Consider the following 239,764-nt stretch of genomic DNA (forward strand, 5'->3'; position numbering starts at 1 on the left):
TTCATTATGGAACAATAAAAATATTCAAGTTAATCTTTCTAATTTAAAAAGTATGATGTCCAGTTTCACCAAGCTCGGTCAAGACATTTGGTTTTGGACATTGTCAAATCGGGTACGATTATGAGTATGCTTTATATTTTGCAATGAATACACAGGAACATGATTTCTATGAGTTACTATCGACAATTTTTGTACAGTATCGGTATCGTACCCGGCTTCAGAACTTTAGATGTGTCTAAAACCGGGCATCAGTCATGTAAATCATTTTACTGAATACTATACAAAGACAGGAAAGAATTGAAATTTGTAAAGATTTAGGGCCAAGAAAATAGGCTACAGGAAATAAAGTCCTAATAAACGTGATTTATTTTATTCTTATAAACTGTAACTTATTTCACAATAATTCAGTTCGTGACATGATTTTATTCATATGTTCCCGCGAAGCTTGTTCAGCCTTCTTGATATGAATTCAATAAAATGTTTGGTTTTGTCCAATAAATTTTGAACAAAATAATTTGGTGTACAAAATAACATATTCAGAATGAGATTGCTATTCATAAAATTTGAAATGATTTATTCTTCATATTTGAAAAAAATTGGTCTCAAAATAAGAGAAATCTGCCATTCAAATTATAGATTTTTCGTAACGTCAGGTTATGACTGTATTATTTGTAACGATAATTTTTTTGGCTATCTTGTTAACTCAATTATTAGTTTGTTTTCTATTTGATTCTCTTATTTTAATAGAAGTAAATAGAATATCAAGACGTCAACCGATTCGTGGAACTTCATGAAATATGACGTGATGACTGACAGACAAGCTTTTTGTGCTTGTCTTGCTTGTCAATTTTTAGGTTATGTTGACTTCTAGTCGTTATGCTGACGGTTTTATTCTAATATTGTGAAAATTTGATAGAAACTAAAATGAAGCTAATTTTTACAATAGTTTTTGCATTTTTATGCACCTATGAAGTTTTTGGTTCTTCTTTGGAGGTGGTGAATGATAATGAGTTAGTGAATCTCATGATGTCTGAACAGTATGTTATTGTTTTATTTGGTGAGTCATATTCACAATAAATTAAGAAACTGCTTTTTAAAATATTCAGCTTATTCTGTTAATTATTAAACTCTAAGTTTTCCTATTTTTGTATAGTATTTCTTACAAAGTGGCCCCCTTTTGTAAAATTAGGAAGGGTATAAACTTGTTTTTCTTTCTAAAACTATAGATGGTTCAACTCTAACCGCTAAACAAATAAATGAGGTTTCATCCCTTCAAATTTTACAGTTTTTTCTTAAATTGCAGTCTTACAATTCTAGTTGCGCGTCTATCGCATGCGGTTACAGCCGTTCCCTTATTATTACAACACATGGTATTGACCAGTATGTGACCATATTGCATGCCTGTAACATAATGTTACATATTATATTATAATCTATCATATAAAATAATGACCAGTATGTGACCATATTGCATACCTGTAACATAATATGTTACATATTAAATTATATTATATCTATTATATAAAATAATACCTATACCTGTAATGCAAGCGCCAAGTCGCTTGCCAAGCTTGTAAGCGGCTCTATGTATACTCTGTAAGTCTGTACTTTATCTATAAGGGCGGAGTTAACGCGAGCGGTGGCACAGTGCCATCCATGGCTCTGCCATGGTCAATCTATAGGCTAGTTGTGCTATAGTTCTCTAGATTGGCCATTATTTAGACTATAGGTAGTCATGGCACTGCTTCTTTATCAGTCTATCGTCCAGATAGCTATTTTTCAGGAAACAGCCGCAAAAGAATTTTTCTCGTTGGTTTTATATGAATTTTGGGGGCGCAGAATTCAAATCTGGAGTTTGCTGACACGCCAGAGGGCGGCTTCACTCTTAAAACTCTAATAAATCCAAATTTTGGGATTTTGATTTTTCCATTTTATTTCGAAAACCTCTGGTTTTTCGAAATAAAATGAAAAAAGTAACACGATTTGGGATCTTTAGGGGTGAAGCTGCCTTCTGGCGTGTCAGCAAGCTACAGATTTGTATTCAGCGCCCCAAAATACATATAAAATCAACAAGAAAATTGATTTTGGGGCTGTTTCCTGAAAAATTACCATTTGAATTGATTAAGCTATATTAGTCCAGCTCTCCAACGATTCGATCTGTTTGAGAACGATGGAACGGTTTGAGATATTAATGTGCGGTTTCCGCCATTCATTTTTTCTTTAAATTTTGTATAAAAATCATGAATCATAATATAGTCTACCTTCCCATTAAAAAAATGAAGTTGGATGGTGCTAGATGGCGGACCAAAAATTTGAAGCGACGTAAAATTAGTTTTTTCAATTCGAATAAGATTCCCAACAAAGCATACTGTCAAATTATCCTTGTAAAATAAATATTAAGCTTTTTCCATGATTTTTATCATCCTGTATAGGTTACCGCTCTGCTCTCTGCTGCCAACTATATCATACATTGAAGTGAGCAACTTGGTCCATGTATCTATTTTAGACTGGTCATGGAGTAATTTTAATTGTGAAAAAACCAAGCTCATGCAGCAAAGTAGACGTCATCACAACAGAAAAACGCTCTCAGTGGGTGAGTGTAGCTTTGAGAAAGTGAATGAATTCACCTACCTGGGAGTTAAAATAGCGGATGACAGTGATGAGATAAAAGAAGTAAAGAAACGGCTCAGTGCAGGAAACAAAACATTCTTCTCTATTCTGCAGATATTCAAGTCAAGAAGCGTCCATAGAACATAAAGATCAGAATATATAAAACTATAATACGCACAGTGGTCACGTATGAAGTGTAGATATTTCAATTTCATATTATTATCCAAGGCTGCAGCGAATCTAGACCGCTGGGAAAGGAAAATGCTGGGTATAATATACGGACCTGTATGTGATGAGGGTGTCTGGCGAATAAAAAACAATAATGAATTAGCTGCACTTTATAAAGAGCCACCCCTGTCTGTATATGTCAGACTGAACCGCTTAAGATGGGCAGGGCATGTGTAGCGGATGCCAGACACTTGGTCTCCCAGGAAAATATATATGGGACAACAGGGAGGCAAAAGACCGGTAGGAAAGCCAAGACTGAGATGGGTGGATCTCAAAGGATGCAGCAGAACTTCTTCACATCAGGAATTGGAGAATGAAGGCAAGAGATCGTGATGGATGGAGGCGCAGTATTGAGGAGGCCAGGGCTCGATTTGGGCTGTAGCGCCATCGAAGAAGAAGAAGAAGAAGAAGAAGAAGAAGAAGAAGAAGACTGAGAAGAAGAAGAAGAAGAAGACTGAGAAGAAGAAGAAGAAGAAGAAGAAGAAGAAAAAGAAAACGAAGATAAGCTGGAAACAAGTGGAGTAGATAGAGCTCCCGACTAAGCAGAGCTCAGCTAACTGGAGCAAACTACTGTGGACCTGGTCAGTCTCGAATTGGCATGGATTCTGTATCACAGTGTAGAACAGGGCAGAGCAGAGTTGGTTGCCCACTCATGATGCAGTTCAGACCCGGAAACTTAGTTCCCTAGCTGAGACGACTGTGTCATTTTGTTTGAAATCTCCATTAGATGGCGAGGGTGGGCAGGACTAATTTCTGGACAAATACCAGAGACATACGAACAACATATGGAGGTTGACATATCTACCGTAGTAACTAAAGTAATCATTTAAATTTGAGACATTATATTGTTGACATACTGTACTGTATGTAACTACAGTAATCATTAAAATCAGAGACATAATGTGGTTGACATTACATGGAGGTTGACATATCTTCTACTATATAGTATATATTTAAGGCCGGTTTCCGTGCTCGGGATTTAGTCAAGTTCTAGACTTTAATCAGCTGGAGAAAGAAAATTGGCTTTCCGAAACGGGGCGTAGCACTACCCTCCGTTAACAAAGCCATAGTGCATTTTGGTGACGTAAGCACAGGTAGGGCTCCTACATCAATAAAAATTTGTTGATTTTAGCTGATTTCTAGTGTTTTTATTGGTAAGAAGAAGACATGAAGTAATATTAGTGAATAGGAATTTCTTATCAATATTTATTATAGGCTAATCATAAAATAATCTAATAATAAAATAATTAAAATATTTTTTTCAGTGAAGAAAGACTGCAAGGAATCGGAGAAATTTGAGACTGAAGTTTTGAAAATCAGAGAAGATCTAGTAGATTCCCTAGGCGCCTGGGTTGTGAAAGTAGTTGACAGTTACCTGTTGAGATTGTACACTCCATCTAAGGAGCCTGCATTGGTCTTTTTCAGACATGGAATTCCTCTGCTCTATGATGGTAAGTCATGCTAAAATTTGTTAGGCTAGATTGAATTATTATCACAAGTAACTTATTTTTTTGATAGAATTTATTTTCATTCCCCCATTAACATCAAGTCATGTTATTTTGATATCATTAAAATTCGATTCTTCCACTAATGAATAATGGAAGAAGTTTAATTTAATTTAAATTCAATCAATTCTAACAAATTTAAATTTTATTCAATAATTTTTTTTATTATTGATGCCCATATTAGTCTAGGATTTTTGTGGGTAATTGGTAGGATGATGATAAGAGACCTACCGTTTACCTACAGTTTACGGTAGGTTTTAAACCACTGTAACTAATGTCAAACTATCCGATACGGGTAATTATTGTTGATAGCCTCAAACGTTCACCCAACCTATGGGGATACCTATAGCTAACCGTTTGCCTTTTAAGTTCCAACTTCATCTGGAAAGACATCATGCTGAAATCAAGACTAATAAATTCCTCAATCGTTAATATAGTAGTATATCATGGTAAATCGTAAATACGGTGATATTGACTCTATGTTGTATACGAAAATTACTCCCCTCTCTGTTAAAGATGAAGAAAATAGTTGAGCACTTGATATTGACAATGTCATCTGCAGGACTGAGCATGTAATTGACTAGCCCACCTCTGAAAAATATAAATCTAAATTTTCTATGAAACCAAATTTTTCAAGCTTTTTCTAAAGTAATCAATTTAAAATCTGAGCTAGCGTATTTCTTTTTTTTTTTGCATGTACGACAACCTATTTTCAATAAATAATCTGTACGATAACTATTAAATCGTGATTGTTAATCTACAGTAATAATATTACTGTGTTTATAACTATAATACCCTTCATTATCTATAAAATACCATTTTTCAGGTGAGCTGAATGATGATCTGATTCTGGAAACATTCATATACAACAAAGAGCCGGCTGTGAAAGAGCTTACCGATGATAATTTCGAGCACTTGACACAAGCTGCATCCGGGGCCACCACTGGAGACTGGTTTGTCATGTTGTAAGTATACATTATGCAATCATTCTCTCCATATCATACACAAAAATTCAAAGTTTAGTCTTCGGTAGGAATCTGTCTACCTCGTAGAATCGAAGGAAGAGACATGCATTACTTTAAAGAGAAGAGACTTCTTGGAAGAGACATCCTTCATCTTCCACTGATTCTGTATGCAAGCCCATAAAATTTCGACAAAAGCTGATAATCATGCAGTTAAAAATTCTATTTTATCATCTTAATGTTATTGTGGACTAAATTGAATAGAAATTTAGGGGTCTGGACACACAGAGCGATCTAACTTCAGAGCAGTTTTAGGTATCTATATCTGTATTGTTGATATCTTTATCCTTCTAAGACCGCTTATTCTTTTAAGACTAGGTGTGATCGCAGATCGCTCTCTATGTGTTCAGGCTCTTGTAGATCATGGAAGAGAGGAGGGATATTTTTTTCACATTTCAACAACTCCTTACATTTACATAAAAGTCATTGATGATTTGAAGATGTATAAAATTATTTTCTTGATGTAATTATTTAGCCATATAAAAATATTGGTGTGTAACAGGATGCAAATAGAACTTCGAAGAAGATGGCCAAGTGTTTTATATGTGGAGCGTGGCTCTATATGGAGCAGAAACCTAGACGCTCAGAAGGCAGGAGGAGAAGAGATTGGAGGCCTTCGAAATGTGGTTGGAGAGAATCAGCTGGATGGATAGGGTGCGGAATGAGGGTAGGCGTAGGGTGGGAGAGGAAAGGAATATTATGTCAATGATAAGGAGACGGAAGTGGAACTGGCTGGGACACTCGCTGAGGTATGGTGGCCTTCTTTTGACGGCAATTGAAGGGTCTGTGGAGGGAGGGAGGATGCTGGGACGGAGGAGAGTGATGATGTTGGATGATGCCAGGGAGGAGGGAAAATACTTCAGGCTAAAGAGAACCGCACAGGACAGAGAGCAATGGAGAACGAGGAATCATGTATGGACCGGCCATAGGGCAGAACACTGATGATGATGAAATAATATTATCTTTTGTAATTAACTCATTACCTCAACAACCAAATTATTAATTATCACACTTCTAATCAGAAATAGAGTTATATATTTGTCGTAACAGTTCATCCCTGTCAACAATAAGGAAATTATTACAGATGGAATATATCATGATATTGTAGTTCTTTTACAATAGTATGTTTCCAATTATTGTATTGTATGTGTGACATTTGCTGTACATTGTGACGGAGGTAATGCTTCTGAAGACTTTTTTAGGATTTTCGTTCAATAATAATTAATAATTAGGAAATTATTAGTTTTGATCTGGTTATTCAAACATATGCTAACAGCTCAAAATGACAATATGAATGACTGTCATTGCTATCTTTCCATCAATCACTATTTACTTTTGTTACATTCTAATTTTCATCATCCCATCTGAAAGAAAGATGATCGCTAGCCACTGTTTTAGTTGTAAAATCCACATTATAAATGTAATCAAGAGGATTGCAGTTTTTGAAAACCAAAAGAGTGTAATTATTTAAAGATGATGTTTATTTTGCTTTTCTCAATGTGTTGTCGTTTGTGTTGCAGTCACTCGACGAATTGCGTGGAATGCAAGCGGCTGCAGGCCAGATGGGAGACAGTGGGAGCCAAGCTGAAGACCAGGATGAACGTGGCTGTGGTGAATCGTGAAACAACTGGTCGTGTCACGTCACGAAGATTCGCAATCGTTGATACTCCCACTTTTGTCCTGTAAGTTTTCATTTGGTAACAGCTTTAACACAACAGTATTTCAATGTATAGGGAGCTCCACGTTATAATGGGAGTATTTGATTAGCATTGGTGTTGCTATCCTTGCCTTTCATTCGACAAAGCAAATAGCGCTATCCTTTTCTATCTCCGCAACGTTGCCAGATCGTTTTTTAACAATCAAGAAATATAATTATTCAACAAAATATTTAATATCAATTATGAACATGTATTATTCAATCATTGAAAAATATGTTTTCTTGAATAAAATATAATTGATTATTTTAAACAAGAATGCACAGTTGACATTACATCAGATATACGTCTCTAGCCTACTGAACTGATTAACGTGAAATTTTGCAAAAATATTCCTTATTTACCGAGGATGGTTACAGACCTATTCTTATTATTGTTTATTAGAATTCTTATAATTAGAAAAAATTTACGAATTCTGTCATACAAAGGTTACTTAAAAATTAGAATTGGAACCGTTTTAGGCGTAAGTTAGCCTGTGTTACTTTTCTGTAAGTTGTATAATTCTGAATGATTGAATAAATAAATAAATCTTCTATAGAAGACAGTGGTAAGGCAGAGAATCGGCAACGCTGTTCTCCTATATTTCTCTACTGCCATTATAACGTGGACCTCACTATTGACAAATTCTCTATTTTACTATTGCATTTGACTCGTAATGCATTTTTTTTTTAAATCTTACAGTATCATATTATTAGAAAATCAAGACAATGGGCTTTTATATGCTTGTGGCAACAAATTTTTGAAAACTGTAATAGCTGTTATTGATTTGTATTCTTTACCTAGTCTTGCATAACTCTTGATGATCAGCATAAAGAATTTATTTGTTTCAATTTATTAGAAGCGCAATAATTGTATTGTACTACATGATTGAATTAAATGACTAAAATATTTAACATTCTTTATTTATTGGATAGAGCAAACAATACAATATTCAGAAATGAAAAAAAGGCTTTTGCCCAAAATTTCTTCCATTTCTTAATATTGTCTTAATAATAATATATTATAATAATAATTAATAATAATAATTGTGATGATTATAATATATAATCATGAAGGAATTTTGTATGTTTATTGAAATAATGAATTAAATATATTGGTTTGTGTTTTTGTTGCAGGTTCCGTGCCCAAAAGATGTATCGTTACAACATTCCAAAATATGATATTGCGTCATTTGTTAGTTTTGCCACTGAGTGGTACAGAATGCACGAGCCGAAGTTGTTCCAGCTCCCAAGGCCCCATTGTAAGTGTTCAATCTCTTATTTTCATAATACACAATAACATTTTCACAATAAACAATTTTCAACTGTGTTCAAGAATGCTTCATCAACTGTCTGCTAATAATGAGATCTCCAAGCCGGGTGTCAGTTTTGAATCAAGTTAATTGAATCGAACGCCATCTTGCAGGTCTGCAAATGAATGCAGATCTGCCAACTGCAGGGGGACAAAACTTGGACAGTTGCTGAATCAAACACCACAAACTAGAAAAGTGTAGGCTAAATCACTTTCTACAGATTCTATGACACATTAAAACTAGGGAGTTCTTTTTCACACACCCGGTATATTGATATAACCGGTTTATTGTTTTAAACCTTAATAGCGTTTCAACTAAGATGATTCAATAATTCCTGTATTATTATTGGGGGTTTACCTCAATCGTTTGTATTGTGTAGGAATAAATATTGTATTTATTGTCTATTTTCAGCGACGACTTGGTACAGGCAGTCGTGGATTACATGCTTGAAAACCCAATGATCTGGAAGATCGCTTCAATGGTCATTTCAATGATTGTTCTCTTCCTTGTCAGACAAAAGCTGAAAGCTGTTGAAAAGAAAGCCGAAAAGAAAACGAAAAAATCGACAAAAGAAAAGTCAAAGTCGAAGTGATGCATGTCTTACAACTTGCTGTTAACCGTTATTTGTGTGAATGTGGTCTGTTTGTTACAAATAAAAAGAGGATGTTTGAAATAATAATTGTTCCTTGCTTGTTTTCTTGAGAATCGTGATTTTTCTTGTAATTTAAAACAGATTGTCTATTTTATAATAAATTAAATTTACTTACAATTGAAATTATCATTTCTAACACATTTCCTGAGTAAGGGCTAACATACTCTAACAGATTGATATTTGAAAGAGATACCATAGAGAAAATATAGCATAAGAAGATATCCAATGGTATAGGTCGTTGATGTTCCAAACTTTAAGTCGAATATTTGTTAACTCAAGCCGATTACTGTCGACTACTGTCTAGGCCGGGTGAGAGTGTAAGAACGGAACCGTATGAGAGACTACCAGTGTCACATAGCTTCACGCAAAAGAATTACTAGGACTATGGGCTTGAGTTGACATTGAAATTTGGAACAGAATCCATGGGATATCTACTTATGCTATATTTTCTCCATGAAGATACAGTAGTAAGTATGCCTACTCACATTGGCATTCAAAAGTGCTTTAATGTATGTCTAGGTCTACATTCCATTCAATGTATGTCCATAGGTTACATTCCATCTTTTAATTGAAAAGATTTTCAAACTACAGTAATAAACTTTAAAACCTTGTACAATAATCGGCAGAATTGATTGAACGTACAGGTGATGTATTTGATAGAGAAATAATGGAAGCATGAGTTGAAGCTTCAAAACGCATCGACTCTGTTTATAACATCAATTGAATTTAATAGAGTTGCCTTGCTGGGCGAAGTTAGGGAACAGCCGGCAGCTCTCTTACACTTAAACCTCCAAGACATTGACGTTCAGATTCAAGAAAAATGTATCTAATCGATTGACAAATAATTTAATATTGCTGATTGAACGTCTCACAGAGAGACATTGAATCAGATTCAAGTTTCAATACGATTTGATCTTTTGATTCAATTCATTGAACGCTGAGAAAACGCATGACATTCTAGGTGCCTCATTGTGACCTTGGGTATCTTACTGGCACCTTGAGGACCTTATTGGGACATTGGGTACCTCATTATGAACTTGGGTACTTTACTGACATCTTGAGTACCTTATTGGGACATTGGGTACCTTATTTTAAGTGTTGAAGGTGCTAGGAGTAGAGAATAATAACAGCTCGATGTTGAATTGATGACCGCATTGGGAATTTAGGGGAAGAGAAGCTCTATTGAGAACAGGATGGAAGGGGAATGTAGGTGGGGGGGGGGGAACTTGACGAGAAAGTAAAGTTGGAGGAGTACATTAAAGGATGGATTCGCTGGAACAATGCCTGAAACCTGGACCTTTACTCTGGTCGCTCCTTGCCAAATCCACCCCTTCCTCTTCCTCTGCGACAAAGCGAATTAATTTATCGTCTTTCCCCCCTCCTGCTCCCTCTCTCTTTCTCCCTTCCTCTCCCTTTCCCACTCCCTCTCACTTTCTCTTCTTTGAGAACTTGTCGTCTTATAAAGATACCCCCAACTCCAACCACTAAGCAACCTCTATGAGAACACCGAACACCGGTTATTCTTGTATGACTGGAAAGAAGTACCGTATTTCATACACCTCACAAAAAGTAATAGATTCTTCATTAAGGGGAATTTCGTAGTAGTAAGTTACTTTGTTATGGAAGCCCTTTCCCTGGAGAGCTTAATGAAGAAAACAGAATACAAGTAGGTACCGTATTCTATAAAGAATCCCATCCCAAAACCCCAGAGGTGTATTCTCAAGGAACTGGCCATTCGTTTATGAGAAGAAAAAAAGTAATTTGTCATACAAAAAACGTGATAATTGAGTTTTTATTATAGCTTTCCTAGTGAATTACTTTGTTAGGTAATTGAAATATGCTTCTTTTTCCAATATTGATCACTTAATTGAGGATGTTTTTCTTTATAATTCGATTCTTTATTGAAAATATTTTAAATACGGTACTCATATAATTTGATAAAATTATCAATGATGTTTCATGCTTTCAGCTCTCAGACATGGAATAATGAAAGGTTGATTATAAATTTAATAATAATTGAATAAGAACAGAATGCTGGACAAAAATCTGTTTTCTGCACTGTATTTTTAGTGTATCAAATCTTTCAAAAGCAATTCTCATACAGTATAAGTGCTTTAGAGGAAGATAAGCATTATTTATTATGAAAAATACTTTAGTAGTGATTACTAATAGTCGACACTATTTCTAATAATATATTTAATAGTACCTAATCGCTCCAGTTTCAAAATTGGTAATGAAAATGTTTATAGTTTTTAAATTCCTGATTAAAAAATCTAATTCTGAATGATCAAAGTCTTCAATACCTTAGGCCTACTTATAAAACCATATAGAAAACAGGTAGGTACTATTCTTATTCTAGTTTTATTATTTTATCTATTAATTTATTCACAAAGGCAACTTTCTAAAAGTATTTTAAGCCTGGGTGATGAAGAGGGGATGAATGACAAAACAAACGTTCTCATTCATGATGAATACATGAATAAATGAAGGCTATTATGTAGGTACTATATGTGTCACATTTTCAAAGGTTCACAGTCCGAAAAACAAAAAACAAGAGACAAATTCCCAATTTGAAATATAATTACTCTGAATGTCACCAAAATTAACATAATCAAAACAAAAATAAACTATTTAAAAGTTCACAATTTTTAATTAACTTGAAAATTGATCTATTCTTATTTTATGATATATTCAACTCATCAGCCAGTTTGATTATGTGAGAGGTGAGATACATTTGCTTGGCGTTACAATGTCGGCAGTCTTCTGCTATTACCTTCAACTCCACCTCCAGCTACATTGAGTCCTCAGCGCAGCGCATTGTCTGATGAGCTGGCTCTGACAACCGAACAATGGTCGAAAGCCGGCAACTATGCAGCAAAGTGCCGCGTTTGCACTTTCTCATTTATCATCATGTTTCGGGCCAAAGTTGTGTCTCGAACAGTCCCTCCCCTTCTCCCTCCCGCCACTGTCATTCCTCACCTATCAATATCGCTCTCTCAATTTTCTACCGTCATGAGTCCATTAGTAGTTGCTAATAAGTAGAAGTAAAACAAATGTGTCATCTGTCTTCAAGGAAGATAATGGTTTTATATTAATATTAATATTTTATTATATTCAGTGGTTGGAGGAGACAGGAAGCATTGGATAGGGCTTTGTGGAGAGGCAGACTAAGAGAAAGGAATGCCGACCCCTTGTAAATGGGATAAGGCACAGCCAAAGAAGAAGAAAAAGATTATACAGTAATATTCTATTCTATTATATGAAGTTATATTCTATAAAAAATAATATTCTGATTCAAATATGAGGAGTCCATATAAGAACATCGTACACACATTTTTAAAGTGAAAGATTAATACGGGATATTTTGGACTAGTATTATGAACCAAAATTCGGTTTAGGAACAGTTTTGGACTGTGCCTGTTGGTCCTCCCCCAATCATTTTATTGTATTGTGTATCATTGAATCAATAAATTGTAATATTACATTTTTTCTCGATTGGAATTCAATACCTGAAAGTAGTCACTAATAAATAAGGTGTTCCTGTCTTTGAAGTACAATAGTTTATGATTTTATTTTATTATATAATTTGCCTAGTAAAATTATTTAAAACTATTTTATAAGGTTGATAGTATTTCAGTGTTTTTATTTCCAATTTTTCAAAATATTTGTTTCATTCCTCATCAATTACAAAAGATTAACAAACTATAAAATTATACACCGTAAATGTGAGATCATTCAACAAAATTAAAGATTAGCAACTATACTTTCCCAAAATAGCGAACTTTTGCTTAGGGAAGAGGCCAGCTGAGTTTTGGCATGCTAATAGCAATAACAAAATAAATAATAATTATAAAATCGAATCATAGTACCCATTTAAAATAATAAAATAATAAAACAAGAATACAAATTGTAACGTAACTACTAGTTTCGGTTTTACAATTTGTATTCTTGTTTTATTAATTTTGAAGGGTACTATAATTCTATTTTATAAATACAAGAAAGTAGCCCTGAATTCATACAAGTTAAATAATAATTAATAGAATAACTTTGTAAATCATATTACTGGTATATGTTATTGCATGCATGAATTAATTTACATGATCTAATTCACAAATGATGCAGATGAACAAAAAACTTGAAACTTGACAAATCCCATATTATATTAAAATCAGCCTCCTACTTCACCATACCTCAAAACGTAGGGGAACCAAAAGTATATTAAAAGAATTAAAAGAATATCTGATTATCTGTCCCAAACCTCTCCACTATCTTCTATTCCAACAAGTGATTCAGTAAATAAGATATAAAGGGTGTGAAATTGTCAAAAACCACAGATTTTATTGAAAATAGAAAGACCGGTTTCGGCTGTTACACCATTGTCAATCTCTGATAAACAGTATATCAGAGATTGACAATGGTGAAACAACTGAAACCGGCCTTTCTACTTTTAATAAAATTGTGGTTTTTGACAATTTCTTAGTCTTTTCATTTATTATGAATAATTTCCACAATATCAACTTCTCAACTACACAAAAAGATTCAGTAAATGTAATGTACCGACAGTATAATAATTGAAGGAGGGAATCAACAGACTTCTCCACTCTCTCATTCCAAGAAGTTCTCCTGTAAAGTGGATTCCATTAATCCATGCTGCTGCTATCTATCGAAATATAACTCTTTCATATTTTAAGTGGCCATTACAGTCGCCATCTGAGCAACTTAATCACTCAGCGCAGGCGTTACCTCCGTTGTTCCATCCACTTGTCTCAGAGCGAGCCATCAAATATGTTGACAGCAGACTGCATTTAGGCACCTGTCCTGTCCGGGAGCAGGTGATCTCAACCGAGCGGTCTCCTCACTTATCCTGATTGGAAATCAGCTACTTCTACTTCCCTCTTACTCACTAACTCGCTCACTCACTCACTCACTCACTCACTCCTTCACTCACTAACTCACTCACACACTTACTCACTCACACTCACCCTCTCAGCCATCAAGAATGGATAGCTCCTGCAATCTCTGATGAGGCGTTGATATCTGGATAGCTCTCACAATCACTGTGTTCTTGAACAGATTGTGATGTTGATAATGGCGTGTGTTTGTCATTCCGTTTTTGAATTTCCACTCATCCAGTGGTAGCTTTGGTTATTACATGAGTGAAATTACCTCCATTCAGCACGAAAAAAATTATTTGGAATCTCTGTGTTGTGTGTTCTCCTTTGAGGTTTCTATTTTAAAATTTTTTCTCACTAGATGACTATATATTGCTTTTACGAATTTTTAATTTTAAAGCTTAGTCATTAGAAGAGAAAAAATCTGGTGTGGTACACTCACACAACTTTCCTTGCTCATTGAACTGTAAGCCCCATTTCTAAATGAGAATAATTTAGGGGAATAACATAATGACGATTGGCGGCAACATTTTATTTGAAACTACGATCAGACTTCTGTATACAGTATATGTGTATATATAATTGTTTTCAGAGTACTTTTTCCTTTCTGTAAATTGTGAAATTCGATGATTTTTTTTAAAAGTCGTCAAAACAGCTGTTCTACAGATGAAATATCTCAACTATGTGTTCTTTTTATGAACTGCTCTACCTACCTACCTCATGCACGAGAAGGAGGTTACAAAGTCCATTTCTCAAGGATGGGGTGAACCCCCATTAGTTTCCCGGAGAGGAGACTCATGCCAGTTGATAGAGCTGATAAATAACTATACAGGGTATGAATTTTAAAAGAATCGGTCAAGTAATTTTTGAGAAAATCTTGAAAAACATGGTTTTTTAGTAATTATTTGCCATTTTTCTCAAGAATATTACGGAGCTCCTGCAATTTTCCCAAAAATGAGACTCATGTCAGTTGATAAGGCTTATGAATAGCTATCTATGGTATAAATTTGAAGAGAATCGTTGCAGCCGTTTTCGAGAAAACCGTGAAAAACATGGTTTTTTAGTCATTATCCGCCATTTTTCTCAAGAATATTACGGAGCTCCTGGAATTTTCCCAGAAATGAGACTCATGTCAGTTGATAGGGCTCATAAATAGCTATCCATGGTATAAATTTGAAGAAAATCGTTAGAGCCGTTTTCGAGAAAACCGTGAAAAACATGGTTTTTTAGTAATTATCCGCCATTTTTCCGCCATTTTGAAATCAATTCTATTGAATTTCTTATTGTCAGATCCTCATGGTATAAGGACCTTAAGTTCAAAATTTCAAGTCAATCGGTTGATTAGGACTGGAGTTATCGTGTTCACAGACATACACACATACACACACACACACACACACACACACACACACACACACACACACACACACCACACACACACACACACACACACACACACACACACACACACACACACACACACACAGACCAACACCCAAAAATCATGTTTTTGGACTCGGGGGACCTTGAAACGTATAGAAAACTTGAAATCGGGGTACCTTAATTTTTTTGGAAAGCAATACTTTCCTTACCTATGGTAATAGGGCAAGGAAAGTAAAAAGGCTACTAGAAAAAAATCAATTTCATCACTCAGCATGAGAATAATTCCTTCAAATCTCTGTGTTCTATGTCCGTTTTTGGAAATTTTATTCTCCACTATAATAGATGTTTGCTTTTCCAAATTTCCAATTTTGATTAGAAAAATAAGTTAATCACCCTGCATGAAAATAATACCCGCGTAATTCCACATCTCAGTATTGTGTAATCTGAATTTGAATTATTTTTAGATAACGTTGATGAGTTATTGATCCTTCTATTGCATTTCAAATAATAATAATAAATTTGACTTTATTTCTGCGTGAAAATATACAAAACATGTGGAAATTAAGAGTAATAGAAAACTAAGCATGCAGTATTATCATTCTGCTCCACTATAGAAATACAATGAGAAAAAAACAAAACAAAGAAACCAAAAAAAAACAATACAGCTAATGGCTTACTCTACTAGAGCTACACTGCGAACGAAAAATACATCAAAAAGACTACTCTACTAGAGATACAATAAAATAACAGTGGATAGCAACTCAAGATAGATATTCACAAGTTACAAAGATTATAATACATATACACCATGCAGAAATAAGTCATTACTGTATGCAAATGACCTTAAGAGAGAGGTCACGTCCGCATACAAGAAGCAAGAGAAGGAAGCATATACAGGAAGATACAGGAAGCAAATATCGATTCAATTTTGTTGGTTCAATTTATGCTACGGTACTGATGGTAACTACGTGGTTATCGTAAATTTTTAGATCTGACGTATACATAGGCTACTATCTATAGATCGAATAAGAAAACATCAATAGAAGAGTGTGTGTAGGCATAGGCAAAAATCATTAACCCCGCAAGCTGTTTGAAAACTACACAATACTTTTCTTCGGAAACTAAATTTGTGGAGAGAACTATAGTGCGGCAGTACACCGCACCTGCTAGCTGTCACTTCGATGGAAACTTGGAGTTCTCAACTTTTCAAGATTCACGCTATAATTTTAAGAAAATAAGATTTTTCAATTTTTGTCCTGATAATGTGCTTGTGCTTGAAAGAAAATAGTGTACTTCTCACCAACATGGAATAGGAACTACCTATTCAAGATATGAAGACAACTAATAATTTTTCGACAATAACAAACCAGTGATTCGGAAGTTATAACCATATTCTAAAATAATCATAATAACAGAGTGGGGTGCAAAAGCGCGATAAACTCAGCTCATTTTTGGATGAATCTACGAAATTATTTCCATAATTTCGAAAGAAAATTGTAGAGGAAAAGAGGAAATTTGGTAAAAGTACTGAGCAAAATTACACATAATTATAGTTTGGAGTTTACTTTGTTGCGTGATTCTGGAAATAAGTTCAAGAGTAAATAATAGATGGCCTGAGTAATCACAATACTATCAATCTCACAAAAAAAAGAAAAATGTCAACTGAATCACAAGAGAAGGGTTCATTTTCTCAGATGACTTTGGAAAGTTGGGTGTCTGATTGGGGGAAATCTGAACAGTGAAACATTCGATCAAACCGTTGAAACTATACTTTCAAAGGAAATTTCCTTTCATCGTCATCAAGATCAAGGATGCTGACGGTTGGTTATTCATTTTTCAACTGATATTGTTCAATTTTAATAGAAACAAAGTAGGCTGTAATTTCTAATTCATGAGTAGTTTATGAACACAGATTCTATTTACAATATCAATTTTTATGATATGAGTTGAATTCTCATTGATTTAAAATGATGAAATGAACTGCTTTTGTTTCAATAACGGTATTCAATGAAAACTAGGCCTGAACTAGACTGAGAAATGATTTCTCAATAGATGGCTGTGAATTGTTCTAAAGTTTCTACTGTAATCATTGGTTAAATTTGAACCTAAGTTTTCTGAATTATTTCGAAATATTATGTTTTTCTTCTACTGTTTTGCAACTCTCACCAGCGGGCAAAGAGTTTCTTTTTGCTGGTGATGCCTTGATTTTATATTTTATTCTATTCAAGTATATGCATGAATAATTATGTTTATTTATATTTTTAATGATATTTCATATTATAAAGAGTTTGTAATATGAATTGAATATTCTGAATTGGCAATAGATGAAATTGAGATTGAAAATTGTGATGTGACTGATCCCATCAGACTCCCCCAATAAATTATATTTATATATTTTTTCATCCAATATATCCCATCCAGTTATCTCCTGTGAGAGGCCATCAACATAACAATAAAATTTAAAAATCAATTGTGAATCGTAGCAAGTTTACTACAAATAACATATCACATAACTACAATAAGTAATATCAAAATAATTATTGATCTATACATGTACCCCCACATTAGAAAGAAAATATAAGTATCATATGTTATTGGCCTTTACTTGATATAACTCCTTGGTCCTTTCAGAAATCTAGAGCAACAGAGAAGTTCCTGCCTAAAATTCGTCACTGCTTGGAGTTCAGTGGTTTCGTTCGCGCTTCGCATCTCCGAAATGAGTTGGCTTTCTGGTTGAGACGCTACGCGTTGCACGCTATTCGCGTGTTTTTTGTGACGCAGTCCGCGCTGATTCCCCTTGCCAGCTGGAAGGCCTGGGACCTGGAGCTGCGTGTCGTCTGGCTGGAAGAATTCAGCTGTGAAATGCCCTCGTTCACCTATTGTCTCAACTTTTTCTATTCAACGGCTAACGCGGACGCGGTCTTGCGTTTGATACAACCGACGCTGTTTTATGATGGTGGTAAGAGACTATCACTATACTATCAATATATGCATGTATGATAGTGGTATAGTGATAAGCTGGTAAGAGATCAAACAGAGATTGTGAGAGAAAAGACTTAAAAGAGTAAATAGATAGTAATTGAATTATGAAAGTAAAGCCAGAGCCACACCTGTGGTATAGTGGTATAGTGTTAGCTTATCCAGCTTACACCACATACCACATGCTGCGTTGCGATCCTACTTTTTTCTCATGTCCGATATTTCTATTAGGTGGAGGGGTGGTGGTAGGACAGATCACATGACGGACATTAAATATGAATATGAATTTGTGTGTCGTGCACCATTTTAAGGGCCAGACCATATTAAGCGTTTTTTCAGGCGTTTTGAGTGTCGGCTGGGCAGGGAGCTCACCGATAAAACGCAGACTGGCCCTAAGCCGTGTTGTTATCCGTGATCGGATCGGAACGTTGCATGATAGGTGTGGCTTCGCTTCGGCTTGAATTGCATGCAGTGGGAGAGAATGGAAAAATCTGAAATCTGATTTTTAATTCAATGCATGGATCGCCATTGTTAAGAATGTCAATTCTCTAATTGAGATATGCATCTCCGTATTTTATCGTATTAATATATTTTTACTGTAGTATAGAGTAAAACATTTAGAGATTTTTTACTTAATCAACTTAGAGGTCATTATCCTTATTGAAATATTCGTTACCATATTAATATATTTTTCATTTCTATTCCCTACCATGACTTGTGTATTCATGATTAATACCATTTTTAAATGTTTTCAATAGATGATCATTTGTTAAATTAACTCGTTCAATCCCGAACTTCCAATGTTAACAAACATGATATTTATGTTAATTTTAAATCTTATTATTTCCAATAAATTCAATCTATAATAGGACTATTTGGAAAACAATTGTGGGAATTCAATGTCTGTTAACTCAATGAAGAGTGGCTCATTTCTCCCCTATTGCTCATTAATTTATGGTTTTATTCTTATTCATTCAATTGTTTCTCATCGGAAAGTCAACACATTGACGATTGAAGATGAAGATGTCCGAGCACTCCCATAAGAACCAATGGTATTCTTTCTCTGCCCATCAGAACATGGATTCATTACAAAGTCCTGATTTCAGATGATGATTTGATTTATTTATTCATTTGTACCAATTCACTCATTATGAAAATGATATTTGGTGAAGAATAACAGGCGAACATTTTACTATTCGTCTCCCAAATTTAGATATCATTAATAGTTCAAAATAAGTTATCACATTTTACTTTCCACTCTATATCACAATTTTCATACAGCATCTCGTCAATAGACCTAATAAACCTTCTCATTTCCAATTTGAATGCAGAAACCGAAGACTCCTCGCTCTCCACTGAGTTCACCGAAGATGCATCAACCCTTGTCGAAAGTGAAGACGCCAACAATCTCAACCTACTCCTGTCGGCAGAGTTCTTCTTCAACCTGGTGATCACCAGCTACACCCTCAAACCCCTCTTCAGAATCCTCCTCTTCTGGCTGCGGGTGAAATCACTCGACGCAGCTGCTCTCCCTGTCATGTGCTTCAACCCTTTCGAGTCACATTTCACGTGTGACGTCACTCGTGTCTCACATGTGCTGCTTCTAAGCCTTGTGCAGCTGATCTACCTCTATGACGTAGCCATGGCCTCACACGCCACACACGAGGCTCTCTTCTTCTGCATTGGAAATACGGTTACCGATATGAAGGTGCTGCAGCTTGAGCTGAAACATATGAGGGAATATATTGAGGGGAGGATGGCGCACCAGTTGAAAAAACTGGAAGGATTTGTTATAGATGATGGGTTGGACAAGCAGGACTGGACACAGCTGCAGAGGATGTCTAGACGGATAGGCTGTCACCATCAAGCTGTTTTCAGGTGAATAGAATAAACGTTCTAAAGAATTACTAGAACCCTCTACTATTTGAAAACATGATATTCATTTGCACACTTGATAATGATATCATTAACTGTAACCGGCCGTGTCTTCAAAAATTTAATAGTACTATAAAAAACTCTATAAAAAGAAGGCCTTAGCCTTCAGCTTTATGTACCAATACACGTGCACCTCATCTTAATATGTCACGGTACATTAATGATGTAATAGATTATAGTATATCAATAATACGGTCTATTTTAATGCAATCATACCTTGTAGTAATTTAAAACTAATACCTTTTCAATAGTATCATTGAATCAATAAAATAGTAATAATAAATGATATTCGTATCTTTCTCCTTCTTCTTTCAACCTTTTTTCTCTTTCTCTCTTCTTCTCTATCTCACGTACATTTTCTCCTTCTATGATCATAAATTTGTTTTCCCGCTGTGCAAAGGCTAAGAATAAACGTTCTACTCGTGATAGTTTTTCAATTTATATATCATCAAGCTATCAAAATGAAAATGTTTTCTAAGGAAAACATTTTTCTCTGATCATTACTTTTTGAGATATAAGCGCCTAAAGCTTAACATTTTGGTACAGAACATTTCAAATTCGGTAAGATATAAATCAATGAGATTTAAAGGATAGATTCTTCATTGTGTTGTTGATCTAGTAAAATATAAATTTTCTGAAAATATCAATTTTTAAGATAGTTATTCAATTTACTAAAAATAACTTTTAGTTGAGTTATTTTTGGTGAATTGAATAACTTTTCCAAAACTTGATATTTTCAGGAAATTTCTGTTTTATTAGATCAACAATACCATGATTTACCATGATACCATCATTCTCTAAATCTCATGGATTTATCTCTTACTGAATTTGAAATGTTCTGTCCCAAAGATTCAAACTTCAGGCGCTCATATCTCAAAAAGTAATGATCGGAAAAAAATGTTTTCTTGAGAAAACTTTTTCATTTTGATAGCTTGATGATATACGAATCAAAAAACTTTGGAAAATATCACGAGTAGGAAGTTTATTCTTAGCCTTTGCACAGCCTTAACTCTATCGGTGTGAGTTTTGCTGGCTTAGTCAGATCTAAAGCGTGCTATTTTTAGTTCAAGAGTTTATGTGTTGATTGGAATCTTAGTGTGTATTTATTACGTATACATTATGAGTAAATCATACATTGTATTCATCCATTGTATTGTTTACAATTTGATAGAATAAATTAATCTGAATTCGAATTTGAATATTAATCTCATGAATTTCAATAACAGGCTCATTGCTTATACTGCTGCAACGTGTTGAAGTAACAAGGGTTGACATTTTTGGTAATTGAGAAAATTGTTTGCAATAGTCGGGTAAAAGAATTGTAGATAATCTGACAACTACTGCCATCTGGCGAGTAGCGATAATATTCGGAAACGCTCAAAATCGTCGACCAATCAGGAGAGAGGATGGGGAGGGCGTGACACACAGTGAGCGTGTCTGTTTCCAACTTTTGGGTGACTGATTACTACGGTAGCTCATATCACCCAACAAGAGACACTCTCAAAAATCCGTTGTAAATCTTAATAATTCTACATTCCATGGTTTTTCACGTTTTCACACCTCCAACCCACACCAGAGAATAACTATACACCGGATTGTTCAATCTGTCCATACCATTTGCACAGTGTAAGCTCTAAAAGAATCTGAACATAATTGAATAGACTTGAAACGTGAAGTATTTTTCACGCTACAAACTTAATTAAAGAATCTGAACAGTTGTTGGATTGAGTCAAAGATTATTTGATAATCTTGGATTGAATGTGTTACTATGAGATAAATTTCTAGTTTGAATTTGTAGCTGTTTTGATTATGTTTGAGCATGAAATGCATAAGCTTTTTTTCATAAAGGACGGCAGGTCGGTAGCAGGAATTCACGCACAGATATAAACCTGGCAAGCTAAGCCTACCTTGTGTGAACCGTATAGACTGTATTTTTAAATACTTAAACTCTAAAAATGATAAATATATTCAGTTCGTACGTAGACATGATAAATTTCACATATTCCTTGACATATTTTTACAGTACGTATTGCTTGTGCAACTACAATTGTTACAATTGACTATTGATTGGGATTGAAATTTAGAATTCTCTATTTAATTTGGAGTACGTAATTTACTGTAGTTTCAAATTTGAAGTTTAATAGAACCCAGAACAATCTAAAATGCAAATTACTGCTTACAAATTTCAAGCACCGCTAAGCTTAATCGTTGGGCAAGGAAAAACTAGGCTGCAGCGGCAACTAGTAATCTATGAACCCACTATGAATCTACTCGAATTCAATCAACTTCCATGCTACTGGCATAGAGACACTCATAAATTCTTCTCAAACTAAGACTCAGTGATTAATTCAACCTGAACATTAATTAATTCCACCTACGCGTGTGTTGCAGAAAAGTAAAAGAGATTAACAAAATATTTGCATTTCCAATTCTCATTCTCAACGGATACTGTTGCATTTACGTTTGTCTCGGAGTTTACTGTGTTGTGGTACGAAGAACTACTTATTACAGCTTTATAAATATTATATGAAATTAAACTGATCTATGATATTGATCTCTCAAATACATAATGAAATCATAATCTTCTGCTAGGTTGCTCTAAGAGAGTTCAATCATGACCAACAATGCTAAAAAATATTATGATTGAGTTAATATGAGTTGATCCTGGTTGATGTAACCAGAGAGAGACAATTATAAGAAAACTTCTCAAAATAACTCTTAGTACAGTGCTTGGTTTGTTCTCTATGATGCATCTCATCAAGGGAGTTTCTAGGTGACAAATTCACGCAATAAAAATTGATGTTTAGCATAAGGAAAGTATATATGATATTCTTAGTCGCAAGCAATCACTTTTTCTCAACTCACACTAACGCGACTTAGGTTGAGAAGAGACTCGACTCTAGTTCAGAGCATGTGTTTTCAAATGGTGCCAGTCGCGGTGCATAGAGTCGACTGGTCTGAGTGTCACCATTTGGAAACATTATGCTCTCGACTAGAGTCGAATCTCTTCTCGACCTGAGTCGTTGTGAGTTGTTGTGAGTTGTGAGTTGAGCCTTTGACAACTGATTATCAGCATTGATAATGCTAACCATCATCCCTTACAAAACTTATCTACTGTTGAATTCAATCTTTGATGAGTCTTTGATGATATCTTTGATAGACCTATACTGATGATTTAAAATTAGAACTCTTTTTAATCACCTTGTTTCAGAAAGGAGAATTTACAGCTATCATAACTCATTGTATACCAACATTGATGGTGATTTTCTTCTGTTATATTCTCTGCCAAAATGGACAGCGAATAGAGACTGAGGTAAGAGTGAGAAAAATCATATAGTTCTTATGAAAAACATTGAGGTAATGTTAATAATGTAGTTGTTGGTTCATATTCTTCTCACTGATATAAAAATGATTGAATTAATCTTGAAAGTGATAAGTGATCGCATGTTTCATGATACCTATTAAATCCACGATCTTGTATGCGTGAGATTTTTAAGTTTATAAAACTTGTGATTATAGTGATGCATTTTAATCTAGTTTTATTATATTAGTTAGATTTATAATGAGAAATATCTAGTACTCTTCAAGCACTAAATACGAAGATGAATAGGCCAACTCTAAGATCACGATGTTCAAGTGCAATCATTAATTCGATAATTTATTTTAATGGAAAAATATGTAATAATTATCTAGTTGAGATACGAACATCAATAACTTTACCTCATTATTATACTTCCATTCCGATCAGAATTTAAACTAAATAGGTTATTAAAAGTCACAAATTTATTGACTTATTGACCGAGTTAGTTATTTAATCCTATCGTATAATCGTATTATTGGTATCATTGTCTTATCATTAGATTATTAGTATCTTATTTTCTTTACTCTGAAGACCCGGTTTAACGAGTGGAAAGTGAAGCTTCAGACCAGAAAGAATAGAGCAGTTATAGACAGAGTGTCTTCTTCTTGTAATCAATAACTTCGATGCTGCGAATTTTTTGTCAGAATAATTGGTCTCCGAGGGAATTATGTTATACAAAGCTGGGGCAGTATTACCCTTTTTCCCCCAGTGCTCTAGATTATAGGCTGTGGTCCAGGTATTATTTCTAGCTCTCAAAAAATGATTGAATTGTTTGCAGGGGGAAAACGTGCTGCTTGCTTTCTACGATTGTTATGTTGGTTTCCGTGGAGTGCCTCTCTGGTACCAGAAGCACATTCTCATGCTGATGCTACGTCACAACCGAGCGTTGAGTTTGGACCCTTTCAGAATATTCAGTCTTAATAGAAGCAATTTCAAAGTGGTTAGTTTGTCCAGTGAGAATAAATTGCTACTGAAAATGTATTATTTTATATAAAATACTAGTAGTTCTGTGAACAGTAGACCTCACGCAGTTTTCTCATCCACAAGTATCTAATGTCACCTGTTCTAGTTGATTCAGTTGAATCACAATTCACAGTTGAATCATAATTTACACTTAAAAACTGTTATTTTTTGTTTTCTCCAAGATCAAAAACTCACTCATGTTAATAAGCTCAGTTCACGTTTAAATTTGTTTCCCAGATGATAATTTATCCTGTTCCGTGATAATCTTTCCATCTGATAAATATATTTTTCTACTATTTTAAAATTAATTTTTTCAATCAAGAATATTATAATTTCTTCAGCATTATTCAGTTCATTTAATCATTTTTTATTTTATTTTCAATCACCTATTAAATTTGTTTTTCAAATGTGAGAATATTGATACTGATGGGCACGCATCATAAAAAATATTGAAACCCTACCTTATAGAAATAGACACAGCCAGACATTCTGTGTAATGTCTGATTGATCCTATCTTCAAAGTGGATGATATATATATATATATATATAATATATATATATATATTATATATATATATATATATTATTGTGATATGAGAGTATGGAGGAATTCCTTTTCTTTTCATATATCCTTAAAATGCAAAATTTCAAAAAACCTTTTGTATATATCGACGCGCAGTTGAAAAAGGAATATTACTGCCAAATCTCATCGGATTCTATCAACGCTTTTGACCGTAATCGCGTTACATACTGACAGACAAAAGAAAATCCGAGTTAAAACATAGACCTCACTACGTTCGTTCAATTACTGAGATAGTTGTTTTAAATCCTTAGTTGGAAAATAGTTGATAGATCCAATGTTTGGGTTTGTTACTTACTTACTTGTTACTTGTTTCGTCTTAGTAGTAGGTTTCGTCTTTCGTCCATAGTCTGTGACCATGGAATCGTCATGAAACACACCACGTACCTGGGAACATGTATAAACGAGAACTGGGATACAACTCAAGAAATCAAATCACAAATTACAAAAGCCACAGCCGCCTTTAACAAAATGAGCGAACTCTTTAGAAGCCATGATCTTAATCTAGAAACAAAAATGAGACTTCTCAGATATTACATCTTTTCTGTTCTCTTGTATGGAACAGAATCTTGGACACTAAATGAAAACATATCCAAGAGAATAAAAGCCATTGAAATGCGACTTTATCGAAGAATGCTAAGCATATAATGGAGTGAATATGTCACTAATGAAGAGGTACTAAGGAGAATGAATAAACGGAAAGAAATTATGAACACCATCAAGATCCGAAAACTGAAATATCTGGGCCACATCATGAGGAGCGACTGCAGGCAATTTTTACTCCAGACAATCGTCCAAGGAAAAATCGATGGAAGAAGAGGTCCTGGAAGGAGAAGACTAATCTTGGCTGCATAACCTTGGGAAGTGGATCGAAAAAACATCAGTTGAACTCTTCCGCATGGCAGGGGACAAAATTGGGCTTGCCAAGCTGGTTGCCAACATCCGTACGTTATGGATAGGAACCACAAAAAGAAGATTGTAGGGGTTGCTGAATATTAGTAGTTCACGCCTCCAAAACCAAGGAGCTGTCTGATGGGTTGGCCATGGGTTGATTAGCTGGTCAATGGGTTGATTAGTCGCCATTGTACCTTCACAGCTCACAACCAATAGGAAGCAAGCAGTTTAAGAACGACACTTGCAAGTCATTGTCCAATGAGACTTTTCATTGAATTTGGGTTGTGGCTTAACACTACAATATTTTTGGTATCTTGACTAGTTCCGCCTTTCTCCGCTAGAATTATTTTCCTCTAAAATTCTCAAAGTGAACAAACCAGTATATTCTTTAAAAAAACAAGAGTAGTGAAGTTGCATCGACATCGTGATATTTTGTTTAAGGTAATAGGTCTGCTATTTGTTATAAAAATATGTTTTCGCCACACTTGGATGTAATGAGCTGGTTTACGTGCGTCATATGGAGGCCGAAAGTGATTGTTTTCCGACCAGGCCGGTAAAAGTTTTACGGCCCTAGGGCTGTAAAATAACCTTGAAGTCAGCTGATTCTGATTTGATGTGAACGTGTTTACAAAATGGTTTATGAAACGGAATCAGTTTATGCTTCTAGAAATGAATAAGTATTCTGCAATAAGATACTATAATTTTATTTGGATGAATAAAATACAGATAAGATATATATTATAAACTATTCAAATTCGATTTTCAGAGTAGGATAGAACTTCTAACCTAAACTTCCGAAGTCAACGACAACAACCATTGTTGACGTTGACATTCAGATTGGCCAAATTTCAAGTGTGCTAAAACAGCTGATCAAAAACTTTTCATTATTTGTGTTTATTATTCAAGAATCAAAACATTTATAATAATATCATCTTATTGTCATTTGGAAGAATAAAAAGTATAAAATCAACCTCTTACATAATTGAACATAATCTTTTAGGTTATTTATACAAATCAGAATAAAAAATAAAAATACTTGGACAATTTCCTGATATTCAGATTACCTCAGATTTGCTAGAGCTATGACCTTCCTGTTTTGCTTTCGGAAGTGCCTAATAAACAATTATTCTCATATTTATATTGTTTATTTTTCTGTGTGGCGAAAAATAACGTTCTCACCATGGGCAAAAATGTTTTTCCGGCTCTCAATCTTTTCTAGTCCTCGGCCTACGGCCTCGGACTTGAAAACCGATTTCGAGCCAGAAAAGTCTCATTTTCGGCCCTAGGTGCGAAATATACTATTTAATAGAGTTACTAACTAGAGTCGGGGCGGAAAAAATATTGGGCGTAGGGACAGCTAAATTAAGCCATGAGCTGATTCATACATGTGAGCTAGATGCAACCTACAAATTAATGCTGATCAGAGATGAGGCGACAGAAGGAAGAGATATTAATAAGTGAACACAGTAGATTTCGTATTTTACAATAGCGAGGATTCATGTTTATTCAATGCAATGCTATTACTAAATTAATTTCCAATTATTATGGGTTGTCAGTTAGGCTATTCACAAAGTCGGTATGACATCCAACAAGACCGTAATCGCAAACTATACAATCATAGAACCATTTTATCAGCATTTCACTAATCAATTAATTGATGTAATTTCCATCAGCACGATGTAGGTACTGTGATATAATGTAACGAGGCTAGTGATAGATTTAACTATTGCCTAGGTCTAGCACAATGCACTGTATGTACACAATCAGGCAGAGTTGTAGTGTGACATGATTATGTTAACAAGAATTGTTTGAAGATAATGATTTCATTTCATATTTGTTTACAAGAGAATCAATGTTCAACCAAAATTCAGCTTACGCGTAACTAATGCGGTTGAATGGTTGAAAATGAACTGCTTTCAGCTTGATAATGTATAAAAGGTCTAACTGAACTCAAAGTAACTTGTTTAGTAGGCTACATCAGTATGTAGTTCAATGGTCTCTAACATAATTCTGTTGTAATAATATGTGGACAAACATTTTTGTGTTTCAGGTTATTCAGGGAGCCATGTCCTACTTCAATATCCTGAACAATCTTGCGGAGTAACAACATGAAAATAAATTAACATCTGAAAGAAGAAAAGTTTACAATTATTGCACCCTAAACCCTTTAAAAGAAGTTTTGAATTATAGATTACATTCTATAAAACTAGTCTTTGCAACCAAAGAGAGAAGATAGCATGAGACATAGCTTCTCTATGATACAACTATGATATCCATATGGTTTCAATATCCTGAATAATCTTGCGGAGTTTCAACATGTGAATGAATGGATATTTTTTGAAAGATGAGTTTACCCTGAACACTGCCGTACCGTATTGAAGTTTCAAAGAAGTGATTACAACTACTCGTATACCTAATGCATCATCAAAAATAAATTTTGTTTATTGGTTAATAACAGAATGAAAATTGTTGGCTATAGAGAAAAGAAGTAAGTTTAAATTTAAATCATATGTAGTATAGATATCTTTCAATCATTGTAGTAATCATTCGTGTCTAGTTAAATTCTGTGATACACAAGAGCTCATAAGTTTGATTAATCAAATGCCTATACATTCTCGTGTACCTAGACAGTTTCGATTCTCCGGATATTGAGAAGGATTAACGTACAGAAGTCTGCAGAAGTTCATTAACAGAGTCGAGAACAGAATTTATAGTTTGTATATAGCTGTAGTTAGTACTGAAGTATGTATGTAATGGCTTATGCTAGTGATTTAGCACTGGTGTTTCCAGGAAATCAACATGAGAATATCCTCACCCCGATTCCAGGGAAACTCACTAGTCTATTAAGTACTCAGTTCAAGAGAGGAATACTTGTTTAGCCAGGCTTGTGTTTTTGTGCTCATCTGTTTATTTAGAAAATAGCTCCCTGATGCGAATTATACATCATTTCTGAAGTAAATATGATTACGAAAGTATGAATAGTTAAATGGAATTCCTACACTGTCTACAACTAGACAAATGACAAATTCAAACAAATGAAATTCATTGAGGAATCGAGCAGGAATTCCTACTCTATAGGAGCTTCAACTCCTCCAGACTAAACTGACACGCATGACCTGTAGGCAAGACTGCATTCTATCATCAAGAAAAATAAAGATCATAGAAGAAAGAAAAATGTCTAATTACTTTGTTGAATTTCAATATTGACAGAATTACGGTTTTTAGCTATTTTCAATTCTTAGATTTTGATTTCGCACAGATTTGACTTAATTTGATAAGAGATGTTTAGTTCGGTACGCAGCTTCAAAGAAGGAGTTTAACTCATAAAACTTTCAAATACCGTGAATGTACGCATTCACACTTCCTATATTGAATTCGAATCAGTTAAAGTGATACATTAAATCCGAATTAGACATCAAGTAGAGTATCGAAGGTGAGATTTTTCGACTTGCTCATTATCAGTTTATAATCCAGAATTGTTGAATATTTTTTCCTGAATAGGAATCTGAGTTTGATACATTATATACATTATTTGATTACTTATTTCCAGGCAGAAAATGTGCAGAAAGATTTGTACGATTGTTATCTTGGTTTTCGTAGTGTGCCTCTCTGGTACCAAAAACACATTCTCATATTAATGCTACGCCACAATCGGCCTCCCAGTTTGGGGCCTTTTCGTATATTCAGTCTCAACCGGAGCAATTTCATACAATATTGTAAACATGTGAATTGGAAGATACAGAAAAATATGAAAATTGAAGATGGAGAAAATTTCAAAAATGGGATAAAGATTTTAGATTTAATAATTTTGAAAGATAATAGAAGAAATAAAGAGCGAGCAATTCTCGCTCTTACTGCATGAATGTTCTATCCATCACAATAATGAATGCGTAGCCCGGGTACATACTAGTGTTCTATAATTTACCTATTTACCGAAATGCACTATACTCAGCACTATAGACATTCACTTGTCATGAGAGGTATATTGTTGGCTACCCTGACAGGCGAGCTCCTGGGATTGCAGTGTTATATTGCAATCAGTTTAGCAGGATAAACAGGCCTTCTGAGACGTTTCATGGTGATTGACTATTATCAATGATTATTTCGCTTAATTAATTACACCATGTTAATAATCTATTGAACAAAATTCAAAAACATTTTTCCCAATGAATGAATAGTTGTAGTGGCAGGCTACATTAATAAACGATTTCTGACAAACGGAGAAGCTATTTTGTATGATTTGAACTTTTGTGAGAAGAGAATCACTTTCCGGTGGTTCGGAACCTTCCTAATAAAGTAGGTTCATTAATCTCTCACTATCATAACGTTTTTGACCAGGTCCAGAGCTTGAGTGTACATAACATCAAAGAGAAACAATACCGTAGCGTAAGTTTTGTTATTGTTTCTCTATGATATTGTTCATGTTATTGTTTCTCTATAATAACATTCTCAGCAAAAACATTAATCTATCCCATAGATACTAAATAACTAGGAAACTATAATGTATTATAGACACCAACTTAACTCTTGACTTATACTTGGCGTTATTCTTGTAGAATCAATGATTATCTATTCAAACATAGTGTAATTTTGTTGCTTGAGGAAAGAAATTGACTGATTGTGTTCATTAAAATAATAATTTACAACTTTTCAGGTAATTCAAGGAGCTGTGTCTTACTTCAATATCCTCAACAATCTTGCTCAATGAAAATAGCTGGAAAGAAACCAGAAGCTTGACTTCTCAGAAGTAAAGCCTATTCTTTAAAATTATTCCAAATACTGTATTATTACAGTATAAGTTTTTTGTAAAAGGTTCTGAATGGAAAATGTTACCTTGAAAATAAAGTCTTCAGTATTTAACCTGTTTATATTTTCAATTAAAAAGTTATAATTCAATCAAATATTATTGGTAATTTGAATAATAATTCTAAAACTCTATATGTTATATACTTATTATGAACTCAATTTCACTGCTCAATTACTACTCTACTATAATTCACTACTTTATTCCACTACTCTATAATATAATTATTATTTTTGAAATAATAAAGAGATTTCAATCGAGATAAAAAGAGAGGAATGATTCGAATGGAAAATTTGGAAATCATGTTTCGTAGAAATCTTTCCCTCTTACGTAATTAAGCTGATTGTAATTCACAAGTAATTATGTGGAATTCTGTGCAATTTTTAAAAGGAAATTACGCACTTCTTTGGGCACTTTTGGTTTAAGGTGAAGTTGAAGCATGAAGCCCTCTTCATGCTTCAAGTAGTCGCTCAATTTTAATAAATTCCAATCCATTTTTATAATTTCTTTGAGGTGGGATATTGAATTAACCACTGTAAATTATTTAATTATATTACTATAAACATCACAAACAAAGCGGCGAGAAAAAATTTTCATCATTCTCAATAATTCCTCATAAATTCTCATGTGAATGGTTTTTAAGCGGCGAATAATAATTTTCACCATTCTCAATATTTATGTTGATGGACAGAGTATATCCATGATGGAGTACCGTATGATAAATATGAGTGTCCAATACGATGGAGTATGAAGTTAATATAAAACCATCTACAACAATGTACACTAGTAGATCTGTGAACAGTAGACCTCGCGCAGTTATAAACCACAGCATCCTTTAATACTGTCCATCAGAGTAAATAATTCTGTCCTGTCCTGTCGTGTCGGCGAGATATTGGTGTGTTCAACTAATGGCAGTTTGGCTTGTTGTATCGACAATGCTAATAATTTGTTGTAAACAACTATATGCAACTAAAGTAACTATGGATCAAAAGCTTACCAAGTTGGAAGCAGAGAAAAGCCGGGAGAAAATACTATGCTCTACTTCGAGTTATCAATATTGCATGCCTCATTGCATGCAATTAATAGTCCAAAAGACAGCTGATTTTTTTACATTGAGATATTACATTGACAAGTTACATTGAGATATTGCATGCAATTAATAATCCACTCGACAGCTGATTTATGATGAATAATTTTCTAGTCTGATTTTTACGGTAAAATTAGCGTTCAAAGGAGACTCCTTTTCCTCTTGTATTATCATTAAAATGCAAAATTTCAAAAAACCGTATATATACGTCGACGAAAAATTCAAAAAGGAGCATACCTGTCAAATTTCATAAAAATCTATTGTTGCGTTTCCCCGTAAATGCGGAACATATATAAACATAAAGAGAAATTCAAAACCGTGGACTTGAATCTTAAGCTTTGCTCGGTCAAAAAATATACAGTAAAATAATAAAAATAGAAAGAAAAATAAAAAATCTCAGTACCCTTTTTGAATTATTTAATCACTAGCAATACCATTGCCAATCCAACACTGCCATTATAACGTGGACCTCACTATAGGATTGTAATCTCACACTCATACTAACACACTCACACATAAATCCAAACACACATGTATGTGACTTGTGACTCTTCACACTCTAGCAAACGCTGTGATTAAATAATTCAAAAAGGGTACTGAGAAATTTTCTTTTTCTTTCTATTTTTATTACAAGTAGCCCTATACAGAAAAGAGTAAAATAATAGCTTGGGAGAAAATAGGGAATAAACTCAATTATCCTTTCTATTTATTTCGGTTATATACGGAAATGAAGTGTTTCTCTCGTCATATTTGTCGCTCATAGAGGATAGAGCCAACCAACTGTAGCGCAAACACTGGTGACTGGTCACTCGTTGTGAGCATGAAATTTCAAGTAGCCCGTCAGGCGAAAATAACTCACAAAGTCAACAGTTTGCCGTAGAGTGTAGATCGCCTACAACGTGGCAGTGGCAGCCCACAGCACAGACTCATAATTAGATGGCTCCCGAAAACTGCTGACTCGAAACACGGTTTCTATGTACAAAGGATGTGTTTACTTTCAACCTGACCCCAACTGATACACCCCAATCCAACGCCCCCTCATCCACACTTGCTTGCTGGCTTTTGGCTTGGTCTCACCTCCAACACTGGATATTGGATACTGGGCTCTCTGATAGCTCAAGACAAGATTGCATTGTGGTGACAGTGTTCACAGGCTGGTTTCACAATTGTTGGCAGTAGGAAGGATGTTGCATGCTGTTGGGATTGAAGGTTGTTGAGTTGTGGTGTATCTGCTAACCTTCAGCCTTGATGGACAATTCACAAATTTCTGAAGTGGAAGACAGCCATATGAATTATTTCTCCTAAAATATCAGTACTCTCACAACTGATATTTCAAGAGAAACATCTCATTGAGTCATAGCCAAATCTGGCAAATTAAATCTATATAACTTGTTTGATATAGGGTAGTAGTGATAAAAACAATAATTTCAGGTTTGTTATTAAGATTTAAATTTTTCAGTACGGTATATTGATTGTGTAATAATAATAATGTCGAGTGACCTGGCTAGATTAGGTGTTCTAGAGTTTTCAGGTCGCAACTGATCAATTTCAGGGCTTCTGATACGACCTAACAATTTCTTTTAGGCAGCCGGGACCGACTGTTTACGTGTCCATCTGAAACACGGGAATGGCTCGAAAAAATATATTGCCCGGGCCAGGATTTGATTGTATATCTCGAGCAGGGGTGCCCAGCCCCCCAAGGGCAATGGCGCATGCCCCCCCCAATCCAAGTGTAATGGCCCCCCCAATCCAAGTGTAATGCCCCCCAAAGTACCCCAATTCCCAACCCTTTAGTTTTTAACATGAGTCAGTTTATGACAATAAAATTCACATCTTAAGGTGCGTACAGATATACGCGCCGCGAACATGAGCAATTCACTTTTAATCAGATGATGCCAAGCTTTTTATATCTGTATTTTACCGTTTCTGTAAAAATACAGATATAATCAGCTGATTAAAAGTGAATTGCTCATGTTCGCGGCACGTATATCTGTACACACCTCTACATTCTAATCTTCCAAAGGACATTATTCACCTTTGGTCTTGTGAGGACTTGTTTCTGTTTTCATAATATTGTGAAAATATACCATCGTTTCTTATCTCTTTTAAAATAGAAATGAAGTATCTTTTTGATATTATTTTTGAGACTAGCAGTCCACCCGTTCTTGTTCGGGAGGACTAGAAAGAACTACATTACATCAGGAAAAACTACATGACACATATTTTAGTAGGATATTAAATTATAAGTAAGGGAGGCTTTGCTTTTTAAATGTTAAGGCTACTTATAAAAAGTTGAATAATAATATCATTGATAATTCTTTATTGCAAAAGAATATTGCATAGCAATTTTGGTGAACATTCATACAAATTTGGAACGATTTTATTCATACAATATATTATGTCGGCAAGTTTAGGTATTCTAAATCCTATACTATTAAACGAGCAATTTCAGTTTAGATGTTTAAATTTCAAGATGTTTATATGTTTGTATTTCACCGGATCTCAAAAATGGCTCTAACGATTCTCAAGAAATTCACAACATAGTAGATTTATAATATAAAAATCCGATTGCACTAGGTCTCATCCCTGGGGAAACTCGCTGAAGGACATTAAAAGAATTTATTCATCCTTGGAAAAGCAGCTGATAATTTCGTCGCCTGTTGATGATGGAAGTGAGTGAGCGAGTGCATGTGTGTGGGACTGAGACAAAATTATGACTCAGCTGTTGAACTTTTGTACCTAATTCAATCAGGTACTTAGTGGCAGTAGTACAAAAGCCGGTTGAATTTTAATCCTGATTAATTCCAGTAGAACCAATCAGATAAGCTATCTTTTTGAGATGGTCTTCTGTGATTTGGTTCACGTGACATTAATCAGGATTAAAATTGAACATGCTTTTGTGAGAGAAATTTTTGCATTCCTCTGCGATTTAATCTCAATCCACTGTGATTAGATAGAACCTTTCTGTATGAACTATGAATATTTATTATATTTTCTTCTTTCGTAATAATGTTTATATACTTTTGTAGGTACTCCAGAGCGGAGCGCGGTGCCCCGATATTTATCATAAATTGGAATAGGTTGTCACTGATGTTGTGTTGTTGGTGGTATTTACTTTTTAACATTACAAGGAGTAAATAACACAAGTCTAACAAAATGTATCTTTAAATGGTTCGGTTTTTGAAATAAAGATATCATCTGAACAAGTACATTTCATGAATTCTATCTATTAATACCAAATATCGGGGCACCGAGCTTTGCTCGTTATCCATTCATTGATAAACAGAACTCAATTCTTTAAAATGATTGGGGAAGGACTAACAGGCACAGCCCAAAACTGTTTCTTCCCCGAATTTTGATTTATTCACTATGAAGTTTATAGTTGGAATATTTAATATTCCAAAAAGTAGGTTATGTTTCATACACTTGAATTCAAGTGAAATTTTCAGTCCAAATATTTGAAAACATAAAAGTTCTAATTTAGATTGTTTACATACCAAATTGAATAACAAAATAACACTCACTAATCACTTGGAACTGTAAAATAATGAATAACTTTAAATATTATGATATATACCATCTCATGTCAACAAATCAGATTACTGTATTTTGATCGAACCTTTTACGATTAAAATTTTTAGATTTCTCGCGAGATACGGTAAGCTAATTGATTACACAGCTGATCTCCCACAGAGGCACACGCATCTTCTGTTATCGACAGACGACGAAATCATCATCTGTTTTTCCGAGGATGAATTATCCTTTTCATGTCCTTCAGGGTGTTTTCTCAGGGTTGAGACCTAATGCAATCGAATTTTAATATCATAAACCTACTATATTCCGAATTTCGTGAAAATCGTTGGAGCCGTTTCCGAGATCCGTTGAACATAAATAACCAGATAACCAGATATAAAAAAAGAAAAATATAAACAGATATACATTAATTGCTCGCTTAATATAGTAGGATAACAACTTATAGTCCAGTCAAATGGTCGTTTTTCAGGAAACAGCCCCGAAAGGTTTTTTTCGATGGTTCTATATATATTTCGAGGCGCTGAATTCTAATCTGAAATTTGCTGACATGCCAGAGGGCGACTTCACCCCCAAAATTTAGGATTTTTTTTAAGTTTTCCATTTAATCTCAAGAACCTTGAACTATTCGAGAAAAAGCATTCTCTATATAATATTAAAGATAATAAAATTTCCAATGAATTGAGTGGTTAAAAGATTAAATGGAAAACTTGAAAAAAATCCGAAATTTTGGGGTTTTTTGGGAGTGAAGCCGCCCTCTGGCCTATCAGAAAATTTCAGATTAGAATTCAGCGCCCTAAAGTACATATAGAACCGTCGCGAAAAGTTCTTTCGGGCTGTTTCCTGAAAAACGACCATTTGACTGGACTACAGTATTATACAAAACAGAGAAAAGTAATGAAGTATTACAATAATTATTTGATTACTGTGTGGTAAATAGGGTGTAAATTTGAAAGATCGAAATTGGTTTCATTTAATATTTTTCACAAATTTTTTACAAGAGAAGTTTTTTCTTTTGTCAAATTCACTAGAGTTTGCGATGTTGTTTATAATTGCATTCCCAATTCAGACACATTAATATCATCATGAAACGCCTTCGAAATTAAAATAATTATCAGATCAAAATATACATTACAATTCAACTTATCATTGTGCTTTAAAGAAAATTAGGTTGCAACAGCAAGGAAACTCAAACACAGGACCATTAAAAATTTTAATTTATTACGCAAAGGTAATCAGAATAATAGTGGATGATGAAGTTGTGATTTATTTTTGTCAAAGATTTACCTTCAAACTCATAAGCTTAAAATTACTAAAATTCCTGCATACAAAATATTATCAATTGTGCTTATGCTTTATATTGAGTTACACTTGGCAAAATATAACATTGTAAAGGTGGGAAAAATTAACCTCATTAGGATATCTCTATTTAATACTTTGATTTTTTAACCATGGTTCAAAATGTTGACATAATATATAAAAAAAATCATGCTCCCCCAAAAATGTTGATGGCGCAAATTGCGCCATGCCCCCCCCCTTTGGGCACCCCTGATCTCGAGTTCTTGAGGAGTTTTATATACTATAGACGTGAATTTAGAATTTGAAAAGCTCTCTCTAGAAGACAAAGGCTTGATGTTCATCGAAGTTGAGTCTTCAAATATAAATCGAAATTGAAATTTAATCTCGGATTCAAATGATTAAAAAGACTCTCCTGATGGAATGGGTATTAAGTATTAGAGAATCAGACTCTTCTGATTGAATGAGTAGGGACTAGAACTATAATCTATCAATCATAAGAAGTGGGAGAAACAAGATTCAGACATTTCGATATGAAAAGTTATTAGATATCTCTATACAGATAATGAGATATTGAACAGTTCAACTCTAACAAAGAGACCATCGTTATTTATAATTGTATAGTTGAGCTCCATATCTCAACGATAAGGACTCATCTATTAGCAACACTCCGATTAGCTGTCAATTAATATGGGAAGAAAGGATATTTCCATTCTGAATAATTGTTCAACATTCTCAAACTCATATGTTCTTCAATTTAATATGCTTTGCCAAATAAATACAACTCACACGCTTACTGTCCTGAGCTTGACTCCTATCAGAGACAAATAAAAGCTAAGAATTAATCATTAACTTTACTCTATGCTTCTATCAGTCTGATAATCTTTGATCAGCTTCGACTAATTTCGAATGACCTGTTTCTTATCTTTTCTGAAGACTATTGCAATTGCAGAGAGCGCCAGCTTGCTAATAAGTCGGCGCTCTCTCTTAATTGTTACATTACATTGTTGATCAGTATTTCTTTTAGAAGGTTTGAATTCATGAATTGTCCAGTCACTATATATAGAAGTATATATAATAGTATATAGAATTTTAGAAGTACATGGAAACTCTCACTGAGGTATGTAGGCATAAAACCGGCCGTTTAAATTGTGTTTCTGAATGTGAATTGGAATCCATTGATTTTTTGAATGAATCCAAATCCATTTTTTGAGCGACATCTTCAACAAAATTACAAGAGAATAGCATTGACTTTTTGTGTAGTTGAGAAGTTGTTATTGTGGTAATTATTCATATTAAATAATTTTTTCATTTAAGAATAGCATTGCTTCACCTTTCACTTTTGGAAATACTCTCACCATAGAGAAAATATACCATATGTAACGATATCACTTTTTTGTAATTGAATGAAACGTATACAGTCAAATTTCTTCAATAGGTAAATTTATTCACTTATTGTGAATACTGTTAGAGGGTACTGTGTCACCGAGGTCAACCATGAAGTACAACCATGAAGGCGGCGGACCAGCCGAAAGATCTCGGTGTCACAGTGAGTGAATAAATTCACATATTGAAGACATTTGTCTGCTAATCGTTCTATTTAATAACAAGAAAGTGATTCGATAGTAAGCAGTTCATAATAGATAACAATACAGAAGTATCACGATATTCAATGCTCATACTCACATTGACTTTACTTACCTCCCTATGCCTTCCGAAGTTGAGTGGTAGAAAGGACTTAGAAGTCCCAATTCCGTCTAACAGGGATTTTTTTATCCCGTTTTGAAGATACAACTTTTTCCATAGAGTCTAATTCGTTCTATTCATTTTCTTAATTACTCTAGACTTGCTTTTCAATGAATTAATCCTCTACTAATAGAAAATGGAATAGACCAATCATTTTATTATTAATGGGAGTGTTCACACACATCAGTAGAATGAAATGTTTGAACGTCCCTATAAGAACCAATGGTACCTTTTTTCTGCCCAGCAGAAGTGTTGCATTCGGGAAGTTGCATTCGAAAGCAGGTGTTGAGGCTCCAATCAAACATAGAGATACCTCGCTGCAGCTTTGCAGATTTGTTTCTTTTTTTCAAATATTCTGATTCTAATTCATAAAAACAATATAAAAACTTGTAGTACCCTTTATTATTAAATAATTTGAAAAAAATTTAACTTGATAAAAAAAATAACCTATGGACGAAACTAGTCGTTAAACTATTTTAAAGTTTTTAATAATAAAGGGTACTACAAGTTTTCATATTGTTGTTATTAATTTGTACAAAAGTAGCCCATAAAAGTGAAGTGTTTTTATTCTGATTCTAGTTTGTTGATTCCATTCTCTCTAATTCATAAAAGAAGTTGATTGATGAGCTCTGTGCTCTTATCAATATGACTGTTCAGTTTCTTAATGTATTAAGTTGAGATAGGCAATCGAGCCAGTATTATTATAGAAAAATATATAATAGTTACATCTCTTCGAATAGAAAGGATCATATTTGTGACTTGTCAAGGTCTAACATCTATTCTTCAATATTCCTTGATTGATCATATTCATAAAACAACATATTCAAGCGCGTCAAAAGGAAAGAAAAAGGAATGTCCTGTTCCGGAACAAGTACAAGCTCTATTCATGTTGCGGTGCATGCTAGGGTACGTTTTCGTTTATGCGACGGCAGCCGAAGACCGAGAAAGAATACATTAATTATTATTGCTATGGAAGTGTTCACAGATTTTCATTATGATAGTTCTTGAAGCAGTGAATACTGCCATATAAGTTAATGTTTTCCCACCCTAATTATTTATACCTAACGTAGTTTTTCTTGTTCTACGGTCACGGTCGTATGAACGAAAACGAACCTAAAACAGAGGATTTTTGTTGCTTTGATGCGTTGTTGCACGGCAAGATGGTTGAGTTACAGCATACAGTAAAGATGACAGCTTATATGCTATAGTATTATTACTTTCCTTGCCTTATTACCATAGGTAAGGAGAGTATTGCTTTCCGAAAAAAATTAAGGTACCCCAATTTCATTATTTCTATACGTTTCAAGGTCCCCTGAGTCCAAAAAAGTGGTTTTTGGGTATTGGTCTGTATGTGTGTGTGTGTGTGTGTGTTGTGTGTGTGTGTGTGTGTGTGTGTGTGTGTGTGTGTGTGTGTGTGTGTGTGTGTGTGTGTGTGTGTGTATGAGTGAATGTGCGTCTGTGTACACGATATCTCATCTCCCAATTAACGGAATGACTTGAAATTTGGAACGTAAGGTCTTTACAAAATAAGAATCCGTCACGAACATACCGACCAAACAACGCGAAAGCTGAACCACTACACTACTAAATGAAATTTCGTAGAGCCAACTATAATATTTACTTCAACTAGATAATTCTACTTATGATAGAGAGAGAGAGAGAGAGTGATGAAGAGGAGAGGAATAATTAGACGGAGAGTGAATCGTAAATAATGCTTTTTTATTTCTGATTTCTGAAGTATTTTCAAAGTTCGGAATGCATTTCAAGGAAATGTCATCAGCACTATTGCAAATATTGCGCCGTCTAGACTGTTAATTATTGTGGTGCTGTGTAAACAGAAACAAGTTTAGAGACATAACCGATCAACAAACATTCTGCCAATATTGATGCGAACTGATAATGCCAATTCTATTAAGCCAGTAAAGAGTACAGTATACAATCAATATTATGTATAATGCAACTGTAGACTATGCCTGTAGAATAAATTATGTAAACACTTAGAACAATAAATTAATTAGTTATAAAAACTCTAACTATATTCATCACCGTAAATGAATTCCATATTGAATTGTTTTTGGAAAAATATGATTCACAATTTCAGGTTTACAATCCCGAAAATCCCGGGATTGACGCTGAAAAATCCCGGGATTTTTAGGTATCAAAAATGGACCGGGATCCCGGGGTCCCGGGATTGACATCCCTAATCACGATATTCAATGCTCATACTCACATTGACTTTACTTACCTCCCTATGCCTTCCGAAGTTGAGTGGTAGAAAGGACTTAGAAGTCCCAATTCCGTCTATCAGGGATTTTTTTTATTTTTTCATCCCGTTTTGAAGATACAACTTTTTCCATAGAGTCTAATTCGTTCTATTCAATTTCTTTATTACTCTAGACTTGCTTTTCGATGAATTAATCCTTCTACTAACAGAAAATGGAATAGACCAATCATTTCATTATTAATGGGAATGTTCACACACATCAGTAGAATGAAATGTTTGAACGTCCCTATAAGAACCAATGGTATCTTTTTTCTGCCCAGCAGAGGAAAGTTGCATTCGAAAGCAGGTGTTGAGGCTCCAATCAAACATAGATAAACCTTGCTGCAGCTCTGCAGATTTGTTTCTTTTTTTCAAATATTCTGATTCTAATTCATAAAAACAATATGAAAACTTGTAGTACCCTTTATTATTAAAAACTTTGAAACAAAATTAACTTGAAAATAACCTATGGTCGAAACTAGTCGTTAAAATATTTTAATAATAAAGGGTACTACAGGTTTTTATATTGTTATTAATTTGTTCAAAAGTAGCCCATAAAAGTTGTGGGGTGCTGTATTTTGAATGCTTCACGTTGCGAGCCAAATTGTGTGGAGCTCTTCTTGGGAGAGTTACTATCGCCTCCAAAGGTTAGGTCGACACACGTATAATGAATCTTGCACTGAGTCACCAGTATTGAGGTTAGAAATTTTGAAAATGCGTGCGTGGACGCTAAGTGAACACCAGACTGATTGAGTCTCTACAAGATTCGATACAATCATCTGAATCGCGGAAGGCATAAACACTCGCTCACCCTTGATTCTTCTTATGACAGATTGTATAATGATAAAAAATTTTAAAAGTAGTGTAGCGGTTGCTAAACACTGAATACGGATATCTTAAAACTATTACCTGTGATGGAACAGCATACAAAATCATACAGGTCGAGCAAAAATCCTGATGTAGATAATTTATGGGACTACGTGTCTAATAAGTTCCGAAGGATTAAAATAGGGTACTAAGGACCAGAGATCGTTCGGAATATATTTCGAAAACAGAGTCTTGTCGGGCTTCATGCTCTATTGTAGGAAATTATATGATCTCCAGCTGCATCTGCTATACAGTCGACGAATTCGCTCCCAAGCCAAAGTTGGTAACAGATAGAAGCTGATATATGAGCAGGTAAGGACAGAGAATAGGTAATCTCGATCTGACCCCACACACTACATCCACTTAGATCTGTTCCAATATCCAGGTTGATTCAATTATTTCAATGATCATACTTGATCGGTTCTTGATAATATAGAACGTGACAGACACAATAATTGACAGGCTTAAGAAATAATCGAACTCAGAAGAAGAATTGACAAAATTGAAATATAATATAATAAAATATATGGTTTGACAGTGCAGATTTAGAGCTTGGATTACAAATTGAGAATAGTTTAACATCAACAAAATGATTTGAAGTTTGCTTGTGCTCGCATGATACCATGTATGATTCAACAGAATTTTATAATTGATAAATTTAACAGTTTTTTGAAAAAATAGTGAAAACAAATTATAAAACATTTTAACAATTACTCGGGTCGTGGTTCTGGCAGCGGAGGATAGTTAATCAACTACAAGTTCTTATAAATTCTATATCAGATAAAATCTAGGATCTTAATAATTTTAAGCGCTTGTCGGCGTGGCCATTACTTTAACGAAGAAAAATTTTATATTTTCTGCACTGTATTTTCTTTCGAAGCGTAGATTGGGGCCCCAAAAAATATAAAACTCACGTGAATCCTCTTGGCGGTCGTGGTTCCCTTAGATCAAATTTTGTATGAACGGTGGCTGGTCCAGGCTTCGGTTTTAGCACGTGTGGAATTTTAATTAAATATCTCCTTCACCAAAATAATTAGGGAATAATCAAATTAGAATTTCTAGAATTATCGATTGATGAAATAATTTATAAATACAAATAAAATAGCCTAAATATTGGCTCACAGATAAATATACAAAAATCGAACAAAATTTCACTAATAGGTCTTTGGTAACTTTCAACAAGGTCTAGCGGTGAGGATTTAAAAGGGAAGTGACTTGTCTTCTTCTAAGCCTTTGGCTAGAGCCTTTTTCAGAGAATCTCTGTGTAATTAATTTGCATGAAATTTGCCATTGGTAAATAATTATGACTAGGCATGACGTCAGTGGCAAGCAACAAAATAATCCTCTGATTACAATAATAATTTAATTTGTATAATTTTTAAAATTGCTTAATTCTCTAGATACAGTTCCCCTATACAGTGTACATGCCTACTATATATTACATAAGCAGGTTTGTTGTCTGATAACAGATTAACATATGATGTTTTCAAACGATCACCCTTTGGTGCTATTTCTATGCTATATGGCTTAGACTTGCTAAGAGATTCATTCACCATGTGGTTCAGTTGAAACAATAATTAATAATTTATATTCCTATACAATTCTTATATGTTTGAGACTGTTATAATCAATTTTTGCTGCTCTTATCAATGATATAATGTTCATGCTATGACCTAGTTAGTTACAATAACATTTGACATTATAATGTAATTTCGTGAATAATAAATAATTTTAACAATAATACATACATTTTATTTTTCTATTTGAAATTCTTTGTCCTTTATCAATAGTTCTTAATTTTAGAAATAATATTATAGCTTGCATGAAAACCTGGCATGACATTTATAATATATTGAGTCAGTCAGCTGTGTCTGAGCTGCTACAAAACATCTGATCAATTGTAAACAAAAGTGTAACCTCCAAAAAGTTCAATGAGCAGTTCATAAATGATTTGTACTTGATTTGCAAATTAATTATAATTTCATTAAATAATTCTTTGGAAAAAATGTGTAGTACAAAACGGTACTCCTATCTTAGATTCAGCTGTTGATAAGGAAGCCTTATCGCTCGGGTGCTAACTGTTCGTTTGGCAAACCTTTCATTCTATAAGGGTAATTAAAATTTTTTCTAGTCAATTCTCTCCTTTCATGAGATTTACTCAAAAGATTCATCACAAAGTGAAGTGTTTTTATTCTGATTCTAGTTTGTTGATTCCATTTTCTCTAATTTATAAAAGAAGTTGATTGATGAGCTCTGTGCTCTTATCTGGCAATCGAGCCAGTATTATTATAGAAAAATATATAATAGTTACATCTCTTCGAATAGAAACGATCATATTTGAGACTTGTCAAGGTCTAACATCTATTCTTTAATATTCTTTGATTGATCATATTCATAAAACAACATATTTAAGCGCGTCAAAAGGAAAGAAAAAGGAATGTCCTGTTCCGGAACAAGTACAAGCTCTATACATGTTGCGGTACATGCTAGGGTACGTTCGACGGCAGCCGAAGACCGAGAAAGAATACATTAATTATTATTGCTATGGAAGAGTTCACAGATTTTCATTATGATTATGAAGCAGTGAATACTGCCATATAAGTTAATGTTTTCCCACCCTAATTATTTATACCTAAGGTAGTTTTTCTTGTTCTACGGTCACGGTCGTATGAACGAAAACGAACCTAAAACAGAGGATTTTTGTTGCTTTGATGCGGTGTTGCACGGCAAGATGGTTGCGTTACAGCATACAGTAAAGATGACAGCTTATATGCTATAGTAGGCCTATTATTACTTTCCTAGCCTTATTACCATAGGTAAGGAGAGTATAGCTTTCCGAAAAAAATTAAGGTACCCCAATTTCATTATTTCTATACGTTTCAAGGTCCCCTGAGTCCAAAAAAGTGGTTTTTGGTATGTGTGTGTGTGTGTGTGTGTGTGTGTGGTGTGTGTGTGTGTGTGTGTGTGTGTGTGTGTGTGTGTGTGTGTGTGTGTGTGTGTGTGTGTGGTGTGTGTGTGTGTGTGTGTGGTGTGTGTGTGTGTGTGTGTGTGTGTGTGTTGTGTGTGTGTGTGTTGGTGGTGTGTGTGTTGTGTGGTGTGTGTGTGTGTGTGTGTGGTGTGTGTGGGTGTGTATGAGTGTATGTGCGTCTGTGTACACGATATCTCATCTCCTTATCTCATTATTAACGGAATGACTTGAAATTTGGAACTTAAGGTCCTTACAATATAAGGATCCGACACGAACAATTTCGATCAAATTCAATTAAAGATGGCGGCTAAAATGGCGAAAATGTTATCAAAAACAGGGGTTTTTGCGATTTTCTCGAAAACGGCTCCAACGATTTTGATCAAATTCATACCTGAATTAGTCATTGATAAACTCTATCAACTGCAATAAGTCCCATATCTATAAAAATTTCAGGAGCTCCGCCCCATCTATGCAAAGTTTGATTTTAGATTCCCAATTATCTGGCTTCAGATACAATTTAAACAAAAAAATTCAAGTGGAAAAGATTGAGCATGAGAATCTCTACAATTAATGTTCTGTAACATTTTCACCTAAAATTGAAAATAAGCTCGAAATTCGAGAAAATGTGATTATCCAATTACAAACTGTTGGCAACTGTTGATTCTATTAAATCATTCACTATGAAGAGATAGCGGACCTTTTATGTCTCCAGCGTTATTGTCCTGTCACCAGCTGGCTCAGATCTTTGTTTATAAGTAGACTTGAGATGAACACTAGCGTCAGGTGATCGATTTTCATAACGGCAAGGAAAGTTGTGTGAGTGCGCCACACCAGATTTTACTTTTCAAGTTGTTATGCTATCTCCTCTATGGTTACAGCGAGTGAGCCAGTTTCGACAATGGAGGTGTATTGAGGACCATAATAATAAGAATAGAGTGCTATCTCACTGCCTCTTTTGCGTCTAACAACTTGAATGAACAACTGTGCTTGAATGAAGATTTTTTCAAGCTCTGATCGATATTATTCTAAACTCTAATAAATGGACCATGAAGTGATTGAAATCAAAATTTTATAAACAAGTCATTTTATTGCCTACAATAAGTCTTATAAAACACTAATTTGCGAGAAAGAATACATTAATTATTATTGCTATGGAAGAGTTCACAGATTTTCATTATGATAGTTCTTGAAGCAGTGAATACTGCCATATAAGTTAATGTTTTCCCACCCTAATTATTTATACCTAAGGTAGTTTTTCTTGTTCTACGGTCACGGTCGTATGAACGAAAACGAACCTGAAACAGAGGATTTTTGTTGCTTTGATGCGGTGTTGCACGGCAACATGGTTGCGTTACAGCATACAGTAAAGATGACAGCTTACAGTATATGCTATAGTATTATTACTTTCCTTGCCTTATTACCATAGGTAAGGAGAGTATTGCTTTCCGAAAAAAATTAAGGTACCCCAATTTCATTATTTCTATACGTTTCAAGGTCCCCTGAGTCCAAAAATGTGGTTTTTGGGTATTGGTATGTATGTGTGTGGGTATGTGTATGTGTGTGTGTGTGTTGTGTGTGTGTGTGTGTGTGTGTGTGTGTGTGGTGTGTGTGTGTGTGTGTGTGTGTGTGTGTGTGTGTGTGTGTGTGTGTGTGTGTGTGTGTGTGGTGTGTGTGTGTGTGTGTGTGGTGTGTGTGTGTGTGTGTGTGTGTGTGTGTTGTGTGTGTGTGTGGTGGTGTGTGTGTGTGTTGTGTGGTGTGTGTGTGTGTGTGTGTGGTGTGTGTGGGTGTGTATGAGTGTATGTGCGTCTGTGTACACGATATCTCATCTCCTTATCTCATTATTAACGGAATGACTTGAAATTTGGAACTTAAGGTCCTTACATATAAGGACCCGACACGAACAATTTCGATCAAATTCAATTAAAGATGGCGGCTAAAATGGCGAAAATGTTATCAAAAACAGGGGTTTTTGCGATTTTCTCGAAAACGGCTCCAACGATTTGATCAAATTCATACCTGAATTAGTCATTGATAACTCTATCAACTGCAATAAGTCCCATATCTATAATAATTTCAGGAGCTCCGCCCCATCTATGCAAAGTTTGATTTTAGATTCCCAATTATCTGGCTTCAGATACAATTTAAACAAAAAATTGCAAGTGGAAAAGATTGAGCATTAAAATCTCAACAATTCGAAATTCGAGAAAATGTGATTATCCAATTACAAACTGTTAGCAACTGTTGATTCTATTAAATCATTCACTATGAAGAGATAGCGGACCTTGTATGTCTCCAGCGTTATTGTCCTGTCACCAGCTGGCTCAGATCTTTGTTTATAAGTAGACTTGAGATGAACACTAGCGTCAGGTGATCGATTTTCATAACGGCAAGGAAAGTTGTGTGAGTGCGCCACACCAGATTTTACTTTTTAAGTTGTTATGATATCTCTCTCTATGGTTACAGCGAATGAGCCAGTTTCGACAATGGAGGTGTATTGAGGACCATAAGAATAAGAATAGAGTGCTATCTCATTGCCTCTTTTGCGTCTAACAACTTGAATGAACAACTGTGCTTGGATGAAGATTTTTTCAAGCTCTGATCGATATTATTCTAAACTCTAATAATTGGACCATGAAGTGATTAAAATCAAAATTTTATAAACAAGTCATTTTATTGCCTACAATAAGTCTTATAAAAAACTAATTTGCGAGCATTAATAAATTCATGATTGATATAAATTTTGAAAATTAAAATACACTATTAGTTTTCTCATTGACTGCAGCATTATCTTTGATTGTGATTACAGAGCTTGAAAAACAGTTGGGCTGAACTAAATCATATTATTTCATTTTATATCAGTAGTATTTAAGCTTCAAGTTTTTAACCTTCCATCAAAATAAAAAATACATAGATAATAGACTATTTGATTGAATAGATTTAATTTTTTCTATTTAATGCTGCGTACAGAGCATGCGCATTTCACTTTTAATCAGCTGATAATATCTGTATTTTTACAGTAACAGTGGAGTAAAGAAATGATAATCGTAGTATCAGCTGATGAAAAGTAAAATGCGCAAGTTCGTGTCGCTCAAGTCTGTACGCAGCTCAATACCAATAACTCAAATAGCTAAAATAAACCAAATAGGTACCAAGTGATCCGTTCAAATCGACCTGGTCAATAATTATGCCAAGCCTAGACTATAGACAGTAAAATATAATACAAAACTAGCAGATAAAAATTATTTTTCCAAGGCAAGTTATTATTATAAAACGTGTCTATTCAAATAAATAAATACTGAGAACAGACGGATGAAATGCTTTTATGAGAATTGAAAACTTTGGATAAGGATGAGATATTATTATTGGTATAGTCATCCGATAAAAATTTTATTTATTATCAAACATTCATAATTACATTTGTTATTCAATACTCGTAATTGGCAGCCTTTATCCGATGCTTGGTTATATCTAATAATTATGAACTATTATTGAATTTTATTTTAATAACAGTAATATTATGTGACGTGATAATTATCATTTTTCTCTCGGTTGAATCAAGTCTGAGCTCCATTACAAACTTGGTTGTACCTTATGTGCTCCGATGATAATCCTTTTTCGCATAAGAATGAAAAGATAAAAATATAAGTTCAACTCTTAAAGCCGGAAATAATGTTCACTTTTAATAGATTTGATAATCTTTAATAAATTTAAAATTGATCACTTTGATAAAATGCCACTTTTTCTCCTCCCTATCAATTACACTGTACTTGAACCTGTTTCAAACGTACATCTATTCCAAATATTTAATATTGAATGAGCAATGAATGATGATTACTTTATCATCATTAACTTTCAAAGAGTTTAAAATTCTCAGTTTTCTTATAGGAATCGTTGCAAAAACTATCTTTTGTGTGTGTAAACTCGTCCATTTCAAGATGACATATACATCATTCTGATGGAGGATTATTATTTTTTTTTTACAGTTATTCTCAGTCGACATGGTAAGCTTGAATCCAAACTTCATCACATGTTCTGAATTTTCATAGAGTTTTTTTGTTTCAGTTTCAAGTTGGAAACAAATGTACTGCTTGAATTTAATGTAAGATATTTTATTTGAAATATCTCCATCATTGAACTTGATATCATATTCATTGCACGTATTAGTTGGATTATTAATTGAAACTACAAAGTTATGATTTCTACTATAGATTTTCGGCTCAAAGATAGAAATATATTGAAATTTAATGAATTCACGAGTCTGCCGTTCCAGAGAAAGACTCTCTGGCATTGGCTTTGTATCGGACGTTTTGAGATTGCAAGCAACTGCAATTTTCTCCTCTGCAGTTAAAATTAGAGAGCCTGAAACATCCCTAACAAACTCATCCGAACTGATGGTCAGAAAACGTATGTGTTTTTTCAAATAGTTAATATTCCCTGTTGACATCATTTTCCCGACTCCAATTCCTTTGCTCTCTGCTCCAGCCTTAACCCATCTCTCAAAGAGATGAATAACATCGACTTCTGACTTCAAATTCAAGTATGGAGATTTCAAGATGATTTCAATAGTTTCAGGTGCTGCCGAAACGAAAAACTCGCTATCGATCACTTCATCGGTTTTTTGTTGAATAATTTCATAGCACTGTTTCTCGAACTGTGGGATGTTGTGAAGCTTGCAAAGTTCATAGAATTCTAATACTTCGGAGGGTTGGATGGAGTTTTCTTTATTGATGAAAGTAACGCATTGCTGGCTAAGAAAAGCAATCATGTATTTCCGGGCAGCAATATATATTAATAGTGCTTGCAATGCAGAAGTGAACTCAACCTCACCTGTGTAAATGAACTGCTTCATGCCTTCAAATCCTTCCGCGTCTAAATCCCCTACTTGAACAGTGTTTTTCTCTTGGAGATCCCCGTGAAACATGGCATAGAAAACTTCACTTGCCGCAGAGAATAAGAACTTGTGTCCTCTGATAACAGTATTCTGAGAACCAACAATGAATTCACAATCGCAATCCATATCATTTTCTAACAGATGAAGAAAGCGATTTGCAAACAGTTTTGATAAATCTGAACCATTCGAGGTTTCATCTTTGGTCATATCCATTTTTATAAATTGACAAAACACAAATTCACCTTTGAATTGAAATCAGGTAACTGTTCACTTGAAACTTCACAATAGACTAGAATGTAATAACTTCGTAGCTTCCACCTTGGGAGTAAACTGGAAGAATTATAGCAGCCTACTCGATAACAATAAAGCTCAGTAGATAATAATAATAATCAGTCCAATGGAGGGGTCTGGCTATGAAAACGATAAGATACGCTCTCTAAAAACAGTGTTTATCAATCAGTCTGATAGAATTGGAAATAGAAGACTTAACTTTTATCTGAACAACCACTTCAAACTTTCTCAACTAGAATAATATTGACAGAGCGTAGTGATGTCTACGTTTTTACTCTGTTTCGTTTTTCTCTGTACATTGCATGTCACGCATTTCCAGCTAAATGTATTGATATAATTTCATAAGATTTTACAGGAATTTTCAATTTTGAATTGTGTTGTAGCCTATGTATGAGGATTTAAAATTTTTGCAATTCAAGGATATTAATAGAAAAAGGAAATAGTTCATACTGTGGTATTACTATACACACACACACACACACTACCACTGAACGGCAACAATAATTAATCACAATGCAATCGAATTCATGACTTGTATTTGTATAGAATGGTGTGTTTGAGATCTAGAAATATTGTATTCCATATGATACAGAATTTTTCAAGGCTTAATATTATATTATATTAATGTACGTTTTCTCCTTGTTTGAGCTGCGTATGTACTGTGTCACCGAGATCAACCAGCATAAAGTACAACCATGAAGGCGGCGGACCTGCCGAAAGATCTCGGTGTCACAGTAAAATAAGTGAATAATTAATCACAATGCAATCGAATTCATAACTTGTGTTTGTATGCAATGGTGTGAGGTACGTACAGACTTGAGCACCACGAATACGCGTACCACACCTATACTGTAGTTTTAGAAAAGATTTTGTATGTAATTCGAGCTTAAAACTTCTTTATTGCTTTCGCGAAATGTATCTGAATTCCAATTGAATAAATAAATGGAAACACCAGCATATTGTAGGTTGTTTGATTTTCAGTCTGCTGGTGAAGAATACGAGTGAATATTATGAAATGAGTGTAGAAGATTGGTGAATGATGGGGGGGGGGGTAGGTTGGAGGGGGGGGTTCATAGGGGTGTTTTGTGATGATACGTGGGAATGTGGGTGATGTGACATTTTTGGGGCTTCAATTGGATGTGGGCTATTTTGTTCGCGAAGAGATTGGAGAATTAGGGAGGAGGACTGCCCATGCACATCGGGTGGTGAGACGGAGAAGGAGGGGTAGAAGGAGAAGAAGTAGCGGTAGGAGGAGAAAAGGTGATGGGGGAAGAGGAAGATGGAGAAGAAGAAGAAGAATATCAATGTCCATTCTTCGGAAATAATATTAAAAATATCCTCCCCACTAACTCTCTACCAAAGAGGAGGGGGAGGTGGATGTAGACTAGGAAGGTTGACGATGTGGAGGAGGAGGAGGTGGAGGAGGAAAAGAATGAGGAGGAAGAGAAGGATGAGGAGAAAGAGAAGGATGTGAAGGAAGAGAAGGTGGAGATGGAAGAAATGAATGAGAGGGAGGAGGAGAAATGGGAGAAGGTATGAAGGAGGATGAGGAGGGGTAAAAGGACCAGGAGAAAGAGTAAAAGAAGAGAAGGAAGAAGAAAAGAATGATAATGTAGTGAGGAGAGAGACTAATAAAATGTAAAGAGGGGAAAAGGTGAAGAGACGAAGAATAGGATGTCCGGAAAAATTATGAGGGGATTAGAAAGAAAGTGGGATGGATGAATGTAGAAAGGTAGAAAGAGGAGGAATACAGTGAGGGGAAGGAGCATGAGAAGTTGGGATGAAGAGAAAGATGAGTTGGAGGAAAATGAGGAGAAAGTGGATGAATAATGGAAGGAGAAGGACAAATCAGAGAAGTGATGCAATGAAGGGGAGAAGGTGAAAGAGGAAGAAGGAGAGTAAAAAGAGAAATATAATGTGAAGGGTAATGAGGAAGAGTATGAGATAATAGCTATGGTGAGTATGACAATTACACAGAGTTCTCTCCTCTGACGTGGTTTTTCAACGGTGAGGTGGAGGGGGGAATGAGGGCTGGTAGGGTGATGAAGAGGAGGCGGAGGGAGCGAGAGGTGACACAGAATGAACTCGTTCTTGTCAGTGTGCAAATTATAGTCTTACAGATGGATGGGCGGGTAGTGAAGAGGATAAACAGGATGAAGAGGGTTAGAATTTGGTGGAAGAGAAGGAGAAAAATGAAGAGGAGAAAGGAACTGTGGACAGGTTTAGAGAAGGGTGGTGACGGAAATAGAGATAACGAAGAGGAGATGACAAAGATGGTTAGAAGGGGAAGGAGAGGAAAGAAGAAGAAGAAGAAGAAGAGGAAGAAGAAGAAAATAAGAAAAAGAAGAAGAGAAAAAAGATTAATAAGAAAAAGAAGAAGAGAGAAAAAATGAAGAAGAAAAAAAGAAGATGAATAAGAAGGAAAATAGAAGAAAAAGGGGATGAGGAAGAAAAAGAAGAAGAAGAAGAGGAAGAAAAAGAAGAAAGGGAAAAAAGAAGAAGAAGGGGACGAAAAAGAAGATGAAGAAAAAGTAAAAGATGATGAAGAAGAAGGGAACAAAGAAGAAAAAGAGGTAGAACAATGAAGAGTAGAAGGAAAAGGATGAGTAGAGGAAGAAGAAGGAAAAGAAAAAGAAGAGGAAGAAGAAGTAGTGGAAGGGGGAGAAGAAGAAGAAAAAAGAAGAAAAAAAAGAAGAAGAACAGGAAGTCGGAGAAGAAATGGAAGGAGAAGAAGAAGAAAGGAGAAAAGAAGAAGAGAAAGGAGACGAAAATGAAGAGGAAAAAGAAGATGAAGGAAACAGGAAAAAGATTAATGAGAAAAAGAAGTAGAGAGAAAAATAAAGACGAGGGAAAAGAAGAAGAAGAAGAAGAAGAAAACAGAATGTAGAAGAAAAAGTAAGAGTGACAAAAATGACTAAGCGGATTGATAGACCAAGATGAGATGGAGAATTGAAGAATTAGAGGAGAATGGATTGAGGAAGAGGAAAATGATAAATACAATATTATAATTGGAATGATGAAGTAAGAAGCAAACTAAAGAAGAATAAATAGTATGATGCTGGAGTAGCTATAGTGAGGTCCACGTTATAATGGCAGTGAATAAAGATAGAACAATAGCGATGCCGATTCTCTGAATTGATTAATTATATTTCTACACTGTCAAAAACATAATTGGCATCGTTGTGGACCTAGAAAAGGATAGTACCACGGGCTTTGTCGAATGATAGACAAGGATAGCAAAACCAAAGTTGATCAAATACTGTCATTATAACGTGGACCTCACTATAGTAGTGAGTGCGTGAAAATAAGTTGATGACAATGTAAAAAAAGAGTAGTAGAATAATAAGGGTTGGGGAATCGGAATATGGAGGAGGAGAAAGAGAAGAAAATAAGAGAGAGAGAGAAGAAGAAAAGAGACGAGAGGAGAATGAGCAGAAATGAGTGTAGAGTTGAGAATGTGAAAACCACCCCGTTAGAGGATGAGGAGAACCAGGAGGGTGAAAAGGATGTTGAGGATTAGAATTTGGTGGAAGAGAATGAGAAGAAAGAGGAGAGCAGGAAGAAGATGATGTGGAGAGAGAGAAGAGAGGTACAACCATCCCGTCAGTATTTGCTTTTAATTAGCTGGTGTGATGAGCCAAATGAACATGAGCACAGTACATGGCGGCTGGTATATTATATATATGACGTGTTGATACATAGCCCAAGCATATACTGTACGTATATGTGTGAGTGTGTTTGAGCAATGCAAGTTGAGAAAGTTTGTGCACTGAGTGGCAGCTGCAGCTGAGTCTGTTTATTTTTGTGTTGAAGTTTTCTCACTTTGTTTTCTCTCGTCACAACTCATTAATAGAGTAATGAGAAATTTGAAGAATAATTAATTGACAGTGTAATGCTGCTGTCGCAATATTCATGAGTGTAATTTGTATCGTATTGTGGGATAATTGAGGTCTACGGAGTCGCTCCCTGTGATAATAAATATTATTCTAACAGAGAGATATCCATAAATCGTGTAGGGAGATACTACATTTACTACATACATTAGATACTACTGTACTATTTGTGTGGATTCGTAGGGACAAAACTGATGAGCGAGAATAAGTATAGCATTATAATGTAGATGTGTGTACAGACTTACGCGCCACGATCATGCGCATTTCGCTATATTCATTAGCTTATTATGTCTTACTATACTGTTTATCTATATCTTTTATATCTTACTATACTGTTATATTGTTACTATATTATATCTTACTTATACTGTTTCAAAGCAAAATACAGATATACTAAGCTAACTTAACATTAGCTGATGAAAAAAAAAAATGCTCAGGTTCGTGGCGCATAAGTCTGTATGCACCAGTAGGTGTTTTGTGCCAATTGATCATCAATTTAACACCAAGGTCAAGGTCAAGGTCAAGGTCAAGGTTGAGAGATGTTATCTCAACCACCACCCCGCCCCGACTGAATTCTCTGTTGGAATGAGCCCTGTATTTATAGACCAGGGAGGAGATGTTTACAGCAAGAATTTCTATTAAACACTGAGGAAAATATTTTTATTAGGGGGGGCGTGGCCTAATTCAATTCCCTCCCCCTCACCCCTAAAAGGTGTGGCCTAATTAAATTTCCCTCTTCCTAAGAGGTGTGGCCTAATACCATTATTATTTCCCACTAGGTATACAACCAAAAGTTAAATTACATTTCAAGTCAAATTCAAGGTCAAGGTCAAGGTCAAATACAAGGTCAAGGTCAAGGTCAAATACAAGGTCAAGGTCAAGGTCAAGGTCAAATACAAGGTCAAGGTCAAGGTCAATGATGATCCCCACTTGTATGAAAATGTGAACCTAGTTTTTTTTATTACAAAAATAATGAAGAACCTGTTGATGTTATAAAAAAAATACAGGAATAACTTTTTTAGTAAATTTAATAACAAATCGATAAATATATCATTCATCAAGATATAATGAATATTAAGTGAGATATGACATCTTTAGTGATTGGAGATCTCAGATTTCTTCAAGCAGAGATCGGAGATTGGAGATTAACAAAGATTTGATACTGTATGAATCAATCAATAAATAGATGAATAAATAAATATATACATGTTAAAAAATGTACTTAATAAAAATGATCAAGAAGAAAATACCATTGTTGAAAAAAATAAAATGGAAGAAGGTTGTGTCTGGATCTGGAATAATCGGATCTATATTGAACAAAGCAATTGACTTACTACTTGTTGAACTCATATCCCTGGCTACAATTTTTGTGGCCCTGGCACAAAACTTGAAAAAAAGATTGAAGAGAGGTGATAAAGGAATAAATAAACTTGATGATGCATGCCGGGAACATGATATAGCTCATAGCAATCCTAATCAGAATAGAACAGAAGCTGATAAGAAACTATCTGCCCTGGCTTGGGAAAGAGTCAAATCACCTGATGCTAGCCTTGGAGAGCGCTCATCAGCATACTTGGTAACAAACTTATTGAATTCCAAGACTAAATTTGGTGGTGGGTTGTTTCTGAGACCCTACAAAGGGTGTGGGTTGTTTCTGAAACCCTACAAAGGGTGTGGGTTGCAAAAGAATAAGAATAAAACAATAAAGAAGAAGGTGAATCAGAAGAGGATACAAGAGACATTAAGGAGAATTCTAAAAAAAAACACCATTTACAAACATTGAAATAATAGATTATGCAAGAAAGCTTGAATTACCACTACGAGGTGTCTACATGAGAGATAGTCTACCAGAAATACCAATAAAACATCTAGAAATTGGTGTAATCAATTTGGATGATGAAAGCAGTACAGGAAGTCATTAGACATGTTATATTAAATGTAACAATACATGTGACTATTTCGATAGTTTTGGAAATTTGAGTCCTCCACTTGAATTGATGGCTTATATGAAAGATATAAAAATACATTACAACTATAAGAAGTATCAAGAAATCGATGACAATTCAATAGTATGTGGTCATTTATGTTTATTGTGGTTGTATAAAAGATATGTTCTCATTAACAGCAAATCAAAATCCACTGGTAAGTGATATTATCCCACCAGTACAACTGGAAACATCTAGCAAATATGAAGTAGCCCTAATAGATCTATATACATACAATACAATTCCAAATATTGAAAACAATATCAATGATAATTTAGCTATAATGGAAAACAAGTGAAAATACCAGTAGGGTCATATGAATTGGATGATATAGTAGATTATATATGAAATAAATTATCTCTTACAAGTGGTCAACTGAAAATCAAAGCTAATAATAATACACTACAGTGTGAGTTATATGCAGATGGAGAAATTGATATCAGTATGAAAGATAGTGTTGCTCCATTTCTTGGATTCCAACACATGAAGCTAGAAGCTAATAAATGGCACATATCTACAAAACCAGTTCAGATTATGCGTGTGAATAGCATCAGAGTAGAATGTAATATTGCAAAAGGATCTTATGATAATGGTAGTGAAGGTCACATACTGTATGAGTTCTATACAACTGTACCACCAGGTTTCAAAATAATTGTATCTCAAAAAACTGTAGTGTACCTACCAATCAATACAAACTGAATAGATCACATTCGTGTGAAACTAATAGATCAAAATAATGAATTGATCAATTTCCGAGGAGAAACTATAACTGTTTGTTTACATGTAAGAAAATCATCAACTATATAGAAATAATGTTGATATTCTCAAGTAGTGGAAATAATAATAATACAATGATAAATCAACATAAACTCACATCCAAAAACGTTAAACTATTACAAAGATTAGGATTTATTGTATATAATAAAAATAAGAGTATAAATAATTATAATGTCTCATCCAAAAGATAAATGAATACTATTGATACAATATTCAATGTCTCAGAAAAACCAAACTTTGATGAGAGTATAACAAAGTTTGAATATCATACACACACTCCTTATGCATCTCAAACATTCAACCACAATGATGAAATACGTATAAATTTGAATCAACAAGATGTCTATACACTACCCAGTAAAAGTTTCCTTCTAATTGAAGGACAAGTTGAGGTTAAGAAAGCAGATGATACTAAAACTGAAAATTATTCACTAATTAATAATGGAGTAGCTTATTTATTTGATGAAATCAGATATGAACTTGGTGGTGTGGAAGTTGATCGTACATGTAATCTTGGTATTACAACTACAATGAAAAATCTTCTCAGTGAAACAGCACTCAATACAAAAGTGTGGGAGAATGCAGGATGGAAATTGGATGGATGGAATAAAATTGACAAATTCAGTTTTTGTATACCTTTGGAGATATGGTTGGGTGTAATGGAAGACTACAAGAAAGTTATATTGAATGTTCGTCAGGAAATTATTCTATTAAGATCTTCAACAGATACAGATGCAGTGACTACCACTGATGGAGCTACAGTTAAAATTAATATTACAAAGATACAATGGAAAGTAGGGTACTTACATGTTTCTGATCACATTCGGCTTGATTTGTTGAACCTATCACACACAGATAAACCAATTAATATACCTTTTAGATCATGGCAGATACATGAGTATCCAACACTTCCTCAAACTACTACTCATCAATGGACAGTTAAAACAGCTTCACAAATGGAGAAGCCTAGATTTATTATTCTAGGCTTTCAAACTGATAAGAAAAATAAACTGAGTGCAAACAAGTCATATTTTGATCTATGTAAACTACACAATGTTTCGTCTCTATTTGAATGCACAATACTTCCCCTATCCTATGACAATATAATGGGAAGCAAACACTTGCTCTATCATATGTTTAGTAGCTTCCCACATGCTTACTATCCACATACTAACAGTAACAATCTTACTTCAATATCATATAGGCTAATACATTAATTGAAAAGGCTGCACTAATAGTAATAGAATGCAGTCGTCAAAATGAATTGTTGAAATCTGGTGCACTAGATGTTAAACTTACATTTGGAACTAATGAAAATATACCTGATAAAACCTCTGCCTACTGTCTAATTCTTTATGATAATGTGTATGAATACACACCATTGAGTGGTATGGTTAGGAAAGTAATGTAGAAGATTACAATAATTATAAAACCTTATAATAGGGAATTAATTACAGCATCAAAGTGGACAATTTTTCATTCATTCATTCATTATTCATTATTTTACAAAGGCGACTTCCTAGAAGTATTTTAAGCCTAGGTGATGATGATGGGATGAATGATAATACAATGAAGGTAGAGTTATGAATGGATGAAGATGATGGGTTATGTCTTCATAAAAATTAATAGAGAGAATAATTAATTTTAAGCCTCTACAAGGTTTTAATATTATGACTGAAGAAATACAGGAATAATTGATAATTCTAAATATTTTTCTTACAAATACACACCTACCTACTGTGATGAATCTTTCAAATAGATCTCATGAGAAGAGAGAAAAATTGTGATTACCTTTTAAAATGAAAGAATTTGCTAAAGGAATAGTTAGCGACCGAGCGATAAAGCTTACTTATCAGTAACTGTATATTAGATAAGAGTACCGTTCTGTACTGAATATTTTTCTAGGAAAATTATTCAATAAAATTATAATTATTTTGCAAATAAAGCACAAATTGTTTATGAATCGCCTACTGATTTTGAGGTTACACTTTGTTTACTATCGATCAGATGTTTTAAAACAGTTCGAACGCAGCTGACTGATTCAAAGTATTGTCAAATGTCATGCTGGCTTCACGTAAGATATAATACCATCTCTAAAAATTATAAAACTATCAATAAAGGATCAAGAATTTCAAATAAAAAAAATAAAATGTATGTGTTATCGTTGAAATTATTTATTATTTAAGAAATTATATTATATGTCAGGTCTTATTGTAACTAAATAGGTCATAGCATGAAATTATATTATTGATAAAATGGCAGAAATTAATTATAACAGTCTCAAACCTAATAAAAATTGTACAAGAATATTAATTTATAAATGATTTAATTCAACTGAACCACATGGTAATTAAATCTCTTTGGCAGGTCTAAGCCAATCACAGTGCATAGAAATAGCACCAAGAAGGTGATCGTTTGAAAGCAACACATGTTAATCTATTATCAGACAACAACCCTGCCTTATCATTTACGCTAGCACATGTACATTGTATGAGAGGAACTATGTCTATAAGATTAAGCAGTTTTAAGAATTACATGAATTGAATTATTATTGTAATTAAAAGAATTATATTCTACTGCCTGCCATTGACGTCACGCCTACGTCACAAGCGTTCTACCAATGGCAAATTTTTATGCAAATTATTACATCGAGATTCTGAGAAGCAAGGTCTAGCCAAGAAGCTTAGAGAAAAAAGACAGCACTTCCCTTTTGAAATCCTCACCGTGCAGATCTCTTTTTATAGTTACCAAGACCTATTTGTGAAAATTTCTTGTTCGATTTTAAATGTTCTATTTGTGAGCCGATATTTTAGGCTGTTTGCTGTTCTATTTGTTATTTGTAAATTTCTGTTTTCATCAATCGATAAATTAAAAGTTTAAAGTAAATTATCCCATAATTAATTTGGTGAAGGAAATATTAAATTAAAATTCCCCACGTGCTGAAACCGAAGCCTGGATTGCTGCCGATCAAACGATTTTTGATCTAAAGAAGAAAACCATGACCGCCAAGGAAATTCACGTGAGTTATAAGTTTTAAAAGGGGCCCCAATCTACGCTTCGAAAATATTTCAGTGCAGAAAAACATAAATTTTTCTTCGTTAAATTATTGGCCACGCCGACAAGCGCTTTAGCATTTAAGAGCCTAGAATTTATTCATATTTAATTTATAAGAATTTGTAGTTGATTAACTATCCTCCGCTGCCTGAACCACGACCCCGAGCATTTTTAAAAATATTTTATAATTCATTTTTTCACTATTTTTTCAAAACTGTTCAATTTTATCAATCGTAAAATTCTGTCGAATCACGCATGGTATCATGCAAGCACAAGAAAATTTTAACTATTCTGTTAATGCTAAATTATTATCAACCTGTAAATCAAATTCTGAACCTGCACTGTATGATTACATATTTTATTATAATATATTTCAGTTTTGTTAATTCGCTTTCTGAGTTCGATTATTTCTTAAGCCTGTCAATTATTGTGTCTGATACGTTCTATATCATCAAGAACCGATCGAATACGATCATTGGAATAATTGAATTAAGCTGGATACTGGAACAGGTCTAAGTGGATGTAGCGAGTGGGGTCAGATCGAGATATTTATTCTTTGTCCTTACCTGCTCATATATCAGCTTTTATCTGTTACCTACCTCGACTTTGGAGCGAACACATCAATTGTACAGCAGATGCAGCCATAGATCATATAAATTCCTACAATAGAGCTTAAAACCGACAAGACTCTGTTCTCGAAATATATTCTGAACGACATTTGGTCCAAATACCGTATTTTAATCCTTCAGAACTTATTAGAGACGCAGTCCCGTAAATTATCTACATCGGGATTTTTGCTCGACCTGTATGATTTTGTATGCTCATTCTTCACAGGTAATAATTTTAAGGTATCCGTATTCAGTGTTTAGCGATCGCTACACTGCTTATTAAAAATTTCATCATTATACAATTTGTCATTAGAGGAATCAAGGGTGAGCGAGCGTTTAGGCCTCCCGCGATTCCGACAATTGTATTGAGTTTTGTAGTGAGTCAATCAGTCTGGTGTTCACTCAGCGTCCTCACACGCCATTGCAAAATTTATAGCCGCTACACCATTGACTCAGTACAAGATTCACTCTACATATGTGAAGCCATCAAATACCGCTCCACATGATTTGCCGGCCCAACGTGAGGCATTTAGATACAGCACTACATGATTTGGCAAATCTCTCTACGTATGTGAGGCATGTAAAATACCGCTCCACACTACCTACCTACCCACCAACCTACCTACCTACCTACCTACCTACCAATAAACCTAGTATGGGAAGACACAATAAAATTGATTGTTTTTACATTTGTCAAACTTACTCTAGTATTCCCAAACAATTGATTCACTGTCAATTAATTTCAATATTACTAATTAATAATTTACAATAGTGACAATATTTTTATGCTATTAATATTTCGAATAATTGTTTGAATTTTTATAGCTCGCGCTTTGTGCCTGGTGCAATATCTCATGGATAGATGGATGAATAGAATTTTCATTACTATTTTGAAATAATGTGATTAAAAAATTAATATAATTGCATATTTCACAGTTTTGTCTCAAAATATATCTAAAAAATTGATTGAAATTTAAATTACGGTAACTAATATAAAAAATAGCTAATAAAAGTCGAAATTCATTGACAAAAAAAAATGTCACTGACCAAGGTTCGAACCTAGATCATGTTTGTAATTCACTGAGCTTTGAAGTTCTGATGTATTACGCCTTTACGCTCTCAGCCATTGCATATTTTTGATTGAGGAGGCCTGTAAGTCAGGTAACGTATGTAGGCTACTATAATATAGTGTAGGCCTATAGCGGCAAACTTGAAGCCGGTTTGCCGGCATTTTCACAACAAAATATTGCTCTGAAAATAGTTAAATCATAGAGAAAACATTCGAAAATTCAAACTTGAGTGGGCCTAATGTTTTCTCTATATGGTTTGATATTGAAGAAAAATTATCTAAAAGTTTTAATAATGAATTACGGAAAAATTACTAGGAATTTTTCAGTCAAGGCTGAGTTTCACCAGTAGGCTTACCTTAAACTTTAGATCTCTGCTGTATTTTCCTATTATTATTGTTGATTGTATTGCATTAAGAAGTGGAATTCGATAATAAAAAAGAAACAATTATTACTCTACCTCACTTTTAAATATTGATACAATTATTGTACTTTGATTTCAAATTGATTCTTCACTTTTAAAGACTTGCGATACTTACCTTTCTGACAATGGACAATGCAGCCAACATATATTGTTGAGGCTATGGAGATATCATCGTATTCTATTGTTTGATATCAAAAACACAATAATAAATATTAAATTATGAAACAGTAATTCATAAAATATATTATAGACATGATACCGCGATTCACGATACATAATTATATAGATTATTACAGTCGTTATGAGATTATCTCTATGATTTTTGTGAGATCGGACACGATCAGCTGTTATTCAAGGTCATTTTACAGCCCTAGGGCCGTAAAGTTTTACCGGCCTGGTCGGAAAACAATCACTTTCGGCCTCCATATGACGCACGTAAACCAGCTCATTACATCCAAGTGTGGCGAAAACATATTTACAAGAGAACTGATTTGCAAACCTATAAAAATATACTTAAAATAACATCAGTTCATCTTGATAGTTTGGGTCGAGTTAAGAGAAATACCAGTTACAAATATGTTAATATTATTAAGAAATTATTCCCACCTAAAAAAGGAGTTACTCGATGTAGAGGTGCAGGTGATAGTAGTTTAGAACAAGAAGATATGCAAATTGTAGTACCAAGAAAAAAAACTGAAAAAGCAATATGTTTATTGGGATAACCCAAACGAGTTATGTGAAAGATTGAATCTATTGGTAAATTCAAAAATAGCTGGGCACACTGGACATGATGCAGAGACTATGAGTATCATAGAAGAGTTGCGTGAAATTGGAATAATTATTGGTGGTAATTTAGTATTATAGAAAAATATACTCTAGTATAATGTCTATTGATGAATTTGGTCGATAATAATAATAATAAGAAGAATAATATTAATGTTGAAATTAGAAATTTGATTCAGAATTTTATAAGGATTATACAATTCATCCCATTAGTTGCTCATAATATCCCAGAAATTGATCTTAATGATAATGAACAATTCAAAGCAATGTCAGATCCACAATAATTATTATCAAAGTATGAAAAGTATGCTGCTGAAACAGCACAACCCTGGTTCTTTAGAGCATGGTTTGATGAAAAATTCATATACAAACATGAAGTATAATAAGAAAACATGAGTATTGATAAATTTGGATGTCATTTGAGTAGAAAACAAGAGAAATCAAGTAGAAATCAAGAGGCTGAAGAATTAATTAATATATTACAGAATATTGTTAGTTTAGCAAAAAAATTCGGTTCTTATTATTTACCAAAGAATGTTGATCTTAATAATATGGAACAATGGATGTATTCAACTGATCCAAACTTACTTCATGATTTCCATCCCACTTCAAAAAATAAATTCAAATTTTGGTATGAATATAATGTTGAATCCACCTGATAAGAGAATTTTTTAACACCTATGTAATGTCCAACATTCCTTCTAAAATAAATTATAAACTGGAACTGAAAAATGCTCAGATTTGTAATTCAATCAAGAATACAATTTATTTGTTGAAATTCATTTTCAAACTAATAAAAAACCTGTAAAAAGGTACTGAGCTTAATTTAGAAAATTATAAAACAATAATCTTTCCTGCTTAAATCTAAGGTTATAAAGATCTTTCCTACCAAGAAAATGAAGTTCAGTTTGGATTTTGATGAGTAGTTTTGTTCAACAAAATTCAAAAGTTGTTTCAAAGAGTCAAAAACTATTCATACTGTGGGGACTCGAACCTGGGGCCCCAGATGTATCAGACCGCGGAAACTTGCTTGGTAATAAACGATCTCATTAGTTTGCTATCACTAAATCCATCAATTTAAATCATTTTATTTATTAATTAGATTGAACTTACAATAGAAATATTATTTAATAACAAGCTATGCAATAACAAGCAATTAGTTGAGCCAAGAATAAAGTTTTTAAAATTATGAAAACAATATCAAATTCACAATGCATTTTAGGAGATTCATTTAAAATATCTACATTACTTAAAAGTAGCTCTTGGTAATCTACCACATAATAATAATAAATTATTACTGATTACTGAAGTTGTGAATAATATCATTACAGTATCTATTCTTGTGATAACAAACTTATGAGTTCGTTTTGATAAATTAATTTCAAATCTTGTTTAGTGGCTTAGTTGATAGCATTGCGGCTTACCAATCTGGAGTCTCAGGTTCGAATTCCGTTGATTTGAGAACTTTTTTGTAACTTGATCAATCAATTATCTGAAGGTCATTCATACTTACCATCTTACATTGAACTAGGTCACACCTCACAATGAAGAATTGTTGTAGCATTCAGTCTAGTGTAGAAAAATCTTGTGATATGAGATGTTATCTCCACCTTTACCCCACCCACCCTGACTGAAATTTCTGTTGGAATGATCCCGGTATTTATAGTAATTTTATCAGCATCAAAATCCAGTTCCCACGGTTTTTTGTATACCGTCTTCCAAACATGTTTGAACAGGTCTAATAATTAAATAATAATAAATAATTATTAAATAATTGAATAATTATAAAAGATAAATAATAAATTAATTATTATTTAATTATTCATCTATTATAATTATTCAATTATTTAATAATTATTTTTTGTTAGAAATTATTTAATAATAAATTGAATTATTAATTATCATCTATTATAATTATTCAATTATTTAATAATTATTTATTATTATTATTTAATTATTAGACCTGTTCAAACATGTTTGGAAGACGGTATACAAAAAACCGTGGGAACTGGATTTTGATGCTGATAAAATTACTATAAATACCGGGCTCATTCCAACAGAGAATTCAGTCGGGCGGGTGTTGGTTGAGATAACATCTCTTGACTGGAGAATATCCAGTAGTTGTTTATTCTCCCACTACCCTTGCACTAGGTATAGACTCAATTTATTAGTTTTAGATTGGTTTCACATTAGACTAGATTTGATTGCAATAGATGGATACCTCTTGACTGGAGAATATCCAGTAGGTATGAGATCTCTTATTGCATTGGGAAAAGTGTGAACTTCTCTTGCTGGAGAATATCCAGCGGTCGTTTACTCTCTCCATTAGTTTTACTTGCAGTAGATATTTTATCCAAGTGGGGATCATCATTGACCTTGACCTTGAATTTGACCTCAATCCTGTTCTGTATAACGTTATCAATTAATTTTCACAGACCTGTTCAAACATGTCTGTTATCAATCCTCTCAATTTTCACAGACCTGTTCAAATATGTTTGTGGAAATGGATAAAATTACTATAAATACCGGGCTCAATCCAACAGAGAATTCAGTCGGGGCGGGGTGGTGGTTGAGATAACATCTCTTGACTGGAGAATATCCAGTAATTGTTTATTCTCTTACTACCCTTGCACTAGGTAGACTCAATTTATTAGTTAGATTGGTTTCACATTAGATTAGATTTGATTGCAATAGATGAATCCAATACCTCTTGTCTGGAGAATATCCAGTAGGTATGAGATCTCTTATTGCATTGGGAAGAGTGTCAACTTCTCTTGCTGGAGAATATCCAGCGGTCATTACTCTCTCCCTTAGTTTTACTTGCAGTAGATATTTTATCCAAGTGGGGATCATCATTGAATTTGACCTTGACCTTGAATTTGACTTGAATTTGAATTTGACTTTTGGTTGTATACCTAGTGGGAAATAATAATGGTATTAGGCCACACCTCTTAGGAAGGGGGAAATTTAATTAGGCCACACCTTTTAGGGGTGTGGGGGAGGGAATTGAATTAGGCCACGCCACCCCTAATAAAAATATTTTCCTCAGTGTTTAATAGAAATTCTTGCTGTAAACATCTCCTCCCTGGTCTATAAATACTGGGCTCATTCCAACAGAGATTTCAGTCGGGGTGGGGTGGTGTTTGAGATACATCTCTCAACCTTGACCTTGACCTTGACCTTGGTGTTAAATTGATGCTCAATCGGCACAAAACACCCACTCGCACCTTAATATTGCATCAAAAACACGATATTCATTGAGTAGAGAGATAATCAACGGATATTGCAGCATCCTCTACTTGAATTAGAATGAAAGTTTTGGATTTAGAGGAACAGATAAATTTTACAGTATGTTTCAAAACTTCTATAATAATTTCAGAATTCCATAATTTCTATTATCCTTCCAATTCACATGACAATCAACATTTTTGCTATTCTATTGATAGTGTGATAATAGAATAGACTTCTCTATTTAATGACGTGGCGAAGTTTGGATAGTAATGTCTACACTATCACTCAACCACTATTGTAGCATACATTAATAAAGAACTCTAATCTAATCTAATCTAACCACGTAGTTACCAAAAAATACAAATACAATACAAAAGTATATTGATAGAGCTAATTGAACTGTTCAATTAATATAGAAATCATTACTACCCTCTTCATACTTTTTATAATGTTATTAAAAAATGTAATAAAAAAGTATAAAGAGGGTAACTTACTAGTGATTTCTATAATAATAATTGAACAATACAAAGGTTCAGGGATATATTTATGTCTTCATGTCTTTAATATTTATATTTAGAGTGAATCATACTTTGTTATAAATGGATGATATAGATGAAAAATTGAGATCCGAATATGAAGTGGAAAAGCCAGTTTTCTTTTTTAAGCCGTACTACATCGATTTCCTTGATAGAGCATTTTTCCAGTGTGTGGATGTGTGTACTGGAGGTACACAGAGGCTAGCAAATACTTTTCGAGTGAATTGAGTTCCTCTCTCACTCACCCTCTCTCTCTTCTTTCTTTTTTCATCTCCCGGAAGGAAGCGTCGTGGCAAATGGAGAAGAATGGACAGTGCCCTACTGGGATGTCCTATTTCATCATCAGGCCGCTGTGATTCGAGACCGGTATCTTCTCTTCTACAAGAAAAAGCTTTGACTTGGCAAAGTAGGATCTATTATTTCCAGCCTAGGTGCAAGTCACCCAACGAATTTCCCGGATTTTGTTAGTGACATGCGCCAATATTGAATTGAGTGTTTCATCAATGGGGTGGAAAAAGTTCACATTGTGACAATTTGTTATTGAAAGGGTAGCAGAAAGTGATATTACATTAATACTTTTCTCTTCTTTAGAAATAATATATATGAGCATCAAGATTAGTATAGCTCTTTTGCTGGATGATGCTCACATAAGTGCTCAGTCGTAGGTGATGGGATTGATCACACATGAAAATGGAGTGATCATTCTATATCTTGTAAGTTTATTTCAAATAGCCTTATTTTTTTCCATTCCACTATCACGACAACAAAAAGATAAATACATCTTTAAAAGGAGTTGTAAATGGTTTATCAAATTGACTTATTACTTCATGTTCCTAACAAGGTTTTGGCTAGGCTTTAACCTAACCTTACCAAACCAAACCAAACCTAACCTAACATTCATCCTGAAGTACAATCTTATCAATTAAATGTTAATTATGTCATTAATATTGTGACTATGAATGTACTATGATGACATTATGAACAATATCCAGTAAATTTCTTGCAAGGCCTATTTCAGAATTAAAGAATAGTATCTGCTTTAGATGCTGTAAGCTTGCTTTCAGAAATCGGTTTATTCCAATTTCACACATGAAAATCTGGATTCATGAAAACAAGTAGATTGCCGTAAAAGTAAATGAATGCCTGGCTTGATACCGTGATTAGTATAATTTATTAATTCAAAGATCAACATCATCATCATCATCATCATCATTTTCTCCTCAACGATTAGGTTTATTCTTTCAAATAACCTGATCTGGTAACCATCTCTTATTGTACTTAGTTTACTTATTATTATTTCTTCTTCTGTATATTTTTATTGATTATTATTTTGTAATTTTGCAATAGGTTTTTCAAGACCTGGCATGTGATAAATAAATAAATAAATCAATCAATCTTCCTCGGCCTTCCTACATCTCTTTTTCCAATCACTTGTAGTACCCAAAATAGCCTCGGAATGGACAGGAATATCGGAAATTTATTTAAAGAGTATTCTTAATTCTCTCTCTTGGAAAGAAGGTCATCCTCATTCACCAATCAGTATTCTGATTAAATTCCAACAGATCATTATAATAGAAACATAATCAAGTTGAAAGCGTCAGAAACACAGTCTTTCGTCCACAAAACTTTCACGTTCACCGACACTAAAAAATAAATACCCAGCACATCATTTTTCCAGCTAACTCGCTTGCGCTGACAAAATTCGAACATTTTTCAAGTCGAAGTGGATGAGTCCATCAACCAGGCAAGCGGTTCTGATTTGAGAGTGGTCTGAAATGGGAGAGAAGTGCAGTGCATGACGACTTGTGAATTGCTCGATTCTGCAAGTGCTCGACTCGTGAATTGCTCGAGTGTGCTCCTTTTTCGTCATCATTACACCGTCGGGGCACAACTTGTGCCCTCCAAACTTTTGCTTTGCAAACTAGAGCTCACAACTATTGCTCATCCACACTCACCACTCACTCCATCTCGTGGCCAAGAATAGAAACATCATTTGCAGAACACACTACTTGTTGGAGCTATACACGACTCTTCACCTACTCCTCCTCAACCTTCTCCTCCTCAGCCTTCTCCTCCTCCTCCTCATTGTCCTCCACCCCCTCCTCCATCAGTTCCATCCACATCCTCGTCATCCAGCATGCAATCTGCGCCGTGCAAAAGTTTGCCTCAACAACTTATGAGCTTCGTGCTCCATAGCGGCGTTTCGTCGAAAACTGTTTAGAATGTGACTGGAGGGATGAGCCGCTATAAAACTCCACTTGCAGAGCGATTGCCGAATTGTGTATGTGATTATCCTAGTTGTAAAGTAATTTGATGTGTTTCTCACAGACTGCAAAGTTTCTTTCAGAAGAGCTCAATACTTAGTGCTGGTTTCAGGGCCGGTTTGGCGCAATTTGGCGTACTCAAAATACTCAGGGCAATTTGGTGCTTCTAGGCCCAATTTTTTTCACCCCGACTCCATAGTGACTTCTATCACGTGATAAATCCAGCACCTGATTAACATTGATTTCCTATCTTTGTCTGTCATTAGACAAAGCAGATAGTTCTACCCTTTTACCACTCCGCACAGTTCTTTCATAGGCTATGAGAAAATAATGAACTACCAGGGTATTCAATCTCAATTATTATTTAAAGTTATTACTAAATCACGGAAAGATTATCATTATTACAGTATAAAAGTATTCACAGATATAATACATTATTTTATTGGTCATTATCTATAAAGGTGCGTACACTATATCTGTATTTTTACAGAAACGGTAAGATACAGATATAAAAAGCTTGGCATCAGCTGATTAAAAGTGAACTGCTCATGTTCGCGGCGCGTATATCTGTACGCATCTTTAGAATTGACATTATATACTGTATACCGGGACATTCTTCAAATACTGTATACCTGGAGTCACAACTATTCACTACAGAAAGCGGTTGAAAAGTAGACTTGGCAACTATGCCATCCTATCATTTCCACTTTCATCTAAATGCATGAATCACACTACAGTTTGTTGGAGTTATTCTCATGAAAACATTTATTAAAAAACTATATCAGAGATTATTAAGATGATTGTTTTATCACTATTTCACGATCAAACTCCAGAATATCATTGTATTATTTTTTAAAGCTTAAACTGGTCATCTCAAGAATATTTTAGAGAAGAATAACTCCAGCGGAGAAACGCAGTACACCGCAGAATATGAGAGTTGCTGTGCTTACGTAAGCCACGCCCCAAATCTAGCGAGCAGTCCTATTGGACAATGACTCACATGTCAAGTTTTCAAGCTGCTTGCTTCCTATTGGTGAGCTGTGAAGGTGGAATCGTGCCCATTGACCAATCAGACAGCTCCTTGCTTTTGAAGGCATGGACTACTCATTCATCCACTTCTATGAGTAAAAATTGATGAATTTAATTGGAATTTTATTAACTTATGGGAAGAAACCAAAAACTATTACCTGTATATTCACTACTAGCTTGCCCGGCGAACTTCGTATCGCCATAAACTCAATGTATCTCATGTCACACTTGATTTTACTTGGTGATTCATAAAATTTATCTGACAATCAATATTTTCATTTACATCTCAATACGGACTTCCTATGTACTTAATCATGCAGCATTCATTATTCCGAAAACATATTCTTCTCAATCAATTGTTAGTAATATCTATCAGTAAAGTGTTGAATTGTAAGAAATAGATAGGTTAAATCAGTGTTTCAAAGATGAAGTCAATGTGTTCATAGTTATTGATTGTCAATAGATGGTCCAGGAAATATGCGAAATATTCTTCCCATCTTCTATTTTATAGGATGAATATCAGCTGAGCTTAATTTAAAAAGAAAAAAAGTAGAATATTCTGCCTTTCTTCAATAATTTAATGATGCAATATGAACAATTCCCTGTCATGAGGTGGATAATTTCTTCCAACATTTTCCAGTTTCTCAATGATAGGGGAGTGATAATTATTATTATTGTATAGATCTTCTAAGGAACCGTTATCTACAGCTGGTACCAATCAACGACACTAACTCAATACCAGTACACAATAATTTATCACAGGGTGACCTGTTTATTACAACTGGTAACTTTAGATGCTAAATCATATTATCACAACATGATCTTGAATTATGATCATTTTCCCGTTCTTCGGTAGCCGCTCGCCGACAATTTCGAAAACATACGTCTGTGAAATGGATTATATTATTATTAGACCCCCATTAAAATTTCTGGACAGAAACCATCCCCAATATTCACACAACATATTTCCAAATGCCGTTCTGTCAAGTAGTTTTTAAGTCTATAGGAACAAACAAACTAACACACAAACAGACATTCATTTTTATATAGATGAGTGGGATTGATGAATCAAATCAACTTTCAGTATGGAATAGAAATCAAAAACTATTATCTGAATATTCACGATTAATGTGTTGATTGACCTAATTTTGTCCAAGTATCACTATTTAATTCACCCATAGCTCGGTTCCCATTCAACAAGTAATATGAAATTTTTAAGATGAATGTATCTGTCTATCACGTACCACCAGTCTTTTATTATTGGAGTTGGGAATTATAACTCCTCTATTCAAAATAATGTCACAGTTGCCATAATGAATGCTTTCCTCTGCTCACAGAGACAATAGATAAGAATCTGTCTCACAACTGAATTCTTTATTCTCGAAACTTTCTATTGATACCGAGCTCACAAAATTCACCAGATAGCTCAAAATCCCATTAGCACACTCAAATAAATGCACTGCATCCACAAACAAATCTGTTCAAATTCATAACTGTCAGCGTAAAATGTGATTTACAGCTCTGTGGGATTAGCTGTATCATTTTCCGCTCTCATTAATTTGAGAGGATTATTTATTTTATCTCAATTCGCTTTACTTCAGTGCTCTTCATCAAGAGCACTATTATGAACTCGATAGAATGCTGAATTAGGAGTCTCTACTCATCAGGCATGCATTATTTGATTCAATCAGATGTTCAGTTTGAATTCCTTTGATTTTCTCACCCACTGCCCCAATGGAAGAGCTATGAATAGATTACAGGTCTCTATTATTTCTCATATAATAAAACATTATAAAACTCGTTCATTTCAATCTACTTTTCAATTTTCATTATTATAGGACTGATATCCGGTTTTCTCCGACGGATTAAGATCTAGGTGTACACCTGGGTGATCTAGGTGTACAATTTTGTATTCAAGTAATCCTTGAATAGAAAATCCTCATCAATGAAATCAATAAAATACAATGCAACTCTACACGATGAGCTCAATTATTCAGGTGCTGTATTGAATTTAATGTTTTCTGTTCCAAGTCAAAATGATGGTTCAATCCGAAATGAATGTGTTCTAATTGCAGTCTTTTATATTAAGTTTAGTGTTGTTTCCTGCATGTTATGTTGAGTTGAGAAGTGTTGAATTATTTACATTCAATGGTATAAGTTTGATTAAATAGTGTATATTGTGTTGTATTGAATCATACGCATGCTCAGTCTTGGTTCTATTTGTATTATTTATTGAAAGTGCTCTTTCTAGTTTATTTCTTCATTGCTTATGTTGTCTAGTCTTTCTTTCAGTAGTGTAAGGTGTTGTGTTAAGACATATTCAGGTACTTCTACCTTAAAATCTATCAAAAGTATCAATCTAAAGTATAAAGTCTCCCACAATTACCCTTGGAAAAAGCTTTTAAAAACTTGGACTATAGTTCAATTTTATTTGTAGTATGCATAAATTCCTTTGAATTTTTTAGTATGTTACATCATATATCATGGTATCCAATGAACTGACAGTTTCTGACAAAGACAGTTGGGAGAATAACATTGTAATCAATAGAAGAAATAATTGATCAATGGAATATTAATAGTAAATAGAATATTCAGTAAGCATGTTGCTACCATAAAGCGGTTGAAATAACATTGAATGCGTGTATCGATTACCTGTCACACAAGCTGAAGACAAAGTAATGTAAGCGAAATTCTATTTCCACTCTCCATGGATTTCAATAGTTAATAGAAGCTTTATTCAGATTATGAGATATCCCGATGAATATTCAAATCATGGCCCACTTTGAACCATTCCATGAACCGCGAATTCATTGAAATGGACATTGCATTCCAGTCGGCAGCCATAGCCTAGCAGACTGATTCCGATAAGAAATAGTTATGGCATGGAATGAATCTATAAATCATCATCATGGTCATTCGTAAATCGTAATCAAATATTCGCATGATTAAATCAATAAATCAATGAGTAGAATAAATTAGTGGAATATTTAAATGGTTATCCAGTTTTATTATCGACTATTCTAATTAGAAATGGAATACTAATATCACAGTAATAAGTATTGAAATATAGAGTAGAGGATGTAATGCCTTATTTTCTAGAAATAGATTTCACTACCTCAAAATATATTGTATCGTGGAATATAAGAATCCTCAATAGTCGATATTCTCTATCAAACGATAAGTTGAAGAGAATAATTATTGTTTATTATGAGTACCGACATTCCAATATTATTGTAGCCTCTTCATTCCATAATAAGCAAAGATTGAAGCATCTATTATAGGAGCATATCATCTATTATCATCTACTATAGGAGCATATAATCTATCATTGAAGAATCTATTATACATCTCATTATCCGGTTATTGCTCCTGTAATCTTTATAAGACCGATATCAATAATTATATATTCATTGACTTATCGGATTTAAATAGTAATTGGGAATTCTCGTGAGTGTCATGTCAAGAGTTCAATTTGAGTCATGATACTTCATCCTCTGGTAACAGGCTGACGAAGATCCACATCTGGGGTTGAATGCATCCAATTTTGCAATGCGAACAAAATCGCGATGTCGCAGATGAACTTCTGAGCCGCCAGCGAGACTGTCCACAAAATTCAAGTAAAAATTTTGAAAGAATTTTAAATTCCAGTGAGTTATCAGTAACTTATCAAGTTTAGCAATCAAATCTTTTTTTCAATATCATTTACTTTGAAAAACAAATCGTATGTATCTGTAGAACTAGGCTTGTTTCCAGAAACGAAAAACGTGTATAACCAGGTTTGTAGTCTCTTGTACTCACTTTTACCATTTGCAATATTTTTAGAGAAACATACAATATGTACCAATATTGTATCGCAATTTCAAAAAAAAAACTATTTCCTCTATTTATTTATCACCATAATATCACTTGGATCAAGGAAAGAACAATCTCGATTTCCGAGATATTCTCGCCCTATCTCTGCCGGCAAGCTACGTCTTTTCCAGTGCAAACAGGCTATTTGCCGTGTATATGCTGTCGATATGTCACAAATGAGCTCAACGGATCAACTGGAGTCTGACAGCCGGGGATTGAAGATGTTGACAGACGTTTGACAACATAGACTCGACATTCCAGTTGTTCTCTGAATGACGTGATAGGTCTGCCATGCTCTCTCCAGTCAAGAGTCAACGGAGACGTCAGCGAGTGTCAAACAGATCTGTGAGACGGGTGGAAAGATTGGATGAAATATGGAATGTGCTCCCCATGTAATGACGATAGATTGCTTATTATCAGTCATCCCTATTATTAGTTAGCTGATAGATGGCTGAACATGACACCGAAGAACTGAAATGCTATCACAGACCTGCGGACAGAATTAATATAAATATTTGGAACGGATTTCTTCTTCTTACAGCTCAATCGTTTGATTGGTTGGCAGCCTTCCATCTAAATCTGTCCATTGCTACTCTCTTCCCTTGTACATAGCTCATAGCACCCACATCCTTCGTCATTTGTCTTAAGTACTGTAGCCGGGGGTCTCTCACGACCCCTTTGTCCCTTTGTCCATCAACTGTACCTTCCAGAATACTTGACGTGAATGCGTCGTGTCTTATTATTTGTCCAATCCAAGAATGTCGTCTGGCCTTGAGAAAATTCAGAAGAGATCTTTTTTCTGTCGCCCTCTGGAATACCTCCTCATTCGTAACTCTGTCAGTCCATTTTATTTTGAGCATACGCCTCCAACACCACACTTCAAAAGCATTTAGAGTCTTTTCCTCAGCCTTACCAATAGTCCACGTTTCAGACCTATAAAGAGCTATACTCCTAATGCAAATCTCTATTATTCTCTTTCTTATTTCCAAGGTTAGACTATTTGAGGAAAGAAGCTGCCTTTTACTAATAAACATCCCCTTAGCTTCTCTGATTCGGCGCTTTACTTGGAACGGATTTACTTGGAGATTAAATCTAAAATTCATATTTGAAGACTTGGAGTACTAGAATAATGGTAATGATTGGGAGAGGAACATCAAAAAAATTGACCTGAACTTAGATTCTTATTTCTAACCTGAATTTTACTGAATCCAATGACTGTAGTAGTCCTGAGTATGATTATGTATTATTTTCAATTCATTAGACTACAGTATTATCAGTTGATATTACCAGTTTAATCATATTAATACTAGAATTTAGATCCATACATGTTGTGGACAAGGAAAAGTGTATGCTTACTTCTAAGAAGTAGTAAGTGTGTTAGTGCTATTAAGTGTATCATGGTAGGCCTACAGATGAATAAAATTTGATTCAATCAATCATTTTATTCAGTAAAATGCATTACAAAATTGGTCCCGCTAAACCTAAAAGATTTTACAGCAGGTGCCTACAAATAATAAAATACATGAATAGAATGAATGCTTACTTTAAAATTAAACTAAGGAAAAAATTTTTCCATGAAACTGGGAGTTTAGGAATTTAAAAAGGAGTATGGGGTATGAGATGAACTAAGGATGATTAATAGGGTGGTATAGGGTTAATGGGAATTGGAAAAAATGGAAAACTCAAAAACTTCAAATCATAAAACTAAATTAAATTTAAATAAATAAACTTGATACTCTATAGTAAGTAAGCATCAAAAGATATTAATCTTATTCAGAATTAAGGATAATACTAAATAAAAATACAATAAGTGATCGGGAGTCTCAAACGTTAATTATCCATCCATATAGTGTATGAAAATTAAATGATATATTAATATATAATATTATGAAAATTAGATAGTCACTCTAAGGCGGCGGTGTTTCACAGATACTAAAATTCATTTTACCTGCAAACTAATATTTTGTAATTATAAAAATAAAAAAAAAAAAACAAAAAATGATAATTTTTAACTATCTAGTGTAGATTAAAGTGTTGGAGTAGTAGTGTCACAAATGAAAATTATTCACAATGATAAGTTGGAAAATATCTTCCTTGGAATAATCTCAGATGATGATAGGGAGCAAATTAAAAAGTTTTGGAATAGTGTATTTAAATGATATTTTTCCGTACAAATTATTATATCTAGGAATTGAATATACACTGAATGCTCTAAGATTATATTGAGGTATAGGTGCAAATTATCGGTAAGAATAATTATTATTTCTGTACATTAATACTAACTTATATAGATAGAAATTTTTTGGATTGTTTATCATGAATTGTGAAATTTAATCGGTTAGATACGGACATTATACATTTGTTTTGATTTGATAAGAATAGAGAGCACTCCATGTTTTTTCTATGGTTGTAATGAAATTCACAATAAATATAACATTTTGAAGTACAGTAAATTGCCAGAGGTAACAAAACTCCCCCCCAAGATCCTAGGTTTCGAAATTTCAGCTTCTATAATAATATCGTCAGTAGTATTTCTAAATACTGTTTTAAAGACTTTTTTGGTACCCTCACCCACGTGGAATAATGATCAAATTCCTTAAAATTATTGCGCTCATCCCCCCCATAATTGGGCACCCCTCCTGACGTTGCAGTTTGCAATTACAAGTAGGTATTGTATTAGAGTGTAGGTCTTTTAGAATACAAGAATCTATTTACCAAAATTTTATTAATTTATTTACCACTTTGAATGTATATCCAGATTCCTTAAAATTATCGCGTCCACCCCCCCCCACAATTGGGCACCCCTCCTGACGTTGCAGTTTGCAATTACAAGTAGGTATTCTATTAGAGTGTAGGTCTATTAGAATACAAGAATCCATTCATCAAAAGTTTATTAATTTATTTACCACTTTGAATGTGTATCCTGATTGCATTCTATTGCAAAGAGGTAAATGGAATTTAATATTCCAAAGTTTCTTGCATCAAATTTCTGTACTTAGTGAATTGAGAATAAATACTTAATCAAGGAAACTAGAATGTATTCTAGCTGCAAGTACCATCTACAACCTTGAGATTGTATCCTGGTCGAATTCTATTGCAAATAGGTGACTGGGAATTGATATTCCAAAGATTCCAACCCGTTTAATTAAGCCTGGAACCTTGAGATAGCAGATGGGAGGTGTCAATTACTAGAAGGCAGCAGTCAACTAAACTATGGCAGTGCTTTAGTGGTGGATGTTGAGTGAACAATGGCGAGTGGCCTCGACGAGTGCCTCGGCGAGTAGCCTCGGCGAGCTGTGGACACTGATGTAGCTATTTGTTGTCAAATTAGGGTCTGCCTCAGATGGAACGGGTGATAGCTAGTCAGGGCTATCCCTCTGAATGGCCCAAGGGAGACTTGAGTGTTGTCGGAGGGGGGGAGACATTCAGGGTGTCAGGGATTGAGGGATAGGCGTGAGAACCGGATGTAGGGTGGGGAGTGATGTCCCCTTGACAGGAGGAGGTAGAAGATGGTGGTGAGGTGAGAGAGGGGAGAAGCTAAGGAAGAAGAGTAGGACAGAGAAGAAGATGAGAAGGAGGAGATAAAGGAAGAGAAGAGGGACAAAGAGAAACAGGAGAAGGAGGAGAAGAAGGAGGAGATGGAGGAAGAGGAGGAGGACGAAACAGAAGACGAGAAGGAGAAGGAGGAGGTGATAGAGAAAGAGGACGAGGACGAATAAGAATTCTGGGAGGAGAAGAAGGAGATAGAGGGGAAGATAGAAGAGTAACTTGAAGATTCAAAGAAGAGAGCAAGAGAAGGAATAGAAGGTCATAAATATAGGAGAATGCGAGATCTTCCTCGACATGAATGAGAAAAGGAAGAGATGAAGGAAGAGCTGGAAATAGATGAGAGGAAGGAGAAAAATGATTTGTTTCTCTATGATAATATGAACATTATAGAATACAATTACATTGCACTATTGAGTTCAAATTCTTACTGGGAAAAAGTGGGTAAGGTAAATTAAGGCAATATAAAATAGATATAAGAGTAACGAGAGTTGATATATTATATATATTTTATATGCACTTGTGTATAATAAATGATAGGACTAAGGACCTGTTTAAGGGAAATGAAGACCTATTCAAGTAATATGAAGGTTTCACAGCTCAAAAAAACATTATCAATACCGTAATATTGATACAGTATGAGTAATACGAGTCTTCTTCTTTTCTCTTCACTTGTTAATAATTTATTTTGACTAGTGTATTTTTCTTATCTTCCTGTGATTATTTCCGTGATTCTCTTCTCCTCTCACTTGTTATTCCTCTCCTTTTTTATTCTTTTCGCCAATTACAACTTTCTTTGTAATTTGTTTTAAAGCTTACTAAATTTTTTTGAACATTTAATAATTGTTATCAGAAATTTTTGGATGGATATTGTAAGCTGTTTTAATGCTTTGTTTTTTGGTCAATAAAATTATTTGATTTGAAATCTTCTTCTTTTCATTTCTTCTTCTCCTTCTTCTTCTTCTTCTTCTTCTTCTTCTTCTTCTTCTTCTTCTTCTTCTTCTTCTTCTTCTTCTTCTTCTTCTTCTTTTCTTCTTCTATCTTCTTCCCCTTCTTCTTCTCCTAACGCCTTCTCCCTCTCAATACTACAAGGAATCCAGTACATTAGGCAGAAGTAGGATGAGGAACAAGATCGAATGAGGAGACAACAAAGCATGCAAGTAGGGGATGTAGGAACGGGCACGAGAGTGATAATATATAGGTCTCTAGGCCGGCGGTGGCTGTGTGCGAGGTTTGATTAATTAGCATGGTTTGTGTTGACGTATTGCGCCGGCAACGCATGATGGCGGCTCTCAATTTTGGTCATGACCTGCCCCAACAAATAATGGACACACATTGCATGACACACATCCAGTTAGAAATTGCGCTACATTTCTAGTCTGACACCACCCATCAATATCCTTTCTCTTCATTCCTTCAAGAACTTATATTGTCTGCCCACAGGAATAGAAATGATGTTGTCTGTCCCTAGAACTGAATTGTAAATAATCTAACTCACACTAAATAATAGTGAAAGGAGAATGAAAAAATTAACATTTTTATCATAATTGTTAATTTTTTGAAAAATATTCCAATAAGTAGACTAATTGCACTTTTCCAGAGACTGCTGGAGACCTTCATTACTGTCACATCATGTGAACGTTTCACATAAAACTACTATAAGTTGATACAGTCACCTCTGTCACTAGCATTCAGGCCTACCGTAGGCCCACCCCTGTTACCGCTGAAATTATCTTGGCCATTGAATTTGAAGAACTTATAGAAACTTATTTCTCTTTCTCAGATATATAATTAAATTTGGAAACATTACTCAGCGAAAGAAAGAATCGTTGCAAATCCTTGTTATTAATAATCATCACTATATTTTTGTCTTCTCATGAATTGAAATTCAAACCATGGGATAAAATTTACAAAAACTATAACCTTAAAGTGGTAAGGTCTATTTCAAGGTAAAAAAAGAACGATATTGTCAGTTCCGCTGAGCCAAATAAAGCTGCGTTTACACCGGAGTTAAAATAACACAAGTTTTTAACATTTTTGCTCTTAACTGATGAAGTACAAAAGTCATTAACATCTTGTTGAGCTGCGTTTAAACCGGAGTTAATAACACGATTCATTAACAAAAGTTATCAACTTGACTGAATCTCTCTCTCTTAACAAAAGTTAATAACTAGTGTTTCTTGTTATTAACAAAATTTATGTTATCCATCGAGAGTCGGTAAAGATCAAAGGAAATGTGTTATGTTAATAACAAAAAAGCCTCTTTTATTGCATAAACTTTTGTTAATAACATGTTTCTATCTTCCCCGCAACCCCCTCGCCAAGCATCCCTACCCTAAATCTACAGCTGCAGACGAAACACGTGACAAAGTTATTAACTTTTGTTGATAAAACTAGCAACCAGAAGAAAATGTTATTAACCTATGCTAGCAACTTTTGTTATCAACTCTGGTGTAAACGTACTATAATTTGTTTATAAATATAAAGAAAATAATTGAAAATCTCAGTACCCTTTATTGATAGAATGATTCACAAACAAAAAGGAAAATTAATACAGAATAGAACTCAAAATAATCAAGGAAATGTAGGAAATAAAGAATATATTTGTGTTCCATATAACACAAAATTTAATAAAGCTATAAGAAAAACCTTTACAAAAAAATAAATTCATTCTAGGTATAGGACAACAAATAATGCATTCGAACTGATAAAAAAGAAATCAATTCAAATGTACAGCAAGATAAGTTTAAAAAATCTGGTATCTATGAACTTAGATGTAGTGATTGCGACAAATTCTATATCGGGCAAACGGTAGAAATTTCCATATCAGGTTTCGAGAACATATCCAAGCACTAAATCTAAAAATTATACACAAAATCGGCATTTGCGAACACTTGATAGATTCAGGCCATAATTTTACAGATATAAATTCCAATATGAAAATACTTAATTATGGTAATAAAAGTCAAAAACTGAATGTCAAAGAAGAATTTCATATTTATAAAGCAGCAAAATTAAACAGAGATAAAATAATAAACTTGATCCAATTAGACACCAATAACCCCATTTTTGATAGAATCATGCGAATTTAACCCCAAAATTTACAGTCCTAGTTCATAAAAACATATGAATACACTAACATATGATCAAAATAAGAGTCTTCCATTAGTATTTATTTATTTAATTCATATCACTTGATAATGGCATAATTGACCGAAACATGTCGTGATAATATATTTTTAAAAAAGGGTACTGAGATTTTCAATTATTTTCTTTATATTTATATTACAAGTAGCCCTATACAGGAAAGAGATATATAATTTGTTTACATTAAATCAGATGAAGATCATTAAGTTAATGATCACACCTGTTTCAATTTAAAGTATTTTGAAGACAATTTTTTGCTTTTTATTCCAGCTGTTATATCATATGAATAGTCTCGTTAAATGGAATCATATGGAAGTCAATTATAATGGTAACAAGATCTTGTTAATAACAAGGAACTTTCTGTTAGAAACACGAGTTATTAACGTTTGTTAAGAGAAATTTTTGACGATTCAGTCAAGTTGATAACTTTTTTGTTAATAACTCGTGTTATCAACTCCGGTGTAAACGCACCTTAAGTTTCAATGCTCAAATAAATAGAGGGGAACTGACAATATCGTTCTTATTTTAACTTAATATGAAGAACATCTCTGTTCATAGTGTAAATTTGAGGTTTGTATCAATTAGCTGGAGCAACATTTTCCCAATTCATGATTATTCATGATTACGTGAAATATGATGAATTATAATAAGGATCATCATGTATTCCTAAAAGCTCTTACGAATAAAAACTTGGCAGTTATTACTCTGATTTTTTGAACAGAATTATCCATCAATCATTAATAAAAACTGAGATATTGAAAGACGTAGGATGCAGCTAAGCTAAAATAGGAGGAAGTAAGTTGAGGCTGTGTAGTACACCTGTCTGCATTATCAATATTATTTAAAGGCTCACTTTGTTAAAGTTAGCGTTTAAATGGTTTAAAAATTCAGAAGCCACTAGACTAGGCCTACTTCAAAACTCAAGAATTTATAATTTTTTCTCACAAAGAACATTGTTTGATATCCAAGTTCATGAATTTATTATCACATTTTGAAGAATCACTTTCATACTGTGTTGTGAGTGTACAGAGCTAATTATAAAATTCAAGGAAATGACTCTAATCAGTTGCACGAATTATCACTTTTCACAAGAAAAGTCTGCTTGATTGGAACACATTTTTCCAAGCAGAGGAATTCTGGTAGAAGCACTCGTAAATTTTTCTATAAACCTCATAGCTCATTACTCTTCATGAATTAAATTCTTGGAACAAATTTGAATGTATAATAACTTGAAGGTTTCACAATAAAAATACTCTTCAGAATCTCATTTTCCTTGTAGCACTTTTATCGAGAAGGCTTAGGATGTTCTAAGAATTCTATTACTACCCCGACAAGGATTTGCTTTAATGACGGGCAATTTTCAACCATTTAATTCCATCTAATACATAGACATAGCTTACATAACTTGAGGGGCTCCCATAAAAGCGTTGCGAACTGATTGATTTCAAACATTTGATAGAACATATTATTTTTCAAAGATTTCATGTTTTGCATGACTTCCAGAAACCCCTGACATGTGCAAAACCCTTCCAAATTTCAGAATTTGTGAAATTTGAGTTTCAAATATTCAAGAAATGATGATGGACTTAACAATTCTGATAAAAGTTTTGTGGCATAATTATAAATAGGTAGAAACTGAATTATTATCTATCCTATTATCTACACTCAGTGTAGAAAATAATCAATTTACAGAGAATGTTACAAATTTACAGGGGGGAGGATAAACAGTTGATAACATACTCTCCATCGCCATCTGGTAATTAATTGTTCAAATATGTTGGAATGGTATTAAACTCCACAATATAAATTCCACGAATGGGAAAAACCACGAGAATGAGCACTCAAGAAAAATTGGTATTCCATATACTAAATAGTATCCCACAAGAAATAAATAAGTGGAAGACTAAATGTTGTCAATAATGAAAAATTAGAAAACGCAGGACCAAGTATTGTCTTTCTCATATTCAGTTTACAAAACTGCATCATACTAAAGAATGGTACACTAATCCTATAATTGACATTGTGGTTGAAGTGGACTCAACCGGCGGCATTTGTATCTCGTATTTTTGCTCTAACAATCAATGAGCCCTATTCTTGACTTGCTTGCTACACTGATGGAGCACAGGCTACATTGCAATAGGTCAGCTCCCTAGGGCGCAACAGTCCTTCCCAGAGATTTTCATTTCGATCCAGCAGCTTTCCCACGAGTGAAATCCTTTTCCATCGAATCGAACAGGCCTGGCAATTCTGGATCAATGCCTTCGAGTAGGCCTGTTCCCTGCTGTCAGAATTCCAGCTCACACGATGTGAGATTGAGAACTCCCTTGTTATGTTTATTCTACCAACAAAACAATCCTCCACTAGTAGCTAGTTTTGCGAGGACTATTCTACTAAGGTCCAAACTCAACATTTTGGTTTGAACGGAGATAGATCTGCTGTTAGTTTAACCCCAAATGAAATTCGTTATAACAAATGTGACCATTCCAACACGTAATCGTAGATTAGCATTAAGCGTACATATCGCCCTAGAGTCCTACTGAGAGTTCTACCATTTCCTCCCACTGTGGATAATACTGGATAATTGCCATACATTTTGAGAAACAAACATGATCTGTGAACTGTGATCACCATTTACTATAATTCACTTTACACAACAGAAAGCACAACAAAGGCCCTAAAATTAACCAAATCCAGTCAGAGTCCACTATCCTTCTCAAGTGATAGAATTCAATAAATATTCTCAATTACCCTTTTCTTTACCCTTTAGTCGAGATTCTCACTTGAAAATGACTATAAATAGGGACACGTGTTGTGATAACTCAATAAAACATTTCCAAAGGGTACTTGAGAATTTTTATTGCATTCTATCAATTGTAGAAGTCCTATAAGAGAAAGTGCATATTCTTACGTATATTCTTACATATTCTCCTGTAGTTCTTACGAAGATCATATTGGAACATAACCCACCATTTGGGCATCCTCTTTGTATACATTATTGTCTACGTTGTCGTCAGAATGATGAAGAGTTTTTCAAAATTAAAAAAAATAATTTATTTAAATTCAAATCACTTGTACAATAGTACAAACAAAACTGCAATGCAGGCAATATTATTCGCCCATAAAGAATAGTAGTTCACGAGAGGGATTGGAACACTAGAAAGAGTGACTTATTTCTCAATGAATATGAATGTAATACAGAAAAACCAGATCAGACAACTTTGCCATTCCTCATTGATCGTTCATCGCGGTGACAGTCGGAATTTTTAATGAAAAAAGTTCTCGATGGAAAATTTTCCGCCTGCCAATATTTAATATGAGGTCCCGCTTTGTCCTGCAAATTATTTCGTAACTATTTTTCCGCACGCAGTGAAATGCTTTTCTGCTTCTCTCGTCAGTTCTTTCAGCTCCATTTAGCTCTTCACTGAGCTACGTCGAAAAACAGAATTTTGAGAGAGAAACTTATACATATCTGATAGCAATTTTCGATTATCTGTTGTGACGATTGTATTCAGGACCTCAACCAGAGAACAATTTATTGGATATACATATTTTTCAATAACAAAAATCCTTTTTTTCCTTTTTCCTTCGTCCTGGTACCCCCAGAAGAAGGGAGTTTATTATAGAAGATATAACAAACAAAAATGAAAAATACACTTATAAAAAGAAATCTTACAAACAAAACAAATGAAGAATAATAAAAAAAGCAAGAATGACAAACGATAAGAAAATTCCTTTTCAGTGGAAAATTTCAAATATTATAAACCAGACGAATTATAAATTCTCCAAAACCTTCTAAAGAAGGTTTGACTGGAGGAGTCAAGTTTTACATTATATTAAAAAAAAACATAGAAATAGTACATTGATATAATCAGTCAGTGATCCCAAAATAATAATTTTCAATTCAAATCATATCAAAAGAAAAATAGTTGTCAATCTTAAGGTTGTCAGTCTTGAGTAGAAAAAAATTAATTGATACATTGATAATAATTCATTTAATTGTATTGTGTAACAATAAAATAATAAAACAATGGGATTTCAGTTGTTGCTTATCACAAACAATAATACACAAGAAAAAAAATAAAAAAAGAAAGAATTTATGAAGATCATTCAAATTCACTCAAATTATTTATCAGAAAGTGTTTCATCTTATTTTTAACAATTGAAATTCTATCCAGACCAATTAAATCATCTGGCAACTCATTGAAAATAGTTGGTACAAGATAACTAAGTTCACATTTACCATGATAATTATTGTATTCGGGCACAATAAACCTCTTAGTCTATATGCAGCACCTTGTCTTCGCTCATGCAAAATTCTACTTGACATTTTATACTTATTAGAAAAATAATTATTTAATAAGATAATCATATCTGAAAAGCTCGTTTACAGGAAGAATGCTATATTATTTAAACAAATTTGGCTTAGGGTAACTCTCTTGTTTTGAATGAACTATTTTCAGCAAGGAATTTTGTAATCTCTTAACTCTATCAATTTCATAGCCACTTGCATTACCCCAAACATTGACACCGTATCTTACTACGGATTCAGCTAGGGCTTTATAAACAACTATCAATGTCTTCTTTGAGACAGATCGATGTAAGTTATATAAACCATATAGACATGAGCGAAGACGCTGGCATACACTATCAATGTGAGGACCCCACTTTAAACAATCATCAATGAAAATACCAAGATACTTTTGAATTGTAACTTGTTTGACCTTTTCATTACAAGTACAAGGAGATCCAAAGTTATTTTCATGTAGACAATTTAAGGAATGCATAGTAATATTAGTGGACTTTGAGGTTTGACGTGGCGGTCTCATATGCATACAAGTGTTTTTTTTTAAATTCAAAGTCAAGCCATTATCATGGATCCATCTTCATGCATTATCTTCAATGCATATCATCTTGGATGCATTCTATCAAAGTCTCTTTGTAGCAATATTCTTGCTTCATCAGAACTTGTGTGGCTGGCTACCATAACTGTGTCATCAGCATACTGAAATATTTTAGTTTCCTTTGAAACACCAACCATTGTGATTACTGACACCAAATAAAGCAATGGTCCAAGATTGGAGCCTTGTGGCACACCAGAGGTGACAAATTCATGGCGACTGTAGGATTTTCCTACTTTAACAGTAACCTTTCGGTTATTCAAATAATCTATCAACCAGTTAATACCTCGTCTTGACAAACCAATTTCACTCATGGACTGTACAATTTTATGAAAAGATAAAGTGTCAAACGCTTTCTTGAAATCTAGAAATAATATTAAAACATGGTAATTTTTATTCAATTTATTATTTATATAGTTACATAATTGGGATAAAAGCTGACCAGTTGATTTGTCGCGTTGGAATCCAAATTGAGCTGAAGGGATTGAATTGTGATATTTAAATGCGTAACTAATTCATTACAAATATACTTTTCAACTATCTTATCAGGTGAAGAAAGTATTGAAATAGGCCGATAGTTAGAAATTTCTGATCTGGATTCATTTTTGAAAATCGGTCTTATTATGGAAGTTTTCAATTTATTTGGAACTTAACCTTCCTCTAATGATAAATTGATTAATCTTGTGATACTGTTTTTTTTATATCAGACATCAAAATATTATCAATCCCTGGAGATTTATTTGAACTCATACTTCTGATGATATTACCTATTTTTAATTCATCTGCATCAGGTGAGTCAAAGCTAGGAACATTAACATTGGTATCATTATCATTTTCTAAATAAGTAGTAATATTACACTCATGTTTGGCAGCTATAACACCTTCTGTGAATTCACTGCAGAAATGGTCCACAACCTCCTCAATCTGCCTATCACCAACCACTATGTGTTTCATTATATAATCATCAACTGAAAACTTTTCTTGTCTACCCATGGCAACGTTGATTAATGACCAAGTATTTTTTATGCTATTAATGTTTGTCTCAAATTCATTTTTTTAGAAAATTACACTTTGTGTTTTTGATATCTTTATTTAATGTGTTACGATATTTCTTATATGTTACCTAGCCCTTTGGTGCACCAGAGTGTCTATACAAATTATCCCTTTCTTTCAATCTCCTATGCAACTCTTGAGTCATCCAATACTTTTTAAGTTTAACTTGAGATTTGTTTTTAACTTTGATTTTTGATTTTTCATATCCCAAGTCATAGACTCGGCATAACTCATTATAGAGCTCATCACAGCTATTCAAACTTTAAATGCTATTAACATCAAGATCGCCGAGGTAACGATTTATTCTATTTTTCAAGTAAATATATTATTTATAATCACTCCCAATAGTTGAATTCACACTAAGATTTTGATCTATTGGACATGAACATAAAACAGAAAAATGATCACTTATTCTACTTTTTACTACACCAGTATAGATTGGTTCATCATACTTCATTCATCGAACAAAATAATGATCTAAACAAGATCTAACCGGTACTCCTTGCAGGAAAACCTCTTTTGTATTACTCCAAATACCTCTAACAAATCCCATGGAATAGAGCGTATCTAAGTATTCTTTTATAATAGAAGACCTATCCTTATTCAAATTGAGGTTAATATCACCTGACAACAAATCAATGGGTACTTTATTAATATTTTCATTGTGCTCTTTGATAAAATTAGTATTTATAAATAATAATAATAATAATAATAATAATAATAACAATAATTATCATCATCGATGATAAACCAATTTTATTATATTTATTTGAGAGCTATTTGCTAAGTTACTTATCCTGTATATGATGTAATCAAACGCTAATTCATTTACAAATCCAGAACATTGCTTTGGTTCTCTAGTAAAATTCTGTAGTAAACACTATTTTCTCAATTTTCCAATGTATAAGTGGTGCTCTCAGTTTCAAGTCGTTTTATTGATTACGTGTCTTTTTTAAACTCATTTGAAAAGTATGCAATCAGCAATAGTTTCAAAACTAGAAGAGTGCACAAGAAAAATTCAATTTTCTACCTCATTTACTCGCTCTCATCAAACTTTTATCTCTTCCATATACTCTTCTCGCTTGAATCGATCTTATTCTATCATCCACTCCTCATTTCTCTTTCTTCCTTTAATCTTTCATCTTCCTATCATACACTTCTCAATTTTCCATCTTTCATCCAATTTTTCACTTCTTATTCCTCTCTCTTTCACCTGACTTTCATACACCTATTATAATAAATTATATTCTTCATTCCCCCTCTCATTTATGAACTTTTATCCCTTGAATTCAATTATTGTTCCTTTCTATTTCACCAAACTTTTTTCTCCCTCTCTATTTTCCCTCTCATTCATCAAACTTTTATCGCGAGACTCGCTTCACATGCACTGTATGATGTGATCTGCGATCGAGCGAGTGTTCATGAATCTCAATCGCTCGGCGATAAAAAGAAATCGTCGCGAACGCGGAATATATTCCGGCTTTGAATTCGCGATCGCCAACGAAATTCCCCGGTCATCTGCATTTTTGATAGCAGCGAATTATATTTCCATCGAGTTCCCATATCGCACTCCCAAAACGCAATGAATAAAACTCGGCGTCACCCTGAATTTTTAATTCTTCGCGACTAGTTTTTTTGCCCTCTCTGTTTTGTTTCCTTTTTCGCTTGGGAAACTTGATTATTGCCTGTTTTTTCCTCGTTGCAAGCTACATGTGTGAAGCAATTTTGCATATGGAACAAATATGGCCCGCGAGTGTGATATGAGCCGAGTATTCAATTTGCATGTATGTTGCACCAACGGATTACGAGGTTCTGTTGGATCTGATTTCGTAATGTAATTGGGTTGGAATATGAATCCAATGTTCTTCATATTATTATTCTTTATTTATTCAGAATGCGTTCCATATGTGCATCGAAATGCATCTTTTATTTATTTATTCCCATCAATAGAAAAATTATAGCTTATAGAGACTTACAACTTTATGCCAAAACAAGCCTCATTGAGAATTGATTGTTTACACAAACATGAACTAAATCAATAAGGAAGAAAATCAGTATGACGCCATGTATCTTGTTATACATTTTTTAATTGGGGATTAACATTGCTATTATAAATACTTTTTAAACACTCAGTAATTTTTTCTGAAACTCATTTCTTCAATGTATGTTGAATTTCTGTTATGTCAAGATGTATTGAAATATTAAATTCACGAGTGGTAATGTTATGAAACAATGTGTTATGCCTAGGCCACAATCCTGGAAAGTCGCTTGCCGCAAGCAGACAATGGATGACAATGGAGAGTGTGGATGGGATATATTTGTGGATGCTCGCTTTCGCTCGTCTCGACAAAACTCTCGCGCTTGTCGTCATTTGTACGCACTCGGCAAGTGTGTGGCATAACATTCTCAAACCAGAAGAAAGCTCGAGTAATACTCGATAGACTTATTGATCGATATGTCTGAACTCTATACTTGATAACTATACGTGGAAAGAAATAAACATATATTATTTATTGGGCGAAAATACTATATCAAGGATATATGTGATGGATATCTTATCAACCCTTCGAAATTAAAAATTCATCAGTCATATCTCGAATACGTATTCTCTGAGTGTTAATCTTTGGTGAAAACAGAAATTTTAAACTTAACCTCACTTTGGACTATTTATGTGCCAAAATCAAGGAATTGAAGAAGTTTTGTGCAATTGCCTGTTTCTCTTTCCAAATATCGTGTTTGTAACTGTTCTAATAAATAAATAAATAAATAAATAAGTAACGTGCAGTTTATGCACGTTGAAATTGACTATTGATAGCTCTAAACAGGGAGCAATTACACATGACCTCAGCTGTTTCTCATTCTATATTCTATAGCTTTTCTGTCAAAACTCTTAATTACGACAATTTAGCCCATCCAGTTAAATTTACTGTGCACCGCCCCTGTCAATGACTTCTTATCTATGCGGTCTTAAACGGCTATCCAATACCGCCGTAGCGTAGCTTGAAAGAAGTAGCCGGCGTATCTCCTATGCTGAAAAATAACATTCCCAACCAGCTAAGCTATGCTGGTAGATTGATCAAAGTTAGGAGATGTATCAGCTACGTCATTCAAAAAACGAACTTCAATCTACGCTACGGCGGTGTGAAATATCCTTCACAACTAGCCTTCCATTGTATAACTGTTTCAGTGGATTGTAATTTGTGAAATTGTTACTGCAACAATACAATTTTTCTATTGTACTGTATCACTTATTGTTAGCCCAGTTAACAAACAGGAGCCAGTGAACATGAAAAACTTTCTAGAAATAACCTGGTAGCATGTGAGTTGACAAATCTGTTGTTGCCGGCGCACAGTGTGTTGTTCTGTGACTCGCGCCACCGGATTTCTCATCAAAAACAATTCCCCAAAGCAGCTAGGTCAGAGGGAAAAAGAAGTGGAAGAAAAGAGAAAAAAGGAGAAGAGAGAAAATCAGTTTCACTGCAGATATATTGCGTCTGTCTTGACCATTCCGTTGGTGGGGCTCGCTCATTCCGCCCGGAGAGACAAGTTGAGCTGAGTCTGACTCTGGCACCAAGAGTTATTCGCTCAACCACTGCTCTGCTCCGGCGGCAACATTGTTCACAACTTGTGTTGTCCTTGCAATTGCCAGATGATGATGTCTCTAAACACATAAAACGGTTGACACTTTTTACAAAAATATATGTAGTCTACACTTTTCGCTCTTCACTTCTTTCACTGTTTCAAGTCAAAGAGTTAGAATTGTTTGGAGACAAAGTTGTTTCAAAAATTATTAATGAAATGAAATTGAATAATTGAGACAAAAGGTAAACTTTGCGAAAGTAATTGAATGGATAAAATATTATTGAATCGCTTCCCCGTAGCTCGGAAGCCATCTGAAACTGTAGGTCCACTCATCTCTCATCATCAGTCGTCTCATTATACACGTTGAAGCCTAGAGCTCATGTGGACATCATCCTCACCAAAATAGAACAATTTGGATTTCAAGTAACAACCATGCTTTAAAATAGGGAATGATGGGAAAAAAGTCTCAAAAGTTGTGATCGAAACTTACTTTGAAGATTTTATCTTCTTGTACAAATAATCAATAAAACCTACTGTCGATTTTTAAATGATCGACGTTTTTAAAGTAATTGAGAAATATTTCAATAATCACTGTAATCTCTGGCTTCTTACTGATTTTAAGCTCAATTACCACTTATCCAGTACACATATTAGAATCATTAGTAATCATGAGTAGTACTTTTTTACCGTTCGCTGACTTTCATATTTTGGATTCAGTTTTGGATCTTGAGTCCAACTATTCACATTTCAATTCATTCACCTATTCAACATTTGTTATCAATAAAAGGAATGAATGGAGTTCCATAGGAGAACTAACGGAATATTGACTTTCATTATGAGAAAAATTGCTGTTCTTTCAGCTTGTAGTATAACTGCCGTGGTGGTATTGACATAATTTTTCCCAGAATCAATGTAAATATCGGGGCACCGAGCTTCGCTCGTTTTTTATTTATTGATAAACAGAACACAATTCTTTAAAATTATCGGGAAAGGACTAACAAGCACAGCCCGAAACTCTTTCTTCCCCGAATTTTGATTTATACACTATTAATATTTTTCAAAATGTAAGTTATGTTTCATAAATTTGAAATTCAGATTCAATTTCCAGTCCAAACACTTGAAAATAGAAAAGTTCTAATTTAGACTTTTTACAAACCAAATTCAATGAAAAAATAACACTCACCAATCACTTAAAACTGTAAAATAATGATTAACTTTGAAAATTATGTTACTCTAATTTAGTATGATATACCATATCATGTCAACAAATTGTATTATTTTTTTAAGTCGATCAAAATTTCTTGTTAATTTTTCTCGAGAGAAAAGCTGGTTGATTGCAAATAAAGAATTTTTCATTTTCAAATAGTTTAACAGCTGAATATAATTCACATCTTCTGTTATCGACAGACGACGAAAGTACCATCTGTTTTTCCAAGGATGAATAATTATTATCCTTTCCATGTCCTTTAGCGAGTTTTCCCTGGGATGAGACCTAGTGCAATCGAATTTTTATATCATAAACCTACTATGTTCCAAATTTCGTGAAAATCGTTAGAGCCGTTTTCGAGATCCGTTGAACATAAATAACCAGATATAAATATACAGAAATTGCTCGCTTAATATAATAGGATAGAGAAAGGTAATCGAATATGATAGGTTCAAGTTGACATTAGATAATTATCATGGATTGGATTGAGGTTGAATTGTGTGTTAAGAAAGAGAAAAATCTGGTGAGGCGCACTCACACAAGTTTCCTTGCCCTTATGAAAATTGATCACCTGACGCTAGTGTTCCCGCGGATCTCAAGTCTACTACTATTCAAAGATCTGAGCCAGCTGGTGACAGGACAATAACGCTGGAAACACACGAGGTATGCTATCTCTTCATAGTGAATGATTTAATAGAATCAACAGTTTGCAATTGAAATAATCACATTTTCTCGAATTTCGAGTTATTTTCAATTTTAGGTGAAAATGTTACTAAACATTAATTGTAGAGATTTTCATGATCAATCTTTTCCACTTGAAATTTCTTGTTTGAATTGTATCTGAAGCCTGATAATTGGGAAACTTTGCATAGATGGGGCGGAGCTCCTGAAATTTTTACAGATATGGTACTAATGGCAGTTGATAGAGCTTATCAATGACTAATTTATGTATGAATTTGATCAAAATCGTTGGAGCCGTTTTCGAGAAAATCGCAAAAAACCCTGTTTTTGACAACATTTTTGCTATTTTAGCCGCCATCTTTAATTGAATTTGATTGAAATTGTTCGTATCGGATCCTTATATTGTAAGGACCTTAAGTTCCAAATTTCAAGTCATTCTGTTAATTGGGAGATGAGATATCGTGTACACAGACGCACATACACTCATACACACACACACACACACACACACACACACCACACACACACACACACACATACAGACCAATACCCAAAAACCACTTTTTTGGACTCAGGTGAGCTTGAAACGTATAGAAATTTACAAATTGGGGTACCTTAATTTTTTTCGGAAAGCAATACACTACCTTTCCCCAATACATTACCTATGGCAATAGGGCAAGGAAAGTAAAAATACTTCATAGTTTCACAAACAATGATTTAATAAAACTGACAATGCCATAGAAATACTCCAAAAACATTAGCTTCTATAACAGAGTTATTCACAATCGAATCTTAAGATCAATCCTTGTAATTTGAAGATACAGAATGAAAATATTTTCAATGATGATGGAAATATAAATTAGTTATATCACAAAATTTTCATTTACGAATTCGTATAATGAAATTCATGATGATATTTTGATTGAAAATTTCACTTCCATCCTCTTCAAAATGCAATTAATCCATTGAATGAGCCAGTAATATAATTCCAATTATATCATAATCATTGACAATATAATTGGAGCTGATGATGCGTTTCAAACGTGTATTTTTCATTAAACGTACAGTGAAACAGATTGGCAAACTAGGCTCATTTGAGTGTCTGAAAATCAATCCAATTTCACTAAAAAAGTCTCGAATGGAAATAAAATATGAGCAATATCAATTAGTGGGATGAAATTTTTCATTAATTTGTCTTGCATTAATTTGAAATTTACAATGAATTAGTTCTATTGGAAACAATATATGAATGCGTAGGAGAGCAGATGTAGTTCCTCCGTAATTTTTTGTCCTACAGATTCAGTGTGGATGAAAACGAGATTCAATTGCTGTATTTCAACTCCGAAACAGATCAACGTTTGTGTGGTGCATGTTCAATATTGTTTTCATCCCATTCATCTGACGTTTTTTCTGATAGGGCTCGCTTTCCCAATGAATCAATCACAACCAGAATGTCAATTGAATTATGAAATCATATAAGTTGAAAAGAATCATTTGTAAACTAAAGTCCAAGTGAGAAAATCAGGAAATTAAATGGGATGAGAAATGAATGTTCTATGAGACGGGATTAGAACTTCACAGTCTTCTCTACCAGTCAGCCTTGAAATATTAAATTTGGTATATTTTCCAAAACTGATGAAAATCACCCAATAGACTATTTATGGAATTGGTAGACTAATAAAAATATATTGAATTCAATAAAATCATTATTTCGACTCAGTTGTATAAAGTAGAACCTTCAACATCGAATAAAATGTATTATCTTTCATGTCATTTGACTAGAACTCCATTGACTGATCAAGTAACCCACAGATAATAATTATTACGAAGTTTTTGAAAAAATATTAATTTGTCAAAACATTGAAAGTTTTCAGTTCTTGTTTGTATTTACATGAATAACACTCGTATTTACACTTGACACTCAAGCACACATCTGATATCAAATTGAACAATCATGATTTCTAATAAACGGGAAGACAGCTCAGCTTCTATTATAATTTCGAATTCAATTAATCATTAGAGTCTTGTCACTTGTTGATTGCCTTGTGTGAAACCCTGCATAACTATCCACTGTTCTGGCACTTCTAACGGATCTGAGAATTCGGCGGGAGCTGAAACATTAACCGGTTCCAACTCTTCCGACACTCCAACCAACTGTTCTCCCATTGGTTCTAGGATTGGCACTGAAGACAATTCACATCCAACCGTCGACTCAGGCAGTACCTCTCCAACCAACCTAGTCACTTCTATTGGATGTTCTCCTCGGGACGGCTTTGGCACCTTGGAAAGTTTCAATGTTGCACACATAGATTCGGATTGTCCATCAGACTCTGATACCCCAACCAATTTCAACACTCCTATCGGAGATTTTCTATCTGTTTCTCCAACAAACTCCAACACTCCCACGTACTCTCCAATGGTATTTGGCACCTTACGTTTCAACGTCTCACAAATCGATTCCGACTCTCCAACGAAATCCAAATCTTCTCCAACTAAGTCTGACACTTTAACTGGCTTTGCAATTGGCTTCGACGTCTTTGTTCGTTTGAATGTGGCATACACTGATCCAGACTGCTCAACAAACTGTAGGCTTCGAACTGAATGTGCTCCTCCAATTGACTTACAACATTTCAATGTAGCACACTTTGAATCCGACTCTCCTACAAACTCTATCTCTCCAAATGGATCTTGTGCTCTAACTGACTTTGGCACTTTACAACGTTCTAATGTCGCACAGTTCGACCCTGTATCTCTAACAAAAACTCTCTCCTCAACTGGATCTTCCGATGCATGTTGTGTTCCAACTGACTTGGGCACCCTACAACGTTCCAATGTTCCACACTTTGTCTGTTCTCCACCTAACACTCCGCCCAACACTGCATCCGGTGCATTTAGTCCATCATCAGCCTGCAAGTGCTAGACAATCTCCTCGTCGGAGTGTATGACAATGTGCTGTCATACGGCGCTGCCGGAGCAGTAGCCCTGGCTGGAGGCGATCGAAACGGGACTGCTCTTGCTGTCCGCCGGCTCGAGTGGTCCGGTGAAAACTGCGGCAGCGGCAGCGGAAGCGGAAGCGGCAGGCCGCGGCTTGCGTTGTCGCGGTGCCGCGTGATGGTGCGACGGCTGGAAGCTCTTGCTGCTTGCTGAACTGCCGGTCGACGTCATCGCGCCGCCCGAAGACGCTGAGGATCCCGACGCTGACGATGATGAGGTTCCCGCGTGGCCCGCCTCTGATACGCCCAGTACCCCTGCAAACATCAACTCATTTTAAACTCTGTCAACAGTCTTGAAGATAAATTTATGAAAGACGTAAAAAATACCATGGAATGGAGAAATTATTATAGTGGACTTGAGAAGAGGAAGAAAACAACACTCAGTAAACTAGAAGAAGAACCGACTGAAATTTGAGAGATCATTAAAATCATAGATATGATGTATATCAGCAAAGTAGTAGAATATAAATTGAGTCTATCGGATAAATATGAGATTTTTCCAATGATTTATTATGATATGAGTACCGTCATTTCTAGTTTAACCTTTCGGTAGACGCGCCCTACTCAATCACATGAGCAGTCGCGTGTTGTATTTTTTACAACATCCAATTTTCCAAGTGTTATGTACTCTGTTTACTGTCAAAACATATTAATCAATTGTATAATTACTTTTCAATCTTCTTGGATTATTTCACGCCTATGAACAATTGGATGATCACCATTTCATAGCCCAATAAGGTACATCAAGCAGAGCCATCAATTTTGCGTTATTGATTCGTTTACAGTCTTTCTCTATCTTATCATATTTTATGCACAGTGCGACTTATGCACTGTCGCGACTTAATGGTACTTAAAGACTAAACAATTGCTCGGTTGATAATGCAATTAGGTGGATTGATGGGGGAAAAGTTTTGGAAAGCATAGGTGACTCATTCACTGACACCACCCCATTCAATAGTTTTGTGCAGCAAAAAACTGACACTGTTGTACTTTTTACAACAGCGCGACTGCCGGAAGGAAAAAATAGTGATTTTCTCATAAGAAAGGACAGACTGCATTTACGCACAGATATGAGCCTTGAGTGTAACTGTTCATCCCTGAATTGAGAGTCTAGCCTTGTAGGGGACGTCTGACATTGTCGTTCGTTCCTGGCATAGCCATACTTTCAAATCTGGATGCATAACTATCAAAATACTGGGTAAAAAATGTAGCTATAACTTATTATAGAGTTACTTATACCAAGGATGAGAGATATAAAAGGAACCAGAATCAATTAAAATTTTAATTTGAATAATTACATCAATACTGTATAAAATCAATAAAGAATTACATTATTCAAATTTGTAATAATAATTCTCGGTCTTTCAATGATTCATTGATTTATTTAATTGATTAGTTGATGATACAACAATAACCAAAACTAGCTAGTATTAAAATTGTCAACGATGTTGGAATGACGTGATTAAATGCCATGAAAGCCAATCAGAGAAGCCAAATACGTCTTCATTTGGCACTTAATCAAAGTTGAACTTTGAGCAACAGGTCCTTAGTCCTCCAATGATCCATTAATTCACTGAAAACCTGGACTGATAGGTTAATGATTGGGAAAAACTGCTGACCTTGGTGCACGAGTGTACAGTCAGCGAACCGCTGATGGTACTCTAGCAGAGTGGGCGCATGACTGGTGGGCCTAGCCTGGCGATGCCCCTGCATGAGGGTGATGGGCACAGTAGTCCCCGCCAGGTGGGTAGGGGGGCGTCGGCCCCCCCTGTCGTCACCCCCCGGCGTTGTCACCCCTGGCGTCGTGCAAACATCTGGCGGCGTGCGGCTCGTTGTCAACAGGGGACCGTCAACACCCTCCAGCTCGCTAGCTACTAGGCCTCCTAAAATCATCAACAACTCTGCAGTTAATTATGGTAATAATGAAATCATTACAATCATGATGAAATAAATGTTTGTGATAATTATAATGTGTTAACCACAGAATACAGCACAGAATATTGTATTCTGTGGTGTTAACCTCATTGAGACTTTCAACTTTTTGAATTAGGGAGGGAAGCAGATTTGAGTTTATCCTTTTTATTACGTGCTTGTTGAATTTTTGATTCTTTGAACATTAATGAACGATTCGTCAATCATCACATAATTATATAAACATTGAAAGTAATGCAAATAAGACGAATGATTCCATGGCCATTATTCGTGAATATTACATGAATATCATTGAATAATATTAATAATGCCAATAAAGTATTTCAATAGGGCAACTTGTTAATTAATAAAGAAATAGTTACTTAGTACCCTTTTCTCCATTGAAAAGTTATTAAAAGAATAATTGTTCTTGGAAATTATGTCTTCATTAATTGATAATATGTCAATTGAAAAGGTAATGTAATTTGTTTATTTCTAAAATACAGAAGAATCAGAAATTAATAAAAAACAAAATAAAAACTTGTAGTACCATAATTGATTGATTTTTTAAGAATCAGAAAATATTTATACAAAGTGAAGTACGACTTTTGCACATAGATTTAAAAATATTCTATCTTGATCAAAAATCGAGTTCTTCGGTCCACTCAACTGTCATCATCATCAGTTTCATTACTCAAGCACAATTCTAGAGCTTATGTAGGCATCACCCCCAGTTAATGAACAATTGAATATCAACATTTTACTTGAATAATTCAGTGGTAATGAAAGAAGTTTCAGGTACAATAAAAGTACTACTTGCTAAACAAATAATATAAATTGTGTGAAAGTAGGAGTACAGCTTGGAAAAATGTTTAAAGATATATTAAAACTGGAATACTGACATATTTCACTCAAAAAATATAAGTTAATAATCAAATCTGTGATTATTGAATGTAATCATTCTATTATATACGGTCTTCAATCAAATCAAATTCAAAATTTCTAGTTTATTTTTTTCTGGACTGAAAATTGGACTCAAATCAATTCAAGTGGATAGCATAACCTATAATTTTCATTCATTCATAACTCTACCTTCATTGTATTATCATTCATCCCATCATCATCACCTAGGCTTGAAATACTTCTAGAGAGTCGCCTTTGTAGAATAATAAATATATAATCGATATATTTTCTTTAATCAAAGTTATACTCGGTGGGAAAACTAACTTTTAAATGAAAATGAGCTCTCATTTATTGATTTAAGCATTGGAGAAAGTAAATGACTTTCCAAATTTTGGGAATTCCCTTTTTAAAAGTTAGAAGATTTTAATTTTTCTAATAATTTATTAATGAACAAACCTCCATGATCGCCCTTGGTGACACCGGGCTCTCTCTCGCAGGCGTATCCACCGACACTCGCCTGCCGCCTGACGAGAAACTCGGCCTGCTGGTGGCGAGCACGCAGCCTCCGCTCCGCCCCAGGCACCATGGCGCGAACCATGTCCTCCACCGTCGGAAACCTCCGCAGGTAGGCGGTGATCGAGACCTGCCAAAAACACAAATTGTAATCCAGTTATTGGTCGTTTTCAAACATGTGGAAAGTTTGGTTGCAATTTTTCTGGATTTCGCAGTTATTTAGCAAACAAGTTATTGGTCGTTTTCAAACATTTGAAAACGATTTTGTCTATGCTTCCCAGTTATTCAGAGATGTTTGAGGTGTGTGCACACTGACGGTGGTCAGTATACAGCGGGAACAAAGAAGTGAAGAACACTTCAACTGAAAACATTCATTATAGAAAACGTAATAAATTGCAGTATTAATAATTCAAAATTGGAGTATTATTAGAATAAATAATAGCCTATTTGAAAAAACCGTTGTACTCGGGTGTCTTGTTCTTCTTTAAGATTTTGATAGTTCTACAGTTTCCATACAGACTCTACATAATGATACAGTGTGTTTCAGAAAGCACTACTAAAAAGCAACTAATACTTGCCAGAGCAGCAATCTTATAGTCCGTGCAAATTTACTTCGAACTTGGGATGGACATGTGCAGCAGAGATAGCATACAGCGGGAGGGATACAGAGGCGCGATGTTGCCGTTTTGAAGCGACCAAAGATCTCAAACTTCTAGTGACTGTTCATGTGCTCATGCTACACATGCGAAGTTACCTGTCTGAGTGCGGTCAGACGACTGACAAATTGACAACTACGCTTCCACCCATTAATCTATTAATCACTGTAATTGGCTGATCTCCCTCCATTTCTCTGTGCTGCATATTCCTCCGAGTCTGAAGTGAATTTGCACGGACTATAGTAATAATGAAATAATTGTTCTACAGTTTTATAGATGATAATATCATTACAGTAATTGGGACAAGAAGAGGAAAATATCAAGCAAGTGAAATAATTAGATGAGAAAGATAGTGGAAATAATATGCTGAGTGCCAGTTGCACAAAAGCAGGTTTAATTTTAATCTTTATTAATTGCACGAGAACTAATCAGAAAAGCCTTCTCTCAGTTAAAGCCTTCTCTGAATTTGATCTCGATTAAAATTTCACCAGTTTTTGTGCAACTGGGCCTGAGAAAATAGCAGATAGTATTGGGAGATCAAAGAGAAATAATTGGTACAGACCAGAGCAGCGAACTCAGCCATGATAAAAGCGGCTCCGGCAGCGAAGAACGACCACCCGTAGCGGTAGTCGAAAAGCTGCTGCAGTTGCGACCGCCTTGGTCGATCCATGTAGGCGTCAGACAACACTGACGCAAACACCACTAGACCACTGGCAAGGCTCAAACCTGCAAAAACAAGGCACAATCAATACAATTATAGCAAAAATTAAATTGAATTAATTCAATATTATAAGACATAGTTTAGAACTGCAATTAAAATATTCACAATCACATTCAGAACTGCAAAAAGAATATCAGGGCTTAGACCTGAGAAAAAAAAATCACGATCACACTTGAAGAAGAAGTGATAAAAGCATATATACAATCAGGCTTAAACCTACGAATACAATAATTCACAATCGCACTCAGACCTACAATAAAAATATTCACAATCATAGAGCAAAGAATACTACAAAAAAAAAAATAGAAATACAAATCTCAGTACCCTTTTTAAATTATTTTATTTTATTTGATAAAATGAACAAACATTCTGCTTATATCACAATCATCTGATTAAATAATTCAAAATGGGTACTGAGATTTGTATTTCTATTTATATTACAAGTAGCCGTAAACAGAAAAGAGACAAAGAATACTACTATATTAGTTTATCTCTGCTTGGACCTACAAAAACAATTCACCATTACACTAAGACCTGCGAAGCATTCACAATAATTGCACTTATGATTCATACAGCAGATTGCCCGGCCAAAGTTTTTGTATGAGTAAATAATGCTGGTGATAGATGTGAGGGTCTGTTTCGAGTACCATATTTTGTGTTTATGGGTTGAATGAATTTATTATCGATGATATTGTGTTGGGTGAGATGTAGCATGGTATGACAATAATGTACATGATTAATATGGAAGAAGAAATATTATTATTATTATTATATTTGACTAAATATTCCTGTCCTAATAATTATTACTAACTTGGAGTGTTCGTTGTTCATGATCAGAACCATTTATGAAGTAAATTTCTGCATAATAAGTGTGTTAGTATTGTGTTGGATACTATCAGATATAAGATATATCTGGATACAATGAGTCAGACCTAAATCCGTTCTTATTGGTTGAATGAAGATTATAATTATTATGAATAAATGATGGGAGGAAAGCTTGTTGCTGGACTGCCTCCATGGTTGGGTAGTGACCATTATAAGCCCAGAAGTTAAAGTTTTCAATAAATTTTTTTCTCACTATAATTTGATCTTAGTTTTTTCTGTAGCTCAATCTTGCAAACACTCTACTTCAGTTTTATTCATCCACTTATTATATACAAAGTCAACACATATTTAAAACTATTATAATGAATAAATATATAGCGATTATACAGCTTCTGTCCATATCGATAGCTCTCCAGAAGATGTAAAAGGATCTTTATCTTTATGTTAAAGAACTAAAACACTATGATATATATGCGTCAAATGCGAATCCACGACACAAGTCACAAAATATACACCACTATAATATGATAATAATAAAAATAATAATAATAATAATTTTATTTCTCAATAAGCATTCATTTCAAACACAACATTACTACTAGAAATAATTATTCTATTGAGAAGACACTCCCGAGAAAAATGATATAAGTTAGTCATATAAATTAATGATAAATCGATATAGTCATGCTAAATCGATTGCAAATATGGCTATGATAAAGTCATTTTGTGTAATCTGTATGAATATGAGTGTGTATAGAGCAGCAGAATTGCATTGGCGTTGTTCCTATTCCTTTTGTAATATAGATTTGTTTTTCCCATTGATTAGTTGAGATAAATAACCTACCAATAAGTAAATAGTCTACGAGAAGATTGGTGGTGATGTACGGTAATCTAAACGAAAATAATGATTGTTATTAGAAGTTATGCTATGAATTGAAAAGGAATTGAATTCTATGCAGAAGCATTGCATAGAGTTTCAGTCTTGGAGTGTTCAGCTAATGATTGTCAATATTTTTATTTATGGCAAATTTTTACTAAAGTTTCCGATTATCCATTAAATTCTATTGAACTAAAATAATTCAAGAGTGGAATTGAGTGTTTCTAATCTCTTCTATTAATTGAGGCATGCTGAATGAAAATTTCATGTCTTGAGTTGAGCTGAAATAATATTGACGAATAAGTTCAGTTGAACACAGCGTTCAACTTCTGCAAGTTCACAGGCTAACCAGAAACGATATTTCATTTCAGAACTGCAAAACAATCCACCGGAACAACTTCTAAACAATTTTAACAAAATGTGAAATCTGAAGCTTAGCAATTTTGACCAGTTTCAAGAAGAAGAAAGTTGCAGAGTTGAATGGTTTGTAGCCGAGGACAGCTTAAGGGCTAGGGGTGAGGGTGAGGCAAAAAGGAGCCGCAAAATGGGAAGGAAGAGAAAATAATTTGGTTGCTGTGGAATTTCAAAATTAAACTAATTCCATTAGCTTGTTTGCTCCGGCCATTTTCTACTCTGCCGATCTTCAGGTCTTTCTTTCTCTCTCAATTTTCTCACTCTCTCGCACTGGAATCAACGCACCTCTTCGTGTGGAAATCTGCACCGCATCTTATCAAGGCTATTACACGGGTTTCCCCAGCATCAATTCACTCACACCAGTGCACATTTTAAGAATCACTTTCTGTTTACATGTTTCTATAGCTGAAATGCAAACATCTATCTATAGCTTTTCATCTTTTTGTTTGCTTTGAAGGCTGTGTTTTATTTTCAAGTAACAGGCCGGCTTTCGTTACTTAGCAAAGAGTCACTATGAATGCTGCCACTGGTGAGTTTTGCCAACACAAACAAATACCAGACTGTAACAGCACGGAAAGCTAATTTTGTAAATTATTTTGTAGCGGCCTGGAATTTAGGGTGGTCTGCCTTCATTTAAAACTTATTGTTACCTTTCTTACTTATCGTATCGTCCTGTTTATTCTTTTGAGATGAATACTGGTTTATCAAGTTCATGTCTTGTTTAAGACAGATTGAATTATCTCACTTGTGATGATCTCTATTCAACTTGAGTGGATAAAGGTGAATAAAATTCTTATTCTTATAGTGATACCAATCAATTCAATTAGCAACTATCTGACAGTTCATAATATTACATGAATAAAGATATTCTATTCTACGTAATTGTTAACGCGAATGCTTTTTTATATGTATGTTTCTTACTGTTCTGCAATGTCTCTGTTACACATGATCAATCATCAGCATTTTTCTATCAAAATTTTTTGTGGAATCAGATATGTATTGAGACCACACTGAAAGAGTTTTAATTATATTTAGAAAAATTTCAACTATTTTTTTCTCTCCTACATCATTAAATCATTTATTGATTTCAATCAGCTACAGTTTTTCCGTAGAATCACTAGTACTAGTTATTTATTTTTCGAAATTGTGTCTTCAAATTGAATCAACATAAACATGATTGTCACTTCGAAGGATGTGTAAGGCAAAGAAGATCAGTATTTTTCAAAGTTGTTCAATTTTCATACTCAATCTCCATTTAAACTCTCTGGGGGTTTTTGATTCATCACCTGGAAGAAAGATTCAAATAAATAACTCTCCAACAGACAACAGTTTCCAGTTACCTCATTGTTCATTCAAGCTCAAATCAATTTCGAAAACCACATTGCGCTCTTGAATTGTTCGCCCACATCATACGAGATGATGTAAGCTCGCTCTCCCACTCACTCGTTCGAGGTAATGTACGAATTATCCTCTCGCTGTTTCACTCACTCGCACGTTACTTTCCAAGCAATCAGCCAGCTCAGTCGGCATGATTGAGTGAATAATGCTCCAATCACTCACTCTTTCTCCTTTCCAATCTTCTAATGAATTTCTGCCATTACGCACGCACACACACAGGCACTCTCCCGAAATTATTGTACTGTTCACTCTACAAACGAAGACTGGGGCTCTTATCGTCGTCGCGAGAGGAAAAGAATTAGATTGAGCCCGTAGCTGACTGAAATGACGTGGATCTGTACTCGAAAAAAACTCTCTCCGCCATTTTGCAGCTGCTGGTGTGTGCTGTGCAGTTCCCCAAAAGAGCGAAATGGAGGAGGACTTTCCTCGATTCCCTTCCAGAAATAGCCCCGAGCCTAATTGGAGCGGGTCACTTGGCTTATTCGTTTTTGCAAATGCAAAATTGAAAAACGCTTTTTAAGAGTGAGAGTGTCCACTCACTCCTATTCCCCACTCTTTTTCACCACTACTCTTCACTTATTCAGTAGTCGATCCAAACGATCGAAATTTTATTTGATTGAAGCTTTCCTTTCTTGTAGTTGGCTCGTCCAACAAGTGTCAAAAAAGCTCACGGCTGATTGACTGATGCTCATTTCTTTGATCTTTTTTCGCTGGCTACGGAAATGTCATTCCAATACGTATTACATGCTACAAAGGAATTCCGAGCGCAATTTCACTCTTGATTGGAATCGGAAGCTTTTGACGGCTGATGCTAAGTTTTACACAGTGGTCGAGGTATTGTTTCTCCCTCATTGATCATTAACAAACCATGTATAGTCTACGATAAAACTTAACATTTTTTTCAGAGTGGAATCGTCTAATTTCTGATCATTTATCTCATACCTACGTTGTTGATTTTTCAAACCATGCATATCCTATTAAAAGAGCTTAGTTGTAATGATATAACCATTCTATAGATAGTTCAGTTACAACTTACGAGACTTTGAGGGACCGAGCTTTTCTCGTGATTGAGATAATTTACAATATCATGTTGTGACCGTAGATGAAGACTGTATGGGGATATAAGCCTATTCCTATTAATTTAACATACAATATTTAATCAATATATACTCAAAGACAAGAAACATTCAAAAATCACTCCACTTATATAGGCTACTTATTCAAATTAATGAAAAAAAATTGTAGTACCCTTTATTAAAATGACCTATTCTCGAAACTACTCTTCAAATTATTTTGAAGTTTTTAATAAAGGTAAGGCCTACTACAAGTTTTTTATATTGTTTTTATTAAGAGACAATCATCATTCAATTTCTGGATATCGCTCCTTGAGGAAAAACCTGTAGATTGTTCAATCATAATATCTCAATGATACAGCCCTATTTATGTGTATTCAGAAATGTTTGAGTAGATATTGTCAGAGAATTCATAGGAATAGTTGATGTTGTAGATGTTTTAGAGCAGTGAGGAGAGGTGAATAATACCTATACAATCAAGCGTGAGGGCAAGCGAATCCAGTCCTCCAATTATAGGATATGAATAGGATGAGTATGAATAATAATGGTTATAATTGAGAAGTATGAACGGTTCAATGGAGGTTTGCGTGCAATTTTGAGCACTCAGACTGCTTTGATGTCGTGAAACTCTGCGTGTGATTTCATCATTCTGGTTACACTTCCACATTAATCAGTGTCGATAGAAGTTGTGGAAGAGGGAGGGACCGGTGAGTGGTGTGGGGGAGAAGAGAGAGAATTGAGGTGGAAAGGATAAGTAGGTGGGAGAGAGAATGAGGAATATCGGGGAGTGATGGGAAGGAGAGAAGGAGATTCAGAGCAGAGAATCAGATTCTGCAGATGATAGAGGAAGTATGGTGAGTGGAAGAGAGTAGAGAAGAGAGGAGAACGACGAGGAGTGAGAAGTAAAACTGTCGCCGCTTCAACTAAGTAACGGTTTGTGGTCGCGCTGATGAAACTTCGGCTGGCTTGGACTGACTTGAATAGAAGATGGGTCTGGGATGAAAAGAAGGATCAAGGATGAGTAAAAGAGACAGAGTAAGATAGAGGTTAACTGAGCTGAGAAGAGTGGGAGTGAAAGGTGGAAGAGGTCGAAGTTGAGAGCGGAAGTGAGGAGGGAGAATAGAGGAGAGGAAGAATGAAAGAACAGAAAGAATGGTAGAGAGGTGATATTTCCCCAATGATGGAGGAGGAATTTAGTATTGTTTATAATTATTGGTGGAAATATATAGAAAATAGAATTATAAGAATAATTCGATTGTGAGTTAACGTGAGAGTAGGATGAAAGTGGCCTAGGAAATATCATAGAATGAAGTGGATTGAAGAGGAGACAAAATAAAAGTCAATTCGTATGGCTTTTGTTGGTGGCGAGTCCCTTGCCGGAAAAGGAGAGATGAAAAGTAGGAAACAGAATATGGGTTGAGAAGGTGACACAAACGTTTCGAAGAGTTTGATTAGGAGAGCCAGAAGAGGAAGTGGGTTTTAAAAAGTATCAAAATATAAAGGAAAGATAATATTATAATGATACAATACAAAATCGGTAGATCATAAGATGGATGAAAAAAAAAATTGGAGAAAAGTTGGAGAAAGAATTGATAATATCATGGAAGATGAATGAGAAGTAGGACAACTGGAGAAGCTATTTGAAGATAACGAAGATTGAGAGTAAAAAAGAAGAAGAAGTGGGAGAACAGAATGATCGATTGATTGAGTACTTTATTTATGTAGATTACAATATATACTGGTTTATACACTTATATACAATAGCTTACAATACAGCAAAATTATAGATGAATTTACAAAATATAAATTAAGAAAATAATTATTAAGCTGTATATGTTATGATAAAAAAACAATTTGTTATAACTATAGATAAAATAGATAATATTGTTATGCATCTACATAAATTGGCGGAGCTTTGGACATATCAATGTCCATTCTTCGGAAAGAATATTCCGAAAAGTATCCTTCCCACTAACTCTCTACCAAATGAGAGGGAGAAGAAGAGTGAAAAGGGAAGGAGAATCAAGTAGATGAAGCGAAAAGAGACTGAAGAGCTAAAAAAGGAAAAGCAATAAAAAACGTTGGATAAAATTCGAGATGAATGGAGAAAAAGTACCTAAATTCGATAACGGTCTTTTGAAACGAAGGAATAGTAGCTCTAGAAAACCTTCTAAAGAAGAAGAGGAGCAATAGATGGAGCAATAGAGGATGACTATGCAGGCAGTTGTGAGGTGAAAGATAAGTCCTCCTCGCCACTATTGGAAACTGAGGTAGCTCCTCCACTCCGGATTCCAGAGGGGTTGAGACACGTTCTGATGGAGAAGTTGCCAAGCTGGGGTACAGGGAGGATGAGGAGTTCCCCCTGAAGTTCAGGGGTACTCTCACCCTCCCCCAGAGGGAGCTTTCAAAGCTGACAAGAGCTGAGATGCTGGTGTGGTCGTCAATGAGGTTACCTAGAGTTCAACTCCTCTACTATAGCTCATATCAATGCACCAATACATGTATAATGCATGGCTTACATCATGACGTTGATAATGCTCGGAAAGCCCCCTCACCGCCCACTTCACCCTCTAACGGAGCACGCTAAGATGGCAATCAATAATGGAAGTTTGAGGAATTAGTTGTCATCTCGTATTTATTGAGACTATTACATGGCGAAGACTATCTACACTTCGCCGAGAGTTTGGATCCTCTCACACGAATAATTGAGTTGTAAATGAGATGATTGTGTTTTCCTTTCACGATGTTTGGTTGAGTTGTTAACGAGATGATTGTGTTTTAGTTGCATGATACATACGTCAAAGAATGGGGGAGCTTGACGTGTCAAAGGGTGAAAGCTCTATCTCCTAGTTTACCATCATTAATTGTGAGGGAGTTATGAAACAGTAAGATTTGTATTGTCATGCAAATAGTTATTGAGGGAAGTGTGTACAGGAGTTGAATATTGAAGGGAGTTTAGATGACGGAGAAAAGGCTAGAATACAATTGCAGAAAAGTGATGAAGATTAAGATGACAAGAAATTACTAGTGAAGCTTTTTTAAGATTAAAGGAATATTCCAACAGCGATCAACGAATGTAATGTGAGAGTAGAAATGAGTTGATCAAATTTATTGTTCAAATATTAATGAAGTTAATTTTCCGAAATGTTGAAGGGAATTTAAAAATATTGATTACAATCGTGAGCTCAGATCATTTTTGCATGCTAATAAGCCTTGATTTTGACTTTGTTTTCCCCGTTTTGATAGAAATCCATGTTATCCTTATGAATTACAATGAAATATAAATTGCATTTATGGTTACAATTGTACTGTTCACAATGGAAGGTGGAAGTTTAGAGTGTGATTATTAAAATGTTATGATATTTAATGAATCAGTCTCAGATATACCACCTAATAAACACGATTTTTAATTGCTTTTGGAATAAACATTATCACATGGATTCACTTTCATGAATGAAACATTGGAAAAGGTTCATTTGCTGTATTGAATCTGAATTCAATATTCATTCCAAATCTGAATTCGGAATGTTTATTGCTGTCTAAACGGAATTGTTGGTGATATACACTTATACAGATAGCATACAGATGTACGCTTCAAATTGAAAAACACGTTCAATAATCACGGGAACTGTTTAATAAAAATCTGGTGTGGCGCACTCACACAACTTCCCTTGCCGTTATGAAAATTGATCACCTGACGCTAGGTTCCCGCGCATCTCAATTCAAAGATTTGAGCCAGCTGGTGACTGGGCAATAACGCTGGAGACACACATGAGGTCTGCTATCTCTTCATAGTGAATGATTTAATAGAATTAACAATAATTTGCAACTGAATAATCACATTTTCTCGAATTTAAAGCTTATTTTCAATTTTAGGTGAAAATGTTACTGTACATAAACTGTAGAGATTTTCATGCTGAATCTTTTCCACTTAAATTTTTTAGTTTAAATTGTATCTGAAGACTGATAATTGTGAATCTAGATTCAAACTTTGCATAGATGGGGCGGTGCTCCTGAAATTTTTACAGATATGGGACTTGTGGCAGTCGATAGAGTTTATCAATGACTTTTTTAGGTATGAACGTGATCAGAATCGTTGGAGCCGTTTTCGAAAAAATCGCGAAAAACCCTCTTTTTGACAATATTTTCGCCATTTTAGCCGCCATCTTGAATTGCATTTGATCGAAATTGTTCGTGTCGGATCCTTATAGTGTAAGGACCTTAAGTTCCAAATTTTAAGTCATTCCATTGATTGGGAGATGAGATATCGTGTTCACAGACGCACATACACTCATACACACACACACACACACACACACACACACACACCACACACACACACACACACACACACAGACCAATACCCAAAAACCACTTTTTTGGACTTAGGGGACCTTGAAACGTATAGAAATTTAGAAATTGGAGTACCTTAATTTTTTTCGGAAAGCAATACTTTCCTTACCTATGGTAATAGGGCAAGGAAAGTAAAATGAGAAAAAACTCTGGTAACTCTAACTTGACTTGTGTGATAACTGTGCCACCATTTCAAAATTCTTTCTCACTTACCAATCCTAAAAAATACTCTTAATTACAATGAACTCTTTCCCTTTTACTTTCAAAGGGATACCTAATAGGGTTGATTGTAAATAGTGAGTAAAATGATAAAATAAAATAACGTTGTAGTGGACAATTAGCTGACAGAAGACTCGCACCTATCCAAAGACAAGATCACATAACAGCCGTCAGCTGTATTAGCAGCACTTCATGACAGGCGTGAAATTGAAAACGGCCGCGTCAGCTATTTGAACAGAACGACATGCGTTATTCATTGGACGACTCGTCGTGTGTAACATATCGCATCACATCACACGATGCGCGCACAAAAATTCATCTCTGATGGGACACACACGAGTCGCCAAAAATGAGCGCTCAAGGCGAAGATTGATCGGTCGCCGCTACTTTTCGAGTTGGGAGCGAAGAGCGAACATTTTATGTCTCCGGGTCAGTGGAGCATGGTTTGGGTAGGAGGGGGGAGGAAACGGAATGGACCAATCGGAAGCAAGTAGCCAGCGGGCGGGAAGAAAAATTATATCGTCGGAGGAAGAAACGGCATAATTTGTTCATATCTGGCTGGAAGTCGATCTTTCTGACATCGTGGACGGCTCTTCTTCTTTTTGTAAACATTGTTCCCCATCTCTTTTCCCCCCTCACTTCTCACTACAACTTGTCGGTTCTATTTCATTCATCCTTTCCCTTCCCCCCCTCAAAAGACGATCCTCCTACAAAAGCAAGACTCCAATAATGATTTGGATCAAAGTATATATATTTGCCCTGGAAGCTATTCTGTCAGTTCTTCTCATCTCTTTCCGATTTTTTGTCGTCGCTGCTGCTGCTCAGATCTTCAACAAATCCTCCCCTCCCTCCAAGGATCAAAAATATAAATCCTCTCCAAATGGAACGCTCTGTTTTGTGGAGGTCAACTCAGCGACGGATCAAAAGAATGGCAAACTTTGTTTGCGTTCGTATTCATATGCATAGGTATGCCGGATATTCATATGTGTTTAGGAGATGAATATGTATGGACAAGAGATTAGGTATACAGGATACTCATATAGGTATATGCCATACTGGAGAGGAATATCATCTCTGTAAATCAGAAAAATATTATCTTGGATGAAATCTCTTGTAGTGGATCTAGACTCATTTATTACATATGTACTTTGAGAAGCCGTACATAACATCTAATTTCGAAGTAATTCGTAAGACAATTTGAAGTCAGCTTATTTCCTTACTTACTACCAGTACTTAATACCTAGATTATCATATGTCTCTATGATATGCAGAGTGAGTCATATGTATGGGAACCCTTCAATGAGTTGGAGACTGTTGTAGATATTATTCTGTAACTTTCAGGATAAGTTGGTTATTGGTCAAATAATCTACCTTTTGACGTACAACTGAATTTCAACCCCTCATGAGGGGATGACTTAGGGGTTGTAACTCAAATTTTATAAATGTAAACACCCATTGTGTGGTACATCATTCTAAAGGCCTTTTTAAAACAAGAAAGGTGACATCGATAAAAATGTTCTATGATTCTTGTATCCAGAATGACGGCTGATTGAAATTTTAGTTTTTAAAGAAATGAGGGGTTGTAACTCAAATATTTTGAATTTAAACACCCATTGTGTGATACATAATTTTGAAGGCCTTTTCAATACCGTACAAGAAAGTATTCAATACATTGACATCAATAAAATGTTCTATGATACTTTTATCCAAAATGGCGGCTGATTAATCTTTATCAATTATTTCTTCAAAAACTAAAACTACAATCAGCCGCCGTTTTTGATAAAAGTGTCATAGAACATTTTTATTGATGTCATCTTTCTCGTATTGAAAACGCCTTCAATGCAATGGGTGTTTGCATTCAAAGTATTTGAGTTACAACCCCTAAGTCACCCCCTTATGAGAGGTTGAAATTCAGTTGTACGTCAAAAGGTAGGGTATTTGATCAATAACTTATCCAGAAAGTTTTTGTATTATATCTACAACAGTCTCCAATTTATTGAAGGGTCCCCATACATATGAATCACTCTGTATAATACGATGAGTCGAAATGGAATTATCCTCTGTTTGGTGGAATTGAAACTAGAAACTGCTTTCAACGCTGAAGCAATTCAATTGAATTTAATATACATTTGAATCGACTTCAACTAATATTGAAAGTCACTCCTCATTATTCAATATTATTTAGTATTAACTCACCACTTCAAAGTTCTACGGATACAGATATTTCACATCAGAATATTTTCCATTCACCAATAATGAAGAACCTGTATAATAATTATCATTTCACATATCCAATGAAAGCTGTATAAATAAAACTAAGGACCTCTGCTACTGCGAATAGGAGAACTGAATAGCAGAAGGAGATTAGAAGTACCCATTTTGTAAATGTATTCCAGGTTTGACACAGTAAAACTAGTCCTATCTTGAAATAAATGCTCAAGTGAAATGTATTCTTGACATATTTTCCCTTGAAGGCCATTATTATGGTATTGAAATGGAACAAACTTTGCTCACTCTGGTCATAAAAACAAAAACACCACAGATAGGTGCACAAAATGAGATAAAAAGTGATCCTACTAAGTTATTCACTATTTAATCGTGAAACCTGAGGACCTGCTCCTACAATTTCATTCCCTCTATCAAATTGAACCGTTTCATTAAACTTACTTGCAATGTAAACAAAACTCAAAAATTGGTGCTGTCATAGACACAATATTAGGTTAGTATGCAATCAGAATATCATTAACAATATCACAAGCTTTTCTAAGGTAGCCTCTCAATGCACGAGCTTGCTTGCTGAATCCATAAAATCCTACACAACATGTTTTTTGAGATCGAATCCTGATTTTCCACTTTGATTGCCCTTATTCGCTTGTATGATAATGATAATCATCATCAGCCTTAAATATCAGGTTTTTACAGTCATATTCAAATTCCTACCCTGGTTTACCCAATTTTCTCCATGATAACAATAATCATTCTCTCAACAATAACACGTTTTTTGGAATGTTGATTTGCTTTTTTTATTCTTGTGTTAACAATAACCATTATCTGACCATATCACGTTTCTGGCCTGTTTATAGTGTTTTCTCCCAGTTATAGCTAATAGGTGGTTTTTATTCTCTATAATAAAAATAATCATTACCTCCGCACTTCAGTTGGTGGCACACACCTGAGGTAAAAAACCAATCGATACTTTGTTGGTGTTGCTGATCCCTCCCTAATCGTCGCTATGTAAACCGAAATCCAAATTGGAAAAGTTGAAACGCTCATCGCCTGTACGTGAGCGCCCGGAACACACCTGTAAATCGCTTGGATGGTGTGTGAGAAGATATCGTATAGAACCGCCGAATTCACCTTCGGACCCTCCAGCTATAACCGCCTTCATTGTAAGCCTCTTACGAAGCAATTACGAGGCACCACATCTATACACTGACGTCGATACAGATATATCGATATATAACGGCACAAAAGCTGGAATAGTGTGGCGCCCGAGCTCCGCCATTGTTTTATTGTCTTTCAGCAAAGGCTTGCAGGTAGGTGTAGTCGGAAAAGCGATAAAACAGTTTCCCCAGTTTTCCCAGTTTGGCCGCCAAAAAGGCTTAAAGGCCCCCCAAGCAATTGATGTTTTATTAGCAACACCTTCCGTCCGGCTAAACAGCCGAGCTTGTGCTCTCTACCACCCTCTTCTCACTCACTCTTTTACTGTCTCTCTCTAGCTAAGCCCACACGCCTGTAAAAGCCGTTCTATGTTATACTATTTTCAATGCCCCTTCAATTTCCTCATCAAATTCCATTAACAAGGACTCCATGCTGTGAGTTTTCAGGGTGTTCAGTTATGGTGCTATAATATCAAGTCTGGTTATAGTTAGGAGAGGTTATTTATATTGATCGAATCTATCAATAAAGTTGAATACAATACTTGTATTTGGCATCACTCATCACTCATTTCTTGAAGCAAGCATTGTGATTGAAAGGAAACTTTGAAAGAAATCCACAAACCTTTCAGTTTTAATATTGAGTAAAAAAATCCGCCAAAGTAAGGTTTTCTTCGAAGATTCCCTCCATATAAGTCGTGGTTACGATATAGTATGTATAAGTGTTGATATTGTTTTGTAGTTCTGATATAGCCTAGAAGTGGTGCTGCATATACAATATACACAGATTTCCTCCTTAGAAGATGATGAATGAATTGAAGAATCTGAACGCTGAACCACTGAAGTTGCTAAGTGTGATCAAGCATCCTAGAAATTAAGATCTCAAATAACAGAGGTCCTTCTCAAAAGCATAGTGACCCTCTAACCATGAGAGAAACAGGTTCTTACAATAAACATCACAGTCATAGTAAGCTGCAATATGAAAATTATGCGTGTAAGGGCCATATGCTAACACTACGTTTAACGTTAAACCACGTTTACTTGTAGATAGATGCATCTATCATAATGTGTTTCATACGGGGTTTAAACCGAGTATCTGCATACGGGCTCAAGTGGATCATTCATGTAGTATAGGGGCATTTTGAAAAGATCTCGGAATGGAATATTCAACAAGTAAATAAAATATAAATCTCAGTACCCTTTTTAAATTATTTTATCACAACATGTTTCGGACATTAATGCCATTTTCAAGTCTTGAAACTAGACTTTTCTAGTAAACTCAAATATGTTATTACTTAACATTGAATAACATTATTACAGACCGGCAATATGGCTTCAGGAGTGACAGATGTATTTCTGATGTGATGTTTGATGTGAACAAAGCTTTAGTGCTGTGTCAGGTAATTTGAAAGCTCTGAAGAAAAGTCTTCAAACTAGACTCTTCTAGTCTTGAAAATAGCATTAATGTCCGAAGCATGTTGTGATAAAGTAATTTAAAAAGCGTACTGAGGTTTATATTTTATTCTCCTCCACCTACTGTTTAAAGAGCCTACTTTACTCCCTGAAGCATAATACTAAAGTGTCACTTCTTCGATCTCGGGAGGAAAAAACAGAAAAACTCCCTAGAGCGTAAAAGTGACTCCATTTAAATAACATGGGAAGCATCTCTATTTTAAAAACTCACATTTAAAACAGGTTATGAGGTCAAAGCTCAGATGAGGAAGCATATAGGGTAGTCATTAAACCAACTAAATTCAATACCTCAACGAGACATTTAATCAATATATGAAATATATGTTTCATGCTAAAATTATTACAAACTTCATATCAGTATACTATAAGAATATATAAATATTTTTTTCTATATTCCATGTTATTCAAAATACCAACCAAGGAATATTCCTCATTAACTAATTAAAGTTGGACACATTGACACCACCCATTCAGCATATTGGTTACGTCACAGAATCTGACCAATCCTGAATTAATATGTAAATTTGGTGAGACAAAATTTGAAGAAGAAACTCAAGTGAAAACTAGAAGAGGAAGACTCGAGGCCTTTTTGCAAGAATCATCGGTAGGATGCAGACCTAGTCCATGTACTTAATTGTTAAAAAGCTTTAATTTCTGTTTAATGTAATTCAATCTTTGTCTTTCTGTTTTAATAAGTTGTTTTAAAGTTCCTATAATAATTGGTGATACTAAAATTTTCAATTCCATTTAAATAAACCCTGAAATTTTATTAGTGAGGTCTGTTCAACGTTTTTCGCCACGCGGAAGGATCCAGCCTGAACGATATATTCTACGGCCGAATATATTTCGAAAACAAGAAACGGAAACAGAAGTCTACGTAAGTTATTCGAATATATAAAAGGGGATCCCCGTTAATCTACGAAAATTACACAGCGTATAAATTCTTCCATTTGAGAAAAGTCATGACTATAGTTTTAAGGGTACAAAGTTATCATAAATGATTTTTTATTGTATTAAATAAGTTTAAATATCCACGCTGTACTTAGCCAAAAGGTCTATTTTCCTTAGGCGAAACCACACCCTGATAATAATTTAAATTATTCATTTATTCCATTTTCTGAATTATAATTTTGTATTAAAGTAGGGGTAAAGTGAGACTTCTGGAGAAAAGCTGCCCCAAAGCTGCCCCAAAGCTGCCCCCAAATCTGCCCCAAATCTGATTCTTGGTTCTAACCTTGCCCAATCCAATGTAATCTGATCTAACCTAACCTAGCCATACCCCTAATCTCACAATAAACCTCAAATGAAGATTTCCCACTTTTTTGGAAAAAAAAACTAGATCCAGCTTTTTTTTATTTCTTGAATAACTAGGAAACCGTTAATTTTACAAAAAATCTACAAGAGTAACTTTTTCCAGTAAATCTAATAACGAATCCATTGACACCCCATTTGTCAAGATTGAACAAAAAATAAGGATCTCATAGATCCAGTTTTTTTTATTTCTTGAATAACTAAGAAACCGTTAATTTTACAAAAAATCTACAAGAGTAACTTTTTCCAGTAAATCTAATAACAAATCCATTGACACCCCATTTGTCAAGATTGAACAGAAAATAAGGATCTCATGGGAAAACTAGATCAGCTTTTTTCAATTTCTTGAATAACTAAGAAACCATTAATTTTACAAAAAATTTACAGGAATAACTTTTTCCAGTAAATCTAATAACAAATCATTTGTCAAGATTGAACAGAAAATATGGAAAAAGTGGATCCAATTTCTTGAATAACTAAGAATAATTTTTTTCAGTAAATCCATTATTTGTCAAGGGATCCTAACTCTGAAACTAAGCAACAAGCATTTTTATGTTGAGACCCTTTCTTAAGCAAACCTCAGCACTAAACCCCCCCCACAAGGGGGGGGGGTTGGGGGGTCTTGACCCTCTGCCTTTAACCTGAACTACTTGAAAACTCACCTCAGGTTGTATTGAACATTTATTATAAAAATAGATCATGAGTGTTGATAAATTTGGTCGATATTTGTATGATAAAGATAATAATAGATATATTAATGTTGATATCAAAAATTTGATTCAGAATTTTTTCCATTTTTTACAATGTATACCATTAGCTGCAACTTTCATACCAAACATCAATCTCAATAATGAAAAAGAATGGAAGTATATGACTGATCCAAACTTAATCCAACAGTTCTCACTTTCTTCTGGAATCTCTTTTAAAGAATGGTATGAAAAAAATGTAATAAATATAGGTGAAAAATCTTAGGTTTAGGTGAGTACACCCAGAAAGAAATTGTAGATGTAGGTTAGTACACCCAGAAAAAATATAGGTTTGGTTACCCAGACCAAGAATATTATTCAACTTTAATGAAAAATCCAAGCTCATATAGATAGCACTATATCATCACAGTCAGTATTTTGCTTTGAAAGAAGCTGGTAAATTGAATAATAATATAAAATGCTTTAAAATTAAATTTGAAGAAAATGGTTGAGATCAAGACAAGAACAATTCTACAAATCAATGGGATGATACTGAAGGTAAATATTGATACATTTGTAGATAATACTTTTGATTTGAATATTGTCTAGTTCTTTGTTATTTTATAGAAGATTTATAATACTCTTTTTACTGTTTCACTCAGTGGTGTATATTCAAACTCATTATCATAGAGGATTAAACAGTAGGCACTGGTTTTTTCTGAGAAATTATTTGTTGTTTCCAATGTCAACTTTATGTCTATTGCACCAGATTTCAATAGTTCATTTTGCTTACTACAGTCTATAACAACCAATGGTGCATATTCATTGAATGTTTTATAATCAATTGATGTACTGCTGTTATAAGGATAGTATTCATTTTGGAATTCAGAGAACATGTGATACAATAAATGTTTATTACCAACAATATTTTCATAGGGGAATGATTGAGCATTTAAATAGAGATTAACATTGTTCAGATTACAGAAATCGAAATGTGACCTGTTAGCAGTTATAACATTTTTCCTATTCTTTTGTAATCCAAGAATAATAAATCTAAGTTGTCTTAACTGTCCATTGAAGATTAGTAGTTTCAGGTAATTGTGGAAATTCATGCAATTCCCATGACCTGAATGGAATGGTAATTGGTATATCACTATGTGTTAAACTCAGCAGATCAAGACGAACAGTGTCAGAAGCATGTATGTAGGGTACTTTCCATTGTAGTTTTGTAATATCAATTTTCACCGATTTTGCTGTTTCCGATTCAATACAATTTAAGTCTGATGATGATCTTAATAGAACAATTTCCTGACAAACATTTGATAGAACTTTTCTATAGTCTTCCATTACACCTAACCACATATCCAAAGGAATGCAAAAGCAGAATTTATCCAAACTTTTCCATCCAGTCAACTTCCATCCTGCATTCTCCATAATTTTTTCATTGAGTTTTGATTGACGTAGATAGTTTTTCATGGTTGTTGTCAATCCTACATTACGTGTGCGATCAACTTCAACCCCTCCCAATTCATATCTGATTTCATCAAATAGGTATGCAACTCCATTATTGATAAGTGAAAAGTCCTTGGTTTCAACATCATTCTTATCTTTCACTTTGATTTCGCCTTCAATTATGAGAAAACTTCTACTTGGAAGTGTATAAATATCTTCTTGTTTTAAACTAATTCGAATTTCATCATTGTAATTGAATGTCTGTTGAATATATGGTGTGTGAGTGATATACTCATATTTGGTAATACTCTCATCAAGATGTACACTCTGATCAACAAGTAATATATCCAACTTGACTTCTTTCTTATACATTTTTATTATATATATTTTTCCTTCTCAATACAACCTGAGGTGAGTTTTCAAGTAGTTCAGGTTAAAGGCAGAGGGTCAAGACCCCCCAACCCCCCCCCCCTTGTGGGGGGGGGGTTTAGTGCTGAGGTTTGCTTAAGAAAGGGTCTCAACATAAAAATGCTTGGTGCTCAGTTTCAGAGTTAGGATCCCCTTGACAAATAATGGATTTACTGAAAAAAATTATTCTTAGTTATTAAAGAAATTGGATCCACTTTTTCCATATTTTCTGTTCAATCTTGACAAATGGATTTGTTATTAGATTTACTGGAAAAAGTTATTCCTGTAAATTTTTTGTAAAATTAATGGTTTCTTAGTTATTCAAGAAATTGAAAAAAGCTGGATCTAGTTTTCCCATGAGATCCTTATTTTCTGTTCAATCTTGACAAATGGGGTGTCAATGGATTTGTTATTAGATTTACTGGAAAAAGTTACTCTTGTAGATTTTTTGTAAAATTAACGGTTTCTTAGTTATTCAAGAAATAAAAAAAACTGGATCTATGAGATCCTTATTTTTTGTTCAATCTTGACAAATGGGGTGTCAATGGATTCGTTATTAGATTTACTGGAAAAAGTTACTCTTGTAGATTTTTTGTAAAATTAACGGTTTCCTAGTTATTCAAGAAATAAAAAAAAGCTGGATCTAGTTTTTTTTCCAAAAAAGTGGGAAATCTTCATTTGAGGTTTATTGTGAGATTAGGGGTATGGCTAGGTTAGGTTAGATCAGATTACATTGGATTGGGCAAGGTTAGAACCAAGAATCAGATTTGGGGCAGATTTGGGGGCAGCTTTGGGGCAGCTTTGGGGCAGCTTTTCTCCAGAAGTCTCACTTTACCCCTACTTATTAACTTATTTTTTGCCTATTTAACTAGTGCAGTTTATGACCCTTCCAAGGGCTATTATCCATTTTATTTTGTTCAATCAAAGAGTACCAAATTTTCACATAGTATTTATAATTTAAAGATTCAAATCAGCTATCATTCAATATTCATTCTGTATCGATTAAAAATCATAATTTGTAAAATCTGTTCATTAATTTACTCAATATTTGCTGTAAAAGTATATCTTCCAGAATATATCCATATTACCGTTTCATTAAACTGGGTTTACTTCATTACACCTCCAAATTCGTTCTTTCTCGACTGACACATATTGATCGTGCAGGACACATCCTGTTTTGCAATAGTCAGACATTATCGAGTATAGTATCTATTATTAGACTATTATTTCTTCTGGTGGTAAATGGTGGTCGATTTTCTTATCAAACAATAAACCTTTTTATTGGGAATATCCCGCAGAATCAAATAAAAAATCGACTGCCACTAGCCTACCACACCGAGGTGAAGTGAATCCTGCATTATCAGCCGATCAGCGTCGCAAGGAGAGGTAATAGATCGTATAGACGGTAGTAGAATTAAACTCGGTACTCGAAATATTTACTATTTTGGTTCAGCATTTTGCCTTCATATAACCCATAGTATTTATCAGAGACCCGGTTCGCATGGATTTGCTATTCTGTCTGTTGTTTTATGCGGTCTAATATCTTTCCCAACTACAGCACAATTATTGGATTCTGAATATATTAGTCATTATTTGGAGAAAAAGTTCACTCCTAAATTACTATCTCTGTCTGATCCTAGTGACAGCATTAATCATACCCAGCAGATTCAAATTGAACTGTATTCTATTATCAAATTGGATTCAATTCCATTTCACCATATAATCACCTACAGTGTTAAGCTAGAAATTCACCGTCCTTACTTCGGCTACCTTCGGCTACCAAACCTCCTATTGGGCAAATTAATTTTTTCAATCTGTTTCATCCGTACACCAGTCATTCTACATAGATACTCTGAATTAAATGATACCAATAGCCCGGTCAAACGAAAGCTGGTCAACCTAACCTACAACTACATACTGTTAAATTATAACCTCAAATACTGTAATTGTTCAATTATTTTCTTTAATCCAACCATTTTAATTATTAATTCCCTTTTTACTGTACATCCACCCACCTCCACGGAACAAAATAGGCTGCAATATTTGCCAACACAAGGTAAGACCTTCTATACGAAGAAATCGTACTCATGGTTGAACGATAATAATCTTAGTTTATTGTCTTAGGATTCAAATTATATATTTCCGTGTCCCCCCCATGGAGCTGGATTTTGACACATGACGCTTCTACTGGGGCGGATCTGTGACAATATACAAATAACTATTTTTTTAAAAGTAGCCCTAAAGAAAAAGTCAACAAGTTATATATGCAGAATAGTAGAATAATACTGAAATTTATATGTAATGTAATCGAATATCGTTGTAAATTCAAATAAAATTGTTAATATTGACAGTTCAAACAAAGTAACTTCAAATATTATTTCTGAATAATAAAATTAGTTACAATTTTGATATTATGGAATTGTAGGTCTATTAGGTGACTCACCTCCGACAGTGTACAAGCCACAGGCAACAAGTGTCTTGTGGTCAGCATTGCAATGGCCGACCAATGAGAAGAGAGTGGCAGTCAACATCAGAACCACACTCACAGCTGAGAACGGAGTCGACAATCTGAAAAAATGGAAAAAATTAAACTATTACCAATAATGAAAAATGTGCATAGGACATCGCTGAATTTACAATACTAGTAGTTCTGTGAACAATAAACATCACAGTCATAGTATGCTGCAATATGAAAATTATGCGTGTAAGGGCCATATGCTAACACTACGTTTAACGTTAAACCACGTTTACTTGTAGATATGGTTGCATTTATTATAATGTGTTTCATACGGGGTTTAAACGAACAGTTAACATTTCTCTGTTTAAACCGAGTATCTGCATACGGGCTCAAGTGGATCATTCATGTAGTATAGGGGCATTTTGAAAAGATCTCGGAATGGAATATTCAACAAGTAAATAAAATATAAATCTCAGTACCCTTTTTAAATTATTTTATAACATGTTTCGGACATTAATGTCATTTTCAAGTCTTGAAACTAGACTTTTCTAGTAAACTTAAATATGTTATAACTTAACATTGAATAACATTATTACAGACCGGCAATATGGCTTCAGGAGTGACAGATGTATTTCTGATGTGATGTTTGATGTGAACAAAGCTTTAGTGCTGTGTCAGGTAATTTGAAAGCTCTGAAGAAAAGTCTTCAAACTAGACTCTTCTAGTCTTGAAAATAGCATTAATGTCCGAAGCATGTTGTGATAAAGTAATTAAAAAAGGTTACTGAGGTTTATATTTTATTCTCCTCCACCTACTGTTTAAAGAGCCTACTTTACTCCCTGAAGCATAATACTAGAGTGTCACTTCTTCGATCTCGAGAGGAAAAAACAGAAAAACTCCCTAGAGCGTAAAAGTGACTCCATTTAAATAACATGGGAAGCATCTCTATTTTAAAAACTCACATTTGAAACAGGTTATGAGGTCAAAGCTCAGATGAGGAAGCATATAGGGTAGTCATTAAACCAACTAAATTCAATACCTCAACCAGACATTTAATCAATATATGAAATATATGTTTCATGCTAAAATTATTACATACTTCATATCAGTATACTATAAAAATATATAAATATTTTTTTTCTATATTCCATGTTATTCAAAATAACAACCAAGGAATATTCCTCATTAACTAATTAAATTTGAAACGGGAACTTCATCATAGTGTTGTAGTCGAGTTGGCGGCCATTGTTGTTACAACGTTTGCCGACAGATAGCGCTGTCGGCGGTAAACTGTGTGATTACAAGCCAGCTGTTTAATTTTTAAGTTATGTTGTAACACATTTTACTGGTCACGTGAGTTTTTAAAAATTATTTTATATGCAGTTCTTTTCTAAATGTAGGTGGAGGAAAAATGTTGTGTACATAACGAGTGAAAAATGTTTCTCCTCCTTCAGGAAAATTGTTGCTTCGCCTCGGGCTTCAAACTTTTCCCTCAGGGAGAAAAAAACAGTACTTTTCACTCTAGATATACAAATAACTATTTTTTTAAAAGTAGCCCTAAAGAAAAAGTCAACAAGTTATATATGCAGAATAGTAGAATTGAAATTTATATGTAATGTAATCGAATATCTTTGTAAATTCAAATAAAATTGTTAATATTGACAGTTCAAACAAGGTAACTTTAAATATTATTTCTGAATAATAAAATTAGTTACAATTTTGATATTATGGAATTGTAGGCCTATTAGGTGACTCACCTCCGACAGTGTACAAGCCACAGGCAACAAGTGTCTTGTGGTCAGCATTGCAATGGCCGACCAATGAGAAGAGAGTGGCAGTCAACATCAGAACCACACTCACAGCTGAGAACGGAGTCGACAATCTGAAAAAATGGAAAAAATTGAAACTATTACCAGTAATGAAAAATGTGAATAGGACATCGCTGAATTTACAATAGTAATAGTTCTGTGAACAGTAGACCTCACGCAGTATTCTCATCCACAAGTACCTGATTGAAACTATAGACCTTAAGGAAATACAGCAATAGACTGGCTTCTCCACACATATGTGTAATCACTTGTCAGCTGATTTATGATGAATAATTCTATAGTCTAATTTTTACTCCAATATTGGCGTATGAATAAGACTCCTTTTTCCTTTTATATTATCCTTGAAATGCTAAATTTTCAAAAACCTTGTATATACGTCGACGCACAATCAAAAAAAGGAACATACCTGCCAAATTTCATGAGAATCTATTACCGCGTTTCGCCGTAAATGCGCAACATAAAAACAAATAAGCATATAAACATTTAGACATTTAAACATTTAAACATTTAAACATTTAAACATTTAAACATTTAACATTTAAACATTTAAACATTTAAACATTAAACATTTAAACATTTAAACATTTAAACATTTAAACATTTAACTTTAAACATTTAAACATTTAAACATTAAACATTTAAACATTTAAACATTTAAACATTTAAACATTAAACATTTAAACATTTAAACATTTAAACATTTAAACATTTAAACATTTAAACATTTAAACATTTAAACATTTAAACATTTAAACATTTAAAATTTAAACATTTAACATTTAAACATTTAAACATTTAAACATTTAACATTTAAACATTTAAACATTTAAACATTTAAACATTTAAACATTTAAACATTTAAACATTTAAACATTTAACATTTAAACATTTAAACATTTAAACATTTAAACATTTAAACATTAAACATTTAAACATTAAACATTAAACATTTAAACATTTAAAATTTAAACATTTAAACATTTAAACATTTAAACATTTAAACATTTAAACATTTAAACATTTAAACATTTTAAACATTTAAACATTTAAACATTAAACATTTAAAATTTAAACATTTAAACATTTAACATTTAAACATTTAAACATTTAAACATTTAACATTTAAACATTTAAACATTTAAACATTAAACATTTAAAATTTAAACATTAAACATTTAAACATTTAAACATTTAAACATTAAACATTAAACATTTAAACATTTAAACTTAAACATTTAAACATTTAAACATTTAAACATTTAAACATTTAAACTTTAACATTTAAACATTTAACATTTAAACATTTAAACATTTAAACATTTAAACATTTAAACATTTAAACATTAAACATTTAAACATTTAAACATTTAAACATTTAAACATTTAAAATTTAAACATTTAAACATTTAAACATTTAAACATTAAACATTTAAACATTTAAAATTTAAACATTTAAACATTTAAACATTTAAACATTTAAACATTTAAACATTTAAACATTTAAACATTTAAACATTTAAACATTTAAACATTTAAACATTCAAACATTTAAACATTAAGAGAAATGCCAAACCGTCGACTTGAATCATAGACTTCACTTCGCTCGGTCAATAAGTTTCTAAAATCAATGTGATACAGAATGAAGTGGGTTGGAGCCAACTGCAGATGACACGATCATAAAGGGTATGAGAAATTGATACCATTCTTACAGTATTTGTGATTGATGCTTGTAATTATCTACTTGTCTACTCTCTACTGTATTGTATTTAGATTGCTTTCATGTAGAAAACAACTAGGATATCACGAATGGATATTTTCAATGGGATGCTAATATTGTGATACACAATCATTGATTTCATTTGTCATGAAATCCAAAGAAGAAAAAATTGAGCTAGGTGCAATCCAGATAATCGGAAGCCGGATTATCTGGATTGTAGTCTGGTCCTTATTCTTTTATTACCATCAGCAGTCATGTAGATATAGAATTGCTCTATTAAAAATCAGTTTCTCCACACACATCTTTGTGTTACAGAATTCTAGATCACTCCAAATCCCTCTAGCGCATCTCAACGCAATAAAAATGTTTCACAGCGGGGAACGATCAAAAAAGCTATTCAATTTTTCAGTATGCCATACGCTATTATAATAGACAAGCCGGCAATTTTTTGAGGGCAGGAAAACTTGGGCTCTAGACAGGTGAGAATGATATAACAGGACAGGCTTCAAAATGAATAGCTGGCGCTTTCACATCCATAATAAATCTTTCTCTCTCACGGGTGATTTATCCATTCAAAAACACAACCGCTGTTGTGCACAAAGCAGCCGGCTAAAAAGAGTACAGGCGCACGCTGCTAAATGTAGTACAGCGACCGGTGGGGGAAATTGTCGTCCCATGAAAGACCCCTCAATACAATACACCGATTAATTGTTACCGGTTCAGGTAATTGATTGCTTTCCACTTTTTCCACTAAACGATCTGCTGCCGACAGGAAAGTTACCGCCGAAATTGAGCGACAGTTTAATCTCGGCTAAACGTTGGTCAGCTGATGTGGAAGCGCTTTTTGATTGGATGACGTGGTCGAAAGGCTGAGCGATTATGCCAGTAATAGGGTTATTCAGAGGAAGGATTTAGTCGAGTTTCCTGGGAGAAAGTTGTGCGTGAATACGCAAGACCTGAATTTATTATCAATCTATCTGTTATAAGGAAAATGAAGTTATTTTTCATTATCAATAATAATAATTTCTCAGATTGCCAATGAAATGCAACCAGAGGAGTTTATTGACAAAACATATATATAATTATTATATTATGCATGCAAAAGTTGCTGAAATACTAAACTCAGTTCTAATTATGATACCCTACAATAATAATATGTGTCGGGGTGATCATAATATTCTTTCCTAAAACATGAATAACAATAAGAAGAGAATCTTCTTACTGGCTCATTTTATAAGTGTAAGTGGTTCTCTCTAATTGTTGAAACTGAAGTACTTAATCAGATAGTGAATTATCATAGAAAATGTAGTAAATGGAAATTAGTGACTGAATATATTGGTGAAGTGTTAGATTATTTGAGATTAGTATATGACCACTGAATTATGTCTATATAATCAGCAAATCTTTTCTCCTGTTAACACTCTTAAATGAAATACGTACTCATCCATACTTGAATGAAATTTCGTTTGGAATATACTATTTATTATTCCATACCTGAAATTATCAGCCTATCTAATGTGATTTCATATTATCTAACAAAGTTTTCAAATTCCAAGTCTCATATTATTCAACTGATGAACAGTTCAGTAATTGATTGATTAATATTAATTCAATTCTCCTTTGCTAGGTTTGAAAAGACCTATGGCAAACAGAAAATTATATAAATTACATAAATTTTAACATTGCAATATCGAGTCACAAGAATACTGGGAAAACAAAAATTGAAAATTAGAGTTAGTAATGGAGTTTTGAATTATGAAATTACTAATGAAAAAAATTAGAAAATATTAATGATGATCAGAGTTAACAGTCAGATTTGATAGAAATTGTGAGTTAGTATACCTATGACATTTCGTATCCCGTTTCGTAAACTGCATTCATCGAATTTGATAGTTAGTTGTACTATAGTTTCAAGACTTATATTTCCTTATATTCCAGATTTAGTATTCCAGTTCATGGAATTTATTTGAATGCAGTTTCACAACTGTCACCATCTATTTTCCATTCACTTCTTTCTTCTATTAACAACTACATAGTGAAATATCCTAAATTAATTTAATCAATTCAACTCTCTTCAATTTTTTTTTGAAACAGCAGACATCATGAGTTAGTTTGGCTTGATTACATTGGCATGGTCAACTCAACGTTAGCAGCATGGTTGTGAGAGAAACAGAAATTGCAATGGAGGCAGTCGAGATTTATGTTCGGGGCGTTCCCAGCCCGAGGCTCTGAGGGACATGCGAGTGTCCCACAGGAAAAAGGACCGTCCCGGGAACCTCCCTTGAATAATTTTTTGAAATTGAAGTCTTGCAACTGATTTTGTAGCTCATCAGAGGCTTGCTGTCTACAAGTGTTCATTATAAAACGTTTCGTAATCTTGTTGAATTCTCGTTGATTCTATTCATTCATGCATTATTTTGGAAAAAACTTTTCCATGATTATGATGATGTTGCCCTGAAGCTTTGATCAATCTCACTGATGTTCGTTTCAGAATATAGGTATTTTTGTATTTTCTCATTGTATTCAACTGTACTCTATTATTTATTTATTTATTGGATAGAGCAAACAATACAATAGTCGGGAAAGAAAAAACATGCCATTGCCCAAAACTTCTTCTATTTCCTAATTTTGTCACAAATAGTCCAAATATTATGTAGGTTATGTTTATTCCAAATTCAACACGAAATCATCAATATGAAACTATAAATCAGCATAAAACAAATAATTTCAAATTTGGATAGATTGATAATGAGACTTTCGTAAAAACATGAAACAAACATTGAATATTATTTATTTACTCATTTATTAGTTGATACAATTACAAATCATATGAATATGATCGGGATAGAACAACAGGCATGGCCCAAAACTATTCTCTTCCCAAATTTTGATACATGATAATAACATGTCCGAAAAAATTGGTTATGTTCTTATTGTGGGAAGTTAAGACAGTACTGGAGGTATTGTTCACATACATATAGTAATGTATGAACACGGTGGGACAGTCTATATAGTAATGTGGAAGTCCAGAATGTTTATAGAATAGTCCATAGCTTTCAACAACGTGCGTCATATAGAGATCTAATCAAATTTTATGGTCAATATTTTAAAAAAGAGCAGAGTTCTTAGAGAACAAGAGAATATAGATAATGTGGAGCAGAATTTGAACGGTATATGAATATTATAGGTATGCTACTACACAAATGATGAAGGTGATTTAAAAATATAACCTTTTATCTTCAGGAACGTCTAGTATATAGTGATGTCCACATTATAATGGCAGTGGAGAAAGATAGCGGAACAACGTTGCCGATCCTCTGTCTTGTCAAAGACAGATCCTTCTATAGACGGTAGCTGATACAGTTTTATTGATGTAATATTAACTCTCCATTCTCGTTTAAAATAATCAATTATATTTATTAGCAAGAAATTATATATTTTTCAATGAAATATTTTGTTTATTAGCTATCAATTCTACATTTCTAAAAGACGATCTGGTGACAGAGTAGAGCGAGAAAGAGATAGAGCTATCCGCTTTGTTGAATGATAGACAAGGATAGCAATACAATTACTAATCAAACACTGCCTTTATAACGTGGACCACACTATACGCCATTTATTTTACGGCAGACTTCCTTGTTATGCAGGTTGCATAACTTGCCCCTTCATTCAAGGTGCAAGTAAAACAATGAAACAATCTTCAATCTATATAAAATATATTGTAAATATTTTATACATAATATGAAATGAAATAATATTTATAGTATGATATGTAATAAAATTGAATATTTAACAATATGAAAGTAACGTGGACCTCACTATAGTATGTGAATGAATGTAGTTTCATGTGAAAATGGTTTTATGATTCAATTAAACAATCAATATTTGTCTAATATTGAATAAATGAATAGACGGAACAAGAGGATAATGGAAGAGTTCAACGTAGTCAATTAAGTCATCAACCAAAGTCAATTCATGTCCAAACAAGAAAGGCAATCTTTATAGCTTGTATATTATTTGGTCTCAATAAATGTCCTACTTGGTTGCTCATTAATTAGGAGGGTGATTTCCTGGCATTGTAAGAATATTCATTGAAATATTCAACATACATTCATCATAGAATAGAACATTGACACAAAGAATGTCATTACAAAAATAAAATAAATGAATATTATTTCAAGTCTCATATTAATTTTGGGTATAACTCTTTCGTTTGATATTTATTTTTTTCGAAATACAAAGATCTCTCGGCTTGGTGAAACATTCATAATAGTACTCTCAACAGTATACATAATAGCACTACTCAATAAGTCTGATTCATGTACAGTATTGTTACAAAATCTCACTGATAATAATTATTTATGAATTTACTGCTTTGTCCTGACCTGAATTCTCCAACGATTCCACAGCTAAGTATTGCAGCTTGTGGGTTTATTTCTTAGCACTATTATAGATCTGGCTCCCCAATATATTAAGAACCTCCCACACTACTCACATTCTATTTTCTATTCCTTCTCTTATAATGGCCTTAATCGCAGGCAATAAATCTTCCAGTACAGCTCTCACCTCAGAACCATTGCGTATTTTTCAAGGCAGTTTGTATTCGCAAATATATTCGCCTAATAGAAAAGATTTTGCAGCGCAATGGAGTGAAGAAATCCACTGTGAGGCAGATTTTTTTAAATTCTCGCCTCAAACTCATACAAATGGTTCATATGAGAATATCATCTAGGGTTTGCCAAGTATGTTCCTGGAAAAATAATCAAAGTCATATCTCATCAAATTAATTACAATCAATCTTATTGATTAATTCGATATTTATTAATAAGCAATGAGTACGGGATCATTCAAGGAAGAATACTCTTGGATGTATAACCATGGAGAAACAATAGCATAAGTAGATATCCCATGGTATAGGGCGTTTATGTCGCAACTTTTACTGTTATCTCAAGCTGATAGTCCACGTAGTTCTTTGTTGTGAAGCTTTATGACGCTGGTAGTCTCTCATATTATGCCGTTCATACACTCTTACCCGGTCAAAACAGTAAAAATCGACAATAATCGACAGTAATCGGCTTGAGATAACAGTAAAAGTTGCGACATAAACGCCCTATACCATGTGATATCTACGTACGCTATTGTTTCTCTGTAGTATAACTCATTCCATACTATGAAAAGTGAATAGAAAAAAAAATCAAGAACGATTAAAGACTGGAGATGGATTACAATGTAGCCTATTAAAAAAATGAGCCTGTAGTTCTCAGTGGAATTTTGAAATGAGTGCGACACTATAGTGAGGTCCACGTTATAATTGCATTATTCTATTAACTACAGTGTTACTATCCTTTTCTAGCTGTGCAACTTTGCCAGATCGGTTTTCAACAATGTAGAAATATAGTTAAGCAACAAAATATTTAGTCTCAATCATAAAAATTCATTATTGAATAATTGAAAAATATACTTTCTTGACGAATTGAATATAATTATTGATCATTTGAAACTGGAACGAACAGTTAATATTACATCGGATATGCCAGTATCAGATATCTTCTATGTAAGGTAGCTGCTAGGCAAAGAATCGGCAACGATGTTTCTCCAACCTACACTCCTATCTTTCAACTCTGTCATTATACTGTTGACCGCACTATAGATATGGATAATGTCACGGTGAGATTCGCCAAACAGCTTTGATAAGCAACTTTCTATAATAATGAGCTAAAAATTACGACTACCCACCTTTATTGGCTGTTGAAATAACAACAAAATCTATGATATATTCATTTATTAAGATCTTGATTCACAAACAGTTGTAAATGGTTTTAAAATAACCTGAAACAGCATAATGAATGTTTGTTTACAATAAGGGTTAGTTTTCTCGATGCAAACTGAGCCGGCTACCTTATCAGTCAGCTGATAACCGGCGTGTCTGTTACTGATTGTTGATTGCTTGCTTCGATTTTCAATTTTATTATATTGTTTATTGTATATTTTGACCTGCTGAAAAATCTGCTCATTTTTTCCCTATATTTGTTTTGCTTGTTTTCTCGTTTTTATTTGTAAAATTATTTATTTATTCTATATGGCACACCTGAGTACATTTCTTTATTGTAGCCATCCTATTGGTAGATTGTTTTTCTCTGACCAGTGATTGGTCATTAACTGGTCATGTGACCTTTTCTTTCTCAAGCCTTGCTTCTCAATTTCTGAGCATTTCAATGGATAGTCGTTTGTAATTCCTATTTGTTATCTTTCCGTTTTGAATGTTTCATTGTTGAATTTTTGTAATGTGTTAATTCAATTAATGTAGAGTTCCCGTATCGTTAGAATTGATTTGGTTACCAAGTCTCAGTTAAAAAGGAAGTTATTGAAGTCGCGAGCCAATACATAATGAAGCCTATGATGCCATGCAGCCTGACGAAAGATGCCAGCCATGCAATGAACAAATTTTCATGAGTGAGTGCTCGTATATTATGGGCCCATATATGAGAGTGTTTTATGATAATATTATTTCAAAATCTCTTTGACTCAATTTTCCATAGACAAACTGGTATATCGTTGAAAATTCTGACGTTACACTGTCCAGACTTGAGTCGGGCAACCCTTGGGCGAAAGCACTACATGCTCATCCTTAGCAAATTTATAAACTTGAAATAACTCAATAAAATTCAAATTATATTGTTTATTGGCTTAACCCTACATTATCAAATTCACTTATTTATTATTGAACAAATGATATTCATATATGATTTAGTAGATTTCAATAAATGCAACTTGTCATCACATGTTGTTAGTGACCCAGTGTTTGACCTTGCTTATAGCTTATTTATTTGCTAATATCATATCCATCTCAGAGGTCAATAGTAACCCATAATCGAGTTACTTGATCTTGAGGAAATATGGTACAATTAATCCTTTGATTAATTGTCAGGAAAATAATCTAGTATACTCTGGACATTTTTCCCTATTTCGTGTGACAAGGATATTTCCTGAGACGGGAGTACAGAAGCCGGGTAGTCAAGTGGCTCAACCCGCAAGAACCACTCACCAGGCAGGTTTCCTTCCCAAAACAGGAGTTGAACCTTCAGATAAGTGCCGCCACCGACAGGAAACTGGTATTAAACACCACAATACAAAATGATAAGGAATGCTGAAGAGGGAGAACAGCAACTTATATAATACAATTGAATTCACACTACAATTTATACTTTTAATACAATTAAATTCACAAAAAACAATTGCTCGAATACAATTTAACAGAATATTGATCAGTGGAATACAATCTTAGAATTTGAATCTTAGATGTCATCGGATAACATCTCAAATTAGTATTATGTGAACCGGAATCTTTCAAAGATGAAGAGGTACAAATTCATTCATTTATTTATCCATCAGCAGAGCCACGAATCTTGAAACTGTATAATCAAATCTCGATATGATTGGGACAAGACTGAGCTCAAAACTGCCTCACTGCCAAATTTGATTGTTAAAATCAATGTATTTATTCAATCATAAATATCATATCATCCGAGAAACATATCTAAATTCAAAAGTAAAACTGGACGCCGTGTGAATAGCAATAAAATTCCATAATGGAATGAGAGGAGGAGTTAGCACTTATATAATTGAATTTGAATGAAATTGACGGTTGTACATCTTCGCGAACTTCTCATTGAAGTTTTATATTCTCCAATAGCATAATGAGGACTGGAAGTCAGACTCATAACTTGAAGCTCTGAGTTCATCACTACAGAATTCTTATTGATGGAAATCAATCACGAATATAAGAGTGATTATTAGAAGAATATTCACTAATGAATATTCTAGTGTTGTTGGTTATCCATCTTGTTTTCACTATTATTATTACTATCAAATTTTGTAAAACTTTAAAGTGAAAAAGCACTCACATTCTTTGATGTGGCGACGTCCGTTTCGTGCTGGTATTGCACATTTTCAAGCCAAACAGAATGTGCAATACCAGCACGAAACGGACGTCGCCACATCAAAGAATGTGAGTGATTTTCCACTTTAAAGTTTTACAAAATTTAATAGTAATAATAATATTCTAGTGATTATTAGAATGTAATAGTGATTATTGAAATCTATCTTGGATATCAGCTGGAAGCTCTAAGTTCATGACTACAGAATTTTGATTGTTAAAAATCAATCATAAATATCATAGTATCCAGAAAATATAATTATCTGAATTCAAAACTTAAACTGAGAGCTGTGTGAATGGCAATAGAGTTAGCAATAGAATACCAATAGCAATAATAGCATTATCATTTTGATAATGTACTTATTGTATAAATGAATAAAGAATAAAAAAAGAAAAAGAGTTTCATTTGGAAATGGGAGGAGAAACTACTACATATTCTATTGAATACAATTTGAATAGAATTGACGGAGAACATCCTCGCAAATTTCTCATTGAACTTCTACATCCTTCAATAGCATAATGAAGACTGGAAGTCAGAGCTGGAAGATAAGTTCATTACAACAGAATTTCATAAGGAATGGAAGTAAAAGCTTCAAATGTATTACATTCTCCATGAGTATAATAAAGACTGAAAGTCAGATTCAGAACTGAAAACTAAATTAGAACAGAGGGATAGAAGTAAGAGCTACTGATATAACTCAAATGATCAGATTCAGAACTGGAGGCTACGTTCATTACTACGGAATTCTATAAGGAATGGAAGTGGGAGCTACTAATAGAATTCATTGAATGGAATAGATGAGCTGAATACAATATGCAGTCGCAGAATTATTCAACGGGTTACATTTCGGATAAGCATCATGTAGACTGAAGATGTTGAACGCTGATGAAGTGCAAACAAAGAGAAGATTGAGAGCGCCGTAAATATTCAAGTTGAACTGCCATCAATCAGAAATGTAGGCGGGATTTGCGAGCGGAGATAAAGTGGGCCGCGCACAGATGAAAGTGATGAATACTGGGGGGTCTTATGAAAATCAAGTCGCTGAATTATTGTCTGCAACTGTCGAAAGACTCGTTTCTTGGTGGCTGGCAATGGAGGAAAGTCCCCAGACAATCGCAAACTTCACCTTAGCATAGTGGCAGAGCTGAGCCCAGAAGTAGCGCTAAGTCTTCTTTCGGCGCTGCTTTGAAACGCGGCTTGGCTCAGTTTTTGCTGCACTTCTGTCGGGTATTGCGTTCCGTTTGAGAACGAGAATGAGTGGAAGGAAGGGGAAGAGTGAGAGGGGATAAGGAGGAGCAAGAGGATGAGGAGGAGGAGGGTGAGGAGGAGAAGGAAGAGAAGGTAAGAGAGAGTAGAAGTAGGATGATAAGGAGGATAAATAGGGTAGAGTGGAGGAGCAGAAGAAGATGAAAGAAAAGAAGGATGAGAAAGAGAGGGGGAGAGAGTAAAAAGTGAACGAGTTGGAGGATGAGGAGATGATATAAGAGAGAGCAAGAGGTGCAAGAGTAAGATGATAAGGAGGATGAATAGGATAGGGTGGAGGAGCAGTAGAAGATGAAGAAAAAGGAGGATGAGGAAGAGGAGGAGGAGAGAGTAAAAAGTGAACGAGTAGGAGGATGAGGAGGTGATATAAGAGAGGGTGTAGGAGCAGTAGGATGAGAAGAGAAAGAAGAATCAGAAGGACTTAGAAGAGGACTGAAAAGGAGAGAGTGAGAAGAGGAATAGTAGGAAAATGAGGAGGTGAAAAAAGAGAGGATGAAGGAGAAAGAGAAGAATACGTGAGAGGAAGAGGAGAAGATGATGAAGGGGGTAGAGGCGGAGAAGGTGGATGTGAAGGAGGAGGAGAAGTTTGCACTCAGACAGATAAATCACCGAGAGCGTTCTACAAGTTTGGATGACGGTGTTGAGACAGTGGAGTGCGCGACATGAAACTAGCAATGAGGAGGAGCATAAAACTAGAATTGAGGAGTAGGAGGAGTTGCGATGAGGAAAAGGAGGTTCATGAGAAAGTGAAGGAGAATGGGGCGAGAGAGAAAATTGGTGGAAGGAGTAGGCTAGTAGTAGATGGTATAGGAAGCATAGAATAAGAGGAAGATTGAATAATGTAGTCGAATACTAATAATAATGAAAAAGGAATATGATAGGGAGAAGGAATATTATAGGAAAAAGGAATATGTTACGAAAAAGGAATATGATAGGTTGTAAGATGTAGAGAAAAGGTGGATTAGGAGAGAGGTAGGAGCGAATTAAGGGAGAGATAGTAAAAAGACACGGGGATGACAGAAAAAGAAAAAGAAATAGGAGGAAAAATATAAGGCAAAACAAGAGAAGAAAGAAAAAAATGAGAAGAGAAAGAGGAGGCAGAATTTGATTGAGAAAGGAAGTAGGAGAATAGTGGTAATCAATTGCAGAGAAATAAGAAGACAGAAAAGGAAAACAGATGATAGAGGAGAAACAGAAGATTCGACCCATTAAAATTAGCATTCGCACATTCTACATATGGGATTACATAATATATACATTCTGTGTATGGAAATACGAATTTTATATGAATAGAAACTGTAAAAAAACTAGAATTACCTAGTTTACATAAAATGCAGCCAGTTCAGACAGAAGATTTGATCCATTAAAATTAGCGTTCGCACATTCTACATAATATAGAAATACATATTATATACATTCTGTATATCGAAATACGAATTTTATGTGAATAGAAACTGTAAAAAAAGAACAAGAATGACCCAGTTTACATACTATGCAGCCAGTTCAGACTTATCAAAGAGAACTCAAGACAATTGAAGGATGGAAACTACTGAGATATTGGAACTATTTTTTTTCTAATAGTAGCGCTCATCAAATTTCCATCTAGCTGTTTACCCTGTTGTCAATATTTGCAGTAGCAGAAGTCTTCGGGGTGGATTACAGCATTCAATTTGGATTTCGTTTAATAATAATAAACAATTGAAGGAAATAGAAGTACAAAATACTACAGAATCTACTGTCCCCGAGTAAGATAAGTCTCATATTATGTCTGTATTTTATACTTCAAGGACCTTATTATACTCAAGATCCATTGGTGAATATGCAAATACTGGAATACAACTATTAGTAAATTATAGAATACAATATTATTTTAACTATATTAGAAGACAGGCAGTAGACAGGTTTGACAAGGAAGAATACAAAATAGAAAAAAAAGTTTAAAAATAGAGAGTAGTTGGAAAATAGAGGGAGTGAACGGATGAAACAGGTAGGAGAGAGCAAACGGAATAAGGAGACAAGCAGAATACAAGGATGAAAATCTAATACAGATAATACAAAAAAGTAGAGGACAACACTAAAATTGAATATTATTGAGTTGGAAGAGAAATCAAGAGGAAAATGATAGAAATAGGTGAGGATAGCAGATATGAGTTTATGTCAAATTTATGTCACCTATAAATTTGGAAGAAAAATAGCACAAGGACTACCTTATTTATTTTATCTTTCAATGTTATTACATTAGTGTCTTTTGCATTGTGAAAGGCTCTCTGCTTCTCTGTTGGGGAATACGCCTGCCCCGTCTGGTGTCGGTCAGCCCACACAAAGAAGGTTGATACATCCCTTAACGAGACGTGTCGCATTGCAACCGGCTGCATGAAACCAACCCCATCGACAAACTCTACAGGGCTGCAGGAATGAACACTCCCAAGATCAGAAGAGCCAACCACGAATACTTGGAGAGGTTCAAACAGACCTTCGATGAGAGGCACGTGATGCACGGTCAGCTGGAGCCATCGCGCAGCCGACTCAAATCCAGGAGAAGTTTCATGAGGTTCACACAGCCAGAACCTCCAGACTGGTACCCACTCCGGGATCCTGAGACCACTGGAACCAGTCTGCCATGGAAATCTGGAGGGCGCTAAATAGGATAAGAACTGACGTGGCCCCTGTGAAGACCAACCTAGCGAGGTGGGGCTACTTAGCGGAGGACGATATCTACTGTGACTGCGGAGAGGCACAGGACATCGACCACCTCACACAGTGCCCACTGTGCCCTGTTCACTGCACGAATGACGACCTCTGGAGAGGGAATGCAGTTGCGGAGGACCTGGCCCACTTCTGGGCTGGAAAAATTTGAAAGACCGGACACGAAAAAGTAAAGTAAGTGCATTGTGAATAAATAAATAAAAAAATGAGTATATGGATGGATATCAAATCAAATCAAGTTTATTGTTCACATCTGTACACATCAAAAAATTATAGGCCACATTGAAAAGCAGCAAAATACAAAATGAATATATATTCTAGAAAGTGTTTTACATTATAATTAGTCTAATTACTATTCAACAGCAATGAACTAAAAGCAACTATTAATCTACAATGAAACTTAAATAATCAATTGCTTTCGAATTCATTCTGTACAAAGCTTACTCTCCTTTTATTGAGGGAATATACCATCATGTATGAAAAAAATAATGTTAACAATTACTACTCACAAAGTGCTTCATGAAGCCCTTGTCCGTGAACAGGAGTTGAGGTTTAATCGGGAAGCGATATAAGAGAAGAAGAAAGCCTACACACACACACACACACCCGCGCACACACACATTCAATCAACACCGTAAAATAATTTTATTGATTGATTGAAGCATTTCCTCTCTTTAAATATATACTTATTTAGTTCAATAGAACTATAGAATTTGTAGTTTAAACGGCAAAAAAATTATTGATATGGATCAAGATTTGAATCAGTACTGAGATATACGGCTAGATGGAGGACAGAATAGACAGGTGAGAGTATGAAAAAAGGAATTCGAAGGAGGAGGAGGAGGAGGAGGAGGAGGAGGAGGAGGAGGAGGAGGAGGAAGAAGAGAAGGAAGAGGAGGAGGAAGAGGAGTAGGAAGAGGAGGAGGAAGAGGAGGAGGAAGAGGAGGAGGAAGAGGAGGAGAATAAGAGAAATATTGGGAAGATGAGAAGGTGACGATGAGTACAAGAGATGATAGCAGAGAAGGAAAATATGAAGGAGTGTGCTGGAATACTAGAGAACGAGGGCACTTGTGCGCCAGCGATGGCAAAGGCTGGATGGATAGTCAGCACTGAGATACCCTTCAGGGCAGTGGGTGGGGTATAGAACAAAGGATATTAACTCGAGAGCAAGGTTCATAGCTCCTCGTATACCCGGGTTTCGCTCTTCAGGAAATCATTTCCAAAACTTTGAGGATCTCCCGCAGAGCGTTTTATCTCCTCGCCATACCAAGCCTACGTTACACTCTACTTCCGTAAGTGCTCACTCACTACCTCTCTCTCTCACTCTCATCATCCCTCCCACACACAGTGTCCCATCCCTGCAACTTTTAAACTTCCCCCTGACCCCCCTCACCAGAACTCATGAGACTTGTACAATCACAGACCACAAATTCCTCAGCTCCCGAGCTGCTGATTCACTTTCATGTTTAGTACGCGTTAAGTGCTGTAACTCGCCCTTATCTCGCATTTGAATAGTACTTGGATTTATTTGTTTGCAAATGAAATGTTTTCTGTTTATTCGTGATAAATGATAAATTCTAGTTGGCATCTTCTATAGTCTTTTGGATTGGAGTGCTGTAATTCGCCCTCATCTTGCATTTAAATAGCATTATTCGAATTCATTTGTTTGCAAATGAAATGTTTCCTGTCTGTTTGTGATGATGAATCACTCATCTATTGGATAGTGCAAGCAATACAATGGTCGAAAAAACAGACTATCGCCCAAAACATCTTCAATTTTCTATAGTTTGCATCCTTTATAATCTTGAGTCTTTTGGATTGGAGTGCTGCAGATTGTCCTTATCTTGCATTCGAATGATATCACTTGGCTTTATTTGTTCACAAATAAAATGTTTTCTCAAGATAAAATGAACGCGATATTGTCAGTTTCACATAGTTTATTACACCTCAATTTGAAAAATTCCACAAAATCTCTGTTCATATAGTGTTAATTTTAAAAGTCTTCCTGTTTGTTCGTGATGATTTATTATTATTGTAATTTTCTTCTTATATAGAGTCTTTTGCATAATGCTAGTAGTTTTGTAGACAGTAGACCTCACGCAGTATTCTCATCCACAAATACCAGATGTCAACTGTTTTAAATGTTAACAAACTCAGTTCACGTTTGAATTTGTATTCCATATGATATAATTCATCCAGTTCCGTGATGATCTTTCTATCTGATGAAAATTAATTTTTTAGAATCAAAAATATTATAATTTCTCCAGCATTATTTAGTTCATTTGTTTATTTTTATTCACCTATTAAATTAGTTTTTTCGAATGTGAGAACATTGATACTGATGGGCATGCATAATAATACCATGACTGCAAAACAAAATATTGAAACCAAAGACCTTAAAGCTGCGATTAGACCAAATTTATTACAAAAATGTTAATAACTCAATCCTTTTAGATTATATTAGATTGAACATAACTTATTATACACATGATGAACATATGTGTTTGTCAACTTCCGTTCAATCTAATAGAATCTATAAGGAATAAGTTATAATCATTTTGTTAATAACTTTGGTGTAAACCCAGCTTAAAGATGCATACTCTTCAATGTCTTTGATCGAAACTATAGACCTTATATAAATACAGTAATAGACTGGCTTCTCCACACATCTGTGTAATCACTTGTCAGCTTATTTATGATGAATAATTTTAGTCTGATTTTTACTCTAATATTGGCGTATGGAGGAGGCTCCTTTGATATTATCCTTGAAATGCAAAATTTCCAAAAACCTTGTATATACGTCGACGCGCAATTAAAAAAGGAACACACCTGTTTATTTCATGAAAATCTATTACCGCGTTTCGCCGTAAATGCGCAACATATAAATATATGAACATTTAAACATTAGGAGAAATGCCAAACCGTCGACTTGCATCTTAGACCTCACTTCGTTCGGTCAATAATAAAACGGACAGTAATATTAATATGATAGTATGGTACATCCGATCCTGGTGTGGAAAAAACTACATAGTAATATTTCGTATTGCTGTGGATGAAGTGAAAATCGCCATATTAATCGCCCACGTTCGTAGCGGACAGGCACAATAAGAAAGAAGAAGAGTATGGGCTACAGTGATAATGAGGATTACAATAACACATAGTATATAATTTATTAGGTAAACTCTACTCTATCACATGTTATGCACCTATGTTTCTCTAATGATTTTACATAGTACATTACAGCCGTTGAAAGACTCAACTCGATTTTTTAAGATAGCAGAGTGGGGTAAAGAAAGCACTCTACAAAAGGCACAGTACAAACTTGTTCAATTCTAACTTGTTCTGAACAGTTAATCAATATGAAACTCTATGCCTGATGTAATTTCCATATAAGAAGAGGAACGACTATAGTTTCCAGCCTCTAATCTCCCTAATAATCATTCTGCTGTGGTTGGACAATTTATCTTACTTTCTATTAAACCTAATATCCAAAACTGATTGGAAAAACTAACTTCTGATGTCAAATAATTGAAAACGTATTTCTGACATCAAAGAACTAAAGACGCATTTGCATATATTTTAATAAAACTGTACAATGAGAAATGTACGAATTTTTCTCTTTCTCTATCTCTCACACAAAACTAACTTCGAAAAAGAAAAATCAACTTATTGAGTAGGATAAGAGACTTAATTATATTGAAAATATGATCCAAATTCTCAATTACTATTCATTCCCAATAAATTTGAATCATAATGAACTAAAATTATGCTCGTGATTGAGAAAGGAAGAGTAAACTCAACAAAAACTGTTTTTTCAAGAGTATCACAATCATCGTTAATCATTTCAGGAGTCAAACTCATAGATGATTTATTTGGAGATGTATTATTTTAGATTTGTATTGAACGAAGGAGACCAGCAGAGTACTCTGAAATCTCTCCAAACCAAGTTCTCAAACTCTCTCTGAAGCCTTCACTTAGTTTGAAAGTGGCTCAGCAATCACGAGCTACGACAAAATGATTACTCGTCAGCTTTGACTGGGAATAATTTCGGGACATCTGCATTCTAGAGGCCACCAACTGCGAACTGACGCACACAGATTATATTGGAAGAGCTGATTGAACACTAATCTTGAACCTATTAGCTTTTCGGCTGTTCAAAAGCCGTTATCGAAGCCCGTTGTATAAAACAGTTGCCGCTTTGTGTCGAGCCAAATCCCACAAGTCTTTGTTTTATAGAATTCAATCAGCTTTCTCCTATTCCCAAACCTATTTACTGTTTTATCGCATTTAATCATTTATCAGCTCTGGAAAGAAAGAAAGTCGTACACTCTTTTCAGCCATTACTTGAATTGTGTTCAAAGCGAGACAAATAGTGTTGATAAATAGAAGAATGGGAATGGAAGAATGGAAAAGAATGGAGCGATCGTGTGTGAGCTGGATGTGTGTGTGGGGAAAAGAAGGGTGAGTAGAGAAAAAGAAGGAAAGTAATCGAATGTTTGGAGCAGCTTTTTGTTCGATACTGTGTACTAGACTGAGTATCAGTGAGAGAGAGAAAGAGGAAGGAGCGATGAGAGGGAGAAAGAGAGAAACAGTTGGGGAGAAAGATAAGAAACAGGATGAAAGTATGAGTGGGAAGAATGCAAAATATAGTTTAAGAGAGAAAAGGAATGTCAAAGATTGGACAGAAAGAGATCGTGAGTGATAGGAGATCACTGAGACAGTGAGAGAAGGATTGAGAGAAAAAGTAATTAACAGAATCGATTGCAGAGAAAGTGATTGGAAAGAAAGGAAACCTGAGAAAAAGAATGTGAAGTGTGAACAGACTTCCTCCGATGTTATGTATTGAAGAATAGAAAGGAAAAGTAGAGAGTGTGATGGTGAGGAGAGAAAGTGATAAAAAGCGAAAGGAGGAATCAGTTCGCGATGATAAGATTGAGATATTGAAGGAGAATAATATTATGATGGATAGATCGATAGATAGACTGCCTTCATTTCAACCCGGATGAAAAAATTAACCGAGTAATGAGGAACAAGAGAAAATATAAACGACATTTTAGAGAAAGCTAGAGAAGTCAGGCGGAATGAGAGTAAAGAGAGAGAATAATAGTTATAAAAAAACAAATGAAGAAACTGGAGAGGGACAATGGAGATGACAAGAAGAAAGAGAAGGAGAAGAAGAAGGATAAAGATTGAAAAGAGGATAAGGAGAAGGGTGAAGGAGAAGAAGAAAGAGAAGTGCAGAAGAAGGAGATTGAGAATAAAGTTGAAGATGTGATTATAAAAAGAGGTTGAAGGGAATAGTTGAGAAAATAAGAAATCAAGGGTAAGAGAGAAAGAAATAAGAGATTGAGTGGAAGATAAACAATGATAAAGGATCCAACGGAAAGGAGGGTGGAGCAGAAGAAAAAAAGAAGGGCTGAAGAAGGAGATTGAGAATATAGTTGAAGAGGTGATTATAAAAAGACGTTGAAGAGAATAGTTGAGAAAGTAAGAAATCAAGGGTAAGAGTAATAGAAATAAGAGATTGAGTGGAAAATAAACAATGATAAAGGAGCCAACGGAACCAGTGCAAGAGAGAAAGTGAATGAAACAAATTGAATGAGTGTGTAATAGGTTGTTGTATTTTGTAGCGAAGAAAGCATGTTGGAGATGGCGATGGCGATGGTGGATGGTGGATGGTGGTGTATTGTATGGAGGCAGTAGAGCAGCACGCAATCTATAAATTAAATTTTGATTTGTTGCCGTTCGTTTCTTTTGGCGCGAAAACCGTAGCAAATAAAGCAATGCTTTCGAGAAAAGGAAAGCGATTAGAAAATCGTTTCACGACATGGATAGATGGGGGGTATTAAACATCATACACCAAATTTTTTGTTTATTTCTTGTATTTCAGTGTTGGTAATTGATAATGAAATGACAAGCAGTCATTCATTTACGGAAAGCTGAGAGTTTACTTGATGTTGACGAGTCAAGTATAATCGATATAAATGGTTATAACGATATATAATACTTCTTATTATGGTTGGCGGAAATTTTGTTACGATGGGAAATAGAGGATACAGAAGAAGCTCCAGGGAAAATGAGGGAGAAGAATATTGAGAAGTGAGGAATAGAAGGATGGAAGTGAATAGAGTGAGAGAGAAAGAATATTATATGGAAAAGGAAACGGAAAAGGAGAAGAAGGAAATGAGAAGTAAGGACAGGAAAGGTACTTGATTACTCTTATGTCCGGTTGTCCTGTCAAGACATTTGGTCAAATCGGCTACACTTTACAACGAGTACACTGGAACATAATATGATTCTCATAATGATTTTCTATTATTCTATTCTATTTATCCCAGTGCACACAATATATATGAAACGTACCATAACATATTGAAAATGTTTTTTTCGCTGTGTATTGAATATTAAAACATTTTCTAGAATTCCCAATAATTTCAGAATGATGGGGCTCCTGAAATAAGGAAAACACCTGAATATCTGATAGACGGGTCTAAGAGTAAACTTTCAAAATAATTGATATGCATATGCAATAAAAATCGCTTAAAGGCAAATTTCATTCTAATCAAATCAAACAATATTCATAATATTATTAATTCAATTCATTATAATTAAATATTGATAAAGAAAATTATACAGAGTGAAAAGATGATACAAATTAATTATGCAATGAAAAAAAATGTTCAAAGGTAACATATAATGTACAATTCTAACGGCTATGACTTCAGATTCCCAGCACCGCGATAGTAGACAGAGCAGCAGCACTACAGTGAGTACGGTATTATTAGTAATAGTCAGTCAGTCTATAATTCGATGTAGTCAGTTGAATAGTTGTTTATATTATTAAGGTGTTAACATCTATAATTAGATGTTATGATCGCCTCTGACATGTCTCTTCTCAGATATACCAACCACTCGGAAACCTTTCTCTTGAGTACTGCGCAGCTTTGTATGTTTTTCAAGTGAGGAGGAATATTTCTGTAAAGGATTTGTGATATAGAAGAAAGAGAAGTGCTGAAGAAGGAGATTGAGAATATAGTTGAAGAGGTGATTATAAAAAGAAGTTGAAGAGAATAGTTGAGAAAGTAAGAAATCAAGGGTAAGAGTAATAGAAATAAAAGATTGAGTGGAAGATAAACAATGATAAAGGAGCCAACGGAACCAGTGCAAGAGAGAAAGTGAATGAAACAAATTGAATGAGTGTGTAATAGGTTGTTGTATTTTGTAGCGAAGAAAGCATGTTGGAGATGGCGATGGTGGATGGTGGATGGTGGTGTATTGTATGGAGGCAGTAGAGCAGCACGCAATCTATAAATTAAATTTTGATTTGTTGCCGTTCGTTTCTTTTGGCGCGAAAACCGTAGCAAATAAAGCAATGCTTTCGAGAAAAGGAAAGCGATTAGAAAATCGTTTTGCTTCACGACATGGATAGATGGGGGGTATTAAACATTAAACACCAAATTTTTTGTTTATTTCTTGTATTTCTGTGTTGGTAATTGATAATGAAATGACAAGCAGTCATTCATTTACGAGAAGCTGAGAGTTTACTTGATGTTGACGAGTTAAGTATAAACGATATAAATAATGGTTATAACGATATATAATACTTCTTATTATGGTTGGCGGAAATTTTGTTACGGTGGGAAATAGAGGATACAGAAGAAGCTCCAGGGAAAATGAGGGAGGAGAATATTGAGAAGTGAGGAATAGAAGAATGGAAGTGAATAGAGTGAGAGAGAAAGAATATTATATGGAAAAGGAAACGGAAAAGGAGAAGAAGGAAATGAGAAGTAAGGACAGGAAAGGTACTTGATTACTCTTATGTCCGGTTGTCCTGTCAAGACATTTGGTCAAATCGGCTACACTTTACAACGAGTACACTGGAACATAATATGATTCCCATAATGAGTTTCTATTATTCTATTCTATTATCCCAGTGCACACAATATATATGAAACGTACCATAACATATTGAAAATGTTTTTTCGCTGTGTATTGAATATTAAAACATTTTCTAGAATTCCCAATAATTTCAGAATGATGGGGCTCCTGAAATAAGGAAAACACCTGAATATCTGATAGACACGGGTCTAAAAGTAAACTTTCAAAATAATTGATATGCATATGCAATAAAAATCGCTTAAAGGCAAATTTCAGTCTAATCAAATCGAACAATATTCATAATATTATTAATTCAATTCATTATAATTAAATATTGATATTGAATATTATCATTATCAATACAAATTTTTCCTGGATTTCAGAATGAAATTCGAGCAAAATTCTAGTTGAAGATTTTATTCCCGCACATTCATCCAAATTAGCTTCTAGGCATATTATTTCAGTCAAATGAAATCGAAAACTACCCTTACAATCATTTTCTTTCAAATTTTACCTAGGTTTCAAAATGAAATTCGAGCAAAATTCTAGTTGGGTGTTCATTTTAACTCAATCAATATAGAGCAAAATTCTAGTTGAGGTGTTTATTTCACTCTATCAATCTCTCCACGAGAGAATGTGATCTCAAATCACATTTCAAGCGTAAATTCAAGTGGAAATGAACGTCAAATCAAACCTCCTGGCTCTCCACTCGACACGGCTACTATTCAGTCAGAAAACTTGAGCGTGGGAGTGAAAAGTGGCCATAAAATGGCTGCTCGAGGCATTGAAATCGTTGACGCATTTGAATATGCGTCGTGAAGTGTAATAGAGGGTGGTCTAATGAAGAAGCATTGTTATTGCCAAGGCTTTGGACGGACGCACCATCTAGGCAGCAGCACACCAGTTCTCAGCTGAAAACTCGAAAAAACGTCCATCATTCGCCACCCAGCGCCATAGAATTGCTGCTAGCTGAATTTATGGCTATCATTATGAACACAAGTGCTCGTTTTTTTCTGCTGCCTGCGTTTGTATGGGTAAACAACGTGTATTTCCATACATGTGTGAGACGTCGTTTATGATTGCGCCCTTACACGATAGAGTGGGTATTTCTTGGAGACTCGTCTACATTTATACAGACCTGCCTTATATAAATTAAGTCTTGTGTTCCATTGTTGAGTAGCTTCTCTTACTTTTATCTGCTCTCGTGAAACTTCACGCAAAAGTGGACTGTTAATGCTCGCGGCTCGAGTTTTCCAGTTGAAGTTTTATGTCGGGTTTATCAGTTGCATACATCTGAGTGCACTTTGATGGTCTCCCATGAATAATACTCGGATTGCATACAGAAATGCAGACGAAGAAGCTTATTCCTGAAATAGATGTTCCATATCTTGCCTCCCACCGTCGTTTATATGGAGAACTGTTAGCAATTTAATAAAGTCGACAATCAGGACGGTTATTTCAAGCTTATATTAGGAGGCGAACTTACCATAGCCATTCTCCTATCTATTCACTATCTATGTAGTGACTCTCAACGAAATGTATCTCAATACCAGACCCAGATTATTAATGGTTATCTGCTATTTCATCGAATATCGTAACTTCACTGGGAGTAGTCGAGATGGGTTGGGAATAAGTTATTAAAACTTGGCATAGCTTTTGTGGAAAATCGTAGGTAATAAAAGTAATATGAACATAATGTAAGTGAAAACCAAAACTCGATATTGATGTCTCGATTATGAATAATATGGAACAATATACAGTATTAGAAATATGGGATATTTTATATCATGACGAATAATATACAGTTGATTATTTTAGTTTCTTAACAATAATAATATTTGTAATGGAATTGAATTCCAGATTTTTCTGATGTTATGATATACCAACTATTATATTTAATTATTATACCATTTATCCAACTCTTCATGTTTATAACTGATATTACAAATTATTTTTAGTTACATTTCCTATTGAGAGGTGTAAAGTGGACATGACAGTCTAACGAGGAAAATGAACAAGAAAAATAACAAATTGAAGTACGTTATTAGATGAAGACGACTAACTAGAGTGATGGAGTGTGTTAGTGCTGCTTATCTCTCTCCATACCAACAAAACATAGCAGAATTGTATCGTGCGTTGAATTGAAACTCTCCGGCTGAGTGTTATCACTCCGGCAAATGTCATCACCCAGCGAGCTTATGAAGTCTATAAAGAAATAAAGTGAGTTCCAACAGCAAAGTTGAGCGAACGATAAAAAATAACGCAGCTGTAAGTGCAGAAAGAGGCTGTGAAGAAAATTTTGATGTGTAGAACTAATTTCTCTCTGAGAGAAGAGGAAAGAAATTTTGGAAAACTTTTCGCTTGAAACTTCTTTTATTTCACTGTCGGTTGAGAGTTTATTGCGGCGGCCACCAAAGAATGGTATTTGACAGCAGAATAACAAAGCCAGGCCCGAATCTTGCAAGAAGTTTTCTTGCTCAACTTTCGCCAAGTTGCCGCGGGACGAGGAGTAGCGTAACAACATGATGATGATGATAATGATAATGATGTTTTGATGAGTTCTCTGGCGGGTTCATTAATCTTTCTTCAAACGGAAATTTTTCGTCTCAAGAAAAAAGCGGCAGGATGAGGCCTAGGCCTGTACTACACCGAGCAAACCTTTTAGGGGTCATGCTTGCCTCATCCAAGATAATGACTCGGAGATGCTCTCCCATAATGACAACATCTTGCAGGGATGCAGGGACCCTCTTCACTTCACTCTGTCAGTCTCTCTTATCTGATGCTGAGTTATTTGTCGGCTTGCAAACTGTCAGAATGTGATTAAAATGGCGAGGAATTTATCTTAAACAGGAAAACTTCCTGGAAAAAGTGTGAGACATGATTCAATCTGGTCACATTTCTTTATTTTCAAGACATTTCCTCCCATCTCAGCCTTCATTGCAGATGTCGGAGTTAGAAAAAGTCTACTTAGATGTTCTGTTGAATGTGAAGGAAAATAAATTGAGATTTATTCACTTCATTTATTCCTACTGCATTATTTTCACCTCTCAGCTCCCACCAATGTCAGCAGTGAAGAATTACTTTAGTATAATAAGAACTCAAATTATCAGTAAATCAGGCTCAGAAAGGATTAGGTTTAGAATTTGTAGCCACAATACAAAAATTTAAAGATGATCTCCAGATAGTTTCCAGAACCTTAGATGAGTCGTTGGGAAAAGTACTCTCACATCACAATAATAATTTACTTTGATTCTATTTAAACTATTTTTCCCTATTACAGGTTTCTTTCCTCACCATTTCATCCATGTTTCTTTATTAACTTAATATTAAACTGACGTATTTTTCTATCACCTCTTATTTTCAACTTTCCCTTTTTCTCACTCACGTCTTACATAGTTTTTCTAATATCTCTCTCCTATGTATCCTTGTATCTTATGTATTTCTTTCTAGCATCTCTCCATGCTAATTAATCAATCAATGATACGATTATCATTAATCAATCTAGAAATACATTCTTCCTGATCACTTCTTCTCACAGTAACACATAGATATAAATACATTTCGTCCTCAACTTAAGCAATGGGATAAGATTTGAACTAAAAACTGCACAATCTAGCTATTTTGATTGTTGTTTAGAAATAAAATACGATAACTGCCGTACAATTGATTCAACTGCTAACGCCAGACAAATTCGATTTAAATTCATGTCGCTCTTCTCACTGAGACGCTACAAACTTCAATTGGAAAATCAGTAAAGTTTAATTGAAATTGCTGGTAATGGAAGTAAGTGTCTCCACAAAATAAGGTAAGAACCTGGAACCCAAACAATAATAACTTGATCCGATTTCAGGCGTTGTAGTGTTGATGAATGGAGGGGGATTGATCCTATATGACATGGTTGGACTTATTTTTAGCCGGGGCAGTATGAGCAAATGAGAGAGATGGAGGTTCGAAGATGTGAAGGCAGGAGGAAGAAAGAGGTTGAAAGAAAGAAGGACCTGAGAGCAAGGTTCAAGGTGTGTGAAAAAACGATTCGAAGAAAATAGTGCAGAAGGAGAGACAATGTGAAGGAGAGTGAATGATTTGAGGAAAAATGCTAGGAGGAAATGTAAGATAACAGTGATAAAAGAGGAGTTGATAGGAAGAAAGAGATGGAAAATATGATGATTTGAATAAGATGATATCAAAAAAAGATTAAGGAAAGAATGTGAATTAAGAAGATTTTCTAGGGAGAAGAGAAAGGAGATGTACATGTAGGAGAGAGTTGCAGGAGAAGTGGAGAAGAGTGACTGTGGAAGAAAGTTCAGAGACTGAGTTCAGGGGCTAGAATAGAGAAAAATGAGGACAGAGAGAATACAGAAAGAATACATTTCAAGTGAATAGAAAAACAATCAAATAGAGGGGAGAGAAACGAATATAAAGGAAAGACACTAGAGGAAAATTTGGAGACGAAATGAATATGCGAGGAAAAATGAGGAAATTTGGAGTACTTATATGGAAGAGAAATGAATACTATAAAAAAGAGAGAGAAGTTCTATGAATTATGCTTGATGAAAGGTAAGTGAGGAAGGAAATAGCTTATGAAAAACATTTTTGGAATGAGAAGTAGGAGAAATATAGGATTGGAGAGAAATGAAAGGAAGAGAAAACAAACAGAGAAGATAAAAATGTGTATGATATGGAATAAGGGCGGAGGAAAAGTCTTCTGTAGCCGAGTGCTCAGGTGAAGTTGGAATTAGCGATTGGAAGATTATTTACGTCGCTAGAGAGATAAAGATTGAATGAAGTGAGACAGAAATGCAGTCTATATAAATAAAGGTACGTGACCGAAATTCTAAGAGCATTAAATAAGTGAAGGAAATGGCATCCAGCTCATATAGGACACGAAACAAGATTAAACTGTATGGGAGCAAGTGAGAAGGAGATATAGGGAGACGGAATAAATGTCAAGTGGGTGAAAGTACGTGTGTGAGAGAGAGGGAGGATTGTGAGTGAGAGAGAGAGTGTGAGTGAGTGGGAAAGGTAATCCTGAAGAATGAAAGTGCAGAATCTTGAACGGCGCACAAAAGAGTTCATTTCCAATGATAAGAGTCTCAAGTTGGGGTGAAGTCACAACCAGCCAGCCATTTTTTGTTATTTCTGACTTCATCAGCTTTTCCTTCACTTGCCAATTCTAAAGATCTGCTCTCGCGTATTGAGTTTTCCAGCAATAGGTTTTCATGGAAATGCATTTTGGCGTCCGAGTGGGGCAGAGTTGAAGGCTGGCGCCCTTCAACACACTTTCCCGCCCTTCCCAGGGGGGGGGGGTGTATGAAGGCGGTTCATCGCTTGAAAACGGCGCTCAATCTGAATAGATTAGACTCCATACACACTCTTGTAGTATTCATCGATTCTATGCGAATATTGCATATTGTTAGCTCTTGTATGCATCAACTTCGCTCACAGAACTTTCAACTTTTGTATATTATTGTGTTAAGTGCTTGCGTAAGAGTCAGCTTTCCAGCCATATACTCGCTGTCAGAAGTGATATTTGTTAAACAAAGACTGTAAAATCCAGAAATTCTTTCTCAAATTATATGACCTTGAGTTCATTCCATCTGCAAATCACAAGAATGAGAAAATCGCTTCCAGACGTTTGTTTTTGAGCTTATTGTTCATTTGGTCATTCATTTTTTCACATTGATAACAACAATCGGATTCTATCCTTTTATGGAATTAAATATTGATATCATTGATCTGTGAGCCACAAGAATGAAAGAATACTTCATCTGAAAGCAGGTCCCTGTCCTGAAGCTCACTTCCAAAGGAGTTCACTTTACTCCATAATTTTTTAGATTAGAATGATTAGAAGCATTCAGTAGAGGAACAATTTATTCATTTATACGATAAGTACAGTATCAAAATGATAGGGAGAGGAAGAATAAGGTAACCTTTTGCTATTCCTCTTCCAAATTTAGATAATACATAGTCCGAAATAGGTTAAGTCTTGTATTTCTTCAATTCACAAAATTGTCAGTCAAATTATTTAAAAACAAAGTCTAGTCTTAAGAGAGTGCAGATTCAAACTAAGAGCTTTTTACTCCCCTGCAGAAAAGTATATTAACATATTTTATAGATTATATCACTGAATTATCTAATCACTCTAAATCAAGCCAGTAGAGTGTGGGAGCACAAACCTCCGTTATGAGAATATATAGAACATTTTTTGTTGACAACATTTGAATTCATTAGTTCTCGACCACAACTGAACTTCAATAAATTCATTTGCCTATGAATATTTTATCGGTTTTGTTGAAATTCAATTATAATTCCCAGCTACAAATGAAGCAACAATCATTTAGAATGCATTAATTGCTTTCCCATTTCGTAGAGTAGCATTATATTATTAACTACATAGATTAGTGATGGAATTATTGATTTATCACAAAGCGTTATGTTGATAGTGACCTTTTATTAACTCATTACAACGTTGAAATCATAATTCCATCGGGATATTATCGAATAACGATTAAATTGTGGTTGGTAACAGAACTGCATACCAAATGAAGGATAATATCATAAAACATTTCTTTGTACAAATAAACTTGATCTAGATGATAGCAGTATTGTGTTATCATAGGAAAATCGGATGAAATAAATATTCAAATTACAATCGTTGAACGTCTCCTAGTTTTTGGATGAATCGTCACAGATAGAACAGTTCCAAAAATGATGAAATCATCAAATTTGGTAATGAAAGAGATTTCACAATGTGAACTCACATCCTAAGGGATCACAAATTACGAGACATCAACGTTATAAATGCAAAATGAACTCGGAAAGTCGTTATGAGAGAATTTTAACCGCAGTTGCTCAACCTAATTACACTAATAAAGATGATAAAGGCGTTCTCCACCTCATTAGAGCCAACTAAGATTCAAATCTAACGAATTTTCATTGAACATGATATCAATGATAAATTATATTCTTTCCCTAACCTAAGTGTTACAACCGAACAAAATTGTCATAAAAACATCTCATTCCCATGAATTGAGCTATTACTAAAGTTGAATCATTAATTTATTTTCAAATTTGCTCAGGTTTGTATTCAGATCCTGTTTCTTCTCATTTAAGGTTACTTGTTAATTTACTAGCCTAGCCATTTATCTTTTGGCACATTAAAAAATAATCCTAATGTACTGTTGTGTTATATAATAGGAGAATCTGATTTCTCTGATGAACCATACTGTTGTCTGTGGAATAAATATATCTCATTGATGATTTTCAGATTCATGAAATTCAAGAATATGAACAATTATCTCAAATCACATATGTACCTCAATATGAACAGAATTCAGCACAACAAAATATGACCATCTCCACCACTAGTACACAGGCTGCTAGTCACATATGTAAATCTCCTCACATACAATACAGTACAGTACAGTAAGCTATATGAATTTGACTCAGTTGATAGCTGCAAATACCATATAATATGCAAATAAATACAATTTATAATTGTTCAATGTATGCAAACAATCTAGTTTCCAGTAGCGTAGTCGCGATACAACACTGATATCTTTCTTTAGAGTAATTTGTGTCAAATTTATATATTGTATTGCGTGCGTTGTATAGTATTTTATTGCACTATTGGAAGCTATATATTATTGCACTATAGAAGCTATGGGATATCGTATTCCACGATAATCATTCAATAATTCAACACAATTTATCTTCAAACCCTTTCAAATGATACTGAAGCAATAAACATTTTTGGCCTACTTACAAATCATCCACTCCATATTTGAATAACTAATTTCTTACATTCATTAACATTCAATATTTATTCAATGGTTCGTATTTTCTTTGGAAATTGAAATTGAATTAGGAGTTTGTTGTTTAGCACTAGATTATACAACGATGACGGACATCTGAACAAATTGAAAATTCTGGTCACCGTAAATATTCGATAGCCACAAAAGAAGCCTTCAATTCCATCAAAGCCATTGGCAACCGACCTGTCGAGAGTGTTAATAACTTCCAACATATTCAAGCAGCATTTCCATTCCTCCGCTAAATTGAACCAACATATATCCAAGCAACATTTCCATTTCTCTGCTAAATTGAACCAACCGGTTATGCAAAGGTTTCCGAAAACTCCATATTGCTCCGGGTTTATTGTTCAACGGCAGCGAATTGCACAATTCTCGTCAAAAGTTCTCATCAAAAATTTATTGACGCCATTCGTTTGTTTGACGGGAAACGGCTACCTGAATAATGTTTCCGGCCGAACGAGTGGATTAGTATAGTTTCCATCGGAATTATTTGTTAGCCACTGTATGTATGACCAACGGGTCTCACTTCAAAACAAAATTGTTTTTCAAGTCCATTTTGCAGTCACGCAAATTGAATTCGCCGCGGAATGTATAAAATGTGTTCGATGTTTTTGATTAATTGAAAATTTTCGAATCATCAATCACTTTGTGCTGTTGAGTTGACCACAGAAGTTGGATTTGGAATGTCTATATTGGATGAGTGGGCTTTGATGTTTTCAATATTTTCATTATTCCATTTTCCAATAAAAAAATGTTTGCTATTGGTGAATATTCCCACAAACATTGTCTCTGTTTATTTATAGAAGCTGAAGAATTCATGGAAATGATAATGATCTATATTCATCCTATTCAGAATCATATTCACTCAATAGTATACGAGAACTCAAAAGTAAGTCAAGAAATGAAATAAAAACAGACAAATATTTTCTAATTCTACAGTTTTATTTGGTACAAGACCATGGTTTCTTGACCACACAGTGACTCAGTCGAATTTTTAAGTCAAGAAAAATGTACCTCAGATTTTCAAAACTTACGGTATAATGTCCAATATTACAACTAATGGACCTATAAACACTTTTCAAGGGAAATTTTACATTTCATAATTCTCCATATTTGATATGGAGAGGCTATATGTCACATCCAGGAATATTTTCGATTACTTTTGTATTCTTTAACCATATTATTAAGGCATTGGAATGGACAATATCAGTTTCCAGTCTAGTAATAATTGGAGATAGATATTACTTTCCAAAGATATACATACATTCCATCACAGACGAAGTATTTGAATTAAGTTCAGAACCGAATTGCGTATCACTCAATACCTCGACTATGACAATAGCGAACTGTGTTGCAATCTACAATCAACTCTTGCCGGTCCAACAGACTTCTCCCCCCCTCCCGATCCATTATTGTCCATCCAATATCTATCCAAATAGAGTAAGATGATTCCAATTAATGTTGGCAAACAAATCATCACAGCATCGAGTGGAATTCTCAATTAACGACAGAGAATACACCGTTGGCCAAATGAAATTCCTGTGCAACCTGAGAGCTGAACGCTGCTGTGAATACACATTCAATTATGATCATCCAGTCTGTAATCCTGTGCAGAGTGCAGGTGTGCTGTTGATTTAGTGTTTTCTGTTTTCGCAAACAATATTACCATAAATAATTTCAGTGTCTCGTGTTGTTTTGAATGGAAAAGTGCAAGCACGCCTCATTAATGCAATTCAATCGAATGAAGCGCGTATTTATTATCGCGTTATTCAGGTATTCAAACCTAATTGGAAATGATAAGCAGTCGTGGTGACCCAATCGCTTCTCTTCAAATTGTAGTAATTTATATTGTCTATTTTATCGGGCAATAATTAAATTGATTTTTTCCCCACATAAATTGAAAATGAATTGCTCACTGTTGATATTGTTTTATTTTGAAATAGGAGAATTCAATCAACCACATTTAATCTACCAGAGAAATTCAAAATACATTAACAAAATTAATTTTATTAGAACATTTAATATTATTCATGCGCCGGCTTCTCATTTACTCATTCACAATGCGGAGATTAATTCCAGTTCACTATTTGTGAATTCATTCGAATACAGAATAAATCAAAATGATGAATGAAGATGAAGTCTTAATTTGAAATATTGATTGTTCATAGCGGGGATATAATATAATCATTAGATCAACAAAATACAGCGTATATTATTCTTCGAGTTGGGATCGTTTATACCTTGTTTCTGTTCTACAAGGGGAAATAAAGAAGGCTTATGCTTTTTGTAGCAGAATGAAGTTCTCTCACTCTTTTTGGAAGAAACAAAACAAGAGAAAGGAAATGGACTCAGATTCTCTTACTAAGTCACATGAATTGTTATCCCAACTCATTCAAAAAACTTGTTGTTTGCAACAAAGAGCCTCTGAGAGCCTAAACGTTTCCGGCCGGTGTGTAGTCTACAAAATTGAGAAATTTTGCGATTAAAGTGTCAGTCATACGTTAAGTAGACAATGTTTGGCCGACAGTGCTGATGGAAGTTCATAATTGAGGAGGTAATTTGAGGTTGGCGCTGGTGACAAAAGTTGAAAGCCCACTCCCCTACCCTTTACAACCCCCTCACCCACCACAAACACACACCTGAATAACAAACGTGACCCCTTCCCCTCGCCCAACCACACACGCTAACACCTTTACTACTCGTATGCAAATTTGACAGTAGCGTCGAGACACATGGTGATAGAGGAAGATAAAAGACAGAGAGATAGAGTGAGTGTAAGTTTGAGAATAGAGTGCGGCAGAGGAATGCTGAAAATGTAGTAGCTCAAGCGGTTACATTTTGATGTGGAAGTGATGATGGGACAAGTCTATCACGGGGGAGAGAAATTAGGTTAGTTTCATAACATGGGAAAAAATGTTTATGTGGGAACAGAAGACTCTTCAAAATAAAGTTGGTACATCACCTGGCTACAACTGCCAACTATAAATTGGAGTTGTATATAACACAGTAAGTACTGCCCTCTATGGGTAGAATACAGAACTTCACAGGTTGATCAATCAGAAGAAGGTAGGCGAAGCTATTAGATTCTCTTGTGATTGGCCGCTATCACACTCTCAACATTTATCTACTCCCATTCAAATTCGTTTAATGATCCAATTATTTACAATTCATGGAGCTGATTGAGGTAGCAACAACTGTTCCCCGGGTTTATTTTTATCAAAATTCTGGAAAGAAACAGTTTTGGGTTTATCCTGTTGATTAGCACTCAATGATTCAGTGGCCCGGGTTCAAATCCCGGCCCGGGCAAGATATTTATCTCGGGCTAATCCCGTGTTTCAGATGGACACGTTAAGCCGTTGGTCCCGGTTGCCTAAAAAGCAGTCGTTAGGTCATGTCAGAGGCCCTGAAATTGATCAGTTGCGACCTGAAAACTCTGACACCAGACCTGAGCCAGCCAGGTCACACGATATTATTATTATTATTTAGCTCTCAATCAATTACAACAGTCTGTAATTGAATGGGCAGAGGAGTTGAAGTTGAGGCAAATGATGCTGGATGTGAAGAAAAGTAAGGTCATGGTTGTGTCGAAGGGAATGAGAGAAAAAGTGCAAGTTATGGTGGATGGGGAGGAGATAGGGAATCATGGAGGAAATGGACTGAGGCTATCCCAACGCTCTAAAGACATACTGGGGAGAGACAAAGAAGAAGAAGAAAAAGAAAAGGGAGAAGAAGAAAATGAAAAGGAAGAAGAAGAAGAAGAAGAAGAAGAAGAGAAGAAGAAGAAGATTAGCTCTCAATCATTAATTTGATATTGTGATTGTAGAAAAAAAATTATCTACGACATTGTCAGATGCTCATCAAACAATCATGTTTATCCCCTTCAATTCTCATACAAATTTTCCACACATGGCGCTTCTAGCTTCATAACTTCTGCTTCTTTCTCCTTCCGACCTATTGCCCTACAAAATATTTCTGTGAAGAAATTTTCATGCATGAAAAAGATGTGATCCAAACAATAAAGACGAAAGAATGTGGTTCGCATGAACAAAAACGAAAAGATGAAAATAATGATGCGAAAAATGTTGGGAGATAGGAAAGATAGTGAACAGTGTGGGTTGAACAGAGAGATAAGCCGGATAAGTTAAGAGAATAGGTCGCATATTTATGCGTGGATAAACATATACATGGCAGGAGAGAGTTTCGAGGCGAGAGAGGATTTAGTCGGAGTGACAAATAAGTCAGGATGGAGTGGGAAAGGGTGGAAGGGAGAAGGAGGATACAGAAAGTGAAAGAGATAAAGGAGGAGAAAGAGCGATTGAGAAAGAAAAGGTTTCTGCTACGGAGAGACAAAGACTGGAGGGAATGTGATAGAGGATGAGAGAGAGAAAAAAGATCAGCAGAATGGAGTGATATAGATGATAAGGAAAGAGTGGAGAGGATAGAAAGAGACAAGGACTGGAGGAGAAAAGCAAAAGAGGAGACAGGGATGAGGGATTCAGCGAAGGAGAAAAGGGAAGAGTTAGAGATTAAGATGATTTAGTAGGATGGAAAGTGAAGAAAGAGGAGATGATATTGAGGTAAGAGATACAAAAGAAAATTCAGCGGGAGAGAGGACGAGAAGATGAGGAGAGTGTGATAGAATGAGAAAGTGGAGGAGGCAGAGAAGAGAAGGAAGAAGTTAGAGAGAAAAAGGATTTGGTAAGATAGAGAATGAATGAAGTGGAAATGATATTGAGGCAGAAGAAACAGTAGAGAATTCAGCGAGAGAGGAAAGTTGTGATAAAGATATGAGGAAAGTGAGATCGAAGGAGAACGGAAAGGAAGATCGTGTATGAGACGGGAAGACAAGAAGTGAGGAGAATATTCGATAGAAAAATAAGAAAGAGCGAAGAAGGAAAGAGAGGTTCGGCAATAGACAAAGGAAGGGTTCAGCATTAGACAAAGAGAGTGCGAGATTGGAAGAGTATAAGCAAGCTGTCCCATTCATACATTACTTATATTTTATGTGTAATGCAAATTAAGCCAGGGGGTCCGCTCTATGTTTTCTCTCTCGAAAGGGTAATAAAATTCACTGCAGCGTTGCCGGGTTCTCCGCTCTCCAAACACTTCACTGGCCACAGAAAATATGAGTCGCATGCCGCAGACACCTTCGGGCCAACAGCAGACTCGCTTCGCTCGCCAAGTTGTGATGACAGATCTGCCGAAAATGGCCGGTTCGAGCATTCGCTATCATAAACCCGCAGAGGTTTGGGTGATTCATGGGTGGTGGAACGGAGTGATGGATCATCTGCAAAGTTGAAGTGGGAAGTTTGGTTACATTTTTGTGTTTGCATCCCAGTGTTGAGGCTGGTTTGAATTTCATGAACATGGACGTACAATATGTCAGTAGGAAGAGTATGCTGATGAATGAGAGAAGGTTATTAGGTTATTCAATTCATGTTGTTGAAATCACATTCGTAACAGTGTAATATTTCTTTACTGATAATTATTGATAGTCAGAATTCCCAAAGTATTTTTGTTGCAGTTTTACTTCTAATTGCAGCTAATCGAATTTTTAATTGCATTTCAGTATATAAAAGAGGAGCTAATATGGTTCATGACTTCAAACTTCGAAAGGCTTTATAGTTCATAGATTTTATCATAAATGACAACATTGAGATATCCCTGATAGTTCATCTAACCATATCACCTCCTTTATTGAAAACATACAATACACAAACTGGAGAAACCCTATAAACTTCAATATGTAGTTTACACGTGTGTTCTAAAAAGCTTGTCATGTGTGTTTTCCATAATACTTAGATGAGAAAAAGTTGAATGAGTTAGGAATTTCAGTATTGCTCTAGCTAAGAGAGATACTACTGGAATAAAATGATTCAGCCGAAAAATGCATGGGATTTCAATCGTAATGCAGTATTATACCATTTAAATCAAATTTCATACCATCATAGGACAAATCCTACACAAATGCATGTGTAGTAGTAAAATGCTGAATCAATATAGGAAAGCGGCATTAGTACATTGTATGTTGAAATATTCAATGCATGTCTAACCAGTATGAGTTATCCGTCATGAACCTGAAATACGCTTATATTATAACGATTGCAAATTCGATTTGGTAATAATAAATATTGTATGTGGATGATATATTATGTCTCAACGGTAATGCGGTGTAATGATTCGATGTAAGTGAGTATACAATAAATAACCCCTGTAACATCAACCTTTCAAGATTCTTAAATCATTATAATGATTTGTATTTTAACCTTAACTTACAAGAAATAGAATACCTATTAGTGTTTGTTGGCATGAAAAAGTATTTCACACCACATTATAGTTTAGTACTTTGCCACTTGCCATTTGCATCTTAGTAGTATTACCAGTTGATGCTGTACATCTGTATGCGAGTAATAAGAGAGAGTAGGGTTGTGTTTGTTTGTTCTTGTTCGCATCAAAACATGTCAACTTGTGGATTGCATACCGGAAAAACGGGAATGACTTAGATCTCCAAATTTTGCACATAGATTCTAAAAATATCAATCTCGTGCACCTGGAAGCTCAAATTTTAATTTTCCTTCCGGATTTTTCAGAATTAATGTTTAAATTTCATTAATGGCACATTCGATTTCATTAAAAATCACCAAATTAAAAAAGGAACATCTGTTTCTATATTGCTTTCTACCTGAAAAACATAGTTTTGAAACTTCGTTTTCCTGATGCAATGTCTAGGCCTACATGTGGCATGGATTATTAATTTTTCAGCTATAACCATTTTTGAGACAAAGTGCTAAATAAACGTCTGCAGTTTCATTAATGCTGTAACGGCAATATGAAAACGCATGCAGTTAATATGTCTTTGAATGAAGGTGTTGCTATTTACATGAAGAAATTATATTCATCCATTTTTATTTAATTAAAATTTCAAAATTATTCGAGCCCTGATAGAATGACTGACTCACTGTACAGTCAGTCGAAAATTTTAATATTGGAATGAGGGGTATTTTGGCAAGCTGAGCAAAAAAATAAGGTCATATGCACCTTTTCGTTATACTGTATCTTCAAATGAAAAATGAGTTTTGTGGGTTGTCAAAACTCCCTCTGAAAGGGAAACTATTAAACTTATTCTATATTTTAGTAAAATAACAATGATCATTCATCCATGTATCATCTTCTATACTATAATAAAGGAAAGAACTGGATTATAAAAAGGTGTAAAGTATAGGGAAATTTTGTTTGACGCATTATCACGTCAGAACTACTGGACAGATTTACTTGAAAATTTTTTTCATATAGATTCTTGCTTAACCGAGGGTGGTTATAGACAAAATTTAAAATTCTTCAAGATTTGATTACATCAAGTTTTCAGTTTGTCAAGTTTTCAATTATATGTCATGCTTCCAGTTTGTATGGAAGCAGCAGAAGATTTCTCTTAAAAGGGAAATTAAAAGGTAGGTATGATTGGGGATCCTTTTCGAATAATAAAAACTGGTTTTCCATCACACCCAAATTTTTTCCGCCATTTTGAATCCAACTTCTTTTTTAATTGAAAGGTGCTCATACTGATTTACTTGAAATGCAGCATATAAATTCTTAATCAACCGAGGATTCTTATTATTTTGAATTCTTCTAGATTTCATTACGTCAAGTTTTAAGAAAGACCCTTGCGAAGCACGGGTTACCTGCTAGTTTCCCATAAAATGATACTACGTATATGATGTAAACTATATGAATCTACCACCATCACCATGAAGATATAATGTCCATACCATGTATGACCACAGAATGCTTGTACTGAGAGAAAAGATGTAAATTTATTGCTGGTATAGTTGTTGAACAATATCATTACAACCACATAACAGTCAAGTACCCACGTTTCTTACAGTAGATTCAACACCGGAAATATGAGAAATAGCTTAAAGTTGGCACAGATATCAAATAAAAGTGTGACGCCAGTGAAAATTGAACCACCAACTTGCTCAATGTTCACGCTGTGTGAAAAGTCAGGTGAATTCGCACAAAGAAAGAATGAGTAAGTAAATGTGAGAGGGATGGAGTTTGAGGGAGGGGGTGAGAGAGAGAGAGAGATAATTTCGATAAATCATCGCGAAAACACTGGTCGGCCAAGTTTGGCAACAGAGCGCCGCTCGCCGAATGTAATTTCCCGCGCTAATGATTTATTTTCAACCTTCTTACGTCGACTTATTATCAGATTATCACATGATCCTACAAGAGAAACTAGACTGAAGTCAGGTAGGGTGCGGGGAACAAGGAGGAAAAAGAGAGAGGGATTAGTTTTGAACCCTTGGAGGTGCGTTCGTTCCCTTTGTCTTATCTACCTCACCCGCCCCCACCACACTTTTGCACCTCGGGCGGACGGGCTACTCGAGTCAGGGTTAATAAATTTTGCCAAGAAATCCGTGAGCTTTGTTGCCGTGCCGCTATCTGGCCGGATCGGACGGATTTAGCGAACGGACGTGACCTTCTGTTCTCGCCCTGTGTTTTGCGACCGAGCCTGCCACATTTTCCGCCTGAAATCCAGTCTCGCATTCCCACTCGTATGTGGCATAGGAGGTGATCATATGGATAAAGATATCATATCCTATCATATACCGATATATGAAGAACCATATACCGTTATTGATGTGACTTCACCCATGTGGTGGTAGGGGTAGCACTACCCTTATGTGGGGTAGGAACTGCTCATGTAGATATTATACAGATTACCGATATGAAGGTGCCAATTTCTATGTGGGAAACGGATTGAAATAGACATCATACAGATGATATTAATTCATTTGTGTTTCAATTATTTTGTTACGTAAAGACTGTGATTAGCTGTTCATTTCGGCAAAACATTTTTATAAATCTGGTGTGGCGCACTCGCACAACTTTCCTTGCCGTTATGAGAATTGATCACCTGACGCTAGTGTTCACGCGCATCTCAAGTCTACTTATAAACAAAGATCTGAGCCAGCTGATGACAGGACAATAACGCTGGAGACATATGAGGTCTGCTATCTCTTCATAGTGAATGATTTAATAGAATCAACAGTTGCAAACAGTTTGCAATAGAATAATCACATTTTCTCGAATTTCGAGCTTATTTTCAATTTCAGGTGAAAATGTTACTAAAAATTAATTGTAGAGATTTTAATGCTCAATCTTTTGCACTCGATTTTTTTTTTGTTTCAATTGTATCTATAGCCTGATAATTAGGAATCTGAAATCCAACTTTGCATAGATGGGGCAGAGCTCCTGAAATTTTTACAGATATGGGACTTGTGGCAGTTGATAGAGCTTATCAATGACTATTTTTTTAAGTATAAATTTAATCAAAATCGTTGGAGCCGTTTTCGAGAAAATCGCGAAAAGCCCTGTTTTTGACAACATTCTCTTCATTTTAGCCGCCATCTTGAATTGAATTTGATCGAAATTGTTCGTGTCGGATCTTTATATTGTAAGGACCTTAAGTTCCAAATTTCAAGTCATACATACACTGTATAAAAGTAGTGAATGAATTAATTCAATACAGAATATATTTATATGTAGGGGAGGGATTAATGACAAAGTATAGATATGATAATATTGTCATAAAAATATTTCTATTCATATTTGACGGAATAATCAATCAAATACGAGTTTCGTATGGTCATCATTCCGATTTCCTTTTGAATATCCCTATGTGAAAACTAATCATTCCCTGATTGGAAGGAATCGGTTATTGATCATAATAATATTATTATGTATATTATGTACCATACACACATTGAAATGATAGTCCCTGTATTGTTGGGATCATATGGATATCACAGAAAAATTGATTCTTCATTCTTCGAAAAGATTCTTTGTTCACTTTGGATACTTTCGAGTTCACCTGAGAGGAAAATGTCAATTCTTTTATCTCATATGAAATTCTCAACTCATAATATTCATCTCAACTCAACTCATATCAATATTCTTATCATATAATAAATTATAACTCTAGAAGAATAACATATCAAGATCAACAGTCATTCTTCTTACCATAGATCTAGTGTACCTAGATACTAGATATCACCCAGATCTAGATCTAGAACTACTAGACACTAGTTCTAGACCTACTACGTGGCCTATCATAGATCACGAGCTGCTTCGTAACTCGGTCCTCTAGGAAGGATGAGATGTTAGACGCCAATAACGTAACAATTATGAAGCTAGTTAAGTGTGTAATGGAAGCTTACCGCATTCTCGTGATGAAGGTCGGAGTAAATTGAAGTGGCGTCCAGAATACTCCCAGGTCGGAGTGCTTCACCTCGTCCCATGTGCCGTACTTGATCAGCTGGCAGGCGGGTGATGGAAGGTCTGAAAAAAACCAACAGAATTCAATCAATGAAACTGATAGTTTTAGAGTAGCGTATCGGTTAGATCTCTCCATAGAATATATCCTATATGTCACCTATCTACTTTTATCGTATCTATCTATCTATGATCGAGTACCGTTACTCCATGAGCAGACGTTTCCTCATGACTTGGAAAATGGATTAGAGAGATTGATTTCAGATTACAGTCAAGTAAAGATTGGACAGTGATATAATATGAGATCAACAGTGAGCTATTGCCTTTGTAGCGATATAATATCGGTGGTTCCCAACCTTTTCTGTTTTGTTATCCACCTTTCGATGATTTGTAATTTCCGCAACCCACCTTTCGATAAAATGTGATTTCTACTGAACCTTTGGTCCGTGATTGATGATTGTGATAAATATTAGTTTTCCAATTCAGATTCTTCATGCAATCACATACATCTCCATTCATAATATCAGTTTTTAATTCACTAATATAGAGTGCCCTGCTAAAAGTGGGATAACATTGAAAGATCAATATCCGTTATATTTCTAAACTCTGGTAATGTATTGTTTTTTTCTTATTAATTTTTTTTAATCGATATATTTTGTAATAATTTATTTTTGTTTTTCTTTCGTCCTGCGTGATGATTGATACATTATTAATATTAGATTGATTCTTCATGTATATTTTTCTTGTTGAATTCGTATCAGCCAGCTTTCTCTGTCTCTGTTTTTTTTCTTGTCTAATTGCATTGCTTCTCTAACTGTACTCCATCATGCGGACGTGATTTTATCACTTGCATGGTAGACTATTTTCACATATTTTTTATTCATAGCTCTATAGTATAGGTAAGAAAGGAGATTCATCAGTATTACTATTTCTTTTTCAATATTCAAGTGATGAATTCCCTTTTTTTATTAGGCTATACCTCATTATGATGTGTCATTATCATTATCATAGTATTTATAAGTAGTTGGTTATTTTCTTACACTTGCACAAGCTGTTTGTTTATTTTGTTCTTTTCTTGATGAAAAAAAATTATTATATTATTATTATTATTGTATAATGCCCTACCAATAATATGAGATAGCAGTCATAGATTATCACCAGAAGAGGTAATATAAAATTAGTTCCGAAGTGGAGAGATATGCGGAGCAGAGAAAAGTGAGGATACAGCGGCGGCGATGTTACCTTGCTAAAGCGGCCAGCGTTCTCTAATCTCTAGTGAGTGTTCAACAGTTCATGATATGCATACGAAGTTTTCTCTCTAAAAGCACTGAGTCTAATCGTTAAATTGGCAGCTGCTCTTCTTTATATGACTCTATTCATCACTGCAATTTTGACTGATTTCCCTCCATTTCTCTGATCTGCATATTCAATCTCCTCCAAGTCGGAACTAATTTCGTCTTTTTTCTTTAGGGCTACTTTTGATCAGAACTAATTTTGTCTTTTTTCTTTAGGGCTACTTTTGATCGGAACTAATTTTGTCTTTTTTCTTTAGGGCTACTTTTGATCGGAACTAATTTTGTCTTTTTTCTTTAGGGCTACTGTTGATCGGAACTAATTTTGTCTTTTTTCTTTAGGGCTACTTTTGATTGGAACTAATTTTGTCTTTTTTCTTTAGGGCTACTTTTGATCAGAACTAATTTTGTCTTCTTTCTATAGGGCTACTTTTGATTGGAACTAATTTTGCCTTTTTTCTTCAGGGCTACTTTTGATTGGAACTAACTTTGTCTTTTTTCTTTAGGGCTACTCGGAACTAATTTTGTCTTTTTTCTTTAGGGCTACTTTTGATCGGAACTAATTTTGTATAGTAATCAATTGATCATAATATATCAAACCTGATGTTACATTATAGATAATTATATGATATCCAGCAGTTTACCAATAGTTCTGATCTGTAACTAAACGTATATGAGGATTAAGGAAAGATACGTTGACCAACCTTCAATAGCGATTATCTATTTAAATTAGGCTTTCGGAATAGCCTAGTCACGTATCACCAATAGTTGTTGGGGCCGATGTCACATAATTCGTGCAATTGCTACAATTTCCCCAAGGTGTAGTATAGTAGGTCTGGGTCCACACACCGGAACAATTTGTAGTGGCGCGGTTGCGGTGTGCCTCGAAACCTGCATTGTCAGCCATATTTGGTAATCAGCCATTTCCGCAAACAGCGATCGGCACTTAATCCCCGGAACAAACAATTTGATCGAACACATTCAGAGTTAACGCTCGATTAGGCATGAGAGGGATGGATTCTGTGAGCCTTCTGAGCTGGCAGCTAACTGCTGTGCCAAACTGGATCCAAGTTAGCGCCGCCGATGCACACAATTTATACGCAAAGTTATTATCCCTGTTCAACAATCAATTTACATCTTTGGTTTAGTGTGCCAGAACTGTATTAGCCCAACTTCGATTAGTGGAGCACAACTGATGGGCATAAAGCTCGCTCACAAACTCTACACAAACGTCAATGTTATCTGTTGCAAACTGATAGAGCATATACGACGTCATTAAAAAAACTCAAATTATGTCTCCAATGCCTAGAAAAACACACTCGCACTGATTATAAATCTGTAAAAGTATGCCAAGATTGTAATTCAAAAAAACATCAAACTTTACTTCACAATGAAACATCGTTGATTTTAATAGAATTGAAAAAATAGAATTCTGGCGGGATGAAATACATGTAAGAAGGAGTTGATTGAAAATTAAATAACTGAAGCTAAGATCAACATAAGATACTGTTAACGCGCTGTAGAAAAATGCAAATGGTTTGAATATAACTTATTTCCACCTTGTTTACAAAATTAATGATTATTGGCGTTATGAGATCCATGTAATTGAGATTGGAATAACTGAGAAGATACTAACTCCGCCTGATAAAGTTTTTTTTTCATTTCATTCATAAAGTATATATTAATTTATTTGTATTATTTCAGAGAAGATACAAAATAAAAGATCAGATCGACAATTATTCAATCAAATTGTATATTATTGAATTGAGAGATATATTTGACAAAGTATCAGTAATTGTTGGCTAATTGACAGAAGCAGTCAACATATCCGAGAAGTAATATCTGAGATGACATAATTAAATTGAGAAATGGGTATTGTGTATGAGGGCATGTAAAAACGAATATGTAAATGAAAATATAGTGTATTTCATGTGCTGGGTAATTTTATTGCTGCAGAGAAATGCCAATCGTTTAGAATCTCTGTGATTGTGAAAATCAATACAAATAATACCTTATCATTCCCATAAATGAGTTTCCACTCATCTTCTGATAAGTTACTTCACGAATAAGTAAATGCGTCGATTTAGGAATATTTAATAATTGTCATTCGATACTCCGACAATTTTCCATTTGCATTAAGTCGACATTCTCTCACAAACACTATTCTCAACTATGTGGGTTGAGATAATTTCACAAATAATAGAATCGACTATTCTTATTCACTTCTGATGTTTACTAAGTCGCTATTCATGATTATTCTCGAATCATTACTATTGTGGTTATTTCTTGATAATAATAATTGGAGAATGTAGAATAGATGGGGAAAAAGGTGTATTGTGTGTTGGTTAAATTTTGTGAAATTGTAGAATAGAAGTGAAGATATTTTGGTATGGAAGGGAGAACATAAAAGTGAGAAAGAGGAAGAAAGGAGAAAATTGAAGTTTGATACTGTCGGTTAGCTTGTCCGCAAATTGGACGCTGGACAGGCAGTCTGCAGAAAGCTGCATCAGCAAAAATTCAACTGAATTGAGACGTTGGACCTCTCGTTATCAGATTTCAGATTGCTTCCAGAGAACTTTCAGCTCAGCTCTGTCAGTTGGTCCTTCATGTACAGTAGTTCTAAATTATTTTATTAAATCAACTCTTCAAAGAATGTAAAATTGGTTGGATTGGCGGTTAGAGTTACATTATAGAGAAAAGATAGCGTATAGTAAGAATCAATATTGTATCAGTTGTCTCTGTTTATATCCACTTTCTATGATTGGATAGGAGCAGTGCACTCAGTATCCAAGTAATGAAGATCAACTAGAGTTAACTCCACTTTATTATAGATTCACAGTTATGGATTATTCTACAGTAGTTATTATTAGATTATTAGTTGATTACTATTATATTATTTTCATACAGATATTAGATTCACAGTTATTATTCCAAAGTTATAGTTTCTCATTTCCTGGTCGTTCGGCTTCTACTACCCAACCTGTAGATTTATTCATCATTATTCACTTATTCATCCATTTATAAATAAGGATGGATTCATGAAATATAATAAGTCATTGATACATTTTTATTTATCAATTTCTCATAATTATAATACCTTCGATTAGCAAATCTTATTATCTAATATCATACTGTAATCTGTGAGAGGTCTCTGTGATAACCCATGCTCTGTGATATCTACAAAGATCTCTGTGTTGATATAAGTCTAATTTTCTAGTATTCATAGTTAAAATTGCCGTCTATGGAATCGATATTTCATTTTTCTAGTAAAAACGTAACTCACTTTAATCCGTAGTAACTAATATTAGGCCTATAAAGTACAGTGAATGTACATTAACTGTAATCATAATTGACCGAGCGAAGTGAGGTCTAAGATTCAAGTCGACGGTTTGGCATTTCTCATATATTCTCAGTCCTCATATGAGGCCACAATGCATGAGAGGGTTCTCTTAATGTTTAGATGTTTGAATGTTTAAATGTTTATATGTTGCGCATTTACGGCGAAACGCGGTAATAGATTTTCAAGAAATTTGACAGGTATGTTCCTTTTTTAATTGCGCGTCGATGTATATACAAGGTTTTTTGGAAATTTTGCATTTCAAGGATAATATAAAAGGAAAAAGGAGCGTCCTTCATACCCCAATATTAAAAATCATAATATAGAATTATTCATCATAAATCAGCTGACAAGTGATTACACAGATGTGTGGAGAAGCCAGTCTATTGCTGTATTTCCATAAGGTCTTTAGTTTTAATCAGGTACTTGTGGATGAGAATACTGCGTGAGGTCTACTGTTCACAGAACTACTAGTCAAACAGTAACTGTATTAGCTGAATATCACATACAGTAACTGTATTAGCTGTATATAATATAAAGACTGTATTAGCTGTATATAATATACAGTAACTATCAAATTAGCTGTATATCGTATAGAGTAACTGCATTAGCTGAATATCACATACAGTAACTGTATCAGCTGTATATAATATACAGTAACTGTATTAGCTGTATATCATATACAGTAACTATAAAGCTGTATATCACATATAGTAACTGATACTTTTTTCTGATCACAAACCTTCTAGTAGTGCATGAAAGCAGGGAACATAGTGATAACTTTCAATAAAGTGTATCCCACATTCAGTTACATGGAAACTCGTTGCAAGTACAGAGTTTTGTGCAACAAAAAGAGTCGGAACAGCAATAAATCTCAAAGTTTGACAAGGCAAGGCAAAACCCAGCTTTATTGAACTAGAAGCAAGAGAGTGGCCACTTCTTCTCGTCGGGAGAGATCAAAGTAAAAGCAAGTGAACCAAGATAAACTAACCTTGCCCAAGTAAGGGCTGGATTCAGGGCTAAGGGCTAAGGGCGGAAGCGGAACGAGGTTGTGGCTTCACCAAGGAATTCCAATAGTTGGTGGAACCCGATTAGTGTAGACTGTAGAGGATGTGGTGGTTCCCTGCACTAATCTGTAAGGTATACCATGTGGATATAGTATGTGTTAGTATATATGTATTTAATCTGGTATAGGTATTTAATTCAGGACCGGAAGAGGCTCTCACGTCTAGCTTTGAAGGCTTGTGGAGAGGCGAGAGGCCTTCCTATTGATCAGTGTTGGTGGGGAGGGTGGACAGCTTTACAATCTACCTAAATTAGAGGCATGGTTTTTAGAAAGGCAAAGGTTGAATTAGTGCTCCTCTTGTTGATAAAAAAAGTTACCGTCAGATATTTTTCTATATTTTTGTTATCGATATTTGTCTTGGAAAGATACATATTTCTTATGACTTTGTAATGCTATATGAAAGTTTTTTTACAAAAATTCAAGCAGTAATTCATACAAAGTGGCGCAGGAAAACAGAAAGTTTCTGTTGTTTTAATATCGCAGTTTACATCACTGTAAAGTCTGTAGTTGCATGCAATTTGGCAGAATATTGATGTGGACGCATCGACATCAGCTTAGAATATTCATGAATCATTGGACTGATTTGGAACGTGCAATAGCGCTGGAACTATTCATTATTCGAGAGGGTGATACAGTATTGAAAATGAAATTTATTTTCCTTTTGCATAACAACATTTTTTACAAAGAATCTTTATCTTAGAATTGAACTGACAGCAATTGTGTATATGCGCTGCCAGTGTCATGAGTCTTAGTTACATAAATTAGATACTACATATATTATTATATATAATACTATAATATTGTAGCAGTATTACTGCTGCACAGAGAATATTATGACAGCATTGCCGCATTTGACGTCAAGAGTGTACCCCTGTGAGGATCTGTGTATGGTAAATCTTGAAAGTAAGGTAAATCGTAAACGTCCTACATACAACAGCAATAACTATATATGAACTGAAAATACACAATCCTCGAAATAAAATCACTGAAGATTTACTAAATTGTAATTCCAGAGTTTCAAGCATAACAAGATAACAGGCTGTGAACGTCGTCTAATGAGAGCACATCTTCTAATGTCATCTTAAAAAGTGAAGAGGTGCTTTTTTGGATATTTTCATTGTAGAGTCATAAATGAGATGATGAAAACATGCAATTTCGTTGGTAATTTAACAGTTTTATGATTTTTTCTGGAAACGACATAATTTTAAAATTCCCTGTTTGCGCCACTCTGTAAGGATTCTCAACACTTAGATCAAATTCTCCTATAATACATTATTCACCTCAATTGTTGTAATGTCCTAATATATAAATATCAACTTCGTTTAATGCTTGTGATATTCTGCTCCAGAGGGATAGATATTCTCCTATAATACATTATTCACCTCAATTGTTGTAATGTCCTAATATATAAATATCAACTTCGTTTAATGCTTGTGATATTCTGCTCCAGAGGGGGTACAGGATACACACAGAAAAATGATGTGAGATCAATCATATCATCACATGCTCTACTCAGTTGAAGTATGTCATTAAAAATAAACCAAACTATCAAAAGATAAACCGAAAAACTTCAAAAAATAGCAACCAGACTCAAAATGAATAACAACTAATGCTACAACTTGATTCCCATTTATTGACAGACCCTCTACAATGAAAAAGCATTACCCTTGTTTCCATTCGATTGAAACTGGAGATGCACATTGTATTCTCCATTTAAACAGTCTATTGACCTGCAGTCATCCATTTTGAATTGGACTGAGAGTGGCTGCTATGCTACTGATAGTCTTGAGGCGTCTCATTGTAGCTTATAGCAGGATCGAATGAGTACACTATTGAATGATTCAAAAGTTGAAGTGTTGCAGGCAGCGAGCAAAAGGAAGAGACGAACGAAATAGCATCAACACTCGACTCTCGACTCTCAATGCTGCTCTTAAACCGATTTTGTTCCCTCAAAACATTCCAATACAATTCTCCATGTTTGCGCACTTATCCTATTTCGCTCTATCTACTACACACACGTATCTCGATACTCTCTTTTCCTCTTCCTGCTCCAACTCCTTCCATTCAACCCTCTCTATCTTCTCTTTCCTCTTCTCCTGTTCTTTGTTCTCCTCCTCTTTACACAATTCCGATTTATTTCCTTCTCCTCCTTATTATCCTCTTCCTATTCATTTCTCTTTATTCTACTTGACAATCTTATTCTTTTTTATCATTTCCTTCTCTTCTATTTTGAATATTCTCCGTTCATCCTTCTCATCTATACCTATTCTTTCCCTTCTTATGATCCCACCTCAATATTATAATTATAACTTTTCCTCCACTTCCGATCAATCTCCTCCCTATTGTGTATAAGTTTTTATTCATACTTCCTCTTCTCTTCTCTATACCTGAGAAATTATTATATAATGTGATCCAACATTCTCAATTCGCTTTTCCTTTTTAGCTTTTCTCCAACTTCATCCTTTTACTCCACTCTCACTTCTTATTATTGTATTCTCCATTTTCCTTTATTTATTTCATCTATCCTTTTTCAGGCTATTCTTTTGAAACTTGTCCAATCCCCCTCATTCTTCTCGCTGATCTCCTTTGTTTCTTCAGTTTTCTAGTCACTCTTTTCATCCTCATCCTTGTCTAACTTCAACTTTTTATTCTCTAACATTCTCTTCTGAGCATTCCAGCTCCTCTCTTTTAATTCTTCATTTTTCTTTTCATCTTTCTCCTTCTTATCCTCCTCTTTATTCTTCTCCTTCCCAACCTTCACTTTCTTATCCTCTTTCTTTGTTTCTCCATTTCATCTTCTCTTCAAGCTTTTTATTCTTCCACATTCACTCTTTCCACCTCTTTCTTATCCCCCTTCTCCGCCTCATTCTTCCTCACCCAACTCCCCCTCATCCATCTCCTTCTCTCTCCATCTCACTCATGAACACGCCTCAATCATCTCTCTGCTCAGTCTTCAGCTGGCATCTGGCAGCTAATGGAGCAATCGTGTTCCCCATCGTCAACTCTGAGGAAAGCTGTGGCGAATAAAATGCAATGTTTGTCCCCGGGGCTTTGATTTCGTCTTTTGACCCCCACCCCTCCCTCTGCTCAACATTCCCCCTTGCCACCCTTCCCCTTTCCCCCTTTTTCCCCCTTGTCATCCTTTCTCCTTGCCCCCCCACTCCACAATGAGCAATGTCACTCACATTTTGTGGCCGAATGAACTGCAACAGCTGCGACTAACTTGGGTCATTGCAGCACGTGGCACAACCAATCAACTAGTTTCGATACCGATCTATAAAAATGGATTGTTTTCAATGTAGCTGATTCTGAGTCTGCCCCGTAATGAACTGGGTTATGTTTTGCTTGACGTATGAAAAGATTGTTTCACATATTATTAAACTATTGAATGAAAACAATTTTATATAAAAACACTGTTTTGGTTCACTACAGATTGATAGTAGTGTAACAACCGAAAGTAGTACCTCGATTTATTTTATAAACCAGTGGTTCTGACAGTATCAAGTCGTTTTATCTGATATGGGTATTTATTACGACAACACAGAGAATGATATAATGGTGATTGATTGATATTGATGGATATGATCGATATTATCACGTTGATTTCGACATCAATACAAAACAGAAGTGGCGATGATGGAATTTTCATTCAAGCTTTGTAGGATTATGATGTCGACTTTCAGGATCAACCTATTATTTCATTCAACGTTTCCTTATTAGAACTAATAATAATACCAGTAGTGAATTACTAGCTGTAAATCAAATCACAGATTCAACAGAAATTCGGCGCTCCGCACGCAAGCATGCAGATAGGATACAACGGTATGAAAATGAAGAGCTCGCTCCCTACTTGATAACACACATAATTATGCTGCACACATTGAAGCGGACCAAACTCTTTCATTTTGTGGTGTTGTGGAGTGCTCACTAGCACAACAGAGGATCGAAATAATAATAAGTCCTTACAATTCCCATTGCTAGCACTAACCCAGCACTCACCAGTGCGATCATAACACCAATGTGAAAATAATAGTTTTTCATGTCACATTGCATATCATATCGCACTAGAAGGAATCATGAAAGTGATTGAGGTTCTGTATAGAGGATTGGTTCTTATCTATGGTTCTTATCTTTACTTTCTTTCAAGATTCGGGATTCTTTATGCCAGAACAACTTTACATTGTATAAGCACTTCAAAATAATAAACAATAATAATTATATAACATTTGTGAAAAAAGAGAAATAGATAAGCATATAAAATAAGCATATGATAATAGACATCATTTAATATAAGAAAATATAAAAAACATTCTAAACATGCTACTCCAATAACATTTTGTCTTAGTCTTAGAAACAAACTACAATTCATATTAATAATTAAAAAGTCATAAAAGTTATTTATTGAGTTTAGTGTTACCACAGTTAAATTGCACATGTGGCATCATGAGCATTTACTATATTGAAGACTGAGGATACTCATCCACCGAATAGTACGCCCTCTCTGTCAATTTATTTTTCACAATTTTTTTGATCGGCAGCTCTAAGGAAAGATTGTTATAAATTTTTGCTTGTTGAAAAATACGGCTATCTCTTGTCTTGGAGAGTCTTATTTGAGGCAGTGATAGATCACTGTTACACAAATTCTAATTTCGTTCGTGATTGTTTTGTCTTGTTTGTTACGTTTCTATTATATTTCATGTGTCTATCTTCAATCTCACCCACGAATTCCTCAAATACAACCATAGTTCAACTCAAGTTCAAGCATAGTACCTCACTGAATTCCCGAATCCAATTACCTAGTTGCAAAACATTGATAGTACCACGAAATCACCGGATAATCGCAGTGTCTGACTACGTTTTATCTGGCCGCTTGAATTCCATTACTCTATCTTCCAAGTGTCACTCCAACATTGCTACTGCATGCAGCTGGATCAATCTCATTCTCATTCGAGCATCGCGCAGCGCGCACGTAGCATCAGTGATGAACCAGTGCAAGTAAATTGGTTCGCGGTTGAGGGAGCAAAAAATCAGACCAGCAGAAGTTAGCTGCTGCTGCCAGGAATATCAGCCGCAGAAACAAGAATGCCGCTCGCATAGGAATGCAATCTTGAGATGGAAAACCGAAGGAATGTTGTAATATAAAAGAGTTGCGAGATTTGGACCAAGAAGAGCTCTTCTCGTCGAAAATTCCCCCAGGGCGCAACAGAGCAAGAGCCCTTATTTCTAGATTTCGCTCGTTCTCTTGTTTATTCTGTCTACCCTATAAACCCTTTTGGCACTTTTTTCCTCCACCCAACACAGTGGTATGCCTTCACGAAAATAATGGCTCACCCATGCGTCAAGAAAAATTACCTGCCCCACTCTATAAAACGGTTATATTCAATTTCGGGTTTGAAAATATACACCACTTTTCATTTACCCTTGGGCGGTGCGCGCGCACCCAAATTCGACGCCAAAGCGATCATTCTTTTGTTTTGAATTCATCTCCTCTACACAGGAATCCAATCATCCGCTTCTTTACGATAAACACAAAGAACTGAATAGGATTGCCGTACTTGTTTGATGGAAGGGAGCTCATGTGTGATAAAAGTTTACCTTGAGGGAGTATCCCAATGCTTGTATGAATAACACATAAAATTAGCCTCTGCTCAATTGTGCGAAATACTTGTATTATTATCATTCCACTATAATTTGTAATTTCAAAAGAATGAATCGTTTTTTTATGAATAGTAGGGGGGGATAGGAAATGATAGATTATAGAGGAATAACACTAATGAAATTACCCTCTGCTCAATTCTGATTTGTATCATTATTTCTCTATAATTTGTAATTTCAAAAGAATAAATCGTTTTTTTATGAATTAGGAGGGCATAGGAAATGATGGATAATAGAGGGATAACACTAATGAAATTACCCGCTGCTCAATTGAATACTTGTTTTATTATTTCTCTATAATTTGTAAATTCAAAAGAATAGATTATTTTTCTATAAATAGTAGGAGGGGATAGGAAATGAGAGATGATAGAGATAGAGATAGGCATGATAAGAGATGAGATGATTTGATTCGATAATTTACATAATAGACTGAATGACAAACCAAATACTCATTCGCCAAATACTTTAGATCATTGGAACATTCAGGTGCTATTAATGTTCTGGATTGAGAAACTGAATTTAATAATCCAATAACACTTTATGATTGAAGGGAGAAAATGTGTCAGAATAGTACCTTCCAATGATTCTAATATTCATATGAAAGATGAATATCTTTGAGATCTATTTTCATGAATTGACGTATGAAACGTACTGCTAATAATATTATCAATTCTACTATCAGTCAGCAAAATTACTTATGCGTAGGTGGATTCCGTGAACAGATATGAATCGCACGAGAAATTTAATATTCGTGAAATGATGAGAATTTTCCTCATATGCGAGGGTTGAACAAGGTATTCAGTTAAGACGTACATTATGTCTTATTCAGCGCTAGATGTACAATAATATAAATGAGAGTACAAGATCCAATGAAATCACTAGTTCTAGAATGTTATTGAGAGCCGAATAGTAGAACAATCTACCTTGCGTTCAACGTCTTTCATGTACGTAAATAAAGACATGGATGAATTTCCAGAAAACAAATTACCCTTCTTCCTCCTCCAAATAATGAGAAAGACAGAAAGCAATTTGACAAGTCAAAGAGGTACAGCTCAATCGATGTTGTGATAATTAATGGATATCAGAGAGAGGAAATTGGAAATTTCTCACTAAATGGAACAGTTCGAGCAACAATCTCCATAGTTCTGATTATAATGATGATTATGATGATATTATGATGGTGCTGTTAGTGATGGTTATGATGATAATAATGATAATTGATCATGGTGATTATTTGAGAATAATAAGAACAAAGATATTGAAAGGTATTCAGCAGAATGAAAAAATTGAGCTAATTCAAAGTAGAACATTTTCAAAATGTAGAGTCATACAACAGAGGAGACAATAATATCAAAACTGTGACAACGATGACATGATATCAGCAGCATGACAGCAGGTTCATAATAGAACTATTCGAGTTATAATGATCGATTTAAATTTTGCTGATGATCATGAACATGATGATTGGAGAGCCACTACGCACCACCTGAATATTTGAGCGTGCTCTTGTAGCTATTTAAGCCAGCTCGCCATTAAATGTCAAACTCGATATTCGTGTTCAAACGTGCTGTGTATTATCGGGTCCAATAGCCGCCATAATCTCCCTGGTTAATTTTCCGCTGGGAAAATAGCTAACAGCTACGTGTGGCTTAATAGTTTGTGGCTGCTGACAAAGGGTTGACAAAGATGGTGTTAAAGGTGGATTGAGCCAAAATGGTGGATGGCGGTGGAGCTTTGTTCAAGTGGATTTATGGTGTTCAAATGAGGTAATTTCATATAAACGCCCCAACTTGAAATATCTTGCGATATTGTGATAAATTTTGCGTAGAAACCAACTACAACTATAAGATTGTATATAGATTAATTGGAGAGAATGAGATCAATGTAGGCTACTAGCAACCTACTTGATTTTTGTAGAATCAAAATAACATAAAACATTTTCGTTATAAATGGGAGAAGAATCAACCGATGAGAAGTATGAATTTGGATTACTTTGTACGGTTCCCATTATTATTCTCACTGATATTTTCATTAGGAGACTCAGCACAATAGTATGATGATAGTGGAAATCTTTCTTTTCCCTCACAAATCTGATGCATCATGTATTATTAAGCTAATTCAATGTATTTGCACATATTATTCAATTTTGATATTTCACAATTGAGAAGTCAAGATACTCGACAATGTTCGGCTCTAGCTCTCAATAGCATAACTGTTTTAGAAGCTTATTACCGACTAGCAGGTAATCTGTGGTCCGCAAAGGTCTATTTGAAATCTTGACCTACTGAGAACGTAGAGAATTCAAAAAAGGCCTATAACCATCCTCAGTAGATGAAGAATCTATGAGCAGAATTAAAAGTTAATCTGTTCAGTAGTTCAAACGTTATGATGCGCTATTAGAGAATCTCCTATCCCGAACTAAGTGTATAGCCAATGTGTATGCTAGTGTATAAGCCAATTCTTTCCCTTACTATATTATAGATTGTAGAGAACAATTTTCAAAGATAAGTAAAGTAGTAACTAAGCCAAGATCTAGTTGAAGGTTTGTTCTAATAGAAACAAGGTATAGGTATAGGTATATCTAAGTCGATACACAAATTGAAGAAAAAATAAATAAATATCACAAAGATCAACTCACAAGTCTATTTCCTCAACTAATAATATAAAATAATAATATGAATCATAATTATCATCAGTAAATGATAGATAATTTACTGCATTAGTATTACAGTGACATCAATTATGCACTTATGATATTCATTGCCGACAAACCTAGAACCAACTCTCCAAAAAGGAACAATCCAGAATACAATACATCTAGAATCTAGAAGAGATTCATCAAAAAGCAATAAGTCAATTGTCGAGCGGAAATCAGTGGCAATGTATCCTTCATTTTGAGATATTGGACCAAACAGTGAGGGAGTGGGCAGCCTATTAGCAGGCCTGCCAGATTGATTCATTCTGCACTTGTTATTCTGTGCAATTCCTCCTCTATAACTCTCTCTCACTCCCACTCTCTCTATGTGCCTCTCTCTTACACTGTCCAACTGTCCATTCATCCTCTTTCTCTCTCTCACACTATGAATTTAGGTCTCCCACTCTCAATACTCACTCTCAATATTTCTCTCTCTGTTACACTGTCTTTTACACTCTTTCTTTCTTTGTTTTTTCCTCTCTCTTTCACTCTCTCTCTCTCATACACTCGTTCTCTCCACTCATCACCCTCTGTCATGTATCCTCCACACTTGTTAGAGTGGAAGAAGGGTTGAGAGAGGTAATGAGGAACAGAGAGTACATATGGCGGAAGAGTGTGTTGGGAACGGGGATATGGATGGTGGATGATGTATTTTGGGAGGGGGTATTGTGAGAGGGAGAGAGGAGTGTATAGAATAGGAGAGGGGGGAATTTGACAGCCGGCCAATTCATTTTCGATTAAACTTGAATAGCAACGGTGGTGGCGGCGGTTGCAGAGGCTTTAATCTTTTTGGTGGCAGAAGTGCGATTTTCCAGGTTGGGGGAACCGCTGGCAAGAGGGGGGGAACATAATTGATCGTCGCTCTTTATCACACCGGCTTCTCCGCACTTTGTCCATCCACTTAATCACTATGACAGCTTCGAAATCCACGGTTTTTAAGGGTAGGAAGGGGTATGGTGGAAGAGTCAAAAGAGGACTGTCGTTTGTTTATCACCTCGGGCTATGGGTGCCTACTACCTGAACCATCATTGATAATGGCAACGCACCGTGGCAAATGTAAACATAGTAGCAAGTGAAGAGCGATTAGCGCCAGCCAAAGTGGTTATGGTGAGATTGTGTGCTGTTGGCTTTGGCTTTGCCTAGCCTAACAATTACCTAGCCTGTTTAGCATGGTGCTGCATAATCGATCTCTGGGCAGGCGGAGCGGCATTGCATATCTAGTGAGGAAGCGCTTCCATTATGCAAATGTGCCATTCGCCCATTTTGTTTAGTTGAGGCAAACCGTTTACTCACACTTCGGGACCGAATGCGCTATCTCAATACCGAGATTAATCTGCTAATGAATTTGTCACAATCGTGTGTCAGTCCAATCTATTCATTTGATAGAGATAGAAGATTTTCAGTGTATGTCAGGAGTAGCAAGTTCACTCAAGATCTGCTGTTACAGATGTATTATAATGCTCACAAAAGTGTATCACGGTATAAAGTGCCGGTGATACATTAGATTCATGTAATAACAAGGAGGTGAACCGTGCTCCACAAGGGTCTAATTGGAAACTTGATCTACTGAGATCTTGAGGAATTGAAAATAGGCCTATAACAATCCTCGGTAAATTAAGAATCTATAAATGCAAAATTTCAAGTTGATCAGTTCAGCAGCTCAGACGTGATGATACGTCATTCGTGAATTTCCTATCTCGTAAGTGTATTAGCCAATCCTTCCCTTTATTATATTATAAATAATGGAAGTTATATTATTAGTCCTATAATAATAATAATAATATTCAGTTGAGTGTGAGATGAATTTCAAGCCATATTTAAATCTTAATTCTCACCTATTGACCCATCAAGGAAAAATATTTTGTTCATGTTCATGTATTGTTGTTATTGTTGGAATACCTGTATTGTTTACATATAAGGAAATACTAATAGTTATGTGAACAGTAGACCTCGCGCAGTTATAAACCGCAGCATCCTCTTAATTTATTATACTGTCCATCAGAGTGAATCCTGTCTGTATGTCGTGTCAGCGAGATATCGGTGTGAAAACGGCTAATGGCTGTTAGAGTTGGTGTATCAAAAATGCAACATCAAAAGCTAATCTCCTTCAAGACATATTGGCAACAGGACAGCCCAAGTTCAAAGCAGAGAAAGTTCGAGAGACAATACTATGTTACTTTAGTTATTAATTGCATGCGTTATTGGACGCAATCAATAGTTAATTTATTCACAATGGAGACAACGGGTTTCCCAAAAATTTGGGGATGATTATTTAATATGTCTCCTTAAAAATAGAAATTGTACAGATAAAAATGAAAAAGAAAAATGATGTTAAAAATAATACGAACTTATGCAATAATGAATAATACAAACTACAAAAATACCACCTAATTCAAAAATGGAAAATATAAAGATTCCAAATACTTATGAGAAAAGTAAAAATGAAACAAATTGAGGATTCAAAATTCCAAAACTTATACAAATTAAAGAATATAATAACAAATAATGAACAAAAATTTTATTAATTGAATATATAACATTTTCAACTGAACGATGTCCCAAACCATATGCACATCCACACTGATACACCAACTATTTATTTGATCAGATCATGCTTACACAAGATTTAATTATCATATTATAACACTTTCCGAAATTCAGCGCAAGAAAACCAGAAAACATCTAGGCGCCCAGACAAGCTGTTATAAGTTCTTTGCATCCTATTTAATAGTGCATGAAAATTGCATTCAATGAGGCATGCAATGAGGCATGCAATTTATAGTCTACACAGCTGATGAAATACACATTGAGATATTGCGTCATGGCAGGCGATTTATAATCAACTCGACAGCTGATTTATGATCAATAATTCTATAGTCTGATTTTTACTCTAATATTGGCGTATGAAGGAGGCTCCTTCTTCCTTTTACATCATCCTTGAAATGCAAAATTTCCAAAAACCTTGAATATACGTCGACGCGCAATTAAAAAAGGAACATACCACCCTGTCAAATTTCATGAAAATCTATTACCGCGTTTCGCCGTAAATGCGCAACATATAAACATTTAACATTCAAACATTTGAACATTAAGAGGAATGCCAAACCGTCGACTTGAATCTTAGACCTCACTTCGCTCGGTGAATTATTGGCATGAGCTTGCTGGTCCATGTCCTGTTACTGGCAGAAGTGAATAATACCGGGTTCGGCAGCAAAACTTCCTTTTTTAAAGTGAACGCCATTCAGTCAGCTGATGTCGTAGAAAAGCAAATTTGGTCTCGTTAGAGAGGTCAGATCATAAAGTTTTCTTCTTGACATGTTCGTTCGCCATCATGCATTGGACCAATGAGAAGCATGCATTCGCCATTGAGACTTATTTTTCGAGCGGTTGTTCTGTGATCACAACCCAGCGCGCATTTTGAAATCGCTTTAATTCAACCCCTTTGGCTACGGTTACGGACCGGAAATCAATTGTTACGTGAGTCACTACGTTCAGACAAACTGCAAGTGCGACAAGACGGAGTCCCATTAGGTCACCTGAGAACATTGAGGCAGCGAGAGTTTCAATGTTGAGATCACCACAGCGGCTGCTCTTGGACTTTCCGATCGTTCTGAGAGAATTCTTCATGATGAACTTCATTTTCATCCATATCAGATGGCAACTGTGCAGGAACGTACTGAACGTGACTTCATTGAGGGAACACTTTCCAAGACGCCTCATCTCAATAATTAGGAGCGATTTGGAGTGGCCAGCCCGATCTCCCGATTTGAACCCTTGTGATTTTTTTCTAAGGGGTAATTCCTTGTTTATTTGAACCGTTCAAGGACCAGAAAACCAATATAAGGGAAGAAATTGCTAACGCCAAAAAAAGTTTTACTCAGTGTATGGAGAATGGGGAACGTCATCTACCTGATTCGATATTCAAAACTTATTGGAACAAAACTTGATATATGTGTCTACATTTGAAAAAATAAGTACAAACTTTCTGATCCATATAAAGAGTTTTATCTACTTTTAAAAAAGGAAGTTTCGCTGCCGCACTCTGTATTACAATATAAAGTACGTTTCATTCTCTGTCTGTCTTGTAAAGGGTAATACAACTCTGAGGGTTGAAGTGAGATATAGAAGCCAAGAGCTTCGAGCTCATTTTGCTATATCTCAAATGAAACTCACTTAAGAAATCAACTCTATCAATTTAGGTCACACTTGTCATACAGAATTTAATGATCTGTGTTTGAACTTGGTAAATGGCTAGTTATAATCTATTACTTCAACCCATATCCATTTTATTAGGAGAATGTTCAGTAATTCATTGAAACTATTTACGAGCTCTGAGATTCTATTCAATTCAAGTCAATTAATTAAGTGATTAAGTCAATTAATGAAAGTGATTGAATTCAATTGTATGATAAAAGACAGTCTCCCAAAACCTATTGCCTTGTATTGATGATTTTTAAGGATTAACCTCATTACATTGACAGCTGTGATAGGAGTACCTCAGGAGTAACCTCAGGTAATCTGCAAGCATGGGTCAACAAATAATGAAGTAAATTATGTATAATTAATGAATTATGTATCTCATTTGCCTGCGATGCAGCTCACAATACAGTTCTCTTCAACTGTCAAATTGCTGGCTGTGTCATTGTACACGTTTGAAACCGTCAGTTGTGTTGATAGAGGCTGGCTGGAATTCATGCGTTGGAGGCTCTGTTTATCTGGCTAAGTACTTGATTGTTTGCAACTGTGTCAACCCGCTGTCTGATTTAAAGCGGCGTTTGCCGGCAGCTAAACATTTCAAAGGCCTCTAATTTGCGTCCGACGTAGCTGTCAAATCCATACGTGATGACGCTAAACACAAGATGTGAGTCGTGCGGGTGAGATTGTGAAGCACTGTTCATGGAAATTTGATCGATTTGTGATTGGACAGGTTGGATAACAGCTGTTAGCGCACTCTATCAAGATAAAAACACATACTCACGAAATATATAACAATTATGACATAAAATTCGTGAGAAACGTTTTCAGTGTGAGAGCTGAAGTATGACAAACCTACCATTTATGAGAGTTGTCGAAATTGGATCGTAATTGTGTTTAGATCAGCGGTTGACACAATATATCAATATAACACATATATAAAAAATCTGGTGTGGCGCACTCACACAACTTTCCTTGCTGTTATGAAAATTGATCACGTGACGCTAGTGTTCCCGCGCATCTCAAGTCCACTATTCAAAGATTTGAGCCAGCTGGTGACAGGGCAATAAAGCTGGAGACACACGAGGTCTGCTATCTCTTCATAGTGAATCATTTAATAGAATCAACAGTTGCCATAAGTTTGCAATTGGATAATCACATTTTCTCGAATTTCGAGCTTAGTTTTATTTCTAGGTGAAAATATTACTAAACATTAATTGCAGAGACTCTCATGCTCAATCTTTTCCACTCAGAATTTTTTGTTCAAGTTGTATCTGAAGCCTGATAATTGAGAGTCTAAAATCAAACTTTGCATAGATCGGGCGGAAGCCTGATATTTTTACAGATATGGGACTTGTGGTAGTTGATAGAGCTCAAAATCGTTGGGCCGTTTTCGAGAAAATCGCGAAAAACCCTGTTTTTGACAACATTTTCGCCATTCTAGCCACCATCTTGAATCGCATTTGATCGAAATTGTTCGTGTCGGACCTTATATTGTAAGGACCTCACGTTCCAAATTTCAAGTCATGCCGTCAATTGGGAGATGAGATATCGTGTACACAGACGCACATACACTCATACACACACACACACATCCAGACCAATACCCAAAAACCACTTTATTGGACTCAGGGGACCTTGAAACGTATAGACATTTAGAAATCGGGGTATCTTAATTTTTTTCGGAAAGCAATACTTGCCTTACCTATGGTAATAGGGCAAGGAAAATAAAAATATATAATAATATTATGACTCACCACTCGTGGGAATCGTTGTCAGTGTGAGAGCGCAGTATGACATACCGTTCAATATATTTGTCAAGATTTTTTTTAAATTATGTTTAGACAGGCAGAATATCAGAGGATGATGATTACAATGATTATTATTGATGTAAGCACAAAATGAATATATTCACGGTGGGCCCATATGAATTACCATGACACAGCAAATGTGTTATGAATATCAGAGGTAATTTCCAGAAATGATGGTGGTTACATGTGAAGTTGGTAAAAAATTGCAAGATTAACAATAATAATTATGAAGCACCTTTCCTAGAATTTTGCCAAAATTTGATATAAATTATGTTTGTTCGAGCTATATGGCTAATTATTAGCGGTGATGCCTGCAGTTGATCAACAGAAAGATATATTTTCTTTCGTGTTATTTTCTGTGAAATTATATGAGCTTGTGTGCTCTGTTTTGTATTATTGGTGACTGTGAATGTTATTGCTCAGTCGAAGAATTCTTCTCAAATATTTTTCACATAGCTTCAATAGAATCGATTAAAATAAGTGGTTTTGAAGCATAATGCTGGATCTCCACAAGGTTTGCGCTAAGTTACCGTCGTGCAGACGGGAGATCGTTGCAAATTTCTAATAACGTCTAATAACAAAATTTCGAATCTAATTACAACTTGGAGTGTAGCTGTATTGTGTCCGCGACTTCTATATAATAGAAGGTCTAGGCCTAAGCGGCGTAGGCCTATATTAATTGATCCATGCTGTATTGTTCTACAAACCAATATATTATACTGGGGAAAATATCTCTGATAATAAATATGGTCAGAAATGTATGAGTATCACCCATTCTTGTTCAATTCCTGCAAATTAGATATATTTGATGAATGAAAAGTGATGATTTCAAAATCTAATTGACTGTTTAGTACTAAGGTACCAATGATTAGGTTGATTTGATTAGATCAATAATCTTGAAAAATAATTACAAAACGAGAAATCTTTTCAAGACTTATAAATCATTTCATGGTTTCAGCAATACGATTCAAAAAAGCTATCCCTCTTTAAAATCAGTTGGAATGTTTTTAGTTAATCTCATCACTCTCAAGAGGACAAAATTCAAAAGCTGGACAGCATTCATGAGCTGGGCAGAATTTAAAAACTGGACTTCATCGCTCACTCGGCAGGCTATCAGTGGCCTCTGAGGGGAAAACTCAATGGCACAGGGAAAACCCTCTACGTCCGGAAAACCGGAAATGGCATGTGTTTCCGGTGGAGTCTGAAGGAGGACTGGCGGCATAAAAACGGTCAGTGACGTCATTCGTACTTTTAAATTGCTGGCAAAGCGAGGGAGTGCGGAGTGCCCAGTGACAGAGGGCTCCGTTCGGTCTGATAATAAAGTTTCTCTTGAGCATTCATTAGATTGGCAGTCAGTGCAGTTGCCAACTAAATGCTTAAATGTGTATGAACGGTCTCTGCTTTCTGCACTCTGGGAAAAGCGAGCGAATTTTCCCAAAATAAGCCGCCGCTGAGGATATCATGCTAGATGATAAATGAAGGAAAATCAGAGGAAATGCATTTGCTTTAGAATTCACTTATTAGAACGTTGGGGAACGTTTGCTTTGAAAAGTCGTTGGAATTCTCTTTTATGCATGTGTTGGGTTATTTTCAAACATACCAAGTTGTAGTATTCTTAGAACGAAACTTGAACTTCGCTCTCTATCATAGTGGATCATAATCATTTTCCCTTGAGCTCTTCGTCTACTTGCTCTTTACATAAAGTACTTGAAATTAAAAATAATCATATAATGAGTAATTCATTAAATTCAATGGATAATTTGCCAATATAATGGTTTCTGTATGGGCGCCACCCAGTCCTTTTTGACTAGGAAAATAATAGTTGATAGATAAATACTAGTAAAATGATAAAATATAAATAAACATAACCTGAAACTCTCACTCTGGGTCGTGAATTTGGGATTTGTTGAATAAAACAAGAAATCAATCAGTTATTGCTAAACTATATTGAGAATTCAAATAGACGAAAATGAAATAAAGTTGCAATAATGCTGAGAAGCCTCACAAATGAGAGAAAATTAAATATGAATAGAGCTTCAAAACTAAATTTACTCAAAAATGTAATCAATTTAAAAATTGAAAATGAAGTTTTCAATTTGAATTTGATAATAACATAGAATCCAAGAAATGCTAGTGAGTATTAAAATCAATATATACAATTATCAATAGAATTTAAATCTTTCAAGAAATGTTCAAAACTGAAATTCAAAAGCAATAATTTAAAATAAATTTGAAATCTATGGAATTGAATAAAAACTCTTCCTCTGAAATTACTAATAATTCTTTGTTAAACCCTACTTGAAAAAGGAAACTGGAAGGTTGTTGCTATTTTTGGCTTTAGTGGAGTCACAGATCAATAATTGAAATCCTAGTATGTGTCAAGAATAAAACTGATGATAAGACTCACTGTAGCTTGATCACGTCACTCTCCTATGAATTGTGACATCTGATGCTGCTGTTTGCCAATCCCAGAGAATACCTCAACACAGGACACTTGACACCTCTCAATGACCAATTCTTCAAGACTGGCTTGGGACGTTCTCGTTCCTCCATATATAGCCTAATGTGTCAACCTGTCGCTCATGTGTGGGGTTCCTCTTCATAAGGGATCTGTGACTACCACCACTACTTGCCAATATTTATCTTTCCAGTATTTAACAATATTGGGGACTCTACTTCAAACTTTATTAATTACTCGCAGTTCTCTTTCAGAGGAATAATAATCTAGAGTTTGTAATAAAAAAATAGGCTGAAGCTCATTCAAGAAAAAAATTATCTTCCCTGACTCTCAGCTATGAAACTGATTCTTTAACAAGACATACAATAATTCTTTACTCTCTTAAAGATTTAATCAACTCCGATAATATGAATATATACATCAATATTACATCAAAACCAATACAAAACAAACAATACAAAAATGAGAATAAATACATCAAATTCACAAGTGCCAAATACATCAATCTAAATTCAAATGTGACATAGTAACATAACATCAATTACATGAAGTATTAATACATTTCAGTCTAAATTAATCATTGTAATTTTATATTGATTGTCTTAATATATATATTTATTTGTAGTGCACTACCCTAAACTATAAAAAAAACCTACCTAATACTCATGAGTAATATGTGACAGATAATTTTGATTACCGGTATTCAAATACAATATAGATTCGGCCTACTAATTGATTTTCAGTGATTTAACCTATGATATTTTATTATTTATTTAATCACAAAAGCTGTTTGAATTTCAATTGAAATTTGTCATTGACCTCTCAGAATATTAGTTTTGCCTCAATTACCACGTGCACAACTTTCTAAAATTCCTGGTTGAAAGTGTTGAAATAACCATGCTTGAAAAGTGCTGGTCGTCATCCTATGAAACATGCCATTTCCCACATGCCATTCAAACTACACATTCACAATTATGCATTCATGCATGCGTTCTAACAATGGGCCTGTCCTTTCTGATCCTCTGGTTGTCTTAATACCTGGAAATGCTAAATAGGTCTCCTCAAAATTGAGGAGAAGGCTTCGAAATTAATGACCACCCTGAAATTGAATGTTGGAGAGGTCATTCACCCACGGTAGGGTAGCATATTTGGTGCAAAATCCCTCGCTTTTTGGATATTATTTTCTTTGGAAATGATGTGCAAAACAAAATAAAGGCATGTTATATCAGATTACATAAATGGTAAAATATGCATGAAAATAAATTTACACAAAAATTATACAAAACGTGATTCCTATAAACGTGTACACAATTAATCAATAATAGTCAAAAAAATGTTCTGTAGTCTAATAAGTCAAAAGTTAGTCAGTAATCTTTCTTGAGAAATTCATATCACCCTGTAAGTGAATTGATTATATACAGCAAATTTTGAATAACTCAATCAAAATACCACAATATGAACAATCATAATCCGAAAATCGGAATTCAATAAAAATGCACCATTACAATTTATCCTGTAACTTGAACATGATTAGCACTCAGATTATAGTTCATAAAATAATATTCATACACTCGTTACAAATATGCAGCTATTAAAAAATTAACCTGTAGACACACTGCTAATTATATGCAATTCATGGAATTAATCAATCATCAATGATAGCCTGTAATCAAACAAAGTATAATTATTCAAATGTCATCACAATGTATGTACATAATTCTAGCTTATACTAATATGTGTAAAACTCTTAATGACTAATTTTCTAGAATATAGATCAACCCTCATCTAAGACTAAAACTTTCTTGAAAAAACTATCACGCAAAAGGAACAAAAAACTAACCCTCTACAATATACACAAAAGAAAATGATAATGACCTCACACAACTACTTCCCCTTTCATCAACAAGATGTATTGCCGATTGTCGTCATCGATGATGGCATGTATAGACTGTAGCTCTCACTATTATTCATGATTAATTTTATTCACAAAGCTATATATTATATACAACTACAATATATTGAGGCATGATATATACATGATACTCCGTTTGTACTGAGTTTCCATCATACAATTACCTACTCAGTCCAGCAATCATATGATTTCCACTCAATACATAGGTACTAATTAATCATATTCATATTCCTATTCCATCCTTCAACTTATGCTCTATCTGCACGCTATTTGTATGTTTGTATGGCTTCAAGCGTTCCACATTATAAGAGCCCACTAAATTGCCATCAATTGTGTTTATCGTGTAACAATTTTCTGATTTCTTTTGCAAAACACAAAATGGTCCTTCATATTTCAAACAAAGTTTTGAGATAATCTTGTCTTCTTTGTTTGACAAGTTTGTCTTTTTCAGTAAGACCAAATCTCCTGCTTTGTACTCGACTGGCTTTGTAATAGTTTTGTCGTGTCTTCTTTTACGTTTTTGCGCCATCTCTTCAAGTCGACTTCGTAGCAAAACTGTTCGTTGAGATTCTGTCATCATCGTTGATTGTTTGTCATCTGGAAATTTAAGCCATTCCTCCAGTGGTCTGTCCGGTTTTTTACCAAACATAGCTTGCATTGGCGTCATACCTATACTTTCATGATAAATGCTATTCATTATCTCTTCTACTCTATTCAAATTATCATACCACTTACTATGTTTTTCATGACACATTATTCTGAGTAGGGTGCCCATTTCCTTCAATTGCCTCTCTGAAACATTACTTTTTGGGTGCCATACCGACGTTAAACGATTTTTTATGTTTAAACGTTTCATTTCTTCAACCCATACTCGTCCCACAAAATATGTGCCATGATCCGTAATAAGATATTCTGGGATCCCAATTTCATCTATGAACTGCCGTACCTTGACAAGTAATTGCTTTGCTGTAGATCGTTTCACTGCATACAATTTTGTATATTTAGTGAAAGCATCATGCATAATGAATATAAATTCATTTCCAAATCTCGCCTTTGGTAATGGTCCACAAGCTTTTTGGCATAGGTCACATGTTGTTACTAATGCATAGATTTTCTTATACATCTTCTTGAAAAAACAAGATTCTCTCAAAGCATGATAAATTTTGTTAACTCCTGTATGTCCTAGCATTTTGTGATACTCGATTATCAACTGCTCTTCTAATACCTTGGGAACGTGGAGTTTCCAGTTCTCTTGCTTCCGGTCCACTCGGCTGAATAGAACTCCGTCGCTGATACGATGATGCTTTTCTACCTCCTCATTTCCTTGCTGTAGTAATTGAATAATCTCTTTACTACTTTCATCATCTTGTTGATAGGACTTTATGTTCTTCATTTTCCGTCTCAAGTCAGTACTCTCAATTTTGAGCCGATAAACTTCATACGTCTTGTCTTCTGCTAATTGTTGTGCGATTTCAGCATTACCTCTTGATAGACAGTCAGCGGCCTTATTCAAAGAACCTTTTAAAAATTCCCATTTGATGTTGTAAGCGGCTAGTAGTAATGACCATCTTGTCAATCTTCCCGCTGGCAAACGACATGATTTCAGAAACGTAATTGCTCGGTGGTCTGTTCTGACGGTTAGATCGTTTCCAAGTATATACTCTCGGAATTTTATACAACAAAAAACTACACTATACAGTTCTTTCTCCGTTGTGCTGTAATTGATTTCTTGTTTATTAAGAGTCTTACTCGCAAAGCTTATCACTTGCTCTTCTCCTTCATCATTAATTTGTGATAGATAACCGCCTAGCGAAAATCCACTAGCATCACACGTGATAATGAACGGTTTATTAAAGTCTGGATGTTTTAGCATGACACTTTCCAAGAATTTATCTTTTATGTCCTGGAATGCTTGTTCCTCCTGTGGTCCCCATCTCCAGGTATTCTTGCTACTCAAAACGTGTTTAAACGGTACCGTAGCCTCTGCATATTTATCTTGAAATCGGCGATAAAAATTGCACATACCAAGAAAACTTTGTAGTCCCTTCTTGTTCTTTGGACTGGGAAAATTTTTTATCGCTTCTACACGAGCCTCATTCATTCTTATTCCCTCCTGTGAAACAATATGCCCTAAAAATAGCACTTCTTTTCTCAGTATCTTCGATTTTTCAATGTTTACCGTCATTCCATTTATTTTCAACTCTTCTAACACCTTAGCTAATATTTCCAAATGTTCTTCATAACTCTCAGTCATAATTAGAAGATCATCAACATAGATAATGACTTTATCTGAGAGCTTATCCCCTAAGACTTTCTGCATTGCTCTGACGAGTCCCGCCGTTGAAACAGATAATCCAAAAGGGAGTCGTTGAAAACAGAATACCCTACCTTCAAATCTAAAAGCTGTGAATTTCTTCGAATCTTCCGTGAGCTTTATTTGCCAAAAAGAACTTTTGAGGTCAATACTGCTGAAATATTTTCTATTGTGGAAACGTTGAAGAATATTATCAATTGTGTGTGGAGTCGTGTGATCTTTTACTAGAACATTGTTAAGACTACGTGCGTCGACACATAATCTAATTGATCCATCTTTTTTGTCGACGATCACTAATGGATTGATAAATTCCGAGTTACATTCTTCAATGATACCCTGTTTTTTCATATGCTCCAATTCTGCTCTCACTGCCTCCTTCTTAGAATTCGGTACGGGATACGCTCTACATACGAATTTCTTATCAGTTGTTATCTCTAATCTATATTCAAAATCTTTTACACAACCTATCTGTTCTCTGAATACTGATTTGTGATGTTCTAGTATTCTTAACAGTGGTTGAGGGTCAATGTTCGAATAGTTCTCTCTCGCCCTGTCTACCTGCCCTTCTAAGAAGTCCTTCCACCTATTGTCTTCCTCGTTTCTTTGAATGTCAACTCGACAACTGGCTACTATCTCTCGCTCTTCATCTGTCAATTGTTCAAGCTTCGCCGTTACCCACTCTCCATCTATATACAATCGTATTTCCTCTGTGTCAATATTAACTAATCCTCTGTACAATTTCAGCGTGTCCGTTCCAATTATCATTTCTATATTCAAATTATCTACAACTAAGAAATTCGTTGGCATGCGTTTATTATTTACAAAAATATCTATCAAAACTTGCTTTGTTATCTTCTTAGCTCTAATTCCCGTAACACCAATAATAGAAATTCCAGTCGCAGGAAGATGTCTCAATTCTCCTGTCTCTTTCTCTATCTCCTCCAATTTACTTCTCGTTAATATTGAAACAGCTGATCCTGTATCAATTAATACTTTCATGTTTTTGCTTCCTATTTTTACATTCAACATTAGTGCTCTAGCTAGTTTATCATCTATCAATTTATTTACAGAAATATATTCATCTAATAATTCTTCTTCTATGTCCGTCGTTGTTCTTATTCCTATACTATTTACAGTATAATTTCTTAATGGGGTAGACGTAGAGTTTTCTTGTCGCCCTTCTCCACCTTTTTGACACTGCGATCGGGCTCTCACAGGTACATTAATTAGTTTTTTGTCTTGTTGCTCTCAGCTACTTTCGCGGTTCCCGTTTTATCATCCTTATTTACATCCTCATTGCTTCTATTATGATTCCTTTCACCATTATTTCTCCGACTCTGCTGGTAATCATTATTTCGCCGATCCTCGTGATAGTTCGAGTTCCATCTTCCACCTCTTCCACCTCCATTGAAATGATTATTATGGTTGTAATTCTGATTACCATAATTCCTTCTATCCTGTCGATTATCATTCTGCCTTTGTTCCTGTTGATTGTCGTAATTCCTTCTCTCAAACTTCGGGCTTTGGTTGCTTCGTTCCATCGAATTCTGATTGGCGATCTTGTTCTCCTTTTTCCCAGCCTCTTTCAAACCTTTCTGATCAGCATCAATGTTCTGTTCAGTCCATTCTTCTAGTAACCGCTCCATGTTCTCAACCGTTTTAATATTTCTATTAAATCTGGCACTCTCCAAGCCTACTCCGTAGTGTTTAGCAAGTTTTACAATAATTTCTTCTTCTGACATTGCTGGTTCCAAATTTCGTGCAATGAGTACTTGTTTGATGAAATACTCATTAGCATTCAACTTTCTCCCTCTCACAAATTTTCCATTTTTCATCCTATCTCTCACAGTATCCTGTATTTTCTCATTCCAGAATTTTGCTTTAAACTTCTCCTCAAATACTTCAAACGTTGTGATAGTCGTTTGCACAATCATCCACCACGCTGCCTCCTGATTGTCGAATGATTTCTCCATCACACCGGCCTGTTCTGCCCAAGATTCACGACTGTTTCGTTGGAGATATTCCTTAATTTTTATGAGAAATTGTATAGGATTCTCGCGGAATTTGTCGAACTTAGGAACGTCATCAAATCCACGGCAATTCGTATTTACAACAATAGGTCTGTTCCTGACTATTTCTAGAGTATCACAAATCCTATTTTTCTCTTGCTGGAACTCGTCTAATCTTTGTTCTACTCTTTTTAACGCCTCATTGTCAATCTCCACGGTTTTTGCAGACAATTCTCTTCTAACTGAAGCAATCTCTGTTGTTATTCTCGCGTCAACTTTTTCAACGGTGTTTTCAATTACTGAGATTTTCTTAGAAATTTCATTACGAATTTCTTCCGTTTTTTCTACAATCTTATTCTCAATCTTCTTCTCTAGAAAACCTACATCTTTTTGTATCTTCTCAACAATTGTTTTGAGAGATTGTAAATTTTTTACCTCTTTGGAAACTTCTTGAATCTCTTTCCTGTTTTCGTCCAATTTCACTGCTATTTCTCTTCTATTTTGTTGAAATAAGGCACCTAACTCTTCTTTTAACCCTGCCATGATTATTTTCAATGGGTCCTCTTTTCCCTCGCTAGTTGAGTCATGGGTTTGAGTCGTGTGAGGATCATTAACTGCTCCCATCCCTACTTGGTCATTAGAGGCTTCAGAATTATCTTCTAAATTATCTGAATCTACCGGGCTGCTGTCACCTGAATATCCCTCGCTAGTTTCAGTATACTGTTCATTAAGATTTCCCTCGCTATCAGCCATTTCGGTTTCAGAATTAATAATACGCCTATTTCTCAAATTATAAACTAACATACCCTAAAATACATGTCCTATATCACTAGGTACTATAGAGCCCACTGATGAAGATAAACTTTCACTATAACTTAACCAATTATAATTCCCAGCACTGACTTAAGAATATTCTACCCCACTACACAAGTTTAACACAAGAATATATATAGCCTACACAAGAACACAAGAACTACCACAAGAACATGTCATAATAAACGCATAATAAGCGTAATTAATCCAATAATAAACAATATGAAAGAGATATAGATTAGACACTAAAAATAAATACTAAGGGAAATTCAAAAACAAAAAAAAACTTTTGCTTTAATCAACAAATCCGATTGATTAACATAAGAATCAATGCCTCACGTTGGCGGCGACAATTTGAGCTCTTCGTCTACTTGCTCTTTACATAAAGTACTTGAAATTAAAAATAATCATATAATGAGTAATTCATTAAATTCAATGGATAATTTGCCAATATAATGGTTTCTGTATGGGCGCCACCCAGTCCTTTTTGACTAGGAAAATAATAGTTGATAGATAAATACTAGTAAAATGATAAAATATAAATAAACATAACCTGAAACTCTCACTCTGGGTCGTGAATTTGGGATTTGTTGAATAAAACAAGAAATCAATCAGTTATTGCTAAACTATATTGAGAATTCAAATAGACGAAAATGAAATAAAGTTGCAATAATGCTGAGAAGCCTCACAAATGAGAGAAAATTAAATATGAATAGAGCTTCAAAACTAAATTTACTCAAAAATGTAATCAATTTAAAAATTGAAAATGAAGTTTTCAATTTGAATTTGATAATAACATAGAATCCAAGAAATGCTAGTGAGTAATTAAAATCAATATATACAATTATCAATAGAATTTAAATCTTTCAAGAAATGTTCAAAACTGAAATTCAAAAGCAATAATTTAAAATAAATTTGAAATCTATGGAATTGAATAAAAACTCTTCCTCTGAAATTACTAATAATTCTTTGTTAAACCCTACTTGAAAAAGGAAACTGGAAGGTTGTTGCTATTTTTGGCTTTAGTGGAGTCACAGATCAATAATTGAAATCCTAGTATGTGTCAAGAATAAAACTGATGATAAGACTCACTGTAGCTTGATCACGTCACTCTCCTATGAATTGTGACATCTGATGCTGCTGTTTGCCAATCCCAGAGAATACCTCAACACAGGACACTTGACACCTCTCAATGACCAATTCTTCAAGACTGGCTTGGGACGTTCTCGTTCCTCCATATATAGCCTAATGTGTCAACCTGTCGCTCATGTGTGGGGTTCCTCTTCATAAGGGATCTGTGACTACCACCACTACTTGCCAATATTTATCTTTCCAGTATTTAACAATATTGGGGACTCTACTTCAAACTTTATTAATTACTCGCAGTTCTCTTTCAGAGGAATAATAATCTAGAGTTTGTAATAAAAAAATAGGCTGAAGCTCATTCAAGAAAAAAATTATCTTCCCTGACTCTCAGCTATGAAACTGATTCTTTAACAAGACATACAATAATTCTTTACTCTCTTAAAGATTTAATCAACTCCGATAATATGAATATATACATCAATATTACATCAAAACCAATACAAAACAAACAATACAAAATTGAGATTAATTACCAGAGGAATGCAAAAACTTTCCTCACAAAGGCCCTTTTCACAAGCCGTTAAATTTCAATTCTGATTAACTTCACGTGAACCAAATCAGAGAAGACCATTTCAAAAAGATGGATCTACTGGAATTAATCAGGATTTAAAATAACCCGGCTTTTTTACAACTAGCACTAAGTACCTGAATGAATGATTACAAAAGTTCAACAGCTGAGTTATAATTTTGACACAGTCCCACCCACATGAACTCGCTCACTCACTTCCATCACCAACAGACGACGAAATAATTATTATCAGCTGTTTTCCCAAGGATGAATAACAAATATCCTTTTCAGCGAGTTTTCCCAGAGATAAGACCAAGTGCAATCGAATCTTTATATTATAAACCAACTATGTTCTGAATTTCATGAGAATCATTAGAGCCGTTTTCGAAATCCGGTGAGATACAAACATATAGACATCCAAGCATCTAAACATCTTAACATTCAAACATCTGAAATTCTAAACATATGAACATATGAACAGAAGTTGCTCGTTTAATAGTATAGGATAAGCTCTAATTATTTTTCAGTTTTCATGTCCAATAGTCAATAGTTCTAGGGTCTGTTATTCCAAACATAAGCTCTAATTATTTTTCATTTTTTATGTCCAATAGTCCAATGTCTAATGGTCGATTGTCCTAGGGTCTTAGTGCTTAAATATGGTGCCAGATGTTCTTTATTTCATTTCTGAAGTAAGCAACAGGTTTTTCAGGGTAGCCTATCCCATCAAGGTGTGTATGGAAATGTATTCAATCGTGTAATAAAAGATCATTGAATTATCTAAGTCCAGAGTTGTATTAGATTGCATCACTTCTGCAGATTGAAATATATATGAATAAATATTATACTGGCTAACTCACAAAAACTTACAATTCATTGAACTGATTTTTTGTTAATTCACGGATTATCAACTTATACAGTAGAAACAGAGATACTAGAAAATTTTATGAGCATTTTATTCATCCGGATAACTCAGTAACTAACATACTGGATTAAACTTGAAAATGGTTCTTAAAGAGTTCAAATAAAGGGTACTTTTAATGATTTTCATTGTGTTTTAGAAATCAGTAGCCCTAAAAAAAGAATGAATTCTAAACACACCATACCTATTTCACCCTGGAGCCCTCTCTTCAACCTTATTTCACCTTACGCAACCTTATCTGAAAACGTTCACCCGCATTATTCACCTTTCTAAGAACATGAATTATCTTGGCGCTACCTTATCTTGTCATAAATTGGGATGGTGGCCGGGGGAAGGATCGAATGTTATTATTCATAGTGAGCTGCGGCTTCAAGTCTGGGGTGTCACTATCAGGGTGTCACTAGAAAACTGTCAGCAGCCTCTATATAAGACGACGTTTGAAATAGATTGCGCTGCTCACATGACTTACTGATACAGACACACAAGCACACACAAGAGGCGCTTACTGACACACAAACACACACAAGAGGCGCGAGCTAGACATGTTCAAGAGCATTCTATCACTCATTCCTCTCCATGGCTTCCTTCCACACCTTTTTCATTCTTCAATTTTCTCACTTCCATTCAAATAGATGGGCTCACTCAAGTTTTTCTCTGATTTTACTTTATTTTCGTGAGATATTTTATTAATAAGGTCATAGTAGAGTCATATAGAAACGATAGCATAAGTAGATATCCCATGGTATAGGGCGTTTCTGTTCTAAAATTGAGATTTATCATTATTCATAAATATCACTCACGTTTTAAATCCCTCTTTAATGATTGTGATTTTTATCTCTGAAAAAAGGATAATCCTATCCATTCTATTTAATCACAGAATTCACTATAAACATATTTTCAATACCAATATGGAAAACTCTACCATAGAGAAACAATAGCGTAAGTAGATATCCCATGGTATAGGGAATTTATGTTGCAACTTTTACTGTTATCTCAAGCCGATTACTGTCGATTATTGTCAAATTTTATTGTTTTGTTGGGGTGAGAGTGTATGAACGGCACAATTTGAGAGACTACCAGCGTCACACAGCTGCATAGGAAAGAACTACGTGAACTATCGGCTTGGGATAACAGTAAAAGTTGTGACATAAAATTCCCTATACCATGGGATATCTACTTACGCTATTGTTTCTCTATGGTAGAGTTTTCCATATTGGTATTGAAAATATGTTTATAGTGAATTCTGTGATTAAATAGAATGGATAGGATTATCCTTTTTTCAGAGATAAAAATCACAATCTTTTAAGAGGGATTTGAAGCTTGAGTGATATTTAGGAATAATGTTAAATCTTGATTTTAGAACAGAATACAAATTATTAGAATATAGGATATAGAATATAAGCAATTCCAAAGAAATTTAGATTCTTTAAAAATTGTTCAGATGGAAGAAGCAACCGTAGGGTATAGAGGAATGTGAATAATGCTATTGTAAGTGATACAGGATTTCAATAAGGTATTCTGTATTCCAAAGAAGTTTAGATTCTTCAAATAATGATCATACGAAAAAGCAATATAGTATATAGAGGAATGTAGAAAATGCCATTGTAACTGATTATTATATCAGTCAGGATCATTATATGTGATCATTATAATTATATATGTGACCATTGATCATTATCCTATTTTCGTTCTATACTATGCAATCGAACAAATTCTGGGTCACTAGAGATCAATTATTAATTATGCTATTATGATAATCAGAAAGTGATTTTCGATTCCCATTCAGGAAGTTCATCTCAGCATTTGAATACTCAAGCTCTGATAATATTATCTCAAAAAGTATCCTGCTTCAGAGGTTAATATTAAAATTTGAATTCCATGCTCAATATATCCTAAGGTGCTCTATCAAAGCGAACACCAATATAATCAAGTCTACCAAATCAAGCCGTCTTATAAAACAGGATGAGATTCAAAACCTGAGATAACCAAACCAAATCTCAAATGAATAATTATCTTAAAGAGTTGATAAATAATGTGATTATCTACACGAATTGGGTGGAATATGACTTCAAATCAGCCTCATATCACCATGAATCTCTCCCATGACTTTCAAAACCTAATTTCTCATCTTTCACATGAATTATTGATATTCGATCTCTATGCATGGAAGCTATGCATGTTTGAAGACGGGCGAGCATATTTTTTGCTCCACTACCATAAGTCACTTCGGTCTTGTGAATTTTCAACGCCGGCTGACATGTCGTGTCGCTAGTCGCTACATGAGATCACGAGAGAGATCGAAAAACGGAGATATATGATGTGAGGGACAGTGTTACAATGTGTGCAAGAGAGATAGAAAAGAGGCTTGGCAGAGAGATGGAGAAAGAGTCGTAGCTGAGAAACCAAGAGACAAAGCGGAGTGAGAACAAGAGAGAGAGAGCTTGGAAGTAAGAGAAAGTGATGAAGAGAGATTGAGTGGGAGAGAGCGGGGTGAGAGAGAGGGAGTGACAGTGAAGGAGTTGGAGGAAGGAAGAGAGAGGGAGAGAAGGGAGCAGAAATGAGTGAGTGGGAGGAAGTTGGAGAAGGTGTCTGTTACTGAGTCTCTGAAAGGGATTGTATAGAATGCAAAGCAAAAATATAGAAAAAAGGTCATAGCTGGGGTATAGACTTGACATACATAACAGAGAGGTGAAATAAGACAGAAAGATGAGAGAGAAACAGAGAGATCAAAAGACAATTGAGACAAGAGAGGAACAAGAGATGAGAGAAGCGAAGAGAGATAGAGAGAGAATGTGTTTGAGAGAGAGAGAGAGTGGGAGAGAGTGTGTGTGAGTGAGAGAGAGAGAGTGCTGATTTTGTGTTAGCTGACATGGAGTGTATCGCACCACGCTTGTTTCAGTGGAAGAGAGTGCCGGGCGCCATGATGATAAATTGCCTATTTAGATGACAGTGAAGTTTTACAAATCGTCGACAGTCGCCTCAAATTGAACGCTCGGATAGCGAAGGAGAGAGCGAGCACTGTTAGAGAGAGAGAGATAGAGAGAGAGTGATTGAGAGACAGGGAAATGGAGGGATGTGGGAAAATTTAAGCAGTGAGAGGGGATTTGAAGGAGAAGGAGGAGAAGAAAAAGGTGAAGGAGGAGGAGGATGTGAAAGAGGAGAATGATAAGGGGAGATTGATGTAAGTGAGAGGAGTAGATGAAGGTGGTGGGGAGAGGTGGAGAAAAAGGAAGAAGAGAAGGAGAAAGAGAAAAAAGAGGGGATGCAGGAGGAGACAAGACTGTAAGGAGTGGCGTGTTTGGTGAAGGAGGTGTGGGGAGAATGTTCCACAGCGAAGGAAAAATATGTTAAAAAAGTGAATCTATAAACTAAGAGAGATAGAATCGTTTTTGAAGATTTTGAGATTAGATCACAGAGGTGAAATTTCTAGAATATGTAAGATGAAACATGATGGTTATAGAAGGAAGAAGAAATAAGGTCTTGAGAGGCAAAGAAAGAGCATTTGTCGTTGAAAGAGAAGTAGTTGACAGAAGGATTCACACCATGGGAAATACATAATTCACGATGCATTCTTGATTCTGAACTGTGGAGAAAGGCTTGATTGTAATGAGAAGCGAATTAATTTGTCCTGTTTGAGATACAGGGCTAAAGTAGGTGATGGAAAGGTGATTGATAATGCTCTAGAAGACAGATGAATTAGAAATGTGACAGATGTTTCGGTTTCAAAGGAGTAGATGGTAGAATGAACCGAGATGCTGATGAAGATGATGATGATGATGCTGAAGCTGATGACTATCCTAGAACTATTAGAGTTACACATTTTTGTGCTTCTTATTGAATATTGAACTCACTTTAATTGAAATTCCACTTGAAACTAATACGATAAGAACACTTATGATTAATTTCCTCCGTCCTAGTTTTTTGTAGAGGAAAACGTTAGTACTGTACCTCAGAGCTAGAGGAGCGTAAGACCATTTTTTGACAAAATGATGTTTTGGTGGGTATGTTCAGTTTTTCGAACTCTATACATTCAATATAACGTAAGTCCTCTGCAGTTGACTGTTTTGAAGATTACGCTGAAAGAGCTTAAGTCCAGTAAGCATTAAAACTGAAAAAACGTGAGCTTAATAATTCACAAGTAAGTGTAATTCTGATTCGACTTACGCTCGTTTAGCCCCGTAAAATCAGCCGTTTGTGACTTACGTCCTTCTAACTCAGAGGTACAGAGTATATTCCATTATAAAAACACTTCACTTTAATAGACTACTTTCACAAATTAATAAAACAATATTGGAACTTGAAGTACCCTTTATTATTTGAAATATTACAAAGACTAGTTTCTTTCATGATGGCAAAGAAAGAAAAAACGTTCAAAGAAAGAGAAAAACCATTATGGTCGAAACTGGTCGTTGTGATATCCTTTTATATTAAGCGAGAATTTCTGTATTTATATATCTGGTTATTTTTATATTTTAAATAATAAAGGGTACTTCAAGTTTCAATATTCCACTAGTTTTGATGCAAAGCTCCTATGCAATAGTCCTGACATTATTATCCCTACCTAAGTTAGCTCTATTTAATTCGTTATTATATCCTATTATATCAAGCGAGCAATTTCTGTATTTATATATCTGGTTATTTTTATATCTGGTTATCTATGTTTTACGGATCTCGAAAACGGCTCTAACGATTTTTACGAAATTTGAAACATAGTAGGTTTATGATATAATGATTCGATTGCACTAAGTCTCATTCTCTGGAAAACTCGCTGAACGACATTGAAAGGATAATTCATCCTTGGAAAACAGATGATAATTTCGTCGTCTCTCGATAACAGAAGATGCGTGTGCCTGTGTGGGAGTGAGACAGAATTATTTCCAGCTGTGTAATCATAATCAATCAGCGAGAAATTTTATCTAGCAAGACAATTTAATCGATTCGATAAAAATAATCTGATTTATTCACATGACTTGATAATCCTCCTAAACTAGACTATATCATAATTTTCAAAGTTGATCATTATTTGACAATTTCAAATGATTAGTGAGTGTTAATTTGTTATTCAATTTGGTTTGTGTATAATCTGAATTATAAATTCTTTGTTTTCAAATGTTTGAACAGAAAATTGAACCTGAATTCAAGTGTATGGAACATAGCCTACTTTCTGGACTATTTATAGTGTATAAATCAAAATTCGAGAAAGAAACAGTTTTGGGCTGTGCCTGTTAGTACTTTTCCAATCATTTTAAAGAATTGTGTTCGGTTTATCAAAAGTCAATAAATAAATAACGAGCGAAGCTCGGTGCCCCGATATTATACTATTAATCTCACTCTGATACAGATATTTATTATATGATAGTCATTATCAAGTTTCAGTTTCTGTAGTGACATAACTAAATAGTGGTTCCTTGTGTAAAACCTTCTGTATCTGTATTCCTTCGCAAAAAACAATATAATAAATGCAGACAATAATGCTTCCTAACTTATTTTTCACTACAACTTTCTATTTTTCTCATTGGATATGCATTGAACTAGCGTAAGTGGACATTCTAGTTCACGAATATTATTTAGAAACAATAACACATCATCTCTGTTAGGTAATACAAATAAATATCTATCTTAGATTTGTCTTCCAAAAAAATTCAATCACTATTGCCTAATAATTGATGATGATGATGATGATGATAATATTATTAAGCTGAGTCCATCATCACAAGGATAAGAGGAAAATATCTCTATTTTAAAACTCTTTCAAATCAAATCAAATTTTATTCACCAGTTAACAACGGTTTTACAAGAAAATAGATAAATAATTTGTTGTTAAATAATTGGCGTGGCTAGAAAAAGAAATCTTGTGCTCTAACCACAAGTTTAAAACATTCCTTACCTATATTTTAACATGATTTTAGAATCAATACAGCTCTTTATAATATAATCCAGACCAGTACAGTACAGATAGACAAATCAAAATAGAAAATCATATACTTACTGTAATATAGTTAATCATATAATATACCCTAATCAAGATACTCCAAATATTTTAAATAGCACTAGAATAATTTCAAAACAGATTTAGTGGACATTTGCATACTTCAATAAACATTATTAATAAAATCAAACGTACGGTATTTTAAGAAAAACTGAAAAATCTATTTTGTTTATCAATTGAGAATTTTGAAGTAATGATTCATTTTCACTCATTCCTTCATCAAATTAAGTTTAGTTTTTGTTATTTTTGTTGTGATAAAGTCTTCCGGGATTTCATTCATTAACTTACTTCTTTGGTACTCAAATTGGCGCTTGCACGTTGTTAATGATGTAAAATCTATATTGAAAGTGTTAACTACAGTTAACTACTACATTCCCATGTATCTATGTTAGTATACTGTGACAAAGTAATATGTAATAGTTTATGTAGTAATATGTGACAAAGTATACTCCGTTCAAATTAACTTCCGACTTGGGATGGACATGCGCAGCAGAGAAGGCATACAGAGGCAGGGATACAACGGCGGCTATGTTGCCGTTGTGTATCGTCCAGCGTTCTCTAATTTCCAGTGAGTATTCAAGCGCTCATGTTCAACTTAGGAAATTTACTCTCTGCAATCACAGTCTCGACTGACTCTATTCGACAAATTGACAACTGCGCTTCCACCTATGACTCAATCCATCACTGCAATTGGCTGATCTCCCTCCATTTCTCTACCAACACAATTACAAGATGTTGCTCTGTTGGTTACCTTTGCTGTGTTGGTGACCGAAGTGTTCGAATGAAATCACACAAATTCCACAAATTCCTCCAAGTTTGAAGAAGATTTGCACGGAGTATAACTGTGACTACTATCATGTTGAGTTCATCGCAAAATTGGAGAAAAATACCTCTATTTCAATATTCCTTCCATTCATTTATTTTAATGTATACTGTGACAAAGTAATATTACACTGAGGACTCCAGAAAACCGCGAAAATGAGTGTGAAAAAGAGTGCATCCATTACGAATTACTTCCATTCGTCTATTGAACTGTGGAGCCAACAAAAAGGTATCTCACTCATCACTTTTCTCGAGAAGAAGCCTTTTGCGCCCAGCACAAAGCGCATCCATCTTTTCATTCATCCATGGTGCAAAAATGAGTCGGAGTGCCCCGAGACCCAAGACACTCCCCCCCCCCCCCCCACCACTCAGACGACTCCATTGTCATGATGCACTGACGGCGGCCACAATATGTAATTGTCGAGGGGCGTGAATGAAGAATGAAGAATGAAGAATAGGTGACGGAATAGGAAGAGGGATGAGAAGGCGGGGGAGGAGGAATAGGAAAAGGAAGAGGAAGAGGAAGAGGAGGGGTAGGAAGAGGTGGGGAAGGAAGAGAAGGGGAAGGAAAAGAAGGTGGTGAAGAAGGTGGAGAAGAAGGAGGAGGAGGAGTAGTAAGAAGACGAGGAGGAGAAAGAGAAGGGGGTGGAAGAGAAGGAGGAAGATGAAGAGGAAGAGGAGGAGGAGGAGGAGTAGGAAGGGAAGAGGAAGAGGAAGATAATGAGGGAGAAGAAGAGAAAGACGTATTGAGGGAGAAGAATTAGGAAGATGAGAAGGAGAAGGAAGATGGAGAGGAGGAAGACGATGAAGAGGAGGAGGAGGAGAAGGAGGAGAAGGAAGAGGAGGTAGAGGAGGAGAAGGAAAAGGAGGTAGTGGTGGAGAAGGTGGTGGTGGAGGTGTAGGAAGAGAAGGAGGAGTTCGAGGAAGAGGATAATGAGGAAAAGAAAGAGGAGGAGGAGGAAAGAAGAAGGAGGAGAGGGTGAAGGAGGTGGCAATGAAGGAGGTGGTAATGAAGGAGGTGATAATGAAGGAGGTGGAAATGGAGGAGGAGGAAGAAGAAGAGGATGAGTTGAAGGAAGAGGAGGAGGAGGAGAAAGAGAAAGATGAGAAGGAAAAAGAAGAAGGAGGAGGAGGAGAGTGATTAGGATGAGGAGAAGGAGAGTGATTAGGATGAGGAGGAGGAAGAGGAAGTAGAGGAAGATGAGGTAGAGGAGGAGCAAGAGGAGGAGAAGCAGAAGGAGAAGTGAAGTAGGAAGGAGGTGGAGGGAAAATAATCATTGAAAAGATGAGGAGTAAAATAAGAAAGTCAACCAAAGTTCTGCAAATAAGAAATAAGGAAAGAAACAAAAAAGTATAGGAGAGTTTCAGGAGACGTGTGGGGGGAGAAACGGGATTTCATTGGAAATAGGAAATAGACCAATGAGGAGGAAAAGGGAGGAGAAGTACTACTACAAAATAAGTAGAAGAAACACGGAAATAAGAAGATAATAGTAATGAATTAAAGGATGAGGGAAAGAATTATAGCGGGACAAATAGAAAAACGAATTAAAGTTCAACTGAAGGAGAAAAATATGAGATGGGAAAAGCAGGTAATACAATAATGGGACAAATAGAAGAACGAAGTGAAGTTCGACTGAAGGAGAAAAAATATAAGGTAAGGAAAGCCGGTAATACAATAATTAGCAACTGAGAGGAGTATGTAATGGAGAGGTACCACCAGTGGAAAAAAAGAATATTGTGGTGAATCGAAAGGGTAGAACAAAGAAAAGAAGAGGGAGCTAGAAATTGAAAAAATAAAAGAATGTGGGAGAAACTGGGAAAGATGTAGAAAACAGGGAAGTGGAAAGAAATAGAGGTGGGGGACCAAATTTTGAGGAGGAAAAATAAGGGTGGGAGAAGAAAGATCAATCATAGGATGGAATAGATGACGAAAAGTCAGGAAATATTACAGATGATCTATAAATGATGAGAAGTGAAGAAAAAAGAATTAAGTGAAAGATCAGAATACGAACAAGAATAATTTATTCGAAGAATGTGAAATTGGAGAAGTCAGAGAAACAGATTGAAAATGAAGGAAGAAGCTGGGTAGAAACGCTGAGGATAGGAAAAGGATGGAATTGGTGGGTTGAATCAGGAAGAAAGCCAAATTAAAGTTAAAATACAAGAGATAATATCAACAGATAAGAAAAGGATGAAAAAATTGTGAGAAGAATACTATGGCAGCAACAAAGAATTCGTGTGAGAGGGGAAAACGTGAGGGTGGGAGAGAGTTAAGAATTAGGAAGGAATAAAAGAAAGGAAACAGAACGGAAACAAGAAAATGGATACAGGAATGATATTGATAAGATTAGGTACATTGTAGAGCAAGAAAGAAGGGAAGACAAAGAAGAGAGAAAAAAGGAATTGAAAGAAGGAGAAAGACGAAGAAGAAGAACAACGACAGCAAGGGGATGAAACGCAAAAAGTGAGAAAAGGTGTTGGAGAGAAGAAGTACAAGAAAATAAGTGCGTAGGGATGGGAGTCCAAGAAAAGAAATGACACAAAGGTGTTGGCGACGGAGTAATTCAGGAGGCTGTGGTGATGAAAAGGTACGCCAGCAATTTTTCACTAGGTTGTCCTCTTTTTCGCCCTCTCACTCTCTCTCCCTGTGGCCTATCCATTGTGTCTCTCTCGCATCGCCAGCCATTTCTCAGACTTTCGTTCATTAGAATGTTTCATTAGCAGCGGCTCAATTCAATTTCCAAGCATTCCAGCAAACGACCTTTTTCCGCCACTCAAACATTTTCTTATTCACTTACTCTTTCTCTCTTTATTGTCCTCTCCTCCTTTTTCTCTTTCTAGCTCTCCTAGCGTTCTCGTCTTCCTATACTAAAAATTGAAAAAGAACTATCTAGAAGGTTTATTCTTAACCTATATTATCATGAACTGTCAATTTTCATACTTTCTCGATTCCTTCCTGTATTCTATTTATCAAATATTTCTCTTTCCTCATTTATTTCCCTTATGAGAACCTTACTTCCTTCTTTTCCCTCCTCATGATGTATTCTTGTCGTTTCTTTTCCTTCTTCATATTTCCATTTGCTTATTATATTGTTTATTTATATTGATTTTGTTTCATTGTTATTCATCTGTCTCCCTGTTAATTCTTCATCTAGCCTTTAATATCCTAAAAATAAGGTCGTTGTTTTCATTTCTTCCCTCTTCTATTGTTTTTATACTTTCTTTTCCTTTCTCAACCTTTTTCTCCTCCTCTTCCTTCTCTTCCTTTTCCTTTTCCTTCTTTTTCTCCTTCTTCTTCTCTTCCTCCTTCTTCTCTTGCTCATTCTTCTCCTCCTCCTTTTCTTCCTTCTTCTCGTTCTCCTTCTTCTTCTCCTTCTTTTGTCCTTCTCTTTCTTCTCCTTCTTTTTTCCATTGTCATTTTCCTTCTTCTTCCCCTTCTCTTTGGTAGAGAGTTAGTGGGAAGGATATTTTCAATATTCTTTCCGAAGAATGGACATTGATATGTCCAAAGCTCCGCCAATTTATGTAGATGCATAACAATATAATTATTATCTATAGTTATTACAAATTGCTTTTTTCATATCATATACAGTTCAATAATTATTTTCTTAGTCTATATTATGTAATTCATCTATAATTTTGCTGTATTGTGAGCTATTGTATATAGGTGTATAAGCCAGTAAATATAATAAATATAAAATCTATATATATATAATATATATTGTGATCTACATAAATAAAGTACTCAATCAATCAATTTTTCATCTAGCCTTTAATATCCTAAAAATAAGGTCGTTGTTTTCATTTCTTCTCTCTCCTATTGTTTTAATACTTTCTTTTCCTTTTCTTAACCTTTTTCTCCCCCTGTTCCTTCTTTTCCTTTTCCTCATCCTTCTCCATCTCCTTCTGCTTCTCCTTCTCCTTCTCCTTCTCCTTCTCCTTCTCCTTCTCCTCCTCCTTCTCCTTCTCCTTCTCTTTCCCCTTCTCATTCTCCTTCTCCTCTTCCTTCTCCTTCTTCAAACCTCCGCCAATGTATGTAGATGCATAACAATATAATTATTATCTATAGTTATTATATTACAAATTGCGTTTTCATATCATATACAGTTCAACAATTATTTTCTTAGTCTATATAATGTAAATTCATCTATAATTTTGCTGTATTGTAAGCTATTGTATATAAGTGTATAAGACAGTATATATTTTAATCTACATAAATAAAATACTCAATCAATCAATCAATCAATCAATCAATCAATCAATCTTCACATCCTTCACTTTCTCTTGCTCATTCTTCTCCTCCTCCTTCTCCTTCTCCTTCTCCTTCTCCTTCTCCTTCTCCTTCTCCTTCTCTTTCTTTTTTCCTTCTTCTTTTGCTTGTCCTTCTCCTTTATCTTCTCCACCATAATTTACTTCTTCTTCTTCTCCTTTCCCTTCTCCTTCTACTTCTCCTCCTATTTCCCTCTTCCTCGTTCTTGCCTTAATTTACTACGTTCCCTCCTTCCTTTCTACAACAATGTTGCACCAGCATCAGCCCAGTGCCTACCCTCATAAACGTCTCAATTCAAGCCGCCTCTCTACACAAATTATTCAACATTCAAGTTCGCCGAAACATGAAAGATTCGAAATACTGCCCGACAGAGAAAGAGGGCAAGATTGGCATGCGAACCTTGACCCTCAGAGAGTGAGACACTGTCATAGAGTCTATCTAAGGAGTGAGAGAGAGAGAATGAGTGTCAAGTCGGTAGTAATCCGCCTGAAACTTGTAAGATTTGAAACAGAGATACAGAGACAGACATGAATGAATAGAGAGAGACTCTAAGATGGATTATTTCATAGAGATAAGAGTAATATGGAAAGTATAGAAGGGTGAAAGACAGGAAAGGAGAAATAGTGGAAGGGAGTGGGTGAGTGAAAATGAAAGAGAGAAAGAGATATGGTGAGTGTGAGTAAGAGAGAAGGAGCTAAAATGAGAGTGATAGAGAGTGAGACAGACTGAGGGATTAGATTAGATTAGATTTCTTTATTTATGTATGTTACAATATTTACTAGGTAGAGAGAGAGGTAGTTGGATAGAGAAAGAGAGTGTGAGAGAGGGAGTGAGAGTGATAGAGAGTGAGACAGACAGAGAGAGAGAGATACAGAGTGAGAGGGAGTGTGAAAGAAGGAGTGAGCAGTCAGCAGTAATTCATCGAAACCAGACGTTGCTTTGAAGTAGGTCTGCAAGTGTTTTGTAGCATTAATAGCAACAGCCGCTGTTCCTAATAAGAAAGGCGCACAGCACAGCAGAGCACATTATTTGAGTTTGACGCTGCTTTTCACTGAAAATTTTAATGAAAGTTTCAATGGTCGGTGACTGACCTTACTTTTCCGATGTCTTTCCTCGCAAATGAGCTCTTTCCGTTCCGTTGATCAAAATATTTATTACAATTCGACGAGCAGATATTCCGCAATTAATTTGTTCTATGATAAATTCGAGATGTTTGGAACTAATTACAAACGAATTGTATTTGAAATGAAATACGGAGTAGAAATGAAGTATTGTAATTTAAAAGAAATACATCACTCTGTAATGTCCTAACGCATTATTTGTGCTATGTGGAGTTTGCATATGGTAGAGTATATTTTAGGGTTTGACTGTATTCGCGCTTCCAACCCGCACCGAGCACGCTCCCATCATGAACGTTACGGAAGATGTTACGGAATCTTCTCGCGTTCCCGGTCGACCACTGTTGCTCCCCGGTCGATCATCAATCGCTCTGCTGGAGTGACGTTCGGTTGCGGAGCAGAGCGACAGTCTGTACGCACCTTTAGGTGCAAACAGAATGAGACGGTTCTGTTGCTGGTGAGATATTGTGATATCTATCCATAATGAAAACACTGGGTTGTTGTCAAAAATATCACGTATTTATTGTAAAAATCACAAACATGTTTCATTGTCTGAAGTTTCAGGTGTCTTCAATGTCTCACACTTAAGATGACACCATTGGTGTTGAAACATGTTTGTGATTTTTACAATAAATAAGTGATATTTTTGACAACAACCCAGTGTTTTCATTAGAATAAGAGGGTCGCGGTGTATGTTTTGGTTGCCATAAATGACACTAATCAGCTGACAATGATGAAAACATTCCAATGTCATTCTGGTAAACCACAATCGATACTCAACCGTTCTGTTCAGTCCTATGTTTTACAATGTGTATGTGTTACATGAAGGTCGATCGCGACCTAAACTTAAAGCTAAACATCGACCTGACCATTCTATTCGTACTTCTAGTTTGTCATCGAATCATTAGCTGCTCTCGTTTTCTATTCCACCATATTTCTATAAAATAGGCATTGGCAATCTAGCTGAATTACTTTATATATAGATAGTATAGTTTCCTGTCAGCTAGACAAATTGAAAACAATAGAGCAAAAAAAGTGCTCATGTCGATATTTTCAAATACGGAACACAGAGATGGTTAAGGAGTAAAAATAGTTTAGGAAGTAAGCTATAAAGATTAAGTTAAAGCTGAACCTGCTCTCATTTCATAAGACCTTCAAATCTCTATAAAATAGGCCTTGGCAATCTATGTGAATCACTTGTGAACCTCTCTTTGAAAACGTAGAACGATCCTTTCTACTCGATAAACTCTTTGCACCCGAAGAGTGTAGACGGCGTAATTCAGAGTTGAGCAAGTCGGAATGAGCTAGCATTAATGTCAGCAAGAAAGTTGGAGCTCTGTTTGAATGGGCAGCGAACAGGAAAGCTGTGCTGAGCCCTGAGTTGGTGAATGGAAGAGATATGACGGCGGCGAAGATTCACGTTGTCACTCTGCCAGCAAACTGCACAAATAATGCTAGAATGCCATCCGTAATTTTCTACAACTTACAACGGTCAATGACGCTCAAGCAACGATGGTGCACCAGTGCTTGACCTCATTACAGACTATAGGATGGGATTCACTTCAAACTGTCAGCATTTCGTTGAATGGAAAGAGTTTTGGTGTTATACATAAGGGGACTGTCAGGAGTGGTTGAATTGGGAGCATTTTTGGTGTTATACATAAGGGAACTATCTTCATTGGTTTGAATGGGGAGCATTTTTGGTGTTATACATAAGGGAACTATCTCCATTGGTTTGAATGGGGAGCATTTTTGGTGTTATACATAAGGAACTATCTTCATTGGTTTGAATGGGGAACATTTTTGATGTTATAGATAAGGGAACTATCTTCCCTGTTTGAATGGAAGAGCATTTGGTTTGAATGGGGAGCATTTTTGGTGTTATACAAATGGGAACCATAAGCATTGATTTGAATGGCAAGCATTTTTTGGTGTTATACATAAGGGAACTATCTCCATTAGTTTGAATGGGGAGCATTTTTGGTGTTATACATATGGGAACTATCAGCATTGGTTTGAATGGGGAACATTTTTGGTGTTAAACTTATGATAACTATGAGCATTGGTTTGAATGAGGAGCATTTTTGGTGTTATACATATGGAAACTATCAGCATTGGTTTGAATAGGGAGCATTTTTGGTGTTATACATATGTGAACTATCATCATTGGTTTGAATGGGGAGCATTTTTGGTGTTTTACATATGGAAACTATCATCATTGGTTTGAATGAGGAGCATTTTTGGTGTTATACATATGGAAACTACCATCATTGGTTTGAATGGGGAGCATTTTTGTTGTTTTACATATGGAAACTATCAGCATTGGTTTGAATGAGGAGCATTTTTGGTGTTATACATATGGAAACTATCAGCATTGGTTTGAATGGGGAGCGTTTTTGGTGTTATACATATGTGACTATGAGCATTGATTTGAATGGGGAGCATTTTTGGTGTTATACATATGTGAACTATGAGCATTGGTTTGAATGGGGAGCAATTTTGGTGTTATTCATAGAGGATTGCTGACATTGTGACCTGAGGGGTCCACTAACCATATCGAGAGCAACCAAGTTGAGAGGACAGTCAGAGAATTCCCGGAGAGATATGAGACACTACTCCCTATTCTATCTATTCTTATCACTGTATTATAGAAGTCAAGTTTCAGTTCCTATATTATATTTTGTCTCCATTCCCTAGTACTCGATTATTTCATCGTTATTCAACTTTTTTCAACTTTACTACCCTTTTCCATCTATATTTGTAGATCTAGAATCTCCATTTTCCATTGTTGCATCTTTATTCTGAGTATTTCATTTCTAAAATTCTCCAATAATTCATTATAGATGTTAATATATGCTGAATAGTGTCTTATTTTTGGCTGGATTATTTTTTAACAAATTTTTTTGATAAGTCATTATCGTTGTCTCACCCATAATTTCTTATACATAAAGCATGAGACTTCCCACAACATTCTAATCCATCTACAGCTATCTCCATTCTACATTAATGTATATATAATGAACGTTATCATAAGCCGAACTGGATAGAACAAATATATTGCAATCAAAAATCAATGTCTTAATGATGAAACATGAAAATTGTATGAACATAAACTCAAAATATTATTAGAGATTACATACAAGTTTTTTTTGTACAAGCATTGAGAAACCACAGATTGGTTTACAGATGGAATTGAATCATAGATTGCATTTGTTCAAATGCTGATTAATGTATAATTATTATTTAACGAAAATCCTAAGTAAATGCTGTAAATCATCCGAAGACTCCATCTAGCTGTTAACCCTGTTGTCAATATTTGCAGTAGCAGAAGTCTCCGGGTGATTTACAGCATTCAATTAGGATTTTCGTTAATTATACAGACTAGTTGTTATTCTATAGTTGACCGAGCGAAGTGAGGTCTAAGATTCAAGTCGACGGTTTGGCATTTCTCTTAATGTTTGAATGTTTGAATGTTTAAATGTTTATATGTTTTTATGTTGCGCATTTACGGGGAAACGCGGTAATAGATTTTCATGAAATTTGACAGGTATGTTCCTTTTTAAATTGCCCGTCGACGTATATACAAGGTTTTTGGAAATTTTGCATTTCAAGGATAATATAAAAGGAAAAAGGAGCCTCCTTCATACGCCAATATTACCGAAAAAATCAGACTATAGAATCATAAATCAGCTGTCTAGTGGACTATAATACTACCCGTTCAAAAACATCGAACATCTTGAAAATGTATCTTTCCATTAACGTTAGTAGACAGTTGAATATAATACTACCCGTTCAAAAACGTCGAACATCTTGAAAATTGTATCTTTCCATCAACGTTTTTGACAGTTGCAGCCAGACCTGATAACAGCTGTCACACTCACATTCCGGGACGACACGTCACGGTACGATATAGGACAGAAAGCTCTATGTTTATTTAGGATTTTTTCTAGACATTTTTAATTGATAAATAGTTTTTTTATTTTTGAGAAAACATAACAACAGGTCAATGTAACTCAGTGAGCGCGAGGTCTACTGTTCACAGAACTACTAGTAAAAGTTACTGAATGAATTAGTAAACTAAGCCAAATTACATAACTAAGTTGATACACTCTCAACCTTGTACACGATAAATTCAATGAAAATGAATCATGAATGTATACACTACACTAATATATACACTCCTGAGATTTCATAAGTATTCGGATTGAGTGCTTAAGACATATTTGAGCCAATACGTGAACAACTGCAAACAAATTGCAATTACACAAACATCCAAAATAAAAAGTGAGGATTGAAACAGTCTAAAATATTCAATTACTGGTTTGGTTCAAACAGTTTTTTGACTTTGCAAAGAAATTCCAATATCTGGAAACATATGAAAATGGTGTAACTACACATGCAATTGTGTCAACAGTAAAAACTACACATAGGCCTACAAAAGATCGCACAGTTGGAACGGTTCCCGACCCTGTAAACTGTAACACAGTGGACCTACTCTACAAACGTCAACCACAAATGATGAATTGATATAGGTAGCCAATACCTTGCGACAGAGCTCGACAGAATTTTATGAAGGCTTTTTATTGGAACCGGATATGTCAGTGAACCAGGCTGGCAATTTTGGTCGTAAATTATTGTGGCCTGAGGGAGAAAGTGATACAAGGGATGGAAGAGAGAGATGAAAAGACACTGATTCTGAGAGAGGGAGATAGAGTGAAAAGGTGACGAGTAGAACGGTTAGAAGTGTGGAAAGAGGAGAAAATAGAAGAGAGAAAAAAATTAAGAAGGAACGGGTGAGGGTATTGGAAGGAGGAATATCAATTTAGAGAGAGAAAGTAAAGTGGTGAAGATTGAAGGGGTAATGAGTGTGGAAAGAGAAAAAACTTATTGGGAGAGAAAACGAAGAGGAGTGGATGAATGAGCGAAATTGAAGGGATTTGAAGGAGTAGAAAAAAGAAACTGAGAGAGAGAGTGAGAGAGGGAGGGAAAGAGAGATGGAGTGAGAGAGAGAGGTTGACGAGTAGTGGTAAGAAGAGTAGAAAAAGTAACTATTAATTGAGATAGAGAGTGGGAGAAATTGATGGGTGAGAGGAGTGAGAATATAACAAACTGATTGAGAGTCAAAGTACTTGGGTAAGAGGAGTGAAAAGAGAAAAGGCTAATTGGGAAAGAGAGAGAGAGAGTGAGAAGAGATGAAGAGAAGAGGAGGGCAATAAGAAGAGTAAAGGGAGGAAGAGTGTAGTTCCTAAATTTTCTCATAGTCTAGTAGTATGTGAGTTTTTATTGAATATGTAGCAATTTTTACTACTTTTATCAAGATCTTGGGATGAATTTCCAATATTTTTTATCAATAACTATATAGTACTACATCTATTTAGACATCTACGTAGTACAGTAATAATGCACGATAAAAAGAGAGGGAGTTGATTGAGAGAGTGTGGTGGTGATGAGGAGACGAGTGAGAGGAGTGGATAGAGAAAACAGCGAGATGGAAAAGAGTAAAAAGCAAGAGACAAAAGAAGTGCGGAAGGGTGGATTATAATATACAGAGAGCAGAGAGAGAGAGAGAGAGAGGGAAAATAAGAGAGCAGAGGTAAAAATGAAAGTGGAAGTGAGAGAGAGGAATTTATAGAGATGGGAAAAGAGAGAATTAGCCAAACGACTGGAAACAAATGTTGACCAATGTCAATGCAGAGATCATAGGCCTGTATATGTGCAGTTTGCACAGAGCCGGGTCACTATTTGAAATCAACTCGACGGCGATGACAGATGACCAAACACAAAACACAATAATTCACGGAATTCGAGTTGTCGCCTGCCGGAGGATGGGTGACCGCAACCACCTCGCCTCGGCTTTTTCGGAATGTGTGCAAACCACCTCTCAGCTGAAAAGACTCGCTAAACGTTTCCCGTTGTTCTAATTTCCAGCCAGGTGCTTTGACGTTTTGTTAGCTTTTTGAAACTTGTAGTCTGCAGGCTGTCCTATTGTTTTTATCCACTATTCGAATGCCTGTCCATTGCAGATGGGTTTTGGAGCGGCGAAAATTATGGTCCCGAATCATAAAAAATATCATATTTTGGAGTAAAGTGAGGCTTGAACATTGCGAGATAGAAGGATAACTAACTATATTGTTACCAACAGTCAATTTTTCAACTGTCAAAAAATGTTCTCTCCTCACCGGGAAAGTTGGTGAAAATTTGTGATGGTTCAATATTATTCTACAAAATTTATTACAATTCTGTTCATTCAGAATCATATTTTTTATGTGAATTGGAATTTATTGTAATCATCTGATAGCAAACATTTTCCATTTAATCCAGAAAAAGAATGGACAAGAATATTATATTCAATAATTTTGGGAAAGAACTGACTTTTCCGTTTCTAATTCCACTGTATTGCTGGATCTCATAATGATATATTTCGTTGATATAGTGAGGTCCACGGTAAAATGGCAGTGTTTGATTAGCAATGGTATTGCTATCCTTGTCTTCCATTCAACATGGCGGATAACGCTATCTCTTTCTCGCTTTGCTCTGTTGTCAGATTGTTTTTTAGCAATGTAGAATTTATAATTAAATATCTGTTTTTCCAAGGATGAATAATTATTATCCTTTTCATGTCCTTCAGCGAGTTTTCCCAGGGATGAGACCTAGTGCAATCGAATTTTTATATCATAAACCTACTATGTTTCCAAATCTCGTGAAAATCGTTAGAGCCGTTTTTGAGATCCGTTGGGCATAAAATATCCATATAAATAACCAAATATATTTATACAGGAATTGCTCGCTCAATATAATAGGATAGGATTAACAAAATATTCCATCTTAATTATGGAAATTCATTATGGAATTATTGAAAAACATAATTTCTTGCTTAATAAAATATGATTGATTATTTTAAACGTGAATGAACCGTTAATATTGCATCGATAAACCTGTATCAGCTACCATCTATAGAAGGCATTGACAAGACAGAGGATCGGCAACGTTTTTCTGCTATCTTTCTCCACTGCCTTCATAACGTGGACCTCCCTGTAACAACCAATTTTCATCTCATTGAGGATGAGAATGACAAGAAATATGATATTGAGCAATTGTAGAACCAAATCCATTCATTCATCGACATTTTGATTGGATTAATACGAATTGACAACCACTCGTGTTATTTGATTGGTTTTTGGAAAGCAATAATTCATCGAGTGACGGGTAATGGGGTTGGGATGTATATCAGCTCGACAGGATAAGAATCTATATCTAACACACAATTATTGTTCTATGGAAAAAAGGCTACCGTATTTTTCAGGCTGTATAGTTCAATCCTTTAATACAGTTTGAACCATTTTATTCCCCAATGCAATGACAAATATGTTATCTGGAGAGAATATACCAATCTATATTACACAATACAATGGAAATCAAATCCGATGTAGATCGTCAACAAACACATGTTGGAGAAGTGTTATGCTTTGAATAGTAAGTTGATATTATAATCAAGAGATTATCTTTCACCCTCTGGGTTAAAGGTTCAACTTTTTCTCTTAAAAAAAATATTCCGACAGAAAGGTTTTATAACACATTGTTCTGATAAAAATGTCACATCGTACCAACGCTAGAAAAAGTATTTGAATGTGATACGTTAAGTGTCAAAGGGAATGACTCTTTTTTTTCCTGTGAAAATATCATCACCCAGAATAAATTCCTGGAAAATATATACGTGCTCGAATCATAAAATGCTGTAGTCTCTTATCTTCGTTCCATGTTTTGATATTCTCGGTGCGGTACTTTAGAATCTCTCTAAAGTGTACACGTGGTACTAGCTTCAACTGTACTGAAAAAGACTTGTTCCAAGTATTGGACCTTAGAGACTCATAAACAGAGTCAAATCAACTTTTACTCGTCTTGAAAATTGTTTCATGAAAATTATATATCTATCTCTAATTATTCAATAATATGCTAAATGGAACTCGTTCAACAGTAGTAAATAGTCACAATTGATAACTATCTGAATGTTTGATACAGTGGAATCAAAACTCAAAATTAAGATCTTTGAAATTCAATCATAGTGCTTGTTTCATGCTTCCGTCCATTCATGACCTAGATTTGATAATCGTTAATAATAATCTTTCCTTGGATGATATTTATTGACATAATTGAGTTTAAAATACTCGTAATATACAGACATCATAGAAACTACCATTTGGTAGTAGAAATTATATGAGAGTGTGACCGAAGCCTTCGTGGTTCAGGTTTTGAACCGTCATTCCCCATTTTTGGACGATAGGCACGTTGAGAAAAATTATTATTGATAGCGATTTTGACACTCGAAAACGGCAAAAGTGATCGAAACTAGTTGTGTTAATGTAAAAATATAAAGAGGATACTATTGATTTCCTTAATGATTGAAAATTCATTTATAGTCCAGTCACTATATACATTGGTGCATGCAATTTATATTGTAGTTCTGATTTCTTGATATATTATTTGGGTACATAAGAGAAGTTCAGAACCAATTTCGACATGCAAAATTTCCTTGTGCTAGATACAGGATGTCCCGAAAACCTCTTATTTTCGGCTCATTTTCGAGTTTTCAGCTATTTCTGCCAAATATCGTTATCGGGCAGAAAAATTTGCTCTCGCCTTTTCTTCAGATCATAAAATTCTGAATAAAATGGGATCATTCTGAACTCTCTATCTCCGATGAGTATTGAGTTATGATTTTACAAAAATGAGTGAAATTTGAAGGAAAAATCAATTTCGATTAATTTAGTTTTTGATCAACAATATCTTCCGATTCTTAGCATTTAGATGTATAATTCAAAATCACTCTGGGCGTATTTTTGTGTTCTACAATCTGAGATCAGGGAGAGCGCTCTATCTCAAATAGATTTCCAGGTACAACTGACAACAATGCTCCTTGTATTGTGAAAAACACCTAATTTTCAGCTTCAACCATCATCACCAACTACATAGTCTTCACATTGATATTTCGCACAATGACATGAGTTCATGTGATCATGTTCTATGAGAATCACCCGCTAGATGCACTTCATTTCAGTATTTCCTAGTGGAGAGGCGCGCTTAAGGACACCTCAAGGATCAAAATTTCAAACACTTATAACTTTTGACACAATGCACAGATTTAATTGTACTACACTTCATTATTCTCGGCTCGTCAAGGCGGTCCAGATTCATGCATCATAAGTCAAATCCGGTTGAAAAATGGAAAATTTATTGTTGAGTGTACTCAAGCCCATTTTCCAATACACAAAAAATGGCCGACTTATAAATTTAAAGCTCTGTATTTTTCTGTCTGATTACGAGATTTGGCAGAAATAGCTGAAAACTCGAAAATGAGCTGAAAATAAGAGGTTTTTGGGCCACTCTGTATCTAGCACAAGGAAATTTTGCATGAAGAAATTGGTTCTGGACTACTCTTATGTACCCAAATAATATATTAAAAAATCAGAACTACAATACAAATTGCAAGCACATCCCCTTTTTATGTCTATATTGACTGGACTAGTAGCCATTTAGAAATAAACGTTTTCTGTCTTCTTGAACACTTGAACAGAAAGCACTTTAACTAACTACTCTTGAATAATATTGATTCGAATTCATATACTGACCAAGGGGCTCTGTGAGTTTAGTAGAAATGGTTTTTCAATTATTTATCATGATCCATGCGTGATTTAATTCTCTCTACTTTCAAGTCTCTCTTATTTGACTCTCATTAAACGTGAATGTGTTACCTCTCCATAATACCTTTATAACTGTGGATCTATTATTCTATCTCCTCTAAAGTTAATTATAACAACCATTTTCAATTTACATTTCAGACTCTGTAACCTCTTTTACTCATAATCCTACCTATTAACGCTTCGTTATAAATCAAACAGAAGTTTTGGGACTCTTTCGAATGGTTCTCTCACCCCACGCTAAATTGTATTGTTCTCATTCAATAAGAAAGGGAAACACCATCATAAATTCAAATCTTGCTTTAAGAATGAGGAAGAGTATTCTAGGTGAATAATTATTTCCACCCCAACGAGAAATGGAGACATTAATTGTGAAATTAAGGAGCATTACAACAGTACCCGCAGCAATAATTTCTTCCAATGTCACAGTATACAGACACACACAACCCACCTTTGTATTCTATTCATTCTTTTTCATCCAGGAGAGAACGTGACAGAACTATTAATTACTCCAGCGATTCTTGCACTTTAATAATTTTATATCGGTAGAGTTGATAATTCTTACAGGTTTAGGATGAGCTTGTGGAAAGATCCCATGTTATCAAAGAGCACCTGAATTAGTATGATTGAGTTTTTGTATCTTGTACACTTCATCCTAACAGCAAAATTATTATCTTCCATGAATATTTGCTATCAAACGAATTAATCTCAATGAGAAATTATTCAGAAAATTTCATAAAAAAACCAATATAGGAAATATTTTGACACCAGTGGAAGTATTTGAAGACTCTAGTGTGTAAAATCGAACCTTGTTTTACCGGCCTAATTGTGACATTCGATTGAGCAAAAAATTACTCAGATCTATCGTCAGCTGTTGGCCAGCAGTCTTCCCCATCTTCTGCAATGTTAACTTATGTACCTTTTTCTCAGAAAACATTCTAGCTAAAGACACGAATTTTGGCACACTGTTTCATAGTTATACTATGGAGACTAACCAGTTCATATCACCTTATATAACTTTATAAAAAGGTATGATTTTTTAAAGAAAATCCTTAAAAAAGGTGAAACATTTTACTCAAAATTGACCATGAAATGTGAATTGATTAGTATATTTCGATAATCTCTGGTTAGAATGTTCTCCTAAATCATATTGATGGCTCTGTGAAATTTCATCACTATTACATGGAGGGTTTTTGAGAAAAAAGGTACATAAAGTTAAAAAAATAATTTTGAGATAATCGCTTGCAAAAACTTTTATCAGAAGTTTTACCGTAGGCCTACCGTTCTTTAGGTTAGTTATGTTTATAGTAACTCAAAACAAAAACATAGAACAAAATGCCATCTTGATCACCTATGAATGAATCGAGAAATCAATCATGAAAACTTGATTTATAGGTTATGATCGTTGATTGAATCAGAAATAATAAAAAGTTATGAAAATAAGGTGTAAAAGTTGAACATTCAATGCCGGCGCTGAAAAATTTGACATGTATATTCTTTTTATTTATTTTTTCTCATCAAGAAACATCGATAAATACATATTGTTATAATCGTTACAAAGAGGCAAAAGTAAGCTATCGACTTGTACTAAAATCTATATTTTTATCGATTTTTACTGGACTGCTGGCCTTGAAGAGAGAGTGGATGCTCTCACTTCAGAGAGAGTAATCAAAGTTCTTCATAGTAAAAATGGGCTTCATCTTAATTTACGATATTATTTTTTGTTCAAAGCGATGTAGAATTATATTTCGATAATGTACTTATTTTATGAATGAATAAAGAATGAATGAATGAATAAATATTCTAAGAAACATACTTTTGCCAATAAATTATTTTTCGCATAGAAAAGAACTGTCCAATGGTAATTCTTCCGTTTCCCGGCGCAGACTCTGTCTTTAAATAATTGTCTATTCTAGTGTGCTTCATATTCATATACATAATATTTGTACTTTTATAGGAACAATTTATAATTCTACTTCTACTTCTTGTACTTGTAACACTAGATATACTAATACTGAGAAAAGTATAATTGAAAGTTTCAGTTTCACAAATATGAATTGTGAGTCAGTACAATTCTTGAGAGCAAGGAAAAGAAAAAGAAGTGGAAGAAGTTCCAGTTTCTAGATGAGAACTCACTATTAAACTTTTTGAAACAATAAGTTCTTACCTTCAGCTGAAACTTGCCATCATTATTTTCAGTTTGAATAGAATAATAATTTCTTGTGGAAACATCAAATAAGATGTATTCGAGCGTGTCTTTTCACCAGGAAATTTCCATTGTAAATGACGACGACAACGGAGAAGGCCACTCTAATATTTCATCACTCGTAGCTCGAATCATAGAATAAGCACCATTAATAATCTTACTCTTGTTGTAATTGGATTACAAAAGCACTGCTCCGCTTCCCTGTGCTGCTCTTCGCAGCGCAGCGCGGCCAAATCCATTTTTCCAATTCTCTGTAGTTGTAAAAAAGAAAACCCGCGTATTCTGAATTTCCAGCGTCGGGCAAGAAGAGGAAAAAAATGCTGCCGACTTCAAGAAATGAAGGAGAGAGAAAAGAAAACTGGAGAGAAGAGATGGACAGAATCGGATTGAATGACAAAAGAAAATAAAGATCTTTGAGAAGTTTGGTGGGTAAGAGGGAGGGGGAAGTTGAGAGAAAAAACCGAGTGATTTTGTAAAAGGCTCAGTGACAGGTCTAAGAGCAGCAGTCTGTAGAGGGTAAGGGCTGTGTCATCTGAACCAATCACGGCACGTAAACAATTTCCTCCGTCCGGACTAATAGAATTACTCTCTCTCTCTCTCCCCTCTCCCTCTTTCCCCATCCTCTCCCTGAAGCCAGAAGCCATCATATAAAACGTCACACTGGCTTCTCTCTCACGCGCTCTCTACAACACTACAAGACTTTTCGATATATTTTCCCCCTCAGCGACTTTCTTACTTTCCTGCTGAGTTTTCGTCAAATTTCAAAATCAACTTTCACCCGCGCCTAATTCCCGCGGACGAAGAACACGATACTTCCATTCGGAAGACACATTTACTGATTGAGGCAAGAGAGAGAAAGTAAGAGAAAGAGAGAGAGAGAGAGAGAGAGAGAGAGAGAGCAGAAAGTGAGAGTCGAATCAAATATACGAAAGGTTTCTCGGAGACACAGAATTAAGAAGAACTGGATCAGGGGTGGCTCTCTTGGTAACTGTATTGAAAGTTTCTTCCACCTAATTTTTAACTCGTAATTCATTCAAAAGGTGATACATCATATTTCGGAATAGCAATTTTTCATCGAACACCATATTTTTGACTACTTTCCCAAGCTTTAGTCTCTCCTTTTCTTATCTTTTCAAATGATTGTATATTTTTCAAAAAGAGTCAAGCCATATTCAAATCCATTTCACATAACAAAGTAAAACAATAATATAATTTCTTCTTCCTCCTTGCTTTTTCCCATTATTTGGGGTCGGCTCTCATTGATCTAAGTCTCCAGTTCGAACGATCCTGGATCGTCTGATTTGTCAGGTCCAACTGCTTCATATTTTTATAAACTAGACCTAGACATGTGAGACGGGGTGTGAAAGTAAAACAATATAATATTGATTGAATTTAAAGAATAAATAGCAGGTCAAAAGTATGCTGCAAAGTTCAAATATCTCCTGGAATGGAATTAAATGAAATCCATCCTCAATCACTCAAGTACTTTTCATTTACTACTCAAGTACTTTTCAATCTCCTAATTACTGATGTCTCATCGTCAACCATAAACAAAGCGAAAGCAAATGTTCTCATAATTCTCAACAAAGAAATCAAATCCAGGTCCATGTACAATCCTCCAATCAAAATAACTCTCTACCAATCTATGTAACTTCTATTCCTCTATGTATCTTGTTGTTTCCTCTATGTTATTTGTTTAATCTAGCAATTATTTAGCGTTGTATTAGAGGGTTGAGTGTAAGAGAGGGCCGGCCATTCTATTCTATCTCTTAATATTCCTCATGATTAACACAAATACATTACAATTATCACACAATTATCCATTTTAGTTACATTCAGATTAATATTTTTCATAATGAACTCTCTTGATATGTTTACCATAGTTGTTCGAACTCACTGCCAGTGCATAAGGTTCTTTGCCAGTAATGCCATATTGTAATTATTGATAATATTTATTTTCTTAATTTGTATGTAATTATTTTTATGACAAATGAATGAATTTGAATTTGAAGTAGTGCTGACAGTTTGCATTTCTTGGTTGTTTGAGCTTACTGCACGTATACTATAGTGAGGTCCACGCTATAATGGCAGTGGAGAAAGATAGCAGAACAACGTTGCCGATCCTCTGTCTTGTCAATGCCTTGTATAGACGGTATAGCTGATACAGGTTTATTGATGTAATATTAACTTAAAAAAAGACTAAGAATATGAATTCATTTAATATGAATAATTACCACAATATCAACTTCTCAACTACCAAAAAGTGTAATATTAACTGTTCATTCTCGTTTAAAATGATCAATTATATTTTATTATTGAAAGAATAAGACTTTTATACAATCAAATTATTATAATTATTTTATTAAGCAAGAAATTAAATTTTTCAATTATTCCATGATGAATTGACATAATTGAATATTTTGTAAATTAATTGTTAATTCTACACTGAAAGACGATCTGGCAACAGAGCGAAGCGAGAAAGATATAGTGCTATCCGCTTTGTTGAATGATAGACAAGGATAGCAATATCTTTGCTAATTAAATACTGTCATTATAAGGTGGACCTGACTATAGTGGGTTTTTGCCGATTGTGCCATATTGTAATTATTGGTAATATTAAATTTCATAATTTGTATGTAATAACTTCTATGGCAGATAAATGAATTTGAATTTGGAGCAATGCGGACAGTTTGAAGTGCTTTGCATTTTTTCAATTTGCAATATGATTGCGTTGTTTTGTGTTGTAATTTCTTTTGTTTATTTTAATAGAATATTCATTATTGATTATTTGATTGATTTGCTGTACTCACAGAGCGAGTTGTTGGGACGTTTGAGCGTGGGACACACACGCCAGAGGCCGATCTTGAAAGTGATAGTGGTGGAGATGTGTGCGTGTGGCGCGGGCAGATAGACGGGCTCCCTGGTGAACAGCCACACGTTGCTGACAAAAGCGGTGAGCAGGGTGACCAGGGAGGCCATGCCTAGCAGCACGCCTAGGCGGGACAGCCAGCTGCCTCCGCCCCAGCAGCAACACATTGTTACAGGGTGGGTGTCAGCATTGGAACCTGTTACAACACAATATAACAAACATCGTTCAACATTTCTCGGCGATCCAAGGAATAATTTGAAAAACTGTTTTGCCTACATTGGCACTTTTTTATTTATTAATGAATTTATACATTTAGAGAAATAACTTTCTATAAGTATTCTAAGGGCCGTATTCTAACACTACATTCAACGCTAAACCATGTTTACTAATAGATATTATTGCATTTATCATAATTCGTTCCATACAGGGTTTAAACAAACAGCTGACATTTCTCTGTTTAAACCGAGTCGGACCAGAGCTGATGAGGTGATGATGAGGGGATAAATGATAATTGCCTACATAAAAAGGCTTCTATTATCATTTCACGAATCATGAGGAGTTCTCATCTCTTTTGTTCTCTTTCTCTCTCTAGTTGGGATTCGAGCTCACTAGTTCATTGGTTCTCAGTGAGTTTCCTAGAGATGTTTAGAGAGTCCAAATTATTTGTGATTCTTCATCAAGCTATACCATGTAGAACTCGGAACAAGAAAACCAACAGTGTTTTTCAGAAAAATCAAAGGCTCCATTAGCTGAAACATACTTTATATTCATTCTCTATTCATTCATCATCATACGATTCAAAAAATCCATCGGAGCTGAAGAATTTACAGCACTCTTTAGAGAAGTTAAAGATTTCATCTGAGACTAATTTTCAGACTGCAATTAACAGAAAAATCCGTGATTATTCATGATACCAAATAGGTTTTGAATTCAAAGCAATTTCTTGGAAATGTTAAGGACTTTAGCTGAAACTCATTTGCAGACTTCAATTAACAGAAAAATCCGTTTTCGCTTATTCGACATTGAACTTCGTTTTGGAAGAAGCAGTTTGTTTGGTGTAACCAGCCCAGCATGCGAGTGAGGTCTACTAGTTAACAGGGAAGAAAGCCGTGTGCCGAGTGCAGTCTATGGTGCTCAGGGACCCTGCAAAGAGGTTTGCCAGCCTGGAAAAAGAAGCGCTAAGAGAGCCAGCAGCCAAAGCATACGCGAGCGAATCAGTAAACAGCGCATACATCACCGACTTTGACCTGCCTTCTGCCGCTCTTTACTCTATCTCTCGCAAGAACCAATTTTCCGTACTCAGCTTTTCTCGGCTTTCCCGGTGGCGTATCCAGCCATACGGAAGGGCGCGAAAATACCTCTCCTCCTCACTGATATTCCACCACTCCACCCCTCCTTCCCATCTACAAACCTTCCCCTCCTCGACCCCCTCCTACAAACAACAACACCGCAAACGAACTATATGAGCTTTCACGGTTTCGCGCCATTTCTCCATGTGGCTCCCGCCAAAAAAATAGCTCCAGAAGTCTGTCAGACGTTTTTTCCAGTCATGTGAACCGTAAACATGCTTTTTGATTACTATAATATCTCTTTTCAGTACTTTTATTTCAACCCTGTTTGTACTTCGTCTTTAATGGTCTCCTGAAATTAGCATAATATGTTCTATAGCACACCATGTGAACCATATGAAAGTGATTAGTGTCAATAAAAATACACATCCTATTCCTATGAAGCTGAACATCGACCTGACCGATCTGTTTGTACCCTCAGGGTTCGAGTAAGTCGCGGTGCAGATTTCGGCTGCGATCGAAATCATCTGCTGAATAATGATCAAAATATTTGAATGCCATTGAGCTGCAATTTTGGCTGAATGCTTATGGAAATAGTCTCATGTGAGTTAAGGCATCCTTTTGATAAAAATACGATGATACATTTATCATTGGATTGGAAGTTATTATCTACAAGAAGGATGTTTTATTGTTTGACTTTCTGTCTCTTACACTGTCACCCACACTCCGACCATCTCTCTCTCTTCCTCTTAATTCATCAACCTCTTATTTTTCCACACCCCATCCTCTTCTCCCACTCAACCACTTTTTCAAAGCAAACATGTTATTTCAGACAACGTTTCCTCGTTTAAAAGTACGTAATTCCAGTACAAGAATTTTCCAGCTGTAAAACCACTTCAAAAAAGCTAGTAAAGAGCTTGTGCAGTTCAATGCGCATGTAATTAAATGCAGCACAAATTGGATGAAAGAAAACTAATTGTTTCTGGTGCACAGCTAACAGTATTTTCCCCTCGTTACTGTGTACTCGACGCTTTTTTTCTGGATGAATAAACTGATTTACATTTCACATTAATTAGTTCAACTGTCATTGCCACCCCACTACTGTTGTGAGAGATGAGTGGATGACACTTTATTTATGTGAATTTCGGTGACACATAAGCCTATTTCGTATTTTTATACTATAAATAATGTTTTCATGATATTCTTTGATGCAGCAAATTGGATCAACAGCGCAATATAGTTGTTGTTTCATACTCGATTGTAACTGTGCAATGTCAATTTTTTTCCAGCAACTAAGCACAAATTTCACCTCGGAATCTCCTGATATATTGTCAAGAAGCCTCATGTTACATCATCAAATTTAATACAGCAATTTCTCATCACTCAGCCACACAATGAAGGCAGCGCACATGTAGCCTATAAGCGGTGCAAATAAATAACGTGAGGACTCTTTTCATATTGCGCTGCGCGCATTGCATTCAATATCAGCAACTCTTATTATAATATATGAGTTGCGGAATTCCTCACATTTAATTCACTGACATGCCAGCCCGCGCTCACAACATTGCTTTTTGATGAATTGCTTCCCTGCTAAGCGTCTTCCTTTCACGTTTGAATAAGACGGCGGCGAGGCTGTTTACAAGTGGCATGTGTGTGTGTGTGTGTGTGTGTGTGTGTGTGTGTGTGTGTGTGTGTGTGTGTGTGTGTGTGTGTGTGTGTGTGTGTGTGTGTGTGTGTGTGTGTGTGTGTGTGTGTGTGTGTGTGTGTGTGTGTGTGTATGTGTGTGTGTGTGTGTGTGAGACTGTTTACAAGTGGCTCGTGTATGCATAGGCTATGTGAGGTGAAATTGGAGGGATTGAATGTGTGCGAAGAAGTAGGAGATAAAAATGTAGATGAGGAAAGCAGCAGAAGAACGAGGAATGAAGGAATGAGAGAGATTGAATGTGTTGGAAATAGTAGGAAATATGAAAGTAGATGGAAAAATAAACCAAAGAACGAGAAATGGAAAGAAATGGAAGAGATTGAATGTGTGAGGAGGAGTAGAGGATAAAAACGTAGATGAGAGAAGGATTAGATGAACGAAAATATTGGTAGCAAAGGAAGACATAGGAAGAAAGCAAAGAAGTCATAAGCGATACGTGATTGAAGAAGATAAGAAGAAGAAGAATTATTCTACAAAAGGAATGTTGGACTGGAAGGAGATCAAAAGACAAAAAATAGTGGTAAAGGAAAAATAATGGCGAATGAATGAGGAAACAAACACCAATGAATATGATGGAAGAGAAGGAAATGTAGAAGGAGAAAGAGACAGCAGAGTGAGAGGCGATAAAATTGGTAAAAAAAAGATAATGAGGAAGATCATAAGTTGAATAAAAATGAGAAAGAAGAGAAGGAAAGTGGGTCAGGATAAACGGAGAAAGAAGACGTGGAATGAATAAAAAGGAGCAGTCGAAAATGGGAGAAAGAATAAAAAGGAAAAAGGAACAACAGCATGAAAAAGAAGAAGAAGGAGAAGGAAGAAGGAGAAGAAGAAGAAGAGAAGAAGAAGAAGAAGAAGAAATAAGAAGAAGAAGAAGAAGAAGAAGAAGAAGAAGAAGAAGAAAAGAAGAAGAAGGAGAAGAAGAAGAAGAGGAATAGGAGAAAAAGGATGAGGGAGAGAGGGATGAGGCTGAGAGGTTAAGGAAAATTAAGAAAGAATAGTGGGATAATAAATAGTGAGAGGTGCAGGAAGAAAATGAGAAAGCGTAGTAGAAGGAGGAGTCGTAGGAGTTTGAAGTTTGTTAAAGTGAAGAAGATAACAAAGTAAGGAAAAAGTCGATTCAACAAATTTCATCAATATTAAGAGAAGAAGATTTGATGATATACATGTTCAGTTCAAAAACGTGATAGATTCTGGAAAGGAGCTGTTTACAAGTTGAATGAATGAGTCATGTGTATTAGAAACTTTCTTGGTGAGATTTGAGGAAGCTTCAAAAGAATAAGCAGTAAAAGAAAGAGGAGGGAGGCAGTGTAGAGGTGGTGAGTTGAAAGAAATAAGAATCAAAGGTTGTGCAGAAAAATAACGAGTAAAATAAGGAAGGGAAGCAGTCAAGAACTGAGAGAATGAAAGGATGAAAGAAATAAGTATGAGAGAGTGAGAGAACAGTGTGATGATATGAAGTGGTTGCATGTTAGTAGTTACGCTGGGCTGACTCGTGTAGAAGCCATTGAGGCCAATTTATTCTGCTCCATTTGCCCTCACCTTTTCTTGGCTCTTATCTGAGATTGTTCCTGGCTCTCAGCTCAATCACAATCGTTTCCGTTTTCTTAACAGAAGTCGGCTGCGATAATTGACTCGAACGGCGTATTCATACGAGTTCCATTCTCAAACGGCAGCCGCCATTCGCCATTAATGGCAGGCGTCGTTCGCTGCCAAATGATTCGTTTATTAACTCTTTTCCCACTCGAACTCCGCTGCTTTGAAACGGACTTTGCAGAAAGCGATCAGGCGATGGATAAGTACCGTGTACTTTGATCTGCTAAGCACTTCCAGAAGACTATTTCTAGATACTTAATCTTTGGATTTAGTACATGATAATTGACTGAAAATCATTGATGGTGTGACTGGAGAAGTACTGGAAAACTAATAGAAGAATAGATTTAGGACGAAGCACTTTCAGAAGAATATTTCTAGATACTTGATCTTTGGATTTAGTACATGATAATTGACTGAAAATCATTGATGGTGTGACTGGAGAAGTACTGGAAAACTAATAGAAGAATAGATTTAGGACTAATCACTTTCATGAAACTATTTCTAGATACTTTATCTCTGGATTTACTACATAATTGACTGAAAATCATTGGTGGTGTGACTGGAGAAGTACTGGAAAACTAATAGAAGAATAGATTTGGGACTGAGCACTTTCAGATAACTATTTCTAAGTACTTGATCTTTGGATTCAGTACATGAAAATTGACTGAAATTCATTGATGGAGTGACTGGAGAAGTAGTAGAAAACTTATAGATGAATTGATTGAACTTATGATTGAGAATTGACCAAAATAGTTGATGGATTTACTGGATCCAGTACAAACAACCTAATAAAACCTCTCCCCCGGCAAGGGAGAGGTACCGGGTTCGATTCCTGGTCTGGGCGCAATTTTTGGACAGTTTCATACATCAAATTTATTTCTGCTATTTAGTTCTTTGGTTGATATTTGCAGTACCAGAAATTCTCAGTTCTATCTATGTAGGTTCTATTGGATATTTTATAGTAATAATAAAGAAATGGTCATCGGAAGAAAAGAGTGACAATTTTCAACTGACTTCTGTTCAATTCGGAGGAGACGATAAGCCGTCGGTGCCGACTACCTGAAAAGTAGTAGTCATGTCTCATTATCAATCCTCTCACTCATTACCCACGCGAAAGCTTAAGAACTTATATAAGCTTCACCCTCACCCTCAGTATTATTATTATTAATTCATAGAATGAATGTGTAGGGATTAGTAGAAGATAAAAGCCCAGATGTGAAAATGATTAGAAGGAGAATTGGAAGAAATTAAAAAAGGACTGAAAATTTCCAAATTTTGTATCCTTTCGGAAAAAATTCGTTGTTGGTTATCCATCTTGTTTTCACTGGAAATATTACTAATGTTTTCTTATATAACTTTTAAATGAAAAACACTCAAATTCTTTGGTGTGGCGACCGTTTCGTGCTGGTATCGCACATTCTCAAGCCAAACAGAAAGAGTTTGAGTGTTTTTTCACCTATAAGTTATATACGAATAAATTATTAATAGATTTTTTTAAGAAAAGGTCAAAAATTTTGATTGAATATCTGACTGGAACCAATAGTTTTAAATCACATGAATAATTTAGGTTATTGAATTCTTCGCCAACTTCTTGCTATTTTTTAATTTGCATACATATTTTTTATGTTTATCTATTCATTTTCAGCTTAGATTATGCACTGCACTATCTGGAACAGTATTCCAAGCTGTATTTATGCTGGTGGACTAGAAGTATTTCTAAATAGGATCTAATTTTGATTACCTACTATTAATTTATTATAAACAAGCAGCATCGTATGCAACACTGCCGGATATCATTGTATGCGTTATTATCGGACCGACATGAGTCCTGTTTGACATAAGTGTTCGAAATCCATACTTCTCTGTTCATGAGATTCTTTTCCTTCATTACTTCACCATACTTCTACGTCTCCTCAGTCGTTCTTCTCCACATCAGATACTGTTGTTGGTGAGATGTTGTGATATCTATCCATAATAAAAACACTGGTATTCTGTCTAAAAATATCACTCATTTATTGTGGAATAACAAACATGTTTCGACACCGATGATGTCATCATCGTTTTTCTCCTCTTGTTTTTGTTTCCTTATGTTATGGATGAAGCCTTTAAAAGGATGGCATGAGGCGAGGGGTAAACAACACAAAGGAGGCAGGGGGGGCTTCTGGATCGTTCTAGTGTGTTCCAGTTTTGGTGAGGGAAATCATCGACCAATGGCAAGCGTGATCTAAAAGTTTCCATGCACTGTGATTGGTCGGGCGTGTTCGACATCTCCAGAACCATCTTGAAAGTTATTTTGCATCTCTAAATGGCGCGAGTTGCAGTCGGGAGCCAGTTGACGGACTTGAGTCGTACTGTTCGCTTCTTCTACATCGTGACAGACTAGTGATAAGTCTTAATGATCGTGACAGATGAAGTGATAATAGACTTTTGTAGTTGTTTAAACAGTTATTATTCTTGGTGACAGTTATTCTTGAACAGTTATTTATATTAGTAAACGTAAGCTTGATAATTCTGTGTAGTTTATTAGGTAGATATCAGTTTATCTGTGTAGTTCCTAGTTTACTTCTAGTGTGTTATAGTGCTGTAAGTAATAAATCTAATCAGTATAGATCGCCTCAAGTGTTTTATTAGTGTAGAAACCCGCAACACTTACATCTATCTTGCCTTTTTAATCACTGTTTTCTTCTCTTTCTGGTCCCAATACATTTCCATGGAAAATGATGGAGAAATTGGAAGAAATCACTAGAAGTGAAAGAATAAGGAGAGAAGAAAATCTCTATGAGTCCTATAATCAAACTCCAAAAATCACTCATAAGGATTGTAGCAGGAGTGGGTCGCCACGATCATACATTCCCCCTTTTCTGTAGACTTGGTATCCTCCCCATAAGACATTTGTATGTGCATAAAGTCTTGTCAATTTTCTATTTAGTGAGCGGTAATGATGGCGTAACTATTGATTATTGTGATTCAGTTACTGGCCCTTATCGTACGAGGCAGGCTGATGGGTTGTTTGTCCGGGGTGTCAGGCCAAACAGCACTTTATTTAAAAAAACCTTTTTTTTCTAGCACCAAAATTTTTCAATCAGTTACCTTCCTCAATGAAAACCCTTTTCAACTGCCACAATAAAATAATAAAAATGAAATTGCATCTGAAAAAATGGCTTCTTTCAATTAGCACAGAAGGATTGGAAGCCATGTACTCTGTCACTGCCTAATGTATCTAACTTTCGTGCACATTGTATGTACAGAACACTGTCCTCTTGCAAAACAACATTATATAATATACACATGGACTATTACAAAATGATGTACATAATATCACGCTCATACGATAATTATATCTAATGATTTCCATATAAATCTATCTAAACTATTACTATGGAGACATGTGTATGTGTAGATATATATGTATGTATATGTATATGTATATGTATATGTATATGTATATGTATATGTATATGTATTTGGTTTCTATTTTTCATAGAACTAACAGTTTAATTCAACGCTTGTTTTGTCCGGTGCTCCTGTATGCGGACGTGACCTTTCTCTTAAGGTCATTTGCATACAGTAATGACTTATTCCTGCATGTTGTATATGTATTATAATCTTTGTAACTTGTGAATCTCTATCTTGAATTGCTGTCCACTGTTATTTTATTGTATCTCTAGTAGAGTAGTCTTTTTGATGTATTTTCGTTCGCAGTGTAGCTCTAGTAGAGTACCGTAAGCAATTAACTGTATTGTTTTTTGTTTTTGTTTTTTTGCTTCTTTGTTTTGTTTTTTTTCTCATTGTATTTCTATAGTGGAGCAGAATGATAATACTGCATGCTTAGTTTTCTATTACTTTTAATTTTCACATGTTCTGTATTTTTTTTTCACGCAGAAATAAAGTCAAAATTTATTATTATTATTATTATTATTATTAAGAAGAGAATCTCAGGAATTGTTCCATATTTTTGATGCAAATGATGGGGTATTTAGAATAAATCACTAGTAGTGAAAGAATATGGAAGAATAAGGAGAGAAGAAGAGAATCTAAGGAATTGTTCCATATTTTTGATGCAAGACAAGAAGGAAGAGGGGGAATAGGTCAAGGAGGATGAAAAAGAATGATGTTATTCTGTTATAGTTTTATTAGTAGACTACATCCAATATGATCTTCGTTCAGCACTTTTCTTACAAGATCTTAATGAATAATTCATGAGTTCTAGAACGAATCCAAGTGTTTCCGGATACAATATTGAAATATATTGGTATACATATTTTACACAAATACAAAGTTAGCCTTTCCTCGAAACATGTATAAATAAATACAATTTTCGATGAAGTGTCTTGAATATTTCATTTTTAACGACAGTACGAGCTAGCCCGTGTTGCAGCTTCGAACACGGATGATACTCATCGAAGCATCGCGAGATTGTTCGCTGCTGAAATAGGGGCTGTGTTGTATTGGGGGGGAATGGAAATGGTGATTGAGGGGGTGAAGGTGTATGGGAATGATACACCCGGGTAATATTTCATATCCAGCGGTGAGTGGGAATGGAATGAGGAGAAGGAGAAGGATTGGTGGGAGAAAAAGGAAGTGATTATGAAGAGGAAGCAGTGGTGGCCGAGGAGGAGAAGGAGGAGGGGTGGTGGAGGAGAAGAAGAAGTAGAAAAAGAAGAAGTAAAAAGAAGGAGAAGAATATAGAGAGGGAGGAGGAGAAGGAGAAGAAGGAGAAGAAAAAGAAGAAGAAGCAGAAGAAAAAGAAGAAGAAGAAGAAGAAGAAGAAGAAAAAGAAGAAGGAGGAAGAAGGGAGAGAGGGAGGAGAAGAAGAAGTAGAAGAAGAAGAAGAAGAAGAAGAAGAAGAGAAGAAGAAGAAGAAAAAGAAGAAGAGAAGAAGAAGAAGAGAAGAAGAAGAAAAAGAAGAAGGAGGAAGAAGGGAGAGAGGGAGGAGAAGAAGAAGAAGAAGAGAAAGAAAAAAGAAAAAGGGAAAGGGAATAGAAGAAGAAGGAAAAGAAGGAGGAGGAGAAGAAGAAGGAGAAGAAAAAAGTGGTGAAGAAGGAGGAGGAGATGGAGAAGAAGAAGGAGAAAAATAAAAAGTTTAAAAAGAAGAAGAAGAGGAAGGAGAAAAAAGGATGTTGGATAAGAGAGGGGAGGAGAAATGAGTCGAGGAGGATGAGAAAGTGGAAGCATAGAAAGATCTAGAAGAAGATAGAAGATGTGAAGTATGTTGGAATGAGAAAGGGAAAAGTGCAGAGGAGAACACTAGAATGGGAAGGACGAAAATGGAAATGTATTAAACAATGATAATGAGAAGAAAACAATGATAAAAGAGACAACAGAGATGTGAGGAAAGAGAAACAAGAGGAGAGAACACCTGAGGAGACGAAGACAGAAATTATGGAGAAGGATGATCAATAAAAAGAAAGAGGGCAAAAGTTTTCATGAGGAGGAAGAAAAATTCGGAAAATGAAAGTGCGTGAGACGAAATACTGAAATAAAATCTTGATACATACGGGTAAGGAGAAACTGGAAAAATGAAAAGTGAGAAGAGGTGTATAGGAAGAAGGAAGATACGTTAGTGAATAGAGGGAACTGGAGAACAATAGAAGGAGTAGAAAAAGGAAACGAAATTAGCTTCACGAAAAATGGAGAAGGATATGGGAAAGAGTAGATAGCAGGAATGGAAGAGAAAGAAAATGGGAGGATAGAAAAAGTAGCCACAATTATGAAGAGAAGGTAGTGAGGAGATGGAGGATAGAGGAGTAGTGAAGTGATTTGAAGAAGGAGGACAGGGAAAGAGAAGATGAAGAATAAGGATGTGAAGAGAAGGAAATGAAAGAAGAGAAAGCAAAGTAGGTCTGTGGAAGGATACGATCAGCATTTTCTTTGGCAACAGGCAGAATCTTTCAAATCCCCCCTCACTTCGATACTTAATCTCTCTCACCAGAACATCTTTCCACCCTGAAATTCATACGTATCATCTGCTACCCCTTTTAATATTGCGCTTTATCACATCCTCCTCCTCCTCCACCACCATCTCCTCCTACTCCCTCTTCATTTCGTCGACCACCTCCTCCTCAACCCCTCCTCATATTCCTCCTCCTCCACGGCCACCTCTTACATCGTAGGTATTGCTTTCTGGTGTAAAACGACTACCGAGCTACGAATAAATAAAACGAGCGGCTCTAGTAGCCAACTACTATACGGCAATATTCAAGCCAGACTAACTTTTGCAATATTGTCGCATAACTGCATTTCCCGCCTTTTCGGTTTCCACTACAACTCGTGTTATTGGAATCGCTTCTATTACCTACACGTTGCCATGTCGCACTCACAATCCTTCCAAAAAATGTCACATAGAAGTGAATTCCTTATTCATTCTAACAATATGCACATCATCAGAATGATAGGGAAAGTGAGAATTAGGTAACCTTGTGCTATTCCTCTTCTAAATTTAGATAGGGTTACACATGATCCGAAATAGGTAGAGTATTGTAGGTCTGGGACATGTTTCATAAAAGTTACAAGTCCTGTAATACAGGAGAATCACCATTCCAATTACATGCTCAATATATAATAATAATAATATAATAATAATAATAATAATAATATAATAATAATAATAATATAATAATAATAATAATAATAATAATAATAATATAATAATAATAATAATAATAATAATATATAATAATAATAATATATAATAATAATAATAATAATGATACCTTTATTTGTACAAATAGACAAGTTAGAACACATCTAAATACACAGAATAATAGTAGGTTTTTAACGTGCAGAATAACAGCTCAAGGCCTTTGTGAGTTGCACAAGTCAAAAATGAAAATAGAAAAAGTTCAGGTACATGAAATATGAATGTCTTTGAGTTGCTCAAAATTACAAATAAGTTTGTGTCGTGAAATTGTGACGTGCAAATGATCAGTATAGCAATTTTTCCAGCATTAAAAAATATACTCTGTAAGAGACTTAAGCTTTGCTTTGAAAACCTTCACTGGCACGAAAAAGTCCATTCTTTCAGAAAGCTTATTTGCACTTCCAATGCTTCTTTCTACTGGCGATGTGTAGCTTCGTATAACGGGTTTGAACACATGAAACCGTCTAAAATGTCGAGTCGGTACAATCAAGTCGATCCCACGTTCACCATCGGTAATTTGACCATGAAGGCAAGCATGTATAAACATGGCATCGTTCTTCTCCTCCGCCATTCCAAGTTTTCCAAGCCTATGGCCAAGCACAGCTCCCTGTAGGATAAGTCTTCTGAGCCTGGAATGAAGCGTCGCATTGAGTACTTAACGAATTTCCTCTGTATCCACTCAAGCATGACAGATGTGCAGAGTCTATCCCGGTTCCAGATCACCGAGGCGTATTCCAGATGGCTTCTCACAAGTGTTGTGTAGAGACACATCAATATATTGGCATTTTGGAAATCCCTCGAAATCTACCTCATGATGCCAAGCTTCTTTCTAGCCTTGGCGACAACATTCTCCACATGTGAAGTGAACAGTAACTTGGGATCAAATTGAACTCCCAGATCCTGAACACTGTTCACTATTCTGACATCTTCCCCTTCAATCTTGTATGTAGCTATAAGTGGGACAGTTTTCCTGGTGAATGTCACTGCCAATGTCTTTTTAGTATTCACGGACATTGAATTTTCCCTTGACCATATGATCACCTGATCAATATCCTGCTGAAGACGTTGTTGATTTCAGCTGATCTATGTTAGCTAGTGTTTTTATTTATGTAGGAGCCCTACCTGTGCTGACGTTACCAACAATCAATTACTGTCATGCACTATGGCTTGTGTTTAAGGAGGCAGTGGTACAGGCGGGTCCTGTAGCTTTGCCTATCGGCGGAGGGCCACTAAACTAATACTTCCCGTTCAAAAAACATAGATTATTTTTGGAAAGTATCTTAGTAGTAAAGTAATCAATAGAATTATATTCTATTGCTAGCCACTGACGTCGATGTCTACGTCACAATCGTTCTACCAATGGCAAATTTTCATGCAAATTTATTACACCGAGATCTCAGAAAGAAAGTTCTATCCAAGAAGCTGAGAAAAAGACTTCACTTCCCTTTTGAAATCCTCACCGTCAGACCTCGTTAAAGTTACCAAGACCTATTCGTAAAAATTTTCGTTCGATTTTATATGTTTTATTTGTGGCCAATATTCTTAGGCTATTCTATTTGTTATTTGTAATCTATTTTCATTAGTCGATAAATCAAAAGTTTAAAGTTAAATTATCCCTTAATTAATTTGGTGAAGGAGATATTAAATTAAAATTCCCCACGTGCTGAGACCGAAGCCTGGACCCGCCGCCGATCAAACGATTTTGATCTAAAGAAGAAAACCACGACCGCCAAGGAATTTCACGTGATTTGTAAAATTAAAAGGGGCCCCAATCTATGCTTCGAAAATATTTCAGTGCAGAAAATATAAATTTTTCTTCGTTAAATTATTGTCCACGCCGACAAGGCGCTTATTAGTTATTAAGAGCCTAGAATTTATTCAATATAAATTTATAAGAACTTGTAGTTGATTGACTATCCTCCGCTGCCAGAGCCACGACCCCGAACAAATTTAAAAAAACACTTTATAATTTATTTTCACCATTTTTTCACAAACCGTTAAATTTTATCAATTGTAAAATTCTGTCGAATCATGCATGGTGTCATGCAAGTACAAGAAAATTTTAACTCTTTTGTTATGCTAAATTATTATCAATCTGTAAATCAAATTCTGAATCTGCACTGTGTGATCATATATTTTATTATAATATTTTTCAATTTTATTAATTCGTCTTCTGAGTTTGATTATTCTTAAGCCTGTCAATTATTGTGTCTGTACGTTCTATATTATCAAGAACCGATCGAATACGATCATTGAAATATTGAATTAAGCTGGATATTGGAACAGGTCTAAGTGGATGTATTGTGTGGGGTCAGATCGAGGTATTTATTCTCTGTCCTTACCTGCTCATATATCAGCTTTTATCTGTTACCAACTTCGACTTAAGAGCGAATACATCAACTGTACAGTAGAAGCAGCGGAGATCATATATTTCCTACAATAGAGCTTAAAGCCCGACAAGACTCTGTTCTCGAAATATATTCCAAACGATATCTGGTCCTTGTACCCTATCTTAATCTTCGGAATTTATTAGAGACGCAGTCCCGTAAATTATCTACATCGGGATTTCTGCTCGACCTGTATGATTTTGTATGCTCTTTCATCACAGGTAATAATTTTAAGGTATCTGTATTCAGTGTTTAGCGATCGCTACACTACTTATAAAAATTTCATCAGCATACAATCTATTATATAGAATTATATTCTATTGCTAGCCACTGACGTCATGTCTACGTCACAATCGTTCTACCAATGGCAAATTTTCATGCAAATTATTACACCGAGATTCTCAGAAAGAAAGTTCTAGCCAAGAAGCTGAGAAAAAAAAATTCACTTCCCTTTGAAATCCTCACCGTTCAGACCTCGTTAAGTTACCAGACCTATTCGTAAAAATTTTCGTTCGATTTTATATGTTTTATTTGTGAGCCAATATTCTTAGGCTATTCTATTTGTTATTTGTAAATCTATTTCATCAGTCGATAAATCAAAAGTTTAAAGTTAAATATCCCTTATTAATTGGTGAAGGAGATATTAAATTAAAATTCCCCACGTGCTGAGACCGAAGCCTGGACCCGCCGCCGATCAAACGATTTTGATCTAAAGAAGAAAACCACGACCGCCAAGGAATTTCACGTGAGTTGTAAAATTAAAAGGGGCCCCAATCTATGCTTCGAAAATATTTCAGTGCAGAAATATAAATTTTTCTTCGTTAAATTATTGGCCACGCCGACAAGCGCTTATTAGTTATTAAGAGCCTAGAATTTATCATATAGAATTTATAAGAACTTGTAGTTGATTGACTATCCTCCGCTGCCAGAGCCACGACCCCGAACAAATTTAAAAAAACACTTTAGAATTTATTTTCACCATTTTTTCACAAACCGTTAAATTTTATCAATTGAAAATTCTGTCGAATCATGCATGGTGTCATGCAAGTACAAGAAAATTTTTAACTCTTTTGTTAATGCTAAATTATTATCAATCTGTAAATCAAATTCTGAATCTGCACTGTGTGATCATATATTTTATTATAATATATTTCAATTTTATTAATTCGTCTTCTGAGTTTGATTATTTCTTAAGCCTGTCAATTATTGTGTCTGATACGTTCTATATTATCAAGAACCGATCATTGAAATAATTGAATCAAGCTGGATATTGGAACAGGTCTAAGTGGATGTATTGTGTGGGGTCAGATCGAGGTATTATTCTCTGTCCTTACCTGCTACATATATCAGCTTTTATCTGTTACCAACTTCGACTTAAGAGCGAATACATTCAACTGTACAGTAGAAGCAGCCGGAGATCATATAATTTCCTACAATAGAGCTTAAAGCCCGACAAGACTCTGTTCTCGAAATATATTCCGAACGATATCTGGTTCTTGTACCCTATCTTAATCTTCGGAATTTATTAGAGACGCAGTCCCGTAAATTATCTACATCGGGATCTGCTCGACCTGTATGATTTTGTATGCTCTTTCATCACAGGTAATAATTTTAAGGTATCTGTATTCAGTGTTTAGCGATCGCTACACTACTTATAAAAATTTCATCAGCATACAATCTATTATATAGAATTATATTCTATTGCTAGCCACTGACGTCATGTCTACGTCACAATCGTTCTACCAATGGCAAATTTTCATGCAAATTTATTACACCGAGATTCTCAGAAAAAGTTCTATCCAAGAAGCTGAGGAAAAAGACTTCACTTCTCTTTTGAAATCCTCACCAGTCAGACCTCATTAAGTTACCAAGACCTATTCGTAAAAATTTTCGTTCGATTTTATATGTTTTATTTGTGAGCCAATATTCTTAGGGATTCTATTGTATTTTTATTTGTAAATCTATTTTCATCAGTTGATAAATCAGAAGTTTAAAGTTAAATTATCCCTTAATTAATTTGGTGAAGGAGATATTAAATTAAAATTCCCCACGTGCTGAGACCGAAGCCTGGACCCGCCGCCGATCAAACGATTTTGATCTAAAGAAGAAAACCACGACCGCCAAGGAATTTCACGTGAGTTGTAAAATTAAAAGGGGCCCCAATCTATGCTTCGAAAATATTTCAGTGCAGAAAATATAAAATTTTTCTTCGTTAAATTATTGGCCACGCCGACAAGCGCTTATTAGTTATTAAGAGCCTAGAATTTATTCAATATAGAATTTATAAGAACTTGTAGTTGATTGACTATCCTCCGCTGCCAGAGCCACGACCCCGAACAAATTTAAAAAAAACTTTATAATTTATTTTCACCATTTTTTCACAAACCGTTAATTTTATCAATTGTAAAATTCTGTCGAATCATGCATGGTGTCATGCAAGTGCAAGAAAATTTTTAACTCTTTTGTTAATGCTAAATTATTATCAATCTGTAAATCAAATTCTGAATCTGCACTGTGTGATCATATATTTTATTATAATATATTTCAATTTTATTAATTCGTCTTCTGAGTTTGATTATTTCTTAAGCCTGTCAATTATTGTGTCTGATACGTTCTATATATCAAGAACCGATCGAATACGATCATTGAAATAATGAATTAAGCTGGATATTGGAACAGGTCTAAGTGGATGTATTGTGTGGGGTCAGATCGAGGTATTTATTCTCTGTCCTTACCTGCTCATATATCAGCTTTTATCTGTTACCAACTTCGACTTAAGAGCGAATACATCAACTGTACAGTAGAAGCAGCCGGAGATCATATAATTTCCTACAATAGAGCTTAAAGCCCGACAAGACTCTGTTCTCGAAATATATTCCGAACGATATCTGGTCCTTGTACCCTATCTTAATCTTCGGAATTTATTAGAGACGCAGTCCTGTAAATTATCTACATCGGGATTTCTGCTCGACCTGTATGATTTTGTATGCTCTTTCATCACAGGTAATAATTTTAAGGTATCTGTATTCAGTGTTTTAGCGATCGCTACACTACTTATAAAAATTTCATCAGCATACAATCTATTTATATAGAATTATATTCTATTGCTAGCCACTGACGTCATGTCTACGTCACAATCGTTCTACCAATGGCAAATTTTCATGCAAATTTATTACACCGAGATTCTCAGAAAGAAAGTTCTATCCAAGAAGCTGAGAAAAAAGACTTCACTTCCCTTTTGAAATCCTCACCGTTCAGACCTCATTAAAGTTACCAAGACCTATTCGTAAAAATTTTCGTTCGATTTTATATGTTTTATTTGTGAGCCAATATTCTTAGGCTATTCTATTTGTTATTTGTAAATCTATTTTCATCAGTTGATAAATCAAAAGTTTAAAGTTAAATTATCCCTTAATTAATTTGGTGAAGGAGATATTAAATTAAAATCCCCACGTGCTGAGACCGAAGCCTGGACCCGCCGCCGATCAACGATTTTGATCTAAAGAAGAAAACCACGACCGCCAAGGAATTCACGTGAGTTGTAAAATTAAAAGGGGCCCCAATCTATGCTTCGAAAATATTTCAGTGCAGAAAATATAAAATTGTCTTCGTTAAATTATGGGCCACGCCGACAAGCGCTTATTAGTTATTAAGAGCCTAGAATTTATTCAATATAGAATTTATAAGAACTTGTAGTTGATTGACTATCCTCCGCTGCCAGAGCCACGACCCCGACAAATTTAAAAAAACACTTTATAATTTATTTTCACACATTTTTCACAACCGTTAAATTTTATCAATTGTAAAATTCTGTCGAATCATGCATGGTGTCATGCAAGTACAAGAAAATTTTTAATCTTTTGTTAATGCTAAATTATTATCAATCTGTAAATCAAATTCTGAATCTGCACTGTGTGATCATATATTTTATTATAATATTTCAATTTGTATTAATTCGTCTTCTGAGTTTGATTATTCTTAAGCCTGTCAATTATTGTGTCTGATACGTTCTATATTATCAAGAACCGATCGAATACGATCATTGAAATAATTGAATTAAGCTGGATATTGGAACAGGTCTAAGTGGATGTATTGTGTGGGGTCAGATCGAGGTATTTATTCTCTGTCCTTACCTGCTCATATATCAGCTTTTATCTGTTACCAACTTCGACTTAAGAGCGAATACATCAACTGTACAGTAGAAGCAGCCGGAGATCATATAATTTCCTACAATAGAGCTTAAAGCCCGACAAGACTCTGTTCTCGAAATATATTCCGAACAATATCTGGTCCTTGTACCCTATCTTAATCTTCAGAATTTATTAGAGACGCAATCCCGTAAATTATCTACATCGGGATTTCTGCTCGACCTGTATGATTTTGTATGCTCTTTCATCACAGGTAATAATTTTAAGGTATCTGTATTCAGTGTTTAGCGATCGCTACACTACTTATAAAAATTTCATCAGCATACAATCTATTTATATAGAATTATATTCTATTGCTAGCCACTGACGTCATGTCTACGTCACAATCGTTCTACCAATGGCAAATTTTCATGCAAATTTATTACACCGAGATTCTCAGAAAGAAAGTTCTATCCAAGAAGCTGAGAAAAAAGACTTCACTTCCCTTTTGAAATCCTCACCGTTCAGACCTCGTTAAAGTTACCAAGACCTATTCGTAAAAATTTCGTTCGATTTATATGTTTTATTTGTGAGCCAATATTCTTAGGCTATTCTATTTGTTATTTGTAAATCTATTTTCATCGGTCGATAAATCAAAAGTTTAAAGTTAAATTATCCCTTAATTAATTTGGTGAAGGAGATATTAAATTAAAATTCCCCACTTGCTGAGACCGAAGCCTGACCCGCCGCCGATCAAACGATTTTGATCTAAAGAAGAAAACCACGACCGCCAAGGAATTTCACGTGAGTTGTAAAATTAAAAGGGGCCCCAATCTATGCTTCGAAAATATTTCAGTGCAGAAAATATAAAATTTTTCTTCGTTAAATTATTGGCCACGCCGACAAGCGCTTATTAGTTATTAAGAGCCTAGAATTTATTCAATATAGAATTTATAAGAACTTGTAGTTGATTGACTATCCTCCGCTGCCAGAGCCACGACCCCGAACAAATTTAAAAAAACACTTTATAATTTATTTTCACCATTTTTTCACAAACCGTTAAATTTTATCAATTGTAAAATTCTGTCGAATCATGCATGGTGTCATGCAAGTACAAGAAAATTTTTAACTCTTTTGTTAATGCTAAATTATTATCAATCTGTAAATCAAATTCTGAATCTGCACTGTGTGATCATATATTTTATTATAATATATTTCAATTTTATTAATTCGTCTTCTGAGTTTGATTATTTCTTAAGCCTGTCAATTATTGTGTCTGATACGTTCTATATTATCAAGAACCGATCGAATACGATCATTGAAATAATTGAATTAAGCTGGATATTGGAACAGGTCTAAGTGGATGTATTGTGTGGGGTCAGATCGAGGTATTTATTCTCTGTCCTTACCTGCTCATATATCAGCTTTTATCTGTTACCAACTTCGACTTAAGAGCGAATACATCAACTGTACAGTAGAAGCAGCCGGAGATCATATAATTTCCTACAATAGAGCTTAAAGCCCGACAAGACTCTGTTCTCGAAATATATTCCGAACGATATCTGGTCCTTGTACCCTATCTTAATCTTCGGAATTTATTAGAGACGCAGTCCCGTAAATATCTACATCGGGATTCTGCTCGACCTGTATGATTTTGTATGCTCTTTCATCACAGGTAATAATTTTAAGGTATCTGTATTCAGTGTTTAGCGATCGCTACACTACTTATAAAAATTTCATCAGCATACAATCTGTCATAAGAAGAATCAAGGGTGTGCGAGTGTTTAGGCCTCCCGCGATTCCGACAATTGTATTGAATCTTGTAGTGCACCAATCAGTCTGGTGTACACTTAGCGTTCACGCACGCAGTTACAAACTTTATAACCTCAACACCGTTGATTCAGTGCAAGATTCATCCTACGTGTATCGACCTATCCTTGGAGGTGAGAGTGACTCCCCCAGGAAAAGCTTTACATGATTTGGCTTGCAACGTGAGGCGTGTAAAAAACCGCTTTACATCCGTTAACGGGAGATGAGATATCGTGTACACAGACGCACATACACTCATGGTCTCATACACACACACACACACACACACACACACACACACACACACA

At 34.9% G+C, this 239,764-nt stretch overlaps 3 protein-coding genes across 3 annotated transcripts; 2 read left to right on the top strand and 1 right to left on the bottom strand.

Annotated features, from left to right (window-relative positions):
• The first annotated feature begins 627 nt into the window (after nucleotides 1-627).
• LOC111051174 (thioredoxin domain-containing protein) lies at nucleotides 628-9,140 on the top strand. Its single transcript, XM_022337608.2, is given in 7 exon segments — nucleotides 628-1,057; nucleotides 4,104-4,289; nucleotides 5,170-5,308; nucleotides 6,886-7,047; nucleotides 8,196-8,275; nucleotides 8,278-8,320; nucleotides 8,783-9,140. Coding segments are annotated over 7 exon segments (924 nt in total). The 5' UTR covers nucleotides 628-924; the 3' UTR covers nucleotides 8,964-9,140.
• An 8,720-nt stretch (nucleotides 9,141-17,860) lies between these two features.
• Nucleotides 17,861-23,174, top strand: LOC120352750. The gene is made up of 3 exons (XM_039434817.1): nucleotides 17,861-18,257; nucleotides 19,609-19,999; nucleotides 22,941-23,174. Exons 1-3 carry the CDS (start codon nucleotides 18,161-18,163, stop codon nucleotides 22,987-22,989), a joined length of 537 nt encoding a protein of 178 aa, XP_039290751.1. The 5' UTR covers nucleotides 17,861-18,160; the 3' UTR covers nucleotides 22,990-23,174.
• A 71,105-nt stretch (nucleotides 23,175-94,279) lies between these two features.
• LOC111044357 lies at nucleotides 94,280-220,100 on the bottom strand. Its single transcript, XM_022329484.2, has 7 exons — nucleotides 219,851-220,100; nucleotides 160,757-160,877; nucleotides 121,150-121,274; nucleotides 98,910-99,073; nucleotides 97,635-97,821; nucleotides 95,984-96,247; nucleotides 94,280-94,619 (listed from the first exon to the last, which is right to left on the bottom strand). Exons 1-7 carry the CDS (start codon nucleotides 220,074-220,076, stop codon nucleotides 94,327-94,329), a joined length of 1,380 nt encoding a protein of 459 aa, XP_022185176.2. The 5' UTR covers nucleotides 220,077-220,100; the 3' UTR covers nucleotides 94,280-94,326.
• Between the last annotated feature and the right edge of the window lie 19,664 nt (nucleotides 220,101-239,764).

Source organism: Nilaparvata lugens, chromosome 8 (assembly GCF_014356525.2).
Source record: "Nilaparvata lugens isolate BPH chromosome 8, ASM1435652v1, whole genome shotgun sequence".
Taxonomy (NCBI): Eukaryota; Metazoa; Arthropoda; class Insecta; order Hemiptera; family Delphacidae; genus Nilaparvata; species Nilaparvata lugens.

Bases quoted from the DNA above. Each gene is read 5' to 3' on its own strand.
- LOC120352750 (XM_039434817.1), top strand. From the start codon at position 18,161: ATGCCCTCGTTCACCTATTGTCTCAACTTTTTCTATTCAACGGCTAAC. The intron at 18,258-19,608 runs GTAAGAGACTAT...ATTTGAATGCAG, and splicing joins GACGCTGTTTTATGATGGTG to AAACCGAAGACTCCTCGCTC. The intron at 20,000-22,940 runs GCTGAAACATAT...TCTTAGTACAGT, and splicing joins ATGAAGGTGCTGCAGCTTGA to GCTTGGTTTGTTCTCTATGA.
- LOC111044357 (XM_022329484.2), bottom strand. From the start codon at position 220,076: ATGTGTTGCTGCTGGGGCGGAGGCAGCTGGCTGTCCCGCCTAGGCGTG. The intron at 160,878-219,850 runs GTGAGTACAGCA...GGTTTTTTTCAG, and splicing joins ACGTCCCAACAACTCGCTCT to ACCTTCCATCACCCGCCTGC. The intron at 94,620-95,983 runs GTCAGCAGTTTT...TGATGTTTGCAG, and splicing joins CTGTACACTCGTGCACCAAG to GGGTACTGGGCGTATCAGAG.